Source organism: Dipodomys merriami, unplaced genomic scaffold, assembly GCF_024711535.1.
Source record: "Dipodomys merriami isolate MVZ:Mamm:240054 unplaced genomic scaffold, mDipMer1.0.p SCAF_103, whole genome shotgun sequence".
Lineage (NCBI taxonomy): Eukaryota > Metazoa > Chordata > Mammalia > Rodentia > Heteromyidae > Dipodomys > Dipodomys merriami.
The window spans coordinates 2,471,984-2,755,220 of record NW_027202305.1 but is presented as its reverse complement, the minus strand read 5'-3'; the positions used below and the strand labels follow the sequence as shown (position 1 = coordinate 2,755,220).

Sequence of the window (283,237 nt, the reverse complement as noted above, 5' to 3'; positions counted from 1 at the left end):
TTTTTTTTTTTTTTTTTTTTTTTTTGTCAGTTGTGAGGCTTCAAGAGCTAGCCCGCAAGCCCTAGCTTTACTTCTGGTTTTCTGGTGGTTAATTGGAGATAAGAGTCTCATGGACTTTTCCTGGCTGGCTTGGAATCAGGATCCTCAGATCTCAGCCTTCTGGAGGTTAGGATTATAGGTGTGAGCCACCTGGCTTCACTTCCAGTTTTTTGATGGCTATAATTGGAGAAAAGAGTCTCTTGTGCAAGCTGGCTTCGAACTGCAATCCTCACATCTCAGCTTCCCGAATAGCTCAGTTGTGATACTGAAGGAAGAAAAATGGTAGCATAAAAAAAATGGTAGTATTTAAAGAGTGGTATTTAGTAGGAAGAAAAATTTAAAGTCAGGAGACAAGTCCAGACCTCTCCTTCCATAAACTTAGTTTAACAGCAAAAGGTGAATTATCTTTCCACTTTACCATGAGCTTGTAGAAGGCCATACATTTACCTTTATTCAACCATAGTGCAAAGAAAAGGTGACTTTTTAATTAATCAATTAATGAATGCCAATACCGGGGCTTGAACTCAGGCCGCTCCCTCTCCCTTAGCTTCTTCAGTCAAGGCTGGAGCTCTTCTACATGAGCCACACCTCCGTTTCTGTTTTTTTGCTGGCTAATTGAGACAAGAATCTCTGGGGTTTGTCTCTCCAAAAGCCTTGGGCCATGATCCTCAAATCTCAACATCCTGAGTAGCTGGCGAGAAGCTAGTGATATGTATGAGCCAATAGCAGCACCCCGCTGTGACTCATTTATTTATTTGGCAATGGATACTATTTTATTTGCCAGGATCACTTTGCTGGACAGTAGAGAAACTAGGGAAGACAAGTGTACTGACTTCTATGCACACTTCCAACAGTCCCTTTACAGAACGAATGAATGACAGTTCTCCGGAGTCTGCCCTCGGCCCGCTGGCTTGGGCTGCGTTCCACACCCACCCCTGAACGAGAGGGTAATTCTGCCTCCCAGCCTCTGCTGGCCGAGGCTGCTGAAGTCTCTGGCTGGCACGGCTGGAGGGCTGGAGTCTCTGTTTGTAAGGGCCGAGTGATGCTCTCCCTCTGGCTTGATCTCCTGATTAGACACCTCCTCCTCCCCCAGCAGACGCGTTCTCCACCGGCTCACCACGCAGACTCAGCCACCTTGCCTGCACGCTGCACAACCCCCCCCCTTGGCAGAATCCATCCTGCCATAGCTCCTCATGACCCCGCTTCTCTCTGGTGGCTGGACCTCACCCCTGGAGAAGCCTCAGCCTGGAGCAGGGAGGGGACTCTGGGCCGGCTCACCATCCATCGACCCCACCTCCCAGCCTCCATTTCCTTCTATCACTTCCCTGTTTCTTTTGGTAAAATACTATTTTTTTTAAGGTGAAAATCTATGACCTAGTAAGTGACTCAGGCCTAGACCCTAATGTGTTAAGGTGACAATAAAGGGAAATAGAAAATCATTTTATTTTCTTCTTAGCCAATAGCCAACCATTCTCCTCCTCCTCCTCCCTCTCCTCCCCCTCCCTCTCCTCCTCCCCCTCCCTCTCCTCCTCCTCCTCCCTCTCCTCCTCCTCCCCCTCCCTCTCCTCCCCCCTCCCTCTCCTCCTCCTCCTCCTCCCTCTCCTCCTCCTCCTCCTCCTTGCTTCCCCGTCTCCTTCCTCTTCCTTTCCCCCTTCTTTCTCCTTCTTCTCGTGAGGTCACTCTATGATCCAGGCTGGCTTTGAACTCAGCACTCTCCTGTCCTAACCTTCTCTCGTCTGTGCTGGGATTACTGGCATGGGACACCACAACTGTTCATGATTACCATCTTGATATAGACATTGAAAGACTCAGAAGACTCTACTCCTCCCCCAGTCCTCCTCTTTTTCTGTTTCTCCCTCTCCCTCTCCCTCAACTTCATGGTGAAACTTTTGCAGTAAGAAGGTTAATGGCCAAGTGGTTTCAGGAGATGATTTGAAATGCTTGGGTTTCTTATTTATAAAAGGTTTCCCTGTGAATGACTAGATGGTTCTTACACACCACACAGTCAATACACTGCATAGCAGGGCAGAGGTTCTGGGAAGGCCCACAGAGATGACTTGGAAATCTCAGGATTTTGCTCAGGATTCACGCAGATGTGAGGCGAGAGTTACACAGCCTGGCTTACAATAAAACTCAGGAAGCTGAAGAAACGAAGGAGACTTATCATCAGAAACAACACACTTCTAGGGCTTCTGGCCAGATGGTAGTGTGTTTGACTATCAAGGGAAAAGTCCAGGGCCATGTGATTTAATGGTGCAGAAAGACTGGTAGAACAGGGGCCAACAGAGAGGTGCAGATTTCTTATCCTTCCAATAAAATTGCTTACCCTTTTATTCTGAAGTAAATCAGTGTAATTCAACTGACCCAATGTAAAGGACAAAGGCTAACATTGAGGCCAGTAAAGTGATATGGAAATAAGGCATTTAGATACACCAATTGGCATATGTGACTTAAAAGCCTACTAAATCCAGAGTGTCTTTTGGTCTTCAAATGGCTTTTCTAACACATGGAAAAAATGTTTGGTCTTTCCTGTACTACAACAGAGTCTGCCTCTTACACCTCAGCTATATATACTTAACATATACAATATGGAGACACATCTTTCTGTCTCCTTCCTTATATCTATCTATCTAGCCATATAATTTATCTACCAATCCCTATCCATTTGTCTCTCAAATCTTACTACTGAAATATAATGCTTGTGCTGGTGCTTGGTTTCAGAATCTACTAGAAAGGAGAGAGCTAGATATAATATACAGTTCCCTTAGAAACTTACAAAAGTATAGCTTGCTAGAGCCCCCAAGACTTTCTGTAAAGCGAGGCTTCCAGAGCTAGATTTAAATGCTCCATAAACCACTTAAAATCCTAAGCTAAGCCATGTGTCTGTGTTAGAAATCATTTGGAGGAAAGGTGTTACGGAGTTTATGATGATCTCAGAGACAGACATACCCTGAAGTGTTACAGGATTCAATCTTTTCATGTTTATCAACGAGGAAGGCCGCACCCAGCTGTGCTGCGTTCACTCACCGGTGCGAGGAGCCCGCAGCAGAGCGGCGGTGCCGGGGAGCCCGCAGCAGAGCGGCGGTGCCGGGGAGCCCGCAGCAGAGCGGCGGTGCCGGGGAGCCCGCAGCAGAGCGGCGGTGCCGGGGAGCCCGCAGCAGAGCGGCAGGGCCGGGCGCGGCGCCCTTCCCATCCCCACTTCCCCACGCGCGCCCACTGCCCAGCCCTTGCTACATCCCGAGCTTCCTCGGCTCTCTATCCCTGCTTGCGGGTGGCTTGTGAGGGGAAGAGCAGACGCTGGTGGCAGGTTGTCTAGGAACAATCACACCCATTATATTATGTTCCAGGAGATTCACGTGCGGTGTCAAATCTCCCAGCTCGCCTTAAGGCAGGCTGGACTATGATCACAGAGAAAGGAAGGATCGAGGAGGCTGCTGAACAGACGCGTCTGTGACCCGTCGGGGAGCAGATGACGAGGAAGAGCTTCGTAGCACACCCCTGTGCCTGGGAGCCATCGTCCGATGCAGGTGGAGGAGCACAGGAGCAGGGCCAGGTGAGGCTTGCGACGCACCACCACTGCTGTTTTACTAACACAGTGACTCGTAGTCCTGTGGCTCTCTGGCTCCCCGGCTTTGTGTACAACACTATCAACTATTCCTTTAAGTAACTGTTAAATAATGCACTTACTAGAATTTTAAAAGAGATGCAAATATTGTGGTCTATTTATTTCTTTTAAAAATACTTCAGATGTAAATGTTCTGCAACATCATGGCTAGCCCTTTAAATGTATGATAAAATTAATTCTCTGAGGAAGTAGCGCTGTGGCTCAAGTGGTAGAGCACTTGCCTTGAGCCAAAGAGCTGAGGGACAGCACCCAGGCCCAGGGTTCAACCCCACAACCGACCAAAAGAAAAAAAAAAAGAACATTTGGGGCTGGGAATGTGGCCTAGTGGTAGAATGCTTGCCTAGCATGCATGAAGACCTGGGTTCGATTCCTTAGTACTACATAAACAGAAAAAGCTGGAAGTGGTGCTGTGGCTCAAATGGCAGAGTGCTAGCCTTGAGCAAATGAAGCTCAGGGACAGTGCCCAGGCCCTGAGTTCCAGCCCTAGGACTGGCAAAAAAAAAACCCAAAATAAACAAAAATTTCTCTGAAATTGTGCTGTTTGGGTTTGGGCACTTTAGCGTTCAGATATAAAAGACCCCATTTATATAATTCTTGGCATGTAGAACTTATCTTTCCACAAAACTGGAGTGAGTAGTTTAAGGTTTTCCAAAAATCAGAGGCTTAGTGTCTGAGTTGTTAATAAAAGAAAATGCTGGACCCACTCTTGGGCACTCAAAACATGAAAAGCAAAGAAAAGACAACAAATTCAGCACTCCCGACTTACACAGTGAGCCAGGATCAAAGAGCTGGGCCCTGCCGCAGGACAGAGAGAGGAACGTGATCAGAATGGCCAGGTTGGGAGGAACAGATATGGGTTCAGTGACACTGGCCTATCTTTAAGGGGCTAACTGGCCCTCTGACAGGCCAGGCTGGTCATCTGATCTACTGTTATCCCAGTCCTGGTTTTATTTACTTAATTTATTTTTTGCCGGTTGTGGGGCCTGAACTCTGGGCCTGGGCGCTGTCCCTCAGCTCTTCAGCTCAAGGCTAGCGCTCTACCACTTGAGCCACAGCACCACTTCTGGCTTTTTCTGTTTATGTGGTGCTGAGGAATCGAACCCAGGGCCTCATGCATGAAAGGCAAGCACTCTACCACTGAGCCACCTTCCCAGCCCCTTATTTATTTATTTTTAAAGATTGTTTATAGTAGTCACTTGCTTCATCCAACAATATGTAACCATTAATATCAGAATAATGCTATAAAAGACTGCACTACATTTGCTGAAAACGGTTTTCCCCCGTGGGTTCTAACATTCTTTTTGCCTTCTAAGAGGCATAGTTTTTCAGATCATCCTTCTTCTAAACCTGGCAGCTTCTGCAATCTAGAAGTCACTATATATTTATCTAGGAATTTGCCTAATGTATCTTCTCCTTGGTGTCTGATTGGCTGAATTCATGTACACCATGTCCACAGTCCAATATACAATTCTAATCAGTATTGCCGCTTTCTGAATTCTTTGTTTGCAGTGGCACCATCAGTTACACCAATTTGTCCATTTCCGTCACCTTTGAGAGAAATCCTGCGGAGAATTCTTCTGCAACATCCTTTGCGTATCTTTATTACTTGGAACTACTCAGTAGCCATTAGTTCATTAACAGCAACGCGTGATTATTAGGATTGCCTCAGTGGCTTGCTCCACCTCCGAGTCTCTCTCCCGTCCTTCCATGTCTCCCACCCTTCTTCCTCAGACAGCTGTGTGGTCATTTCTGTGCCCAGGAGAAAAAGAAGTCTCCATTCTCTAAATCTCCATTCCTCCTGCAGCGACTGAGCCTCGCTCTCAGCGATGGAGGGTTTCCTGGCTGCACGAGTCTGAATCTGCGTGCAGGGAGTGTGCGCTGTGCCGTTGGTGACCCGGTGAGAGTCTGTGGAGGGGTGGGGCGGCCCTGGAAGGAGGTGCGGCCCGCCGGCGGTCAGCCCTTCCCTGGCGGCGCTGCTCCGATCTGGCCTGTGCCAGGGAGCCGGCAGCGGCGGGCACCTATCTTACGGATGTTTTTCTGGTCCCACCTCGGAGTCTGCAGGTGACACATTGCTACTCCAGGAGCCTCGGCGGGCAGCTCTGGGCTGGGGTGCGCAGCGGGGGGACACGGGCTGTCATCTACGCAATCGTCTGTTACATAAACACCTGCGGAGCACTTACACACGTGCCAGCCGCGTCTCCACGTTCACAGTGCACCACGTTCAGTACGGAATTTCACAGGCACACTGGAAATCAAATCATTTTGCAAAAATGCTAAAAGAATGTTAAAGCCAGAGGAGGGTTTGAGTAGCCCTGTGCACCCCTCGCCTGCCCCTTGTTCAGGCTGAAGGGACATGTGAGGCAGGTCACTGACCAAGTCATGGTGGGAGCCAGTCATTCCGAGGTCCTGGGGATGGTTTGCGGCTGCTCTCCTGGCAGGCGGGTGGAGTGGCGGGTCCGGTCGGGGAGGCAGGGAGACTGCCCGGTGGAGGCTCAGGAGTCTCGGCACAGCAGCCCCCGCAGAGCCCGCTTCATCTCCGTGTTGCGCAGCGTGTAGATGAACGGGTTGAGCACGGGGGTGATGATGGTGTAGAAGACGGCTGGGGCGCCCGCGCCCGCCCCGGCGGTGCCCGGCTGCAGGTAGATGCACACGGGCGGCGTGTAGTACAGGAGGACCACGGTGAGGTGGGCCGTGCAGGTGGAGAAGGCCCGGCGCCGGCCCGCGGCGGTGCGGATGCGCAGCACGGCCGCCACGATGAGGCTGTAGGAGGCGACGATGAGGGCCAGGCACCCCGCGGCCACCACGCCGATGTCCACCAGCATGACCAGCTCGTTGGCCGAGGTGTCCGCGCAGGCCAGCGCCAGCACCGGCGGGATGTCGCAGAAGAAGTAGGCCACGTGGCGGGGCCCGCAGTAGGGCAGGCGGAAGGTGAGGGCCGTGTGCAGGGCCGAGTGCAGGGCGCCCACGGCCCAGGTGCCGCCCGCCAGCCCCGCGCACACCGGCCTGCTCATGGCCGCCGGGTAGCGCAGGGGCTGGCAGATGGCCAGGTAGCGGTCGTAGGCCATGACGGTGTAGAGGAAGCACTCGGTGCTGGCCAGGAGGTGGAAGCAGTAGAGTTGGGCGGCGCAGCCTGGCAGGGAGATGAGCCTGCTCTCCGCGGCCAGCAGGCCCGCCAGGACCTTGGGCACCGTCACGGTGGACAAGCAGGCGTCCAGGAAGGACAGGTGGCCCAGGAAGTGGTACATGGGGGAGCCGAGGCGCGGCGTGCAGCCCACGGCCACCAGGATGAGCAGGTTGCCCGCCGCGGTGGTGCCGTAGACGAGGAGGAAGAGGAGGAAGAAGAAGGCGGGGTGCTCGGCTGTGTACAGCAGCCCCGCCAGGACGAAGTGGCTCACCGCACTGGTCTGGTTGAGGAGTTCTGGCGCCGGAGCCATCTTACACACCCGTGCATGCGCGCACGCACACCTGGACACACACACACACACACACACACGCTCACACACACACACACGCTCACACACACACACACACACACGCTCACACACAGCTAGCTGACTCCCTTCCAGCAAACCCCACATGAACAGCAAGGTGATCCGCTTTGCCCTTCCCAGAGCTGCCCCTCGGCCGGGGCGCGCCGGCCTCAGGAGCCGGAGGAAGCTGGAGCCGCGCCGCGTCCGTGCTGCTCTTGAGTCCTCGTGCTGCCGGCTCTCCGGGTCATTGTGCTGTTCGGAAGGAGCGTCTCCCTGCGCGGTCTAGGCCGTTGGCAGGGCAATCATGGACTGGAAGAGCTGGAGCCACCGAGGCTGTGTGACTCCAGGGAGGCCCAGGCTTCTGCACGCGTTCTCAAGCGGAGACTCCGGAGCCGTCCTCATCCACCGCATCCCGCGGGGACGTGTGCAACGGGGGACGTGTGCAGGCAGGGTGTTAATGCTGTGTGTCAGCTGGCAGAGCCTTGCCCGCATTGGGGTGCTCTTACGTCACCCAGAACCTCCCCCGCTGCCCCCGCCATGCAGAGGGAGATCTTTCAGATTTCATCTACACACAACTCTCAAGTGCATCGGAGCCCTGGAGAGAAGAACTAATGAGCGCCAGGACAATTTGTTCAGCGCGTTCCGTGGTGTTCCCAGCAAGTTGGGTCTGAACCTGCTGGGAATTTTCTCTTATGTCTGCTGCCTGCTCTTCCTTCCCGCAGGGCGGGCTCAGCGCACGCAGGCTCTCTTGGATTCTTCCTGTCTTTGACGTCTTAAAACTAATTCAATGTTGCATTGTGTGAACACTTTTTAATTTGCTGTTTTTTTTTTCTGTCGTGATTTTGGTCTCCCAAGCACCATGTCTGCCTTTCTTTATTTTTTAAACTTTTGTTGAGTGTGTTTCAGTAGTTGTTCAGAGGGGTGTCAATCCGCCATGGCCATTTATGAACGCAATGCCCCTGGGTCAATGTCACTGGGTGTGTCATTCTCTCCCACTTTTCCCACCGCCACCCACCGCCTCCACGGCTGCCTTCCAGTCTCACGCTGAGTATCGTTCCATGCCTGCTTCCTCTCTGGGTGTTTCTCTCCCATGGTGAGAGACTTACCTCCTGTTATTTAAGTACGTCGACATACACATTCAAACGTGTTGAAAATTGCTTGTGGATCTTGAGTAACAGTAAATGTTCTCTTACACAATGATGAAAAAATAATTCATCCATGTTCTCTCTGTGCTTGTGTGATTTTGTATTTTTTTTTTTTTAACTTTGTGGCCTACAGCAGATAAGAGATAGATCTAAGGTCATCTTTTTCCAAATGGCTACTCAGGGTCCCCGGGGCTATTCATTAAGAAGTCTATCTTGCCGGGCGCTGGTGGCTCACGCCTGTAATCCTAGCTACTCAGGAGGCTGAGATCTGAGGATCGCGGTTCAAAGCCAGCCCGGGCAGGAGAGACCGTGAGACTCCTATCTCCAATAAACCACCAGAAAACAGGAAGTGGCGCTGTAGTTCAAGTGGTAGAGCGCTCGCCTTGAGCTGAAGAGCTGAGGGACAGCACCCAGGCCCAGAGTTCAAGCCCCACGACCAACAAAAAAAAAAAAAAAAAAAAAAAAAAAAAAAAAAGAAGTCTATCTTTAGTGGCTAAGATACCGGATCTTTTCTTGCACAATACATACTACACAATGAATCATGTCAGTTGTTTCTCGGTCAGCTTTTGGTTGTACATTTCTAGCCTGCCTCATGTGGAGATGCATTTTCCTCTCTTCATGGAAACAGGTTTGGGACAGGCAATAACCTCACTGATTTGGAGTTATGCCTGAAGTCGCTTGTGTTGCCCGGGGGTGCAGGGGGTGCAGGGGTGCAGGGGTGCAGGGGTACAGGGGTGCCCGGGGTGCAGGGGTGCAGGGGGTGCAGGGGTGCAGGGGGTGCAGGGGGTGCAGGGGCACAGGGGTGCAGGGGGTGCAGGGGTGCAGGGGGTGCAGGGGTGCAGGGGGTGCAGGGGTGCAGGGGGTGCAGGCGTGCAGGCGTGCAGGGCTGCAGGGGGTACAGGGGTGCAGGGGGTGCAGGGGTGCAGGGGGTGCCCGGGGTGCAGGGGTGCAGGGGTGCAGGGGGTGCAGGGGTGCAGCGGGTGATGTTTAACTTTGCATCTCTGCTGTTCCACAGACAGCAAAGGCACTCGTGGACAACACACACTTCTTAGAAAGCCTTCAGTGTGGACCAGTCTGGACCCACTCTCCTCGGGTTCCCTTGCTCTCTTTCCCTTTTCCCCCTCTTTCCCTTCCCCCCTCTCTTTCTCCCTTCCTTTCTTCCTTCTTTCTTTTTTTTTTGCCAGTCTTGGGGCTTGAACTCAGGGCCTGGATGCTGTCCCTGAGCCTCTTTGTGCTCAAGGCTAGAGCTCTACCACTTGAGCCACAGTACCACTTACAGCTTTTACTGAGTAGTTTATTGAAGAGTCTCACAGTCTTTCCTGCCTGGGCTGGCTTCAAACTGTGATCCTCAGATCTCGGCCTCCAGCATAGCTAGGATTAGAGGCGTGAGCCACCGGTGCCCAGCTTGTCACAGGTTTGAAACCGTCCAATTGGAGCCTGGGGAACCCAGAATCCGCTTAGCCAAGGTACTGTGGTGACGTGCTGAGCGGCACGGGGGGCAGCGGAGGACCAGGGAAGCCCAGGGCCAGGCCGGCAGCGTTCCTAGAAGGCGACTGGGATGCTCTTCAAGGCTCTCAACATCTTGTAGCCAGAGGCTTGCCCCACACACCTGCCCCGCATCTGAACCCCAAAGCCACATAGCGAGCGCAGGAGTGTGGTGGCACACAGACAGACACAGACACAGACACAGAGACAGAGACACAGACACAGACACTGAGCAGACACAGACACAGACACACACACACAGACACACACACACACACACACACACACACACGTGTCCACCATCTTAGTGGAGCACTCTGGGAACAGCCATGGAAGAGCAGGGGGACCCTAATCTGCAGGAGGTGGCATTTGTGGGGGAAGAAGGACCAAGCACCCTCACCTTGACACACCCATTATTTTACCAAGTCCAATCCTTGTACACGCCAAGAAGACTAAACCTTCTCGGGCCCTGGTTCAGTGCACAGGTAGTGGGTTCCTCACATTGAGGTGAAAGTACTCCTCCAAGGTCAGGTCCAAGGTCATCTTATCTTCCTCACTGAGGTAGACAGCCAAGAGCAGGGCTTTTGGAAAAAGCCACTCACTCCAGTGAATTTCAACTTCCCCGTAGTTACAGAATTCATAAGGATAGCAACCATCTACACTCGTACCTACCGCCTACAACTGTGGTCAAAGTCAGATCGATCGTCCGCACCAAGGTTAATTTGCAGCCACACAGGGGTTAGCATCAGTAACGAGCTCGCCCACGGAGACCGCAGGGAGGCGCAGCCTTCACGGGGGACTGGCCCGCCCTAGACCCCTTCCACAGGGTGCTCCCTCCCTGAGTGGCGTGGACACAGTTCCGGACCACGACTGGGACCAGATGGCAGGGTGGGGCTTCCCCTCTCTGCCTGAGTCTGGTCGGCCCGGCGGGCTCAGCGGGGCTGGACGTCCCGGACGCCCCCCAGCCTCCGCAGCGCGGCCTTCATCTCCTTGTTGCGCAGCGTGTAGATGATGGGGTTCAGCAAGGGGGTGATGACGGTGTAGAACACAGCCACCACCCCGTCCAGGGGCTCCTGGGAGCCGGGCCGCAGGTAGATGAAGGTGCAGGGCACATAGTACACCACCACCACCGTGAGGTGCGCGGCGCAGGTGGAGAAGGCGTTGCGCCGGCCCTCGGCCGACCGGATCCGCAGGATGGCGGCCACGATGTAGCCGTAGGAAGTGAGGATGAGCGCGAAGCACGTGAGGGCCAGGAAGCCGATGTCCACGAAGGTGACCAGCTCGTTGACCGTGGTGTCGGCGCAGGCCAGGCGGAGGACCGGGGGGATGTCGCAGAAGAAGTAGTCGACGCGGCTGGGGCCGCAGAAGGGCAGCCGGAAGATGAAGGTGGTCTGGAAGAGCGAGTGCGCGGCGCCGCCCAGCCAGGTGCCCAGCGCCAGGCAGTGGCACGCGCCGCGCGTCATGATGGTGGCGTAGTGCAGAGGCCGGCAGATGGCCAGGAAGCGGTCGTAAGCCATGAGCGTGTACAGGAAGCACTCGGTGCAGCCCAGGAAGTGGAAAGAGAAGAGCTGGATCACACAGCCCCCGAAGGAGATGAGCCGGCTGTCCAGGAGAAAGCCGGCCAGCATCTTGGGGACGATCGCCGAGGAGATGGTCATGTCCAAGAAGGAGAGATGACACAGGAACCAGTACATGGGCCGGTGCAGCCGCGCGTCCAGCAGGATGGTGAGGATGATGAGCCCGTTGCCGCAGACGGTGAGGAGGTAGATGAGGAGGAAGGCCAGGAAGAGCGCGGCGCCCAGCTGGGGCGGGTGGTGCAGGCCCACCAGGGTGAAGTGAGACACCCACGAGCCGTTCCCGCCCTGCATCCCACGGGGCAGGCCGAGGAGCTGGGGAGCTGGCACCTGTGTCCGCGGTCAGGCCTGTGTCCACCTCCCAACCCTCTGTCTCCGCCTCGGCCTCTCTCTGTCCCACTTTCTGCCTGCTGTCTGTCTGTCTCCCTCTCTTTCTCTCTTTGAGTCTCACTCTCTTGCTCTTTATCCTGATTTTTCGCTTCTCCGGCTCCCACCCCTGGCTCTTGAGTTTTGCTCAGGTCTGGGGGAATGTTCCTCTCTCCAGCTGGAAGGTGTCCGCGTGTGGAGAGGCAGCCAGCCCCTGCTCACCTGCCAGCTGTCAGTCCCTCAGTGCAGTCTGGACATACCCCACATCTCTAAGACCACATTCACACCGATCTCGCGGGACTTCATTGTCCGACTCAGGCTACCATGCTGTTATTGCTTGCTGGTCTTTTACTTTGCCTAGTTTATAAATTTAACGTGACCAGCTATGTGAAGGGTGTGGCACTAGAATTTCAGGATTCTACCGATAGTTTTAGAGCCGATCTTTCACTGATGCAGGGGAGTATTGTTTCCATCAGGAGACCGATGGAAAGGCTGAGCATTCAAGTCAGGATGAACATAGTAACATTAAACTTAAATCAATTGAAGGAATACATAATATTCTTTTATTTTTCCTCCAATTTGATTGATCCACACACAAGAGAGTTAGGTTACGTCTCACTGATTTTTTTTTAAATGAATACAAGAGTTGGAGTGATAAGTTCTCATAGAAGTGAACCTAGTATATTCAGAATCTCTGAAATTTTAACTAGAAGGATCTGGGTTTGAAAATTCTCTATAAAAATGCACAAACAAGCCCGGTGCCATTAGCAAGTCTCAGCTCTCTGATTCTATCGACTCTAACATTCAATAAATAAATACTCATCTCGGAAGGATTTCCTTCACGTCACCGTACCTCGCCCTCCTTCCCGAAGACTTCTAGGCTGGTGACCACCTACACTTGAGTCCACCGTGAAGCCATTGCCCGCTGGGCTGCTCGGCTCCCTGCTGTTCAGTGCTCCTGGGCCATTTCCGAGCTCAGCAGGGCCCCCGGAACCCTACTTCCACACGCCTCTTCCTGCTGGCGCCCGGCTCTTTCTGTTCATTTATCTCCCTCCCCACCCCTGTAGACCTCGCTGGAGCCCCCGGCCGGGTATTCGGAGGCGCTGACCCCTGAGTGCTGTTTTCTGGAAGGCTGCTTCTTCCTTTCTGTCGTCCCCATGGGGTGGGAGTTGGGGGGGGCTGACACCAACTCAGCTTCATCCTTGGGGGACAATTAATTGACTATCTGGAAATAAGTTGCATTGGGCTTTGTTAACTGCAAATTCAGAACGGCAGCGATCCCAGGAAGTTCATCCTCACAGTGGGGGAACGAGAGCTTTGTGTTTCTCCGAGTCTTAGTTTCCTCACGTGTCACTTGGACATGATGCTGTTCTACCCGCTTGCCCTATTAAAGCTCTGATGGAATTTAAAAAAACCCTCTAGAGCTCAATAGAGCTCAAGGCATCACATAAATGCACATGTCAGTGCCTTTTTATTTATTTATTTTTGGGGCCTGAACTCTGGGCCTGGGCGCTGTCCTTCAGCTTTTCAGCTCAAGGTAATTGCTCTACCACTTGAGCCACGACCAACAACAAAAAAAAAGTTTTACACACACACACACACACACACACACACACACGGAATGGGGGGAAAAAACAAAAAAAGTTTAAACAGATGTCAAAATGTAAAGTACAATTTACCTTACAAAGAATTAGGGTCTTTATAAATGTTCGAACGAATCAGTAAGGAAAAGACTACTATCTCAAGAAATGAATAAAGTCCTTTAGAGCAAACACAGAAGAGGAGACAACCATGACATAGCATAGGTGCTTGCTTTGCTGGTCCAAGTAAGGAAATGAGCAGAGCAATCGCTCTTATTCAGCCTGCCCAGTAAGGACCGGTTGTGTAGCTCCATTTCTTTGAGAAAGTGACTCTAAAACCATAACAAGCCACGGAGTTTAGGATTGGGAATGCAAAGGTGGTGGAAGAGGGCTGTTCAGCTCACAGGTCTCTACACGAAGCCCACTGCCTGGACTCTCAGCACGCCCATCAATCACTGCAATGCATGCATATGGACATGAACAAAGGTGGCCGTCTTAAGGAAAACCAAAAAGAGGACTTTTCAGAAAACGGGATGGAAGTGCAAGCCGCCGGCCCTGGCTGGGTTTGGGAAGTAGTGCCTCCAGGTTGCTCGGCTTTTCCTCCCGAGTTGTGTTGCCTCTGCTCTTTTCTCCCAGTGGTTTATTTCCCAGTTTCCAGCTCTTTGTTCAAACATGGACCCTCCAGGCATTAGAATAGTGAGCAATCGCAAACATCTGAAGCGAGTTTGGATCTCCTAGTTGAAAATAGCCCAAGGGTTAGAATTCCAGAGCTCTTAAAAAAATAGAATGGAAGAAAGACAGCCTCTTCAGTAAATGGTGCTGGCAAAATTGGTTAAGTACTTGTAGAAAACTAAACCTAGATCCTTACATATCACCCTGCACCAGAATCAACTCCAAATGGATCAAAGACCTCGGAGTCAAAGCAGACACTCTGAAAACATTACAGGATGGAATAGGAGAAACCCTAGGTCTCCTTGGCACAGACTGAAATTTTTTAATAGAGACCCAGAAACACAACAAATCAAAGAAAGGTTGGACAAATGGGATTGCATAAAGTTGCAGAGCTTCTGCAGGGCAAAGGACATAGCTCGTAAGATCAATAGAAAGCCCACGGACTGGAAGAAGATCTTCACTAGCCATAAAACAGATAAGGGTCTCATATCTAAAATATACCTGGAATTTAATTTAATTTTTTAAATTAAATTAATTAAATCCCCCAACAACAAATCCTCAAAGAAACAACAGTCCAGTAAATAAGTGGGCTAAAGACTTAAAGAGAAACTTCTCTGAAGAAGAAAGAAGGATGACCAATAGACACATGAGGAAATGCTCAACCTCCCTAGCCATAAAAGAAATGCAAATCAAAACAACACTGAGATACCACCTTACCCCAGTTAGAATGGCTATAATCAAGAACTCTAATAATAACAGATGCTGGACAGAAGGGAACCATACTGCATTGTTGGTGGGAGTGTAAACTTGTTCAACCACTTTGGAAAGCAGTATGGAGGTTCCTCAAAAGACTTCACATAGAGCTCCCCTATGATCCAGCAATCCCACTTTTGGGCATTTACCCAAATGATCACAAACAAGACCACACTAAAGCTACCAGCACGACTATGTTTATTGCAGTCTTATTTACCATAGCTAAGATATGGAACCAACCCAGATGCCCCTCAGTAGATGAATGGATCAAGAAAATGTGGTATATATACACAATGGAATTCTATGCCTCCATCAGAAAGAATGACATTGCCCCACTTGTTAGGAAATGGAAAGACTTGGAAAAAATTATATTAAGTGAAGTAAGCCAGGCCCAAAGAAACATAGGTCCCATGGTTTCCCTTATTTGCAATAACTAGTATATGTCTGAGACAAGCAGAAAAGGTCAGATATGTTGATGTTAAGTGAAATGAACCCCAAGATAAGGACTCAAATTTTTTTTCTTTCTTGTGATAGTTTCTAACATATTTATAAGATGATTTCTTTGTTGCTTTGTATGTCCCTCCCCAACGGTATAACCCCTGCTTTCACTGTATTTGATGCTGGTATAATTTGTGGAGGGGAAGGGAAAAAACAAATTGTTTAAATAGGAATACAGGTGGACCCATTGCAACAATGAGATATACAAGCCGTTATGTCGAAAAATAAACTTTACAACTTTGGGGGAGGTGGGGGGAGGGGGGGAGGGAAGGATGGGAAGGGGAAACAAAGGAGGAGGCAACAATGCTTGATAAGAAATGTACTCATTATCTTGCCCATGTAATTGTAACCCCTCTGTATGGTATTTTCATAATAATAATAAAAAAATAAAAAAGAGGGCTGGGAAGGTGGCTCAGTGGTAGAGTGCTTGCCTTGCATGCATGAGGCCCTGGGTTCAATTCCTCAGCACCACATAAACAGAAAAAGCCAGAAGTGGCTTGTGGCTCAAGTGGTAGAGCGCTCGCCTTGAGCTGAAGAGCTGAAGGACAGTGCCCAAGCCCAGAGTTCAGGTCCACGACTGGACTAAAAAAAATAAAAAATAAAAAAATAAAAATAAAAATAAAAAAGAATTCCAGAGCTCTGAAATGGAATATAGTGAAGCATGCGTAGGCAACCATGTTTTAGTATAAGAAGTAATGAAAGCCAGGAGCAGGTGGCTCATGCCTGTAATCCTGGCTACTCAGGAGGCTGAAATCTGAGGATGGAGGTTCAAAGTCAGCCCAGGCAGGAAAGTCTGTGAGATTCTTATCTCCAATAAACCACAAAACTGGAAGTGGCGCTGTGGCTCAAATGGTAGAGCACTGGCCTTGAGCTGAAGAGCTGAAGGACAGCGCCCAGGCCCAGAGTTCAAGCCCCATGACCGACCAAAAAAAAAAAAAAAGTAATGAAGGAAGGATGCCAGTGGCTCATGCCTGTAATCCTGACTACTCAGGAGGCTGAGATGTGAGGGTCACAGTTTGAAGCCAGCCCTGGCAGGAAGTCCATGAGACTCTGACCTCCAATGAGATACCAACAAGCCAAGAGCAGTGCTGTGGCTCGAGTAGTAGAGCACCAGCCTTGAATGAGCACACTCAGGTGCGGGGACGACACATGTAAGGAGGGAGAGGCGGGGGGAGGAAAGGAGGGAGGAGGGGAGAATGCAGGATAATTGGTCCCTCTGCGCTGCACGTGGCATTCAGGGTCCCCGGAGAAGAGGGTCTCCAAGGTGGCTGGAGACGTTTATTCCTTCCTGAGGTGGTGGCTGGCAGCTCTGCGGCTCGGAGCAGGGCCGCCGCATCCCCGGCTCCAGGCCTGGCTGGGGCCCAGAGAGAAACATCCTGGCAGCTGAGCTAACCACAAAGGGCCAGGGGTGGGCTGGGTGTGGGCTGGGTTCACCTGAGGAGCCGTGATCCCCTCCGTTCTGAACGCGCCGCTCCTGTGCTGCTGCTGGGGGAGGAGACTACCGGACGGCGAAGCTTCACCTAAAAACCAACGCCGGGAGCCGAGTGCGCCCGGCCCCACCGTGCCCAGGGCCCGGGAGAGCGGGGAATCTGTCCCTGGGAGGTGGTTCTGCCTGCACGGGGAGTGCCTGTCCACCTGTCCCCCACACGGCCGTGCGTATTCGCTTCTGCTTTGCTGCGGGTCCAGTAGTCAGCCTCCGCGGCTCTGTGGTCTGTGCTGTCTGCGGCCTGGCTGAGCTGGCCGAGGCCTCCCGGCTGCCGCGGTGACCCCCCCCCCCCCCCCCGGCGGCTGCACCAGAGCATCTTAAAGGCGGCTTGGTTTTTGCCGGTACCGGAGTGTGAACTCGGAGCCTCGTGCCTGCCCGGTGTGCTGGCCTGGCTTCTGCTGTTGGCTTGAGCCGCCCTTCCCACACAGCTTAAACACAGTGTTGCTTTTCTTTTGCCAGCACTGGGACTTGAACTCAGATCTAGGGCGCTCTCCCTTAGCGTTTGGCTCAGCTCGAGGCTGGTGCTCTGCCAGCTGACCCAGTCTCCCGCTACTGGCTTCTTTTGGCTGGTTAATTGGAGAGGTCTCATGAGCTCTCCTGCCCAGGCTGGCTTGGAGCCTCAAGTTCAGATTCTGCCTCCTGAGCAGCTAGCATTTTAGGTGTTGGCCTGCGTACTTGGATTAAACACATTTTAAAAACAAACACAAAACCAAGGGTGGGTGGGGCAGTGTTTCACGAGGCTTTTACTCTAGAACACTGACCTCTATTGATGTGTCTACCAACGCATCCACGAGGGACGTGGAGGTTTCTCACTCACACGGAGTCAGCCTGGGAACAGGACGTGGCAATTAAACTGGGTATAGGCAGCAGTGAAGATCCTCCTAGCGCCTTCCATGCCTTATCACCGATCCGGTTACCTCCTTGGGACTGAGGAAGGGATTGGGAGATAGCTGACTTACTGAAAGCCGCACAGCTGGTCTCTCCTCTCCAGTGCTGGGGAGCAGGCACGTGGGTCTCCCCGGCTGTGCGGGATCTCTGCTTCTCCGGCAAGCCCCCCCAGGCCAGCCCTTCCGCTCTCCCAGCCCTGACCACGCGGATGGAAAACCACACGGCCGTGACGCACTTTCTCCTGCTGGGAATCCCGCAAACCACCGGCCTGGAAAATGTCCTCTTTGTCCTCCTCCTGGCTTTCTACATGCTGACACTGCTGGGGAACTTGCTCATTCTCCTGGCCCTCCTCAGCTCCCCCAGCCTCCACACCCCCATGTACTTCTTGCTGGGAAATCTCTCGGTGTTTGACATATTTTTCCCTTCAGTGAGCTCCCCCAAAATGATGCTGTACCTGGTGACCCGGGATCACGGCATCTCCTTCCGGGGCTGCGCCACCCAGCTCTTCTTCTACCACTGCCTGGGCTGCACCGAGTGCTTCCTGTACACCGTGATGGCCTACGACCGCTTCGTGGCCATCTGCCACCCGCTGCGCTACACGGCCATCATGAGCCCCCGGCCGTGCGCCGGCCTGGCGCTGGGCACGTGGCTGGGCGGCTGCGTGCACGCCTCCGTCCTCACCTTCCTCGTCTTCAGGCTGCCCTACTGCGGCCCCCGCGAGGTGGACAGCTTCTTCTGTGACATCCCCGTGGTGCTGCGTCTGGCCTGTGCCGACGCCTCCCTGGTGCAGACGGTGAGCCTCACCAACGTGGGCGTGGTCTCCCTCACGTGCTTCCTCCTGGTGCTCACGTCTTACACGCGCATCGTCGTCTCCATCCTGCGCATCCGCTCCTCGGAGGGCCGGCGCAGGGCCTTCTCCACCTGCAGCGCCCACCTGACCTCCGTCCTCCTGTTCTACGGCCCTGTGATGCTCGTTTACCTGCAGCCGGCGCCCAATCCGCGCCTGGAATCCGTGGTTCAGGTGTTGAACAATATTGTGAACCCTTCCCTCAACCCGTTGATCTACTCCCTGAGGAACAAGGAGGTGAAGTCGGCTCTGAGGAAGGCCTTACCCCACGGCGAGTGGAACTGCGGGGGGCGGACTTCGTGTCGTGAGCCGTCTTAACGCTCTGCGTCCCGCCCGCTCGTGCGGTGCGATCTGGGGACAAATAGGGAAGATTGAAGAGATTTGGGTTTGATTAATGGCTGACTTTCTTAAGACAATTTTTTTATTCAACAAGATCTTTCATAATGTATTTGCTCAACATTATTGCATGCACTTTATAAACACTGCTTTTGTAGCTCAAATAATAATCACGGGGAGTAGAAAATGTTATTACCCAATGTACTGAGCATGTAATTAAGGCCCGGTGTTACAGAGTAGGAAGTTGTGAGCTAGGGTGGGACCGAGGCTCTCAACCTTGTACTCATGGAGGATCATCCCGTAGACATTAGTGCTTCTAGCAGCTTCCTTTTAACTGACATAGATTGTTCTCTAATTTGCCAAGAAACTATACAGTCCATTAATGGACTGTCATTATTCTGTCAATATTCTGGCCAATCATACGTGTTTAGCTTGACTAAAAAGAGATTCTCTTACATTCTAGAAATAACTATCATGTACAGATTACCAACAGATTGCCTCTGATCTCAGGTAACTGTCTTTCTTTATGCCAAGGGTTTGAGTTCTGCAAATGGGTGCAGGCTAAAACACATGCACCCCAGGGCTGAATCTCGGTTCTAGAGTTCCTGGACATTCTGATATCATATGCATTTCTCCTCAAGTAAGCAGCTTTGAAAAAACTTAGTTGCAAAAATTAAAGTGAACAGAGATTTTCCTCCCACTTCTGTCCTGCCAAAGAGACTGTCCACTGGCTTTTGTCATTTTCTCAACTCTCTCATTGGTGATGTAATTGCAACTATAGCTGGAATTCAACTTCCTGTTTAGCATGCTTTCTGCTCTGTATAAACTAGATCTATGTTATTTATATTGGTATAGAGAGATGTGATCGTATTTTTTGTATATTTTCTGGTTTTAATAGTATATTAAACCTTCCAATTGCCAAATGTTGAAAACATGTGCTTTTTGGGATGTATGATACCTATGAAATGATCCGTTCTGAGTATGGGAGTCAATCATTTCTCATCCGTTTACCAGTACACGCCATTGGCAGCTACGCATTGGCTCTCGCCACCTTATTTCCATCCTTAAGCCATGCAAGCAACTCTCTCTCAGCCTGACCCACTCTAGATACTTCTCTGCAATGGAGTCTTTTGGATGGCCCCGGGGCAGGACATTTTTAAAGTTTGTGCCACAGTCTGTTTTTTTTTTAGGACTTGATAACCTTTTATTTATTTTTAGCTATTATCTGCAGATGGACTTTGGGGCAATTTCTTTTGGTTAAATGTGCTATTATTAACATCTATGTGCACAATTTCTGTTTCAACATCCAGTTTTGCTTGGTGCTCTATCACTGAGCCATGCCTCCAGCCTTTTTGGTACCTTTTTGGTTATTTATTATGTTGTCAGCCATGGGACTTGAATTCAGGGCCTGGGCATTGTTCCTGAGCTTTTCTGCTCAAGGGTAGTGCTCTACCACTTTAAGCCACAGCATCACTTCTGGATTCTGGTGGCTAATTGAAGATATGTCTCCAATTTTTTTCTGCTGGTGTTGGCTTTGGACCACAATCCTCAGATCTCATCCTCCTGAGTAGGTAGGAATACAGACATGAGCCCGCAGCACTTGGCTCCCTGGTTGTGTTTGAGATAGGGTCTTGCCTCCTGCTTGAGCATGTGCCTAGAAAGCGATTCTACAACTTGCCACCTTCCACAGTGGCTGGGGAGGCGCACGCACGCAGCCATGCCCAAGTTCCTCCGTGGAGATGGAAGTTCCAAGACTTTCTGCCCAGGCTGGCTGGGTGCCACAATCCTCCTGTCCTCAACTTCTCCTGAAGCTGGGATGACAGGCGTGTGCCACCGTGCTCAGCGGTCAATCAAGAATGGGTTTCTCATGTACTCCCAGGCTGGTCCCCTCAATCTCAGCTTTTTGGTGATTAATGGGAGACAAGAGTCTGAGAGACTTCCCTGCTGGGCTGGCTTTGAATTGGGATCTTCAGACCTCAGCCTCCTGGGTAGCTAGGATCACAGATGTGAGCTATGACTTCCAAGAAGCAGGAATCTGAGCCCCTACCAATTTGCACCACAATTAACACAATTCACAAACACAGCTGCTCAGATACATGCAAATGAATGTATACATGGAGCAAAAGGAACATTAAATGAATTTACCCAGGGATACAAAAGTTTACTCTTTTTGTCTTATCTCAAATAGGTGCATCCTAATTATAAGCCACAAATGTTTGTGAGGTACAGCGGAGAGTTAATATGGATGAGGTGTATGATGGTCAAGCCGGGAAACTTGCCGGGGAGAGGAGAATCGTATTTTGCCCACACTTAGCCACCAGCCTTTCTTCTAATAATTTACTTGTATGACTTTGTTTTCTAACACAGAAAGAGGTTGAATTTGGCCATTTTAAAGCATTCTTTATCATATGAAAATTGTGTGTCACTGTAGGGATGCTTATCTATTAGGAGCTGGCACCGTTTGGGAAAGCAAGTGTCCTGATTTCTGCATGTGACACCCACTAGCCAATATGGAATCTCTTGGCTGTGAAATCCTGCCCTGAATCAAGGTGAAGTGACCCACTTTGTCCAGCAGGTGGCAGCACGGGGGCACAGTAAGCCAGAAGCATCTGTCATTGCCACTCTAGTGAAAAGCTCCAGGAACTGAACTGATAAGATGGAGAACAGGGAGAGGGGAGGGCAGAGAGACAGAAGAGGGTTGAACAATATTGTATAGAGAAATTTCAATTCAATATATCGGTGTATGGGTACAATGCCTCTTGATCAGTGTCACTTTGTTAATTTTGTAAAACATGTTTGGTTACAGCCATGTAGAACAAATCCATAAACTAGGTAGGCTTACTGTATTTTCTAAATAGATGAAATTTGTGTGTGTGTGTGTGTGTGTGTGTGTGTGTGTGTGTGTGCGCGCGCCAGCCTAGGGCTTGAACTCAAGGCCTAGGTGCCGTCCCTGAGCATTTGTGATCACGGCTGGTGCTCTACCACTTGAGCCACAGCTCCATTTCTAGCTTTTTGGTGGCTAATTGAAGAGTCTCAGCCCTACCAGGGCTGGTCTTGAACTGCAATCCTCACATCTCAGCCTTCTGAGTAGCCAGAATTACAGGATTATAGGACACTGACTCTTGGCTTGATGATAAAAATTTCTATAACATTTCCATAAAGAATATTTAAGATCACAAAACAATGAGAAGAGGGCCGGAGCAGACAGAAGGGGAGATCCCCATCTCCCGCTCTAATTACTCCCTGTGCTCATTCTCGCTTCTAGGGTCTAGGGATTGGGCCCTGGGGATATTGTCTCAGTAGAACCCAGAACCGTTCATTCCCTCCAGTTTGAGAACATCATAAATTCAGAGTTTCAAGATCAGCTGGACAGCCGGGCAGAGGGCCTGTGCATGTCTTGGATTTAAGAGGAGCAGGTGCGGAATCCTGGCTCTTCACCATGGCTTCTTGCGCTCAATAGGGCTAGAGTTTGGGAGCTCGCCTCTCCCATAGAAACTGCAAACGACAGCTCCCCAGCCATTACATGTGGGTGGTTTTTTTCTTTAATCAGTAGGGATGTGTCTGAAGCACCGCCTGCTCTGTGCTTCCTCGCTTTCCTTCCTCCCCTCTGTCCCACTGAGAATGTTCTGTGTCCTGGTCATTTTGCCAGGAGGACCTGGGATCTGAAGACATGTTGTTTCACAGGGTTGACACGGTGCTGCACGAGTATGCCAGCACCAAGAACGCACGGCCGGGGGGAAGTGCCAGAGAGAAGTGTGTGTGTGTGTGTGTGTGTGTGTGTGTGTGTGCACGTGTATGTGAATGCACACATCTGTGCACGCACACCCGTGTGTGCCAGAGAGAAGTGTGTGTGTGCGCGCGTGTGTGTGTGCACGTGTATGTGAATGTACACATCTGTGCATGCACACCCGTGTGTGCCAGAGAAAGAAGTGTGTGCGTGCGCATGTATGTGAATGTACACATCTGTGCATGCACACCCGTGTGTGCCAGAGAGAGTATGTGTATGTGTGTGCATGTATGTGAATGTACACATCTGTGCATGCACACCTGTGTGTTAAGAGAAGGGCCTTTACCAGGAAGAACGGTGTGCACGTGTGCATGTGTGTGTGTGAAGAGAAAGGCTTTTGGGGGAAATAGTGTGTGTGATGTGTGTGTGTTAGGAGCAGGGTCTTGTGAGAAGCCTGGTGACTTGGGAGGCGGCGGGTTCTGTGTTCAGGAACCCGACTCTTCAGTTCATATGAACATTATTGTTAGGAGAGCTCAGGCGGACGGAAGGAGAGAAAGGAGGCAGAGACAGCAGACCGGAGCGGGCGTTAGTCACTGCCGCAGAGTGGCTGTGTGTAACCAGAGCGGATTGGGGGGTGAGGAGCAGGAAGGAAGGGGTCCAGCACTTAGGCACAATGGGCCAAGGACACGCGTAGAATTGCAGTGAAGGGCGGCGGCGGCAGCAGTCACAGACACACGGCGAACACTGAGGCCAAAAGATGTCTTTATATTTCTAGCAGGCGGCAAGAACATGCGTGTGTGCGTGTGTGTGCGTGTGTGTGCATGCATGTGTGTGTGCGTGCGTGCGTGTGTGGGCATCTGTGTGTGTGTGTGTGTGTGTGTGTGTGTAATTGCATGGATGGTTATGACCCAAAGTGAATGCCTGAATAGTAGTTTGAGCTGGAAAGGAATCTGTTGTAAAAAAATTAGTCTTATTTTTAACTAGTGTAAGGAGGTTTCACTGTGATAATCGCGCACATGGGGACAGAGGGACTGGAGAAGGCCACCAGCCCTTATAGTCCTGTGTGTCAGCCCTTCCTCCTTGTCTGTGCCAGTTGTTTGGTGGATTTCACCTTGGCGTCTGTGTGTGTGTGGGGTGTGTGTGTGTAAAGGCTGGCTGGCTGGGGGTGAGCGGGCTGGAGGGAGGGAGGGATGCTGGAGTCTGCCTGCACCACCTTCATCTTTGCTAGGAGATTCCAGCCTGTCTACACACTTCTGCAGTTCCAGCCTCAGAGCCCGGAGGGAGGGGTGAGGTCAGCTTGCGGTCTGAGAGCCCTGCTCCCATCACCTCTGCCATTGACCGGTAACCACCCTTGCGATTGGATGCTCATTTTCACTCACAGCACAGCACTTACACTGGTCAAATTGGAAACAACGTGGAGTGGGGCCGAGTGAGCAGAGAGGTGAGACCATTTCTTGGACACAAACACCAGTGATAGTGGAAGAAAACGAGAAATACCTAGTGGTGACATTTGGAGGGAAAGATAAAGAGGGATGCGGAACACAGAAGGCGAAGTCGGGGATTCAGAAAAGATAATTCAGGTATTCTCCTTAGGATTGTCTGACACCGATGGAAGTGAATAGAGACCAAAGGTGCCCTTGGCATTGACATTTGCATTCGTGAGAGAAAACCTCCTGAAGGGGGACATACGTACAAAGAAGCAGACGGTTCTGTCGCCTCCCTGGGGCCACAGGGCCTCCGTCTTTGCCACTGTCCTGCGTGCACGGGGCCGGGCCGTGCAGCCCAGACTCGTCTCTTAAATACACATCAGGACAGGTGGCAATAAAATGGCTGCAAGGTCAGAGTCACCGCAGGGGTTCACATGCACAGGTTGGGGTCGAGGCCTGCTTGTGAGCAGACTATAGCAAGGCTGCTGTTGACGTGGGATCGTTAGCTGCTAACAGAGGTTGCACAGGGGTGATGGATGGTTCTGGAAGATGCTGGCTCGTCAGGTGATAAAGCAGACAGGAAGAGATGAAGGGGGACTGGCAGGAAGAGCTGGTGACTGTAAGACGTTGCTCAACCTTACATGATTCTGTCTTCTCACTTCTCATAGAGACAGAGCCGGCGAGACACGGGGGGAGGTCAAGGTCAGGTGTAACTCCTCTCCCTGGCCGCCTCTGGCCTCAGCCTCGGCCCCCACTGCACGCAGCCCCTCTGCACCACCGCTCCGCCCCTCCCTGCGGCCGGTCTCACGTCACCATGGCTTTGCTTCTCCAGGGCCGCCGCCGCATGGACCGCAGCAACCGCACCTCGGTGACGGAGTTCATCCTGCTGGGCATCGCCCACTCGGCCGGGCTGGAGACCATGCTCTTCCTCTTCTTCCTGGCCTTCTACCTGTTCGCCCTGCTAGGAAACCTGCTCATCTTGCTCGCCATCCTGGCCTCCTCCACCCTGCGCACCCCCATGTACTTCTTCCTGGGTAACCTGTCCGTGTTCGACCTATTGTTTCCCTCTGTGAACACCCCAAAGATGATGGGGGCCCTCCTGGGGCGGGGCCGTACCATCTCCTTCCAGGGCTGCGCCTCTCAGGTCTTCTTCTACCACTGCCTGGGCTGCACCGAGTGCTTCCTGTACACCGTGATGGCCTACGACCGCTTCGTGGCCATCTGCCACCCGCTGCGCTACACGGCCATCATGAGCCCCCGGCCGTGCGCCGGCCTGGCGCTGGGCACGTGGCTGGGCGGCTGCGTGCACGCCTCCGTCCTCACCTTCCTCGTCTTCAGGCTGCCCTACTGCGGCCCCCGCGAGGTGGACAGCTTCTTCTGTGATATCCCCGTGGTGCTGCGTCTGGCCTGTGCCGACACCTCCCTGGTGCAGACGGTGAGCCTCACCAACGTGGGCGTGGTCTCCCTCACGTGCTTCCTCCTGGTGCTCACGTCGTACACGCGCATCGTCGTCTCCATCCTGCGCATCCGCTCCTCGGAGGGCCGGCGCAGGGCCTTCGCCACCTGCAGCGCCCACCTGACCTCCGTCCTCCTGTTCTACGGCCCTGTGATCGTGGTCTACCTCAGGCCTGCCTCCAGTCCCTGGCTCGACGCTGCGGTTCAGGTGTTCAACAACGTCGTCACCCCTTCCCTCAACCCGCTGATCTATTCCTTGAGGAACAGGGAGGTGAGCTCAGTGCTGAGGAAGGCGCTATCGCACGTGGCCCGGCCTCTGGGTCGTAAGGACTAGGAACTCAGAAGCCCCTGGTGGAGATGGGACGGCAGGCAGCACTGTGGCCAGCGCTCTCCCTGCGCTGCCAGAGGCCCACCCTCCCTCAGCTCGGGGCTCTCCATAACTATGTGGCAGGGGCCGGACACGGATTCATTACTATCCCTTAATTCAGCATTTTCTCTTTTTGTGATCTGCCAAAGTAACATCTTGCTTTCTTTTCAACATCATGGATTTTTTTTAAACTAAAAATATATTAGTGTAAATAATTAAGGAGAGGGTCTTCTTGGTGATATTTACAGCAGGTGTGGTGTGAACGTCATCAGATTTCTTTCTTAATCTTTCTCCCTTCTCCTTCCTCTGTTTTTGGTCATTTTCATTATATATATATATATATATATATATATATATATATATATATATATAATCTATTCACTATGACATATGTGTGTACATGTGTAGATGTATACACACATACATATGTATTTAAATGCTCACACATATATTTCATATACATATATGATACATTCATATGCATCATACACACATATATGACTTCTGTAATATTCACAGCATTATTACCTTCCCTCGCTTTTTTTGGGGGGGGGGCCCGGTCGTGGGCCCTGAACTCTGGGCCTGGGTGCTGTCCCTCAGCTCTTCAGCTCAAGGCTAGTGCTCTACCACTTGAGCCACAGCGCCACTTCTGGCTTTTTTTCTGCTTATGTGGTGCTGAGGAATCGAACCCAGGGCCTCATGCATGCAAGGCAAGCTCTCTACCACTGAGCCACCTTCCCAGCCCCCCCTCACTCTTTAATCCCTTCTAAAACAGTCTCTTTTTATTAGCATGTCATAGTATTTTTATTTTGGGATCTAATTCTTATATATGAGCCCAAACATGATATATGCCTTTCCGAGCTTATGTGGAGACTCATCCAGAAATTACAAACACAGTCCTGCTATGCCACTCTTGGGCATTTATGCAACGGAATGTAAACCAGTCTACAAGAGAAAGCCACCTGCTTACCGTGTTGGTAACAGAATGACTTAACAGTAACCAGTTATAGAACCAGCCCAGGCACCAGCAAACAATGACTGAAGAAAGAAAATGAGTACACATATACCATGCAGTATTAGTCTGCCACAAGAAGACAGAAGTTCTGTGCATGGCTGCGGGAAAGCAGATGGAATTGAAGCCATGACGATAAATCATGACGCCCAGCTCTCCCACACCCAGGGCAGGCCTCCCCCAAGGTCATCTCTGGAGAAACTTCATCCCCAGAGCATAACCAAAGGTGGGCTGATACAATTTCACAGGTGCTTCTCAATCTAGCCAAGTTGCAATCAAGAGTCACTATCTCATTTGCCAATAGAGTCACCAAGATGCCATTGATAGGCAAACACATAAACAACGTGCAGTATATCCCTCCAATGGAATATTATCCATTGATTTTTAAAAATGAGCTGTGAAACCACAAAGAGGGACATATGTGTAAGCAAAAAAGTCAATTAAAGAAAACCTTGCATTGCTTTCTATGATATCATGTGTGGAAAAAAGTAATTGGTGGGGAGGGGGGACCAAGATGGCGACGGGGCAGTAGGGAAACGCCACAGCTCTCTCCAACCAAAAAGAGAGTTCGAGCTCCAACGCTTAATCCCCCCAAGAGACCGACAACAACAAAAAGACGAACACTCAGAGAAAAACCAGAGGCGGAGAATAACAAAAAAGAAACAGAGGAAAAGAAGAATTTCAGAAGAAAAGCGAAGACCCCTCCCCCAACCTTTACTGGCCACGCGGCAGTGCGCCAAGCCGCCGGCCAGCAGGCCCGGCGGGGGCTGCGGGAGCCCCAAGAGACACAGGGGGCCGCTTTCAGATCACCAGGTACTGGTTTACAGAACAGCGGATCGCCAGGAACAGAGAAGCCTACCAGCCAGGAGTCTCCACGAGGATCCCACCCCCACCCCTCACTCTCCACCTGAGCAGAGAGGCTCCATCCCGCCAAAGCCGCTCGGCACCAGCAGCGCGCCCGCCCGATCGCGATCGCAAAGACCCGGCACTCTCCACCCGAGCAGAGAGGTTCCATCCCTCCAAAACCGCCAGCAGCGCGCAAAGGGAACTGTCTGCAGACCACCCACCCGCCCGCCCGATCACGACCGCAACGACCCGGCGGGGCCACTCGGGCCCCAGAGGTACCGCGAAGAAGCTGTCTGAGCGGGGACACTCTTGACCCGACAGCTTCGACAGAGGCAGAGACAGAAAAGAATCACACAGAGCCACCACCGCCCAACCCAGCCCGGATTGCAACAACAACTGACGACCTACACCACACAGAAACAACCAGCTCCAGGGTGAGTACCCCACAGGGGAAGTGTATCCCTCAAGGGAGACCAGAGCTGGAGGGAATCCCCAGACCCTGACCTAGACTCCCTACCCCAACACCCGGACCACAGGACCCACTAAAACTGGGAACTGTTTGAGAGCTCCACCAGCCCGTGGAGCACACTCAGCTGGCCAGGCTAGAGCAAGAGCACCCCTGGAAGGGAGCTTAAATGCCCAAGCCAGGAACAGCACCCCTGGGTCAAGACTACCAACAGTAGAAGAAATTTGAACTGTGTCCCCCAGGCTGTATAACCTAGGTGGTATACACATCAGCACAGGCCTAACGAGTGCGCTCCAGGCTGCATAACCTAGGTGGTATACACATCAGCACAGGCCTAACAAGCGCGCTCCAGGCTGGGGCCGGAACCAGGCCCGGGGATCCAGCGCCTGAACAACACAACCAACTCCTCCCAATTGAAGTAAAAAGCTGAGCATACGCCTCAACAGAGGGGAGAAAGCCAGGAAACAACACTCCCCGGGGAAGCACGCCTGTGACAACAAAAGACCTGGAGGCCCAGGACAAGAGAAGCCCAAACCCCACCAAAACTCCACCCATATACCCTAGACTGGGAATTGGGCAACACAGGCTGCCAGCACCTGATAGTAAGCAGGAGCTCAGACTGTTAAGGCGGCTCAGCAATAGAGTGATAGTCTTGGATGTATGAGGCCCTGGATCTGATTCCTCAGCATCACAAAAGCAAAAAGGGTCAGAAGTGGTGCTGTGGCTCAAACGGTAGGGTGCCAGCCTTGAGCTGAAAAGCTGAGGGACAGCACCCAAACCTAGAGTTCAAGCCCACAACCAGCCCAAAACAAACAAACAAAAACACATCAGGAGCCCATAGCAGACTCCAGCATTTGGGAGAGTGCATCCAGAGCATCTGTTCTTCACAAGAGCACCCGTAGGAGCAAACACAAGCAGTCTAGGCTGCTCAACCCTTCCAAAGGCGGGAACTGCCAGCAATCTACAGCAGAGAGCTGAGAATCCTAAGTAAGTCAGAATAGCAGCTGGAAATAGGCTCCCAACAGAACCCAGATCAGGCACAGACTCTCTCTACCAATACAGAATCAGCAACCAAGCAAAGACAGACACACCAAAACAAAATCGAAGAGCAGTCTCCTGAACCTCCATGCGAAAATCACAGAGAAAAATCACAAGGTTTACTACCACCCAGGACAGCAAGCTCACCTCAAAAGCCAGCAGCCACACAGGGGAGAGCCCCAGTGGGAGCAAAGCAGGAATGGAAGACAAAGACTACTTCCAAGGGTTGCTGGAGGCAATGACTCAAGAAATAAAGCGAGAAATTGATCAGAAATTGAAAGAGCACAAGGATGAACTATCCAAAGAGATACAGGGTATCAAACAAGAGATGCATGCAAAAATAGAAGCTGCACAAACCTCAGTAAGAAGTGAGATAAACGCCAAATTAGAGGTAATGCATACCTCATTGAGAGGTGAGATCAGTACTCTGAGAACCAACATTGAATCCATAAAGGGATCCATTTCCTCCATGCAAACCACAATAGAAGCCACTGTCAACAGAGTGAATGAAATGGAAGGTCGAGTGTCAGATACAGAAGACAGAATACACCAACTGGACCAAAAAGTGACAGATATGGAAAAATTACTCAAATTAAACCAAAGGGATATTCAAGAGCAAGCAGATAATGCTAAAAAATTTAACCTTCGCATAATTGGAGTGGACGAAGGTGAGGAATTCCAGAGCAAGGGAATGCACCACCTATTTAACAATATAATCAATGAAAATTTTCCCCACCTCAAAAACGACCATCTTAACTACATCACAAAAGCTTATCGAACACCCAACAAGCAAGACCCCAGGAGAAACACTTCTAGACACATTATAGTAAAAATGATAGATCTGAATAATAAGGAAACAATCCTGCATGCAGCAAAAATGAAGAAGGAGCTATACTACAATGGGAAAAAAATAAGAATTACTGCAGATCTCTCCACACAAACAATGAATGCAAGAAAAGCCTGGGAAAGCACCATACGAGCCCTGAGAGCCAATAACTGCCAACCCAGACTGATCTACCCGGCAAAGCTAGCATTCACATTTGATGGAGAACTGAAAACTTTTAATAGCAAAGAAAAACTAAATGAATACATAAACATTAAGCCAGCATTACAAAGAATTCTAAGAGGGGGGACACAACCTGAAGAAAGCAGCCAGGAACTGGGGCCTGCCCCAAACAGGCGTTACTCAAAGTCTAACTGAGCAAGCACAGGAGGAAAGGAAAAAAGAAAAACTTAGGAAAACGGAATGGCAGGGACAACAATGCATCTCTCTATACTTTCTCTTAATATAAATGGGCTGAATTCGCCAATTAAAAGAAAACGAACTGAGGACTGGATAAGAAAACAAGACCCATCCATTTGTTGCCTTCAGGAGACCCACCTCTCAGCCAAACATACAAACAAACTCAGAGTGAAGGGGTGGAAAAGGATCTACCAATCAAACGCCCCCAGTAAGAAAGCAGGTGTAGCTATCCTGATATCTGACAAAATAAACTTTTCATTAAAATCAGTACAGAAAGACAAGGACGGACACTACATATTAATAAAGGGAACAATCCAAGAGGAGGATATAACCATCATCAACTTATATGCCCCAAATATTGGTGCACCCAGATATGTCAAACAAATGCTCTCAAACTTACAGAATAAAATAGATCCCAATACGATAATACTAGGAGACTTTAACACACCACTCTCACCAAAGGACAGGTCTACCAACCAGAGGATTGGCAAAGAAGCTACCGAATTAAGAGAGGCCATACTGCAAGCGGAATTAACTGACATCTACCGAGTATTTCACCCTAAAACAACACAGTACACATTCTTCTCAGCAGCTCACGGAACTTTCTCCAAAATAGACCATATCATAGTTCATGCAAGGAACTTAAGCAAATACAAAGGGATCGACATAATCCCCTGTATCCTATCTGACCACAGTGGAATCAAGCTAGCTCTCAATAACAAAGCATACCGCAGAAATTTCTCCAATACATGGAAATTGAACAGCACACTCCTTAACAATGCCTGGATAACAGAAGAGATCAGAGAAGAAATAAAGCATTTCCTACAACTCAATGAAAATGAAAACACCTCACAAAGAAACTTGTGGGACACAGCAAAAGCAGTCCTGAGGGGCAAATTTATTGCCCTCAGTGCCCACATCAAGAGAATGGAGACAGACCAAGTAAATAATCTCATGTTGCAATTAAAACAGCTAGAAAAACAGGAAAAAATGGGACCTAAAGCTACTAGAAGAAGCCAGATAACCAAATTAAAAGCAGAGATTAACCAATTAGAAAATCAGAAAACCATAACCAAAATAAACCAAACAAAAAGCTGGTTCTTTGAAAAAATAAACAAAATTGATGGCCCATTGGCTAGATTAATTAAAAAAAGAAGAGAGGAAACCCATATTAATAGGATTAGGGATGCCACGGGAAACATCACCACACGTACCCAAGATATCCAAACAATTCTAACAGACTACTTTCAAAAGCTATACTCTCTAAAGGAAGAAAATCGGGCAGAAATGGATGCATTTTTAGAGAAATACAAGTTGCCCAAACTGAGCAAAGAAGAAGTTAACCAATTAAATAAGCCAATATCCTATAATGAGATACAGGAAGCTATCAAAAGTCTTCCAACAAAAAAAAGCCCAGGACCAGATGGATTCACAGCAGAATTCTATAAGACCTTCAAACAAGAACTAATACCCATACTCCTCAAGCTCTTCAGAGAAACAGAGAAGGAAGGAGCTATCCCAAACTCATTCTACGAAGCCAATATCACACTCATCCCCAAACCAGGCAAAGACCCAACCAAAAAGGAGAATTACAGGCCAATCTCCTTGATGAACACAGATGCAAAGATCCTTAACAAGATTCTAGCTAACAGAATCCAGAAACACATAAAAAAAATAATTCACTATGACCAGGTAGGCTTCATCCCAGAGACACAGGGATGGTTTAACATACGTAAGTCAATAAATGTAATCCAACATATCAACAGAGCCAAGGTCAAGAATCACATGATTATCGCTACAGATGCAGAAAAGGCCTTTGACAAAATTCAACATTCATTCATGCTAAAAGCTCTGGAGAAAATAGGAATAGAAGGAACATTTCTAAAAACAATAAAAGCCATTTATGACAGACCAATAGCCAATATTATACTTAATGGGGAAAAGCTACAACCAATTCTCCTAAAATCAGGAACAAGGCAAGGATGCCCACTGTCTCCACTCCTCTTCAATATAGTCCTAGAACCCTTAGCCAGGGCAATAAGGCAAGAAAAAGACATTAAAGGGATCCGCATAGGAAAAGAAGAAGTTAAACTATCCCTTTTTGCAGACGACATGATACTATACCTCCAAGATCCCAAAAACTCCATCCCCAAACTCTTAGAAATCATAAATCACTTTGGCAAAATAGCAGGATACAAAATAAACCCACAAAAATCAGTTGCCTTCCTATACACTGATAATGTACAGGAAGAGAGGGAAATAAAGGGAGCAACCCCATTCACAATAACCTCCCGAAAAATAAAATATTTAGGAATTAACCTAACCAAAGATGTAAAAGAACTATTTAATGAGAACTATAAAAAGTTAAAGAAAGAAATTGCAGAAGACACTAGGAAATGGAAAGACCTCCCATGCTCCTGGATAGGCCGACTTAATATAGTAAAGATGGTAATACTTCCAAAACTAATATACAAATTCAACGCAATTCCTATTAAAATTCCAATGACGTACATCTCTGAAATACAGAAAACAGTCCAAAAATTCATATGGAACAACAAAAGACCTAGAATAGCCAAAACAATTTTAGGGGATAAAGACAATATGGGAGGGCTATCCATGCCGAACTTCAAACTCTACTACAGAGCTATAATAACAAAGACAGCATGGTACTGGCACAAAAACAGACCCGAAGACCAATGGAACAGAATAGAAGATCCAGAAATAAATCCACAGGCCTACAGCCAGCTGATATTCGACAAAGGAGCCAAAGACATACAATGGAAGAAACACAGCCTCTTCAACCGCTGGTGCTGGGAAAACTGGGCAGCCACATGCAGAAAACTAAAAGTGGACCCCAGCCTATCACCATGCACCAACATCAACTCAAAATGGATTAAAGACCTTAACATTAAACCTGAATCTCTGAAACTACTGCAGGACAGAGTAGGAGAGACACTTGAACTAATAGGCACAGGAAGGAACTTCCTGAACAGAGTCCCAGGGTCACAACAAATTGGAGAGAGACTCGACAAATGGGACTACCTTAAAATAAAAAGCTTCTGCACAGATAAAGCTATCGCAACCAAGCTAGAAAGACAACCAACTAATTGGGAAAAAATATTTACCAGCAATATATCAGACAAGGGGTTAACATCCTGTATATACAGGGAACTCAAGAAACTAATCCCTCCCAAACCTAACAAACCAATTACTAAATGGGCAAGGGAACTAAAGAGGGACTTCTCAAATGAAGAAATAAAAATGGCAAAGAAACACATGAGGAAATGTTCATCATCCCTGGTGGTGAAGGAAATGCAAATAAAGACAACCCTGAGATACCACCTTACCCCAGTCAGAATGTCCCACATCCACAAATCAGCCAACGACAAATGCTGGAGGGGATGTGGAGAACGAGGAACGCTATTACACTGCTGGTGGGAATGTACACTCATACAACCACTTTGGAAAGCAGTCTGGAGGGTCCTTAGAAAGCTAAAGATTGACCTCCCTTACGACCCAGTCATACCACTTCTAGGCATCTACCCTGAACAACAGGAACCAATATACAAGGACACGTGCACCTCCATGTTTATTGCAGCACTGTTCACAATAGCTAGGATATGGAAACAACCTAGATGCCCCACCACAGATGAATGGATCCAAAATTGTGGTATCTATACACAATGGAATATTATGCAGCCATTAGAAATGACAAAATAATGGCATTTGCAGGGAAATGGATGGAGCTAGAAGGAATCATGTTGAGCGAGGTAAGCCAAGAACGAAGAGACAAACAGTACATGGTCTCCCTGATAAGCGGATGATAAATCCAAAATGTTAGGTGATATGACAAAACTAACAGGACTTAAGAAACAAAGAACTCCCACTCATCTGGTTGAACCACTACTAAATATCCCCATGCTGCTGATCACGTGTATGGTATATAACATATGAACACCGTTATATATTACAGACTGTGATAGACAATTTGCTCCAGGAAAGTTAGAATGAACGTGTGACTTTAAATGAGCATCATTATTCCACAATACTGTGAATTTCCAGAAATTAAGTAATCACTTAATCACAATCAAAAAAAAAAAAAAGAACCTTGGGGAAGGGAGGGAGGGAGGGGACGGTAGGGAGAAAACAATGGAGGGGGTAACAATGTTCAAGAGGAAGTGTACTCATTACCCCACTCATGTAACTGTAACCCTCTGTATAGAATCTTTACAATAAAAAAATTAAAAAAAAAAAAAAAGTAATTGGTGGGACTGAAAGAAATTGGAGTATATTTGTATACCCCTTGCTTAATTTTCCAGACTACTGGATCCCCCCCTCCCCCAAGTCTCTCTGTCTCTGCTTTGTATTCAGGATTTTTTTCCCATTCGTTTATTCAAGACACTAATGAACATTTCAACTGTAATTATTTTCTACTTCAATTTGTCTTAATTAATTCCATGAGGCCTTTGTTTTTTAAATGCCACCCTTAATAGTCATTGTGTTAAAATAGAATTATGTGCTTTTGCATATCCAGCATAATTAATTTCCTGAGCCAATGATCAAACAAAACAAAACAGTACAACCGCAGCGACTGCTGCCCCCTGGCACAACTCCAGTCAGAACCGGCGGGGAGGGGCGCCCTCTGCTCTGCTCTCAGTCCTCCGTGTTCTGCACTGGGAGTTCTTGACAGCGTTTTGTCTCCTTGTGGTTAGGATGATCGGCTAAGTGCTTTATCATCCATTTCTCTGCTAGGAACATAACTTACTGACCTTTCAAAGACATTCAAATAGGAGGAACAAGTAAAAGAATGGAAGCCTTCCTACATTTACATGCACTTCCATGCACACACGAATCAGGCATTCTTCTACCCCTGGAGCCTTCCTCTCCTACTGGTGTTGGCTGTTTTGCTTCTGGTTTTTCTTTTTATAAAGAAGACACGATTATTAGCATTTCCTCTCACCGTTACCCATATTGTTGGAATTTGTAACCACTAGCCTTCTAGTTGTTAAGGAAGAGTCAATGGAATGATTTCCCATTAAGCTCCTTCTGCAGCCCACATCAAATCCATCAGTGAATGTTAAGTTTTTATCCTCAAGATATACCCAGAATTAGCCGGGTCCCGGTGGCTCACACTAGCTATGAAGGAGGCTGAGATCTGAGGATCAGGGTTCAAAGCCAGCTTGAGCAGGAAAGTCCATGAGACTCTTCAATAAACCACCAGAAAACCAGAAGTGGCGCTGTGGCTCAAGTGGTAGAGCGCTCGCCTTGAGCTGAAGAGCCGAGGGACAGCGTCCAGGCCCAGAGGTCAAGCCCCACGAATTTACCTCTTCTCGGTACCTTTCTTATATGCATCCCAGCCGATGTCACTTTCCTCCCTCAGCTGGCTCCTGTAATAGTTCTTTCATCTCCCTGCATCTGGCCATCCCAGCCAAAGGAAGACATGGTGATTGCTTCCTCCTCAATTCCTTACTCCAAACATGTTTTTTTCCTTTTGTTGGTCTTTTCCTTTTGCAGCTCTATTAGGCATAAGTGCTATCATCTGACATCAGCCTGAACTCTGGGTCTGGGTGCTGTCCCTCAGCTCTTCAGCTCAAGGCTAGTGCTCTACACCTGAGTCACAGCGCTTTTTTTGCCTATGTGGTGCTGAGGAATCGAACTCAGGGCCTCATGCATGCAAGGCAAGCGCTCTACCACTGAGCCACCTTCCCAGCGCTCCCCCCCCCAACTTATGTTTCTTAGCATTTGTCTTCTGAAAACTAAGACATTCTCCTGCAAAATCAGCATCGCAGCTCTCAAACGCAGGGGATTCATCACAGGTGGAAAGCATAATCTGCATTTAAGCATCAGCAGTTGCTTCAATAGTGTTGCGTATAGGTTCCTTCTGTTTTTGGTCTGAATTCTAACCAGCATAATGGTTGTCATTTTCCTTTAATAGATGGCAACAGAATTCTGTCTTTTTTTATGCTATTGATGTTTAAAAGAACCATGACTATCTTTTACAGTTCATGGCTAAGCTTTGAATTGTCTTACTTTCTTCTGTTGATTATCCTCTGGTTAATATAATTTAATATGAGCTTACACCAGGTGGCAGAGAGAGCAGGCTAGGGAGCAGGAGCGAGCCGGGCTGGGAGGGGTGGGGGGGAGGTTGGGAGGGAGGTGGGGGGAGGTTGGGAGGGAGGTGGGGGGAGGTTGGGAGGGAGGTGGGGGGAGGTTGGGAGGGAGGTGGGGGGGTTGGGAGGGAGGAGGAGGGGTTGGGAGGGAGGTGGGGGGGAGGTTGGGAGGGAGGTGGGGGGAGGTTGGGAGGGAGGTGGGGGGGTTAGGAGGGAGGTGGGGGGTTGGGAGGGAGGAGGAGGGGTTGGGAGGGAGGTGGGGGGGAGGTTGGGAGGGAGATGGGGGGGTTGGGAGGTGGGGGGGTTGGGAGGGAGGTGGGGGGAGGTTGGGAGGGAGGTGGGGGGGTTGGGAGGGAGGTGGGGGGGTTGGGAGGGAGGTGGGAGAGGGCCTGAGAGGGGGCGTGAGGCTCTTCTAAAACAGGCATTTAGGAATTTCAGTCTAATGTGTCCCTTCAACTTGAAACTGGTTACTCTTAGAACATAAAAAGGTAAAGTAAAAGATAAAGATCTATGCTTAAAATTGCTATATTTCCCACCGAACATCCTTCTTCTCTGTCTGAGCGAGTGAAAATAGACAAGCTGCAGAGGAACAATTTTAAAGCCCAGAGAGACACAACATTCAACAGAGGCCCCTTCGCCACGGTGGAGGTTCGAAACACTTCCCTTTTTTTTCTTTTAACCTTCTGAATGCCTACCATGCCACCACCTACAACATTTACATTTGAAGTCTAAAAGTGGATGCCAAAAAAGAGATGATTAAAAAAAATCAAAGGTTTGGGAAAATCCTCCTCTTCACCCATGGAAGTGACAGAATGCTCACTCAGCCACAGTGACTGATCAGATCCTGACAAGAGCCACAGCACGCTGGCCAGGCCAGCAAAGGCCTTGGCCTGGACCCATTATGCCCTCAGTTTACCTTCTACAGATAGTAAGACAATCGAGATTAACTTAGCCACTCCAACACCAGCCAACTCCTTCTACTAATGTGCCTCCCTCCCTCTCTTCTTTCTCTCCTTCTTTCCTTCCTTCCTTCTCTCCTTCGTTCCCTCCTTCCCTCCCTCCCTCCCTCCCTCCCTTCCTCCCTTCCTTCCTTCCTTCCTTCCTTCCTTCCTTCCTTCCTTCCTTCCTTCCTTCCTTCCTTCCTTCCTTCCATCCTCCTCTCCCCCCTCCTCCCTCCTTCCTTCCTCTCTTCCTCTCTTTTTCACTCAGGGAGTGTCCTACCTCTCAGGATCTTTTTCAAGGCTTCCTTCACATCCTTGTTCCTCAGGCTGTAGATGAGGGGGTTGAGCATGGGGATCACGGTGGTGTAGAAGACGGAGGCCACCTTCTCCTGGGTGGTGTCGTCGGTGGCTGGCTTGAAGTACATGAAGAGGATGGAGCCGTAGAAGACGCCGACGGCGGCCAGGTGGGAGCTGCAGGTGCTGAAGGCCCTGGCCCTGCCCTCGGCCGAGCGTATGCGCAGGATGCTGGCCAGGATGAAGGCGTAGGAGATGACGATGGCCAGGGCACAGGCGAACACGTTGAACCCAACCAGCGTCATCACCCAGCGCTCCTTGCTGTGGTCTCGCGAGCAAGAGATAGCCAGAAGCGGCAGGATGTCGCAGAAGTAATGGTGGATGACGTTGGTTCCGCAGAAGGAGCGGCTGGCGATGTAGGTGGTGTGCACCAGCGCCCCGAAGGCCCCCACCACGTACACGCCGGCCACCAGCAGCAGGCAGGCCCTGCGGGACATGGTGGTGTGGTAACGCAGGGGGCTGCAGATGGCCACGTAGCGGTCATATGCCATGGCCGTCAGCATGTAGGAGTCGTCGATGCCGAAGAAGCAGAAGAAGAAGAGCTGGGCCATGCACTCGGGAAAGGCGGTGAGGTTCCTCTGGGTCACAAAGTTCACCAGCATCTTGGGGATGATGACCGAGGAGTAGCAGAGGTCAATGAAGGACAAGTTGCGGAGGAAGTAGTACATGGGGGTGTGAAGCTGAGCGCTGAGCCCGATCAGGACAACCAAGCCCAGGTTCCCCACCATGGAGGCCACGTAGATGCCGAGGAACAGAAGGAAGAGTGGGAGCTGCAGGCCGGGCTTGTCTGTGAGCCCCTCTAGGATGAAGATGGAGCCCCAGGAACGGTTCCCTGCGTCCATCCTTCCCCGGGGCGTGGCGGGGGGGGTTCCCCAGGAAGGTCTCATCAGATCCACGCTGGCATCTCGAGGGGCTTGGAGATCCGAGGTCTGGAGCACACAATCTCAGCAACTCACTCGGCAGGCTGAGATCTACTTGTTAATGGAATTCTTACCAGCACATGGTTTAGAAGAGAAACTCAGCTCGCTTCAGTTTGTTTTTTCATAAATGGTAGCAGTTAAAGGTGAAATTGCATTTTGTCTCTGCAAAATGAGCTTCACATTTCCCTATAAAAGAAAAAAAAATACCCGCTGTTATTTAGTGAGCATCTGCGCAGATCTGTTGTTGACATCTGTGCTTTTCTTTCTGCGACTATCTGAGTTCTCTGCTGTCTTGGATGTGGAGCCCACCCTTTCGGATGCCCCTTGACTTTCCCCTCCGGTGTCAGTATCTTTATTTAGGTCATGCAGATCCTAATTTAATAAAATGCTTTGCTCTGCTCCAAGCGTCTCAAACCCACCTGTTTTCTTTTTTTTTTTAAATTGGCTTTTCCTTGCTTCTGCGGTATCACAGGTGATGGGAATGAACCAGCTAGAGAGCCAGGAAAGGAGGGATGGCAGCAGGAAAGGGCTGTTGTGTAGCAAAGGAAACTGGGAGAAGGGGAAGAGCAGACACGGTCGCAGGCATGGAGGACTTTCGCGTGCCAGCCAGCGTGGAGGCCACCGCGGCCGGGACTTCATTAAATCACAGCACACCACGAGAGAGACAGAGCTCTTGTCTGTGTTTTAAGACATTGGCAGAGAAAGGGATTAAGCGGTTGTTCTCAGTCACTGTTTGGAAGATACTTCACAAATGTATTCTTGTAGTTTTCCAAGGTCGCCTAGAAAACGTGCTAACCAGGACTTCTTCCATCGATTTATTTCTGAGCCGGTATGCCCTGTGCAGCACCTTTCTCTCCCGAATCTGGACAAAGTGTGTTCTTTCTCTGTAGGTTTAGTTATTATGTTACACATTACTTTCCTTCTAAACCATTGCCTCTAATGGTTTTTTCCCTCCATTCCTAACTCTAATAACATAGTTCTGGTCTTTTAGAGCCTTTAATAAATATCAAAATCATTTTGGCCTTATATTTTTAAAAAGACTGTTGTCCCTTCAATGTCTCTAAGACAGGCAAACACACAGAGATATAGACGTTACACCGTGATAAATGAAGAGAGGAAGAAGAAGAGTAGGAAAGCGCAGCAATAATATCCAATGCATGTCTGTGAAAATAAAACTAGGACGGTGAGATGGGGGTGAGTGGGGTGTGGGGAGGGGTTGGGCAGGCAGGGGACAACCATGGGAGGGGCGACATTGACCATTGACCAAGATGTACTGTACTCATAAATGACACTCTGAATTGAAACCCTTTGCACAACTACTTAAAGATAATTAAAAATAAGGAGTTTATAAATTGATCATAAAACATAAAGGCAACTAAGCAAGCAAACTTTTCCTTTGCATTCTTCAATTTGAGGACATGATGTGAAATAAAAATATTTCCTCTGCTGAGGTCAGGAAGGTAAAATATAACGAAATAGACTGGAATGGAGCGTACCAAGATCTGCCCGGTAGCCTTGAAACACTGTAGCAAGTGCACAGAATGTCTGTGAAAAAGAGTATCTAGATATATTTAGAAGCCACAGTCTTACCAAAGTTCTGTAGAATGGTCAGACTCACCTGCAAATAATCATCAGGAATATTACTGCTGGATGTGTATGCTTTTATTTTCAGGTTCATACAGTGTCTGCATATGAACACACAAACACACACAACTTACGAGATAAGCCTCATCTCCTTCTGATCCTGGAAGAATAGTCTGTGTGAGAACTCACCGTATTGATGAAGAGGAACAGTTTAAGAGTCAGCCACGCGGAGCAGACTACTAGTCCTCCCTGCCTCGGGGACCTGGGCCTGGTCTCTTGGACCTCAGAAGGTGATTGTGAACCCCTGCTCCCCTCAGGGGGCTGGGCTTCCCAGTGGTCGGAACCTACAGGGAAGAGACAATGACAGGAGCCAAGTCTATTGGCAGAATGGAAGTATTCCTAACTAATAAGGCTTGAGGCATGGAAAACAAAAGATCAAACTTTTCCCTCTGAGTGAGAGAGATTAGCACTGCTTCTTATGAAGTAGCTACCTTTGATACTATGCAGAAACACTCGGTTGCCTCATCAACACCAAAGCAGTAATACCTGTTCTTTACAACTCAAAGTCTTCTATAAATCAGTTCAAGCCCACTTTGTTTTCTCCCGAACATGAGAGGAACGTGTACCCACTTTGCATTTTGGAGTATCACCTGTGTACAAAAACTAGCGTGAGCGACCCACTTCCTTCTTGTACTTTCAAAAGCTCTCATCTGAAACAGGTGCTCTCTCTCTGGGCACTGTCTGTCTGTACATTCTCTTAGCTCAGACCTAAGAGCACACGTGACACTTTTGTCGATGAAAATAATTGTGCCTTGTCTTCTCATTTCTTTATCAAAAGTTTAACAGGTCTGTCAGGGTAAAATCGACTCCCCGCATCAGTGCGTCATACGTGTATAATTTTAGGTGAATGTGATGCACATGCTTACCCATAAAGCACTTTGCTGAATTGAGAAAGAATAAACGCACGCAACACACGAGAATCTGTTTGTGTTGTTCTCTGTAATCCTTCCCTGTCAACCTTCTCCCCCTCCGGCCTGAGCAGTCGGGAATCCACGAGTGTCGCTGCAGGCCGGTGTGTGCATTCCAGAGCCCTGCCCTGAGAAAATGACACTGCAGACCACCTTTCCTGGGCTTTCTGGCTGGCAGATGCGCTGTGAGCATCACGCGTACCTCGCACGGGCCATCAGCACCTCAGGTTGCCTCCCCCCGGCCTTCCTCGTGGGCTGCGGTCTGTGGATTGTGAGGACCTTGCTGCCTTGCTCACGGGAGCCTCATGTTGTGCTGTGATCAAGGTCAGGAAGCCTGTGTGCATAGCGTTTTATTGCTCATTGTCTTCTAAGCACCAGCAAATGCAATGCAAATAAATAGAGGTGAAATTTGTTAATGGTGGTTTTCTCTCCGGAGGAGGGATGTGTAGGGATTGGAAGTAAACAGCAGGGCTCTGCTGGGCGATCACCAGTGTCTACTTTTTTCTTTTTTCTTTTCTTGAATCAGATAGTGAGCACTTTGTGCTTTATACATTTTAGGGTCTTTAATGCAACTGTCTGATTCTTTCCCTTCAGAGGCCTTAGCCTTAGATGATACTGTAATGAAGGGACAGAACTATGTCCAATAAAACTCTATTTATGAACACTGGAATTTGGATTTCCTTTCACTTTAGAAAGCATTTGATATTGTAAAAGGCAGTCTTACATCAGTCATCCCTCATAAATATATACACATGTCTTTGTGCATGTGTGTGCATGCGTGTGCCGGTGCATGTGCTTGTATGTGTGTGTGTGTGTGTGTGTGTGTGTGTGTGTGTGTGTGTGTGTTGGTGGATGCTGCTACTGGGGCTTGAACTCAGGGCCTGGATCCTCTTTCTTAGCTTTTGGGATCAAGGCTAACACTCTGTCATCTGAGGTGCAGCTCCACTGCTGGGTTTTTGGTGGTTAGCTGGCTGGTGGTTGTCTTGCTTGCCTGGCTGGCTTTGAACTGTGATCCTCAAATCTCAGCCTTCTGAGTAGCTAGGATTATAGGCATGAGCCACTGGTGCTGGCTATTTTATTTATTTTTTAAATGAAAACAAGTCAGGACACTGGACGCAACCGAGTTATGTGAAAGAAAATGTACCAGTGTTTAGGGAGGACCGTGTTTGTTTCCCAAGCTTGCATAATACAGTGATGACTCATTGTTTTTCCTGCCGAGATGCAGTGTGAAGCCAAGTTAAATTAGCTGGGTTGGAAAACTAACAGGTAGGTAAATACAAATTAGAAAATTAAGGGGAAACCAGAGGCTTGTTGGATCAAAGGTTTATGTAGCTCAGATTTTAAAGTTCTGATTATGTGATAGAGGATATAAGATGCGTGTTAAATAAGACATGGAAGGATGGAGCAGGCTGCGATTGTTCAAAGCTGAGAGATTGCAGCTGCTGCAGAGCTCTGATTTGTTACTCTTTGAAGGGGCATGCTGACGGAGCTTAGTGCTCAGGGGAAGATGGTATTTTCATTGTGGCTGAGGAGGACTGAGATAAGTACATAGCAACTACCTAGAAAAAGAGAGAGAAGGTGAATGGATTGGGTCTACATCAGTTTTAATATTTCTAATCGGTGTCACAGTGGTGTGTGTAAGATTAAAAAAAAACCACCTGGCAAATGAGATCAAAGTTCATGGGAAGAAGAAATAATGACAATAGAATTCTACCAAATAAGGTGAGAGGAATACAGATGCACTCCTATGAAATACTAATTCGTACCGTTAACCAATTAGATATCAATTGTTAGTATCAATTCCAACACTATAGTAGTCAGTGACTGAGGTTTAGAGCATCATTCTCCTATTGTTTCTGTTCACAATCATTTTGTCCAGCATTTTCATCAGGCAATGTTGGGATCTTTGTTCTGGAGGTCAGGGGATTTCTGCATGGGCACACAAATAGGATAAACACAGAGGACACTTGGTCCTATCCACAGAACTGACTGATGATGGACAGAGTTGACAAATATTAGAGAAACAAAAACATGACACTTACCCACAGCTGGCAGATGCCAGCGCAGCCGGGGCCGTGCCTCAAGGGAGGGGCTGACCGGCTGACCGTGAGGAGGCTGGAAGAGCCTGCTGTGTCCAGGCTCAGGACAAGGAACAGGAGTACTAATTCATGGAAATAGGCATGAGAGCAAGAGTGTTTGAGAGGAGAGGAAGACCAAGGAACTAGGAGATGATCGCACCAATTTTGCAGAAACAGACACTAATCATGCAACCTAGAGGAGCTGAGGACCAGAGACACCATCCATGCACTCCTCAAAGCAGAGGAAAGCAGGTCTGTGGAGACATCTGTGTATTTAAAAAGCAAGGGTACACAGGGCAACCTGGTGGTTATGGTTTTGCCCTGATTTTGTTTGATGAGTATGGCTTTGGAATCTTTTATTTCAATGATAATCAGTGAATTAAATAGAAAGCCATCATGATAGTTATGCAGAAGACAGGCACATAGGAAACTCATGCACTGGAAATACTTGATGTGCGGAGCAGAATTCTCCACAGTCCTCAGCCACAGCCTCCATGACCCGAGCCAAGTATCATTCTAGTAATAGCACAGGCCCTGGAGCCACGGGGACCCGGCAGACCTGCCCTGTACCCACCACCCCAGGAACAGCCATGTTCCAGCACATGAAGCACCATCAGTCACGAGAAGGCTTTCAGCAGCTTTAGAAAACATCTGGATGTGATACGAGGGGTGAAGCCCGGGGCATCTTGGTCAGGTGAGGTCTCCAAAGCGTCTGATCCTGCGACTCCAGTCTCCTGACAATGTGCTTTCACATGGTCAGTTAGTAGCGGCAGTAATCAGATGGTTTGAAGACATGAATTATTATCATATTTTGCTAGGGTGTAATATTTTTTATATGGATATTCTTTTTGCAAGAAACTTACTTAGGGCCATTTTGACATCCTTATTTCTCAGGCTGTAGATCAATGGGTTCAGCATCGGAACAACAGTAGTATAAAACACAGAAGACAATTTTCCTTGGTCCCTGGAGCTGATGGAGGAGGGGCGCAGGTACATGAACGCCAGAGAACCAAAGAACAGAGAAACCGCAGAGAGGTGGGAGCTGCAGGTGCTGAAGGCCTTGGATCTGCCCTGGGCGGAGCGAATGCGGAGGACGCTGGCGATGATGAAGATGTAGGAGCCCAGGATGGTCAGGGTCGGCACAAAGATATTAAAAGTGCTTAAACACAGAACTACTGTTTCATTAATAAAAATACTGGAACAGGAGAGTTCCAGGAGAGGGAAAAGGTCGCAGAAGTATTGGTTTATTGTATTTGCCTTACAGAAATTCACTCTCAGCATGCAGACTGTGTGGGCCGTGGCGCCAATCAACCCCATGCTGTACACACCAGCCACCATCCAGGAGCAGACTCCACGGGACATGGTGACGTTGTAGAGCAAGGGCTTACAGATGGCCACGTAGCGGTCGTAGGCCATGGCAGACAGCATGTGGCACTCGGCGATAACAAAGACAAGGAAGAAGTAGAGCTGAGCCATGCACTCCGGGTAGGAGATGGTGTTCTCTGTCAGAAAGCTCACCAGCATTTTGGGGGTGATGACGGTGGAATGACAGAAGTCGATGAAGGAGAGACTGCTGAGGAGATAGTACATGGGGTTGTGCAGGTGAGAACTGAGCGCGATCAGCGCGATCATGCCCAGGTTCCCCAGCACCGTGAGCACGTAGATCCCCAGGAAGAGGAGGAGGAGGGGCAGCTGGAGCCCTGGCTTCTCTGTTAGCCCTGCCAGGATGAACTCAGTCACTGCGGAGTAGTTTCCTGGGGCCATTTCTCCCTGGGGAAATCTATGTAGGGAGAGAAGAAAAAAAAATGAGGTAAGAATGTATTGTCTCACCAAATATTGAGATGTGAAAAAGAATTCCAGTCTTTCCAGTCAGGTATCAGTTCTCTGAGAGTTTCAAGTTAGCAGTTATAAAATAAACAGTCATAAGCTTTGGAATCACAGTACCTATCAGATAGGTAAATGGCTATCATATAAAACCATCACATTTGTGTTCTATGCAGTGAGTGGCTGTTAGTATATGCAGTGTCTCAGTGAGGAACAGATCTGATGACTTCGATAGAGTGTGCCAAGGAATTCTTGTGCCTGAAAGCACAGATACAGATTGAACTTATTTTTCTTACTAAGAAGGCTTGGCTACAGCCTGGCAGATTCATCTGGTCTTGTTAGCCCAAGTGTGTTAAACACAGTTCAAAGAAATATGTGTTGAACCATGACAAAAACAATTTTCTCTCATCTGATGTGTCATTGCAAAACACGGATTATCATTTTCAGGGAGCTTTAGGAAATTCCTATTGTGTGTGGAGATTGGACTCCAGGAAGTCCCGCCACATTCTGAGGTCAAAAGGCTCTGGGACAATGGAATCTGGGTACTTACTCTGGATCGTCCTGGAAGTTTCTTTCCTGGTTGTGAGCGAGCTACAGATCAGGTACCCTGAAGTGAAATGACTCGACGTTGCTGGTGGCAGTACAAATGAAGACTGTGTTCTCGCCTGGACTTGGGGATCAGGACGCAGATGTCCAGTTGTGAGGTGCTCACACACTCGGTGAGCCAGGTGCCAGGGCCCCTCCTCGCTGCCCCAGGCTCTGAGCAGCTGGCGCAGCGCACCAGGAGTCTGGCTGTGGAAGAGGCTCATGAAGCAGACAGGAACGCCCCTCAGGACGTCCTTCCACAGGGACGAGCTGTTGGGATGTAATTAAAATTGACTTTTGAATCCTTTGTCTGCAGCGCTCATTAGCCACCCATGGAGGATACCTGTGCTTTGCCATCGTAGTAATCATCACCTTGTGGGACTTGGAATGAAAGCACAGCGGCGCTGAAGCAAGTCAGGTCAGGAAGCTGGGACCTGAGTGAGGATGGCCAAGCACGGGCATGTGCCGCGCGGTCTGGATGGACAGTGTAGACAGACGGACCTGCAGCCAGAGCAATTCCATGTATGACTGAAATGTTCTCCTCTCAAACAAGTGCCGCGCAGGGCACCTGGCCGCGTGTGTGGGACGGAAAAGACCCTGGGTGCGGTCTGCCTTGGCCAAAGGCAAATCCCCCTGAAGGCCGAGGCTTTGAACTCTGCCACCAACCACAGGCGACGTTGCGTTGAAAGGGACCAATCACTGTGTATCTGAAGGAAAACCCCCTGAACGTGGGGAACTGGCCCCGTGAAGGTGAACGTTCTAGTTACCAAATTCTAGGAATCAATTCATTATAGTTTTAAAATGAGTTATTAAACTATATTTTTTATCTTGTGCTTCTTCCCATGTTGGCTAAACATAGTGAATGGTTTCAATGCTTTCGGATAAACTAATGACTGAGTTGTGACCATGTGACTCCCTCAGGAGGCCTTTTGCTTGTCGGGTGTCTGTGCTCAGTGCAGTGTTCTTCCCGTGCGCTGGGGGACAGCAGCAGACCGATCAAGCCCTAAGCTCTGGAGCCCCTGCCCAGGGCTTGGTTTTCTCCTGAGGCGAAGGCCAGCATCCGATTCCCGTCACCTAGTCCCTAAGTTGGGGAGGAAGGTGTGCATTTTCTGAATGAAGCAATGAATGAAATGAAACATTCAAATTATGATGGCAATGCACATTTGTTGTCACTGCTGTTGAAACTGGAGTTCGATGCACAAACCTAATTTAATTCACATACATATTCACAGTTAAGTCAGATTGAAGACACACAGAGGTCAAGCGAAGAATTTTTTTTTGGGTCCAGTCGTGGGGCCTGAACTCTAGGCCTGGGCGCTGTCCCTCAGCTCTTCAGCTCAAGGCTAGTGCTCTACCACTTGAGCCATAGCACCACTTCTGGCTTTTTTCCTTTTTGCTTATGTGGTGCTAAGGAATCGAACCCAGGGTCTCATGCATGCAAGGCAAGCGCTCTACCACTGAGCCACCTTCCCAGCCCCAAGCGAAGAATTCTTTAGCACTTCTTTTATGGCACTTTAGAAATCACTTGATTTGTTTGGTGGTTTGGAAATAAAAACCAAACAGAACACATTAAACCTTTAATTTTAGAAGGGTTTAAAATGACTTTATTTATAACATATATTCTTAAAATCTTCCTCCAGACAAAGACAAAATTAGACATATCTACTTATAGATGGATTATGTCAGAGAATTTTTTTTTCCGGTCATGGGGCCTGAACTCTGGGCCTGGGCAGTGTCCCAGCTCAAGGCTAGCACTCTACCACTTGAGCCACAATGCCACTTCCAGCTTTTTCTGCTTATGTGGTGCTGAGGAATTGGACCCAGGGCCTCATGCATGCAAGGCAAGCGCTGTACCACTGAGCCACCTTCCCAGCCCCATCAGAGAAATGAATTTTGGTGAACACTTAGTCCCTTCAATAAGATAATTGGATGTAGACTGTAAAGACCCACATTTCAAATAAGATGGGCCAATTACAAGAGGGCTTTGAAGAACCCGCTTCTGCAGGAGCTGCAGTGCAGCTTGAGGAGATGAAGTGTGGTGAGTAGAGGGTGAGGTTCCATGAGTCTATAGATGCCATCCTGCTTTTGGAAACCACTTTCTTATAGTCAAGGACTTGGGGACACTCATTGTGGCATCTCATTGCTGTATCTTTAACCAAATATCTATAAAACATATATTTTTTTGCTGAGAAAAATGGTATTTTTCATATAAAACCTTTCCTTTCCAGGAACTTATTTAGGGCAATTTTGACATCCTTATTTCTCAGGCTGTAGATCATGGGATTCAACATAGGCACAACAATGGTGTAAAACACAGAGGACACCTTCCCTTGGTCCATGGAGCTGACTGAGGACGGCTGCAGGTACATGAAGGCAGCAGAACCGAAGAAGACAGCAACAGCGGAGATGTGGGAGCTGCAGGTGCTGAAGGCCTTGGACCTGCCCTGGGCGGAGCGAATGCGGAGGATGCTGGCGATGATGAAGATGTAGGAGCCCAGGATGGTGAGGCTGGGGACGATGATATTAAATGCACTGAAGCACAGGACCACTACCTCATTGACAAACGTGCTGGAGCAGGAGAGCTCCAGTAATGGGAAAAGGTCACAGAAGTAATGGTTTATTACATCTGCCTGGCAGAAATTCACTCTCAGCATGCAGACTGTGTGGGCCGTGGCACCAATCAACCCCACACTGTACACGCCAGCCACCATCCAGGAGCAGACTCCACGGGACATGGTGACGTTGTAGAGCAAGGGCTTACAGATGGCCACGTAGCGGTCGTAGGCCATGGCAGACAGCATGTGGCACTCGGCGATAACAAAGACAAGGAAGAAGTAGAGCTGAGCCATGCACTCCGGGTAGGAGATGGTGTTCTCTGTCACGAAGCTCACCAGCATTTTGGGGGTGATGACAGTGGAATGACAGAGGTCGATGAAGGAGAGACTGCTGAGGAGATAGTACATGGGGTTGTGTAGGTGAGAACTGAGAGCGATCAGCGCGATCATGCCCAGGTTCCCCAGCACCGTGAGCACGTAGATCCCCAGGAAGAGGAGGAAGAGGAGCAGCTGGAGCCCTGGCTTCTCTGTTAGCCCTGCCAGGATGAACTCAGTCACTGCGGAGTGGTTTCCTGGGGCCATTTTCTCCACTGAATTCTATGTAGGAACAGAAGAAGAAAATGATGCAGATGATCTCCAGTTTCTGGATCACTCCTCCTGTGTGCAAGCAAACAGTGACGGTGGGATCCCAAACTTATCGGACCTGCACCTATGTGTAAGCTAGGACTGTCACTGTTTGCAGTCTCTGCTATGAGACTTGCCATTAGTGCCACTAGTGCCTGCTAGGACTCAGAAATGACAGATCTGATAACTAATCCACTGACAGACTGAGAGAGTTGTCCCACAGGTCAGTGGACAAAACATAAAGTACAGTCTTTGCACTTTTTATTGAACATTATACTTGATACTCTGGTAAGAGGCACAGATCTTTGAAATGGAATTTAAAATATCTTCAATAATACAAACAACTGTATAATCATTGACCATTAAAGTATATTTGTTTTTAAATGATGTAGATTTATATTGTAAATTCTAAAGCATCTATAAAAAAGAACTACTAGAACTAATTAGGAAGTTAAGCCAATAAGAGCAGGAGACCAACGAGTAAAACCTACAACTGTAAAGTCCATGGCAATATTATGAAAATTAATACTTTGTAAATGATTGAACTAAAAAAATGTCAGATAGTATCTTTAAAATTATAAAGCATTGCTGAAAAGGACTAAAAACTTACATACATGGAAAGGTATTCCATGTTCACAACTAAAGACTCAACATTGTGAAAACCACAGTACTTCCCGAACTGATTTACCAGCTCAGCTCAATTGCTACCCGATCCAAAGCTGTGCATTTCAGATTCTGACGTGCTAATCCTTCACAAAACTGTAAGGGGTACAGAACAGTCAGAATAAACTTGAAAGAGAAAGCAAGGTTTGAAGGCTCACATTTCTTTAAGACTCGCTGCAATGTCACAGTAATCAACATAGCATGATATTGTTATGTGAGCAGATCAGTGGAATGGATTTGGAAGTCCAAATGAAAGCTTGTACCCCTTCCTCTTCCTCTTCAAGGGAGGGAGGATACAATAAAAAATTCACAAATCAGGAATTCAGGTACTCACTGTTCATCGTCCTGGTTGTGAGCGAGCTACAGATCGGGTGCCCCGAAGTGAAATGACTCGACGTTGCTGGTGGCAGTACAAATGAAGACTGTGTTCTCGCCTGGACTTGGGGATCAGGACGCAGATGTCCAGTTGTGAGGTGCTCACACACTCGGTGAGCCAGGTGCCAGGGCCCCTCCTCGCTGCCCCAGGCTCTGAGCAGCTGGCGCAGTGCACCAAGAGTCTGGCTGTGGAAGAGGCTCATGAAGCAGACAGGAACGCCCCTCAGGACGTCCTTCCACAGGGACGAGCTGTTGGGATGTAATTAAAATTGACTTTTGAATCCTTTGTCTGCAGCGCTCATTAGCCACCCATGGAGGATACCTGTGCTTTGCCATCGTAGTAATCATCACCTTGTGGGACTTGGAATGAAAGCACAGCGGCGCTGAAGCAAGTCAGGTCAGGAAGCTGGGACCTGAGTGAGGATGGCCAAGCACGGGCATGTGCCGCGCGGTCTGGATGGACAGTGTAGACAGACGGACCTGCAGCCAGAGCAATTCCGTGTATGACTGAAATGTTCTCCTCTCAAACAAGTGCCGCGCAGGGCACCTGGCCGCGTGTGTGGGACGGAAAAGACCCTGGGTGCGGTCTGCCTTGGCCAAAGGCAAATCCCCCTGAAGGCCGAGGCTTTGAGCTCTGCCACCAACCACAGGCGACGTTGCGTTGAAAGGGACCAGTCACTGTGTATCTGAAGGAAAACTCCCCTGAACGTGGGGAACTGGCCCCGTGAAGGTGAACGTTCTAGTTACCAAATTCTTGGAGTTGACTTGGTATTTGCATCATTCCATATTTAAGATTATGTATTCAAGATAAAATAAATTTAAGCTTTATTCATTCATAGTTGGGTAGGGACAGGGTGTGCTGCATGGGGAGCCCCTGGGCTCTGCCCCCGGGGTCCGCAGGACTCTGTGAGGCCACGGCACGCAGGAGACACCAGGAGGAAGTACGTCTCTGCGGTGGAACGACAGGGTGTGTCCTCAACGTTGTCACCTCCAGATCTTTATGGTCTTGTTTCCTGAACTTTCTGCTCCTCAGATACTTCCAGCTCTTACAGTTCAGCTCCAGAGCTTGGGAGGTGATCCGTCCCGCTGCCCTCCGCGCATGGGTACAACACTGCACTGAGCACAGAAAGCTTCAAGCACATGGCCACCTGAAGGACTCACATGGTTTTCTTTCAAAAGTTTGGTTATTGTGACTCAGTAATTATTTTATATGAAAGATATTATGATGGCCATGACATCCCTAGGAACAATTTTTTTTTGTGTGCCAGTCCCAGGGCTTGAACGGCTTTTAGCCTTTTTTTTTTTTTTTTTAATCTTATGCCTGCTACTCTTCCACTTGAACCATAGCTCTACTTCTAGCTTTTTGGTGGTAATTGGAGATAAGAGTCTCACAGACTCTCCTGCCCAGGCTGGCTTCAGACCTCAGTCTCCTGAGTAGCTAGGATGAAAGGCACGAGCCACCAGCACCCGCTGGCAGCGAGGGTTTTCAGCACCAAAATCATATGGGACCACGAGGACGTGGTATGTTTATTCTTGGATGGAAACATCCACATGCAGCAGGGTATAATTGCACGCAGGATGAAAGATATACACTCCTCCCCCCACACACATCACAACAGCACAATTCATTGATGGGATTCCAGGAGAGGTAAAGAAAATGAAGGAGAATGACTAATTTTGAGATACATTCCACCTGTGTATGAAGATTGCATAAGAAAACTCACTACTAGCTGTTGAGTAACACAGGGATGGGGACAGAGAGCCCCTTGGAGGAGGTTAAACTGATGAAATGACAGTATGGAGTGCCCGAGGACCCACCGTGGAAACCCTTGAGTGATTAACATACACTGGACACAATGAGTGACAGCTCCTGGCTGTGTGGGGTCCACTGGGAGGAGGGGCTGAGCAGAGACGGCAGATATGGCTGAAGTACTGTGCATTCATGTATGAAGATGAAATACTGAAACCATTGAAATTGTTTAAGAAGTGGGTTAGGGGAGTGAAGGATTGGTGAGTATAACTGGAAGACACTGTAAGTATGGAAATGCCACAATGAAAGCCTCATGTACAACTCATATATACTAGAAAAATTGCTTCAATAAAAAAATGAGAAGCCAGATGCCGGTGGCATATGCCTATAATACTAGCTACTCAGGAGGCTCAGAGTCCATGAGACTCTTAGGGTCAATTAACCACCAGAAAACTGCAAGTGGCTCTGTGGCTCAAGTGGTCTGGCTCTTGCTGAAGAGCTCAGGGATAGTGCCCAGGCCCAGAGTTCAAGCCCCAGGACAGAGAGAGAGAGAGAGAGAGAGAGAGAGAGAGAGAGAGAGAGAGAGAGAGAGAGAGAGAGAGAGAGAGAGAGAGAGAGAGAGAGAGAGAGAGAGGGGGGGGGGGAGAGAGAGAGAGCGAGAGACAGAGACAGAGACAGAGACAGAGAGAGACAGAGAGAGAGAGAAAGAGAGAGAAAGAGAGAGACAGAGAGAGACAGAGAGAGACAGAGAGAGAGAGAAATGTCACTCTTTCTAATAGAAGCATAAAATTCCATTTTGTATATGTACCACATTTTCTTCATCCTTTTGTCCACAGAGGGGTATCTGGGTTGATTCCATATCTTGGTTATGGTAAAACATGTTCCAATTCATATGGTTGTACTGGTGGCTTTAGTGTCTCATTTGTAAGGAAATGGAAAGACTTGGAAAAACTATACTAGGTGAACTAATCCAGACCCAAAGAAATATAAGCTGCATGTTTTCCCTCATTTGTAATAACTAGAATGTGCCTGTAAATCAACAAGTAAACCCAATGGACAGTAAAAGACAAATAATAACACTCAAAAACATGATTAATTAAACAGCAGTCTAAACATTCACACAATGAGAACAGAGAAGGACATTCTTAGAAGAGGATGTCAAGGGCTTAACAGCGACATGCATCATATCATATAAAATGATGCTTATTGAAAGGAACTGCAAGGAATGGAAGAATTTTTTATTATACTGTTTGTGGTTCTCTTTTCCCTTTTCTTTTCTTCTTTCCTTTTTTCTTTGGTTTATTCCATCTGTTGTAGTTTCTGATTTCTGTACTCTTTTGCTTGTGTCTAAGTTTATCTGATTTGGGGAGCGGGAGGGAGAGCACAGATATGGTGAGACAAAGGGTGAACCAATTCAGCAGCAATGCTCACTAGAGAGTATGTTGGAAATGAACTAAACAAATATGGAGGGAGGGGAGTTGCAGGGGAAAGATGGTGAGAATGAGGGAGGTGGTGACACTGTTCAAAAGGAAATGTACTCATTAGCTGAATCATGTAACTGTAGCTGTGAGAGTTTGTAGATCACGTTTACAATAAAATTCGTAAGAGAGAGAGAAGTAATACCACCAGAGGAGAATTGCACACATGGCCTCATCTCTCAACCAAAATGCAGGCAAACTGAAAATCTGAACACAATCAGTGTAAATACCTTTGAGAAACTTTCCATTTCATAATAAAGCACAGAGGAATTTGAAAACCACATGGGTATATTTATAAACAGTAAAAATAGGAAACTGAAGCTTAATACATTTTCTTTCCATATGTCCTGGAAGGCAAGGTGAAGTCCTGCCATCGGGGGCGATCTGCGCTTTGTCCAGCAGAGCTTTGGTTGTTTCACTTCTTTCCCAGGACCAGGCTTCTCCGGGGAAGGAGGCTGCTCAGGGCTGATTTCACATCCTTATTCCTCAGGCTGTAGATGAGTGGATTCAACGCGGGAGTCACCAGATTGTTCAGGATCTGCACTATGGCCCCCAGCAGAGGACTGGGGTCGGGCTGCAGGTAGATGATGATGACGGGGCCATAGGCACAGGCAATGGCGGTGATGTGGGCGCTGCAGGTGGAGAAGGCCCGCTGCCTGCCCTCGGTGGAGCGAATCTTGGCTATGGCGATGCCAATGCGAGTGTAGGAGCAGAGGATGAGAGAGAAGCAGATGAGGGACAGCAGGCCCACGTTGGTGAAGCTGACCCTCTGAGCCAGGGCCGGGTCCCCGCAGGCCAGCGGCAGCACGGCGGGGATGTCGCAGAAGTAGTAGCTCACCTCTCGGGAGCCACAGTAGGGCAGCCGGAAGGTGAGGGAGGTGAGCAGCGTGGCGTGCACGCAGCCACCCACCCAGGTCCCGGTGGCCAGGGCGGCGCACGGCCGGGGGCTCATGATGGCCGTGTAGCGCAGCGGGTGGCAGATGGCCACGAAGCGGTCGTAGGCCATCACGGTGTACAGGAAGCACTCGGTGCAGCCCAGGCAGTGGTAGAAGAAGAGCTGGGTGGCGCAGCCCCGGAAGGAGATGGCGCGGCTCCGCCCGGACAGGTAGGCCAGCATCTTGGGGATGGTGGTGGAAGAGAAACCCAGGTCGAAGATGGACAGGTTTCCCAGGAAAAAGTACATGGGGGTGTGGAGCCGGGGCGAGGAGGCCACGGCCGCGAGCAGCAGCGCGTTGCCCAGGAGGGCGCAGGTGTACACGGCGGCCAGGAGCAGCAGCAGAGCACCGTCCTGGCCCTCTGCACCCGGGATGCCCAGCAGCAGGAACTCGCTCACCCACGACTGATTCCTCATCTTCCCGGAAGGACGGCTCTCGCCCAGGTGGAGGGAGAAATGGGGGGTTAGGTTGGAGACGTGTGGCAACTGGCAGCGTTGAGGGAAGTGCGTGGAAGAGCAGGAAGACACCTGGCTGTGCGCACAGTGCTGGCTTCCTGGAGACTGGTCCTTCCCTGCAGGCTTGCTGACAGCTGGACCCGAATCTCCCTGCAGTGCAGCGTCCAACCACAGAGGGCGCTCAAGGGCCAGCTCCCCCATGACCCCTGGGGTGTCCTGACTTTCCTTCCTGATACCCTCTGATTGCACCTGCTGGGAATGCTCCTTTGGAATGCTAGCAGGCCAAGTCAAAGACTGTGTCTGCAGAACACGAAGGGCTGCAACCCGTTCCTCATCTTCCCCCAATCTGTTGCCCTTAATTCTCCATCTATGGTTAGAGAAGCCACAAATACAAGAGCTACAGTGTCTCCTCACAGTGTCCTAGTTATGAGACAGTGGTCAAGGAAAAAGTCTTTTGGTGGTGAACACTCTCTAACTTCCTCCTGTGGAGTCCCAGAATTCAGGGGAGAGCAGGACCTTCTAGGCTGAGCTTCGGGATGCACCATCTGTGCCTCTCCAATCAGATCCACGCTCAACAACCTGGATTTGTTGCAGGGGGGACTCAGGGGTTGTGGTAGCAAAGAATCCTTTCCTAGTGCCATGTTCTGAAAAGTTGTGATCTTTTCCTGCTTGTTTATGTTTCTCAACTTGCCAGACATCTGTAAATTACATATCAACCTATCAATCTGGTCTAAGACCAGACTCCACTTGTCTCTGTTTCTCTGTTTGTCTCTCTATCCCTCCTGTATCTCTTACCTATCTCTCTATCCACCTCTGTACCTGTCCACACAGGTGTGAATGTGTGTGTGTAGGCATCTATCTGTCTGTTGTCTGTCTGTCTTCTCTCATCTATACCATTTTGTACATCCATTCTACAACCTGTACAATCCATTGTACAACCTGGGTACTTACGTGGCAGACGAGCGCCTGGCGGCTGCTTCTCCTGAGCGTTGCTCTCCTTTCTTCCTTGCAGAAGGAGGGATGCTCCCGGGCTAGAGCCTGGTCCCACTGCTGCCCGCAGGGGCTCTGCAGCTCCTCTCCTCTTCCCTTGGTGTCAAGCAGAATGCTGCCACTCATCTGGGTGAATTTCAGCAGCTCTGAAATTGTGTCCTGTTTTCTCCAGGAACTGCAATAATTTCACAAACAGGAGATTTTAAATCATCTTGGTCTCCCTGTGGGTATTGATGTATTAATCCCCAAAGTCAGAAGCCTTATTAAGCAGGAGTAAAATTAACTACTTGGTACAATTAGAAAAAGAGAGAGAAACAGTGAGAGAGAGAGCTACAGAGGGTAATTGATTATTTGTAAATTTCTTTGCATGCAATATATGACACTTATATCACACATATATAAATGTCCATTTTAAACTTTATTGTTTATCATGTTGTTTTGTGAATAAATTATTTGTATGTAACCTCAGGGTACAAACAAGATTGGCTCAATGCCACAAGAGTGACTAGGACAGCATAGACACCAGAGGCACCTGGTGAAAGTCAGGGTTAGAAGGAGCAAATTAAGGGAAATAGAAGAGCTTCCTCTTGGATGTCATTATTTGGCAATGATCATCATAATATAGATGGCTCTCTGCTAAAAATGGTACAATTTATGATGCTTTGGTTTTATGATGATAGACCTACAAGGGCATGTGTTCAATGGAAACCATTCTTCAGATTTTGAATTTTGTTCTTTTCTGGTGGTAGGAACACCCATGTGAGACCCTTCTCCCCCGCTTCCCAATACTGGTCAATATCAGCCAGCTGCTGCTTTCAGTCAGGTGTGTGTCCTGAGGTCTCAGGCGGGACCCAGTGAGCTGTGCTTTCCTGATACTGAACTGTGTGTAGTCATCAGTGCCCATCTAGGTGTGGATGTGAGATACTCAACACCTTGAAAAATAAGATAGGCACAGGGTTAGCTGATTTTATCCCAGTGTGGTGTACTGGAAGTATTCTGAGCACAGTTAAGGGATCATTTATAGCTAAGCTTGAAGTTTGGTAAGTTAGGTATTTTAAATGCATTTTGGCATTATATGTTCATTTTCCAGGGGTGTCTTGGGACATAGCAAATATAAGCTAAATAATAGGACTAAATGATTCAGGCCCAAATCACCATGGGTGGTCAAAGAAGTAGGTAAAAGTTTAAAGGACTATTGCCTAGTTACAAATTACTTCTTTCATGACTAATGAGACAAACTAGAATAAGTTTGCAGTTGGGTAATCTAGCAGATGCTGTCAAATTCCCAGATCACCAGGACCAACTTCATTAGCAGTAGTGGAAATTATAGCAAGTCTGTCCTGACTGAGCACTATGTAGAGCACAGCATTGTTCTGAGTCGATCCTGGACCTGGTGTGTTCTTTTAATCCTCTCCAAGATTTAATAACTAAGAAATGTCTCAGGGTGATAGTGATGCTTGAAAAGAATCCACAAAGCCTCAGAATAAATGTGTACTGTCTGGTATGCAGAAGCAATTCCTAAGATGCCAACATGTACAAAGATATTTACATAAATTAATACACGATTATATATACATATATATATATATATATATATATATATATATATCACAACAGTACAGCTGATTGATAGGATTGAGGGAAAGGTAAAGAAAATGAAGGAGAATGACTAATATTAAGATACATCTCACCTGTGTATGAAGAGTACATAGGAAAACTCACTGTTGCGTTTTCTCTCAACAAGCTGTTGAGTAACACAGGGATGGGGACAGAGAGCCCATTGGAGGAGGTTTAACTGATGAAATGACACTATGGAGTGCCTGAGGACCCACTGTGGAAACCCTTGAGTGATTAACATACATTGGACACTAAGAGTGACAGGAAAATGAGGCAGGTCCTGGCTGTGTGGGTTCTACTGGGAGTGGGGAGGGTGAGCACAGACGGCAGATATGGCTGAAGTACTGTGCATTCATGTATGAAAATAAAATATGGAAACCTGTAGAAATTGTTTAAGAAGTGGGGAAAGGTCAAGGGAAAGATGGAGATGGTAAGCTTAATCTGAAGACACTATAAATATATATGGAAATGCCACAATGGAAGTCTCATGTACAACCTATATATGCTAATAAAAATGTTTCAATACAAAATGAAAACTATCATTCTTTCTGATGGAAACAGAAAATTGCATTTTTGTATATATGCCACATTTCTTTGATCCATTTGTCCACGGAGGGGCATCTTAGCTATGTTAAACAATACTCCAATGATTATGGTTGTACTGGTGGCTTTAGTGTCTCATTTTTTAGGAAGTGGAAAAAATTGGAAAAAACTATACTAAGTGAACTAAGCAAGACCAAAGCAAATATAGGCTGCATGTTTTCCCTCACTGTAATAACTAGAATGCACCTGTAAATCTGCAAGTAAACCCAATGGACAGTAAATGACAAATAATTACATTTGAACATGGTTATTTAAACAGCAATGTAAACATTCACACAATGAGAACAGAGAAGGACATTCTTAGAAGAGTATCTCAAGAGCTTAATAGCTACATGCATAATATCATATAAAATGATGTTTATTGAAATGAACTCCAAGGAATGAAAGGCTTTTTAAACAAATATACTGTTTGTGGGGGTTTTTTGGTCTTTGTCTTTCTTTTCTTCTTTCTTTTTTCCTTTGGTTTAGTCCCTTCTGTTGCTATTTATGATTTCTGTACTCTTTTTTCTTATATATGTTTATCTGATTTGAGGAAGGGAAAGGAGAGCACAGAAATGGTGGGACAAAGGGTAAACCAATTCAACAGAGACCTACTAGACATGGTGTTGGAAATGAACTAAAGAACACTGGAGGGAGGCAGAGTAGGGAAGGGAAAAACTGGGAAAGAATGAGGGAGGGGATGACACTGTTCAAATGGACATGTACTCATTACCTGAATTATGTAACTGTAGTCCATCTGTACTTCACCTTTACAATAAATTAGAGAGAGAGAAAGAGATAGATAGACAGACAGAGAGAGAAAAAAATTACACCACTAGAGAGAATTGCACACAGGGCCTCATCTCTCAACCAAAATGCAGGCAAACTGAAAATCTGAACACAATCAGTGTAAATACCTTTGAGAAACTTTCCATTTCATAATAAAGCACAGAGGAATTTGAAAACCACATGGGTATATTTATAAACAGTAAAAATAGGAAACTGAAGCTTAATACATTTTCTTTCCATATGTCCTGGAAGGCAAGGTGAAGTCCTGCCATCGGGGGCGATCTGCGCTTTGTCCAGCAGAGCTTTGGTTGTTTCACTTCTTTCCCAGGACCAGGCTTCTCCGGGGAAGGAGGCTGCTCAGGGCTGATTTCACATCCTTATTCCTCAGGCTGTAGATGAGTGGATTCAACGCGGGAGTCACCAGATTGTTCAGGATCTGCACTATGGCCCCCAGCAGAGGACTGGGGTCGGGCTGCAGGTAGATGATGATGACGGGGCCATAGGCACAGGCAATGGCGGTGATGTGGGCGCTGCAGGTGGAGAAGGCCCGCTGCCTGCCCTCGGTGGAGCGAATCTTGGCTATGGCGATGCCAATGCGAGTGTAGGAGCAGAGGATGAGAGAGAAGCAGATGAGGGACAGCAGGCCCACGTTGGTGAAGCTGACCCTCTGAGCCAGGGCCGGGTCCCCGCAGGCCAGCGGCAGCACGGCGGGGATGTCACAGAAGTAGTAGCTCACCTCTCGGGAGCCACAGTAGGGCAGCCGGAAGGTGAGGGAGGTGAGCAGCGTGGCGTGCACGCAGCCACCCACCCAGGTCCCGGTGGCCAGGGCGGCGCACGGCCGGGGGCTCATGATGGCCGTGTAGCGCAGCGGGTGGCAGACGGCCACGAAGCGGTCGTAGGCCATCACGGTGTACAGGAAGCACTCGGTGCAGCCCAGGCAGTGGTAGAAGAAGAGCTGGGTGGCGCAGCCCCGGAAGGAGATGGCGCGGCTCCGCCCGGACAGGTAGGCCAGCATCTTGGGGATGGTGGTGGAAGAGAAACCCAGGTCGAAGATGGACAGGTTTCCCAGGAAAAAGTACATGGGGGTGTGGAGCCGGGGCGAGGAGGCCACGGCCGCGAGCAGCAGCGCGTTGCCCAGGAGGGCGCAGGTGTACACGGCGGCCAGGAGCAGCAGCAGAGCACCGTCCTGGCCCTCTGCACCCGGGATGCCCAGCAGCAGGAACTCGCTCACCCACGACTGATTCCTCATCTTCCCGGAAGGACGGCTCTCGCCCAGGTGGAGGGAGAAATGGGGGGTTAGGTTGGAGACGTGTGGCAACTGGCAGCGTTGAGGGAAGTGCGTGGAAGAGCAGGAAGACACCTGGCTGTGCGCACAGTGCTGGCTTCCTGGAGACTGGTCCTTCCCTGCAGGCTTGCTGACAGCTGGACCCGAATCTCCCTGCAGTGCAGCGTCCAACCACAGAGGGCGCTCAAGGGCCAGCTCCCCCATGACCCCTGGGGTGTCCTGACTTTCCTTCCTGATACCCTCTGATTGCACCTGCTGGGAATGCTCCTTTGGAATGCTAGCAGGCCAAGTCAAAGACTGTGTCTGCAGAACACGAAGGGCTGCAACCCGTTCCTCATCTTCCCCCAATCTGTTGCCCTTAATTCTCCATCTATGGTTAGAGAAGCCACAAATACAAGAGCTACAGGGTCTCCTCACAGTGTCCTAGTTATGAGACAGTGGCCAAGGAAAAAGTCTTTTGGTGGTGAACACTCTCTAACTTCCTCCTGTGGAGTCCCAGAATTCAGGGGAGAGCAGGACCTGCTAGGCTGAGCTTCGGGATGCACCATCTGTGCCTCTCCAATCAGATCCACGCTCAACAACCTGGATTTGTTGCAGGGGGACTCAGGGGTTGTGGTAGCAAAGAATCCTTTCCTAGTGCCATGTTCTGAAAAGTTGTGATCTTTTCCTGCTTGTTTATGTTTCTCAACTTGCCAGACATCTGTAAATTACATATCAACCTATCAATCTGGTCTAAGACCAGACTCCACTTGTCTCTGTTTCTCTGTTTGTCTCTCTATCCCTCCTGTATCTCTTACCTATCTCTCTATCCACCTCTGTACCTGTCCACACAGGTGTGAATGTGTGTGTGTAGGCATCTATCTGTCTGTTGTCTGTCTGTCTTCTCTCATCTATACCATTTTGTACATCCATTCTACAACCTGTACAATCCATTGTACAACCTGGGTACTTACGTGGCAGACGAGCGCCTGGCGGCTGCTTCTCCTGAGCGTTGCTCTCCTTTCTTCCTTGCAGAAGGAGGGATGCTCCCGGGCTAGAGCCTGGTCCCACTGCTGCCCGCAGGGGCTCTGCAGCTCCTCTCCTCTTCCCTTGGTGTCAAGCAGAATGCTGCCACTCATCTGGGTGAACTTCAGCAGCTCTGAAATTGTGTCCTGTTTTCTCCAGGAACTGCAATAATTTCACAAACAGGAGATTTTAAATCATCTTGGTCTCCCTGTGGGTATTGATGTATTAATCCCCAAAGTCAGAAGCCTTATTAAGCAGGAGTAAAATTAACTACTTGGTACAATTTGAAGAGAGAGAGAAGAGAGAGAGAGAGAGAGAGAGAGAGAGAGAGAGAGAGAGAGAGAGAGAGAGAGAGAGAGAGAGAGAGAGAGACAGACAGACAGACAGACAGACAGACAGACAGACAGACAAACAGACAGACAGAAAGAGAGAGACAGAGACAGAGACAGAGAGAGGAGAGAGAGAGAGACAGGGAGAGAGAGACAGAGAGAGAAGAGAGAGAGGAGAGAGAAAAGAGAGGGATAGAAGGAGGGAAGGAGGGAGAGAGAGACTAGATTAGACAAATATATTGGAGATAATTATAATTTCTTTGCATACAAAATTCTTTTTATTTTTATACCTTATTATAATAAAATTAGTGGCACTTTAGTCATAAATATTCATGATCCTAGTAATCATTAGTTGTCTGTCCATAGTTTTCATCAAGTTATTTTAAATTTGGTTTTATGTTTAGGGAGAAGTCTTTGCCCCTTGTTGTTCTATAACCTTTAAAAGAATGGGACATTACTAGAATTCCAGTTACATTATTTTTAGAATATCTTTTTCAGCACATTGGATTTCACCTGAAATTTCAATCCAGATTTTGATATTGCACAAAAAAGAACAAATTGAAGTCTGAAGTTTTAGTTTTCATTTTCAAAAACTGTGTATCAAAATAAATGAAAATCATTTTTAAGAGCAGGCATGTTTGATTTCTGCTGATATTACATAGTTACAAATTAAAAGGTTGTTTAAATTACCCTGGGCTGCTTTGCTCTGAATGTATTTTAGCTGGGCGCTGACATCCTCTCCCCCGACGTCGACTCTGGCAGGGGAGGGTGGCACTCCTGTGTAGCAGGGTGCAGAGCCTGGGTGATGGCACTGTTAGCCCCAAACCATGAGAAACAGGTGCACTCCAGGTTTTTTTGACTAAGAATGCTATTGGGAAATTCATGCTTTCATTCCCATAAATTTTTTTATGAGCATCAAGTGACTAGGTTGTGAGAGTTTGGTAATATTTGCAATTGAGATACATAATGCATTTTATCCGTTGAAGACTAGTGGGAATGTATCGGCCAAAGGAGCAAGTGATTTTAGTTTTTTCAGTCGAGTACCTGTCACCCTGCAGTATTGTCAATGCAGTTGTAAATTGAATTTGAAGTGCTATTAATACTGTCAAACAATTTTTATCCGTTTGTATATCTTACTCTAGATTATGTACAAGTAACATCTAAATAAAATTACACTTTTAGCCCGAAAAAAGGCCAATTTGACACTTACATTACATATCTAAGTGTTCACTTTAAACTTTGTTTTTTGTGTGGTGCTGTGTTTGTGAACAAATTGTTCAAATGTGCCTACGCAGTACTAACAAGGCTGGCTTGAGAGTCAGCAAGAGTGACTAGAGCCACTGAGGGTAGTGTGGCCCTGGTACTAACTGGTCTGGGGACGGTGTGCATGGTGCCGCTCCCAGGACCTTGGTGGAGAAGGTCGTGGAAGACCCTCAGCACGCGGGCTTTGGAGGGCTCCTTCCCTGCAGGCTGGACTCCTGCAGGCCTGAGCTCAAGAGAGAACCTAATTTCTTTTCTAATGTGGCCCTTGTGGTTAGAGGGGAGCAGAGACAGGACGGGAAGAGAATGGCGGCCACGAGAAAGGGCCGAAGATGTGGGGAGCCCCTGGAGCATTTGGACCTATCACTTGATGCATCTATCTTAGACTTCTGGGTGTTTCTTGTTGCTCCGTGTTGTCTCCTGAATACTTGATAAAAATTCTGGGAAGAGGCATGTGAAACCAAATTCTTTTTTTTTTTTTTTTTTTTTTTGAGTGCAGTAGTTGTTCATTCATTCACTTATTAATTTACGTGTTCACAACTCAGTATTTTCCAACTAACGTTCAAACATCTCTGACTAGCCAAGAAAAACAACCAAGAAGGGAGATACCAGGCACACACAGCAGGGCATGGGGCACCAAAGGAGATCATCCAGGGGTGCACAGGTCACCTTGAGGCTACGATTTCTGTATTAGAAGTTCAGGAAACGTCTATCCAGTTTAAGCAGTATCGTGCTTCGGTGTATCATGGGAGAGAGTCAGTCTGAAGGGAATGTTCTAGTTAGAGTAGGTAAGAGGTTCCAGGCAGCAGGAAGATGTTCACAGAGACAAAACAAATTATGGACAATTCTGAGGCACCCAGAGGTGAACCAAGTAGATAAGTCAGGCACTGAGGGGCTGAAAGACACCACTGGTCCAGTGATTTCATAGGCTCAGAAGCCTCGCTGCGAATGTGCTATGTAGTGGCACTCGTGTGAGCAGACCCAGCTGTGTGGCCCACACCCCACAAACACAGCTGAGGCCACTGAGAAAGGTCTGTCCTGTTTGATAGTGGAGACCCACAGCCATGCTTTCATGTTCATTTGTGTCTGTACTATGCTCTGCCCTTGTCTGGCCAGTGCTCTACCCCTGAGTAACACTCCAAGCACAGCTGTCTGTCTGTCTGTCTATGTATCATCTGTCTAATCTCTATGTAATTCTTTCACACTTGCTTGCGAGGCAGATGCTCTACCACTTGAACCATGCTTCCTGTCCTTTTACACATTTTTCCCCCAGGCAGTATCTCTCTCTCTGTCTGGTGCAGCCTGGGCTGTGATTCTCCCACGTGCTTCCAGCATCTCTGGGGATGACAGGCATGCACCACTGTACCAGCCTCTGTGCCTGCCGTCTCCTGGATAAACTGGCAGGTATCACCAGGCCCAGTGGCAATGGAGTCTCCCCAACTTTTTGCTCCAGCTGACCTTGAAACCATGATCACTTGATCTTAGCCTCCCAAATAGCTACGTCTTTTGTATTTTGAGTTGGGGTCACCTTCACGTTACCGGGACTGGTGTTGAAATCACAGTCCTCCTCCCTCTGCCTTCTGAGTAGCTGGGACTATAAGTGTGAACATCCACATCTGGCTATACCCACCCCCCCCACATGCATTTATAGAATCTATCCAGTAAGTGTGTGTGTGTGTGTGTGTGTGTGTGTGTTATCCATAGCACTCAGCTTATTAGCCTGGTGAGAAGCTCACAAGTGGCCATGCCAGGAAAGCTGGGTGTTTTGTACCTGGATGCTTTCACACGAGAGCAGAAGTGTGTGCACTGCCTGCCCCTGGGGATGACCTAGGGACCCAAGTCTCAAGTCAGAGGTGAGGGGGTGATGATAGAGAGCCCATAAGGCTCTATAGCAGGAATTTTCACAAAGACAGCTTTGGTCATTAAGACTGATTCAGAAGGATGTGGTTCTAGCATTTTCATCTGATACCCAGATCTCTTCCGTCTATCATCTAATCGGAACTTTGCTGGGGCCAGAGTGAAGGAAAATAAACAGGTGCTCAACTTAAAGACATTTTTTTTTCCTTCCAAAGCAGATGTTTGAGTATCTGCTTAAGAATTTTCCCTCGGTCCCTTAGCCAGATAGACCACTGCATTGTAACTGGTCCCTGGAAGGGGCGGGCCTGGCTGGCTGCAGCTTGGGGTTGGTGACTCAGAGCCGAGGCTGCAGAGGGGGCAGTGAGCAGAGTCCAGCTCCCAGGCCGTGTGCGTCCGTCCGCCGGCCAGGGGCTCCCCCCACCGCCTCCCCAGCGCCGGCCTGTGGATTTGGGGGGCTGCTCTGACTGCGAGCCTGCCGGAGCCCTGGTTTGTGACCCTTGATGATTTCTGCAGTCTTGGGTGGTGGTGAATGGGTGTGAGCACAGGGCGTTTAGCCATCGGTGTGTAATCCCTTCTGACCGCTGTCTGTCTGTCTCCCCATTCCTGACTGCCACCTCTTCTTCCTCAAGGCTCTGGTCTCAATTTTTTTTCTAGGGTTTGTCCCATGGAAGTGAGGCTTTCGGTCATCATGCAGACCCAGTGGGTGTAGCGCCCAGTCCCTCCATGCACGGATGTGGGACTCACCCTGTCCTTTTTGTAAATACCCGGGAAGTGAAAACTTCAGGGCTGAAAATGCCACAGTCATCCTAAATCTCCTCCGTGGCTCCTGCCCGGCAACAGGCTGCTGGGTGTGGCTGCCTGCACCACCCTTCTCCCCCCCTCCCCCTTCCTCCCTCCCTCTCCCCCCATCTCATGTCTCCACTTCTGCAGGTTCCCTCCCAAAGAAACCCTTGGCTCTGTCCTCCATCTACACCACTGCCTCGAATTCAAGGCCTCTCCTTGGTGTCCCCCAGGGCCGCTCTCTCCCGGCAGGAATCTTTCTGAGATTCCATCCAGAGAGACAGAAGTAATCCTTTCCCCCAAATAGTGCTGTGTATACCGGGAATCGCAGGGAAGAGGGCGCAGCATAGCGCATTTCCTCTGCACATAGATTCTGTAGGGGACCCAGGTCTGCTTCTGTCTTCTGCTTGTCAACCTTGGGCAGTACTGCAGCCTGGGAGCTTTGCTTGCCTGATGCAACCCTTCTGCTTTTTGCTCATGTGTGTGCCTCCTGCTTGAAGCTTCCTGCAGGTGTGACGAGACTCTCTCCTTCCCCAGCCCTAGCCTCCTCTGCCTGCCCTCGTATGAATGAGGTGGAAGCCTATTCCATCTCTTCTGGAGCTTTAACTGCTCCTGTGCTTGCTTGGTGCTACTGTCAGAATGTGACATCTATCTGTTGTCTGTCCATCCATCCATCCATCCATCCATCCATAACATTTTCTTGTACATATGCATATACATAGATCAAGAAAGTGTTCTCTTTCTATATATGTTCATATGTATAGGTGTGTATATGTATCTCTCTATAAAAGACATCTCTATATGTATCATAACTTGGCTATGGTGAATAGTGCAGCAATGAACATGGCTGTGTATGTGGCTTTACTGTATCTTTAATTGTGATCTTTTGGATACATGCCCAAGAGTAAACATACTTTTGGAAAGGTGGGCTGGGTATGTGAGGCAGCCCTGAAGTGTCTGAACAGTTTCCTGTGGGGCAGAGCTTGGTAAGTCTTATGGCCCTGGTGGGCGTTTGAAAGGAGCCTTCCTGTTGGCAGCTTTGCCCACTTCTCTCTGCCTTTCCTCTTTCTAGCTGCAGGGTACCCCACTGGATGTGTTCTTCTGCTGGAGATATGCACTTAAGGTGCTGTGTTTGCTGGACCATGTTCAGTGGGGCCCTCTGTTCACAATGAGTCTTTCCCACAGACACTTCATTCCACCATGGTGCGTGCCAGTGGCCTACTCGCTGGTCAGAACAAGCCAGGTAAGCCTGCCCGGCGACACCTCCTCACCCCGTCTCTGGGGTGCTTAGCAAAGTCCCTGGGTTATGGATGGCAGTATAGGAAAGCTTGCTGAGCTCCGTTACCTGATCTCGCCTCAGTGGCACTGAAGAGCATCTCTGTGGACTTATCCATCCATGAGTTCGTGGCCGGCGTGTCTGCAACCCTGAACTATGAAAACGAGGAGAAAGTCCCTCTGGAGGCCTTCTTTGTCTTCCCCATGGATGAAGACTCTGCTGTCTACAGCTTCGAGGCGCTCGTGGATGAGAAGAAGATTGTGGCGGAATTGCAGGACAAGATGAAGGTAATGAGGGGGACCCGTTCCCTCCTCACTTCTTATTTCCTGAAGACACACTCTTCAGAGTGCCATGAAACCCAGCCTTGCCAATGGCCAATGGCCACCTCTTTTATTGCTTGCCTAAAAGAGAAATAATAATAATAATAATAATTAATAATAATACACGAAGAATACCAGTAGAGGGGTAAGGGGACTCAATTAGAGGCATCTGAAGCGGACCTGTGAAATCCAGAGGGCCATGGCATGCCTCTCACTGCTCAGGGCCGTGTGGTGCTCTGGACTATGACGGGGTCAGGGCTGTGTGGCGCTCTGGACTATGATGGGGTCTGTAGGCCATGCTCTGCTGCTCAGGGCCGTGTGGTGCTCTGGACTATGACGGTGTCAGGGCCGTGTGGTGCTCTGGACTATGATGGGGTCAGGGCCGTGTGGTGCTCTGGACTATGACGGGGTCAGGGCTGTGTGGTGCTCTGGACTACAATGGGGTCTGTAGGCCGTGCTCTGCACTTGTCCTTAGCCTCTGTCTTCCTGCTCTCCCAAGGCCCAGAAAAAGTACGAGGAGGCCCTGGCCCAGGGCTTCCAGGCGTATTTGCTGGAGGAGGACGCCTGCTCCCGGGACGTGTTCCGCTGCAACGTGGGGAACCTGCAGCCGGGCTCCAGGGTGGCCCTCACCCTGCGGTACGTCCAGGAGCTGCCCCTGGAGGCAGACGGGGCCCTGCGCTACGTGCTCCCCACCATCCTCAACCCCAGATACCACCTGTCAGGTGAGAGCCCCTGCCCGGGCTGCCGCGGGGTCTCACGGTAACAGTAACGCTGGCAGGCTGACCAGCACGGAGGTCCGCTTTGCAGCTCTGCCTGCGGACAGCAGCCTGGACCTGAAGACCCCGCTCACGCCCCTGGAGCAGCTGCCCTACACGCTGAGCATGTGTGCCACACTCAGCTCCCAGCTCGGCATCCAGCGGGTCCAGTCCAACTGCGCCCTGAGCCCCATCCTGTTCCTTGGCCAGGACAAGACCCGCGCTCAGGTAGTGGTGGGTCCTCACATTCTGGGCCGGGTGCTTGCCCAGCCCTTCCTGGATCTTCCTGGCTTTCCCTGTTGGCAGTGAGCCACCTCGTGCCAATCCCGGGAGAAGCCCTGGCCCAGCTCTGACCCCGCCCTTTGCTGGCCCCCACGCAGGTCTCCTTGGCAGAAGGGCACAGGTTCGATCGCGATGTGGAGCTCCTGATCTATTACTCGGAGGTGCACAGCCCCCGCGTGGCTGTGGAGCTGGGCGGGGCAGAGGCCAAGCCAGGTACCTCCTTCCTCAAGTTCACCGTTCAGTATGGTGATTTCCGCAGCATCAGGTGGGGCTGGGTCTGAGTAGAGCCCTCACCTGAGTCCCTGAACGAGAGCACAGCATGGGTAATCATAGTGGCAAGTGCCCCTGGGTTCCTGCCAGCAGGGCTGAGTCTGGGGAGGTCCTGGGGCTGAGATGGAAGAACAGAGCCTGAGGGCACGGAGTCTGCCTAAAAGAACTGCAGAACAGAAACACATCCTGTGCCCATTGTGAACCCGGTGTGCGTGAACAGAAACACATCCTGTGCCCATCGTGAACCCGGTGTGCATGAACAGAAACACATCCTGTGCCCATTGTGAACCCAGTGTGCATGAACAGAAACACATCCTGTGCCCATCGTGAACCCGGTGTGCGTGAACAGAAACACATCCTGTGCCCATCGTGAACCCGGTGTGCGTGAACAGAAACACATCCTGTGCCCATCGTGAACCCGGTGTGCATGAACAGAAACACATCCTGTGCCTGTTGTGAACCCAGTGTGCGTGAACAGAAACACATCCTGTGCCCATTGTGAACCCGGTGTGCATGAACAGAAACACATCCTGTGCCCATTGTGAACCCGGTGTGCATGAACAGAAACACATCCTGTGCCCATTGTGAACCCGGTGTGCATGAACAGAAACACATCCTGTGCCCATTGTGAACCCAGTGTGCATGAACAGAAACACATCCTGTGCCCGTCGTGAACCTGGTGTGCATGAACAGAAACACATCCTGTGCCCATCGTGAACCCGGTGTGCGTGAACTCACACAGGTCTCACGGCAGCCTGATTATTCCAGAGTTCTGCTCTCATTAAAATCAGCTGCGTCTCAGCACAACCGCCATCTACCCACACGTACCAACTGCTGCCTTCCATTCTACACCCAGAGACCTGAGCCCCGCCAGGGCATTTTCTGACTGATGTGCTGTCCCATGTTTTCTGTCAAAGTCGTTTGATTAGGCGTGTCCCATGGATACGCCCCTAGTTAAACAGAGTCCATTCCCTGTCAGAATTCCAGCCCCAAAGGGCAGAACTATCATGCTGGCCGAACTCTGAAAGCATAGGGAGTGGGAGAAGCCTGTGTTCTCTTCCATCATCAGCACTAATGAGCCCTGATCACTTAATTTCTGTCTCTAGACTAGTGATTCATATCTAGACTCAACTTTCATTTGCTTCTCAAACACAAACCGCAGCTGTGGCTTGAAACTGATGCACAGAGTTGTCTCCTATGACCTAACGTTGCTCATTGGTTCCAAGGGAGCTGCCTAAATGAAGTGGATGGGGCTGTTGGTGTGGGGCCCCGTGACCGCTCTGTCATTGGTTTGAGGCTCAGGATCACCACCTTTTTGGTCAGATTACAGTGGAACCCCTGTGATGACTACCCACCCATGTGACTTGCAGGGAAGGCTTACCTTTTCGGATGAACGTGTCTCCTTCTTTGGGCCACTCTTGGGATATGATTTCTAGTACATTCCTTCCCTTGCTAACTTGCTGGTGAACTGGCACACAGGGCACAAATTGTCATGTTCCCTCCTGCCTGCGAACCCCACCTCCCTTCTGCTCTTTCACGGGAATCTATCCCACTTCCCACCGCTGCTGCAAGCGGAAACATCACCAGCATCATCGAACACCAGGAGTTAGACTGGGGTTTCCCCAGTCAAATCCACTTTGATTGATGGGGGTGGGGGGGGGAGGGAGAGGGGCTTGGGGGGTGTCTTTGGGAATCTTTACCTCCGAGGTCTGTGCTGTGTTCAGACACCCTCATGGGGGACCCGTGTGCCATGGTGAGCTTCTACCCCGAAATCCCAGAAGTGGAGACCTCGAGGAGCTGTGGAGAGTTCGTCTTCCTCATGGATCGCTCGGGCAGCATGCAGTGCCCCATGGGAAAAGAGAATCGCTCCCAAATGCGCATAGACGCCGCCAAGGTAAAAGCAATGCTCACTCTGCCGTGGGAGTCCCGTGTTCACGTGGGGATGGGTCCGAGGGGTTCGGTGGGGCCGCGTGGACGCCTCCTCCAGCAGCTAGGACAGCGGGGAGGCCACCCTGGGGGTCGTCAGGGTCAAGGGTCCTGTGGGCATCTGTCTGTCCCCGCGGGCTCTCATGTTGCCTCCTCTCCCGCTCCCCTTCAGGAGACGCTGATCCTGCTGCTCAAGAGCCTGCCGATGGGCTGCTATTTCAACATCTATGGATTTGGCTCTTCCTATGAGGTGTTCTTCCCGTAAGTTTCTGGGAAGTCCCCCCTGCCATAACAACATGTAAAAGAAAGGAATCCTTATTTGCATGGGTGAGTGTAGAGCTGGCACGGCCATGGGGTGCCAGGTGCCGTGGTGGCGTCACCTGCCCGGCGCGCTTGCGTCTGTCAGGGAGAGTGTGAGGTACACTCAGAAGACGATGGAGGTGGCGGTGGAGAGAGTCAAGCTCATGTCGGCGGACCTCGGGGGCACTGAGATCCTGACACCCCTGCAGAACGTGTTCCGAGGGCGACCCATCCCAGGCCACCCGCTCCAGGTGAGACGTGTCACAGCTAAAGCAAGGTGGAAAGAGGGAAAACTCGGTGCACGAATCCATGCCTCCGAGCCTCCTGGCTGGGCTGTGGAAACGTGGCCCTGTCGGATTCGGCCTTTTCTCACACCACGAAGAGATATGATGAGAACGGGCACTGGTCTTCCTCCTCAGGGGCACGCCGGGGACCATGATTCCTTTGTGCTGGGGTCTAAATTTTCAGGGGAAGCTGGAATTGGAAGGGGCGGAGACATCCAGGGATCTGAACAGACCCAAACCTACTCTGGTTATGTGTGCGAGAAAAGCCAAAGAGCAAAAACACAAACTGAACAGTCCAATAGGTTCTACTTGGGAAGCCAATCTGGGCAGGGCAGCCAAGACCTCTTCAGGCTGGCTGGAGGGTCTGTTTGAATATCAGGCAGAAAGAGGTGACGTACTTTTCCATCTACATGGAACACAGGGATCCAATGATAGTTTGAAGAGGCATTAGAGCCTCTTAAGTTAGATAGTTCAGGTTCCATGTCCTTAAAATGAATCAGACATACACTTGTTGAATATTGTCTTTCTTTGTGCAGGTTTTTGTCTTTACTGATGGAGAAGTTGCTGAGACTTTTAGCGTAATTAAAGAAGTTAAGTTCAACAGCAAAAAGCACAGGTACGACCAAACGTTATGTTATCCAGGTGACTGGGAAGAGAGGCTTCCAAGACTGTGTGGGGGTGGTGCTGGCCATGCTTTCTACCTTTCCCAGGGTTCTCAGGAGAACCTGGTGGTCAGAGAGACCAGGGCTCCAATGCCCATTCTACCATTTAATAGGACAGCCATATTGGACTGATTTCTAACATACTGGGGGCCTGAGATCTTCACCTGAAAAATAAAGCAGAGGACTTCTCCTTAGGAGACTCTTGATCATGCAATCATAGCACTTATTTATAGCATTTCTTTACATGGGTCCCAGCAGATGCTCAATAAATGGTGCTAATGTATTTTTGGTTGAGAAAGTATACTATCTCTCTCTTTGTGTGTAGACCTCTGAGTGTTCATTTGGTAATTCCCTTTTTGAGGGCCTGTCTCTGATCTCCATCCTTTCAATTTTTTCTTTTAATAATTGCAGGTGTTTCTCATTTGGTATTGGAGAAGGCGCCTCCACCAGCTTAATAAAAAACATTGCCCGGGTGTCAGGGGGCACTGCCGAGTTCATCACGGGCAAGGACAGAATGCAGTCAAAGGTGAGGAGCGGTACCGTGGCACCGGCCCTGGTAGCTACAAGAGGGAAGACGAAATACTGACAAGAATTTGAGGGGCTTCCATCGACAACCAGAACTGGGAACACTGAGTTTTGGTGTCAGGTTTGAGACTCCGTGTCTCTTCATTACTGTAGCCCATCACCATGGAAACAATACAGAATGAAGGAAAAGGAACAAGTCTGAGGCTGGAGAGGGTGATAGTGATACTTTTATGAATATGCATAAAGAGACATCATCTCTGGTTGTATTTTTCAAGACCCTCTTTCTCACTGGGTGTTTATATAATTTCCTTCTTTAGAGGAATGTTTCCCAAACATTCACTTCATTCACATTTATGTTAAATCTTTCAGCTTTAGCTTTACTATGTGCAGAGCAAAAGAAATCCTTAATTCAAATAGAAGGTTTAGGGTCAAACATAACACATTATATCACATACCCCTGACGCACTGTAAATACTTAGTTAATAGTAACTATCATGGCTATTCTTTTTTTGCTCTCTCCAGTTTTTCCCTCCCATCCTACCTACAAGTTGTACAGTTCATATTTAATATAGTGTCCAGAGAGTACCACTGTTGCGTTTGTTCACCATTCGTCCTTTCATTTCTGTGCCTCCCAAAGATATATAAATGAACAAATAGAACAAAAAGAAACAAAAAACAAACACAGCAGAAAAGGAAAAAAACCCTCTCGTTTCCATTTCCTGGAGCTGGTTTTATATGATCGGAGGCACAGCGGCCTGGCGCCTTTGTGTCCCTCCCCTAAGTACATCCTCCTTTGGTCTCACAGTGGGTGAAGGCCTGGAGTCCTGTATCATTTGTCATGTCCCAGGTATTTCAATCTAGCTTCTGCCTGTGAGAGGAAATGCGTGCCGTTTGTCTCTCTGAGCTTGGCTTACATCACTTACCATGATTTGTTTCAGGTCCGTCCATTTCCCTGCAAATGACACCAGATGATCGCTGGTATTCTTACCAGCCTGTCTTGTTTTCTTTCTTCCTCCTCTCCTGCCCCAGGCCCTCAGGTCTCTGCAGCGGTCTCTGCAGTCTGTGGTAGAAGACGTCTCTCTGAGCTGGGATTTGCCTTCTGATCTGTCCACCAGCATGATTTCCCCCGAGCAGACCACCATCTTTAGGGGTCAGAGGTTAATCATTTATGCCCAGCTGAGTGGGGTGATGCCGGTGAGCCCCCGTTTCTGTCTACTTGTCTTCTCACTGCTCTGGCAATTTGATTACTGAATGGCTCTCAGGGAGCCCTTGTCCTTGTCAGGTAGTGTTTACCCTGAGTTCCCATCCCTTCCGGTCCTGGCTTTCCTTGATGCCCGGTTCCCGGCAGGGCATTTCCAGGCCCTGAGCGGGGGAGTTTTCCCGGGGCCATCTCCTTTGCTCACATCTGCTCTTCTCTTATTTGTAGCCATCGGAGGCTACAGGAGAGGTATGCCTGAAGTACACCCTGCAGGGCAAGAGTTTCGAGAGTAAGGTGACATTTTTGCTACAACCCAAGCCTGATGCCAAGTAAGAATTCTCCCTTTTCTTCTCCCCCCCCCCCTTTTCTCTTCCCGCCTCTGATTAAATTCCGGAACCCAAGCATTTTGCTACAATCTGTGTTCTTTTCTAATCCGTTCCGGTCTGCTTTCTCTTCGGCTCTGGCCTTCCCTCTCCGTTATGCATAGCTCCCAAGGCCGAGGCAGGCAAGTGGTTCTTCTCTTCCTCTACAGCTCAGGAATTTTCCCTTTCAGCCTCACCATTCATCGCCTTGCTGCAAAGTCCTTAATCCAAACCAAAGACCTGGGCTTCCGTGAGACCATAGGCAGAAATAAGATTGAGGTGCTGAACCTGAGCCTGGAGTCTGGGGTCATGAGTTCCTTCACAGCGTTTGTCGCCATCAACAAGGAGCTCAACGAGCCGGTCCAGGGGCCCATGGCGCACAGGGAGGTTCCGCGGCCCGTGCTGTTCTCCACGTCCACCGCCGCCAGGGCCCAGTGCTACAGCAGAGGTGAGCCCAGTCCCGCCAGGTGTGGGGCACGGGGAGCCCTGGACAGCAGAACACTGTACAGAAAAGGACAGAGGTCCGGGAAGTGGGGGGCTTCACTTCGTATGTGATGGGAATGTCAGAGGGCTTGTGGGAAGAAGAGCGAGGCGGGAGGCCTCGGACCTGATTGTCGCCACCTGCCACGGAGAGCAGGTGCAGCCTGTCTCAACCTCTCTCTGGGGTTTTTCAGCCTTGGCAGCAACTTCATCCTCGTTGCGTAACCCCGGGCGCCAGCGCTCTTGCTGTGCCACCATGACCTACCAGAGTTGCGGTGAGTGTGGGCCTGCAGGGCTGGAGACCCGACGGTCGCTGTGCCGCCATCTCCAGGGACGATGGCTTTTCTGTCACCCTTCTAGATGCGGTGAAAGCTCCTTTTCTCAGCCAGAACACACAGGCATCCAGCTCCAAAGGCGGCCATAAGAGTGAGTTGGGCTGTAAGTTCACTTCTCTGATCTGTGGGGACTGATCTGCCCTTGATCTTCACAGCTCTGCTGTCCTAGAGCTTTCTCTTCCCAGGAGGGAAATGACTTGAAGTGCAGTAGCTGCAGGTGAGGTTTGTCCAGCTTTTAGAGTCAGTGCATGAAACCATCACCCCACCGGAGCCGACAGTGGCTCCATTGAACACAGCCTATCTGTTCTCTCTGCCTACACAGACGGCATGCAGGTGGGGCCTTACCTCTGCACAACCGGGCTGCCTTCCTTGTTTAGATCTTAGATCCAGGGACGGCCCTTTCACGCGCTGGTTTGGAGGACAGCTGTAGAGGCTGTCTGGTGGCTTTGTCTCTGCAGCGCTCCTGCTCCAGCCTGTCCCTGGGATTAGCAGCTTACCTCAGGGTGCGGAGAAGGCAATAGCTCTGTCATCACCCATCCTTTCTCGTTTTATCTTCTTCCCAAAGTCCGCAGAGAGACTTCAATTATGTTCCTGGTGTATCTGCAAAATGCAGATGGTTCTTGGAACCTGGACGGAGCTCTGGCTCAGGTCCTTGGTCTCAATTTCGAGGACATGCAGACTTCCTACCCTGATGAGGTAAGAGTCAAAGGAAAAACACAGGGGAAAGTCTTTGAGGGAGTGAGGTGAGTAGAGAAGCTCAGAGTGGATTGGGGGCCATTCAGATAGGAGAAGACATGGTAGGCATAAATGAAATCCGTGTCGAACAAAGAAGAGTTTAAAAGTTTTTGAAGTTAAAGCAGAAAGAACAAGGAATTAGCAGGACAGGCAGTAGGAATCATGTTCAGAGTGATGGATGGCAAAGGGAAAGCAAATCCCCGCTTCCACTCTGGTTCTATTCCCAGCCAGTCCTCCTGGTGGAGGAAGTGAACATTACTTTAGGCCTTTCTAGTACTGTCCCACTCACTTCCCTGGGTCTAAAACTTAAGCACCTTCACCCTAAGATCCAGTGGGCTGTTGCTCTGGGCTCCGGACCTGGTTTTATGCCTGGCAAGCAGGCATCGGAAGCTGAGCGAGGAGGGACCCGGCTCAGTGTGGCAGGGGAGGCTGGGGTGGGGGCTGGCCTCTAGGGGCTCCCTGCCCGGTCTGCAGTCTCAGGTCTCTGTCTGTCACGCAGCAAGTGGACGGCTCAGACTGGGCAACAATGCTGGCCGTGCTCTGGCTGCATGCAAACTGCAGGGACCTGAAAGATGAGTGGCACCTTCTGGAAAGGAAGGCGGTGTCGTGGCTCCACGACCACGCAGGTAAGCGCACAGCCTGCGCCCTACATCACATCCACGCAGCTAAGCGCACAGCCCGCGCCCCGCGTCTCCCTGGGCAGCCAGCTCCTCATCTATGCCCACGGTCCGCCCTGCCCCGCCAGCCTGGCTCAGGCCTTTCTCCCCAGGCCCCGGCGTACCCATGCTTGTGAAGAAAGGCAATGCTTTCCTGAAGTCCTCCGTGAACCCCCGGCTCTTCACCCGCTGAGGAGGAGGAGGAGGAGAAGAGGGGCTTCCTCTAGGCTAACGCGGTTTCCTCCTCCATCTCCTGCTGTGATACAGTTTGCTGTTTCGTGCCCGTTTGAATCAGTTTTGTGCTGTAAATGGAAGGATGCCCACAGCCTCTCCCCGGACCTTAAGTCAGGGTTAACAGCAGTTGTGTGTGAACCTGAACCTGGATCTCACCGTGTTTGTTTCTTACCCTTAGGCTTCGTTGAAATAGCTCTCCTTGATGTGCTGTTCCTTAAAAATCAACATTGTTGTTATTAAAGTGATAATGCCTATGTGCTCTTGGTTAAGTCTGGTTTTTTAAAAGATTAATTTATTGAACCAGGTGCCAGTAGCTCACGCTTGTAATCTTAACTACTCAAGAGGCTGAGAGCTGAAAATTGTTGTTCTAAGCCAGCTTGGGCAGGAAAGTCTGTGAGACTCATCTCCAATTAAACACTAGAAAACTGCAAGTGGTTCTGTGTCTCAAAGTGTCAGAGCACTAGCCTTGAGCGAAAGAGCTCAAGGACAGTGACCAGGCCCTGAGCTCAAACCCCATGACCAACAAAAATAAAATATAATAAAATTTTAGCTTATTTTCACCCTACGTAGTTCTTCCAGGATTCAAAGTGTTATTTAATATTCTCACCTTCGAGGAAAGATGAACATTTGTAGAGGTTTACCAAGAGTCTCTCTCTCTTCTTCTTATAATGTGACATAACTGGGCAAGTGCTTGGATTTGATTGCCTAGCATGGAAAAGCTTACAGGTCTAATTTGAGGCTCCATTTCACAAGCCAATGTATATACACCACTCAGGCTGGCTTAATGGATACAGTAAGGCCCTTCGACTATTACCAAGTCTTTGTCCAAAATATCATCTTTTCAGCTATGTATAGAATTACCATCCTTGCTAAAGTTTTGTAAATAGACCAAATTTCTTGAGACTAGAATTATTTTGCCAAAAAACCACCCCAAGTCAAAAAAAAACTTAGTTTTTGCTATACTTCATTTTAGAAAAAAAGGGTGACTGTGAAAGATGGTTTTATTTCAGCAAAAGCCTCTAGCATCCCCGTGGTGACACTCCAGTAGAGGCTGGCAGTGTGAGGCTGGTGGAGACGCGCCCAGATCTGCAGGATGAGCTCGCAGCGCAGCGCGGCTCTCACGGGGGCAGCTGGGAGGCTGAGGCACTTTAGGAATCAGATGATGGCGGGTGGAAAGTGAGCTAAGTTTAGGAACACCCGGGCTTTCCTGTGGGCCTAACTTCAGGCAACTTCCTAGGTCCTTCTTTATAAAATGAGGCTAGGATGACCTGCTTGATTCAGTCTTTGATAATTAACCCAGTGGATAATGAGATTGCAGCAAGTGAGAATTTGAAAATTGGAATGAGTAATAAACTTGCCTTTTTGGTAGCTTCAAGAAAACAGATACATCATTTCAGTTTTGAGATGCAGCACAACTATTGTCAACCCTGCTTCCTTGTTTAAAACGATTCAATTGATACTAAATGTTCTACTATAAAAAATCTGGGGCTGGGCCCTGGTGGCTCACGCCTGTAATCCCAGCTACTCAGGAGGCAGAGATCTGAGCATCATCGTTCAAAGCCAGCCCTGGCAGGAAAGTCTGAGTGACTCTTATCTCCAATCAACTACCAGAAAAAAAAAATGGAAGTGGAGCTGTGGTTCAAAGTGGTAGGGTGCCAGCTTTGAGCAAAAGGGCTCAGGAGCATTCCCCTGGCCCTGAGTTCAAGCCCCATGACAAATAACAACAACAATGTGGGAAATACTGCCAGCTCGATACCTTTCTGGTTAGATTTGAGAGAATGGTCGCAGAGCCCATGGTCATTTTTGTAACAACTATTATGTATATGTGTTATATCTCTTGCAGTGTAAGTCAGCCTAATTCAGCATTAATTTGAAGGTCCACTCGTATTTCATTAGATCATTACTGAAATTGTATATTTTTATTAACTTTTTTGTTTTGTTAAATAATATAGTCCACTTCATAAAGATTTTTTGGAAGATGAAATGCACTAATGAGATTAAATGAGTGCTACATTAATGTGTAGTACTTAGCAAGTGATAAGAGCTTACAGTTAATGGTTAACTAAATATTATGTATTATGTTTTTCTTTTAAGACATAAATATATCAATCATTTTATGAGCTGGGTCTTATTATTTTAGGATTTATTCTGATGGTTGATGCACAATAAGTAGTTACTAAATGACTGTAATTTTGCCTTAAATGGCAATTTTTCTTTGCTTATTAGCCTTCTTTACATTATATTCTTTCAGTAGTTGTACAGAAGGGTTACCAATCAACATGCCAGTTTATCTAGGTTGATACCATGCCTTTCATTGCTTCCCCATTCCTCCCAGTCCCACCCCTCCCCCCGATCTTTCTGGTGTCACTGGCTATGCCCGGGACACAACGGTGGGCTCTTCCATCCTCCCCTCATCCCCGTCCTCACCTGCCTCCCCACACATGTCTCCAGTTCCAGCCTCCGTATTCATTTTGTTAGACTGTAAGTTAGTTGTTCAGCAGAGCTCCACCATGTGAATTCTCTCCTGCATGCACCATGCTTCCGCTAATACATTTTCTCTTCATCCCTGCTTTTTGAAGATTTTAAAAATTAGCATCTATTATTCATACAGGAGGATTCTGTTTTGACATTTCTATATAATCACCCGAAGTATCCTAAACCAACTCACCCCTCCATCACTTCCTGCCCCTCACCCCTCCATCACCCTCACCCCTCCATCACTCCCTACCCCTCACCCCTCCATCACCCCTCACCCCTCCATCACCCCTCACCCCTCCATCATCCCCCTTACCCCTCCATCATCCCTTACCCCTCCATCATCCCCTCACCCCTCCATCATCCCCCTTACCCCTCCATCATCCCCCTCACCCCTCCATCATCCCCCTCACCCCTCCATCATCCCCCTTACTCCTCCATCATCCCCTCACCCGTCCTTTACCCCCTCATCCCTCCATCACACCACTCACCCCTCCATTATCCCCTTATCCCCTTCATCATTCCCCTCACCCCTCCATCATCCCCTCACCCCTCCATCGCTCCCCTGGCCCCTGCTGGCCTCTGAGTCCATTCTGCCAGGCAGGCAATCTGTGGACACACTTCTCTCATGGAGCGTCTCCTTCCAGGAGGTCATTGCCGTTTGCTCGCCATCGCATGAGGAATAAAGTTGACAAAGGAATTGCTCCCTCAGCGCTGGCACCGAGTCCCAGTGGGCTTAAGAGGGTTGGGAAATTACTCTGAGTTCAGGGAGGTGGCGGCTGTGTGCGGGGCGGGGCTGCAGGAGCCCCTGGAGACCTCAGTCTTCACAGTCAGGGACCGCAGGCCCAGCCCAGAGCACTGTGCTTCACACAGGAGCTGCGAGGGTCAGCTCCTAACCGCGCTCCAGAAACCCCAAGCTTCCAGGTAGACTGTGAGTGTTTGACCTTCTGTATCTCGTTCTTAGGTTCTCCCCCCCCAGACACACACACACACACACACACACACACACACACACACACACACACACACACACACACACACACACACACACACACACACACACACACACACACACACACACACACACACACACACACACACACGGACCTTTCTGGTTCTTAGGAATTTTCTTTTCCTGAAGTGGGCTTTAAAATCCATCCAGACTTGGAGTCAGCGTGGGCCAGGTGTGGAGTCAGAGTGTGTTCTGACCCAGGAGGGAAGAGGAGCTCCCAGAGGCTGTGTTGCCCACACGCTGCAGGTGCGCTGGGCTTGCTCACACCTCAGAGGCTGGCGAGTTCTCTCCTGACTCTTCATCCTGCCTGGTTCTAGGACAGTGCTGTGTAACGTACTGTCTCCATCACCACCTTCAATGATAAGCCGTATTTTTAGACCATGGAGCCAGTGCTTGGAACATAGTAAAACTTCCTGAACTGGTACAGAGGCACGTATGTGCCCATGCACATGTGTGGCGTGGGAGACCGTAACACTCATGATACAAGATGTCAGCTAGTTGACTCTATAGAGTGATTTCATAAAAAAATGATTTGCAGATGACAGAGGTGCAACATTCAGCGAAAGCACTTATAGAACTAAGCTTCAGATACATTGATCAGAGACACAGAGTAAGAGACTCGTAGACTAAATCATTAGCATTTTTCATCTCGGTCAATTCGTCATGTGTCCTGGGATAGCAAGGGTATGTTCATAATGAGGATGATGCTTTTACTATTACGGTTTTTGTTGTTCACAGCTTATGAAGTTATGCCTATGAAACACACCACGTAAATGATCTTGACTAATATAGCTCATAGGCTACAAAGTCAGATTTCTATTCATTGCTCTGGTGTGTAAATATAATTTTATTCCTGTTATTTTTTCAGAGGGTGAAACAGGAGTTTGTTACTTACAGATAGCACAAGAACACCAAATGTAAACATGCTCAAAGAAAGCCAAGCCCTAGAAAAACATTTTTGACTCAAGAATATTTTTGAAAATGTCAATAAACTTTCTGGTCTTGATGTGGAAACCATTAGCCTTTGCAAAATATTTCCTCCAGAGGCCACATAAACTGACTCTGAAACAGGTGTTTTGTATTATCTGAGAGATTTACAACAACCTTTCTAACAAGACAGGCTGGGGCTTGTTAAAAGACAGAAATAACGCCCTCAGCAGTAAAACGTTTTATAGTCAGACACTGGGGTGCAGATTTGGGAGTCTTGGAATCTTTTCAAAGTCAGGCTTTCTCACAGTGATGAGGAATGTGTCAGTGGTGACAGAGTTCGTCCTGCTGGGCATCCCGCACACGGAGGGCCTGGAAACCATACTCTTCCTCCTGTTCCTGGCCTTCTATGTCTTCACCCTGCTGGGAAACCTGCTCATCTTCCTGGCCATTGTCTCCTCCCCCCGGCTGCACACACCCATGTACTTCTTCCTGTGCAAGCTGTCTATTTTTGATATATTCTTCCCCTCGGTGAGCTCCCCCAAGATGCTCTTCTACCTTGTGGGGAACAGCCGAGTGATTTCCTACTCGGGGTGCGTGTCCCAGCTCTTCTTCTACCACTTCCTGGGCTGCACCGAGTGCTTCCTGTACACGGTGATGGCCTACGACCGCTTCGTGGCCATCTGCTTTCCTCTGCGCTACTCCACCATCATGAGCCACAGAGTGTGTGCCATCCTGGCGCTGGGCACCTCCTTCTGTGGCTGCATCCAGGCCATCTTTCTAACTGTGCTGACCTTCCAGCTGCCCTACTGCGGCCCCAACGAGGTGGACTATTACTTCTGCGACATCCCGGTGATGCTGAAGCTGGCCTGCGCAGACACCTCGTCCCTGGAGCTGGTGGGGTTGGTCAGCGTGGGCCTCATGCCCCTCAGCTGCTTCCTCCTCATCCTGGCCTCCTACAGCTGCATCGTGGGCTCCATCCTGCGCATCCGCTCTGCAGAGGGCCGGCGCCGGGCCTTCTCCACCTGCAGCGCCCACCTCACGGCCATCCTCCTCTCCTTTATGCCGGTGGTCCTCATCTACCTGCAGCCCATCCCCAATCCCTGGCTGAATGCAACCGTTCAGGTCCTGAATAACCTGGTCACCCCCATGCTGAATCCTTTGATTTACAGCCTCAGGAATAAAGAGGTGAAGTCCTCGCTGAGGAGGGTCCTGCATCGATTGGGCTTCCTTCCTGAGGAGTCATGAAGGCAGCGGTTCAATCCACGCACACGGCACAGCACAAAGGATCTCATAAGTATTTCTGAATTTGAGAAGCACGGGTATTTGTACTATCATCTCCATTCTGTAATACGAGGAGCTAAGATGCCAAGATGACTTTCTGACTCTACGGCCTGTGTGCTTATGGAACGCACACTGCAATGGGGGGGGGGGGGGGCGTACTTTTCTCAGTAAACAGAACCACCCAGACCTTCTGCTTGACAACCTTCAGTTTTGTCATCTTTCTTTTCACACATCCTTCTTCCTTTTCCTCTTCATCATGGTGATTTCTCATGGAGGTGGCCATGAAGGTCTCCTCCAAGGCCTGCCGTGACTTTATTCTTCTGGATTTTGATGCACATGTAAAAGAGATGTAATCCTATAGTTTCAAATAGTGTCATATGAACAGTGTTGAAACAAGAAAAGAACTCATTACCTTATGTAACTGTAATCCCTCTGTACATCACCTTTACAATAACAATTTTTTAAAAAGTTATATGAAAAAAAGGCCTTCTGTTGTCTGATTTCTGGCTAAGACTGACAGCAGGTCTTTCCTAGGTGAAGCAAAGGTAGGCATGTCCTTCACCACTGACCCAGCCATCTGTGGGCTTAGACTCGAAGCAGACGCTGGTGTGGAGCCTTGGCGGGTGAATGAGGAGAGGGTAGACAGAGGGCCACGAAGAGGGGCTACGTCAGGAGTCCAGGTTATGAGCCAGCACGTGTCTTACTCACTGATGGCAGTGCGGATCCTGTCCAATCCAGACTGTTGTTCTGTTGTGTTGTTGGCTTCTTTGTCTCCTGAACAGATTTGACTTTGCTTTTTGCATTTCTTGACTTCCCCCCCCCTCCTCTCTCTCTCTCTCTCTCTCTCTCTCTCTCTCTCTCTCTCTCTCTCTCTCTCTCTCTCTCTCTCTCTTGCTCTCATTCTCTGTGTTGCTGAAGTACGCTACGACTGACATTTCAGTCTGGTAGTTTTCAACTCATGAGACTTCTCCTTGGAACCAGCCCTTCAGGAACACTAGTGACATAAAACATTGTTTATGAGTAGTGTTTAAGTATGTGGTGAGCTTTACAATCAAATCTTTAGACTGCCCGCTCAGGCACTGACCTTCTGAGTCACTGGGGAACTCTGAGTACGGTCTTGTCAAAGGAGCGACCAGGACAAAGACCTTCCCTTACAGGGTCATTGTGAGGATCAAAGAATGTTATCCAGGCCCAGGGCTTAGCTTATTTATAAGCTAGCTAGCATGTTAGCTAATTAGTCCGGGTTTTCCAGAGATGAGCCCAACAGATACACATACAAAATGCCCTAGATTGACCCAGTTACATCCTAATTAAGCTACGGTAAGTTGAAGGTGTTGTCAGGTGACAGTCCATTTACTAGACCTAGCATACCTGTCACCGTCACTTGGCCACACAGTAGTAAACAGCTGGTCACACTGGTTGTCTATCCTGTGGATCTGGTGCAGATGATGGAGCTGAGGTTCTCCACCACTGCCCAACACTGCAAGATGGTGACACTGCATATAGTCCATGGAGGAAGAGGTCAAGGTTCAAAGTGGAAAGTACAATTTTTAGTGCACATACAGCATTCGTACCACTTGAAAGTAAAAAACTAAATAAATAAATCAAAAGTAAAACTATCATAAGTTGAAGACTTTGTGTCTGTCTCTGTGTGTGTATGTGTGTATATGTGTGTGAGTGTGTGTGTGTGTGTGTGTGTGTGAGTGTGTGTGTGTGTGTTATCAGAAACTGGTTAACAGATTTGGAGGCTAAGAAATGCCAAGATTTGGAGCTGGCCAGTGGAGCTGCTGGTGTAAATTCAGTGTAACTCTGCCTGACTGTGAAAGCGTGAGAAGCAGACAAGCCAGGGGTACACATTCTAGTCTAAGGGCGGGCTGTCCTGCTATCAGTCAGACCACTGAGTTCTTGTCCACTTAGCGTCTTTGTGCCAGGCCTTCCACTGATGGAGGGGGGGAGGGGAGCCACCCACAGAGGCAGGGCAAGCTCTACTTTGTGTAGTGACTGAAACGTTACTGTCATTGTGCACACCTGCACAAATGCTCAGAGTAAGATTTGCCCAAGTATCTGGACATTCTGTTGCCAAACCAAGTTAACACATAAAAATGAACCAATAGAGCCAGTGTTGTATAGACTACAGCATTTGAATATATAATGCTTTCTGGGTTCACTTACATTCACACAGTAGAATTCTAGTCCTCAGTTCTCTTTAACATAAGGCTCATGAGCTGCTGAGCCCTAACACATGATAGAAGTATTGGAGGTTGTATCATAATTACATAGTCCATGTCAATTCAATGTGTATTTGGGCTTTAGCTACAAATAACAAATTGTAGGCAAAAATATAATGACAAGGTAAGAAAAAATAGTAGAGAACATGAGCCTGTTTTAAACTGACTGACATTCTCAGGAAACATCAGTAGTGACAACCTTCCTAACTTGTAATAACCACTGGACGTTAAGAACTTGTCAACAATAGCATAGTTATAAGATTAAAGGTCATATTCGATTGGAGAGGGTTTCAGTTAGATGCACAAACTCAGACTCAAATTATAACTGCAGATAGAAAAGGAAACAATAAGGCTAACCACCAGGCCATCTTTGAGATACCAAGAGAATATAAAAGTTTTGTTGTGATCAGCTAAGATTTGTAGTATTTGACATGAGTTGAGTACTGTGTTTAGTCCTTTGTAGTTTCATCTACTTAACTCTCATAATAAGACTAGGAAGCGCAGACTAATTGATATTATCTCTATCTTACAGATGGGAAAATTGGATTAGGCAACTTGTTCAAAACTAATCACGTGGTCCTGCTATTCCCAAGCCCAATCATCATCATTTGTTGAAACTCAGATAATAGTGCTTCTTTCTTAAATTAGATAATGGAAGGATCTTAATAAGAAACATATTTACAAAAATGCGAACCGCTTACATCAACTTGCCATAGCTCCCACAGGGATTCACAGAGAAGAAAACTTTTCACATTAATTAATCTCAGTGGTATCACTCCTGCGAGATACCTCTCAAGCTCATTACAACTTTGAATTTTTTTCCCTCTCATTTTTGGTCCTTATTTGTGGGTTGTGTCAAGGGGCAGCGTCGGTTAATAAGACAGGGAAAATTGGCCTGAGCAATGCAAAAAAAAAAAAAGTTTATTCAAGTGTTTATGCCTCATGGCTCTCTCTGCAATTGCAGCTCAGGGAAAGCTAACCATGAATGTGACCTCACAGGAGCCTGAGGCTCTGCCCGTTTGCCTGCTGTGGACAGCTTTACTGAAGTTGATTCTTCCTAAAACGCTCGTACTTCCCAGCCTCCCTATGTCTCTTCATATCCGAGCTAGTGATAAAAATCGCACTCACCAGTTACAATGCAATTGGTAGTGGTAATGGGGAATTACAAAGGTGGACACGGAGCCTTGGGAAGGCCTTGGCTCCCGCAGCTCTGTGCTGTGTGCAGGATGCGCTCACCGTGCAGCAATGCCACTGGCAGCTGGCGATCATATTTCAGGGTTCAGAAGTGGCTTTGCCCAGCACATGGCGAAGAACAAGAATTAAAACCCGAGCCACAGGGCCTGCGTGAGCAATTGGAGACTTGGTGAATTTCAGGATGGAATGCAGAAGGCTTAACTTACCAACCATGACGACCCTCATGGTTTGGATGAACCGGAGACTTGCTGGTTCTTTCCATCAGCCACAAGGCTGAGACATGCGATATCCCACACCCAGCTCTCCTGTTCTGAATCCCTGGCTACATGCAGTTTATACTCCTAGGTATTTTCATGGCACAAAGGAATATATAATTTAAATATATGAAAAGATGCGCATATGCTCATACTGGCTTATGCATAATATAATCGCTGAGAATAACAATTATTTGAACAAGACACAATATATTGGATTCTATTGTTCTAGCAAAACACAGTAGAAATCCTTTAGGGTGCAAAATGAATGAAAAATCTATGCCAAAGCAGAGTAATGGCTGTGGCTCAAATGGTAGACACCTAGCTTTGAGGAAAAAAAGCTCAGGGGACAATGCCTGAATTTTAACCCTAGGTGCTGAATTTTAGTCCCAGGACCACAAAAAAAGGGGGTGGGCTCAGAGCAATAAATGCTTATGTCCTTTTAGATGTAAGTAGATAGGGATGTATAGGATTGTCAATGTCATGTAAAGCAATTATTTTATGTGCAATGAATCAACAGGGCAAGCAATATTCATAAAAAAACACAGAAAGAAATAAGAAAAAAGTATAGTTCTGTCAAGGAAATGTATTTAAATCTATTAATCTTATGTGTTCTGGAACAAGATTCTGCAGCAATTTGGAGCTTATCTACCACATAGATTGAAGCTTTCCAGGGAGAGGCACTGGGCACTTCTGTGGATCTTTGCTTACCACTTCCATCTTTAATTCTCCCCTCTCACTCCAGCCCAGGAGCCTGGGCATAGTTGAACGGTGTTAGCTATTTGCAGTATCAAGCTGCCCATTTCCTGGTAGATGATATCTTTGCACAGCTGGCCCTCAGCCACTGCCAACTTTGTTATTTATAGAACTATGCCAAGCCACTTGGAATCCAACTGTGGTCAAACTCAAGAAACACATTTAGGTCAGATCACCCCAAAAGCCAGCAGAAGTACAATGGAAATTATTCCTTATTCCTAGTTCTTAATCAGTATAAAAGAAACTTTGAGCTTAGAACTAGAACTCTGAAATGACCACTGTAAATAGTTCCTAACTATAATTTCATTGCAATTAAATTAATATAATTAATGCAATTTATATTGATATAAATTAAGGTACAAAATTTGGAGTCTGGATCCCAGATCTAAGTAGATTCTATCTATTTTAATTAACTTGTTGCATTAATTGAGCAAATGTTTCATGCTATCTAACAAAGAATTTCAGAGAATAAAAAATGAACCAGAAAGAACTATTAATTATGAAACAAATTATGCATCACCCATCACAAAATGAACGTAGTTAAAATATAAAATGGGTCAAATAAGAGAAGCAAGTTCTACCTGTAAATGTTGAGACAGGCCTAGTGTAGCAGACATTTAAATAAAGTTTTATCAGTTGAGGGGATATGAAAGTAGTGGAAAACTTAGAAGAATAAAAAAATTGAGGAATTAGGGACAAAAAAAAAAAAAAGAATCCATGAGAGGCTAAGGCACAAGAGTGACAAGAAAACAAGAAAAATGCCAACAGTTTTCTTTTCCCAATTTGATTTTGTTTATAAGAATAGAATATTTGTTAGATATGGTGCAGCTCTTTATTATAAAATACATATACTCTGTTCAGCTGTGCACCAAGCAATGGTGCTTCCAATACTGGACCACGAATGCAAGGTGCTCTCTTAAGATCATTACAGAACTGGAGAGGTCCTGATGCTCAGTTGCTTTGTAGCCCTTTCAACATGAGAGAGACACATGCGCTCACGTGTTTGTGGTAATGTGGGTATAAACAAACCTACTACACTTCCAGTTATCTGTAAGAACAGCTCAGCATGAGGTACTGGGTTGTAGCAGTGGATCCTTAGGTGACTGGTTTGTGTATTCACTATACCACAGAGGTTTATTTTGTTTGTTTGCTTTGTTTCATTTTTTGTATTATGAAAGTACTGGGGCTTGAACTCAGGGTTTGGGCATTGTTCCTTAGCTTTTCCCCCTCAAGGCTGGTGCTCTATCACTTGAACCACAATTCCACTTCCAATCTTTTGGTGGTATTTGGAGATAAGAGTCTCATGGACTTTCTTGCCCAGGCTGGCGTAGGACTGCAATCTTCAGATCTAAGCCTCCTGAGTAACTAGGATTACAGGTGCATGTTACTGCGTTTGGTTTTATGCTATAGATTTTATTGTTATATTCAGGGGGTGCTTCTGCCTATGAAATAAGGTTTAATTTAAAACTATACTGTTAGGGGCTGGGAAGGTGGCTCAGTGGTAGAGTGCTTGCCTCACATGCATGAGGCCCTGGGTTTGATTCCTCAGCACCACATAAGCAGAAAGAGGTGGAAGTAGCGCTGTGGCTCAAGTGGTCGAGTGCTAGCCTTGATAAAGAGCTGAGGGACAGCGCCCAGGCCCAGAGTTCAGACCCCCTGACCAACAAAAACAAAAAACAAAAAACTATATTGTTAAATCAATAGCAGCTTTATCATCTCATGTGTACTCTGTTTTTAAATTATATCAAGAGGTCTCATGGAGGAACTGATGTAAACCATGCAGGTAATTTGTATAAACATATGCCGTGGTACTCTTGACACAATGACAAAATCACCTAATGACACATTTCTCAGGGCCTGTCCTCACTGATAAGTGAGACATCACGCTTTTATTACATGATAGGACTTTATGGAATCTGTATGATGCTCAGCATGGGGAAGGATGTAGTAGGTTTGTACACCGCTGGTTTCACCCAGGCTGAGGACATAGGCTCTGCTGTCAAGACCCAAAGAGAAGGAAAGTCAGGCTTAGGGGGGTCCTTCGCTGGCCCTGCCTGTGCTCTCCTTGGGCTCTGCACTCGGTTGCCTTGGAGACCCGTCTCCTAGGACCCGTGAGTCAGCCACAGACCAGACCGAGTTCACAGGGTCTCGTGAAATGAGATTGTGAGCAGCAAGGCCAGTGAAAATGCGGCTGAGGAATAAAAACACATCGATCAAATAATTTCCAAAGTCCATCAAACATAACAAGGGCGATTATTTTTGATGCATATTTTACCTCTAACCGTCACATGATGAGGTCCTGCAGGTTCTGTTTGTTGCCGGGTCTGGGAGCGGAGCACACCAGGAGTCTAGTTTCTTTGTTCTATAACTTATCAAATAGTATCTCTTATACATTTTTTTTGCAAACATGAATAAATAAGGTCATGCTTTGTTACTTTCATTCAGAGTTTTATGAATCACAAGTTATTGCTTTTCCAAAATGAAGCTAAGTGTGATAAAGTTCCTGTGCAAGCCAATACCCAGAGGCTTGGAGTCAGGGCCTCAGACGGCCGAAGGGGTAAGCTGCAAGAAGACGCAGCGTTCCTCTTAAAACTTGCTCCCAACTCCAACTCGTAACGGCCACAGATAATCAGATAGAGGCGCTGTGTGTTTTGAGTGGGAAGTCTCAGAATCGGCAGGATGAGGTGGATGCTCACGCTCATGAGGCTCATGACACCGGAAGGTGCCGGAAACCTCAGCCATCTGATCTCAGACCCGGTGACTGTATCCCCGAGACTCTTTATAGGATCTTACCCCAGCAGTCAGTGGTCAGAATCCTCACTTCCTCATTCTTCTCTGTTATCTGGCTGAAACAACTCCTTCCAGCATCTTCCAAATAAATAATGATAAAGGTTCTTTCCTCCTGAATCCCATCACACGATCTCATGCTGTTTGCTGTCCACTTTTCTCATCCTCTGTCCTTCTCTGTATCCTTGGTTGCTCTGCAGATTGTTGATTATTTCCATGCCTAGGTCATCCCAAATGTCATCCAATTATATGATTTTTAAAAAGAGGCCAGCAACACATCTGTATGGTTATACAAGGGACTGATTTAAAGGAATATCATCTAAGTCTACTTTTCCTTTATTGGCAGGCCCTCCCTCATCACTGTGAGACTACAGCCTTTAATCCAAAAGGTCACATGAGCAAGGACAGAAGTAAGGAGCAGAATGGAATAATGAGCAAAAGAGATCAGTTACACTATCAGAAAGCAAATCTGATTCGGTACCGTGCATTTCCTGATTCAGGACAGAGAGATTTCAACAACACTGTGTGCTCCGGTTCTAATCATGATCACGGGGATATTTTCTGACATGCCCTCTTGAGGGTATTTGTGCTTTGTGAAACTCTTCAATATTGACCAGTTGGTTTCATTTAGAAGCCTGTGAGGTTGGTGAAGTTGCAGTAGATATGAACAGCGATCTGCTCTCGGGTCCACATATTAAAGAGATACACTCACAAATAACTTGGGACTTTGCATAGGTTATGCTCAGAGACTAATATTTTACCATCAGTGTCCAGTCTATCAGAGAAATGGGTATACCCAGTGATCTTCCATTAAGGGACCTATGGATTCTGGTTAAAACTTAACTATAATCTGAGTAAATGTGTCCACTTATCAAACAGTTGCATCCTGTTCACGGCTTTCTCTATCCAACATTTAGACTTACTTGAATACTTTTTAAAAACTGGAGTTGGAGGCGTGGCTTCATTGGCAGAGAGCTAGCCAGGAAGCAAAAGCAGCTGCAGGTACTGAGTTCAAGTGCCAGTCCTGAACCTAAAAAAAAAAAAGGAAAAATTATTATTAATATCCTTAAGTAGTTGTACAAAGGGGTTTCTTTTAGACGTTTTGGCATACCTATCTTATTAGTATTATTTTGAGCTGTCTTGAGCAAAATGCTTCACATGGAAGCATGTTCTGCTAGAGTCAAGTCTAGCAATCAAGAGAGGCAATTTGAGTGGCTTAGAAAAAATGTACACTGAGGTCTGGTGTAGGGGCAGCCACAGATAAATATATTTATCTTTTATTAAAGTTCAAACCATCAACAATGAAAAAAAGTACACTATAAAATAATACATATGAAGCCACAATATTTGGTTACAGTTCAACCTAAAAATCTACATGTAGCTGCTTCATTTTTGGTTTCGCATTTTGGCCCCTACTTCATTGTTATGAAATATATTTATCTTTTAAGTTTACTTAAAGAAAACTTGCAGAGGGGCTGGGAAGGTGGCTCAGTGGTAGAGTGCTTGTCTTGCATGCCTGAGGCCCTGGGTTCGATTCCTCAGCACCACGTAAGCAAAAAGAAAAAAGCCAGAAGTGGTGCTGTGGCTCAAGTGGTAGAGCGCTAGCCTTGAGCTGAAGAGCCGAGGGACAGTGCCCAGGCCCAGAGTTCAGGCCCCATGACTGGACCCCCCCACCCCCAAAAAAAGAAAACTTGCAGATTTTCAATGGAAATTTTGTCTTGTTCTGCAAAAATCCATTTGGAGGAAGACGTCTGTTGTTATAGCAACATGTGGAGCTTGTCAGGACAACACACTCAGGGAGAGATTTCCAGTGTTGTAAAACAGAACCTCAACTACTTCCAGGGACTGTAATTTACTGATGGGAAATCAGTGGACCAGGGGCTTGAAGAAGGCTCAGAGTGATGACAAACCAGCTAAAACATTCATGAGGATTTGCTGTTCAGAGAAGTGAACATTGTAGACCACTGGAAAAAGGCAATCTTTCAATGCTAAGAACAGAATATAAAAACCAACAAAGCCCAATAAGCCACTAGAGCCAAGTCTGATGTCCATCTTTATTTATCAGGTAAAGAAGAAAAGACAGAGCCAGGGGCATGCTCATGGTAAAGCAGTTTCCCAGCGAGCACAAAGCTTTGGGTTCAATCGTCCCCACACCATCAATGGCCCAAACCATTCAGTTGGTCTACAGCTGCCAGACGAAGTGCTTAGCCCTTCACCCTGGGGAGGGCATTTCACCTTCAAACCCAAAATGCACGAGACTACTTGCTACCACCTCTACCGTGCTGGATTACAGGTGTGTGGCACCTTGCCTGGCTTGCAATCCCTTTGTGGGTAACAGGTCTTAATAACAAGTAGCAGGCTGAAACAAGAGCATGACTGCAAAGGAAATGAGATGGCAAAGATTTTTCTAACTCAATTAAATAGCTGGCACATCCACACAGAGATTTATATGAAGGAACAAAATTGTAAAGGCACTCAACGTGGAAAGAAGCTGATGTTCTATTCCAACAAGACACAAGGAAGGTTTGGAGACCACTCCGAAACTCTGGTCAACCATTATAGCTATGTTGTCATTGGAGATAAAGATGGTACTGGTAACTAGTCCACACCTGCATTCAAGATGGTGGAAGGGAGCACCTCATTTTAGAGAACAGCAGTCCTCCACAATATTATACCAAGTTCGATTTGCAATTAGGCACAATTTGTAGTTAGGCATACAGAAATGGCAAGTATACAGGATGTGGTAGGTTTCAGGTAGCATATTTAAAACTGAGATTTATACTAAATTTGCAAGTCCTGGTTGTGAGGGTTGATTTATGTTTTGATTCCTAGCAACCCTAAGAGCTAGGGAATGTGGAATTTCCCTTTGATAGATGCGCCGGCAACAGGATCTACTCTCCTCGGTTTTGGAGCTTCGTGTTCCCGTAATGTGAGAGGAGGAAGCGGCACTGGGCATGGTCTGCAGGCAGCATGGAGCCAGGTCTCTTCCTCACTATAAAGGAATGCGAAATGCAAAAGGACAGCTGCATGCTGGCCACAGTGACCCCACGGGTGACCTGCAGCAAATGCTCACGCTCTCCGTGCAAGCCTTCAGCGCTGGAAACGAGCTTGAGTAGGAATGGCGACTCCGCCTTACCTTCTTCTTGAGAATGAGCCCACAGGCTCTTCTCTGCCTCTCCAAATCACCCCTGGCTTCTGATCGCTCATTGCCATGTCCCAGTGGGAAGATGGCACCGGTGGTGGCCCTCTTCCCTTTAGCTTACATTTACAGCCATCCAGGCTTACCTGAGGGGCTACATCTGGTGTTAAGTCAGGAGCCCTAAGCCAGGTGTTCTGTTCAGACATACTGCATATATTCCAGCAGCCACTGTTGGCTTCCTAGTTGTCATGGCAATGTAGGTCAGTGACCATCTGACATCTTTAGTTTCCAAAGTTATCATAAGCAGAACCACACGACGGGGTCCAAACCCCTCTTGTGTTCCCTTGGGACAGAGCATTGGGTCACCGTCATGCTGTCATCTGTCATCCAGTCTCCACATTACTGGCTGCGCTCTGCAGATTGTGCTCTACCGCCCCCTGGTGGATGTAAAGACATTGCCGTTTCCAGGCCACAGACCTTGAAGTGAAGTACATTTGCCAAAATACTGTATCATAAAATGAAGTTTCAAGGGGAAACAAAGGAGGAGGTTACAATGCTTGATAAGAAATGTACTCATGATCTTGCTCATGTAATCGTAACCCCTCTGTACAGTATTTTCACAATAAAAAAGGAAAAAAATTGGAGTTTCTCAGTCCCTGGGGGGAGATGGTGACACATTTTATTTGTGTAGGATAATTTCTATACATGTGCTGTACATCTTAGGTTAAATGTACTCACATACACGTATTTCCTTGAGAGAGTTGACAGAATTATATTTATCTGCATATATCAAAACTTATGTATATATATCAAAACTTACCAAATAGTACACATTAAACATGTGGAGTTTATTGTGCATTACTTAAATCCCAAAAAGCTGAAAAATAAGAACAGACAAGAAAGGTTAAAAAAAGTTCATGTCTAAAGTATCCCACCTTTCAAGGTACAGAATAATTTCATTTACCGAAGCCCTGGCGCCTAACTTCACCTCTTATTCACCTCTCACTCATACTTCGTTCCACCAGAATGGCCCGCCTGCCCCAGCACACGCTCCATATGCTGAGTGTACGCTCCGGCATACACCCGATTCCTCTTACCTGGAAGGACCATGTGTAGGAGTCACTGTGGTGGACCTCCCTCCCCTGCAGGGCCTTCAACAATTCTTCCGTGGACCATAGCATAGGTTCTGGCCCAGGTATTCACTGTCCCATGCACTTTCTTCTTTTCTAAGGTGTTGAAGTGTGATCTTGCGACTTTCATGAAGACATGGGCCTGTGACCTATCAGCACAGATCTCACCTTCCACTAAGCTGTCAGAATGCTCTAGATCTTTCTAGTTTGCAGTGATTTGGGGGATGCTGGTCATGTATGTTACTGAATAGCTCCAGTCTGGATGATGGGTTTGAACTTGGGTAGATTGAGGTTATGTTTCTTTAGAGGGAGACCACAGGAGCCCCATGACTCCCTAGTCAGGTCAAAGGTCAGGACATGCAGCCCTGCCCTGGAGGATGGGTGATGGTGCTCAGTGCACCAGAGAGAATACCCACGTAACTCTACAGAAATTGATGATAGTCGTTTCTTTATTTCTTTAGCATCCGCCTTGTAAAAAAAAAACCCAGAAATGCTGACTTTTAAAAGTGGTGTATCATTGGACTTCATATTGCCTCTCATGTTTGCATGTTTTTAACATACAATCTAACAGGAAGGCATGCACAGGAGCGGCACTATTATCAGCCCTTGAGAACCAGTGGGGAAGTGTGAAGTTCTAGTTGTTTTGGGAAAAGATTCTCCTGAGATTTCATTACTGCCCTCTGTTCCCACCTAGTCTCTCATCGCCTGTCCTGCGTAGAATGCCATCACATCAGCCGACGTGTGCAGAGGGGCGGGCAGAGGTGAGCACCCACTTCATGAGGGAGCAGGATGAGTGACCCAACTCCATGTCAGTTTTGCCTTCTGAGCAAAGGAGAGGAAAATACCCCTACGCGAAGTCCCAGGAAGACGGAGAAGTGAGCCTGAACCCTAGACTTTAAATCTCGGAATCCCTTTTTATAGTCTCTCTCAGCACAAACAGAGATGAATGAGGTATGTACAACAAGTCCAGAGATGGAAAATACAGCAATCATCACCTGCAGAGATGAGGTGGGGGACAGTAAATGGGTGTAGAAATATTGGACAAGTCATTTCTGAAGGCACAGATAGTGCTTTTAGTTACAACACATTAGTGCATGGTTTAGAATTTAATAGACATAATATTAAGTATTGCAACATAGCCTATATGTTTCAGCACTAAGTGTGAGACTGACCGTGGGTATCTTGTGGATGTTATTATTTTACTACAAAATCAGTTTGCTTGACCTAGGAGAGAATACTAGAATGAAGGCAAAGTGCCCAGTGTACTCACTCAGATGATCCTGGAGTTGAATGTGGGGTTGAAGGGACTAGATACAAATAATGGTAGCTCTTCCTAAACAGGTCACAAATCAAGTTCTCTTTATATGAGAGACCATGCTGGCAGGATCTCAAGGTCTTTGATTGCTGAAATAAATAAGATTTAGGAGTAGCGAGAAGTGGACTAAAAGGCTTCAGTGACATTTCACATTTCATTACCATTCAGGACAATAAGTGCCTCATAAACGTTCTTCTTTCCTTACATACAATTGTCAAAGGAAATGGCCCCAGGAAACCACTCCGCAGTGACTGAGTTCACCCTGGCGGGGCTAACGGAGAAGCCAGGGCTCCAGCTGCCCCTCTTTCTCCTCTTCCTGGGGATCTACGTGCTCACGGTGCTGGGGAACCTGGGCATGATCGCGCTGATCGCGCTCAGTTCTCACCTGCACACCCCCATGTACTATCTCCTCAGCAGTCTCTCCTTCATTGATGTGGGCCAGTCCACTGTCATCACCCCCAAAATGCTGGCGAGCTTTGTGACAGAGAACACCATCTCCTATCCTGAATGCATGGCTCAGCTCTACTTCTTGTGTGTTTTTGCAATAGCCGAGTGCCACATGCTGTCTGCCATGGCCTACGACCGCTACGTGGCCATCTGTAAGCCCTTGCTCTACAATGCCACCATGTCCCGTGGAGTCTGCTCCTGGATGGTGGCTGGTGTGTACAGCGTGGGGTTGATTGGTGCCACGGCCCACACAGTCTTCATGCTAAGACTGAATTTCTGCCAGGCAGACATAATAAACCATTACTTCTGTGACCTTTTCCCATTACTGGAGCTCTCCTGCTCCAGCACGTTTGTCAATGAGGTAGTGGTCCTGTGCTTCAGTGCATTTAATATCATCGTCCCCAGCCTCACCATCCTGGGCTCCTACATCTTCATCATCGCCCGCATCCTCCGCATTCGCTCCGCCCAGGGCAGGTCCAAGGCCTTCAGCACTTGCAGCTCCCACATCTCCGCTGTGGTTGTCTTCTTCGGCACTCTAGCCTTCATGTACCTGCAGCCATCCTCAGTCAGCTCCAGGGACCAAGGGAAGGTGTCCTCTGTGTTTTACACCATCATTATCCCCATGCTGAACCCCTTGATCTACAGCCTGAGGAACAAGGATGTCAAAATTGCTCTAAAGAAATTCCTGGGAAAAAAGTAGTTTTCTATAAAAAATTAGTATTTTGCTTTCATAATGAAAAAAAGTACGATTTCCAGAGGTTTGACGAGGACTCAGACTGAGATGCTTGATCAAGCACGGGCAGGTGCCTGCCATGCCTGGACTGCTGCGGACACAATGCCAAAGACAGGACTGAATTCCCAGCTTCAGACCCTGGGACGGCGTTTCCCTGGGAGGCCCGGAGTCAGCGGCGTGTGGGAAGCTGTCTCGCGTCTGAATGCCACTGACATGTTTCAAAGTAAACTGCGAGGTCGATGCTTTCTGTATGTTTGAACATCTCTTTCAAGGCCAGAGCTATTCACAATAAATGAGAATAAATACATTGGTTCAACATCATTTGATAGTCTTCGAAGTTTGTTTCCTGGCTTTCTTATGCATGTGTTAGCACACAAATCTAAAAGAATTTGTAAAATAATTGAAGGATTTGAGATATGCAGGAGGTGTGAGGAACTAAAAATTAGACAATAAGAGAGATGTGACTGGTGCAAAGACAGGAGGGAGCTCACCTCTGCTTTGTCTCCAAATACAAAGATGTCTCCTCTGTTACTGTTTCTGTCAAGAAAGGCTCCTTGGTCCTAACAAGAACTGTCAGCTCCTTCACAACGGCTTTGTGCTCTCCACTTCATTTTAAGGTTTGAATCAACACAGGAGAACTATCTGTCTCCTGATGTTCCTGAGGTATTTTGTTAGGAAGTTCTTGCCTTTTACAATTTTAAAAGGTAGATTTTTGGGGGGCAATTTTCCACATGACTATTAATAAATAGATTGTTGTCTCTACTTTCTATTTTTTCCACTTGTGAATAATCACCTTAAGATGATTGCTTTAGTGTAGGTCCTAAAATGTTTTGAAATTTTAAATTGGTTGTTGATAAGCTCCCTAGAGCTCTAACTTTATCTCTCACGACCTTGCTTTCAACCCATAGTCCAGCAAGGATAGTGTTTTATGTTCAAAAAGGGGGAGCCCACAGGAAAAGGGAATTTCTGATCGTTTCTTGAGTGATAACGTTCTAGTAGGTTGTCATGGTCCTATCTGGTGGTGAATCAGTGTCTTATCACCTGTGGCTGGCCTGTGAAATTCCCATATGCTTTGGACATCACTTGTGTGAACACATGAAGCAATGCGTGCAGTAAACATACAGTGCGTATGGTTGTGTGGAGCAGCGAATCCCACGACGCGGCAATGATCCTGCCCCACCACACCCTCTCTTCATTGTGGTTGTGTCTCTGTTTTAACCTCCATCATGTCTTCCAAACTCCACAGGTCTTTTCGATGTCAGCCCCGTGCGTTTCTTCCTCCATTCGCAGCACTCCAGGCTGTAATCATGTTCACTTCTGCTTCATCTCACAAAACACGCTCACGCACGCTCTCCTGTGTGCTTTACTACTGATCTATGCTTGAGAACGATAAATTGTCAAGTGCTTGATAAAAAAAAATCTTGCTTGCATATGTCTTTTTTTATTTTGTTTTCTTGTGCCAGTACCATGGCTTTGAAATCAGGGCCTTCTGCTCTCACTTGACTTTTCCACTCAAGGGTGGTGCTCTACCTCTTGATCCACAGCTCCACTTCTGGCTTTATTTTGCTAGCTCTTTTGGACATAGAGAGTCTCGTGGTTTATTCTGACTTCAAATTGCCACTCTCAGATCTCAGCCTCCTGAGTAAGTAGGGTTATATGCACCACTACCACATGTATATTTCAATTCTAAAATTTAATAATTGTTGATGATGAGCATTTCCATGCAGTTAAATTTTTATAGTATAGATATCCTTAAACTTTAAACAAAAAGGGCAGAATTTAGCTGTAGACACAATTTATACTAAAAAAAAATCCAAGCTTTAAGAAAAAGTAAAACCATTAGAAAATATATTAAGGACATTTTCATTACAAATATTATCTCAGTATCACTTTTAACTGATTTGCGTAACAAAATTATATTAGATGAAATATAATTTTACTCACTAGTAGTTTAATATGAAAATATCTATGTGGTATATGTTTTCATGTGTCCTCAGCATTTCCCTTTTAATTTTAGAAGGAAAAGTCCGCCCATTTCCCTCCATTTTTAGGAATTCCTCAGAGGTCTTAGAAAAATCTTTGAAGTAACAAGAGAGCTCAGTGAAATCTTTTTTCATTCAAGCCTCAAGTTAAATATACTTTTGGAATCAATTAAATACATGGAAACAAAATCTTTCAAATCTTACAAAGATTTCTGTCCCCATTTTTCTAGTCCCCCACCCTTTTGGGAAACCACCTTCATCATTTCCTTTAGTGTACGTCTAAAAAACTTCCTAAAATTTTCAATTTTACAATGTGCTGTTATTGAACTCACTAGAGACCTGACGTTATCTTTCATAGCATGTTAAAAAAATCCATAACTGAACAGAAATCATTCATCAGGCCAGTGTGATAAAGTGCAGCCTGAGATACATAAGCCTGGGGACTTGTAATGGTGTCCCTCCCCATAGAGTCCGCACTGGGGACAGCGTTCTAGCGGGAGGCCATTATCTCATCCCCGAGCACAGTCTCTTTACCTGCTGCATGCATAAATTGTCACATGCAAGCTTTCACGATGGACACATGTCTGTGAGCCCTCGCTCCCTCGGAGATCAACATTGGTTTCCAGAAGATAGTTTTGAGGATCACTGTCTCCCATGTTCACAGACATTATTTTCTTCCTTATAGTAGAGAAGCAGAGCACTCAACACTGAACGTTCTGGGAAGAAAAGGGGTATGTCTGAAGGTTTACTTTTTTTTTTTTGGGTCTGGTCGTGGGGCCTGAACTCTGGGCCTGGGCGCTGTCCCTCAGCTCTTCAGCTCAAGGCTAGCGCTCTACCACTTGAGCCACAGCGCCACTTCCGGCTTTTTTTCTTTTTGCTTATGTGGTGATGAGGAATTGAACCCAGGGCCTCATGCATGCAAGGCAAGCAAAATTCTGGTTGTGATTTTTGCAGTATAATGATAATTCTGAGTTGTCACCGCTTCCTTCTGCGAGACCTTCTAATGTTTACTCTTCAGAGGCAACATTGCCCTTTCAGAGACAGTCACAGAAAATTAAGGCTGTGCGAGATCATTTATGAGATGTTGCTATAAGTGAGTCTCGGAGTTAGACAAGGCAGCAAAGGTTACCGGCAGTTGAGAAGTAGAGGAGACAGTGAACAGATATTCAAAGAGTCCATTTACATTATGAAACAAGACCTAATGATTCTCTGTAAAGTGTAGTGTTTTGTGCTAACAATGTCATAGTGTGAATATCAAAATTTCAGATGGTGAGTTTTATATTAAGTATTCTTACCACCCCAAAGTATCCCAAACAAAACAATTACAAAACACAAAGTAGCATAAAGAATTTAGGAAAGCAATAAAAATATCGAATACCTTGATAATGCTCCTGTGACCGTGAACATTTGTGAATGGCCACATTGATCACATTGTATGTTAGATATGCAGTCTTTGCATTTTAATCCTTCTCCCAATTAATTTTTAAGGAATAACCAACCAACACATTTTCCTTGTAGAAAGCAACAACATTTTCCTTATAATTTATTCATTAGGAATTTATTCAGGCAGAGGAGGTTGAGCCCCTGATCGAGGGCAATTCGTTTGGGAATTTTCTACCAGGGTCTCAGGACACAGAGGTGGGAGGACATGGCAGAAGAGGACTTAGGAATGAAGACATCGGGTCAGAACCAGTCTCAGGGGGAGGTGGAGTGAGTCAGAGCCTCACACTACTGTCTGAGACACCACGGCAGGACAATAGAAAAATGGAGCCTTTGTGATGGGGATGTGTATTTATGGGCATAACATTGTGGGAGACAAGTAAAGCGGAAAGACAGGTCATTGGTGACCTAAAAAAATGCTGGCTGGATATGTTCCTGTAGGATACGTTTCTTGCTTTTGTTATGTATTCCACCACAGATGGGGCTCCAAGGTTTTGACTGCTGACGCAGGTGAAGAGATCATAGAGAGCCAGAGACACCTGGCTGAAGGGACAGACAGAGGCCGTCGGTAGCTCATTGAATGACAGAATCATCAATGGCTGTGTCGCAGTTTTTCCCCTCTTTGGACATGGTCTTCCCAGAGGAAAGAGCAAAGGGAAATCACTCACCAGTGACCGAGTTTCTCCTCTGTGGGCTAACGGAGAAGCCAGAGCTCCAGCTGCCCCTCCTCCTCCTCTTCCTGGGGATCTACATGCTCACGGTGCTGGGGAACCTGGGCATGATCGCGCTGATCGCACTCAGTTCTAACCTGCACACCCCCATGTACTATCTCCTCAGCAGTCTCTCCTTCATTGACTTCTGTCAGTCCACTGTCATCACCCCCAAAATGCTGGTGAGCTTCGTGACAGAGAACACCATCTCCTATGCGGAGTGCATGGCTCAGTTCTACGTCTTCTGTTTTTTCATTATCGCTGAGTGTCACATGCTCTCTGCCATGGCCTACGACCGCTACGCGGCCATCTGTAAGCCCTTGCTCTACAATGCCACTATGTCTTCTCAGGTCTGTTTCTGGATGGTCGTTGGGGTTTATGGCTTGAGTTTGATTGGCTCCACAGCCCACACAGGTTGCCTGCTCAGGCTGAACTTCTGTAATGGTATAATAAACCACTACTTCTGTGACCTCTACCCGTTACTGGAGAGCGCCTGCTCTAGCACGTTTATCAACCAGGTTGTAGGGTTGAGCTTCTGTGCATTTAATATCATCATTCCAAGCCTGACTACCCTTAGCTCCTACATCTTCATCATCGCCAGCATCCTCCGCATCCGCTCCACCTCGGGCAGGTCCAAGGCCTTCAGCACCTGCAGCTCCCACCTCTCCGCGGTTGCCATCTTCTATGGTTCTACGGCCTTCATGTACCTCCAGCCATCCTCAGTCAGCAACATGGACCAAGGGAAGGTGTCCTCTGTGTTTTACACCATCATTATCCCCATGCTGAACCCCTTGATCTACAGCCTGAGGAACAAGGATGTCAAGGCGGCTTTATATAAGTTTATTGAAAAGAAACATTTCTGATGAAAAGGAGTAATGTGACCTGGGCACACACCTGTAGTCCTAGCAACTCAGGAGGCTGTGATCTGAGGATGGAGATTCAAAGCCAGCCCCAGGCAGGGAAGTCTGTGAGACCTTTATCTCCATATAACCAGCAAAAAGCCAAAAGCAGAACTATGACTCAGGTGGTAGAGTGGAAAACTATGAGTGCAAAAACTAAGGGATACATGGTTTCCCTTATTTTTTTATTTTTATTTTTTTTAGTCTAGTGGTGGGCCTGAACTCTGGGCCTGGGGGCTGTTCCCCAGCTCTTCACCTCAAGGCTAGCGCTCTACCACTTGAGCCACAGCACCACTTCTGGCTTTTTTCTTTTTGCTTATGTGGTGCTGGGGAATTGAACCCAGGGCCTCATGCATGCAAGGCAAGCGCTCTACCACTGAGCCACCTTCCCAGCCCTGGTTTCCCTTATTTGCAATAACTAGTATATGTCTGGGACAAGCAGAAAAAGGTCAGATAAGATGATAGTAAGCAAAATGAACTCCAAGATAGGGACACAAGTAGTTTTTTCTTCCTTGCTATTGTTTCTAACATATTTATAAGGTACCATGTGATTTTTTTTATTGCTTTGTACGTCACTCCCCCATGGTATATCCTGTTTTCACTGTATTTGATGTTGGTATAATTTGGGGAGGGGAAGGAAAAAACAAAATGTTTAAATAGGGATACAGGTGGACCCATTGCAACAATGAGATGTACAAGACACTATGTTGAAAAACGAACTTTATAATTTAGGTGGGGGGGGTGTAGGTGAGGAGGTGGGAGAGAAGGGATAGTAGGGGAAAAACAAAGGAGGAGGCAACAATGCTGGATAAGAGATGTACATATGACCTTGATCTTGTAGCTGTAACCCCTCTGTACAGTATTTTCACAATAGAAAACTTAATTAAACAGTGAAAAAAAACCTAAGGGATAGCACCCAGGCTTTGAGTTCAAGCTCCGTGAGTGGCACAAAAATAAAGTTAAAAAGCATAATTTTCTTAAGCCAGGTGTAGGTTCATGCAGGTGTTCTAGGTTCTCGGAAAGTGGTGAGAAGAGGTTCCATACCAACACACAGAGCATAAGACTCTTATCTGAAGAATGAACTCAAAAAGTGGACTGGTAATGTACCTCTGTCCTAAGTACCACAAAAAGGAAAGAAATTTATGAATTTAGGTTGTTTCCTAACACAATGGGACAGAGACAGCAATGGATGCCTGTTACTCATCCACTTCAGGTACTTACTTGGTAGTGGGAAGAAAAGTTTTTGTAGCAGGACTGGACTCACAGGTTTGAACACCTGGAGGACATGGCCTCTCCTGCACGCCTGAGTCCTTCTACATGGGGTACGCCATGTCATTCTGACACCATGAATGTTCTCTAAAAGTGACTCCCTCTATTTTTATGGATATAGCTGTTTGGGGAGAAGACTCGCTTACATGGAATCAGCAAATAAATATATTTGTTCAATATCCCTGGATTGTCTCCATATTTTTTTGTGTCTGGCTTTCTTACCTAATTGTGTTTGTAAACAATATGAAAATATAATCTCTAAAATAGCTAATTAACCCTTTTGGAATATATAAGCTGTAAGTAATCGCGACACTTATTAAACATGCAGCATTACACTACAAAGTATGGGATCAGGGAATGTGGAAAAAGAGCTCTTACTCATAGGCAATAACAACATATAAACAGCATCTTGGAAGAAGACGACAATTTTAAACAGGACCTGCTGAAGAATAATGAGCCAATTGGGGAAATGTCAGCGAAGGTGGTTCTTTCTCCCTGGAGCTTGGTTCTGGGGGAATGACAATCCTTGGAGAGTGTTGCCCTCATAATATTTAGTACCCGATGAATTTAAACTTGGAACACTTCATAGCCCAGATGGCTGGGAAAAGGAAGATATCCACTACCCAGAAGCTAAATAAGCATACACGAAAACCATGTGCTTTGAAATGTTGACCTGTGATGCAAACCAGCTTCAAAGAGAACTTTGAGTCACATGTAAGGCCCTGGTTCTCAGCGATGAAGATTGCAGAACTCGGGGGTACCCGTGATTCCCAATACCAGCCTGAGAATCATTTGCAAGGGGCAAAACAAGTTTGATATTGGGAATTTTCAGGCAGAAAGAAGGTGAGTGTGTTCATCTCACACTCGTGACGTGAAACTACGAGGCCTGGAAATAATTATTATGCAAAATCAGGCATTTGTTCCCATAGACTTTCATTTGACTAGTTACTCATAAAATACATCTCAAGCCCGCTGTGGTATGCTGGATGTGTGTTTATTACACTGTAACCCTGGACTGTCTCCCAGAGTGAAAGGTGTAGCACACAGAGAAAATACTTCGTTGTTCAGAAGTGTAGATCTCTGAGCACCAAGTGGATGGCCCAATCCATCACAAGGTTTTGCAGAATGGCTCCACAGTTGCCACATTATGGAAGAGATAGGAGAGAAAATAAATATTCGAGCAGTGCCACAGGCTGCCACAGTAACTCCCCACGACTCCAGTGCCCACAGACCAACACACTGGGGTTCAATTTCCATGGGCCATGAATTGGATAATTTATGCTACAGATCTCAAGGGGATTACTGTCTAATCATTTATTACAACATACTTGAATAAGCCAGGATAATTCATTGTAGTCTACGAATTTAGTTTTATCAACTGAATCTGAATTTTTAATTGCTTTATTTGACTTCTGTTAGAATATGAGCTTCTCTGAAATTATTGCTATGTTTCATGTGAATTGAGCTCAACACTGACCAAAAATGAAGCTTGGGATGTATTTACATCAGTCTACATTTCTACACTGGCAATTAGTCCCATAAGTCTGAAATCTAGCTCATAAGACTCATACTAAAATAGTGTTCTGAGATTCATTCTGTTGCTTGGATTTCTGTGTATTTCTTTTTAAGGCTCAGTAGTAGTCTAGATAAGATAGATACATACATATATAGATAGATGATAGATTTGTGGATACATACATAGAGACATAGGTTGTCAATTCATCCTCAATTAACATATTGGTTGTTTATAATTCCAGGGCATGGGTAATAGAGCTACCATGAAAAATTTTGTACAAAGTTTTATACAGCAATTGTTTATGTGCTCTCAGGTAAGAACCATGAGGCAGGATAGATCACACAGTGTCTAAATAATTGCCAAGCTGTTAGGGACTTTCAGATCTCTCATGTTTCAATTGCTTTTCAACAAATTCTACTCTAATATATTTGGACTATGGGTCTGGGAAGTTGGCTCAGTGGTAGAGTGCTTGCCTTGCATGCCTGAGGCCCTAGGTTTGATTCCTCAGCACCACATAAGCAAAAAGAAAAAAGCCAGAAGTGGCCCTGTGGCTCAAGTCGTAGAGTGCTAGCCTTGAGTTGAAGAGCTGAGGGACAGCACCCAGGCCCAGAGTTCAGGCCCCACGACCGGACCCAAAAACAAAACAAAACAAAAATAATGTATTTGGACTTTTACTTTGGTGCATGCAAAAGTTAACCCATCTACTCTATTCAACAAATAAAAAGTTACACGTATCAATCTGCATTTCTCAGTTCTGCCTTGTGCTCCCAACTTTCACAAAAGTCAAAGGAAACATTGAGCTATTAAGATCAGTGTTTCTGAAATTTGACATCTGTAATAATCAGTTATTTTCCAACTGGTAGAATATTGCCACAATAATGACTGTGCTCATTTTCTCACTGATAAATTTCTTATTTTTTAAAAAATAAGACGCGTGGTTTGAACTCAGGGCCTGGGTGCTGTCTCTGTGCTTTTTCACTCAAGGTTAGTGCTCTACCACCTCGAGTCACAGCTCTTCTTCCTCATTGATAAATTTCTGCCAAATTTATTTTGTTGTGTTTTCTTATTTACTGTAGCTATTGTGTTTGTTTACATAACAAGAAAAGCTGGAGAATTTTTGTAGAATTCTTATTTCCTGATGCAAGAAGCTGAACAGGTTGACTATCAGAAGCAATTACTCTGAGGTTACTAAACATGACCATGTGTAGGCAGGAGTTCTTCTTCCAGCTGCCACTCAACCAGCTTTACTCACGTTCACGGCATTCTCCATGTAACTAAATACCTACATCTCAACCTAGAAATATGAATGTGAAATCTTTGCAATATTCAAAAAAGAAAACAGCTCAAAGGTTTTCAAGGGTGTCACCTTGTTCCAAAAGGAGCATGATGGCAGCCATGTCCCTCCCACAACAATGCTCTTTTCTCCTCCCTTTCAGACTCTGAACACAGGACATGGCCCCAGGAAACCACTCCACAGTGACTGAGTTCATCCTGGCGGGGCTAACGGAGAAGCCAGAGCTCCAGCTGCCCCTCTTCCTCCTCTTCCTGGGGATCTACGTGCTCACGGTGCTGGGGAACCTGGGCATGATCGCACTGATCGCGCTCAGTTCTCACCTGCACAACCCCATGTACTATCTCCTCAGCAGTCTCTCCTTCATTGATGTGGGCCAGTCCACCGTCATCACCCCCAAAATGCTGGCGAGCTTTGTGACAGAGAACACCATCTCCTACCCAGAGTGCATGGCTCAGCTCTTCTTCTTTCTTGTTTTTGCTATCTCAGAGTGCTACATGCTGGCTGCCATGGCTTATGACCGCTACATGGCCATCTGCAGCCCGTTACTTTATAATACCATCATGTCCAATCAGGCCTGTGTCATCCTTGTGCTAGGGGTCTACACCATTGGTGTAGTTTGTGCATCTGCTCATACAGGCTTCCTGCTGAGGGTTCACTTCTGCAAATTTAATGTTATCAATCATTATTTCTGCGATCTTATTTCTGTCCTGAAGCTCTCCTGTTCTCCCATCTATGTCAATCAAATACTGATTCTAATATTTAGTGGAATTAATATTCTTACCCCCAGCCTCACCATCCTGGGCTCCTACATCTTCATCATCGCCAGCGTCCTCCGCATTCGCTCCGCCCAGGGCAGGTCCAAGGCCTTCAGCACCTGCAGCTCCCACATCTCCGCAGTTGCTCTCTTCTATGGTTCTGCCGCTTTCATGTATCTGAATCCATCCTCTGTCAACTCCACAGACCAAGGGAAAGTGTCTTCCGTGTTCTACACCATCACGGTGCCCATGCTGAACCCCCTCATCTACAGCCTGCGGAACAAGGACGTCAGCATCGCCCTGAAGATGTTCGGGAAAAGAACAGTCCTGTGAAAAGAAGTGATGCAAATGTATTTGATTAACTGTCCTGCTTAGAACCTTGCACCAACCAAGAGCTGTTGGCTTAATCTATCTACCCTTACCTTTCTTTGTTTCCTGAGATTATACGGACACTGTTTCTTTTCCTGTGGAACTATTCATGTCATAGTCTCTGTTTTTTCTCTCATAATTATCCCTGAGACACACGCTATGGAAGTGGGGATTCACAAGTCACCAGTGTCTTCTCCTTCCCCTGCCCCATCATGTTGGATCAAAGCATAGTCCTTAACATAAGGAAATGCCACCTTCCCAGCCCAGCGGCCTCTCCTCCTTATTTCAGAACACGGCATCTCTCGTATCTATAGTATAGTGACCTTAAGATGTATATCTCTCTATCTTGGAAATGATGTTTTTCTACCATAACCTTCCTCAAACATTTTTTTCCCTCACTATTTTTTTTAAATTTTTTTTTGGGGGGTCCGGTCGTGGGGCCTGAACTCTGGGCCTGGGCGCTGTCCCTCAGCTCTTCAGCTCAAGGCTAGCGCTCTACCACTTGAGCCACAGGGCCACTTCCGGCTTTTTGCTTTTTGCTTATGTGGTGCTGAGGAATTGAACCCAGGGCCTCATGCATGCAAGGCAAGCACTCTACCACTGAGCCACCTTCCCAGCTCCTTTTTTTTAATTTTTAGGAGATTTTTATTTTTATTTTTATTGTCAAGGTGATGAACATTGGGGTTACAGTTACATAAGGTAGTGAGTACATTTATTTAAGGTTGCTCTCCTTTCTTATTAAAAAAAAAATAGTTGGCTTCAACATCTGAATTAGAGAGCCACCTGTATGTTATAAGCTCACTCCAATACACACTTTTCCATTCACTCTTTTTTTGTCTATGATTTTATTATTGTTGTTTTTTTTATTGTAAAGATACTATACAGAGGGTTACAGTTACATGAGTGAGGTAATGAGTACACTTCCTCTTGAACATTGTTACCCCCTCCATTGTTTTCCCCCTACCATCCCCTCCCTCCCTACCTTCCCCAAGGTTCTTTTTTTTTTTTTTTTGATTGTGATTAAGTGATTACATAATTTCCTGAATTTCACAGTATTGTGGAATAATGATGCTCATTTAAAGTCACAAGTTCATTCTAACTTTCCTGGAGCAAATTGTCTATCACAGTCTGTAACATATAACGGTGTTCACATGTTATACACCATACCATTCACTCTTAGCTTTAGAACAATTTGCAGCCAATGTCTAGGTCTATACCACCTGGTGATATCAGCGAAGTCTCTACCTTATATATAAGGCTCAACATCACAGCTCTGGTACCCAGAAAACGTCTGCTGTGGAGTAGGTCCTTGATAATGTTCTTGAGATTTATTTCCTCTTGTAAGATTTATTCTCCCTTTATGAAAATCAGTGTGTATGCAACATAATTATCACCCTTTAACCATTTAAGTGCAGCTATCTAAAATGGAAGTGGAGGTAAGGTTTAATGTGATAGCTTTGAGCCAAAAAGTCACACAAGAGCACAATGCCCTGGGTTCCAACCTCAGGGCTGTCAGCAAAAATAAGGCATCCTTTTAAAAATTCAAGAGACAAAGGGTAAACAAAGGCAGCAGTGATACTAGATACTGTGTTGAAAATTAACTATATAACTTGTAGGTGGGCATGGGAGGAAAAAACAGGAGAGAAGGAGGGAAGGAGTGAAGGAGTGACCTTGTCCAAAAGCATATGTACTCTTTACCTGACATGTCACTCCAACCCTCTGTATATTACCTTTATAGTAACGGTAACAAAAAAAAAATTTTTTTTTTTTGGTTCCGGTCGTGGGGCCTTGAACTCTGGGCCTGAGCGCTGTCCCTCAGCTCTTCAGCTCAAGGCTAATGCTCTACCACTTGATCCACAGCCACTTCCAGCTTTTTCCTTTTTGCTTATGTGGTGCTGAGGAATCGAACCCAGGGCCTCAGGCATGCAAGGCAAGCACTCTACCACTGAGCCACCTTCCCAGCCACGGTAACAAAATTTTTAAAAATTCAAGAGACAGCAAAAGTTTTTTTTTTTTTTTATTGTGAAAATACCGTACAGAGAAGTTACAATTACATGGGCAAGATAACGAGTACATTTCTTATCAAACATTGTTGCAGCAAAAGTTTCCTTTACAGTGATCTGCAGCTAGGTATAAATAGCTGCAGATGATAAAGAAAAAGATACAAAAAATGTAATAATATGAGATGTCAGGCCAATTACTCTTTGAAATAGAGATTTATATTCTCTTAAAAACAGCCCAATTACTTTTTCCTTTAAATATAGAAACACTATAGCTTGGGATAGATGCTACATAAGAGTCCTATTATTAGAAATAGAATAGGACATTTAAATTATTATGGGAACTAGTAGGTCTGAAATGGTTGGGAATGTAGAAAATTGGGGGTAGGATAAACCATAAAATGTGTAAAGATCTTCAGAAGAAAAGTGTCAGCATTTGCTCCTCCATGCTTTTTTGTCAGTGCAGCTAGATATTTACAGTGAGATAATTATTACTTGTTAAAATGAAAATAAAATTGACACTAAAAAACAAGTTGTGCAATAGTAGAATTTTGATAATTACTGTGAAATTTTATGCTGACACAGGCCTGTTGGCTGGGACTCATAAAGAATAGCTCTTAAGATGGTGAAGTGAGATCAGTCTCAGCCTCTTTTGTTTTCAGCAATCTTTTATCTATAAAAACCTACAAGAAAACCATCTGAAAGCTCAGCCCATGACCCTTAGGGGACAGGTTCAGGGCTGGCCTTTGCAAGACAACCCAGAAGTCTATACCACGGAGCTGCGACATATCAATCCAACACTGAACTTTATTTTCTAAACTCTTGTTAAACTTTTCCACATTCATACACTGATCCATATTAAATTATCACAACCCTTAGGTCTACATTTGGTTTTATCAATCTCTGAATCATTGTGGTTAAAGGAGTCAGCCTTGTTTCCTTTGATTTCCTCAAGAGAATTATAATCCACCCACTCTCTTCAACACACAATACTCACACACAATACAAAACACACACACTTACACATATACACACAGACATACACACATACACACCACACACATAGTATGTGAATAGTTTTTTCTTTGTTTTGAAAGTTGTGGGGCCTGAACTCTAGGCCTGGGCGCTGTCCCTCAGCTCTTCAGCTCAAGGCTAGCGCTCTACCACTAGAGCCACAGTGCTACTTCCTGCTTTTTCTGCTTGTGTGGTGCTAAGGAATCGAACCCAGGGTCTCATGCATGCAAGGCAAGCACTCTGCCACTGAGCCACCTTCCCAGCCCTGTGAAGTTATTTTTATAGGCCTGATTTTTTTTTGTTTTGTTTTGTTTTGTTTTTTGTCGGTCATGGGGCTTGAACTCTGGGCTTGGGCACTGTCCCTGCACTCTTTGGCTCAATGCAAGCACTCTACCACTTGAACCACAGCACCACTTCTGGTTTTCTAGTGGTTTACTGGAGATGAGAGTCTCATGTGGACTTTCCTGCCCAGGCCGGCTTTGAATTGTGATCACCAGATCTCAGCCTCCTGAGTAGCTAGAATCCTACTACTCAGGCGTGAGCCATTGACGCCTGGCAGGCCTGATTTGTTTTACTGCAAATTCATGGGCTTAAAAGAATAAAACCTCACTGGAGGCCAGGGGCACAGGCTGCTAAGCCTAGCTACACCATTAGAGGATTTGAGTTTCACAGCTAGCCCAGGTAGAAAAGACTGTGAGACATATCTACAAAATAGCCAGCAAAAAGCTGAGTGGGAGGTGTGGCTCAAGTGGAAGACATCAGCTGAATAATCTAGCCAAGCAAGCCATAGACCCCGAGTTCAAATCTCAGTATCAGAAAAAACAAAAGTAAAACCTTGTCTACCCTTTCAAGAGCCAGTATCTGAGTCCTTGGGTGAGATTATGCCAGCCATACAGGGCATACTCATTTGTACGCATCCTTACTACCAAAACAGAAGTAAAAGAGGAACAATGAGGAAGGACAATAGTTTTTATTAAAACAAATATAAAGGAAATTTTCTCTAGGTTAAATCATCATCTGAGACATCCTCTTCCGCTGTGAGATTTCTCTGTCACACTGGGACTTATCACTTCTATTATAATAAGCCCTTAAGAGATTTATCTCTCCTGTTCAGGGAGACAGGCTGGGATGAAAAGGATTAGTCTTTTAAATAGTGATGTTTGTTATAGATCTCTATGAGACACTTGCTTATAAAATGTTTATAAAGTTGAAGTGAGAATCAACTAGATGTTTCTACAGTGAAGTGTTTACAAGTGTTTTTATAAAATTGGAGTGGGGGTTTCACAGTGGTATCATCGGCAGACTTCACTGTGTGAGAGACAAGCAAAAAAAAAGGAGTTGGTACGAAAATTTGAAGTTGGATTTGGGGTCCGTTCTCTTAAGTGTTTCACACTTCAGGAGACCCTGCTAAAGTTGCTTTCCTTTGGATGGTAAATGTGCTTAACTTTAATTGCTCCCTCAGTGGTACCAATGCCAGAATCTGAACACGTTCTCCAGGTGTCTGAAAGAAGTGAATCAGGCCTGAATGTTTCAGCAGTCTTGATGGTGTACGATGTGGAACTCTAATACAAACACTGGCTCTCAGCTCCTGTGGCCAGGACACTACGTGCTGTTCTAAGAACCTGAAAATGTTCCCTGGGCTGCGTTTACCTCACTGCAGAGGACTCCACCAGCCGTTCCTGAGGACAACAGGGTTCTATCTTTGTAGTTCTTCCTTCTGTGACACCTTCGTCCCAGAGCCGCTGGAATAACGTATTTTGAATGCTCAATGTCGTAAACCTCAGGATTTCTAGTTCTTTGAAGAAGCTTCTTTCCTGGAAAGAATTTTAGAATGGAGAGGATTAAAGGCTTATTGTCTTAGAAGCAGGTTTTCATGAAAGAAATAAGTATTCACTTCATTTGCACAAACATAGAAAAGTGATGATGATCTAGTTGCCCTGTATTCTTGTGGTACTTAGTTCTTTTCAGGGACTTTCCCTCCTTGTCTTTATAGATATAGTAGTATCTCATGGTTTACTTTTAATTTCCCCTAATTAACCATGATACATGTCTTTTCAGCTATTTGTCACCTGCATATCTTTTATTAAAGTGGTAAATAATATTTTGAAAATATTGTTTCAATTTCTCTAAGTTTGTTTCAAAACAACAATTTAAATTAAAACAGCATGGGCAAAAGTATTTGCTTAGAAGTCAAGACAGAGGAAATCTCCAGGGCTCATGGGACATCTTTTCTTCATAAAGTATCTGCCCAAGTCACTTGCCTGTTTCTCTTGAGATGGAGAAATTGATTTTTTTGTTGCATTTTAGAGTTTATTTTTAAATTCTGAGTGTGTAATTTATAAATCTTATTCTCAGTTTGGGTTATCCTTTTATTCTTCAAGAGAATGGGAGAGTCACTTTTTCTCCTTTCTGCTGATAGATTTTTATTGTGGTTTTGTTTCTGTCAGTGCTTGGGATTGAATCTAAAGAAGTTGCTCACATTTTACTATTTAATTTTGAATCAGTGTTTCACCTGTATTTCAGAAATACTATGAATTGCATGTAATGGGTACACACAGTCACTTCAAAATAGCTTACTATGCATCCTTAGTTTCTAAAATATGCAGATTAGTTCTGTTACAATTATTTTTCTTTTTTCAGTCGTGGGGCTTGAACTGTGGTTCTGGGCACTGTCCCTGAGCTCTTCAGCTCCAGGTAAGCACCTTACCACTCAAGTAACAGCACCACTTCTGGTTTTCTGATGGTTAACTGGAGATAAGAGTCTCACAGACAGGGCTGGGAAGGTGGCTTAGGGGCTGGGAAGGTAGCTCAGTGGTAGAGCGCTTGCCTTGCATGCATGAGGCCCTGGGTTCGATTCCCCAGCACCACATAAGCAAAAAAAAAAGAAAAAAAAGAAAAAGCTGGAAGTGGCGCTGTGGCTCAAGTGGTGCAGCACTAGCCTTGAGCTGAAGAACTGAGGGACAGCGCCCAGGCCCAGAGTTCAGGCCCCACGACCAGACCCAAAAACAACAAACAAACAAACAAACAAAAAAAGAGTCGCACAGATTTTCCTGCCAGGGCTGGCTTTGAACCGTGATCCTCAGATCTCAGCCTTCTGAGTAGCTAGGATACAGGTGTGACCCACTGGCACCCGACTATGCTGCAATTATTCTTAATTCAATACCCTATTTCACCTCCACCAATTGGACAATAGTGTCCATTTTTAATGCCCAGATCCTTCGGTCCAATGTCTCCGATTCCATGTGATTCTTGTCTCACATTTAGTCTTCTAAGGATCTTTATTCATTTGATATTATGACCTTGAAATAGACACTTCTGGTTTTCAACTAGTTTAAATTTTCATGTTAGAACTGCAAATTAATTGTACTTTCAGTGTGTCACAAATCTTTACCCAAACCAGAGATTTCCAAAATACTCTGAGGAACTATTATAGTTTCAGATTTTTCACTTAAATCTACAATCACTATAAGTATATTTATATATAAGCATTCGGTATGAGTCTAGGACCCTTGGGTTGTTGATTTGGGAGGGGTTTAGAAAGTTGGTTCTTTCTCATTTTTTAAGTGGTCATTCAACTTTTCCAGAAATAGCGAAAAGACTATTGTTCAATATATTCACATTGGCACATTTGTTAAAAAGCAATTGCCCATGTGTTTGTAGGTCTGTTCTGTGATTAGAGGCAGGGATTTCAGTCCCCTCATGTGTTCACGTGACTCTGCCTTGATGTTCAAAGTCCTCTCTTGGTTTTGAAGACAGGAACCGTGTGTCCTTCCGGAGCTTCTGCGCTTGACCTTGCGCATCAGCGCTGTCCTGCTGCATGTTCTGAAGGAGATGAGGAATGTGTCGGTGGTGACAGAGTTCGTCCTGCTGGGCATCCCGCACACGGAGGGCCTGGAAACCACGCTCTTCCTCCTGTTCCTGGCCTTCTACGTCTTCACTCTGCTGGGAAACCTGCTCATCTTCCTGGCCATTGTCTCCTCCCCCCGGCTGCACACACCCATGTACTTCTTCCTGTGCAAGCTGTCTATTTTTGATATATTCTTCCCCTCGGTGAGCTCCCCCAAGATGCTCTTCTACCTTGTGGGGAACAGCCGAGTGATTTCCTACTCGGGGTGCGTGTCCCAGCTCTTCTTCTACCACTTCCTGGGCTGCACCGAGTGCTTCCTGTACACGGTGATGGCCTACGACCGCTTCGTGGCCATCTGCTTTCCTCTGCGCTACTCCACCATCATGAGCCACAGAGTGTGTGCCATCCTGGCGCTGGGCACCTCCTTCTGTGGCTGCATCCAGGCCATCTTTCTAACTGTGCTGACCTTCCAGCTGCCCTACTGCGGCCCCAACGAGGTGGACTATTACTTCTGCGACATCCCGGTGATGCTGAAGCTGGCCTGCGCAGACACCTCGTCCCTGGAGCTGGTGGGGTTGGTCAGCGTGGGCCTCATGCCCCTCAGCTGCTTCCTCCTCATCCTGGCCTCCTACAGCTGCATCGTGGGCTCCATCCTGCGCATCCGCTCTGCAGAGGGCCGGCGCCGGGCCTTCTCCACCTGCAGCGCCCACCTCACGGCCATCCTCCTCTCCTTTATGCCGGTGGTCCTCATCTACCTGCAGCCCATCCCCAATCCCTGGCTGAATGCAACCGTTCAGGTCCTGAATAACCTGGTCACCCCCATGCTGAATCCTTTGATTTACAGCCTCAGGAATAAAGAGGTGAAGTCCTCACTGAGGAAGATGCTGAACAATGTGGGTTTCCTTCCTGAGAAGTGAAGGTGGGAGGCGCAGTGACAAACACATGAACAATATCACATTCCTAAGGACTTTCTGTGTGTGGTGGAGGCCAAGGACATTATTGCTGCATTGCTGCCTCCTTCTGCAAATGAAGAAGCTACAACATGAAGACTAAGCACAAATTGCCAAGGTCATGTAACTAATTATTCTATTCAGGAAGGCATATCTGTTCTCAGTTAGCAAAGTGTATTGAAATTTCTTAACATTTTCCTGACTTTGGGTCACCTTCCTATAACCTCTCATGTCTCTTCTTCCCATATTTGTTCATTTTTTATTGGCATGATTACACAGCACTCCTCAGATTTCTGCATTGAATAAGCCCCTGAGAGTCTACCTGTTGCTGAAAACTATGAGAGGGTTTCAGCCACATGGCTTCAAGTGGAATCCTGTGTTTTCTGAAACATTAACAGGGCTTGTGAAGGAGCAGATGGATGGATCTAATGTAGGTTTCTTACAGATGGACCAGGGCACTTGTATGCTATTTTACCTACATGTCCTTTGTGTTGGTCTTTGACCAAGTGTGGTTGAGAGAGAGTATGGACAGAGCAGAGAGAAAGATTCTGTGAGCCAGGAACCGATGTTTCATGCCTGTAATCCTAAATACTCAGGAGGTGGAGATTGGGAGCAACATGGTTCTAAGCCAATCCAGGCAGAAAAGTACAAGAGATTCTACCTCAACCACAGGCCTGTGCCAGTAGGAAAGGGGTCATGGGAAAGATCACATACTATAACCTCTTTCTATAAAAGATCCATGTGTTCCTTCCAATAAGAATGTACTATACATCTTCATAAACTAAATTCTCATGTATTCAAACCTACATTTCTGTTCAAATGTAGAAATTGAGTACCAGAAGTGGTAAGTAACATCTCCCAAACTTCATTATTTCAGAGGCACTGGAAGGTGTAATCTACCTCATAATATTTCAAGTGTTTCCTTTCATCTTTTGTTGATTTTCTATAAAGCACTCATGCATACGTAAAATCAAGCTAAAGTCTGAAAAGACTAAATAGATTTAACCCATAATGTTTTACGTATATAGTTCCTTGGAGTCTACGTTCTTGATAATTTACAACGTGATCAGACAATACTGATGTTCCCTAACCTTAAAGGGATATTACATAAAGATCAAAGTCTTAGTCAATAAACGCACAGACCCACATATGCCCACATATAATTTCATAATTTTAAAAGCAGTTAAGCTATTATTTTGAGTGAAATACACCAAAATAACATATATTGTATGATTCTAATTACATAACATTATAGAAATTGCCAACAATATACTGTGACAAAATCAGTTATTGCTAGTGGACAGAGGTTAAAATATTTATGATCCTGACTATGATCATGGTTCCAAAGGCACATCCACACATCAAAAGTAATCGCACTGCAGGTCTTACGCAAGTGCAGTTTCTTGGATTTGGGCTATATTTCAGTTATCAAATGTATATTGGCATCTCCTAAAGACAAAGAACTCTCTAAAACTACAAAAAAATGATCCTTTTGGGGGGGGGGTATTTTCATCAGAGTAGTTTTAAACCCAGAAATTAACTACAGAGAACTTAAATCTTTAAATGTAAAGGCACTGTGTCCAAGAAAAAATTTTCATTTAATCAGTCTAATTTTGGTATTTTTTGGGAAGAACTTGAATGCTTCCTTCACATAGTTTCTCACTATTTTTTTCCTGGTTAAATACCTTCACATTTATTTTATCTTCTTGTTGCTGTTGGAAATACGTCATATACTGTAACTAGTTATAAATTTTGTATTGATTTCTCATTATTAATTTACCTCCTATTGCCTATTAATTTTGCCATTGGTTTCCTAGACATCTTGAGGTCGGCTACAATCTGCAAATAAATTATGGTATCATCTATTATTAAAAGACAACTTTTAATAAGGTTAAAGTAAATTGTTACCTAATAACTTTCTCCCCTCTTTCTTAAGTTTCTAAGGAGTTTCTCATGCAAACTACATTGACTGAGATGGCTGTCTGCATACTTCATTTGTCCTGTGTCTTTGTGGAAGACCTAAGTGTCTTCTGAGGGCCCCAAAAAACAAAAATAAAAGAGATTTTGAACATGTTGGATAGTAGATGCATATTGACTATGATATAGTTACTAGAATGGCCCATACCTGTTCTGTAGCTATAGTTTCTGTTTTTCTTTATTTTGCATTTGCCTTGTTCTCATACAAATTACGGTCTCTAGAGTGAGGCTGCATATCCTTAAATGTCTAAATCACTGTACTTCTCTCTGAGTTCTTCTCACACAGGAAGTACTTGGTAGGCATACATGGGCTTTTCAAAAAGGAAAGAGAATGGGGAAAAATCTGAATTCTCATTGTTTTTCTGCCACAATAAGAAAAAAAATAAACCTAGTTTTCCTGTCAAAATAAGAACATCAGCCAGGCACCAGTGGCTCATATCTGTAATCTTAGCTACTCAGGAGGCTGAGATCGAAGGATTGCAGTTCAGAGCTAGCCTGGGCAGAAAAGTCTGTTAGATTCTTAACCCCAATTAAAAGCTGAAATTAAAAGCTCAAGTGGTAAAGTGCTACCCTTGAGCATAAAAGCTCAAGGACAGCACCCACACCCAGAGTTCAAGCCTCAGGACTAGCCAATTAAAAAAATCTATCTATCTATCTATCTATCTATCTATCTATCTATCTATCTATCTATCTATCTATCTATCTATCTATCATCCATCTTTGTATCTATCTATCATCTATCTGAACACTAATACCAGCTCTGTAGGATTTTGTTTTCTATTTTTCTTTTGGCTTGGGTAGAGAATCAGGTTCAGACAGGCTATCCCTGCTGTAGCTCAGACTGCCCTCAAACTTGTGATCCTCCTATCTTGGCCTCCCAAGTGAGTGGATTACAGGCATGTCTCACCTCACCCAGCTCTCTGTTTTCATTTCATTGAGAAAATCAAATCAACTATGGATTTAACAATAACCTTTGTAAATGAAGCTATTAGAGTTCAGTGTGTATCTCATGGTTGAGAGATTACCTGGAGCATAGGAGTATTCCCTCTGCACCACAAAAATGTACTATAATACAACAACAAAGAAAATAAACAGAGAGGAACTGTGTCCATTGGAGCTACTCATATCTCTGATCTACAAAGCTCCAGAGGCAAATCTCATTTCCCCACGGAGGCACTCCTCAGTGCCTTCCTGACACCCTCGTTCCTCAGGCTGTGTATCAATGGGTTTAGCATGGGAATCACTGTGGTATAGAAGACAGAGGAAACCTTCTCCTACTCCAGGGAGTTACTAGGAGGCTTAAAGTAAGATTCTCACTGCCATGAGATGGGAGCTGCAAGTTCCAAATGCTTTGGACTGGCCCTCAGAGGACTGGATGCGAAGGATGCTACAGAAGATGAAGGCATAAGAGATGATAACAGCTAGTATGGGCACCAAGGTGCTGAGTCCTGCAATGATGAAAAGCAGAAGCTCATTGAGCTGTATGCTGGAGCAGGAGAGACTGAGGAGAACATCACAAAGCAGTGACTGATGACGTGGGATTTACAGAAGTTCAGTTTCATCATGGCACCAGTGTGGGTCATGGCAGACAGAATGCCAGGGCGAAGGCAACCAGGACCAGCAGTGAGCAGAGCCAGCAGGACATGGTCATGTTATAGAGCAGCGGCTGCAGATGGTCACATAGCAATCGTAGGCCACGGCAGTCAGGAGGTAGCCCTCGGCCTCCACAAAGACCACAAAGAAAAAGAGCTGGGCCATGCACTCAGAATATGGGATCATATTCTTCTTCCCTAGGAAGTTCACCAGCATTTTGGGAGTGATAACAGTGGAATAGCAGAGATCAATGATGGACAAACTACTCAGGAAATAGTACATGGGAGTGTGGAGTGGTGTGCTAAAGGCGATCAGGACAACCATGCTAAAGTTCCCAATTACTGTCACTGCGTAGATCGCCAGGAAGAGGAGGAGGAGGGGCAGCTGCAGCTCTGGCTGTGGCCTTAAACCCAGCAAGGTGAATATGCTTGCGGTGCAATGATTCCCAGGAGCCATTCTTCTCTGGAGATTTCTACAGAAATGAAAAACAAGAACTGAGTTCAAAAGGGCCTTGTTCTTCCAAATGAAGCCAAACCTGCATCAAGGAAGAAGGCCAAAGTGGAAACACAGAGTCACCGTTTTCATTAGCTCTGATGCTGATACTCTGCTCAATCTCCCTAATGCAAATTGGACTTCATCCTAGCTGGTCCAGAATTTAGATCACAAATGCAAGTTCTCCTTGATCAACAGGCAAACTACGTCCTCATTCCAGCAGCACAATCAAGACTGTGCTATATGCGGAGAAAGGAAGCTATTTGCCAATAGCTCTCCATGGTAGAAAATATCAACAAAAGATTCCAACCATGGTTTCATTTCCCCAAGTCTTCCCACTTATGCCGTTGTATGCTCTATTATCAGATCTGTGAGATACTCTTTTAGGCTTGGGATGAGAAGGGACAGGCCATTGGGGGTAAGGGAAGGAGTCGCTCCCTGAAGGGAATCTTTCCACCACGCAGGGTGAGAACACTTCTGAGCAGAAGTGCCCACTCAACACCTTCTTGCCAAACTAGAAAAGGATGGGAGAAAGAAACTAAGTTAGTTTCCTCTGACCCAGGTGCTCAGCTCAAAGTTCAGAATTTCTGAACATCACATCCATTCCCCCACCACAAAAGCTATACGCTCACCCTAGCAGTGAGCTATAGGCCTGCCAAGCCCCACTGCACAGTCCTTATTGGGAAAAAGAGATACTGCTGGGTGCTGGTGTAAAACTTGAACTTTCCAACAGTTGGTGTACCCATCATGCTTTGGGGCGTGGTAGTAACTCTGTTTTTCCATTAAAAAAAAAAGCCACCAGAAACAATACTGATTGCCTTCCTTTGTTTCCCTCCGTATCCCTCAGTTGCCTTTTTCCCCTCACTGATTGCATATGACTTTCATGTGCTTTATCGATATTATTTAAATCTTCAAAACCGTTGAAACTGTATGCATTATTTGTACCCCTGTTTTACTGATGAAATTACTGAGACACAGAGAACTTAAGAGTAGACATAGTATTCAAAGCCAGGGGGTACAGTGTCAGAGCTCTCTTTATTCCAGTTTTAGGTGATGGATTAGCATCTTGATACCTGAGGTCCTCAAGTTCATCGGAAAACTGAATGTTCACAAGGCAATGTGAACGTGTTTAGATGTTATCAAATAGTCTGGATTTCAAAATGCATCCAGGAAGGAGCAAATCTAGATTGCGTGCCCCAGGAAGGTGTGGGGCTCATGCATGAAGCAACTGGAGAATACTGCTCATCCTTCCACCAGCATGGTGGAGGCGCAGCACAAACCTCTTTACCTCAGTTTACCTCAAAGCTCATCAGGCCTTGAAGAAGAATAATGGCAATAAAGGCAAAATTGTTTCTGGCTTCTGAAAAGCCCATTCGATAGATTATTAAAAGTGCAAAGACGACTAAAAGATCATTCCCTCTCAGCACCTTTCCTTTAAGGGGCACACAGAGTCACTGTGTTCAGACAGTATTCAAGGAAACAGTTTGGCATACCTCTCATAGAATTAAGAGTGAAGATTTATGTGTTAAAAGTTTGATGTGATCCAACTGGAAAGAAACCTGACCAACTTTGCAAACTCAGTACTTCTCGTGTCTGTCTGATCACAGAAAATGGCAGATGAATTTAAGGAGAAAAATTTAAAGTCCATTCACCCAAGCACTGGACAGGTTTGGGTGTGAAGAGAGGCAAAATGTTAACTCATTTGCAACATTCAAGTTAACGAAAACCTCAGGGTTCCAATCTGCAAAGGGGGAATGAGGAAAATCAGCTTCAAAAGACTCTTATGATCAACTAAACCAATAAATCCACTGAATGCCAATTAAAAGTTAATGTGATGCATTTAAAAAATATGCTTCACATGGAGGGATGGAGAAGAATCCCACCAGCTTAGTAGGAGACAGACTTGTTTGCCTCTTCTATGTCCTGGATCCTTTTCCCTTTCCTTGATGTGAATAATGAAAATATGCAAGGTTGGATGCATTGTGCTTTTTTTAGAGGCACAGGAGGAGTTGAAGCACTGAAGGTCCTTCATCCCAAAGTGAGTAACTAACACAGCTAGTAAGTGCTGCTGAACCAGGGGAAATGAAGCAAGACCACTTGAGTTCAATATTTCTTGATCTCCTAGTGGCCAGGAAACATTCCTTCCAGATAGATAAGAAGTGGTCATCTATGACTAATATTCTATGTGAAAAGTGAGCATTCTTCTTGGGATTCACATTGTCATCTTGGTCTCTTGAGGCCTGTAGAAGCTGGGGTACAAGAAGACAAAGAACAGTAATAAGTAAGCTAGAAGGACGTTAGAGGAGTAAAGGCTTCAGTCATGCAAGTGCCAGGTTTCTCCTCTCGGATTGAGTGATGCTGGCAAGGCTGGACCGACACAAAGGGAGACAAGAGGACATAATTGACTGGAGAGAATAGTGAAGCCAATGCTCCTGGTAAAAAGCCAAAACGTTGCCTATGTACTGCTTCCAGTATATTTGCCTGGATGTTAGAAATGATGCCCGCCAGGGTGGGAACTGGAGACTTACCCAGATCTGCAGGGAGGTTGAGCTGGAGGCTTACCCGGATCTGCAGGGAGGTTGAGGTTCTTAGAAACCACTCCCTTTGCTCGGGCCAGGGATCCCTGTTTCAACAAAAAGAAACTTCCTCTGCTGCCTGATGCATACACCTGTATTTCAAGTGCTGAATTATTTTGTTGGATGAAGGCGAACTCTCACAATTGCTCTAATGGGACACATACTCAGGACCTTGAAGAAGCTCATAATATGTAACTTCCCTCCCTATACTTCTAGTCTTAAAAGCAAGAGGATGGTGTGAGATGCAGTTGTCCTGAGAGGTGTGGTGAGCTTAGGGACCTCATTAGAAACACAAAACATGCTCACACACATGCAAACCCCCACAGACTGTGGAGGCCAGACATCACCAGAATGTTTTGCACTCTGCCCAAATGATGGTATTATGTTCTGGGCCCAGTGTGGTACCTGCAACACAGAGAGATTAAATGAGAGGTTTCCAAATGCAAGTTAGAAATCAATTCTTAGTTCTTGGCCAACGATTCATCAGCTAGTTAGACTATACACATTGGAGTATACAAAGACATATGTTTGATCACAATAATTGACTCGAGAAAGTTGTTGAGATGCTGAGACCCAGATTCCGCATCTATAAAACAACAGGATTCTAGAACATTATTTCACAAATTTTCTAGTGCTGTATCTTTTATTTGAATATAGGTTTTCAAACTATTCCCTCAGGATGCTTTAGATTTCATTGCCATTTGTTGTGATACTCCTTTCTTCATCTCTAATTTTATTGAGTCTTTCCTCCCTTCTTACGGCCAAATTACCTACAGCATTACCAATTTTTTTCTTTTTTCAATGAAACAACTTTTTGATCTATTTATGTTTTTTTGGTTTTCTTTCATTAATTTCTGTCCTAATTTTTATTTTTTTCTGTCTGCTAATTTTGAAAAATTTTTGATCCTGTTTCCACAGAAGTTTGTGGTGCATCAGTAAAATATTTCCTTGAGAGCTCTTTGTTTATGTAGGCATCCATAAATAAACTTCAGAAATTGTCCTCTTAGCACTGCTGTTGCTGTTCTGATAGGGTATGTTTTCATTTTCATTAGATACCAAGAACTTTTTTTCATGTCCCTCCTTTATTTCTTCAGTGACCCATTCATCTTTCAACAATCTGCCATTATCTGAATGTATGTGAATATTTTATGTGGTGTCTTTTGCTGTTGAGTTCTTGTTTAATTCTATTATGGTCTGATAAACTATAGGGTTTATTTAAAATTTTCTTGCACTTGCTAGGATTTGCCTTCTGCCTAAAAATGTGATCTATTTGGCCATCTGAGAAGAATACACATTGTGTAGCTGCCCGTTGAAGTACTCTCTAGATATCTGTTAAGTCCATTTGGTCTACAGTGTCATGTGGTTCTGAGGTTTCTTTATTAATTTATTGATTGGACAACCTATCAATTGGTGAGAATAGGGTTAAGTTTCTCACTATCACTATACAGGTTCATCAATGCTTCTGAGTCTAGAAGTGTGTTTAATGGACATGGGTATGCTGCTCTTTGGTTCATGTGTGTCAACGATTATAATTTCCTCATGCTGAATTGGTCCCTTTATGAAGTACCTTTCACTGCCTTTTCTGATTGATTTTATCTGAAGTCTTACTTTATCAGATATAAAAGCTTCTGCTTGGGCTGGGAAGGTGGCTCAGTGGTAGAGAGCTTGCCTTGCATGCATGAGGCCCTGGGTTCCTTTCCTCAGCACCACATAAGCAAAAAGAAAAAAGCCAGAAGTGGCGTTGTGGCTCAAGGGGTAGAGCACTAGCCTTGAGCTGAAGAGCTGAGGGAGGACAGCGCCCAGGCCCAGAGTTCAGGCCCACGACCGGCCCCCCGCCCAAAAAAAAAAGCTTCTGCTTTTGAGGTCCATTTGCTGGAAACATTTTTTTGATGGTAAGGAAGCTTACACTAAACATGTAGAGCGGTCTTTGAGGTGCAATCATTCCTTATTTAAGAAGTCATGTTGAAAGTACTTTGAATTTCATCCTCAAAACTATTCATCATAAAAATGGAGAAAAAGCCTCAGTGTAGTGTTTTTGAGGCTGGAGTTATACTCTTGGCTTTGTATTTGTGGTATGTGGTTAAATTAAGCTTTGTTTCTCAATGTTTCTCAGTATCTATTTCTCAATGAGGTCAATACAAAGTTATATTGTTCAAAATGCAATCTGAACATTCTCAGGCACTTTAATGAGAAAACATTAATAAACTTCACAATTTATCTAATGTCACCCAGGAACTATTATTTCTCAATCTACTTTCTTCTCCTTCATAAAGATACCTTTACTACTAGAAGTACATTCATTGTGTAGGAATGGGCTGTAGGAACCATTCCTTACACACTAGCTTAGAAACTACCTGGTTACAACAATGAAGTTCAAAGGCTATCGAGGATATTCTACTTTCAGTTAATCCCAAGAAGGTACTCAGTTCCAAGCAGAAAAATATCATTGAGGTCACTGTGGCTGACCACAGAACTAGTGTTTGTTATGAATGACAGATACTAAAGGACTGTGAATATGAATCAATACTTTAGGATATAATATATTGAAAAATATGAAATGAATAAAATAACCACTTTCATATAATGACTGACACTGAGAACGCCTTGGGCTCAGCATATATTTTTCTTCCAAGCATTTGGACATGTATCCTTGAATGAGGCCCATGAACTTTTTATAGTTTTGTAATTTGTAGAGTTAATTCAAGAGTTAATTACAATTAATTAAAATAGTGAGCTTTCCATGTTATTGCATCAGATGACAACTCTAGGAATTCCACAGAGTATATGATTTTTAAATTAATCTCAGAGGTCCTCATATCTCTAAAGATTTGTAGTAGGCTGAAAATATCTTCCCAAAGATATCCACAGCTTACTGCATGCTGCCTGTAAATGTTACTTTCTGTGCAAAAAGAAAAAAGTTTGCAGGTGTGAGTAGTTTAAGGATCTTGGGATGAACAAATTATCAAAAAATATTTAGGTGGGATTTAGATGAAATCAAACATATCCTTATGAGGGATAGAAAAGAAAACTTATTCAAGTCTTCTTTTTTGACCACAATAGTAGAGACTGGAGTGATACAACTACAACTGAAGCCAAGCTGACTTCCCCATGGAACTTGCAGTAGCAATGAAGAGTCTGTCCCGCAACTTCCAGAAGGAATGAGGGTCAGCCTAAACCCTATTATAGGCCCACTGAAATGAAAACTTATGGCCTCTAGAATTGTAGGAGAACAAATTTACTCTTTTATTTATCCATTTAATTTTATTGTTCTTTAACCTATGTGACCTGTTTATTTGACTGTCAAGGAGTTGTACAAAGGGATTTCAATTCACCCTGTCAGTTTATGAGCACAGAACCTCTTGATCAATGTTCCCCTTTTATTCTCCCCATCCCCCACGTGTATATATGTATATATTTATACATACACATTGAATATTATGACTGCAGTTGTCCACTATTCTGTGCTTAAAACACTAAATTGTAGGAAACTCATAAGCAGCTATCAGAAACTAACATGGACTCCACGACAATGGTTTTTACTAACTCCTTGAGAGTTTATGAGCTTTCCCGCTCCCTGGAAGAAGGGCAACAGAGACCAGAAACAGTACAGGATCACCAAATTTGTGTTATAGACCCAAAATATGCATGGTGATGTCATCAAAATCAATAGTTCATGTATATCCACACTTGTGTTTGTGAAACACCATAACTAGCCCATTGAAATACATTATACGTTTATTTACAAGGACTACTTTATATTCCTTCTTGGTCATCTGGAACACTGTCTTGCAGGCTTTACAAAGATAAACTTAAATCTTGTAGTTTGCAATCCTGTATTTAAGTTGGAAAAAAAATACATCATGATTTTTTTAAAAAGGAAAGAAAGGAGATAATTAAGACCAAGAATTTCTCCCAGGTAGCTTATTCATAAACGATACAGAACTGGCTGTCATGCATCATTTCTCTTCACCAAACACTGTATCAGTAAGACTAATGTACAAACCCCTCAGGAACTGGAATACTAAGTGAATGGACATGCAAATACAATCAAATATATTCCTTTTATTTTTAGAAATTAAATGCTTTATTGATGATTGTTGTTCACAACAGAAAGTTATAATATATGAGATTTTGGGTATATACTACATACATTTTTGATCAAATATATTCTTTTCCCAACACTAGAAAGACCTTTCTTCCTATATGATAACATCACGTCTAGTTTCCAGTGGAAGAGAGCAATATCACTACCGTAATGATAGAAGTGTTCATGTTCAATTGCCCTCCATTTTCTGCCAATTCCTACATCTCTGAAACATTTTCAGATATTATATTCACTATTGGAAACATTACACTCTTTGATAAGCCGTGAACTGTAGATCAGTCTCAAACCCAACCTCGCAGGCCTCCCTCATTCTTACACAGGGAATGCACACTTCATCAGGAAGAGCATGCCGGGAGCCTGCCCCTGGTGTGCTTTGTCTGTTAGGAGGATTGCCTCCCCCCGGCCACCTTCCTCAAGGCAGTTTTCACATCCTTGTTCCTCAGACTGTAGATGAGGGGGTTCAGCATGGGGATCACTGTGGTGTAGAACACAGATGATACCTTCTCTTGTTCCATGGAGTCACTGGAAGGGGGCTTGAAGTACATGAATGTTATAGATCCAAAAAAGATGCCCACAGCCATGAGGTGGGAGCTACACGTGCCAAAAGCTTTGGATCGCCCCTCCGTGGAGCGAATACGGAGAATACTAGACAGAATGAAAGCATAAGAGACCAGGACAGCCAGGGTGGGCGCTAAGGTGTTGACCCCTCCGATAATAAACAGCAGTGTCTCATTGATGCGGGTGCTGGAGCAGGACAGGGTCAGCAAGGGCAGAATGTCACAGAAGTAATGGCTGATGACATGAGACCCACAGAAGGACAGCATGGTCATGCGCGTGGTGTGGACGGTGGCCCCGAACAAACCCAGCGAGTACACCACGGCCATCATGACGGAGCAGGCCCTGTGGGACATGACGGCGCTGTAGAGCAGGGGGCTGCAGATGGCCACGTAGCGGTCATACGCCATGGCCGTCAGCAGGTAGCCCTCAGCAATGACAAACACCAGGAAGAAGTAGAGCTGCGTCATGCACTCTAGAAAGGAGATGACGTTTTTCTCGGACACGAAGTTCACCAGCATCTTCGGGGTAATGACGGAGGAATAGCAGAGGTCGATGAAGGACAAATGACTGAGGAAATAATACATAGGAGAGTGCAGAGGGGAGCTGGTGGCGATCAAGAGGATCATGCCCAGGTTCCCCACCACCGTGACCACGTATATCCCAAGAAACAAGAAGAAGAGGGGCAGCTGAAGCTCGGGCCTGCTTGTTAAGCCTTCAAGGATAAAATCAGCCACTGAAGAAAGGTTCAAAGCTGCCATCTATGATCAATGTTCTCTCTAGGAGGACATAAGAGAGCAAGAGGATATGGTACTTATTTTCTGAGTCCCAAAGCAGAATTGCATGCTCCCCTCCGCTGTTTCTGTGCCTGGTGGCCTCATCTGCCCTGTAGTGGTCCTTTCCAAGGCTTTTTCTTTTTTATTGTTATGGTAAAGGAGATGTCCAGAAGGGTTACAGTGACACAAGTCAGGTAACGAGTACATTTCTTTTTGAACACTGTCACCTCTTCCCTCCTTTTCTCCCAGTTTTTCCCTCCTGACCCCTCAACCCCCCACAAGGTGTATAGCCTTTTCACCACAGTGTCTGTATCACTGCTGCATTTGCTCATTCTTTGTCTCATCATATCTGTCATCCCCCGTACCCTCCCCCAATCAGACAGACCTACATACAAAGGCACAGAAAACAAAAGCAGCAACAGAGGAGGGGGGGAAATGCCAACAACAAAAAGCAAAATAACAAAAAAACCTCATATCCATTTCTTGGAGTTCATTTAGATAGACATCATTTCATGCAATCATTTGCACATGGTTATGGAGCCTTTGTGATCCTCTCCTTTGGTCTCACTGAGCCTAAGGGCAAAGATTTGGAATGTATCAGGAGCCTAACTTCCACCCAATCTTATTGACCATTTTTCTTTAAGTCAGTCAATTTTCATTTTGTTCCTACGAGTAAGTCCCTACTTACTTTACTTTGAGAAAAAGTACAAACTTTCCAGTCCTGATTTTGTGTTGATATTTAAATAAGATTACTAGCAACCTTTATCTGAGCACATACCAATAGAACCTCAGATACTGTGACAAAGTAGCTTTAAAACCAGCTCTGATGACACAAAAATAGTCATGTTCACTGTCCAAGTCAACCTGCATGACTCACAGAATTCACTTTCTCTAAACGTGGGAGCAAATGAAAGATGTCTGTAAGGACATACATCTTGTAGAATATGCTCTGATCACCGTGGTCCTTGCACTCACTTCTGTTCTCTGTGCTGTACACTTGAGTGGTCAGAGAATTTTCCTCTTCAGTGTGACTTTCAGGTGTGACATCAAAACCTGCAACACCCGGGTGCCTCTCTGCCACCCAGGCCCCCCCAGTCCCTCTCTCCTCTGGACCATTCAAAGCCACTTTCTAAATGGGCTATTTAATTTGAAGCTATTAGAATTGAACTGCAGGATTTCTTTTTTCACAGTTTCCCCTAAAGTTCAAACAGATGAAATATTATCTAATACTAACCAAGATCATGTCTTTCTTTCAATCATTTTAATACAACAAAAAACTTCTTAATTTTAAGACATGCCTCATCAGGACCTTCATGTGGCTTTAAATTCTACTTTTTATAAAAAAAGAAAAAAATCGAAGGCTGAAAATTTCCATAGCCAGAGTGATAAGCACACCTTGCATGAAAAATACATTCAGGACCACACACAAGAGTTTAGGAACATTTGTTAACAATATTTTTTTTCTATATGTACCTTCTACAATCTATGAAGGACACAATGTATTTGTTGATTCAGAGGCTAAATTAGATGAGGTTTTATCTCCAAGAACATAAGAAAGGAGAGTTATATCTCTCTATCAGGCAATTATATATCATTTCTCTATCAGGCAACTATATATCACCCTCTAAGAGCAAGCTACGCCATCTTCCTGTGGATGGCCCAGTTTCAGTCACTGATCTGAACTTTGTCAATGAGCCGTGTGAACCAAACAAACACGTTTTTGTTACTCAGAAGAGAGAGCTGTGGCATTCCGAGTTTAGATTTATTTAGAAGCCAGCACAGTCTCAGACAGGCTCACAGATACCTAACTTGAATTCCTTTTGTCATCCAAAATAGTTAGACATGTCTCTGCTAAGAGGGAGTGTCCAAGATCAAGCACAAGGGATCTGTCCCTTTGTGACAGAGGAGGTGATTCCTGATGATTCTGCTCAGGATCATAAAGAGAAACACAGCGTTTGTTCCTGGCTCTCATCAAAAAGAGCACTCATTCTCTTCACATGGGGAGAGCAAAGAACTACAAAAAGCACATTTGTGCAGTGCCGGGTTTTCATGCCCTGCTGGAACCAGTCCTGGAACCTCCTGTCACTAGTTGTGTCACGTAAGTTATATTAGTTTCTATGACTTCATGTCCTCATCTATGAGACTTGCTGTGTAGGACTTTTTGAGAATGAGTCAAAAGATGTTTAAGACAAATAAAAAAATCTAACTGCAGCCTGTAAATAGAAGCCATTCAAACACCATGTACAGCTTATTCAACCTGCTGGGAAGTTGATTTCCACTTACCTTAAGACATTTGTTCTTCAAAAACATGGACTTTTATATTACATAGAAATGCAGGGAGATGGCTTAGAAATATACAAGAATTCTCAAAGGTCTACAAAAATCTCTTCAGCTTTGGTTTCCTATGCGATACTCAATTAGTGAATAAACAAATGACAACTTTGGATGATCTCAAAAGTAATTCCTCACCCAAGGGATTGAACTCTGTAAGCAACACTCAATAATAAGGCAAATATTGTTCTTCTCTAACACCTTAGAATTTCCACAATCAAATAATATCTCTCAAAACAAAACTTTCATCTGAGTCCCTAATAGTCTTGGGGAGGGAGTCAGAGTCTAGGAAAGCCAATGCATTTTCCTATAACGAATTCTACAAGGTAAGTCTTCTTTGTATCCTCAAAGAGATGAATTTTTTCATGGACTCACTAAAACCTTTTGTTTCCTTTGGGAAGCCATCAAGGTCTAGCTGTACAGGATACAGAGTGCAAGGATAGTTCATTTGTATCTCAATTTCCAAAGGGATTCAGTTTAAAGTGATCAAAGTCAATTGTAAAACTGCTGATTCAAGTGCTCAAAAGAGTGCAAGAACTACTCCGGTTTCTACTGCCAAACGAGGAAACTTCTTTCATCAGATTGTTTCAGATTGTTGTAAACTTCCTAAATAGTTAGTTGGGAGGATTTTGAATGTTCCCCTCATACGTTAATAATAAATGTTTGAGGCAATGGGTATGCTAGTGACCTTGATTTGATCAGGACATATTGGATATGTGGCTCTCTTTTGAAATTATGTGTGTGTATTTATATATATCTTTATATCTATACTTTTTCCTCTCTAAAAGGGAGGAAAAGGGCAGGGATGTGGGATATATCTTCTTGCCATCAACAGAATTCACTGATAAACTCTCATGCTAAACAATATTTTAGAGGCTGCTCCTCTCCTTTCATGTCAGAATCAATTCAGTTGCATGAATCATAAGAGACGAACCTAAGTAAGTTGCAATGTGACATTTTTATTGAGAAATATGGCAGTGAGGCTATAAAACATTGACATAAATGATGTAATAATGTGATTCAGATAAATAAATAACTTATAGTACATTCAGAATGTTATCTGTCCCTGTGTGCAATTTTATAAAACTGCAAAGGTAGCCATGTGGAATGAAAAAGAGCTGTGGATGTTACTGTGGAGTGTCAGAATATCTATCTACCCCCATCCTTTGGACTGACTGGCAAGAGATGAATTCAGGCAAGACATGAAACGTTGTGAAAACGACAGGACAGGAACAAGTCCGATCCAGCCATCTTTGAATCAATCTGAGATAGAAATGGGGAATCACACCCCAGTACGTGTCAGGGTGACTTTGACACATCACCAGGGCGTGGGTCAGTAAACCAGCTAAAGCCTGCTATTACATCAATAAAGATATCGAGACACAATCATCACAAGCTATGACACTTGATGGAACACTGGGCACAATCCAGCATAACATTATTTTGCAAACTCTTCATCTGAGAGTCACAAAGATAGCATTGGGAATCTGGAACTCACTCTCAGTTGAATGGAAAGCAAGTGGAGAGCAATGCTCACAAAAGCCCTTTGAAGCAGACAGTATGATTGTTTTCATTTCAGTTTGGAGGATCTAATATCCAGAAAGGGTACTTAAAAAAAATAAAGCCACATACTTAGCAAATAAGAAACTGGAATTGAAATCTAAGTAGTCTGACCCCAGAGACTCTGAGTTTGCCCACTTTCTTTGTTTCTGGAAGTGTTCCCAGCTCATACTTTTCCTGACTCCTTAGTGCACAACACCACTTAGCTGAATACAAATAAGCTTTGTTAAAGAGGAGGTGGCACTGTTAAAAAAGAAATGTACTCATACACAACTTATGTAACGGTAACCCCTCTGTATATCACCTTTACAATAAAAATTAATTAATTAATTAAGCTTTGTTTCTATAACTGAGTGTTAAGACAGGTTAGAAAATCATGATGAGAAATTATTACAAAATCATCCCATGTCAGAGAAAGGGTAACACGTTTGTTTGTTTGTTTTATTGGCTGTGGGGCTTGGACTCAGGGCCTGGCTGCTGTCCCTGAGGTTTTTCACTCAAGGATAGTACTCTACTATTTTGAGTCATAGCACCACTCCTGGTTGAGTCATAGCACCACTCCTGGTTTTCTGGTGGTTAATTGGCAGTAAGAGTCTCATAGACTTTCCTGCCCTGGCTGGCATTGAACTGTGATCCTCAGATCTCAGCCTTTTTAGTAGCTAAGATTATGAGCATGAGCCACCAGTGCCTGGATAGAGTAATAATTGTTTAAGCCATTTTCCCTCTATGTATTCCTTATTTTGCAGCAAAACAAGTCATAATAACAATAAGTATTAGGATAAAAGAAGCATATGTCATCAATATTTACAGTGTCATGATAAGTGCCAGAACTTGGCTAAGCACTGGATATATATGGTGAATAAAATATATATGATGCGTGATACTTGCCCGGAAAATACTAGTGAGAAAGACAGATAAGAGATGTTATCCTCTGAAAAACACAAACACGAGTAGCTAAGCTTTGTAACATGCTTTAGGCAGGTGAGCCTCTTCACTGATATCTTTAACACAGGTAAGAGGGATAGGAGTAATGGAAGTTTCTACAAGTTTCTACTTGCAAGGCAAGTATAATGCAACCATGTCCATAGAAGCGCTGCTCAATGAGCAGACTGTCTTCCAAGCAGGCAGACAAAAGTAATCAAGAAAATCTGGTCACTCTATAGGTCACCACACAATTCTTGTACCGGTTTTAAAAATTCCAGTTGGCTGTGCCTTCTTCCACAGCCCATTCCTTTGTTTCAAAGGAGTAATCTCCAAATAATGAGCTTCTTGGCTATTTCTTCTAATTACGTATACATAGATTCAGAACATGGAAGTAATGTATACAAGGTAGCTTTTTCCCATGGAAGAATGTGGGATGGATTTAAGGACACCAGGGCAGCAGTGCTGGCGTGTAGGCACTAAAGTGCTAGGAGACATCCCAATGTCAGCTGACCAGGAAAGACTTCCCAGAGGTGATGGGTAAATATCTACCTGAAGGATGGGTAGATTGAGGAAGACAAAGGAGACAAATGAGAATGTTGAAGAGGAAGGCTCGTGGAGAAGGGTTCAAGAGCATGAAGAGTTCAAGACGTGTTCAAGAGTGTGTCTGGGAAGGGGCAGGGGTCTATAGCTAATTTCTGCTCCTCATATCAGGTAGACAATGGCTGGCGGGTGGATGGATGGAGGTGGCTGTAGAGCTTTGCTGTAGAGTGCTGGGAGGAGAGTCACTGCGATGAACAAAATAAGGGGACTTGGGATGTAAGCAGTGGGTGCTTTGTCATCACGGCAGCCTTGGAAGGGTGTGTAGCTTGGTGGCACTGGGTTGTTGCTGTGGTAAAGGTTAATTTTGCATGTTGAACTCACATGCCTGTGGAAAATTAAGTGGAAATGGAAGACAATAAAATACATTCACCTCAAGGATACATGTAAACATTACATTTAGGAAGGGGTTCTTTAAGGGCTCAGAATAGTCTATAACATTAATGAAATGCTTTATCTTTATCATCATCATCATCATCATCATCATCATCATCATCATCATCATCATCATCATGTCTTGGGGTTTGATCTCAGAGTCTAGGTGCTGTACCTGAACTCTTTTGTTCAAGGCTAGCACTCTACTACTCAAGCCACACTCCATTTCCAGCTTTTAAAAAATAAAGCTATTTTAAAAGATAGAGAAATTATCTCTAAAATGTAATTGGAAAGCATCTAGGGGAAAGAGAGATTGGAAGGAAGGGAATTAAAAAGAGGAGGAGAAAGCAAACCTCACAACGATTAGGCTACGTACTTTAGTTTTGCAACAACTCTTTCCATTAGCCACTGACATAATTTGGAGTCCTGATATTTCAGAAGATTCAACCCAGATTCATTCCATATCTATGGACTTTTCTTTAGACCTCATTTGCTTTCAAATGTAAAACCCTGGTTAGTAGGTGGGAGAAAAGAGGACTTAACGGGAAACTTTCTAGCCACTCTATAATAACAAATAACTATAATAACAAATAATAACTATAATAACTATAAGTTATAACTTGAACAACGAATGCTGTCCCGTTTCAGGAGAATATTTTCCTGCTCAATCTTTTCTTCAGTGCGGCCTTGACCTCCTTGTTCCTGAAGCTGTAGATGAGAGGATTGAGTATGGGTACCACAATGGTGCAGAACACGGTGGAGACTTTCCCCTGGTCCATGGATATCACAGAAGAAGGATGGAGGTACATGAATGCCCCCGACCCAAAGAAAACAGAAACAACAATTATGTGTGAACTATGAGTATGGAAGGCCTTGGACCCTCTTCAGTGGAGTGAATCTGAAGGATGCTAGAGAGGATCAATGTGCAAGAGACGGTGATGGTGAGCTAGGAACTCCAATTTGAAGCCCAGACGATAAACACCACCAGCCGTTGACCAGGGTGCTGGTGCAGGAGAGCTCCAGCAGGGGACGATGTCACACATTCGCCTCACAGAAGGTCAGCCTCAGCATGCATCCCGTGTGGGCCCAGGCACCCACCAGAGCCTCCGCATAGATAACCGCAGCCAGCAGAGAGCACACCTGAGGGGACATGGTGACCATGTATAGCAGGGGCTTGCAGATGGCCACGTAGCAATCCTAGGCCATCACCATCAGCACGTAGCCGTCTGCACTGACAAGCAGTAGCAGAAGAGGAGCTGAGTCATGCATCCCGCATAGGAGATGGTGCTCATCTTTGACACAAAGCTGGCCAGCAGTTTGGGGTGATGGTAGAAGAGTAATGGAGATCAACGAGGACAAATTAAAGAAGAAGAAGTACATGGGCGTGTGAAGGTGAGAACTGACTCTGATCAGAGCAGCCACACCCAGGTTTCCAGCCACAGGAATAATGTAGATCCCTAGGAAGAGGAAGAAGAGGGGAGACCCAGCAGGCCACACTCATTGACAAAGGACCCATTCCCAGTTTCCATCCTCTTCCCGCAGGATCGAAAGAGAAGAGAGCCATTTCTGAGGCCCTGCTCAGCGGCCACTGGGGCCAAGAAGCACAGAGACTCTGCTGAGACTCAGCGGTGTTGGAGGAGGCCAGGCCCAGCGCTGTGCACACAGGGAAAGTAGGTGCATGGGAGGTAGATGCATAGAGAAAGCCCACAGGAGGCTATCAACAGGGAGATGCCGAGACTCCTCATCTTTTCTCTGCCTCAGTTTCTCAGTAACAATCCAGTTTCTGCAGGTTCATCCTGACTCCCCCCACTCTGCTACCTACCTGACTCCCCCCACTTTGCTACCTGATGCCGTCTACCACCAGTTGAGAGCGGATGCTGAGCCGGGTGGAGACCAGGGACACTATGTCCATGCCTGTCAGGGTAGCAAAGACTCCAGAGGCTGTTTGGCTTCCCCAGTACACAACAAGAAATTCATCAACTTCCATGGTCTCGAGTCTTCCTCGGGAGAAAGATGGGAGTTGGTGCCAACTCATTTTCTGCACCACTTCCTATTTTCTTCCCTTTCATCATCTGTGCCTCAGAGTCAAAGCTGGGAGAAGCAGAAAGGCCATGGAATTACTTTAGAAATATGGGATGAATGCTCACTTCCTTCTGGCAAGTGGTATCAGAACTGCCCTCAAGGGCCTAGCTCCACCATTGCTTTCCACACAGCAGGGGCTGTGCTTCTGCAGGAGGTGCTAATGCGGAGCAATTGCCACCTCCCTGTATGTAAACACTCAGGGCATCTATGAACCTGGGCCTGGACTTGCTCCAAGTGTTAAATAAAGGCCAGGAGTTTTAAATTATGCGTGTGCCCAGCTATTATTGTCATTGTGAAATCACAGGAAAGGAAGCAAAGGGCCTCTTCTTTCTTCAACACAAAAGCAGGTAGCACAACATAAATCATTTTATACTGAGTATCAAAGTCATACTTTTTCATAGAGGCTTTCCCAGGAGCCTCTGCATAATTCAAATCCTTTAGGAAAGATAGATTTAGGAAACAGTTGATACAGCAACGAGGATTTAGTGCTGGTGTCTTTAGAGACAATATTAAAGTTAATATTACATCAGGGATTACACAATCTCCAGAGTAGATGAGGCAGAAATTTTCCATTCCCTTCCACTCGCTCCTTCTGCTTCTCTGATTTTCAGACACAAATGCCAACACATAGTGGCATATAAAACATTATAGGCATCCCCACTTCCTCCCTTGTACTAATTTTATGTAATATCATTATACTGTGCATAGTACTTTATATATTTGATGGCCAATCCTCTCCACTTTTAGTCTTTTCCATTAGAAATACCTTGTACTTCTCAGGATTAAAAAAATTTTTTTTTGGAAGCATTGGGGATTGAACACAAGGCCTCATGCTTGCAAGACATGCACTCTATTTGCTTATTCAATATATAAGGACACACAAGCTTGGTTGGTAGAAATCATGACTGTGTGCCTGGGTTAGCATTAAGGTGTTATGTTTAGTGTATGATCTAATACAGTATCAGTGGTGGTCAGTAAAGACAGACACAAGAATCCTGAATTAAATATATAATGCTTCATTTTCATTAAAAAATGTCTTGAGTTCAAGCCCCACGACCGACAAAAAAAAAAAAAAAAAAGAAATGTTAAAAAATGTCTTAAAAATAAGTACTTCTCTGGGCATTGGTGACTCATGCTTCTAATCCTAGCTACTCAGGAGGCTGAGGTATGATGATCAAGATTTAAATCTAGGATCAAAGACCTTGGAGTCAAAGCAGACACTGAAAACATTATAGGATGGAATAGGAGAAACCCTAGGTCTCCTTGACACAGGCCCAAATTTTCTTAATAGAGACCCAGAAACACAACAAATCAAAGAAAGGTTGGACAAATGGGATTGCATAAAATTGCAGAGCTTCTTCATGGCAAAGGACATAGCTAGCAAGATCAATAGAAAGGCCATGGATTGGGAGATCTTCACTAGCCATTCAATGGACAAGGGTCTCATATCTAAAAATATACCTGGAACTCAAAAAATTAAATCCCCCAACAACAAATCTTAAAAGAAACAACTGCCCAATAAATAAGTGGGCTAATGACTTAAAGAGAAATTTCTCTGAAGAGGAAAGAAGGATGGCCAATAGACACATGAAGAAATGTTCAACCTCCCTAGCCCTAAAAGAAATGCAAATCAAAACAACATCGAGATACCACCTCACCCCAGTTAGAATGGCTATAATAAAGAACTCTAATAACAACAGATGCTGGAGGGAATGTAGACAGAAGGGACCCTTACTGCATTGTTGGTGGGAGTGTAAACTTGTTCAACCACTTTGGAAAGTAGTATGGAGGTTCCTCAAAAGACTCCACATAGAGCTCCCCCATGACCCAGCAATCCCACTTTTGGGTATTTACCCAAATCATCACAAACAAGACCATACTAAAGCTACCAGCACAATTATGTTTATTGCAGCATTATTTACCATAGCTAAGATATGGAACCAACCCAGATGCCCCTCAGTAGATGAATGGATCAACAGTTAAGATACGGAACCAACCCAGAATGCCCCTCAGTAGATGAATGGATCAAGAAAATGTGGTATATATACACAATGGAATTCTATGCCTCCATCAGAAAGAATGGCATTGCCTCATGTGTTAGGAAATAGAAAGACTTGGAAAAAATTATATTAAGTGAAGTAAGCCAGGCCCAAAGAAACATAGGTCCCATGGTTTCCCTTATTTGTAATAACTAGTATATGTCTGAGTCAAGCAGAAAAGGTCAGATAAGTTGGTGTTAGGGAAATGAGCCCCAAGATAAGTATTCAAATGTTTTTCTTTCATGTGATTGTTTCTAACATATTTATAAGATGATTTCTTTGTTGCTTTGTATGTCTCTCCCCCACGGTATAATCCCTGCTTTCACTGTATTTGATGTTGGTATAATTTGTGGAGGGGAAGGGAAAAAACAAATTGTTTAAATAGGGATATAGGTGGACCCATTGCAACAATGAGATGTACAAGATGTTATGTTGAAAAACTTTACAACTTTGGTGGTGTGGGGGGAGGGTGAGGGGGTAGAGGAGGATGGGAAGGGATGGGAAGGGGAAACAAAGGAGGAGGCAACAATGCTTGATAAGAAATGTACTCATTATCTTGCCCATGTAATTGTAACCCCTCTGTATGGTATTTTCACAATTAAAAAAAAAGATTTAAAGCTAACCCATGAGACTCTTATCTCCAGTGAACCACTAAAAAGCCAGAGTGGAGCTGTGATAGAGTACTAGCCATGAGCAAAAAAACTCAGGGACAATGTCTAGGTCCTGAGTTAAAGTCCCTGACTGACAAAAAATCAAGCCCTCTCCTTTGTACAACTATTTAAAGATAATGAAAATATTTAAACATTAAATCTTCTACATTTATTTTTAAATTAAGCTTAAACATTTTAATGTACTTTGTAAAGTTTATATGCTTAAAATCAGTAAATTTATTTGGAATTTTAAACTCATTTTTATCTATTCAGTTGGTTTGATTCCATTCGATTCCCTTGTTTTTGTTTTATTGTTGGTGGTATTGCTTGGTTTTGCTTTGTTTGGGCTATCTGAGTGGAAGTAAAGAAACTATGAGAGGAAATATTATTCCACTGAAGTTATTAAAAATGAGAATTAACCTGGAACCCCTGGCTTCCCTAGGCGGTATGCCAGGAAAGGATGTCTACACTGTGAGAAAACTTGGGACTTTTTGGTCTGTGACAGAAAATTACTTCTAGTTCAAGATAGGAGAAAAGTTTTGAGATTGTATTCTGGATTTATTTAACAAATTTTCTCTCACAATTAGCTTTGGAATGATCATGAGCAGTGCACTCTGGATGAAGGATGATGAAGCTTCATTGTCACTAAATACATTTAGTGACAGCTTCAACGGGGGCACTGGTGGCTAACCCGTCATCCTAGATACTCAGGAGCCTGAGATCTGAGGATCATGGTTCTTAGCCAAGACACGCAGAAGTCCATGAGACTCTTATCTCCAATAGACAACCAATAAAACCTCCTAAGTGGAGCTCTGGCTCAAAGTGGTAGTAATAACTTTCAGCACAAAAGCTCAGGGACTGCACCAGGCCTTGAGTTCAAGCCCCAGGGCCAACAAAAAAAGAGTAGAGGGTTTGATTTCTATATTTTTTATGTACTCAACCCCTAACCTTTATTGAGCCCTTTCTACATTCTCCTTTATACTAAATTCCTGTTCTATACTATACACACACATCATCCCTGCACACGCTCACACTTACACAGTGACTTCAGCTCTTGAGTTTTACCAAATTACCATCAGACATGAATTCTAGACTCCATCTCCTGGCAGGTACCTTATGGTATGTGATTCCTGTCTGAGTTTCATTTCTTCCTAAGCCTCTATTTTTTCTAATTTTAAAGTCCTCAAAATGATTCAAATACTTTTATTTATTTATTTTTTTGGTCCAGTCGTGGGGCCTGAACTCTGGGCCTGGGCGCTGTCCCTCAGCTCTTCAGCTCAAGGCTAGTGCTCTACCACTTGAGCCACAGAGCCTCTTCCGGCTTTTTTCTTTTTGCTTATGTGGTGCTGAGGAATCGAACCCAGGGCCTCAAGCATGCAAGGCAAGTGCTCTACCACTGAGCTACCTTCCCAGCCCGATTCAAATACTTTTATGAAAAAAAAAGTAATCTTTTAACTTCAGCTAATCATCCTCCAGCTACACTGGTCTAACAGGCTTCCTCTTTCCCAACAAATGAGCCATTCATTATTTTCCTGAATGAAAGATGAATACCACAAAAATTACCCGATAAGCTCAGAACAAAACATGGTCACGTTTCACGTAGAAGAGTAACATATACTGTTTGTTTCATGAAAAAAAAAAAAAAAGTACAATGAGAAACTGGCAAACCTGAAATCGGGAGACTGACAAGACTGTTGTAACCTTTTTATGTTAGGTACCATGTAACCTTTTTATGTTAGGTACCATGTAACCTTTTTATGTTAGGTACCATGTAACCTTAGGTAATTATTCACCTCTGTGAGCTCCAGAACCCCATTCATACATTAAATATAAGATTGACAACCTAGTATATGATTGACTGTGCAAGATAAATCTAACACTTCTGACAAGGATAGTTGATGTACAGAATTTAAACTACAAGATGGGATGTATTTAATTCTCTATATGGAAATATCTATACTGTTAAACACTGGTGTTTAAAAGTGAGACTTTCTTACCCAGTGGACAATGGAAAGAAAGCATCCACTATCTGACTCCTGATTCATTACAAGTGATAGATAAGAACCTTGCCAAGGAGCATTGTCAAGTTACTTTCATGTAGTCATTGGTAGACACATTCAGTATTTACTAAATTGAGGACCACAGGGACAATAAAAACAAAAAGAAACAAATTACTGAATGAATGCTATTTTAAAATACAGAAAATGTGGAAAGCAAGAATTTTGCCAAAGATAAGGGAAAAAGAAAGCCAGCTGCAATACAAAGGTACAACAGAAGAAAGCCTATGCAATACAAAGCCTGCTTCAATACAAGGAAGTGGTCACTACATATATATATATATATATATATATATATATATCTCCAGTTAACATGGTCTCCTACAAAGGGATTTTCTCAGGGCAACTTTAACATCTTTTTTCCTCAAGCTGTAGATTAAGGGGTTTATCATGGGTGTTACAGTGGTACAAAACACAGCTTTTTGATTCATCCATGGACCCAGCTGAGGAGGGTCTGAGATACATAAAGGCACCTGATCAAAGAACAGAGACACAGCAATGACGTGGGAGCTGCAGGTGCTGACGGCTTTGGACCTGCCCTCAGTGGACTTTATGTTGAGGATGCTGGAAAGAATGAAAGCTTAAGAGATAAAGATAACAAGACTGTGTACAATGATGTCTTTGCCCCTACAATGAAAATCTCTACCTCACTGACAAAGGCACTGGTGCAGGAGAGCCGGGGCAAAGGGAGGATGTCACAGAAGTAGTGGTTGGTGGCATTTGCATCACAGAAGGTCAGTCTCAGCATGCATCCAGTGTGGGCCACTGCACCAGAAAACGCCATCAAGTATGAACCAAGGATAAGGTAGGAGCATGCTTTAGGGGACATGGTGGTGTTGTACAGGAGTGTATGGCCACATAGCAATCATAAGCCATTGCAGTTAGCACGTAACATTCAGAAATTACAAAAAACAAACAGTAGCAGTAGAGCTGAGTTTCACAAGATGTACACCTGACCATAAGCAGAGGCTTGATCAGTCTCATTGCACAGAACAAATTCCAGGCATGATGGGATGCGTTTACATCCTAGACCAGAATAATATCTTTAATTCCCTAGAGAACTTAGTGTTGGATAAGGTTTCCCTTTCTCTGGGGATTTCATATCCACCACTAGTTTTGTTATTGAGTATTAGACATAAAGTTTCAAGTCAACGAAAGAATTTCATGGGTGAAGATTTCTTCTGTCACTTCATGTCATCAAATCCATCCATATGGACGAGAGGTAGCCACTACCCTCACAGTACATGGCCTTTCCCCTCAGGCGGTGTGCTGGAGTCCTGCAGTGTGGTAAGTACTTCCTGGGCTCAGATGACGTCACCAACAGGTCACAATACACTGTGGTGGCCTTGGTGATAGCTAGGATCAGAGCAACTTCAATTTTGTAGTGACCAGTGGTCAGGACAGCAACGTGGAGAAGACGTAACCTCTTCTCTTGTGATTTGTTGCCTGTGATTGCACGAATTTCATTCATTGTCATTATTAACTAACTCTCAGAAGCCTCAGAGAAAATTACTTTCCAAAGAGTTGAACCATGAAGCAAAAACAGAAAAGGAAACATCTGGAAAGGACATTCTGCCCTGAAGGTGCAAAGAAGTCAAGAGGTATGTGTCAGCCTGTGCTCTGTGTCTCCTTTCCAATAAACAGAGGAGACTTCCATACCGTTGTAGAGGACAGAAGTGACTTAAGGATGGAGAGAGACGCGTGTGGGTCAAGATAGTCTCAGAGTAAAGAAAAGATCAGCTGGCCTAGGTTTTGTCCATTTGACTTAGGGTACAGGCTACCTACACCAAGTTATGCTAGACTGCTCTATTACATAGCAGTTAGTTTATTTTTCCTTTTGAAAACAACTTTCCTTTCATTTGACTTCCCACGGGCATCAAAAAAATAAATTGTTATATGTTTTCTAATAGTAATTTTTCATTTTAAAGAAGGAAGCATGGTTCATAGAAGTTAGGGAAACACTGAAAGAAAAAGAAAAAATAGTCATAAAGGAGAAAAGCTAAAGACTAGAAAGATATAAATATGGGGTTTCTGTGTAACATGCAAGAAGAAAAACAAAACAAATATACATATAAAATGAAACAAAATAAAAAAATGATGACTTAATCATGATGGCTGCATTGAGAAGATTAAAAACAGGAAACTAGCTAATGTAGTCACAATGGAAATCAATGAACAATTCCTATCAGTGATTAGGAGGGGGTCAGGTCAGACCCAACCCCAACATTCACCATTCCAAATAGAAATATGTTTCTGAGGATAATTACACAGGCCCAACAAAGTTTAGAGCTTGTAAAGGGAGTTGTTTTCAAATTCACCTAAAGACATTATTCAGGGTAGATGATGAGACATTCAAAGCATACACTCATTGCTATTCATATATAAAACCCATACATGGATGAGGTTAGGGTATATGTTGACAATAAATTGTCCACTTACTATATTCCAGATTCTATGCCTCTCCAACACACATTAGGCTCAGAAGTAGAGCAGGCTAAACAGCTGAATCTACTGGTGCTTTTAGTAACAAGTCAGAATATATGACAGGTCCATAGACAAGTATACACCTTGAGTTAATTCACGGGCTAGGGCAGAATGAACCCATCCTCCCTGATACATAGCTTTCAGAGAGATCCTGAGTTATCAGGATCCCAAGCAGCTGAGGAAGAAAGAAGATGGAGAAATACACAAGTTTAGGAAGCCATGTTTTGAAGTGGTACATATTTTTAAAATTCATTTTCTATTTCAAAAAATGGAATCATGTGCTCAGTTAACTACCAGGGAGCCTGATATATAGATCTAGATATTCAGATAGATAGATAGGTAGGTAGATAAGGAAGGAAGGAAGGAAGGAAGGGAAGGAGAGAGGGAGAAAGGGAGAGAGGGAGGGAGGAAGGAGGGAAGGAAGGGATAGAGATAAATAATATTCTCAGGCCCAAAGGAGATAGCATCTCTACTCCATTTATAAATGACACATTGTGCCAATGTAGTCAGCCATAACATGAACTGAAACAGTAAGTATTATTCTACATTTGTCATTTTCCACAGTAGGTAGCTGATTGTTGTTGATGAGGATGGAGGCCAGGAACGTTGGATGGACTTGTCATATAGTAGAAAATATACATAGATAGGAAATAAGTATCATTTCTGACTTCTTAGGGAATCTGAATTTACACAGAGAGGCTCAACAGTATAAACGGAAGGCAGCAGGCCTAAGTCCATACAAGAAAGCTGGCGGTGCCGCTGCCCCGCCCTCTGTCTACTACTCCTGCGTCTCGCATGAAAACAAGCTCTTCAGTAAAGGTACTCAGGGGCGTCCAACTGGGCATAGAAGGGAAAGCTAAGATCTAGGCATCTTCTAAAGATGCTCACATCCCCCATCCATGGTAAGAAGATGTTCACATCCCCCCATCCATGGTAAGAAGATGCTCACATCCCCCATCCATGGTAAGAAGATGCTCACATCCCCCATCCATGGTAAGAAGTGACCCTGTCCAGAATGAAACTCAAAACATTCCTCCCTATGTTTTTATTAAGATCAGAAGCGGAAAATGAGAAATTCCAAAGGAATTAATTTTTCTCACTACTATCCTTGTCATTTAGGGACTGTGCTGCTTTCGGTCCAGAAAAATCAGCTTGTTTGGTACTCTACTCTCTCTTTAAGAATATTTCAAAAAGTGTTATGTCCAATTTGTTTTTTTTTTTGTCAGTCGTGGGGCTTGAACTCTGGGCCTGGGCACTGTCCCTCAGCTCTTCCGCTCAAGGCTAGTACCATTTGAGCCACAGCACCACTTCCGTTTTTTTTTTTTTTCTTATGTGGAGCTGAGGAATCGAACCCAGGGCCTCATGCATGCGAGGCAAGCGCTCTACCACTGAGCCACCTTCCCAGCCCTGTCCTATTTTTAATTGACACACAATTCTTCATAAAACCTGTAGCTCATATCCCTCATTTGCAGAATTTCTCATGAGGAACATGAGCTAATAACAGTATCAAATCTTTAGTGGCTAAGAAACATCACATATAAGAGAACTGATCCCACTGACATGCACCACACATATAATTTTAATAATGCCTTGTTTGTGTACTTTGTTTTATGTCACTTGGGACTGAACCTAGAACTTCACCTTTTGCCACTTAATTCCAAGCCTTTGTTTTTATTTAGGTTTTGAGATAAGATTACACTTTGCCTGGGCTGATACTGAATTCATGACCCTCCTGTGTCTGACTCCTGAGTATCTTGGATTATCAGCATGTTCCACCAAGTCCTGGAGTATAATAACTATTTTTCTTTTTTACTTTTTGAAGTTACTTAAGTTGGTGTGAGTGGAAGTCCTGTAGGTGGTAACAAGGCCTCAAACAAAACAGCTGCTCAGAAAGTCTGTGTTTGAATGGCACAGACCCTGGATCACAGCGTCTCAAGGCTTTCATGTTTCCTCCTCCAGAATGCCGGAAGCTTCAAAAGGGTGTCCCCCAGACTCGTGCCGCGGTCCAGGCATGGAGTCCAGCACCTGGAGATGACTTCTCTACCTCTGAATATTTCTCCTGTGTCTCCTCTCCAAGCAAGCTTGCCCTTGCCCATAAGGAGGGTGAGGCAATTTTGCTCATCCTCTATCTGTCTTTCCCACTCTCCTGACATTGCAGAGCTACACCCTTACCCCCGTACTTCTGTATACAGCCATTCTTAAGTTCGCCGCTGCGCTCATTATTCCCATTCACAGTCCACATTCCCTCTCAGAGAGCCTGTTTCATCTCTCTTATGCTAACACAAACTCCAGGAAACTCATGAATGTAAGAGAAAACATGTGATCTCATCCGCTATTTACACATGCCTTTTGACCATTCAGTCTTACTGTCACAGGGTTTAACAAAGAACAGGAAACAATGCATTGGCTACCCAAATGGACTATCATAACACACACACATACACTCTCTCTCACACACACATACACACACACACACACACACACACACACAGTCACACACACACTCACACACACTCTCATTTCACTTTCAGCACCAGAAACATTCCCCAGACATGAGCAAGACACATATGTATACACATACATAGTGTATATATGTATGTATGTATATATATATGTAGATATATAATTACATGAGGCATACCACGGATTCATTTACCATGTAACCTGTACCACACATATAATTCTAGGAAATCAGGAATGTGCAATCCCATTCTACACATGCAGTGTGTAGATCACGCAGTGATCTCTTCGTAGCTGTCTTATCTTCTTATATTTGACACTTTCTTGCCTAGAAGTCCACAAATTATGTCAAGATGTTCCACATCTTAAACCTGAGCTGCCCATCACCCAAAAGGTGGAGGACCTGGAAACATGCTCCCCAATTCTGCGCAATGACTTTCCTGGGGATAACAGGCCTTCTACGTCTTCAGCACTCATGAGAAACGAAAGAATCATGAAGGTTTACTACATGCATGTCCAGCTGAAAAGGGGAGTGGCTGTTTTAGAGGATACAAAAGGCGGACTGGAACCCCCCAAAAAGAAAATGAGAATTGAGTCCATTGCATTCCCTGAGAAGATCCGAGCAGAAGTCAACCACTCCGATGTGCTTACCCACGAGCTCCTACACGACAGTGAGTTCAACTCGGACGACGAAGGCCAGGAGAAGCTGGGAGAGGCCGAGAGCCTCGCCCAGCCCGTGGCTGCAGAGGAGAGGTCCAGGGCGAGGACCCCCGAGTGGCTGGTGGCCATGAACAGTGGCTATCGGTGCATGGCCTGCTGCCGGGTCTTCCCCAGCCTGGCGGTCCTGCAGGAGCATGTGGAGAACGGGGTTAACGAGGGCTTCAGCTGCCACGTTTTCCACCAAGTCTTCGGCTGGCTGAAGAGCAAACGGAAGAAAGGGAGGGACAAGATGAAGAAGAACTAACACCAGGACCACACCTTCTGACCCTAGTGAGGAAAGCACTGTGACATGAACACCTCCAAATCAACATAAATGCATTGTTTTTGACACCAAGAAGAGAGACAGTGAACCAGACCAGAGATTCCCTAAAGCTGCTGTGGGCTCACTCACCTCCCACCAACCCTGTATCACCAGTACTAGCAGAGAAAACAAGAGCAGAACACAACCAAGCAAAAGAGCAAAAGATTGTTCTTAGAAACTAAGGAGCAGTGGACCCCAGCGTCATGTCCACTCGACTTGAGAAGAGGAGAACTTGGGAGTGGAGGCTGCAATGGGCCAGATGGATGAACAAGTCAGGAGTCCAGAGTAGGTGAGACATCCTCAAACCTGGGGTTCTAGAACAAGTGAGACCAGAGGCAGAAAATGTCACAGAGATCCCTCCTAGGTTCAATAAGCATCGTGAGGAAGAATTTCCTTCAGAAAAAAAATGTATGTGAGATGACTGCTTGAGAGGTGACAAAATGAGACTGCACCCCACCCCAGCCTGGAGAAGGATGGGAATAAAGATCTGCCCGGCTGTTCAGCAGAACAGAGGTCAGATGGGGAAGGGTGGGGCTGTAATAAATAAACTACTGACCAAAGTGTTTCTATATACGCGCGTCCCTGAGCCCTATTCCAAGTTATAGCTCAATAACTTCACAAGCATAAAACTAGCCTATAAGACTAATATTTAGTGGGAATATTGCACATTTATTTACATACCATTTATACTTAATGACGTGTACACTCATATTTAAATTTTTTTCTGTTACCCTATCAAAAAGGACAAAGTAAGGAAAAGTTCAAATGTATTTCAATTCACAAATTTACAGGGAAAAGGGACTTTGCTTTTAAAAGTTAAATTCTAAGTGATTGTTTTCTGTAAGTTGTAGCTTTTGCTCTTCTAAAAAGACTTCAAGTTTAAAACTGCATCCTGGTATTTGGGATACTTGGGTGAATGTGCATTTATCTTGAAGCATTGTTAGCATAGATTCTAGGCTTGCCCAGAGGTGCGTGTGTGCACAGCCAAGAGGTGGGCAAAAGTTGCCTTTCCTGCCTCTGAAAAGAGATCCAGTCTCCCTGTCCACAGCAAGGGGTCAGATGAGCCAAATAAGCCACACCTAATAACTACTTGGCTTTTATCACTGATCCTAAGTGCAAGCACTAATGCACACTGGATAATCCTCACTGAAGGTCTGGAGAAAATAAAATAAATGCTACGGTTGGTGGGCATGCACAGGGAGTTGTTTCTGTGTTCGGTCTGAAGGCCCATTGAGACCTCTGAGCCCCATTTTGCTTCAGTTCCTTTTATAAAACATGTGATTGTTTTTACTCTTACTTTAATGTCCTGAGTGTTTACATTAAGTATTCAATAAATTTTTGTTTTGTCTCAATAACTGGGTTAGTTACTATTGTATGTCACCCAATCTAATGATGTAAATTAGATTTAGCAAAGTATTCTTTCATTCTAATAAACTGAAGTCCTCCAGAGAAGTAGCTCCTCAGACTATATACTGAAAAAAATCTCGGTAGTATGCTGTGTCCTGGATTGATTAGGGAGAAGTTTGGATTTCAGGTTATGGATGATCAAGGTGCTTCTATAGCAGTGAACACATCCTTAGTGGTGGTTGTGTTTGAGGAAGAGGAGCCATACTCAGAGGCTAGTAGAGTAAGCCCTGGTTTGTTTTATAGCTTGATGATTAGAAGACATGAAGACATTAATTATATAAAATTGAGTGACCTGAGTTTCTCCTGTAACTATACAAATCACCAAGAACACAAAGGCAAGAGTACCAGTTCCTGGCTGTGGGAACATACACAGATGAGGGCTTTAGTGTTGGGTAATTGTGCTTAGGAGCCGTTCCTCCACAGCCTCTGGTGTGTTCTTATGGAAAGGCTGGGACAAGTGACTCCAACTGGAATTTATCCTGCTAATTTATTCCCTCCCAGAGAAACAATATGAATCCTCAAGCCTGAGGTCAAGAAGCTTCTGCCACCCCCCTCCCCCCCACCGAGTCCATGAGCCAGGTACATCTATGAATTCACTTTCAAAGCATCCTTCTGGTAACCAGAAAACCAGCATGATGCCCTTCTACCTCCCTATATTTCTCATGTCTGGTTGCCTGTGTCCATCTTAAGGAAGCATCCTGAAAAGGCTAACATGGGGAAAACGAGCCCAATCACGTGGAGCATTGGAGCAGAACCAGCCAGCACAGAGGGCACGCAACGGGCCCTCGGGGCCTGGGGGCACTCAACTAAGTGAAAGACAAGGCAGGCAGAGACCCGCCTGGGCACTGGGTAGGCCAAGGCAGCACCGCACTGAGCAGGGAGCTGGAGGAATGGCAGAGGCAGCGTTTCTGATGCGTCTCCAAGGAATATCCAAGCTGACCTGGAGATATCACCAGGTTTGAATCCAAGTGGAAGAAAACTGCTTTCAGGGAGAAGAAAACACATGCCCTCTGCCTAGAGACAGGCCGGGAGGCCTGTTTTTACTTCTCCTCAAAACAGACATTTTAGATCCAAGCCAGAAACAAGAAAAGGAACGTGTCTGTGTAGGGAGAGAGCAGTTCATCTCCGGGCCAACTAGAAGGAGGGCAGACGGTGTGCTACCTTTCTGTGGATCCAGGGCAGAAACAAAAAAATATCCAAGTAACTTAACCAAAAACTTGTTGCTGATCTTCTTTACTAGTTCCCTCATTAATAGACAAATTGAGGGCAAATAACTAAATCTAACATGTTGAGTGTTGGGCCTCTGGCCCAGAATTCCAGGCTAGGAGGCAGAGACCTGGTGTGGATGTGTGGACCAGGGGCTTCCTCATGGCGGACTAGGACTGATGGCTGCTGCCCAAGTAGTAGATAAGGGGTCCTGCAGCTGCCCAGACCTGAAGGTCACTCTAAGGGGTTCTTGCTGCCTTCTATGGTGGTAGCTGCCCCAGAGGAGTGCCATCTCAAGGTAAAGGCAGGGGGCGGGGCATGGAGGCTGATTAGTTACTGCCTTTGCTAAATGGCCCTAGTGTTGCCTAGGAAAGGAGCAGGCCAAGCCATGGGAGGGGAAGGAAGTAAGGCCCTGATCTGTAAGCACCATCCCTTTTGAACTTCCCGGTATTCCAACTAAAAGATCTTGAAAACATTTTAAATTATTTTTAACAAGATCACCCAGTGTCATCTCTCCCTTCACTTTCTCCCTCAACCCCACCCTCACAAGTTGTATAGTTCACAGTGTCTAGTGAGTATCACTGCTGCGTTTGCTCACCCTTCGTCCCACCATTTCCATGTTCCCATTAACTTCCCCAGAACAAACTTGCATACAAAAGGTACAGAAAACAGGGCTGTGAAGGTGGCTCAGTGGTAGAGCACTTGCCTTGCATACATGAGGCCCTGGGTTCGATTCCTCAGCACCACATAAGCAGAAAAAAAAGCCAGAAGTGGCGCAGTGGCTCAAGTGGAGGTGAAAAGCTGAGGGACAGCGTTCAGGCCCACAACTGGACCAAAAAATAAATAAATAAAAAGGTACAGAATACAAAAACAGCCACAAAGGAAGAAAACAACACAAACCCAAAATAACAAAAATGTGAACATAATTCCTCTTTGCATCACTTTTACAATAACAATTTTTTAAAAAAATTTTTGATCATTTAGCTGATGTTTGGCTTTTAATGTTTTGCTCTATCTATAATAATAGGGCTGAAAAATGAATTTAAAAAAACACACTTTCGGGCTGGGAAGGTGGCTCAGTGGTAGAGCACTTGCCTTGCATGCCTGAGGCCCTGGGTTCGATTCCTTAGCACCACATAAGCAAAAAGAAAAAAGCCGGAAGTGGTGCTGTGGCTCAAGTGGTAGAGCACTAGCCTTGAGCTGAAGAGCTGAGGGACAGCACCCAGGCCCAGAGTTCAGGCCCCAAGACCGGACCCAAAAAAACAAAAACAAAAAAAACAACAAAACACACTTTCAAGTCTGAGCCCATCATCTCCCAATTTCCTAATTCCAGTAGCCTTCCACTTGATCAATGGGACCATCAATATTTCTGCAAAACAAAATGATGAATGCGTGTCATCTAAAGACAAAGCACAAACTTCAAAATAGAAATATTACCTCATTATTCATGCTTAGTGAAATACACCTAATAAAATAGATGAATGATATCCTAGACAGAGGGGTGGATTTAGAATCAAGACACCTAACAGCTTTCATACAGTATTTACCATTGATCTACAATGTCATTTCTCTTTACAGGGTAAATGTAATGCGTCACAGAAGGAAGCTCAGTGCATAGTTTGCAGCAGCCAGGGGGGTTGTTAAGCGTCTGTGCAGAGACACCTGCATTGTGAAACACTAGCATTTGGAAGAGACAGATTCCTACCCAGTGGAGATGGGATGACAAAAGCAGAGACAGTGATCTAACAAGTCACAGTAAAAGAGCCAAATCAAACTGTCCTGCACAATCCACAGTCAAGATAATACTACTTTACTCAAACATTTATAATTTGTTATTATTTTAGGATTAAGACCATAATTAAAATGAAAATGGCATAAATTACATTCTCAATATTTTTCAGAGGAGGAGAAATTGTACAAATATAACAAAACATAAGAAACTGAAAACAAACCAAGTTCACATTTCCCTCTCTTATTAAGAAAGAAATGAGATAAAGCTGACCTTAGGAACATACTGAAGAGCACCAACATTTTCTCTGAACTGTACCACAAGAACAGAGAGATTCAACTTCTTTTCAAAACTTTCTTCTGATTAGTGTTTTTATCAGAGCAACTTTAACGTCTTTGTTCCTCAGGCTATAGATTAAGGGGTTCATCATGGGTAACACAATGGTATAAATCACGGAAGAGATTTTCCCTCCATCCATAGTCCCAGCTGAGGAGGGTTTAAGGTACATAAATGTGCTTGATCCAATGAACAGAGACACAGCAATGATGTGGGAGCTGCAGGTGCTGAAGGCTTTGGACCTTCCTTCAGTGGACCTTATTTTGAAGATACTGGAAAGAATAAAACCGTAAGACACAAAGATGACCAGACTGGGCAAAATTATGTCTTTTCCTGCTACAATGAAAATCTCTACCTCATTGACGTGGGTGCTGGTGCAGGAGAGCTGCAGTAAAGGAGTGAGATCGCAGAAGAAGTGGTTGATGGTGTTCGCATCACAGAAGGTCAGTCTCAGGATGCACCCAGTGTGGATTGTGGCATCACAAAATGCCATCAGGTAAGAAGCGAGCATAAGGGAGGAGCACACTTTGGGAGACATGGAGGTGCTGTACAGGAGGGGATTGCAGATGGCCACGTAGCGGTCATAGGCCATGGATGTCAACACGTACCATTCGGAAATTGCGAAGAAACAAAAAAAGTACAGCTGGGTCATGCAGCCTTCATAAGAGATAGCATTTCTGCTTAATATGAAGTTCATCAGCATTTTGGGGGTGATCACAGAAGAATAACAGAGGTCTATGAAGGACAAGTTAAAAAGGAAAAAGTACATGGGGGTGTGAAGGTGTGGATTCAGTATAACGAGAATGATCAGCCCCAAGTTCCCCAGGGTGGTGACCGTGTACATGACCAGAAACAGGAAGAAGAGGGGCATCTGGAGGAGGGGCTGGTCTGTCAAGCCCATCAGAATGAATTCAGTCACCAAAGAGCTGTTTGCAAGAACCATTCTTTTCTCAGTGGATCTGTGGACACCAAAATTTGGAGGGGGGCGGTATTAGAGGACAATCTGTATCTTCCTACAATGTACTCACCCGTGTATGTATATCCTGAAAATGTCTGAAACTCCTAATCCAGAGAACCTGCCTGAATGTCCCCATTGTACTGTGTGGCATCAGTGCTCCTTAAAGTGAATGTCACCACAAAGCATTTGAGCTTAGCCTTAGGGTGATGGGTCAGGCGGTCATGGGGGAAGATGGCTGGTAGAAAAACCGAGCAGGGAGAAGAGGGTGGATAAATAAACACAGGATGCCTCTTTCCTCATTTTATAATGTAAGTCTGGCTTCAGCCCTCTCCTAGTCAAATTTCAGGGCAGAGCCTTGAATAACCTGGCAATGACCTCTATGCAGAATAGAATCTAAAACAAGATGGAAGGATAGAAAGTCCAGGAATATTTAAGTTCCTGGCCCTGGCACAGAAAAATAAAGCTAGCAGAGTGGTATGTCTATGGAGAGAAAATTTAATGACTATGACATCAACATGACCATGTGTCCACAGACTCTGCACATTCTCTGCACGAGTTTCAGTGTCTCCTACCAATTTCATGCAAATCTTTGGACTTGTTAAATTGTAAAGAAGCAGGTATAGCTTGAAGTGCTCACATCGCATCTCAAAATGTGAGGACCTTATGCAAACCATAAATAGGCAACACACCATTTCTCCTCTGTACAATGGACACCAGTAATGCTTACATAGCAGTGAGTAAGATGGCTGGTACCAGGGCCAGATGTTTGGTGCCAGAAAATCAGATGCTAGTTGGCTAAAGGACAAAAATGTTTAGAGTTAGTATTTTTAATAGGAGACTTTTTGGTCAGTCATGAGGCTTGAACTCAGGGCCTGGGTATAGTCTCTGAGCTCTTTCACTCAAGGCTAGCACTGGACTACTTTGAGCCACAGCATCACTTCTGGTTTTCCAATGGTTCATTGGCGATAAGAGTCTCATGGCCTTGCCTGCCTGGGCTGGCTTTGAACCATGATCCTCAGATCTCAGGCTCCTGACTGGCTAGGGATTACAGGTGCAAGCCACTAGTGCCCAGCAGATATATTTTTATAATTATCTTCTCACTATGTATACAAACATATACAACCAAACCACAAAGAAGGTAAATGTAGAGTTGATGGAAATGTTAATTACCTTCATTTTTGTGGCATTTCATATTGTATGATCCACAATACTGATCTAAATGATACGTTTTAACCTCATATATATAATTTTTATGTTAATGATATATTAAATAATGTTAAGTAAAAAGCAAGACATTAATAGAGGTTTTGAAACAGCATCCTTTGAAGAGGAAACACTGATGTTTCCTTGTCACTGAGATTTATCCCTGTGACATGAAAGGCAGGGCAACACTGGAATTTAAGCCTTGGTGCCACTGATTCTAAGAAGTACAACACTCATTCCTCATTCTCCCTGGAAAACATTTCTGAGCTATTGACTGTGGCTTGCGAAGTTAACTCTTAGTCCTCTAAGGCAGCAATGAAAAATAAACATACCTCATCATTGCTACCGCTGCCACCAGATGAGACACCAGAAGGAAGGCTGGACAAGACTTTAATGATGCAGCCCTCGTGGTTATATGCAGGGGCAACGGTGCTCGGTCTCATCCCAGTGACAGATTTCAGATTCAATAAGGAATTACGGCTATGAATTTACATAGTAGACTGAGAAGAACTTTTTGTGCCTTAGGGATCAACATTTTACTCAGCCACTCCATTCTCTTTAGGGATTCTACATCCTTCCTATTTGAGCCAACATTAAATTCCCTTCTCCCCATTGCCTTGGTCCCTGCAGGGAAATCTGTGGTTTTAGACCTTGGCCTCTTCATTGTCGCATCATTAATAGTACAACAGAGGCCACCTCCATACTTCCTTACTTACCAGAAAAAATTCAAGCAGTGTTGCAACTCAGTTCTGGTTATCTTTTGCCTGAGGTGAATTGTAGATATTCCTGGAATGACTTTTATTGAGTTGCATTCCTAAAGGGAATTGTTTAACAGGCACTGGAAACTTCTGCTTGGGAATCTTTCAGAGTTCTTCAGGGTAACATTTCAGGGATGAGGTCAGCAACTTCTGACCTCCTCACAGAAAAGAGTGAGAGCAGAAATAGAGCTGGAGGGTCTGTGCTTGATGCTCCTCCTCCATTTTCTAACTATAGTATCTTGGACAAGTGATGTTCACATGGTACCCTATAAATACATATGTATCTGATAGAATAAATTTAAATTTTAGAAGGGACAAGATAAAATGAATTACCACAAGAAGTGAGATTTATTCCTAAACTTCAAAGATGTTTAACATACAAAAATAAACAATACAATATGTATGTGAGGCCAAGGACCAGAGAAATCATCCTATTTGTTGTGTGCATAAATGTTTTCAAAACAAATGTGTGGGGCTAGACAAGAGACCTTTGGAAGAAACTCAATACTTCCTATAACTTATCTTCAGGTAGAAACGCTTACAGGACCATGAAGTGTTATACAAATGGTCTAACAACATCTGAATAGGATCAGTTAAAACCCCTGAAATTCTAAGAGGGAATGGCCCAGAGAGAGTGGGCTTAACAACTTGATTCAAAAGATTGTATTGAAAATAGTTCTTGAGCCAATCATAAGTCTGAGTGAAGCAGGCATCTAAAGGGGGACCTGACGAGGTGGGGGAGGGAAGGAAGATATCCCTGAGTAGAAAGAGTGCAACATTTCATTCGCACGGGTCACCAGTCTGGAGATGAAGAATGATTTCTGGCATGGAATACAGCTAATAACAATTCCGTGCTTCCTGAATATTACCCTTTAGGTTCCTTGAGCAAGCTGAAAGAAACACCAATGGTGTCTAAATACCAAAAGGCGGACCCATGTCAGGAGAGGCTTTTGCTGGCCATGGACGGTGTCAGCATCACTGACTGCATGCCCCAACCCTGCTGGGCACACTGGGCATGTGCTGCTCCAATGACCTGCCCCAAATGCTGTCCCCATCTCTGTTGACACATGACTTGAGAAGAATCAAGACAAAACAAGAACAAGGACACAGGATGACCCATTGCAACACTGATCCTCACAAGACACTATGTTGGAAATGAGCTCTACAGCTTGGGTGGGGGAAGGTGGGGAAGGAAAGGAATAGTAGGAGGAAAACAAAGGAGGTGGGTAACAATGTTCAACAAGAAATGTACTCATTACCTTACTCATGTAACTGTAACCCTTCTGTACAGCATCTTTACAATAAAATAAATTAAAAAACAATAATGTCAGACTCCATCTATATAAAATTCTAGCAAATATAATTAATAGATAATGACAGGAAGCAGATCAGTGTTTGCCTTGGGTTGGGAGAACCATAGAGAAGGAATTACATAGGGCCATGAAAAAGCTTTGGAGATAATAGATGATACTGTGTGCACTGTGCCAAAGCTGTACCCCTGAGTATGAGCAGGCAACTGCACACCAATTATGCATCAATAAAGTTGGTTTTCTTTGTTTAAAAGCTGCTGCTGCTGCTGATAAACAATCCCTCCCTCCCAAAAAATGTAGCTATATGAATGGCTAAGCAGTATACCTGCCTAGAAAGTGTGAGGCCCTGAATTCAAATCCAATACTACTTAAAAAAACACAGAGGATGAAGGAAATAAAAGGATACAGGTGCAGAACTCAAAACCCTTTTTACTTTAGTTTTTCATCAGCCTGTAGGTAGAACACACTCTTGTCACACTCATTTCTATAAGCAACAATGATAGTTTACTTAGATAATGTTTACCTTAAGCAAATTCAAGATGCAATGAACAGATTTTCTCTCTGAACCTTCATGAGAAAGACTATTTTCTGTTCTCCGGAAGTTCAAATTTCCCATTATTTTGGAGACATCCCCTTCCTAGGACATACAAGTGAATCCCAGGACTTATTTCCTGGGTTGATGCTTAGCTGTGAGGATTTCAATAGCATCATAAGCACTATAATTGATTGTTTCTTCTCCTTTTTTTTTTTTTTTTTTGGGTCCGGTTGTGGGGCCTGAACTCTGGGCCTGGGCGCTGTCCCTCAGCTCTTCAGCTCAAGGCTAGCGCTCTACCACTTGAGCCACAGCGCCACTTCCGGTTTTTTTCTTATGTGGTGCTAAGGAATCGAACCCAGGGCCTCAGGCATGCAAGGCAAGCACTCTACCACTGAGCCACCTTCCCAGCCCTGTTTCTTCTCCTTTTAAGAACTCCAAATAGATACAATGTAAAGTAAAAACCTAAAAGTATCAACCAAATCCACTCTCAAAACTTTGCCAGACTTCATTTAAAAATAATCTTAAACAATGAGAACCTAAGCTTAAAGAATGTTTATCTTTCCTGAAATTGTAGCTTATGTTTTCAAAAGCCGCGTGCAGGTGGCTCACCCCTATAATCCTAGCTACTCAGGAGGCTGAGATCTGAGGATCACTGTTCAAAGCCAGCCCTGGCAGGAAAGTCCATGAGACTCTGATCTCCAATAAACCACTAGAAGACTGGAAGTGGCGCTGTGGCTCAAGTGGTAGAGCACTCGCCTTGAGCTGAAGAGCTCAGGGACATCACCCAAGCCCAGAGTTCAAGCCCCACGACCAACAAAACTTGTTAGTTGAAAGGTTAGAGATCTGGATACAAATTTCAAAGGACTATAACTTCTAAATCCTCAATACAGTTCCTTACAGAAGGGCTTCGTGTTTATTGGCTGTGTATTACAGTTGTTCTGAAAAGACAGCTGCTGGGCTCCTCTCTTTTAGTCTCTGAATTACAAACATCTGAAAAAATGTTTTCCTTTCCTTATTCTTTCTTTCTTCACTGTATGAAAAGCTCCTGACTTGAGCCAATCATCCCCAACTACTCTAGATCCACAGGGCTACCTTCACAACAAAAGGAACCATTCAACTGTTTCTTAAACAACATAAAATCAGCCAAATTCTGAATTTACATGTTATGTAGAAACAAAGTCTACTCAACTTTAAAAATAGTGTTTTTTTGTATTTTATACTTGGAATAAAATTAATCAAATATGTCAGAGTAGATGTGAAATAACGTATTGGCTTAGTTTTTTTTTCATTAAAAAAGGAAATGTTGACTTCCATGAACTTCACTATATTGCCTGGGTAATAAATATGTATGATGGTCATTTTGATCTACCTGGTGCACAAAGGTAAATATGAATATTATTCCAAAAGAAATGAAGTACATAGAGTTTAGAGCCATACAGTGAGTTGCATTTGGAAATCCTTTTGGAACCTTACATACCTTATATGTGAAATATATACCTTATATGTGAAATAACGATATTTAAGGCAGTCATAATCCTTCTGAGTAGAACATGAAAATTCAAGAAACAGATTGTCACATTCATGTTTCCAAAGGAAGTTAGTAAGCAGAACAAAAAACCCACATATCTCTTCAATGATAAAAATGTCATCCTCAAATTCAGTTGATCATTTAGAGTACAATTTGTCCTTCCTAAAAGTACATATGGCAATGGGAAAAATGACATGTGAAGCATTTCTTAATTTTATTATTGTCAGGAAAAAATGTCTAAAAGTGAAATATATACAAATGATGGAAAGAAAAGAGACTATCAGTCATAAGAACTGAAATGATAACTAACTATCCCCATGATAAAAAAAAAAAAAACAAAACCAGGGCAGGAACTGATATTTCTTCAACTATTGTAATACAAATAGACTTTCTGTCTTTCAACTATATACAGAGAGAGACACTGTTTCTGATCAAAACTTTTTTCTGCTTAGAGTTTTTCTCAAGGCAACTTTGACATCTTTGTTCCTCAAGCTGTAGATTAAGGGGTTCATCATGGGAACCATGTTGGTGTAAAAGACAGAAGAGATTTTCCCCTCATCCATAGACCCAGAAGACGGTGGCTTTAGGTACATAAAGGCACCTGATCCAAAGAACAGAGACACAGCAATGATGTGGGAGCTGCAGGTGCTGACGGCTTTGGCTCTGCCCTCAGAGGAGCTGATACGGCAGATGCTGGAGAGGATGAAACCATAGGAAATGAGGATGGAGATGCTGGGCAGGACAATGTTGATGCCCGCTACGATGAGCACCTCCAGCTCGTTGGCGTGGGTGCTGGTGCAGGAGAGCTGCATCACAGGGAGGATATCGCAGAAGTAGTGGTTGATGGTGTTTGTACCACAGAAGGTCAGTCTCAGCATGAATCCAGTGTGGGCCGCAGCACCAGACACTGCCATCAAGTAGGAAGCAAGGATGAGGTAGGAGCACACTTTAGGGGACATGGCGCTGTTGTACAGGAGTGGATTGCAGATGGCCACGTAGCGGTCGTAGGCCATTGACATTAACACATAGCACTCAGAAATGACAAAGAAACAGTAAAAGTAGAGTTGGGTCATACACCCCATATAAGAGATAGTATTCCTCTCCAGGATGAAGTTGATCAGCATTTTGGGTGTAAATACGGTCGAATAACAGAGGTCTATGAAGGACAAGTTAAAGAGGAAAAAGTACATGGGGGTGTGAAGGTGTGAATTCAGACCGATTAGAATGATCAACCCCAAATTTCCCAATACAGTGACCATGTATGTTGACAGAAACAGAAAGAACAGAGGAAGCTGGAGACCTGGAAGTTCTGTTAGCCCCACCAGAATGAACTCGGTGATGAATGAGCCATTTCTAAAAGCCATTCTTTTATAGGAGTCTGTGGGCACAAAGTGGGAATCATTACCATCCAACCCTTCTGTCCCTACAGTATCTCTTCTCATGGCAGTAGTTCTTGCCCATTCTAAAACAATGGATTTTTTTTTATCATAACTCTGAGGCTGTGCATCATGGAATTTCTTTAATACGGTCTTACTAACTAAACATAGTGGCGTGCATAGCAACATAGGCTACTGAATAAAGACCAGTGCTGCTACATGCAAACATGTCAGCTCATACACCAAGGAGCAGAGGGAGATAATCGTAAAAAAAAAAAAAAAAGAAAAGAAAAGGGAGAAAATAATCAGCCTCCCCTCATCTCATTACTTCTTTTTCCACTTGATCTACCAGAAAATCCAGAGTTAGACGCCCTGCCAGTTTTGTTAGCCTCTGTTGCAGGTTAGCCTCTAGTGGAGTGGGAATAAAAATATATGTATATGTAAGAAAGGGTATAGATTATAGGAAAGGTTATTTACTACTATATTTCACAGAAGCAGAACCCTAAATCTAGCCCAGGAAGAGTTCTCTCATTGGAGACAGAACTTCCTGAACATTTGTACTCACTGATCTACATAAAGTCTGCACTTGCTCTGCGGTCCTTCCCTTGAACAGATTCTTCTGCAGGTTTTGCTTGAGTCTCAGGCTTACACAAAATGAGCAATAGGGGCCATATTGGATCTCTGAAATTTCACTTCAAGAAAAGGAAGTCATAGATACACATGGCATGTGTAAACTCACTGTCCTCAGGCCAGCAAATACCGGTGTTTCCTTATGCTTCTCATTCGCCTCCACAGGTCAGTTCTATTAACAGGAGGAAGCTGGGGAGATACTTATTCTCTCAAGCGCCCTGGAAGTCTTGATGACTTACAGCCCTAACTCATGCTGAAGATTAACTCCTTTTACATAACCCAGAAAAGGAGTCAACATCATGATCACATTTGCCACATGGTAAGATATAGATTACATGTAACATAATGATACACTGTACTTGGTAATAAACAAGGTAAAAGCTTGTTAGATACTGGCCCTGGGAGAATAGTTTCTAGGTGGAAAAGGTTATACCCTGGACAACGATCTCTCTTTAGTTCTTGAGGGACACATAGTCTTACCAGGTTTACCTATTGCCCTTGGGCTTATACATTATACAACCCCCAAGACAGAATTGAGAATCTCTCACCTCCACATCTCCAAATCTGATGGGAAAAGCATTGCTCAGCTTCTTTCTCCCACCTCCTAAATGGAAACACCACATGCTTCCCATTTTCTTCATCTGCAATTTCCTAAGAATTATACTAGTTACATTGAATTGCCTCTCCTAGAATATCCACTTTAAAGAATTCCTTTTTCACTCCTAGTTTTTTAAAAATATCTCAACAATAAGTGGAAATTTCCATGGTGGATTCTCCTGAGAGTTTACATGTAACAATTAATACGGGAAGTTAAGTAAACTTTCTGCTTCTGGTTCACAATTTCTAAAACACATGCAGTTACTACCAGCACATCTTTTATTGACAGGTGACAATTAAGCTATGAGTCAAATGTCTGGAACAGTGACAATCATATTTCTTGAAGCACTGACTTCGTAAGTGTGTCATGTTTAAGGGGCCAGCAGGATAATAAGGTATAAACTTCAAGTAACTTTAAAAAAAGAACTGTACAAGGAATGCAAACGATTAGAAGTCATTGTGGTAATACCTCAGGAGAGAAAACACCTGATGTGAGTTGCTGCCCTTCACATGAGGAAATGAAGACCATTATCACTGAAGATGATCTCTACGTGGCCATCTGCAATGCCCTCTGTACAACTCTGCCATGTCTCCAAAAAGTGTGCTCCTGCCTTGTTCTTGGTTTCCAGGTAGTGGCTTTGTTTTGTGCCATGGCTCACACTGGACACATTCTGACACTTTCTGTGTTATAAACACCATTCACCACTTTTTCTATGATCTCCTTCCTTTGCTACAGCTCTCTTGTACCAACACCTATGTCAATCAGATAGAGATTTTCATTGTAGAGGCAAAGACATCATTGTACCCAGTTTGTTATCTTTATCTCTTAAGTTTTTATTCTTTCCAGCATCCTCAACATAAAGTCCACTGAGGGCAGGTCCAAAGCCGTCAGCACCTGCAGCTCCCATATCATTGCTGTGTCTCTGTTCTTTGGGTCAGGTGCCTTTATGTATCTCAGACCCTCCTCAGCTGGGTCCATGGATGAATCAAAAATCTCCTCTGTGTTTTATACCACTGTGGCACCCATGATGAACTTCTTAATCTGCAGCTTGAGGAATAGAGATGGCAAACTTGACCAGAAGAAAGCTTTGACTGAAATAAAATCACTCTCTGACTGTAATTACAGTAATGAGCGAGTCTTGCTCAATTAATGTGCTTCTAATGGAAATAATAAAATTATTTCCATTGTCATCATCAAGTTATCCTTAAAAACTATTCTTCAATTGTTTCAATAAAGAAATACCAGTTAGATTATGGCACAGAGCAAGACAGTCATTGATGCTTTGAATGAACTACAAATCAAACTCTGCTTTTGTCTTTACATTTCCACGGTGCAGGAAAATGCTACCTTCAAATGCCAGTGTTTCATAGCTCAGATGTTTCTGCATAGATTATTAAGTACATAGATTATTGTTATTATTATTGTAAATACAATGTACTAAAATTTCTTCTGTGAGCTGTGTTCTATTTGTCTTGTAGAAATCAAACAGTACTAACTACATTATTCTGTGTGTGTGCAGAGAGAAAAAGAGAGCATGATTCCAAAGCTCAAATAAATTAGTAATCTCCTTAAAGTCTCACAAAAGCTCAAATACAGTGTCTAAATTAAACTCATCTTCTATGAATAGTTGAGGAATGACAGTAAAAGCTATGGACAGATTTGTGGACACTATCAGGAGACAAACCAGTGGACAGTAGCAGAAACTCGAGTTAGGTAGAAGGCATGTAGAAAGCTGAATATTGGGAAATGGAAACACATGACTTCTATCTTGACATAAACTTGAAATAAAATTCCAAGATTTCTCTGGATATATCCTTGGCTTATGATATTTGATAATAAATAAGCAAGGGCAGGAGGATACTAAGACAAGTCAGTCACTCCTGTTTTTCTTGGTTTCTAGATGCTGTTTTCATGGGAATTTCAAGAAATTAAAATGTTGTATATCTACTAGAAAAGCAGAGAGAATTTGAAAGGTATACTTGGTGAATAAAACACACTGTCATGAAGACTTTGGGAGAGGAAATCATGGTTAATTTTCTTTTTAGAAAGCAGTAAAAAATGAGTAAGCTAAAAATTCTTAATCTGATGCTGAGTCTATTTTTTCTTAAATAACTAAAAATATATGCACTTATTTTTTCACATTCCATACTTCTCATTCTAAGTTTAAGTACTGTTTAATAAAAGTGGTTTTCTGGCTTATTTGCACACACACACACACACACACACACACACACACACACACACACACACACTCTTGATTTATAATTTAAAGCAATCACTTGGTTGCCATCCAGTCCTCCAATGTCAACATCCTTGATGTTACCAACTGGGATTTACTTACTTCAAGGACTTGAATGTGGTTATTGTTCCTTTGTTTGTCTTTCACATAAAGTTATTTCATAAATTTTGTTATTATTTAAGAAAATATACTCAAATAGAAAATAATATTTATGGGGCTGGGAAGGTGGCTCAGTGGTAGAGCGCTTGCCTTGCATGCCTGAGGCCCTGGGTTCCATTCCTCAGCACCACATAAGCAAAAAGAAAAAAGCCAGAAGTGGCACTGTGGCTCAAGTGGCAGAGAGCTAGCCTTGAGCAGAAGAGCTGAGGGACAGCGCCCAGGCTCAGAGTTCAGGCCCCACGATCGGACCCCCTCCCCAAAAGAAAAGAATATTTATGCTTTTAGAAATTTCAGGGTTGGGTCTACTCCTGTGGGTTTCATTTCTATAAAAGTTAACATGAGTGGATAATACCCAATCACTTTTCTTTAACCACAAAACTCAAAGAAAGTCTCATTTTCATATGAAATTCAGCATTCTTGAAAATCTAGTTCCATACTTTTAGTCTTTTTTGAAAAGCAAGCTACAAAGTGCTGTGTATTTACACTATTTGAATCACTTGTTGCATGAAGTGTCAGAGGCACAATCCATTACACTCTAGCCATGTTAGACACTAGCATTTTTGAAGGCACATACTGTGAAAAAAACATGTAAACTAAAAAGTTTGCTTTAGGAAAAATGACTTCAGATTTTTTTACTCACAAATAACCCTTTCTAGGATGCATTTTTGTCTTTGAAATATATAACACTGATATGTTATATAGGTATATAACTCCTTAAATACGACTGGAGAGGAAGTTTCACTTTTTGAAGGCATAGCAATACTAGCAAATATGCTAAGCTACTTTCCCCAAATTCTGACACTGACATTCTGGGTTTTCCTAAAAATGTAAGTTATTTAAATTCTAATTTTAGTATGTTTGACATGCCCTCCCTCCCTCAGCTCTCCTCCCAGCGTCCCTGTCCATGAGGTAACGATTCTATTCATTGTGAATACTAATATGCTCTCCAGTTTTGCCATTCTAATATCTAACATTTTTACTATCATTAATGTTCTTCACAAACAATCCCCTCAAGTAAGATGGAAAACACTCAGGACCTGAAACTTTTATTCTTACGTCACTGCTACTTCACTTCATGGGGAGCAGGGACATTTGTACATCTTAAATATTCCCCCAAACATGTGGATCTGAGAAAAGTTTCTACATGATTATGATGCCTGACTTGATCCTCTGATCTACAGTGTGCCAAACAAGGAAGTCGGAAAAGTTGTGACTGAAGATCACAGCAGAGTCCCATTTAATTAAAAGCATTAATACTGAGAGGAAATTGAAGGCCCACAAAGCACACCACAGTTGCCACACTGATGTGTTTAAAGATTTTGGAAAAAAAATTAGTCAGAAGAGACAAAGAAAGTGACTTCTTTTCATTAAAGGAGTCGATCTATTTAAAGGAGATAACACTTTTAAACCCTGGGGCAACAAAGGTTGGTGTACCAAATTTCATAAAAGAAACACTTTGGACACAAAAGAACAAACGAATCTCAGAACACAAATGCATATTAGGAAGCCAAACCAGGTTTTGTCAGAAAGGAGTGAGGTAAAGCAGAGCAAGGGCAGATGAAGGGAGAGAGGAAGGGTGAGAGAATGCAGTCATAAAATTCATTGCACATATATGAAAATGGTACCAGGTAGCTTGAGGAGATAAATGGGGCTGGGAAAGATGAGGGAGAAGTACAGAAAGGGGGACATTGATCATAAACTGACTTGTTGAACTGAAACCCCTTTGTACAACTACTTAAAGATAATTAAAAATAAGTAAATTAAATATATATAAATAAATTTCTAGAATTATAAAAATCAAAGAAATGCAAATAAATATACATACAAATGGGTCAGAGAATATTTCTTGTCAACTTCTTTCCCATAGTTTGAATTCTTTCTCAAGGTCTAGATTTAAAACTATGGTCTCAATATTTAAAAATAAATTGAATTCTACAAACAACCAAAAAATAGAAGACAAAAAAATTTACAGTGTGGGGCTGGGAAGGTGGCTCAGTGGTAGAGCGCTTGCCTTGCATGCTCGAGGCCCTGGGTTCGATTCCTCAGCACCACATAAGCAAAAAGAAAAAAAGCCGGAAGTGGCACTGTGGCTCAAGTGGTAGAGCGCTAGCCTTGAGCTGAAGAGCTGAGGGACAGTGCCCAGGCCCAGAGTTCAGGCCCCACTACCGGACCCAAAAAAAAAAAAATTACAGTGGCACCAAAACCCACATATCTAATCATGAATAAGATTTTTAAAATGTAAGACAAAAGCAAAACAATTCCAGTGGTTCTGTAGTTCCATTTTCATAAAAGGGGGAGTGGGGATGAGGAGAGTGGTGTGTGGGGGCGGGGCAGGGGGAGTCTAATAAGATACATTCTAAGCAAACTTGGAAATGTCCTAACGCCTGGGCTTCCCTCTGGCAGGGCCGCATTGGTTAGGATCAGAACAGTGGCAAAAGGGAGCTCTTGCCGCTCTGTGCTGGGAACTAAGTATCCTAATGGGAATTGATGAACTGAACACCACCTACTGTCTCCAAAGACCCAAGTGTCTCAGTCACGGGATGTTACTTTCTACTCTCACAGGGACCTGGAAGGCCCTCATAAAGGAGACAGACATTTTCCACACGTACAGCCAGTGTTCCCAGAATTGTGGGACATGACATCCATTCTCCTTTTGAGTGAGACGGTGCCAGGAGGCTTCCATAAACTTGTTCCTTTCTCTCACATAAGGAGAAAGTCCTGGAGACATTGTTGAATAAACTCCATGGCAGGATACCCAGGGTTGCTGCTCCTCTAGCCTGTCAGAGACAGATCTGTGCTTCATCATCATCAAAAATAAAAACCCTCGGGCACCTCAGGACAGAAAATAGAAGGCTTCAGAATTTCAGCAACAGCAAGCCTCCCACAAGAACAAAGGTGAGCGTCCAATCATCTTTGCCTTGATCATTTGCCTTCAAAAATCAAGGTTTATATAAGCTGTACTTTCCAGAGAAGGCCGCTAACTTATTGTTCTTTTCCATTCTAACCCTTAGTGAAAACTAAGAATCAGGAAAGAGTGAAGCTCAGAGACCTGGGGCACGGTATCCGCACTCTCCCTGGACAGAGACCCCAGGCATAGGTGGGAGGAGTAAATGGGGATTCCTCAAGAACCCACATTGACTAAGCGTGGGGATCAGCAACTCCAGCCCTCCCACTGGGGACAAAACAGAGAGTCCATGGTCAATCTCCCCTTCAACTGCTCCTCCAGATCCCATCTGTGAAGCAAATGGCTGTGGGAAATTACTCTTCCGTGACAGAGTTTATTCTTGTGGGGCTGACGGACCGACCCAGGCTCCAGCTGCCCCTATTCTCCTTATTCTTGCTGAACTATATAGTAACTGTGGTGGGAAACTTGAGCTTGTTGAGTCTAATTTGCCTGAACTCACACCTTCACAACCCCATGTACTTCTTCCTCTTTAATCTGTCCTGCATTGATTTCTGTTACTCATTTGTCTTCACCCCCAAAATGCTGATGGGCTTCATGACCGTGAGGAACACCATCTCCTATGCTGGGTGCATGACGCAGCTGTTCTTCTTCTGCTTTTTTGTCAATTCGGAGTGCTACGTGCTGACAGCCATGGCTTATGACCGCTACGTGGCCATCTGCCAGCCCCTGCAGTATGCTGTCCGCATGTCCCCTAGGACCTGTTCTCTGCTGATGGCGGGTTCACACCTGCTGGGGTTAGCTGGTGCCGTGGCTCACACGGGGTGCATGGTCAGGCTCAGCTTTTGTGATGCCAGCATCATCAACCACTACATGTGTGACATCTTCCCCCTGCTCCAGCTCTCCTGCAGCAGCACCTACGTCAACGAGCTCACGACTTCTGTTGTTGTTGGTGCAATTGTCATTCTATCCAGTCTCGTGATCTTGATCTCATACGCCTTGATTCTCTTTAATGTTATTAACATGTCGTCAGGCAAGGGCTGGTCCAAAGCAATGGGCACCTGTGGCTCTCACATTGTAACGGTGGGCCTCTTCTATGGCTCCGGAATCCTCACTTACATTAGACCAACATCTACCGAGTCCGTGGGCCAAGGGAAATTTTTCTCCGTGTTTCATACCCTTGTGGTACCCATGCTGAACCCCCTCATTTATAGCCTGAGGAACAAGGATGTCAAACTCGCTCTGATGAGAACCCTGAGGAAAATCACAGAGTGAGTGAAGAGCGGAGCGGCCTCCAACGAGTCTCCCATGTTCAAGCCTTTTCTTCTCGCCTCCCAGACTCCTCTTCAACATGTCTTTTCTATTCTGTTCTGTTCTTTTCCACGCTCTGGTAGTATTTCAACTGTGACATCTTTTGACTTCTTGCCATTCAATGTAGATGTATGAGACTATGGTTGGTCTTAAGACTCAGTCTCAGTCTCAATTGGCTCTAACCCAATCTTTACTCTATCCTCTGTACTTGATGGAGAGCTTAGAAAGAAATCTTTTCATCTCTGCAGATAACACAAGCTGCTTTTTCTTTGTTTGTTTCCTTCATTCAATGCAAGACAAGGAGGTGAGTACTTTTGGGTAAGTTCATGTATTTCTTGCTTTTCTAAAATAACTTTATGAACTTCATTTCAGGCGTTTTATTTTTAAAACTGCCACGAAACAAGAAAAAGCCAAGTAGGTTGGGTAATGTTGGTATCGTTTTCATACTGAATATATTTTGTGCAAATACCATGTAAGGCAGGAGCACACGTGAGAGGGAAGGGCGGTGGTGTGCAGGCGGAGACTGCAGACGGCCACTGAGTGGTCCCAGACTATGGCCAGCACGGAGCATTCAGAAACAAGAGAGAAAAAGCATTGAGCCAGTCATACATCCTACATCAGTCATACATCCCACAGCAGAGATGACTTTCTTAGTACAAAAAAGAAAAGAATGTGTATAATCAGAATAGAGCAACAGATACCTCTGAAGGACCAATTAAAGAGGAAAAATTGCACAGGGGTAGGAAGGTATAAATTCAGTGTAATTAGGATTATCAAAGCTAAATTTCCCTAGGAACTAAATATATTACACCTGTCTCTATCTTTATCTGTATTACCAGAACAGAAAGAACAGGAGTTGGCAGATCAGATCAGTCTGCTTCACCTACCAGAATGAATTCAGTCACAAAAGACCCATGTTTTTGTAAGAGAATGTTGTGGACACAGAAAAAAGAGTAACATGAGAGAGCAGACTCAACTTTTCTAAAAGATATATATCCTCCCAGTGTGAGGTCCATTCTGCCAGTGTCTGATCCATCGAGTCCATAGACCAGTTTTAACACTAGAGGGCAGGCTTGCTTCCAGATTGTGAATTTTGGTAAGTGAATTAATTTAAGCAGGTACAGTTATGACATTAAACACCAATTAATGCGCTTGTTTCTCAAATGACAAGGGCACCACTTATGCTTTTATTTTCAATTAATTTTAGTATGTTTGGGACTGGCAGGGGATATTAATGTACAAATATATATAAATGATTGTATATATATATATAAATGATTGTAGACTATATTTCCTTGGAATATATATATATGTGTTATATAACATATATATATTCCATATATAACATATATATGTGTTATATAACATATATATATTCCAAGGAAATATAGTCTACAAAAAATATAACATATATATGTGTTATATAACATATATATATATATATATATATATTCCAAGGAAATATAGTCTACAATCATTTATTCAGATCTGGTGCTGAGTCAAACAAACACATAGGAAGCTAAGAGAGTCTGAAGGAAGTTAGAAGAAATCTTGGACATAAAACTATCTTCTTCAGGAATGTAGTGAGCTGCTATGTCCTGGACATTGTGATAACAGTTGAGGCTCAAACATGTGTGAAGTCAGATCATCACGGGCTGCATATCAGGCATCCTGGCACTTAATATTCTGTGTCTATTTATTTCTGAAGCTAGGAGGAAGGTACAGAATCAGAGGGAGACAGGGGAAAATATACAACAGAGGGGCCCATCAACTGCTGAACATTGATGAAAATGAACTAAGCAAATCCAGGGCAGCAATGAGAGGGAGGGAATGAGAGGGAAAAAGGGAACAGCTGACACTAAGCAAAAGGAAAGAAATGTACATATCACTGGATGTGGAAGAAATAGTTGTATTGTCAAAGCTCATAGAAATCACAAACTTTAGAGACCATGATAAGGACAATTTGCCTTGTGAAGGTTAAAATGTGTTCGTGACTATCCCACCATACTGTGAAATTTGTGAAATTTAGGTAATCATTTAATCTCAATAAAAAATTATAAAAAAAAGTCCTTTTCCCTTCCATAATGGAAATCTTGACCTATTTCTCTTTGGTGTCTCCAAGGACTCATCAGAAGACCCGATTAGTTAGGTATTTCACCATATTTGAGTAAATAAATGAAAAGATCAATGAATCAGGGAGTTAGAAAAATCTGTTTTTATACTTTGATAGAAGGACATTGAACCAAGATCCAGGTGAAACAGAAGTAAAGATAGGGATTTGTGTGGGGGAGTGATGAAGAAAGGCAAAGGAAGACACCAGCTGTGGCTGTAACTGCCACCAGTTGTCTAGTCTGTTTTGGAAAAAAAAGTCACAAAGAAGCCAGAAAGGGTAAGGAAAAACAAGTAACTCATTCAAATGTCCCACATCTGTAAATAGAATGGAAAAACAGCAAAACAGGAAGTACTTCAGAAATGTAAGCAAATACTTACATTGTTACCTTACTGGAAAACCGCATGCTCTCCATCAATCAAGTGAAGAGTAATTAAAAGGAAACAATGACAACTGGAAAGAGCAAACCCAAGACCCAGCTTCTAGTCACTACAGCCTCCCTGTTGCTTAACATGAATTCAGAAAAACACTCCATCATTCCAAGGAAAATTTCAATCATAGCTTAAAGTCAATGAGAGGTCAAGCAAATCAATATTTTAATTAGTCAATGCTTTTAAATATTAAATAAACTCTGTACACATCTGAGAGAATGTTCTGTCCAGAGTTTTCATAGCAATGAGGTACATGTGAGAAGTGTGTGCCGCGGTGTGACTGTGGTCTGTTAATCACAGTGTGGTCACCGTGCCCTTTATCCTCTCTAAACTCTGACTGTTGAGACTGTTAGAAGCTGATCTCCACAGCGGCTGTGCTGGTATTCTCATCCACAGTGTGTAAGGGTTCTTCACCGGAGTTATTTGTTATCTGTATGTCTGAAATTCTAACAGGACAATTATAACAATAATCAAGATTGTTTTGATTTGCAGTCACTTTATAGCTAAAAATGTTATACATGTTTTCATGGGCTTATTATCCCTTGTACCTATTTTGAGAGCTGTTTAATTTTTTTTGAGTTCTTTATATATCCTGGATATGAATCCCTTATCTAATGAATAACTGGACAAGAATTCCTCCCTTTCTGTGTGCTGCCTCTTAATTCTGGACATTGTTTGAGGTGCAGAAGCCTTTGAATTTGGTGCAATCCCCTTGATTACTCTGTGTTATTTCCTGAGCTCTATTCCAGAAGTCTTATTTGGAAAGTTGCTGCATGTGCCTATAGTTCCCAGTGTTTGGCCCCTCTTCCCCCTGAATACACCTTTCGCTAGAGAGTTCTGCATTGCTATTCACACTGTCAGCTATTTGTGATGTCACCTCCTCTGGCTGACAGACCACAGTTGGAGTCCCGCATGTCCCAAAGGCTTCACCTCTGCTTCCCCTATCTATCCTCTTTCCTTCTCTGGACCAAAGTTGAATAAAACATAGTAATAACTTATGCTGAATAATGCTTTATGTTCCAAGATCTTATTTTATAAGAAGCTGAAAGAGGTGACACTATTCAAAAAGAAATGTACACATTACCTGACTTATGTAACCATGAGCCCTCTGTACATCACCTTTAAATAACAATACAAATATTTCTCAGTGAATATTCACATTATCTTTCCTTTTGCGCGCTGTAATAATCGAACAATTATCCCTCTGCCAGTAAATTAAAATAAATTATACTCTTAACAAAAATCTGAAAGAAGCCAGGTGCTGGTTGCTCAGGCCTGTAATCCTTGCCACTCAAAGGCTAAGAACTAAGGATCATAGTTTGAAGCAAGCCTGGGCAGAAAAGTCCCCATCAGACTCCAATTAACCACTCAAAAACCATAAGTGGTATTGTGGCTCCAGTTGTAGAGCATTAGCGTTGAGCAAAAAGAGGCTCAGGGACAGCACCTAGGCCCTGAGTTCAAGACTCACAGCTGACAGAAAAAAAATCTGAAAGAAACTAACAGGGCTGGGATGTAGCTCAGTGGCAAAGCACTTGCCTAGCAAGTGCAACGTCCTGGGTTCGACCCCCAGTACCGAAAAAGAAAAGACAAAAAAAAAAAAACCCAAACAACAACAACAAAAAACCCTTCAGGCCAATAAAATCACATTGTACTCTAATTCCATTGACTAATCAATAGGTCAATGCTCTGGAAAGGCTGAGTCTTTTTCTTCTGGAGGACTTGTTGCAATCTGGTGATCACTAAAGGTGAAAGTAAAAACCTTTCTGGATAAATATTAACTCTCATAATGTATATGGCTAGCCCTATTTCCTCTAGAAGGCCTAGCCGAATGGGCTCATTGTGAACTCTGTCTTATTTACCATTGGTGTTTATTTTTTGAGTCACAGTGTATGTTTCTTCATAGGACAGGGCAGGTTTGGCTTTGGCTAGATTTCTGGGAATGGAACTAAATGAGGCCACTGGTCAGCACTGGTGTTTACATCACTATGTTAAGCCTCAGGGATTCTAAGACACTACATCATCCTCTTGTTTGCTGAAACCATAAGCACAATCCCTTGCTAGTTCCTGTATTTCATTAACTATTAATTATTATCTGGGATGGAAAACAGATGCCATTTTCCAAATGGCTGCTTTGGACTGGGTTGCATCCCTGTAAAACTCATATATTGAAGTCTTAACTCTGTATGACGGTATTCAAGGTAGAGCTGACAGTTCAAACCCTTATGCCACCGAGATGATTCACATATCAAGAGAAGCAAAAGATGAGAGGGCTGGGAAGCTGGCTCAGTGGTAGAGCGCTTGCCTCGCATGCATGAGGCCCTGGGTTTCCTCAGCACCACATAAGCAGAAAAAAAAAGCCAGAAGTGACGTTGTGGCTCAAGTGGTAGAGCGCTAGCCTTGAGCTGAAGAGCTAAGGGACAATTCCCAGGCCCAGAGTTCAGACCCCATGACCGGACCGTCCCTTCCCCCCAAAAAGAATGAAATGAGAGACCTCAACAATGTCAATTTCACTGTCATCCTAGCTACTCAGAAGGCTGAGATCTGGAGATCGAAGTTCAAAGCCAGCCCAAGCAGGAAAGTCTGACTTTTTTTTTTTTCCATCAGTCGTGGGCCTTGAACTCTGGGCCTGGGCGCTGTCCCTCAGCTCTTTAGCTCAAGTCAAGCACTCTACCACTTGAGCCACAGTGCTACTTCCAGTTTTCTGGTGGTTTATTGGAGATAAGGGTTTCACAGACTTTCCTGCCCGGGCTGGCTTTGAACGGTGATCCTCAGATCTCAGCCTCCTGAGTAGCTAGGATGACAGGCATGAGTCACTGGGGCTCGGCCTAGGGAAGTCCGACTCTTATCTCCAATAACCCACTCAGAGAAAGCTGGAAGTGGTGCTGTGGCTCAAGTGGTAAAGCACTAGCCTTGAGTACAAAGAGGCTCAGGGACAGAGCCCTGCCCAGAGTTCAAGCCCAAGGACTGGCAAAAAAAAAAAATCAATGTCAAAACCTAGTACAATCTATAGTAATCAAAACTGCATGGTTATGGCATAAGGTTAGACATATAGTCTGGTGAATGAAGCCATGCCTTTATATCAACTGTTTGTTGTTTTTTGTTTTTGTTTTTGTTTTTTACCAAAGTACCAAATCCCTCCAGCAGAAAAGGAATAGGGTCTTCAACAGGGAGTACTAGGACACTAAGTGTTGAACATTGGTGGTGTATGTGGGCATCATTTTCAATCCTGACCTTAGACAAGGGAAAGCTTCAGTTATCTGCCACTGACACAAAGTTATCTGCACGGTTTTGATCACTGTTCTTTATCATGTCAAGGAAATTACTTCCATATTTAGTTTTCTAAGAATTTTTTGGCATAAAAGGATGCTAGATTCTTTCAAAGGCCTTTTTTTGTAAATTAAGATAATTGTGTGCTTTTCTTCCTCCATTCTGTTAAGTGTAACATATTACATTGATTCTCTTCCTTCTTTTCTTCCATTTTGTGCTCGATGCCTACACCCTCAGAGATCATGTGGCTAGCCTAGTGTGGCGTGAGCCTGATGGAATCCTTCCATTTCCCGTCCAGGTGGCCAAAGAGGGACAATCTTAGCAGAAAACACCAGAAAGTAAGGGAAGGGCAAACCATTATATGTGACTGCCTTTTAAACGGCTTGCCTTCCAACCTCCACGATCACAATTATTTTGCTTTGGGGGTTCAGACTGCTGCCTTCTTCACCCTCTGACTTCTTTCTGGGTTAGAAGTGGTATTTTGTTTGGGCCACAATGAACAGACTCATTTTTGTGTTTTTTCAACAGAGCATGAAACCACTCCCTGCTCGGCTGGTTCCCAGGAAAGTTCAGGCAATGCGAGGCAGGGCTGTCAGCTCCCAGGTCACTGAGATGACAGAACTGCCCAGCTGGACGGATGCAGGAACGCACCCAGGCAGCCAAGGCAGGGGTGGGGAGGCCCCGTTCCCCACGCTTTATGGTTGGAGTTGTTTCTATCAGCTTGGCTTCCTCTACGTGATCTTTTTTTTTTTTTTTGTACTTTTTCCTTCTTTATTAATGGTTGGCTATCTTTTCAAATGGAAACTTAACTTTGAATATCTTGTTTCAGATTATACATTTGTTACCTTGGAAATCCCAAGGTTATTAGTCATATTGTCAGGTCTCAACTCGGGGACAAGCATCTTGCTAGGATCTGGAGATACAAGATGGATATCCTTCTCACCTTGTTCTCATAGACAAGATACACATGCCAAGAAAGTAAAAAAGTAGTATGACAATATGATAAATAATGAAACAAAGTATGCTAAAGCAACCTAAATTCAAAATAAAAAATAAAGAGAAGAGGAGGGGAATGCAGACAAGAATTAAATGCACATACTACAAGATTAAGAAGGGTGAAGGAAGGTGTGGGTAGGGGAGGGATGGGTGAGAATGTTGAAAGGGGGGACATTGGGCAAGATGCGTTGTGTTCATAAACGGCTTCGTATAATACAATCCTTTGTAGAGCTACTTAAAGATAATAAGATAAAATAAAATGAAAAACTATTGTTTCTGTAAATTAAGTTGGAGAGAGGAGAAGTAGTAAGTAGTCCTGTCAAAACAGCAGGACGTATACACACAGAGAAGAGGAGGCCAAGATGAAGACTGACATTGTAATAAAACTAGAGATCATTTAAGTGAAAACAAAGAGATAGCAGAAGGTAGTGGTTAGTGGATTACTAGGTTGATATAAAAGAAGATGAAATTCTCCAAGGAGGCTGGGAGATGGTTGGGAAGCACTGTAAAAGCAAGACCAAGAGACTTCAATGCAATGACCCCAGCTCTATCAGCACAATCCAGAGGACCGATGATCTTTTCTAAGACCTGTGAACAGTCTGTGCATTTGAAAGAAAATACTAAAAACTTGGAAATAACCCTTGACTTGTTTCACCAAAATCTCTACAAAATGTACATGGCATCAGTTTAATTATTGAATGTAACAGTGACAAAAGTCGTATTGTTTGAAGAAAGTATTCATGGGCTCGTTTTTCTCACTGTAAGAATTGCACAGATTGCAAAATTATTGCTGAGAAATCACAAGCAACTGAAAATTGTTATCCCAAGTCAATATTCTTGAAAGGAAATAGGAAAAAAAGAAAACTCCTTTGTAGGTGGAAGGAAGTATTTTTTGTGGAGTCGGGTGTAATCCTCATGTGTTACTTGGCGTGGGGCGGGATCTTGGAAGTTAGAAGGCCCAGGGCTCCCATGCTCTGAGAATGGCCTTACCCTCTTGCAGAAGAGCCTTTCAGGCTAGTGATATTTTGAATTCAGTTTCCTGGTGAGATCCTGTAGTTCAACCTTATCGGTGCTCTCTTTCTAAGTCATCTTCTAGAAAGATAGTTACAGGAACCAAATCTCATGTGTATCAATTTTTGTCTCTCAGTAGTGCCCCCTTCCCTTCTCTGTGGCTGGCTGCCCAGGCTCTTTACCCTGTCCACTCTGCTGGACTTCACTGCACTCGATGTTGGCAGTGCCAGAAACAGGGGTGAACCAGGTGTGGCTCCTTTAAGATGCTGTTCTGCACTAGACAGATACTCTAACCTATAATCTATGTAAAGAATTAAGTTCTGTGTCCCAGAACCCACCTCACACCTCACTTTGACCTTTTGTCTTTGACCTTTTGCATACCTTCTCAGATATCTTTTGCATTTAGAGTGGCTGAAGATAGCAAACAGAAGCCCATGAAGTCTGTTTTCATGTGTCGAGAGATGTTTTCATGGAATGTGTATGTGTGTGTGTGTCTGTCTGTGCCTGTGTGTCTGTGCATACCGATACTGAGGTATGAACTCAGAGCTTACCTTTTTCACTCAAGGGTGGTACTCTGCCATGTGAGCCACAACTCTACTGCCATTCATGGCCCTTTCCAAGTATATTCTATGGTTGAATGAGAAGTAGGTTTCCTGCCTATACTCGTCATTCCCAAGGATGATGTGTAGTATCCCCAGAGGGAAAGAGGGAGAGACAGGCACAATGTGAGCTCGAGTGAGTGGGAAACTCATCGCAACTTTTCCAGTAGGGAAATCCTGAGATTCAGGTCATGCAATCTCCTTCTTCTACTGTTTCTCTTAATTTATCAACCAGCTGGTCATGTCACCTGTCTATAACCTGCCAAGGTAGACCCCAGGCTTGTGTCACGTGTGACTCTTTAACACTTGAAATACATCTAGACTAAATCAACATCTTCTGCAGGTGTAAAAGTAAGACAATAAAAGAAAAAGAATGTAAATACCACACTGTGACCAGTAGTAAACTTAGAATTATATATGTGACTCTTACCAGATCACTGCCCTAGGCAGTGTACAGCACTGCACTCCTCTGACCCCCGACCCCCGACCCCCTCCTCTCCTACCGCCCCTGGCTCTAAAAAGTTCTCTGCACACTGACACCCTGTGCTTACTCAGGAGAGACAGCTGAATTCACAGAGTACTTAAAATTCTTTCTTATTTCGAGAAGCTCAGAATCTTATTACACTGGTAAGTAAATTTCAAGTTCTCAAGTGGATGTTGAATCATTAGCATCTGGTATAAAGTCTGATCTAATGTCTGTCTCTACAAACAAACATGAGGCAAATAGAGAATAGTTTGATCCCTTCAAGCTGACAGGATGTAAGTAAAATAGCCAGGTGAGCTCAGCATTTCATTTTAGGGGAATTCCTAGTGTACATAGAATTCTCATGCATTTTTCTAAGGAGATGGGCCATAATTTCTTACTCTGCCTACACTGTAAGACCTTTGCCTGATATCCTAAGAAGAAAAAGCAAAAGAAAAAATGAAAAGGAAAGGTAATAAAAAAGAAAAGAAAAAAATTAGAGGAAAAACACTAGCAATTTGAACCCTTAAAAATTTTACCAGTATCAGAAATAACCCATACGTTTGGAAATTTTCTATGCCATCATCATGCTCACTATCAATATTCAAATTCCCAATGACTGATTTGTATTGGGTGTAGGAAGGGTTATGGTTAGAAAAATGATATAAGCACCTAAAAAATGATTAGCTCTAACATTCATGTAATATTAGCTCTAATATTACATTGGGAGGGTTGGAATGTAGCCCTCTGGTGGAATACACATAGCATATGTTTGTTCCCTAGCACCACATAAACATGTATACATACATACATTCATACACATACACACAAAATGATTTTTTAATGTACAAAATATTTAAATTCTTAACTAATTTCCTGGAAACCTTTCAGATTTGCTGTTGAAAATTTCAGACACATGTTTTGTCTGAGATGTCCCTTCGGAAGATAAGGAACACAAAGTCATTGCTGTAATGGGAAGGCTGAGCCAGATTCTTCCACTTAAAAGCAGAAATGCATTTGCTTCTTTAGATAGTGACAGTCAAACCACTTCATTCCCTTTACAAAATCTTCATATTCGCTTATTTAGCTTTCAAGCCATACTTGGTTTCTCAATTACAAGAGAAAATGTTCACTGAATGCACTCCAAAGTGAAAAACCCCAGGATAATGAAGTGTAGATAAGCCACACCTCCATTCGGGTGCAGGAATCACTGCGTCATGGAACCTTGACCTCTACCTTGGTCCATATTCCACTTCATGACTCTAAGGACCAGCTAATCTGGGAAAGAGTAATTCTGCGCAGCTTCCCTCCCGGTGTGAGCATCCTCTGAGCCCTCCTCAGTCCTCTGTGCTGAGCTGAGCCGGGACTGTACGTATCTGTGCATCTACCCATTGCTTCTGTACCTTTCCCCACTGGGTAGGGGTGAGCACAGCTTCCCAAGAATGGCTAGAGCTTTGAGGCTAGGAAATAACTCATCTTTTCAGGAACCAGCACAGTGTTTGGCCCACATATAACTCATTGGATGGTGAATGAACACAGAATCCAGTTTGGGGGAGATTTGCAGATATAGCTCAAGATTTCCTTGAATAAAGATCAGTTTACACAAAGACCAAGAGAGAATGGATGATGATGTAGTTTTTTTCCCCCCTAATGCTCCAAGAAGCTTCTAAGGACAGCTAGCAAGCTAGACTACTTCAGGTCCGACGGTTCCATGTAAACAGGAAGACAGCATCCAGCTGCACGGCTGCATGTGTCATGGCAGAGTTCTGACATCACTTAAGAAAACAACTAACTGCAGATATTCTTCTGACTAAGCAGAAAGGGAGGCTGAGGAAAGCTTCTGAAAACATTTTATATTGGGAATTTTCTCAATTTTCCCAACCTTGGAGGTTTTAGGAGAAATGTTTTATGTGGTCATTAGCTTCTGCATATAAAATACAGTGACCTGTTCTTGAAGCATGCGTGGGGATGTCTGGGAAGTACACAGTGGCTTGCCTCTTAGATCCTTCACAATATATAAACCAAGCTGGTTCTCAGGGGTCATTAATGGACTGTTCCTTAGCATTCTCCTCTCTGTTTTCCATTCCTACTTATCGCATAAAGATGTTTATCCGGGACAGGGTCTCTATCCTGGTGTTCGTGATCGCTTTGCTTCCACCTCCCCAGTTCTGGAACTACAGGTGTGCACCATCACACCTGACCATGTCATAAATGTTTAATGATTCCTATGTGCTTCTGTATTGAGTAAATAAATTGGAAAGAAGACAAGAGCTAAATTTGGTAAACCATTGGAAGTTTCTTTAATTTATAATCTAGACATGGACCAGGGTAGTAGTGATGGCATCGAGAAACAATCTGATGTTGGATATGTATTCTAAGATATGCAATTGCCCCAATTCTCCACCCTTCAATAATAAGCAAATTAGAAAGCACAATGGAATTGATTCTGAACAGTCAAGCACATTATCCCTCCTTATTTTAAAAACATTTCTAATGATACCAAAGAATTATTTTAACAACAAATAGGAGCCCCTTTCTCCATATCTGATTAGCAAGATAAGGACAATCAGTAATATTACTCTCATCCTGACAGACTGGACATGGCTTTGGCATTCTGTTGACCTGAGTTCGCCTTCTGCTTTCACTTATAGTGACTAATGTCACTCAGGCAAACTCAAAGGCTCTTTGTGTTCATGTTTGGAGGCAATGTGCATAGTACCTGCCACAAAATTAGTACACACTGACCCTTTCTCTCCCCCTTCCCAATATAGACTTCCAGCTCTGCTGAGGAATACTTTCTATAAACATTTTGGAAAGTGGAAATCTTAAATCTAACTTTTGTCACTTTTATAATTATAGAAAATGCATTTCAGAAACAGGAGAACATGAAATCATTTTATTTTCCTAGGAAAACATTTGATAAGAATTCTCTTGTCTAGTTTTTTGTGAAAATACATAATTTGACTAACAGTTCTAAGTAGGAAATAGCCAGACTTCTTCCTTAGAGACTCAGGAATAGAATTGTCTTAAAAAATTCATAGGGTTTCATTGAACATATTCCTCTAACATAAAGATCTCTTTCCTGAATACTAAGATTTTGTAAAGGTGAAATAAAGTTTAAGGGACTTGCGGTACATTTGGAAAATTAGGTTAGGTCATTTTATATACTGGGAATAAATTAAGAAAATATCCCAGCCATCACTTTTAAAAAGCCAGCCATGAAACACACAAACCTGAACAATTCCCTTTTACATTTAGGCTAATACCACATTTAGATCTCTGTATTCCTCAATGTATACACTCACATGTAGGCACCAAGGAAGTATAATTCTTATGTCCCAAAAACATTTTATTTGGCTCGTGGTTTTTAGAATGTCACACCAAAAAAAAAAAAACTTCTAGAGTTTTCTTTTTCAAAATTTCTTGTGAGATAGCTATATTTCTATCTACTAGGATACTAAATTAGTGAATGAAATTAATTAATTAGCTAATTACTTCATCCAAGCATTTTTGTCTGCACAAATTAAGAAAATTTATTGTAGATTGAATTTGTGCCCCATTACCAATTTTTGGATGTTCATGCATTGCTTTTAAGATTGCTCACCACCTGATCCTTTCTTGACTGACTGTACTCACTCTCTTCTGGGAAGGTACTTCCCACTGCTTCTAGAATGTGCTAGTAATCCAGCACACGTGACTCACCTCCCCTTCTGTTTAGTCATTTTACCAACTATAGCCTAGCCTGGATTGTTTCCTCCTGTCTCTTCATGTTATTTCCTTTTTAAATTTCAAAACACTCCTGGAAACTCCATGTGACCTGCCCAAGGCTACTCTTCCTCTAATAATCTCCTTAGAATGTATGCCTCTGTATTAAAAGTGATTTCATTAGCCTTCTTGTCATATCAGGAAATAGATGAAGTGTGTGGCACAGAACTTGGTTCTAGAATACAGCTGAGAGATCATCTAGTGTGGTCCCTTCCTTTTCCAGACAAATAAAACAGGCCCAGAAATCTACCATCACTCAGGATTAGAGTTCCTGGGTCCAGTATCCTTCCTGCCACATGCTGAGCTATGCTGCCTGATCTCCTTCCCCTAGTCCCACATTTTAAATGTAGCCATGGCTTATTGGAATTTCTAGGTTGATGGTCCCCTAGATCTCCTAACTACTGTAAACTTCCACTCTTCCTTCTCAGGTTCTCACAAAGGGCAATTTTCAGCCTTATTCCTATTGTTACAAGGACAAAGGAAGCCGTCCACATCAGGGATGGCCATGGATACAGTGAGTCTGTGGGAGCTACCTGGCGGAGAGGATGGTAAGGACATTGGGAAGACTTGATTCTTGCTTTCAGAGAACAAGGAATGTAGAGACAGACAGATCTAAGCCCAGCAGTAAAGTGGAAAAGTACCTAGCCTTTACATGACTCGGAGTCCAACAGCTGGATGGAAAAAGGAGAGCAAAGCCTAGAAGTGACTGATCAGGGAAGACCTCTGCTGATAGGAACCTGAGTCAAGCTCTGGGCTGTGTGCGTTATAGAGGAGGAAAGCTCCTACTTCAGCGAGACCTCAGACTGGGTAGACTTTCCTGGTAGCAATTTCTGGTAGAATTTTCTGGTAGCATGACCCAAAGCATGACATCACCATTCATTTTTTCCCCATTCATTTCCCCATGAAAAGCTTTGACTTCCTCCTATATTCTTATACTTCTTTATATGCTTATCCAATCAGCTACCATGCCCTGTCCTCTTCCTTCATCCTTCCCACATCCTCTGTTCACTAATGTTTCCTGCATTCAGGTTTTCATCTCCTCCTGTCCAGAGACACTGTCATCTCCTCTGCTCAGTTCAGATACATTTTCCTAAAACACAGCACTAGCAGTAATATTGTGATGCAGTTAGTACCTACTTAATCTCCACGGCAGTTCATTACTTTATATATGGTTCAGATGGAAAAACGATACACGATGATCCCAAGGTGACCTAAATGATGGAAGCCAGACCCAGGACTGAAACTTCTCCTATTTGGACTCCAAGGTTAGAATGCATTGCCCAAACCATCTGACTAACACTGTTCCAGATAAAACAAGCTCTGCAGCTTCATGGCGTGTGTCCCCTCTGCCTCCTATCCTCCAGCATTACTTGCTATTGCTTACCCCTGAACAAAACCCTGGTCCTTTTCCCAAATCACATCCCACCTGTGCTTGTACACACATGTAATCCATGTGTATACGGACCAAGTAGTTTATGAGCTTAAGATTTGAATAGTTGAGCTAGAGTTACTAAGAGTTTCATAGAAATGCCAACTTAAGATTTCCCTTTTCTCTTTCTTTCAACCCTTAATGCTTATCTACTATAATCTCAATTCGGGGATCAACAAGAAATTTTCTCTTTCTGCTGCGCATAGCAGTGTTCCCCACACTTGGGCCACAAAGTGGCCCATGCTTCAACCCCAAGAGGAATGTTGGTGAAGAGCATTTTCTCCCTCTTCCTATGTCAGGAAGAACAAACCACTGCATAACCTTGCGGTTACTGCTTTAGAGATAGAGTTACAAGTGGAAAGATACATCAGGTTTTAGTCTAAATTGTACTGATTTGCTGTGCTTGGAAACCCTTATCTTTCAATTTGTTTATTTGAAAACTCCAACAGGGAATGTGTTAGAGGCTGTGCAGATGAGTAAGCTTCCATTCTGCTCGCAAACTGCTTATCCTATGGGGGAGATGCTCCTATCAACAGACAATCAGGTCTGTGCTCAGCAATAGGAGATGCAGAAGGAGGTACATGTGAACTAACTTGAGAGGTCAGACTTCTTCAAGTAACCTAGTTGAGCTTGAAAGTTATCTAGAAGCTATCCAAATGTGACAGGAGAAGAAGTCAGAGAATGGCAGTAGGAGAGGCGAGGAGGAGTGAGGTAGCATGGGTGCATGTGCAGGGAAGGAACAGCTCACTGACTGGAGAACCTGGAAAGCACCAGGTCTCCCAGGGCCTGGTTTGCTGGGGAAATGTCCTGGAGATAATGGAGAGACAGCAAAGCAGGCAAAACCAGAGAACGGTGTGCACAGATTCAATGATTTAGGAAGCTAAGGTTCAGTCAGGGTCTATGATGTGGAGAAATAGGTTTGAGGCCAGGTGGGGAGGCCTGGGGGCTAGTGCCTTTGGATAGATTGCAATGGACGTGGACTAGGGACAAAGCAGAGAAGTGCTGAGGAGAGAAGAAAGATGATGAATGCAGAGGCTGATGAAGGACAGGTCATTATGGCTTGTGAGACCAGATACCCAGGAATTCCAGAGCTCCCAGATTCTCACACTCAGAATGCAGATGCTGAATAGTTTGGAACATGCATGCTCCATTCCCGTTACTATGTCAGATGGAGAAAATGTTCTTGTACATTCTCTCATTTCCTTCAGGTAATTTTTAAACTCAGGGCCTTGTGCTTGCTGGGAAGGAGCTCTACCACTTGAACCATACCCTGGTCCTTTTGAATTTGTTTTTCAGATAGCATCTTGCTAACTTTTTGCCCTGAACTGCCCTCTAACCGCTATCCTTCCATTTCTGTCTCTCAGGTAGAAAGAGTGTTCTACCATACCCAGCCTTCTGCCAGGCTCTCCATGAGGCCTTCTCTCACACCAGGCCCCCCAGCAGCAACTGTTGCTTCCATCTATCCATGTTTTCTCCATAGCCTTCATCACCACCTAGCAGTTATCTTTTAAAGCTACACCAAAATGTTACCTCCTTGAGGATGAGAATTTTTTATGTATTATGTTTTTTATTTTATTCTTATTACCAACAAAAACAATGAGCTCACTTCCATAAATAGTTAAGGAAGGAGTGAGAGAATGAATGGGTTAAGGAAAAAGAATGTAGACATGGGTTTTTTGAGCCATTGGGAGAGTGCTCCTTGGCTACCTACCAAGAGAGACTTCTGTCACTCAAGTCAACGCTCCTGTCCCTCTAACCCCCTCCAGCCCTGTCTTCACCCTCCCACTCCTCTGAAAGACCTCTCCCTCTTGTTTTCCTGTCTGCTTAGTTTCACAATTTCAAAATGACTGTGGTTCTGATTCCTGGCAAAATCAGAACCTCTGGGAATCTAGCCTATAGTTTTCTAGTGCACAAACAGACACCCTGGTCAACCCTTGGTGACTATTTTTTTGTAGCTGGGCAAACTGGAGCTAAGTAAATTAAAAAAGAAAAAAAACTCTCCCATTTGTTTGGAAACTGAATTGATTGCTCTTCAGCAGTAAGGGAAAAGAATTTGGGGAATTAAAATGTGAAAATGTTGTTCTAAAACATGTAATCTGAAAGATGATGTGATCTATCTATACTTTTGCTTGACTCGCTCATGTTCCACAAGAGAAGTTACCTTTTCCAAAATGAATGCCTCCACTTGTGCACTGGGTTCAGACCCTGCTGGACAGTCTGTGATCCTGCCTGGACTGTGTGATCCTCTGGATCCTTTGCCTGGACTGTGTGATCCTCTAGATCCTTTGCCAGGACTGTTTGATCCTCTAGATCATTTGCCTGGACTGTGTGATCCTCTAGATCCTTTGCCTGGACTGTGTGATCCTCTAGATCTTTTGCTGGGACTGTTTGATCCTCTGGACCATTTGCCTGGACTGTGTGATCCTCTAGATCCTTTGCCTGGCCTGTGTGATCCTCTAGATCCTTTGCCAGGACTGTTGTCAGTTTCTAACTTGCGCCCTTGCCTCCAGGTTCCATCCAGCATAGTCATGTTCACTTTCTGACATGTCTCTGATTACAACACAAGGTGCCTTGTTTACTTGCATGGAGATTGTCTATATACATGTTGATCTCCCTGACTAGAAGGTGAATCCTTGGAAGGCCAGTAGGAGTAGAATACAACCTTATTTCAATGAATCCTCTCTGATTTTACTTGATTTATTAAAATTTCCATCTCCTGCCAGTATAGGAAGCAGGACAGTCTGAACAAATCTATGTTTAAATTGGCCATGTCTGAATCTTGATGACTATTATTTTAGTTACCAGGTAAGCTGGACAGCACATATCCCTGCCCCCACCCCTGTCTGGGATTCATCTCGGTAACTGAGAGTACTCCAGCTTTGAATATCACCCAGCCTGGGCCATGTTAAAGCAGAATTGCATTCTTTATCACCCAAAAAGTTTAAGGAGTTTGTTGTTTAGATGATGAGGTCATTTGGCCTCATTTAGCCTTGGTTTTATTCTCATTCCACTTAGAGCAGAGAGAGGAGAGGAAGGCCTGAAGCAACTATTCCTGTCTACCTTGTAAGACCCCTACTGCCCCTCTGCTGGCTTACTCCGAGTTACAGGATACAGAACATGGGTGAGGGGAACAAAGGCCAGCTGGCTCTCCTGCAATGTCTGTTTTGCAATTACTCTTCCTCACAGGCCAGAAGACAGTCTGAACCTGGGAGAATGATTGAACACAGGGAAGGAAAAAGAAAAGGACCAGCGATAGACAGCAAGCAGAAACACTTCTAGACCTGGTTTAAACATGTTCAAACTTTCCCTTCCACACTTGCCAGCATCTGTTTTTGAGGAGATCCCAGAAAGATCTGTGCATATGGATATTTATTCCAACACCGTGTATATGAGTCACTTTCAGAGTACAGTTTTGGCCAAGTGGGAAAGACAAGAGTGGGATCTCAGTGGTGAGTGGAGAGGAAATGGAGGAAGTGAAATTGAGAAGAGAAGTGTGGCAGAGGCTTAACAGCAGCAAAGGTCCTCAGCCAGCGCACCCTGCTGGGCAGAGCAGAAGGAGGGCAGAGCCTGGGCAGAGCAGAAGGAGGGCAGAGCCGGGAGCAGACAAAACTGGGCTTTGTGCACCAGGAATGAGGAACTGGGTTTTATGAGAGAGCTGAAGGATGTTATCCAGCTTGTTTTTAATTCCTGCATTTTGAAGCAGAGTCTCTATGTATCTCAGGCTGGTCTTAAACTGGTGACTCTACTGCCTCACTTCTCGAGTTGCTAGGGTTACAAGGGCTGATTGCCATAGTGGCCTTAGTCAGAGGATTTTACCTAGAAAGTAAGATGATCTGATTTTCTGTTGAAAAACATTTACCCCATGCTGGTAAGCTGCACATATTCCAGCCGAGGGCACACCCAAGCCTTACTCTGTGGATTGCTGGTGATTTGCAATTTAGCCACATTGCTTTTGTCTAAAGAAAACAACTGGGCTGGGAAGGTGGCTCAGTGGTAGAGTGCTTGCCTTGCATGCATGAGGCCCTGGGTTCGATTCCTCAGCACCACATAAGCAAAAAGAAAAAAAGCTGGAAGTGGCGCTGTGGCTCAAGTGGTAGAGCGCTAGTCTTGAGCTGAAGAGCTGAGGGACAGTGCCCAGGCCCAGAGTTCAGGCCCCACGACTGGACTCAAAAAAAAAAAAAGAAAGAAAGAAAAGAAAACAACTTTCTTTCTGTATTTTTTACTTATTTATTGAAACCTTATGCTCTGGTTTAAAAAATTTTAAAAAACCCTTTGTTTCTTCAATTGTCTAAAACAAAACACATTTGCAAAACATCTACATCCAGAACTTCAAATCCAAATTTGAAATGAGCTACAGCAAGTTAATGTGACAAGCAGTGTGATCCTGGGGTGATCCCGAGGCAGCTCCTAAACACCCCTCCCCATGTGGGTCTCCTAAACACCCCTCCCTGTGTGGGTCTCCTAAACACCCCTCCCTGCGTGGGTCTCCTAAACACCCCTCCCTGCGTGGGTCTCCTAAACACCCCTCCCTGCGTGGGTCTCCTAAATACCCCTCCCTGTGTGGGTCTCCTAAACACCCCTCCCTGCGTGGGTCTCCTAAACACCCCCTCCCTGCGTGGGTCTCCTGCAATTCCCCCGCCCTTTAACTCCCCGACACAATGCCCAAGACATTATTTAGTTCTGTGTATTCACTTCTTTGTACTTCTTTTTAAAGTCACTCAAAATAACTTTCAAACAGCAAACACGGGCTCTGAGATCATGCTGCACTTCCTGTTGGCAACTTGGCCACCCTAATAATCCAGAATATACTTATGTGGGCTGCATTTAGATGATCATTAAAATGAGAATATGAAATAGACAACTTCCCAAGGAGACCCTGAAGACTTCTAAGACCACATGACCAAATGACCAAGCACATCCTTGCAGCCGGTGGGTATCCCCCAGAACCCCTCTCTCTACTCCTTACTTCCTAGTTAATGAACTAGATCGTTGTGATAGCTGTTTTCACTCTGGTTTGCTTTTCTGTGTTATGGCTGACTTCAACAGAGAATCTAGAATCTCAGAGAATCTGCAAGATGCTGTGATTGCTTATCCAAAGCCAGCTTCCTTGCCACCCCTCGCACTGAAAACACAAGCTGTGAAGAAAGGTAATTCAATGTTCTCATGACCTAGTACAAAAGCTTTTAAAAATAAAATAACTTCAGTTTAGCTAAGAACATGAGCTGAAAACAAACTAATTAAGAGAGACAGGAAAGGATGGATGTGCATAAATCTTGACTGAAAAGAAAAAATGCCAGCAATGTAAGTGTAGACCATTGTGGTTTTGCTTCCCAAAAGGTCCACAGGAGGAACCGGAAAGCCAGCAAACCACTTCTCACGGTCTATAATTTGGAAGAGACGATGAGTTGATTTCACAGTATTTGGACACCTTTGCTCAATTATATTAGAAGCACGTTAAAAAAAATTCTGGGAAAACTGGTGTTCCTCTAAAACGAAATTAAAGATTTTTCCTCAAACATGAAACAAACAGTAACAATAACAATAATTAATAATAAATCACTTAAAGCTTATTGTGGAAAGAAATATGGCAATGACTAACACATACCAAGTTAATTCTCCCAGTACTTGCAAGTGGGATAAGCAGACATGGTATTCTGAGCTGACATGTTTCCTGGTGCCATGTCCTGCCGCCCCGGGACCAGAGGACAGAAGTTATGTCAGCAAGCCAGAGAGCATTTAGCTGAACTCTTTCCAAGGCCTTGAAAGTCAAGATGACCCCACCAACCCCATAGCTCTCATGCGTACACTGGATAGGAGATGTTGCATCAAGACAGAAAAGTAAATTTAAATCCCAGAACACCGGAGATAGACAAGTTACGACATTTTCTCCTCTCTGTTTTTTACATATGTAAGTTGAAGACACTGGCCTCCTGTTTAGGATACAGCAAACATGAATGGAAATGAAATACACAAAGTGCTCCTGCCTGCCACCCACACTCACAAAGCAATACTTATACATACACACCAATAGCAGGCTGCCTGTTTGAAATCATCGGTACTGTTTGACACACAAAAATGGCAGTTTCATCTGTTTGACCTCATCTGCATATAAAGAATTGTGGGTAGCTGTGCAAATTAAGGAGGCATCACTTTTCTGAGTTAAAGAAAGGATATGTTATGCTCACAGCACAAAGTAGCACATACTGTAAAGGATGGTGGGAGGGGCAGAGGACATGCAGGCCAGACAGTGGAAAAGGAGAGGAAATAGCAGCACAATCTGTGTGCCTGTCCCCAGTGCATAAGGGACGGGTACAGCATGGGACTTGACCACAGCACAAAGCCCGGGCACTAGTATCAACTCCGCATTGCATAAGTTTCAACTCTTCAAAAAAAAAAAAAAAAAGTAATCTCAGAGCTGAAAAAATAGAAAATGCCCAACTTTCCAAGGCCTAGTAGAAATCTACCTTTGGTGGTATGGTGGCTGACACACCTGTAATCCCAGAATTCAAGAGGTTGAGAAAGGAGGATCATGAGTTCGAGGACAGCCCGGGCTACATAAAGAATTCAAAGCAGCCTGGGCTGTATGATGGAATCCTGGCTCAAAATAACAATAATGACAACAAAGTACACCTTGATACTTTGATTTTTTTTTTCTTTTTACTACGGAACTCTGAGGTACTGTCTACTGGTGATGCATGCCAATTCCAGGATGTGAGTCAGATTATTCTCTTCATTAGCTTTTCTCCCCCTGTCATAACGGAATGGGCTAACCTAGCGTCGTGCAGGATTGCAGTTGTTTACCTGTTTTTCAGACTTTTGATGAGCAATGCTTTATCAGGCTCCCCCCCCCCACTCCATTAAGTCTCCAGGGAATCATTTTCCACTCCCTCCCCCAGTTTTGTCTTTGATTAATGGTTCAGAGCTTGCTTTTCAAATAAGTGATTTTCCTACCTGGTGGCTAGATGGGTCCCTGCTTTGTCCAGTGAGGAGACATCTTGACCATAATAGGAACTGGGTCAAAATAGTGAGGACTCGGGTCAGGAATCATTTATCTATGGCAATAGAGCAGGGCCAGGATGAGGCCAGCTCAGTGTAGTGGAGTCTCACCTTTGGCGAAAGAAAGAAAGAAAGAAAAAAAGAAAGAGAGAGAGAGAGAGAAAGAAAGAAAGAAAGAAAGAAAGAAAGAAAGAAAGAAAGAAAGAAAGAAAGAAAGAAAGAAAGAAAGAAAGAAAGAAAGAAAGAAAGAAAGAAAGAAAGAAAGAAAGAAAGAAAGAGAAAGAAAGAAAGGAAAGAAAGGAAAGAAAGAAAGAAAGAAAGAAAGAAAGAGAAAGAAAGAAAGAAAGAAAGAAAGAAAGAAAGAAAGAAAGAAAGAAAGAAAGAAAGAAAGGAAAGAAAGGAAAGAAAGAAAGAGAGAGAAAGAAAGAAAGAGAGAGAGAGAAAGAAAGAAAGAAAGAAAGAGAAAGAAAGAAAGAAAGAAAGAGAAAGAAAGAAAGAAAGAAAGAAAGAAAGAGAAAGAAAGAAAGAAAGAAAGAAGAAAGAAAGAAAGAAAGAAAGAAAGAAAGAAAGAAAGAAAGAAAGAAAGAAAGAAAAAGAAAGAGAGAGAAAGAAAGAGAAAGAAAGAAACAAAGAAGTAAATGGGCAGACATGTGGCTTCACGGGTTGGGATGGGGGAAGAGTTGTTGAGATGAACTCAAGAGTAGTTGGTGTTCCTACTTTGGTGAAACGCATGAGTTCTTCTGGAATTGAATCCTGCAGAGGAATTCTGCCAGGCTTCCTAACAAACAATGCAGACACAGGCACTGCTCAATTTCTGCATGATAAAACCACGCTGTGTGGCAGAGGCGACAGAGGAGAGGCCTACAAGCGGCATTTCGCTCCACAATGCACTCGTGCCAGTTTCACTTGGGAGCTCCACCGTGGGCTCCAGGAACCTAAAGAAAAATATTATTTTACACTGCTTCCCTAATGTGACGCCAATTTCTTAAAGCACAAACAGTGAAACATTTGGCTCAGTACTGATTTTCTGCAGGTCTTACAATGGGATCTTCATGAACCTTTCATTATTTTTGATTGTTGTTAATCTCTGGGGTTTTCTTGTTTCCCTACATGACTTACTGAAATATATTTTATGGAAAATGAGATCTCAGTAACAGTCTCTACTTAGGCTTGGAATTTGTTCTACTCAAGGTCTGAGTACTTTGTGCTGTTTTTCCTTATTTATAAGGCGGGAACCAATCAAAATTCACCCTCGATTATTTCTGCTGCCCTAGATTAAAATGGGGTAAGAGACATGGCTGCTTTGTCAAAGGGCTCTGTCAATTGGTTCTTCTGCTTCTTGTATGCCTCCTAAAACTTCACTCTTGTACTGGACTAACTGATGCTCAGTAAATCCTCACCAACCCTCAACAATAACAAAGTAGTGACAGTGGAAACTGACATTAGTGATTAGTGTCTGCTAAGGTGCTGTCATTTCACTAATTCTCCTTTTCTCATCTTGACACCAAGAGTGAACAAATTCTGTTTCCTGTTAACAGGTGAGGTGCTGGTCACTCAGCAAAGTTGCTCAGTCACGCTGTTAATTTTAGGTCATACCATGAAAACCAGCAAACGGTTTATATCCACATCTCAAGTATCACGTTTGGAATTCATTAGCATGTCTGAATCAAATTTCTTCCGTCTTAAATGATTTCCAAAGAAATAAGCAGTCATTACTTTTTTTGTTGCTACCTATAAGGTATGTTTGTGCATGGTTTTGGAAATCCCAGGAGTGATTCATAACTTAAAACTCAATTTCAAAGCTTTTCCTAAAGGTATGCCACGCCCACCTCCCTCCCCGAGGACAGGCTTCACAGACTTTTCCTAACATTTATATTTGTATCCAATATAAGCCACAAGCTGGGCGCCAGTTGCTCATACCTGTAATCCTAGCTACTCAGGAGGCTGAGATCTGAGGATCACGGTTCAAAGCCAGCCTGGGCAGGAAAGTCTGTGAGACTCTTATCTCCACTAGAAAACTGAAAGTGATGCTGTGGCTCAAGTGGTAGAGCTCTCGCCTTGAGCTGAAGAGCTGAGGGACAGCACCCAAGCCCAGAGTTCAAGTCCCATGACCGACAAAAAAAAAAAAAAAAAAAAGCTTCACTTAAGCAAATTGCTTCAGGGAATCTTTTTTTTTTTTTTTTTTTTTTTTTTTTTTGCTGGTCATGGGGCCTGAACTCTGGGCCTGGGCACCGTCCCTCAGCTCTTCAGCTCAAGGCTAATGTTCTACCACTTGAGCCACAGCGCCACTTCCAGCCTTTTCTGCTTATGTGGTGCTAAGGAATCGAACCCATGGCCTCATGCATGCAAGGCAAGCACTCTACCACTGAGCCACCTTCCCAGCCGTCAGGGAATCATTTTTGACTCATGAAAAGTGATATTTTTTCCTCTGCCTAAAGAGCTCCTGTTTGAGATCAATTGAGCAGATAGCTGAAGCTAACTTCAAATGTTTCCCTTTCACTCTTATATATTAAAATATCTCTGGCACTTATTTCATAACTCAGAGGCTATCTTTTCAATTAAATTACTCCAACTTGGTTGTCATCTTCTCATGGTAGATTCTATCTGTGTTCATACTTGTAATCTTTAGTCCGTGGCTAGATGAAGATTTCCAGTTTTATTTCCAATACAGTCATGTTCATATTCTAATCTTGGGGAGGCATCCTCTTCTCTGGGGTTATAATTATGTAATTTATTTCCATTGTGCAATGTCATACATAAGAAATAGAAATAAAGAGCTAATTTTTGATGGCTTACATTTTGAATGTGTTCTTTCAGAGCCTAAGTTATTGGTTATGACAGTAACTTAGCACTGTCATGCTTTTCTGTGACAAGTTTTCCAATGGAGAAAGCAGTGGAGCATGGCTGATGGCCGAGTAGTGGCCATGAAGGTAAGTCACCACCTGAGATAGCAGAAAAGTGGATGAGGATGGACAACCTTCCCTAGGGCTCATCAGAAAACTGTCTCTGGTAACCTCTGGTTTCTGGAAAGCATTTCTTGACTTACTGCTGAGGGTTTAGCTTTTGGCACAGTTATACACCTTCACATCATCAATGGACTAGTTTCTACAATAAGGAAATGATTGATGCTGAAACAAACTGGTTCGATGTTCCAAGTTTAATTTGCCTAAGGCCAAATATACTGGGGCAGAAGAAAGATGAGGACGGATGTCTCAGCTTCTACTGGTTATGCAGTGTACTGAGAATGCTGGGGGTAAGCCAGGGACTGGCAGGTATAGGACTTTCCCAAATGTGTAAAGTGTTCACCATAGGAGGAAGAATGGGCAGACTTAGCCCCTGGCTCTGTCAGTTCCTTCAGTCTGCATACTTGTACAAGAAAAGGTCCAATCTGCCCAATCATCTATGTTTGCCAATATTTGGAAAGTTGGGAAAGAACTTTGGTTTTGGAAAAAATTAGCACATATCCTCAGTGGTGCTTCACCAAGCAGATGGCTCATTTCCTACATGTGGATTTTATTACTATCCCACTTAAAATGGTCCTGAGAATAAAGTCTCAGAGAATAGCAGAAAATAGATTCACACTGATACAAATTAAGAGTGAGGGTTCTTGGGTTATGATCTGTTGGGGGAAATTCCTTGTGTAGTTCATACATATCTTCATTTAAGTACATGCCATGATAGATTCAATTGGTTCATGGCCACTCTCCAACCAATGAGATAGAAAACACCAGGACAGAATCTGGCCCTTTATCATTAAAGAAGAAGTTTCTTGATACTTTCTAGAAGACCACTGGGAATCTATATGTCTAATTTATCCCCAAGTCACATTGTTTAACCATGAGTGAGTAAATCTTTTCTAAATGATTTGATACAGTCAAAAAATAAAAACTTTAGGAAGTGGCAGTGTGGCTCAAGTGGTAGAGCGCTCACCTTGAGCTGAAGAGCTGAGGGACAGCACCCAGGCCAAGAGTTCAGGCCCCATGACCGATGAAAAAATAATAATAATAAAATAAAAGCTTTAAAATTATGTTAGACAACCAACAATTTCATTTTTTCCTTGTGTAATAATTGCCCATGATAACTGTATTTTTGGCAATAGGGACATTCAAACCCAAGGCCTCCTACTTGCGAGGCTGACAGTCTACTGCTGATGTACTCCTCCAGCCCTGTTTTTTGCTAGTTATCTTTAGGATGAGCCTGGACTGCAATCTGCCTACTTAAGGGTTCCTGTCACTGCTGAGATCAGAGGTGCTCAGCGCTGAGTCTTCCTTCTGTGGAAATGGGATAACTCAGACTCTTCTACCTAGCCTGGTTTGAAGCTATGATTCCACTAATCTTAGTTTGCCACATAGTTTAGAATGATAGGTGATACCGCTGTGTCTAGCTATGGGTTGAAAAGCGATCTTGAGAACTTTTCTGCCTGAGCTGGCCTCAAACCTCAATCCTTCTCATCCCAGTCTCTCAGTAAGGTAAGATTATAGGCAAGAGCCACCAGTGCCCAGCTGAAAGTGGAATTTTAAGGAACAGTTTAGAAAATTGGTTATTTTCTCTTAACTACAATAGCTTGTAATGCAAATCACTTGCCTGAAAATTGAGTTCGGTATCAACAAATATTAAAGTAAGTTTTTGGATAATCACCTGGAGTCGGTCCTATATTTTATCCATTCGTTTATTTGTTTACCCATTCAGCAATTTAATATAGTGCCTAATATGTGGTAGACATAGGTCTAATCTCTATAGATATATGAATGAATAAAAAACTTTTTGGAGCTAGGTGCTGGTTGCTCACACCTATAATCCTAGCTACTTAGGAGACTGAGATCTGAGGATTGCAGTTCAAAAGAGCCTGGGCAGGAAAACCCATGAGTCTCTTATCTCCAATTAACCTTCAGAAAACCAGAAGTGGTGCTGTAATTCAAAGTGGTAGAACACTAGCCTTGAGCACAAAGAGGCTCAGAGACAACACCCAGGCCCTGAGTGTAAGCCCTAAGACCAACAATGTTGAAAACGAACTTCACAACTTTGTGTGTGTGTGTGGGGGGGGTAACTGGGGAGGTGGGGAGGAAAGGGATGGTAGGGGAAAAATGGAAAAACAAAGGAGGGGAGTGGGTAATAATGCTTGATAAGAAATAGATTCATTACCTTGCTCATGTAATTGTAACCCCTCTGTATAGTATCTTTACAATAAAAAATATATACTTAAAACTAAAGGTCTCCTTGGCACAGGCCAAAATTTTCTTAATAGAGACCCAGAAATACAACAACTCAAAGAAAGGTTGGACAAATGGGATTGCATGAAATTGCAGAGCTTCTGCATGGCAAAGGACATAGCTAGCAAGATCAATAGAAAGCCCACAGATTAGGAGAAGATCTTCACTAGCCATACAACGGACAAGGGTCTCATATCTAAAATATAACTGGAACTCAAAAAATTAAATCCCCCAACAACAAATTCTCAAAGAAACAACTGCCCAATAAATAAGTGGGCTAAAGGGCTGGGAAGGTGGCTCAGTGGTAAAGCGCTTGCCTTGCATGCCTGAGGCCCTGGGTTCAATTCCTCAGCACCACATAAGCAAAAAAGAAAAAAGCCGGAAGTGGCACTGTGGCTCAAATGGTAGAGCGCTAGCCTTGAGCTGAAGAGCTGAGGGACAGCGCCCAGGCCCAGAGTTCAGGCCCCACGAACAGAATCAAAAAAAAAAAAAAAAAAGGATGGCCAATAGACACATGAAGAAATGCTCAACCTCCCTAGCCATTAAAGAAATGCAAATCAAAACAACATCGAGATACCACCTCACCGCAGTTAGAATGGCTATAATCAACTCTAATAACAACAGATGCTGGAGGGGATGTGGATAGAAGGGAACCTTACTGCATTGTTGGTGGGAGTATAAACTTGTTCATCCACTTTGGAAAGTAGTATGGAGGTTCCTCAAAAGACTCTACATAGAGCTCCCCTATTACCCAGCAATCCCACTTTTGGGCATTTACCCAAATCATCACAAACAAGACCATACTAAAGCTACCAGCACAATTATGTTTATTACCAACCCAGATGCCCCTCAGTAGATGAATGGATCAAGAAAATGTGGTATATATACACAATGGAATTCTATGCCTCCATCAGAAAGAATGACACCGCCCCACTTGTTAGGAAATGGAAAGACTTGGAAAAAATTCTATTAAGTGAAGTAAGCCAGGCCCAAAGAAACATAGGTCCCATGGTTTCCCTTTGCAATTACTAGTATATGTCTGAGACAAGCAGAAACGGTCAGATAAGTTAATGTTAGGTGAAATGAACTCCAAGATAAGGACTCAAATGCTTTTTTTCTTTCTTGTGATTGTTTCTAATATATTTATAAGATAGTTTTTTGTTGCTTTGTATGTCCCTCCCCCACAGTATAACCCTTGTTTTCACTGTATGTGATGTTGGTATAATTTGTGGAGGGGAAGGGAAAAAACAAATTTTTTAAATAGGGATACAGGTGGACCCATTGCAACAATTTGAGATGTACAAGACGTTATGTCAAAAAACTTTACAACTTTGGCTGGGGGGGGGAGACAGGAAGGGATGGGGAGGGAAACAAAGGAGGAGGCAACAATGCTTGATAAGAAATGTAGTCATTACCTTGCCCATGTAATTGTAATCCCTCTTTATGGCATTCGCACAATAAAAAAATAAAAAAACAAAAAACACTTTGTACTCAACCTCAAATACACTGGAAAGCTATTTTCCTACCAAGGAATGACTTTTTTAAAGTAAAACTTCATTAATTTAAAAGCTATTTAAATAGCTATTTTATAGAGTGTTTATAAAACTCATATAGCAAAGCGTTAAAGAAATATTTTAATACTTCTCTGTGTTCATGTTTAGTTTCCTTTGAAAGACAAATTAAAAGTAGCAACAGCTAATTCTTCCCAAGAGTTTATGAACTTAAAGATTCCTTTACATTTTTTAAAAACTTCCTTAATACCATATTTTAGAACTCTGGGACCACCAATTCAAACTTTCAGTATATTACTGGTTGAAATATAGCATAGACTGAATGTTAATTTACTGATTATCTTTCACACCAGTGCAGTTTAGATACTTTTAAAATCAAGAAAACATAGAAACCCACATAAATACACTCTCAAAAGAAACCTTAGTATACCAAGAGATGTACCTTGTATTTGTTTCCCTAAGGAATAAAGAGGATGTGTTTTTTTTAAAGCATTGGATACTATTTTAAATGTTCTGTGTGTGTGTGTGTGTGTGTGTGTGTGTGTGTGTGTGTGTGTGTGTGTGTGTGTGTGTGTGTGTGTGTGTGTGTGTGTGTGTGTGTGTGTGTGTGTGTGTGTGTGTGTGTGTGTGTGTGTGTGTGTGTGTGTGTGTGTGTGTGTGTGTGTGTACTCACACAGGGAATTGCACACCAGATCTGTCCTGTGTACCACACTGTCCAATCAACGTCAATGTCTGGGCTGATGGGACATGATTCCCTAGTTTCATACGGTGAGCTTTAGAAGTAGAGTTTTAGACAGCATCCACCGAAGTGAAAGGCTCTGTCATGGTCTGGACAATTCTCCCAATCATTTTCTGAGTTGTTTCCCAGTGAGAACATGAACATTTCCCCCACCTAAATCATCCTTTAGGCAGCTGGTCCCTAGCTTTCCTCCTAGAGAGGTTCTAGAATGCAAGGATCACTTGGATGATGAATACTCTGAACAAATAATTCCTAAGGAAAAGAGAAATGTTTTCCCTTTAAGATTTGTGTAATCATTGACCTGGACAAGTGGTCAGAGTTATATAGAAACCTCCCACTTGGAGAAGATTGTTTTGTTCATTTTATATATATAAATGGCCTAAAATCCTAGCTACTCAGGAGGCTGAGATCTGAGGACTGTGGTTCAAAGCCAGCCTGTGCAGGAAAGGCTGTGAGACTCTTATCTCCATTTAACCACCAGAAAACCAAAAGTGGCACTGTGGCTCAAGTGGTAGCACTAGCCTTGAGCTAAAGAACTAAAGGACAGCGCCCAGGCCCAGAGTTCAAGCCCCACAACAGACCAAAAAAAAAAAAAAAGGCCAAAACATTGGGTTACCCACTTACTATCTTCAAACAGTAATTAAAGCAACAAAACAAAACCATCCAAAATTCTTCTTGGGGTCTCAGAGGGTTAAGCTAATACCACATGGCTAGTGTGGTTAGACTGCAAATAAACTCTGACCTGACCCAGTTCCCTCACACACACCCAGTGGTTGTAGAAATGGTAACAGTTTACCAACTGCTCATTGAAACCACACTATGGAGAACATAGTTCCAGTGACTCATAAACAGGACATATAGTCATATGTTGCGATATAAAGTGATTTAGTCCATGTTTTTCTCCTTTATTATATAATCTTATACTTCACTTTACCAATATTTTTACCAAGTATTCTTTATTTTTTAATTTTAATTTTTTGTTATTTATGCTGTACAGAGGGGTGGCAGTCACATGAGTAAGGCAATGAGTCCATTACTTGTCGATAATTGTTACCCCTTCCTTTGTTCTCCCACTATGACCAAATATTCTAAGAGTTAGGAAGATAGTCCTTGATGTCTATCTACAGTCTTTCTCTAGTTTTGTATTAGAACAAGAATCTACTAGCTTGACCAGGAGATGTCTAGAAAATACATTACTTTTGTAGAAAACTAAGGATCATTGAAGAAGCTAACTGTAAAAAAAACTTGCCTAACTTGGGAAAATGTGGAATTAGGAGATGTGTGTACATATATCAAGTGTCTACTCATGCTCAGATTTGTCAAGTATCTTCTTTCAGACTTTGCTGAATTGCTAAGGATGATTGTGGTTGCTATGTTTACTATCTCTATGCCAAGATGCTAAGTACTTTGCTACAACTTACCACTTAAGATTTGAGTTTCAACTCTTCTACCCCATGTCTATTGTTGCTTGTGGCTCAGTAATGTTTTCATGGTGCCAAATTAATAACGTCCAGACCATCCTCCTCCCTTGACTCTCCTGCTCTTCCTTTTCCTCTACAACTCTTCGTATTTTCCCTAGAATTATTTATCTTTCTCTCTGCTAGAGTATTAAACATCATGAGGTCTGGATCTTAATGTGTTTACAGTTGTGAGTCCCCAGTGCCTACAACAATTCCAGGCATGACTGACTCTTGATAAATATCCACTGCACGGATATTTGAATGAATGAGTGAATGAATGAAAAGTCACTCAGCTTGTTAAATGATACAGCCTGAAATTTAACCCATCTGACACAGAAACCATGCATTTGTCCACAGCTGTTCCATGGTGCTGTTGGAATCCTAGAATTATTTACATTTCTATTATTCATTACCAGGAAATTCAGATTTGATTCTTTCCAAAGAAACGTGGTCAGGGTTGGCTGGAATGTGTGCTCTATTTCTAGTTGTTTTCTCATATAGTATTGGATGGAGGAGGGCAAGTAGACAATATTCTTTCTAATGTAATACAATATAAACTAAAATTCATTAAGAACAGCCCAGGAAATAAAGTCTTGACTTTCAGATATTATAATTCCAGCAGAAACTAAAAGAGCATTTCCTTGATTTCTTAAGGACTCTGTTAACTACTGCCGCGGATCAACACAGAGTGAATATCGCATCTCTAAAGTGCATGTGAGCAGGTAAATGGCCTTCTCAATTGCTGACCTGCTTCCTAGCTGAAAGAAGCCCCTCATTTCTAGCTGCAGACTGGCAGATAACACCATGGTTTTGGATAAGCAGGGTAGGACAGCATACCTTATCCTACGATGCAAACATGGTTCAGTATTCAAATTCAAATTTGCGTCTCTATTTTAAGAGCACTTAAGCCCATACTAAGGGCTTATGAACAAAAAAAAAATCAGAAGCTAGAATAAAGCAATCTCAAGAATATAGTTTTTTTAAATCATGCTGTTTTAAAGTCAAAACTTTTGACAAATGATACTCCTATGTTGTCAACATTTATAATGCACACTGACAATATTCTAAGAAGAAGTCAAAAAAATCTCAATTTGTAAGCGTCCGTGACTTATAGAATTTTCCTTGTCTTAATCCACCCGACCAACTGTGGGTGTGACCCCTCTCCTGAGGCACCCCTCACCTGGGGCTTTACTAAATGGGGCTTTACTCTTAGTCATTTGTGTTTTTCTCTTGGATGATATTTGGAACTTAGAAACCAATGATGACATAGGCCCAAGAAAGTCCCCTATCTCCCACGTCTGAATCAGACATACTCCTGTTTAGTCTACACCCTGTTTTGTTGTTCAGTCTACTGGTTTTTAAGTTTCCCAGTGATTTTTAGACTTGTTAAAAATATTTTTAGTACTAGCTCAAGCTCATTGTTTTAAAGGAGGTGGGAAGAGACCACAAATCATTTCCGTAGTGATAACCAGAAGGTCTGGCTTTCATGTGAACCGTGCACAACCTGAGATAAGGCTTGTGTTGACAAGCAGTTTGCCAATTCATCACTGTGCAGTGACGTGTAGGGCAGCTGTCTGAAATCACCTCCATGAACAACACTCTACACACACTTCAGTTATTCTCTTAGGGATCAGTGTCTATTTTAATCTTGGAAGGAATTTTTCTTGTGCTCAACTGAAGAAAATAACATAACATGTAATATCATGTTTTCACGAGCTTTTCTGCGTTTTCTTTCTTCTAGGCTGTTTATGCTTCCATATGGAACAAGAAACCGAAGAAACAGTAAAGCTGTTTTGATAATAAGCATTATTTTTAAGTTGAGAAAGAGTGGCATTTGTTTTTGTTTCTCATTAAAGTATTTCTCTTAGGGAAAGGTTATATTGTATATAACAATTCCATGAAAAAGAGTCTTACCCTGTAGTTTATTTCCATAATGACTGCCTTGCTATCCTGCATAGCTGATGTGCAGGTAATTTTCATTGATTTGGGAACTAAAAACTATTTTCTAGATAGCTTGGGTTGGCTTTGAACTCATGGTCTTCCTGCTTCAGCCCCCAGGTGTGCTGAGATTATAAACAGATGTCATTATGCCACTCTAAATGTTAAAAGGGTAACACTGTTTTCAAATATATGAAAATCTTTTTCTTTGTTTCCTAAATGGTAGGATTTATTGTAATACTCACATATAACTGAGACAAACTATTTACATAAAGTATAAGTACAAAAATATAATACATTTTTCAAATATATGAAAATCTTTTAGAACAGTTAGCCTGTCTGATTTTTTGTTAGTCATGGCGTGGGAGGGGGAGCAAACTGTTAACACTCTACACATTTACAATACATCTCAAACAATCTCAACCCCTCTATCATTCTCCTTTCTTCTCTTCCTCTCTTCTCAAAACAATTTCAAGAGGTTTTACTGTTCTGTTTCCAAAGATACAATCTACTTCCACCATACTCATCTCTTAGACATATTTGATTATTTTCCCCACTTTCAAACATTGAATCAATTGTTATTCAATAAGCCTTGCCTTTAAACTTCAAGGACTTTTTGTTTATTATTTAAGGAGACTTCAGTGGAGTATAAAAACTTATTGGCAGAAACAAATACTTTCCAGTAAACTACATTCTGTAAGCTTAATAGATGAAAAAAATTTGGATAATTTTTATTTAATATCAAAATTAAATATTGTTTCACATAGAAGAGGCTTAAAATAAGTTGCTGTTTTGTATTGCTCATTGAGACCAAATCTAACCTTAAACTCACTCTAAACAGTTATAAGAATATATTGCTTGGCATACCTCCTCTAAATAACAATAAAAAAGTAAAAAAGAATATGTTGGCTGCATTTTGGATAAAAGAATAATAAATTTCCTTTAAGTTATTCCCTTTGTTTCATAGGCTTTTTTGGTTTTCCCTAAGATCTAGATTACATTATTTGATCCAATTTTGTGATGTTCTTTTTCTACTCAAAATCTGTAATCATGATCTTTTTCTTTGTCTTAAGTATGTTCTTGCTCAGGATTAATTTTCACTTAACCGAGTTTGCATTTCCAACCACTTATTTAAACCAGCCCATTAAATTTGAAAGGCATGGAAAATATTGCTCTACCTAGTGACATCACCAGAGGGGCCAAAGATAACAAACGGGATTTTATGATATTGAGTGCATCAAATTCCAAAGTGAATAATGTGCTGCAGTGAAGAGCTCTAAAACAGCACCTCTGCACTGGATGAGGGATGTGGGAGCCTCAGCTTTTCCATCACAGGAACTTGAGATCCACAGTGGGAAGCACTTCCAGGAGGCTGCCAAAAGTTCTGTCCTAGGATCCCACTCCCCACAACACATCCAAGGCTTTAAGCTTGGATCTGTGCTGTTCCACAGCCCTCCACAAAATCAGCATTTCCCTCTGGAACCACTCTGGAGAGGATAGAGTTGAGACCTTGGTGGGCTATCAGCATTATGGAAGCAGGACCCGTTGCCTTTTTATGTTATGGAGGTATCATGTAAATAGTCTACCTAGATATTCTTATTATGAAAAACTCCAAGTAGCTGCTTTCTTACAAAAGGAAGGCGACATTTTTTTTTTGCCCAGTGAAATGAAAAAGCTACTGCTCTCTGCCTTCCCACGGAACCCATAAATATGCTGACACTGTTTATTTTGCCAGATGGGTTTCAAGACCCCGTTGAAACCAGAGATGCCCTCATTCTGCATTTCCCTAAAATTCTGCCACAAAACCACACTTGGGAGGAAAGAAGAAAAAAAAAAGTGGCCATGCAAGCATATTTACCTTGAACTGCCTAGAAGCAGAAACACATCCATACAGGATGACTCACCACTACAGGCCTATAAAAGTGAAGGGATTTGCTATGGAAAGGCAAGTCTTGGGCAGCACAGCCATACAAGATGCGTCCAGGTGTCCTGGCTTCCTTCTTCTTCCTGAGCTGGGCTCACTGTCGGTCCCTGCCCCTTCCCAGTGGGGATGATGACAGTGACGTGTCTGAGGAAGACCTCCAGTTCGCAGAGGTAAAGCACCCTGCCACCCTGGAAACGGAGAGCATCTCTTAGATTCCCTTTTCTCTTAAAAGTAGGTGACCTGGGTCTCTTTTCTAGCACTACCTGAAATCATACTACCATCCTCGGAATCTTGCGGGAATCCTGAAGAAGTCGGCTGCCGGTTCCATGGTGGAGAGGCTTCGAGAAATGCAGTCATTCTTTGGGTTGGAGGTGACAGGCCAGCTTGATGATAATACCTTAGATGTCATGAAAAAACCAAGATGCGGGGTCCCTGATGTGGGTGAATACAATGTTTTCCCTCGAACTCTCAAGTGGTCCAACATGAATCTAACCTACAGGTAAATCATAGACTGTATTTTCTTAGTATTCGTTAGTTTTGTTCTTCTAATCCTAAGTGTCTGATAGCAATTGGAAATAGCTTCAACACTGTTGTTGTGGTGGCCTTATAACATCTATTACTGTAATACCAACCCAGCAGTATCTTTCAGTGGACAAATCAAATACTCCCTTTAGAAATAGAAAGTAAATAGGAGTAAAAGTAGATTCAAGAAACTCTGAAACAACATCAGTCATATTTATCATATAAATGCTGAGAGGGAGCACTTTTTCTAGAATATCCACAGGGCTCTTTCACTTAATTTGGCTGTATCAATATAATCCCAAATTTTTAGCATGCATCTGAATAGTTCACATTTAAGCTGCCATGTGGACAGGTATTTGGAGATGCTTAAACATTTTATTGAATTTTAGGCTTTTTCTCCTAGTATGACAGCATAATTAATTAAACCTACCTTATAAAGAAGCTTTACCTTCACTTAGAAAGTAATATTCCAGGAAAGCATGTTCTAAAATAGCTTTCATCTTCCCAAGTTTAATTGAGACTTTCTCTGCTGAACAGAATTGTGAATTATACTCCAGATATGACTCATTCAGAAGTGGAAAAGTCCTTCAAAAAAGCCTTCAAAGTGTGGTCCGATGTCACCCCTTTGAATTTCACCAGAATCCATGACGGCACAGCTGATATCATGATCTCTTTTGGAACTAAAGGTAATGATGAAGAATCATTTGGGAAGCATTTTTGTTGGTTCCATTTCTATTTCTTTTGTCATTCTTCACTTTTATAGCATTCAGCAAAACGTTGCCAACCCCTTGAGACAGATACCACTTACTGAAGATATCCGAATCTATTCTTTGCTTTTATGTGTAGAACATGGCGACTTCTACCCATTTGATGGGCCCTCTGGTCTGCTGGCTCACGCTTTTCCTCCTGGACCAAATTATGGAGGAGATGCCCATTTTGATGATGACGAAACCTGGACAAGTAGTTCCAAAGGTAACATAATCATCTAAGCCACAAACCAGCTATATACGACCCATGTGATTTCACTGAAGGTCATTTCTGTCACCTGCCTGGGAATAGAAAGAGAAAAAGCAGGACTCCTATTCTCTTCACAATAAATCCTTGACTACTAATTAGAGGAGAGCGATCTATTGACATTACTGAGGGCAAGTGACTAATGGTATAGGCAATTATAACCAGAAAGTGATAAAATATTGACAAGGATTGAAGCAGTCATTTGACTCTTACTTAGCAACTGATTATTAATTTTAAAAGCTGAGTAAGAGAATGAGAAAGAGAAAAGTGAGTTGCAGAAAATAATCATTCTTCCATTGCCTGTCCTTGGTACAGTTTGCTCACTCTCGCCTGGTTCTCTTGCAGGCTACAACCTGTTCCTGGTTGCTGCTCATGAGTTTGGCCACTCCTTAGGGCTGGACCACTCCAAGGACCCCGGGGCACTTATGTTCCCCATCTACACCTACACCGGCAAGAACCACTTCATGCTCCCCGAGGACGATGTGCAAGGCATCCAGTCTCTCTACGGTAACTCTTAATTGATCATTTTATAAACAAAATGGACACCAGAAAATGGATACTTGAAAGGGGCGGGGCAGGCTTGAGAGGAGTGGGGTAGATGAATGAAGAGAAGAAGGGAAATGCAGTCAAGAATCCAATGTTTAGCCTACAAAATTAAGAAGAGCGAGGAAAGGGAGGGATAGGTGAGAACGCTGAAAGGGGTGACATTGTTCAAGGCTGCTTTGTGAATGACAACTCCTCTGTGCAACCACTGGAAGATAAGAATAAAAACAGTAGGATAAGCAGAGTAGATACTTACATTGACTATCTAAATTACTACTGAACTTACCATTCCCAACAATGCTGTCATTGACAATACTTTCTTTCCAAATCAAACTACTTATTCAAGTAGAGTATAGCCCACCTGGTTAAGATGTGACTCTTCCTATTTGTATTTTATTCATTGCAATATACACTCATAAGAAAGGAAGCTACTTTATTCCTCCTTCAACCAATTAACCAAATAAGCCCTATTTAGCTAGAGTACAGCAATCTATTTATTTATTTATTTATTTATTTATTTATTTGCCTGGGGCTTGAACTCAGGGTCTGGGTGCTGTCCCTGAGCCTCTTTGTGCTCAAGGCTAGCACTTGAGCCACTTGAACCACAACACCGCTTCTGGCTTTTTCTGAGTGGTTTATTGGAGGTCAGAGTCTCACAGACACAGCTGCCTGCACTGGCTTCAAACTGCAATCCTCAAACCTCAGCTTCCTGAGTGGCTAGGAATAGAGGAGGGAGCCAATGGCAACTGGCCACGAGTATACTATGTAGTAGTGAACTCTAATACTGCATAAACTCAGGCAACACAGTTTATGGAAAAAGCAGGATTTTGAGCAGCTTTCTAAATTCTGGGTATTCTTTCACCACTCCAATTTGCCCTAGAAATTACTCAGGTGGCCTTTGCAATTGTTAAATAATATCTACAGTGACCGTGTAAGAAACGGTTCTTTTTTTCTTGCACATTTTAAATAACATCTCAAAATAATTAAACCTCAAAGCAGACATTACTTACGGCCCACTTGCCACAAATAGAAGTGAGTGGCCCAGTCAGCAGCGTGACCATGTCTGGAGGAATGTGGCCGGCCTGCCCCCATCACCTCAACCCAGCGCTTCTCCCTCTGTACTTAAATCTGCCATCATAACTAGTATAAGTAAGGGCAGGAATGGAGAGGCAACCCAGGGAATGATTGAGTTGATTTTAAGATTCTTACTTCTGCTCTGCTGAGACCGAGGGGCTGAAGACAGACAGAGGTAACAAAGCCGTGCTGGGCCACTACTGCCCACACACCCCGCCTGCCTGTGGAAAAGCTGCAGACACGTGACCAGTCACTCAGAGGTGCAGGGCAGGCTTGACACAGAGACGCAGCTGCCGAATGGCAACCTGGTGACACAACATCATCTGATGTTGATGGCTGTCAGTCTAGAAAAGGAGTGAAGACAGGGCTACCACAGGGCCCGGGTGCCATCAGCCATGGCTTAAAAGGGAGCATGAACCTCCAAGGTAGCCATGCGACTCAAGGGGGAAACGTTCTCAGTCTTTTGCTTTACCTTTCTGTCTCTATCATCCACCTAAAGAAATCTAAATTTATAGTCCAGAAGAATCTAAAGGGTCCTAAAGGACAAGAGCAGAGTGTAGTCCCCTGTGGGGCACAGGTAGCTGGAGGAAGGAATTAGGGCTAGCAGGTATCTATGTGCAGCCTCAGGGCTCCATGTCCTCCCTGGAGACCACCTTTCCCTGACCCAGTCACCAGGAAGACCACCCTCAGTAACTTCCCAATTCTTTCATCACTGCAGGCCCAGGTGATGAAGACCCCAACCCTAAACACCCCAAAACACCTGACAAGTGTGACCCTGCCTTGTCCCTTGATGCCATCACCAGTCTCCGAGGAGAGACAATGATCTTCAAAGACAGGTACTGAGACGCCGTCACCAGCTTTGCACATGACAAGCATTAGCTTTAAGAGACTTCTTGGAGAGTTTATTTGCATATTGCAGACCAACATCCTGATGGGTTGACATGTACACAGTGGCTGTTCTTAACATTGTGCAGCTTATAGGTTGTTTCTTGTAAAAAATAAAATTGGCAAATTAAAATTAGAAATTCTATTTCTCTGAAAAGCAAATATGAAAGAAATCACGAAATGACTAATTTCGTGAGTTCTTTTGGTTTGGAAAAACTGATTCTGGATGTATATGTTGGAATTTGAGGGGGAAAAAAGAGTACTTTCAACCTAAATTTGAAGATAAAAGTTAAGTCGTAATTTTCACTTAGCATGCTTTTTCTTTATCTGTTCATCTGCACATTCATTCATTTGTTCTTCCCTCATTCGAGACCCATCAGCACTGCCACCATTTTGATTATTCAACAGTACATTTTACTCTCGGTGCCCCAGGCCATGGGATCCTGGATGACACTGTTTATGAAATTCATCTTTTCTTTCTAGAGTCCAATGCTAAAGCCTGCCACATTTGCTTGCCATGTGCAAGATAGCAAAATTGAATAAAGCCTGCTCTCTACCCATCGATAGCCCTCCCTCAGGCCTATGATATTTCAAATGTGAATGCGTTAGGTGAGAGAGTTAGAGCTCTGACTCAAAACTGACACTTGAGAATTCCCCCATAGCTATCTGATGTGGGCTGAGCTCCCCCTCTGGCAGGGTGGGAGTATTACACTAACTGTATTATGCAAACTGTACATTTTTACTCTTGCCCTAGATTCTTCTGGCGTCTACACCCTCAGCAGGTTGACGCAGAGCTGTTTTTGACAAAATCATTTTGGCCAGAACTCCCTAACCGTGTCGATGCTGCATATGAGCATCCCTCACGTGACCTTATCTTCATCTTTAGAGGTAAGCCTTCCCGGGTAAGACTTCGCACAGGCCAGGGGAGGCAGCGATGAACTTGGGTTACCAGTGACTTAGCAAAATGGTTGACACTAAAAAATTACCTACATGAAGAAGCAAGTGTAACCAATGAAGAGCAGAAAGCATCTGAAACCATTCTACAAAGGTTCCTAAATTTGTGATGTTAAGACCCACAGGTTATTATCCATCATATTCATTCTTTACTCACAGCCAACATTTAAGTTCTTTTCTCCTAGATCTTCTAAAAAAATTGTTGAGAAAATTTAACAATGTGCTTTGTCAGGGAAGGGGGAAATATTAATCCTAACTCCCTCTCTGTACATAAATTTATTTCATTTCTAACTTTTTTCTTCTAGTTCTTCACCGTATTTTTACATAAAATTATGGAACATTTCCAAATTGTTGCTCTATACCCATGGCTATAATTTGATGCTAGTTTTACGTAACATTCTACTGATGCTATTTCTATTGACTATTATTTAATGTTACGACAAAGTTACCTTTGAATGGAGGAAATAACATTCTGATTGGTATAAAGTTTGAGTTTTAATCTAATTTATTCTTCCCACAGTGCTGTTTCTTCATGTATTTTCAATCCAGCTACAAACAGTATTTAGAGGCAATAAGTTGCCAAATTGTCATATTTGTTTGTATATATTCATAATTAGAAAGTTTGTATCTTATTCTTTTTTGTGCTTGAAGAATGTTCAAATTTCTATGTTTCATAAACATGATTTATTTTCTTTTTTGGTCAGTCATGGGGCTTGAACTCTGGGTCTGGGCACTGTCCCTCAGCTCTCAAGCTCAAGGCTAGTGCTCTATCACTTGAGCCACAGCACCACTTCTGGTTTTCTGAGTGGTTAATTGGAGATAAGAGTCTCACGGAGTTTTCTGCCTGGGCTGGCTTTGAACTGTGATCCTCAGATCTCAGCCTCCTTAATAGCTAGGATTACAGGCGTGAGCCACCGGCACCTGGCCTAAACATGGAAATTTTAAGTAGACACTAAATAGTCCATTTCTTAGAAATAGTCTCCTTTTGTTTAAGGTAATACCTACATCCATGAACTCTAAGCCTCTAGGATCATAAACCTGTTCTTTCACTTATCCTAGGTAGAAAATTTTGGGCTCTTAATGGTTATGACATTCTGGAAGGCTATCCCCAAAAAATATCAGAACTTGGATTTCCAAAAGAGGTTAAGAAGATAAGTGCTGCAGTTCATTTTGAGGATACAGGCAAAACTCTCTTTTTCTCTGGAAACCAGGTCTGGAGGTATGGCAGTACTACTCTAAATTAATATCTACTCTAAATTATTGTATCACAGGTTATTTATGGTCCCTATCAACTCCTTTGGCAACCTCTCAGGCATGTATTATTTTAAAGAAATCTCAAACCCTCTTGAAAACATGCATGCACACATATACACACATCCCTGTATATATCATCCTTGCCTTTTGATTTTTCATTTATGACAATGACATGACTCTGTCTAAAGAGGACTGACAACTGTGTCTGGTACTACATTTTGTGCCCTGTACTCCATGAGCAGTACATGAGTCGCTCAGGGTAGATCGCTCACCATAGCTCAAACACACAATGCTTCTACATCCCTTCAACTTCTGAGGACATTTTCTTTGTTGGCTTTCCATGCATCTCTCTCAAAAGTCTACCTACTGAAGTTACCATTTCAAAAACATAGTCTTTCCTAATCACCCCATTCAGAAGTCATTGCCCTGTGTTCTGTACTCCCATGACATTTTCTGTCTACTCTCTTGTGATACTTAGCTTCTAAGGCCTAAAGTTGCAGTTATGTATATACATTTCCAAGATATTACCCTCTTACTTATTGAAATACAACTAAAGGATTCAGGAATCTTTTCATCAGTGACTGTAGAAGCTTAAAGAAGAGAGCTTCTTCTCCTTGGTTAATTTCAGGATGTATTTTGTTGACCAGGTATGACATGAGCAGGGAAGAAGAAATATGAGATAATCTGTTATAGAAAGATATAATTACATACTCTTTTGACTTTTGCTACAGAAATTAAACCTTGAATATTTCTGTATCCATTATTGTATTTAGCAAGTTGGAGATCAAAGGATAAGCACAGAATACATAAGTATATTTATTACACCATAAAACACCTTCCTAATGGAATGTTTTAGTAACAGATAAATAATTGGTGAACTGGAAATGAGCTTATGACTATCTTCATGCATGTGACCTTTAAATGAGTCAACAAAGACTAACCAAGCATCAGTGTTGTAATTCCTCTTGTTAAAGGGCTACAAAATGGTAAAACTCTCACCAATTTTGAAAGGTGCCACAACATCAATTGCATTGTTTTTCATTAGTATGTACTAGTTGTACAAAGGTGTTTCCTTTGGTATTTCCATACACGTATATGCTGTTTTTTTTTCAAACTCACCTCTTCTATTACACACATTACTTACTACATTCCCCAAACTGGTCTCAGTCTCCTAAGCCCAAGTAATTCTTCCACTTCAGCCTCCCCAGTAGCTGGGATTACAAGGTAAACACTATTGTGCTTACTCATTTCTTTTCCTTATTTAACAGTTATGATGACATTAATCATATTATGGATAAAGACTATCCCAGATTGATAGAAGAAGAGTTCCCAGGAATTGGTGATAAAGTAGACGCTGTTTATGAGAAAAACGGTAACTATTTACATTGCATTGATTCTCAAAAAGATGTTCTTTGGTCTCAAAAACCTTTCCCCTATTTTAATGATGGATCTAGAATGTACTAATAACTATTGGGCAGCTAAGGGACTAATCATCAAATGTTATAGGATAATATCCAATATACAGACAGCATGCAAAAAATAACCTGCTTAGAATAAATGAGAATTTTACTTAGTTAACACTTCTGTGAATAAGGGATACTAGGTGTTACATGGTAGGCAAAATTACTCATAAAAATGTCAGGTTGCAAAAGATATTTCCAGAATTCAAACTGAAGTCAGGTGCAGCATGATTTATATATAAGTAAGCACCATAGCTAAATAAAAACACACCACCCATAATTTACAACAAATAATTAATATCAATTTTTTTCTTCAAAACTGGAATGTATGAAAAGACAATTCTAAGCAACTTAAGACTTCTCAGAATCTTTATCCCTCTTTGTCTCTTCTTTCAAACTCCAAATAGTACATTTAAGCTTTAGTAGGACAATGGTTGGAATGTTAAAGCTAAATGAACTCCTACAGATGGGATGCTTAGTATTTGCTGTAGGAAAACCTCAGTATTTTCTAGCTCTGACATGCTCCCCATGTCTTTTATCCTCTAGGTTATATCTATTTTTTCAATGGACCCATACAGTTTGAATACAGCATCTGGAGTAACCGTGTGGTCCGTGTCATGCCAACAAATTCCCTACTGTGGTGTTAAGTGCCTTTTAAAAATTATTTAAACTCTGAAGAACATTTGGGTGGGGTGGGGTGGGGTGGGGTGAGGTGGGAGAGGAGATGTACTGGGGGAAGGCTTAGCTCTGTGAGCAAGCTGCAGTAAGTTATCTTTGAGCAACTGTGAGGGCTGTGGCTGGAACCACAGTGAGTAGTTTTACAGTAATGAGACAGTCCATCCAAGGATCACTGGCTGACGTGTGTGACAGCCTACCCATCACTGATGATATTGCCCACAGTGAAAATGGCATACATAATTTGTTGATGATGCACACTTATAAAATATATGTATAAGGAAACTTAGGAAGGCGTTATGTACATCCCATTTATATAATTCTGAATTGTCTGCTAAAAACAAGTATGAACTCACATAAACATGGGAGCATAGGGTAGTGATATGTGACTTTAAAGTAAAGGGAACTACCTGACAAATGGATTGCAGACAACTTCCCTAAGAAGCAATTTGTACTGAGACTCTTGTACTGAGAACATAGCATGTGTATATGCCCCAATACTAAGAAAATATCAAGTCACTAAAGAAAGGAAATAAACTGATGAGAGAAAGGAGATGTGGGTTTGGAGCCTGGTTATCACTTTCAAAGACCGCCTTCAAGTAAAACAAATATTTGTTTTGCTTATTGACAGAAGATAAGGAAGAGATCTCTTTTTATTAAAATATCTCATGTCTCTGAAAAGTCATACAGTAGAAAAATGTTGTAAAAATCTAGCAAATTGCATCACTTTTTTTCCCTAAACCATTGATTTGTTCACAGTAATGTTTCAATGTTATTTTATGGACCTAATCATTGTAATAGATAAGCTATTTTTCCAAAGATTTGTTGTAGTAGGAAATAAAAGTTATTTTATAAATTGGAAGTATATATGTCAAAACGGACATCCAAAATGAATTAAATAGTCTACCAGGTTGTAATCCTCCTGAGAAGTTGGGCAATGCCTTGGATGGACACTTGGCATTTACTGGATCTGTGAATGGAAACCAAAGGAAGAGCTCTTGTGCTGAGAGATCTTAGCCATAAAAACTCAGGCAAAGAAAACTAAGTGTTTATCTGAAAGTATTTCTGTTACTTCTAATAAAAGATATTTTTCAACAGACATTGTTACATGGTACATTTTATCTTTATGCATAATTTCAAACTCTCTTCATACACATTCATTTTCCCCTTCTTTCATTCCATCCTTTCTTTCCTTCTTTCCTTTATTTTCTTTCCTTTCTTTTCTTTTTCCCTCCCTCTGCCCCTCCCTCCTTCCTTTGTATTTTCCTTCTTTCCTGCCTTTCTTCTTTTTCCCTTCTCCTTTCTCTTCCTCCCTTTCTTTTTCCCTCTCCTCTAAACTTAGAATTAAATGTACCAGGAGATATCAACAAAATGTCCAGCCTAGTACTGAAAAGACCTTCTTTCTGGGGCAGCTCCATATATGGAGGCCACTGTCTCCTCGGAATCCTTCCTGCATGAAGTACTATTTGTTCATAAGGGGAATGAGCAAAAGACCTGATTCTCAGGAAGAATGAATTCCAGATCTTACTCTTCCTTGCACTCTGCACCAGACGCACACCTATATAGATACAGATATAATATATAAATACACACAGTCGGGATTCATTCTGACCCCTGGCTCTGCTGCACTCTCAGTTACACATTCCCAATTGAACTGACGTTGCCTGGACTCGTGCCCTACAACTGTGGCCAAAACATCATTTGGAAATTATGCCAAGATGTCTACATGGAAGTTCATAGTGGAAGATGAGAGGATTTAAAGGGAGCTTCGCATGAGTTGAGCAGATGATCCTAATAGAATCTTCTATGAAATGAATTACAGATAAAATACAGATAACCTATTCCCACAAGTATTCCTGAATGGAGTTTGGAAGCCAAATAAGTATTTTATGAGAAGTAAGAGCTAATATCATGGGCAAAGGCACTGAATTTGAGCTAACTGCAGCTAGTAATGGTCTCTTCATAGACAGTGAGGTTTAAAAGTTATAAAACTCATCAAAGTTTACCAATAGTCAGATTGAATTTGAAACAGGAGAAACTGACAAGATCTTATATGCTATAGCAAATTTTGCCATTGTAATGATCTGAGAGAACATTTGTGTTCCATTAAAAATATTATGCTGATCTCTTAATGCAGGCAGAATAAAAACAACAAAGCATAAGGAACAGATCTTATAGAACGACAGCCTCCACCACTTAAACCTTGGGCACAGAAAACATTCTTCTTTTTCAGGATTCATGACAATGTTGTAGGGTTGGAAGTTCCACTAGGTGGCAGCAGAAATACTCTTTATGAATATCAAGCTGCTCAATTAATTTGAATAGTTCACAGAACGGGTGCTTTGTTTCTTAATGTAAGAAAGAGGAACTTGGCCAAATGCTGGCTGTGATTCCTGACTTTCTGTCCTTGGCTTTCAATAAGGTTAACAGGTGTCATGAATTGAAGAACAGTTTGTTCCAGTTTTGCTAATCACACATGTGTTCTGTCACTTATGCCAGAATCAGGATGGTATGTCATGAGAAGCTACGGAGATCTGTGCTGCACCCTGAGGTGAGGTTTTGAGTCATCACAGCCCTTGGAGTGACAGGGTTCAAAGTGAATCACAAACCGCACAAAGCACACACATACACACACAGAACCAGTGTCCCTAAAACCAAACCAAACTAGGACTTTTCCAGCCACAAGAGGAAGGAAGACAATTCCAATTACCAGGCATGATATATCTTGTTTCCCAGTTTAAAAAGAAAATGAATCGTTGTCCATTAACTGGAAACAATGTGGAGTTTCCAGGAAGAGGATGGTTACAGTTTCTGACGTTTCTTTCTCACATGGCTTAGATTTTCTAGTTTGCAGGACTTCACAACTGTGTGATATCCTGAAGTGTGTGAAATTTTTCTTCTCATGACTGAATGTGAATAAGTCAAACTCTACTACACAAATGCTATTTCAATTATACATATTCATATTCAAAATTCATCATAAAACTGGGCCCTGTAACTCATGCCTGTAACCCTAGATACTCAGGAGGCTGAGATCTAAGGATCCTAGTTTGAACCCAGCCCACGCAGGAAAGTCTTTGAGACTCTTATCTCCTATTAACCATCAAAAAGCTGGAAGTGGCACTGTGGCTCAAGTAGTAGAATACTAGCCTTGAGAAGAAAAGCTCAAGGACAGTGTTCATGTTGTGAGTTCAAGCCCAGGACTGGCACACACATGCATGTGCGCACGTACACACACACAGGGTGAATCATTTGCTTCCATTAATTTCCTGAACACTAGGGCATAAGGATAAGAGTAAAGAAGATTGAGGTCTGTCACCAATAGTGAACACAGAGAGGAGTCTTTGGGGGCAGTGAAGAAAAAAAGGTAGTTGTTCCAGAGAAAAGTGCAAAAGAAAACACCTAAATATGAAACGATGCTTGGTGGTGGTGATGGTGGTGGTGCTAGGTAATAAACCCAGGGCTTAGTGTGTGCTGAGTGTGTGCTCTAACATGAAGCTAACTTTCTAGCTCTGGGAAGATTAAAGTGATAGAGCACGGCTCCCTAGGAAGAAATGAGACTACAGTGAAGAAATCAGTGTCTCTACCATAACACAGACAAGGAACCATCTACAAACCATTGTGAAAACCAATCTGTGATTAAATGCTTAGAAAAATCATGTCATCTTTCTGAGTTGTAAACTCAAAGAGCAACTGGAGAATAATAATGACAAACATTTCTACTTTCCTACGTGCCAGAGCTGAGTGTTGCACATGTCTGCCTTTTGTGAGGCCCGCCTGGCCACCCCCTGAGCCATCCTTACCAGAACAAATCCAGGCAAGGGGAGCTGGAACCTTACAACCTGGGAGCAAGTGCTTAACAGAGCATTATGATGATTATAGATTTCACATGGTCGTGGGATATAGCTGAAGGTCTGTTTGAGGAAACAGTTTATCTTCAGCCGATATCTTATTTGGGACAACATAAAACTATATACTTCTTGAGAAAATAAATAGCCAAGGAGAAAAGCCCACAGCCTCTTGTGGTAAGGAAGACTAGCTAGTCTTCAGGAATCTGTCTCAAGGAAAGGCATGAACCAAGTGCACTAACAAAGGCACTGTCCTGGGGGGTGAGAGGGTGGAAATGTAGAAATCCTGCTGGATGCTCAGGTGAGCAGGCCCATCCCTTTCCTAAACCTGCTTTTCCTGTGCTTGCACAATGGGCCAGGCCTTAGGATACAGTCAGCGGAAACACAAAGTAGTCATTTTTTTTCCAATCATATGACTGATTTCATTTCTACATCAGTATGAGGTGTCATGTAGTACTGAAACACACCAGATCCTTGGAGCCTTCATCCATTGTTTCAAAACCATACTGGGTGAACGCAGTCATTCCTCGGGCCAAGCAGGGTCTGACCCTTAGGTGACAGAATTACAGGTGTGTCTCCTGTTACCTAAAGGAGACACTAGCTTCTCTTCCCCATTTCTAACCTCTTCAGTGACAGTTTATTCTACAAATTCCCCAGTCCCAATCTCTCTGCCTTTCAAAAGGAAGAAGATAATTTAAGGTATTCCCTCGGGAGGTATAATCATTGATGATGATTACTTAGTGAAGAATAATTAAGAGTTTGGACCCCGAGGGTAAAAACACACCCTGTAGAAGCAGTTTTATAGCAGCTGAGGGCCTGTTACTGAACATGAAATCATGAGAATCAGGTTGAGTCACGCTTGAGGGGCTCTGGGTTTATGCCCTGGCTAATTCTCAGAGTTGATGTTCTCGGGATTCTGGCGAGCAAGCTACTATGGATAAAACTGTTACCCAGATGTCTTAAATCAAATTTCCCTCTGTTTGGGTTTTCACTCATTGCTTCTTCATTCGCTAAGCAGAGGAATACTGTATAAAACAGAATAATTCAGCTTCTCGAAATTGTCGGTGCAGTCTTCAGGGTGGAACCATAATTAGGTTTAGATGTAAAACTGGGTCAAACCACCCAAGTGGGAAGTTCAAGTAAAAAGTGCTGCGATAAATGGGATTGTATATCCACTTCCAGTGGATCAACATTCTGGTGGCAGAACAGATCAACAGGCACAATCCCTCGTCCCTGGAAGTAGGACTGGTCGCCCAGTGGAGAGCTGTTTAGGAATAGCAGCTCCCCAAATTCCTCAAGCCTCCATCTGGCTCCCAGCTAAGGGCTTGCTAACATCCTTGTGACTCCCTGTGCAGTCTCTCTGAGATAGCAGAACTCCTCTGGAATCTACAATCACTGAACTAAGAAAAGTAGACAGGTGTTCACTTTGTCTTATGGCAATGAAGACTTTCAGTGTTTCTGGAAGAATGCAACAAAGGATCATGACTTCAACGTGGGTCCCTGGGTGGTGGTCCTGTAGTCTGGGCTGTGGTGGAGAAGTGGCCAGGTGATCACTCATCACTCAAGCCAGGGCCAGCTGTATAACCTGGAATGACCCTGGTAGCCATTCTGCTTCAGAGTTAGTCCTATTGTCTCAGAGCTCCCTGGGTCTGTAGACTTCCGCAGACTCAGAATCACTCTTGTGCATGAAGTGAAACTTACTCGCCTGGAAAAGGGTTGATAAGCAGGAGCTGGGAACTGAAAGGGGAAAGAAGAATAGGAAGGGGAATTGAATGGAAGAAGGAGATGTAGATCCAAGGAAGGAAAAGACTATGTTCTCCACAGTATTTACCCTGCTGCAGGCAAGTAGTGTGTCCTAGCAATTGGGAAGCACACATGTCCACAGTACAGAGTGGAATATGCTGTCTGCTTGTGTGTGTGCGTGTGTGTGTGTGTGTGTGTGTGTGTGTGTGTGTGCTTGTGTGCTTGTGTGAGTGCATGTGTGCATGCACACGCGTGCAAGTATGTGTGGTCTTGGAGCAGAATGAATGCCTGGAAGGTCCACAACCCAAGAAGGACAAAATACAAATTGAAATTCCCACTTTGGAGATACCCAGAATTTGTTCTGGTGTTGTGTCCACAGTAGCATGGCAATTGAACATGATCATGCAGCTCAGAGTGTGGACTGGAGCATGAGTAGTTTGGAAGTAACAAGCTGTCTCACAGCTCTGTACCTCACAATCCTCTGCACAACATGAGGACAGTACTTGCCATGTCTACCTTCTGGGGTTGTTACAAAGATCACACAAAACTGTTTCTTTGGCGTATGTAAACGAGCAAGTGATGTTTTAAGATGACCACTATTAGAGTTTCCAGCTCCCTTCCCTCACCCTTCTTTCCTTCTATCCTAGAAACATCTCTAAGAGCTAAGCCCTGGGCAATGGGGAGTTGGGCTCCCATCATTGGAATTATTGTTTTAAGTCATCTCATTCTGAATAATTTAGCTTGTATCTCTGCATATTGAAACCCAAGGAACTCCCAACTAGCAAAGACTATTAGGAAAGAGAGAAGCAGAGTAAACTCCACATATTACATTTGCAGTTGATTTATTATGGAGGAAAGTAGCGTTTGGATTTTACAAACCAAGAAGCATGTCATTTCCTGGAGTGTTTGGAAGTTTTTAAACCCTATTTCTTGTTCAAATCTATTGACTTTTGATCTGAGATGGCCTAAGTAGTTGCCCAGTAAACTCAAGACAAGTGCTCTGCCATTACATGGGCTGGTTGAGCCAGTGAAAACTTGACAGAAAAATAATGGTCTGGGAACCAGCGGGAGCTTGTGTTTCATTGTGGTATTAAAAATGACTAATTTGTAGAAAATGGAAAACCAATTATAGTATAAGCATATTACAGAAAAGAGCCTTAGAACAGTTGCAAGCTTAATTAATAACCCAGACGGTATTTCCCAACTCACAGACCTTTTTGTCATGTGGTAAAATATGTGGTTTATCCACTACCCTGGAAGATTCACCATGAACCTCTGCTTCCAGGAAATATGATATGATATAGACTTAAATTTATGTACCCCAATTCCACTGTCCCTCCAAGATGCTGTTCCTACTTGAGTGGACAAATGACTTATTGAATATTCTCTGATTTGTCCTTAAACTTAGTTGAATGAGAGAGATATATGAGTACTCTTGTAATCTTTCAGCAGTTATAAAGCTGTGCTCTACTGGTTTTAATGACTGAGCAAGGAGCTTCATAAAGGCCATCTACCCTTCTCCATGCAGCTGAAATGCAGCAGCCCATAGGCTTACCAGAGCCTGGGAAGGGGCTGGATCGTGGTGGAAAGCAGACAATAAGGCTAGAAGGCTCGGGAATACAATTGGACCTATTAAATTCCAAATTAGTCACAACCTTCTCATGTTCTTTAGAGCTGGAGTTGACAGTATGTCTCAAAATAGCTAATATAAGTTTTAAGGCTTCCTACACAGCATAATGATAAATATTTTGGTGACAGATACACCAATTTTACCAATCTACTCATTGCATAAGGCTTACATGAACTGAAAGGTTACACTATATCTCATAATTGCATATAACTAAGGGTCAATTAAAATTTTTCAATATATAGAAAATTCTTTTAATATTTCATGTAGTCCTGAATACAGCTATAACTTAGAGCTGTAGAAGACCTGGGGAAATGCTACCAAGAAACACCAGAGAAAGGGTGAAGAAAGAAAGCCTGAGATGGAAATCCAGGCCCTCGGTGTGGAGAACCCTAAGTGACAGGGTTAACTTAAGGTGTGAGTCTTTTGTAGCGTGAACACTTCTGTGTGAAGAAAGGGTGTGATAAGAGATGCCTGTGTACTTCACTGTCAGAACACTTGTCTAGCATGCCCAAGCCCCTGGATTCAATCCATGATATGAAAAGAGGCAGGCAGGCAGAGAGGCAGGCAGGCAGGCAGGCAGGCAGGCAGGCAGGCAGAATATAGTTGTTTTAACCAAAGCACATAGAGCACACTGAAAAGTAAATAAGGCCAACAAGTTTTAAATAAAGTTATTAATTGGGGATGGGAAGGTGGCTCAGTGGTAGAGCACTTGCCTTGCATGCATGAGGCCCTGGGTTCCATTCCTCAGCACCACATAAGCAGAAAAAGCCAGAAGTGGTGCTGCTCTGTCTCAAGTGGTAGAGCGCTAGCCTTGAGCTGAAGAGCTAAGGGACAGCGCCCAGGCCCAGAGTTCAGGCCCCACGACTGGATCCCCACCCCATGCCCCAAAACAAACAAACAAACAAAAAAACCAAAGTTATTGAGTTATTGTTCACCGGAAGGCTAAGACTCTCTGGAACCTCTTCTGCCTTGGAAGGTTAAAGTGGGTAAAGTTCACTACCATCCTAAGCCCTATCATTTGAGCAGGAAATGATGACAGCTCATGTTGCCTTTTCATTTCTCATATTCTTAGACTGTGACTTCCCCCTGGAGAAGTAAACTTGCTAGACTTTTCCAGTTGCTGCTGTCCACAGCCTCTGTAGGGACTGGTTTCCTCAACTGAGTCATCCTGCTCCTAGAATGCTGCCTTCATCAAAGGCAAGAGGACTACATGGACAAAACTGATCTGAAATAAATAAAGGGGTGCAGATGCTTTGGGGGACACAGGTGGCCATGCACTGACCTCAACAAAAAGTCTTATTAGTTGGACTCTAAGTCCCAGAAAGGAAGCCTGGGCTAGGACATTCTTTGTGCCAGGGCTACCCACATGTAGAGAAGATGGCACTCGGGAAGGGAGTTGGTTGCATGGAAATCAGTGACTTCCTCCGCACTGTGGTTCATCCCACCAGCCCCTGATGGAAGGCCTTCCGGCTCTTCTGGAATGATAGGAAATGAAACAGTCGTTCTTTATTTGTCATTCTCTCTTTCTCTCACCTCTCTCTTCCCCCCTCTCTCCTCTCTCGCTCTCTCTCCCCTCGCATTTTTTTTTTGGAGACAGGATCCCACTAATACAGCCTTGCATGCTAGCCTTGAATTTCTGAATGTAGATAGTTCCGCCTTGCTCAGCTTCCCAAGTATTGGGATGATTTTTCTTCATTATTGGATCAGCTTTCAAAACGTTAATGTGTTTATTAAAAAGAATCCTTTAAAAGTTCAGTTTCTAGGTCATAGCTGGAGGTTCTGATTCAGTAGATAATGGCAGCCACCGTGAAGGACAAATTCCCCCTTGAGTTTTCTAGAGGCGTGACGGCACTGCTGCTTCAGTGGTGCCGGGTTGTCCTCCTCTGCTTAGCTCTCATTTTATCTCCTCTGCCCTCTGATAAGATCATAAACATTTGAGGTCAAGAAATATACCTTTGCTTTCTCCAACACTTCTGGAAGTAGACCTCACGTGTGACAATGTTGATTCAAAGTAAACAGAACCTAGTCCTTGAAAATGTCAGGGCTGGTTTTGAGTGGGAAAGACTCACTTTCTAGGCAAAAAGAATTCACCAGACAAGAAATACATAAGGACATAGGCTTTCCAGTAGATGTGTAAGCAAATGACTCAAAACACCCAGAATGTGTTGTTTTAAAAAGTTTTGTTTTTCAAAAGTATTTTAGCCAGCTTATTTTACTTAGAATGTTATCCAAAAGATAAAAATGATTGCTCCTTTTTATACTTAAGACAAATCCCTTAATTAGCATTATGATTAATTGCTAGCATTATTATTGATAGTGGAGCTAGATCTCAGGGTCTCCTGCTTGCTGGACAAACACACTGACTTGAGCTATGCCTGCAGTCCTTTTGCTTTAGGTTTGTCAGATAAGTTTCATATGCTTTGTCCTGGACTGACTGACTTCAGACAGTGATCTTCCTATCTTTAGCTGGGATTAGAGGCACTCATCAACATGCCTGGCTTGTTTTTGAGATAGAATTTTGCTAACTTAATTAGGCTGACATTGAACTATGAACCTCCTGCTCTCTACCTCCAGAAAAATAGGCCTGTATCCCATCCCACTCTCTTTAATTAATAATTCATTTCAAAATTCTAAACTAGAATAAAAAATGTACCAAAAGGCCAAAGTCATCTATCAGTGGTAGGCATTTGTTCAGGAAGGAGAGAGAGGGGATCTGGTGACTTCCTCCTTCTTTAACAATTTGTCATTCCCTTGCTTAAAACTTGCCACAAGTTTTGGTTCACCTGTAGATTATGATTCAGACTCCCAAGGGTAGATTTACAACATCAACCCAGCTGAGTCTGGGCACTCATTTCCCACCCAGCCCAGTCTCTGGATGTGGCCTCCAGCCATGTCCCACCAATCCACTCAGTGTCCATCATCTCCCTTTCAGTGCCTAGAAGAGATCCAACACTGCCCTTTCTGACCTTTGAATATGCTGCTCTTCCTATCCCAGCTAACTTCCTCTGCAACATTCAAATCTCAATTCAATTATCACTTCATTTCAGGCCTGATTCTAATATAAAAGAGGAAGAAAAAATAAGAACTCTACCTACTTTAATGAATGACTTAGAGTTTTTAGCGTTTTTCAGGAAGACGTGGGCAGCTTATTTTGCTGTAAATTTACTGTGGTTTCAGAAGTACTTCACTTGTCTGAGGAATGGTTTCACTTCCTTTACAATGGTCAGTAATAGTCACAATAAAATTAAGACAGTAGAAAAAATAAACTCTATGTACATGTAGACAACAAGTAAACTCCTTGTACAATAGTCTAGGGAAATTTACCCAGGTAAGTTATAGACTTGTATGATCTAGTTATTAATCTAACTCAGATATTAGACTGGCCATTTTTAGTTGAGCATTTTGATCAAATAGATTCAGCTTATCACTCACCCACTCACAATGTTATGTAATTGAGGGTTTCCATTAACTTCTTGAACATTTGTGTATAATGATAACAGTGAAGGCAGGAGTCTTTTGAGCCAGTGAGGAAAAAAGATATTTGCTCCAAAGAGAGGTGCAACCCCCCCCCCAAAAAAAATCCTAATTATGCAATGGCTGGTGTTCAGTTGTGGTGCTAGATGTGGACATGGGTGGAATTCCTACTTGATGAAAACTGGGAATTCATTCCTGTCCTAAGAGACATCCCCTAATAAAAATTTAAAAATTCCACTAGTAGCCAATCATTTGGAAAACCACAAAAAATTTAAGAGACTCCTGAAAGGAATCACTCAATAAATAAAATGGTTGCGGTTACGGCTGCATGGTTATACAGTATGCACTGAAAAAAAAGTCATTAAGACAAACGCTTAGGATTTGTACACTTTCCCCACAGGCATATCATATATCCATAACAATTGCCTAAAAGTATTGCAGTTCCTTAGCTACAGCAAATTATTGAGACCGTGAGGTTCAGCTTCCTCATTGCAGAATGGAAATTGTAGCAGCAGCATAGGGTCGTGAGTTTACATGAAATAACGTTCAGAAAACATCCAGCCTAATGCCTACCTGCCAAGCATTATGCTCTCATTCATGCTGGATCCTTATCTTTTGAACATCCCTTCACAACGTATATACATTTGAGATCTCAAAAGAAAAATTAAGCCAGAGACAATCCACTGGACTAGACATGCCAAAGACCAAAGAGCTGATGAGACTTAGGAGCTAAAGCCAGCCCAAACCCTGGTACTCTTGGGTAACAGGGAATATGAACATGTGAAGGCTCCTTGTCATAATAACTACAACCAAGCCAAACATTGCAGCTGAGGTGCCAGTGAGCATTTCAGACTCACAGCTGAAATCACAGTATTTGCTCACTGTGCAAGATTCTTCCCACCAAAAATACAAGGGTAAACCACCAAAATAGGAAATATCATAACAGTGGGGTTCCCCAGGAATGGTCATAGCAGGGTATCTAAGTTCACTTTGGGACCAGCCTTACAAGAATGCTTGACTGACTCACAAAAAGCCAATCAATGGACACTTTCATATATACCGTCTTCCAAGCCAGGAGTTGTGGAAATTGAGATGTTCTGCTGTGAGCAGCATGCGTCACCAACTTGTTCTTATTAAACTGCTTTCCTTTGAGTTTTTCCATCCTTCAGGTTTGGTGCCCACAGTGACCTGGCCAATGTTCATAAAGCAAAAATATTTGTATAGTCATGAACTCTAACTTTCCTTCCTCTATGTCTCAGCATCCTACCAGGGCCTGGAGTGTTTATTAGAATGAACAAATTCATTCTGCACTAATTGATTAGGAGTACTTCCCATGATGCAATCATTGAAAAAAAGCAAGAATCAGGGAAATGTCTGTAGTGCAATTCTATATTTACTGAGCAAACCATGGCAAACTTCCAGAAGACTATGCATCAGAAGACTAATGAAGAAGAGCCAGAGAGAGGGAGAAAATGAGTTATTAATGATGGGACAAAAGGAGAAAAGGGACAGTTATAAACCAACCAAACAACAAAAAGACCCACTCTAATGAAAGTAAAAGTCTGCCATAAGCATTGCATGTATGATACAAACTTATTTGCTTAAATTTCTCCATATGTGCATAAATGCATAAAGAGAGGGATGAGAGAATCGTGGTGATCTCATGAGTACAGTATCAATTGACATTTTATTTAGTCCTTATGCTTTGTAAGTTGATTCTTTACTCTTTTTTCTTCTTTGTACTTCAAATGTATTTTGGCTGGCATTCATCATTTGTATCATCAGAGATGACTTTTTAAATTCTCATAGAGATAAAAAAATTCTTATTTGTATTCAGCTGACATTCTGCATTCTCCATGCACATGTCTAGTAGCCCTTAAACTAGCTCTCCTCAAGAAGGAGGCATGGAAAGTATGGAAGTCTTGGTTCCTAAGCCCCTCACTCCAGTTGTACTGATGCAGCAAGGGCACATACATATGAATGTGGACTTGGAAGCAGAAAGAAAAACATCCCAGCAGCTCTGGAAAAGAAGTCAGAACATAAATCTTCTGCACAAAGTGACCAAAGCTAAGTGGGATGTGAGATAGGTCTCATGGAGTTAGCTGAGCCCAACTGGACCCTGTGGCCACAGGCTTTGTCTCAGGAAAACCAGGAGCAAAGTCTTTCCTGAGGCACACAAGAACGTGTCTAGAGACATGGAGGCCTCCCTCAAACTTCCTTGAGTTATGTCTAGCACACAGCTGTTTATACATGGTTGCCACTCACTGTGAGATAGTTTTCACTTATAAGTGGGTTTGAAATATGATTCATTCTTCTTTGAAGAGCCTGTTAATCATCTCATGGACTTGGTATTCAAAGGAAGTTCCTTGTTCTCTCCAAAAAGTAGATCTTCTCAGAGCTGATGGAAAATCCCAAGAGATTTGTTAATTCATAATGAAACTAAGATGTGAAACTTGAGCTCATGAAATGGCTGGGTGCTGAGGAAGGGCCTCCGTGCCTCACCTGGGTTTATCCAAGGTAAGGTAGGAAGCTATCCTAGACAGAGAGAATTCCACTTCCTGCTTAGTGCAACTCTGCTAAAGCGGCTTCATTCTGTTTCTCCAAGTGGGTGTGGGGATTTTTTTAGGCTAAAATAAATTTTTATTAAACGTTAGAAGACATTGATTACAACTGACACATTCTTTACACAACAACTGCCAATCTGTGTCCAATTTTTAAAGTTCTCTACACATTTGGACATTTTGTTGTGAAACAGAGTGTAAAAATATGTCTTTTAGAAAGTGTTAAGACCAAGATTTTAGTCAAAATAATGTTTAAAATGGAAGTCTTTGCATGAAAGTGAGCTTTCAGTGATAAAATAAGTGAACTTTAAACATTAAATAGATAAATCTGACTTACTAAGGCAATGAGCAAGTATTCTGTAAACTTCTGAAATTCACCTGAAATGTTTTATTACTTTCAGAAGCAGTGCCAGTACAAGGTATCAGCAACCATAGTATAGGAATCTTGAATGATACCATTCATTATGCCAAAAGCACCAGTAACAACCAACTATATAGACAAACAAAAAATTTTAAAATCATCACAAAGAAGCACCTCTTCTGAGACATGTCAAGATGTCTTATTACACTAGAGGTTTATGGCACAGCCAAAAAACCCAACAGAAGAGAGTATCTCCACATAAAGTAATAGTAATTCATCCATTTTAGAACTGAGTAACATCTCTTTAGTAGTGTTACTGGTATAAAAGAAAGACACTAGTTTAAACTATGACACAACATAGAAAAAAGGGTCAACAGTTAGGGTCTTTGAAAGTATCTCTTAGGTTTAACAAAGACCAACTTTTGTAAACTGAATCTCTAATTCAAATACATCTTCATTATTCCAAAAAGGTGACTGACCAACTGATGCTATCCAGGACAGCAGAAGCCCAACCACCAACTTGGAGGATACATTGTCTCACAAAGGAGCAAGTTTACCTCAAAGACGGGAAGGAAGCAGAAATAAACTGCAATATATACACAGTTACGAGGAATTTTAAAATTCGATGTTGCCAACTTTTTGCCCTGAGCTGGGTGCTTTTTATAATCTCTGGAGAAACAAGTACATTCCATTGTTCCAAGTTGTGCCTATAAATGCTATTGTTCCAGCAGCAGGAACAGTATTTTTGTTCAAGACACTGTCAAAGTCAGATAAGCTAGGCTAATAAGAGGACTTCATGGACAGACAGACAGATGTAGATAAATAATAGAAAACCATTCCTTCAAACACTGTTTCCTTCACAAACTATTCAGAATGTCCCTGCATTTTTTGGCAGACACTATGTGTGTTTCGAATGTTCAGTAGGTCTTGCTGCAATACATTGAAGTTCTGCCTTTCAAGGTTCTCCTATCAGTAGCATGCCCGTTGCACAGGTAGCTCTTTAAGAAGCCATTGGACAATACATTAAAGGAGGATTTATTAAAGGTAGCTGGGAGAAGGAAGTTTCTGAGAGTCCCAATGTGTTTGAGTCAGAATGGCTCAAGGATCAAGGCAAGAAAACAGTAAATATTTCAGAATTTCTACCTCAGATCACACTAATTTGACTACATACATGGAAGATGGACTAGCTGTCTGTTCCAGATATGTGAGTCGTTCCTGTGCTGGTTCAATGATCTCACCTCCAAGATTACATTTCAACTCACAGTTAAGCAGCTATTTATTAAACTACCTAGTGATACTACTAGAGCTTAAAATAAGAGGTCCACAGTTATATAAATCATGATCACATAAGCTCATGAAGTATACACTTTCTTGACAAATAGAGCAATGCATTTAGAAAACTATATTTAAAGTATATGAGTAATAATAAAGGTGATAATGATAGAACAGCACACACACCAAATAGGAAGTCCCATATTGAGTATTCTGGGTAAGGGCCACATAGAATCACTATCCAGATGTGTCACATATATTGAATTCTTTTCCAGGAAAATTTAATTTCAGCTCTATTCCACCACACCACTGCGCCAGCAGGAAATTCAGCCCCAGTGGTTCTGTAGTTCCACCTTCTCCTTACTGATCTTCCCAGGCTACCTATCTTTCAGTTCTACTTACTGCTGCTTCTGTGCCAGACTTGCTTTGGGGATGTCACCTGCCCCCGGCCTAGGATCTCACTTCCCTGAAGTCTCCTGTGGTCCTCCATACCCTTGGAGTTCTTCTGTGCAATGGGGCTCAGTTCTTCCTGGGATCCAGAATCCCTGGACTCTCCCATACTTGCATTATGGGTTTAGGGGAAAAAAAATCACCTACCATCCTTATTGATTGAGATGCATTGTATACAAAAATAAGCATGACACAATGAAATCCCCTGTACAACTAATTGATACTAATAAAAATTATAGGTCAGTAAAAATAAAACAATTTATCTCACCATGGAGAGTAAGTACCATGCAGATTCTGATTTATTATTCTTGCTCTAGTCATGGAATTGTCTTCATTTTGATTCTATCTGGTCAACAAGTATGGGTGATCAGTTTCTTTTGAGAATGTCCCTATTTTTTTGCCAGTCCAGATGCAGAAAATCAGGAGCTAGGCACTGTCCCTGAGCCTCTTTGTACTCAAGGCTAGCATTCTACCACTTGAGCCACAGTACCACTTCTGCGTTTTTGTTTGTTTGTATTTTGTAGTTTATTGGAGATAGGAGTCTCACAGACTTTCCTGCCCCAGTTGGCATAATCCTCAGATCTCAGCCTTCTGAGTAGCTAAGATTATGGCATGAGCCTCCAGCATGTGGCTGTCACTACTTTTTTTTTTTTTTTTTGTCAGTCGTGGGGCTTGAACTCTGGGCTTGGGCCCTGTCCCTTAGCTCTTCAGCTCAAGGCGAGCACTCTACCACTTGAGCCATAGCACCACTTCCGGTTTTTTAGTAATTTTATTTGAGATAAGAGTGTCACGGACTTTCCTGCCCAGGCTGGCTTTGAACTGTGACCCTCAGATCTCAGCCTCCTGAGTAGTTAGAATTACAGGCGTGAGCCACCGGCGCCCTGCTTTGTCACTATTTTTTTAATGACACCAACCTAGATCTTTTGGCAGCATGGATGTCTTCTTGAGAAGTTTTATCTACTCTATGGCGAAATGCTAAGTGGAACTGGTGACATGGTCATTTACTGACTCAGTAACATATAGTACAAACTCTGCATGACATGTAGAGGTCTGAAAGCTAGCTTTCTCATCTCCAGATTGAGGAAGACAGCCATCACTGAAACTATTTATAAAGTGTCAGACATTTGCTAGATACTTTTGCAAATTATTTAATACAATCTTTGTAACACTTCATACAAATGTTCTGTTTGAAAACAATACCTTTTACAGAAGTAAAACTGCTCAAGGTGATAAAATAATGGGGTTAAGATTTTGAAGCAGGTCAAAAATCTTGATTTCAGGACTGAGTTTATAACCATTCACAGCTATGTCCTGTGGGTGCCTAAGTGGCCTCTATCTCCTCAGTTCTCCCATTTGGGACACAAGATGAGTCAAGACCCAGATGGAAATAAAATTTGGGTGTTTCTGAGGACATTCTATCACTTTGTATCTTTAGCAATGTCCCCTTATTTCTTGTACCCCATGCTCACAGGATACTTCCTGTTTTCCTTCCAAAAACCAATTCCTTCCTGCCCTAGATATGAACAATTCTCAGTAGGGAAGTTACTCCTACATTCATTCACATGTGCTTTTTGAGTAGCTACTAACTTCACAGTAGTTTTTTTCAGCATGAGGAATGCAGTGGAGAGCCACCTTCTTTTTCAACCTTGTTTTGTTATCCTTAGGAAGTTGTGCAGAGGGCCTTCATTTCAATATGTCTGTTTATGAGTACAATGCACCTGGATCAATGTCACGTCTCCCATCATCCTCTCCATCTCTGCAGTATTTCTCATTTTTTCTGCTTTCTAATCCACATCTGTAGTGTTCCTTTTAAGATACTTGAGCTAAATTCAACAAATGAAAGGGTTACTATCTTTTCCCCCATATTCTTCCTTTTTGCAAATCCTAGAGCCACATCTTATAGCAAATTCAATACATATTCTTTCCCCCAAGGTCAAAAGTAAGGGAGTAAAGGAATGAGTGAGTGAGCAACTATTATATTGCTAGAATTTGTAACTCTGCCTCATCTGATCATCAGCAAAGCCTAAGGAGGCAAAGGTTGACATCCTCCTTTCAATTAGGCACCTGGGAGTCCTGGAGCTCTAACTATAGACCTTGTAACAAGTCAGAGTTTGGAAGTGAAATTCCAGAGACAGTGTGGAGAATCTCCTTTTGCCCTACTTGAGAAGGGAATTTGTCCCCTGGAGTCCTGGCCTCAGGAAAATGCCAGGAAGTAACCAGTATTTCCCAGGCCAGGGATGTGGGTCAGAGCCATGATTACATTATTACCACTACCATCCACCTGTTGTTCATACAAATCAAAGGGTGTGTAATCCAAAGGATGCAGAGTTGAACTTTTCCCTGCTCAACTGCCCCACAGCTTGGATTTCAAATAATATTGGATTTCAAATAATATTGACCAAGAGGTATATTCTATGCAAATAGGACAGGTAGGTCGAGGGGGAAGAAGGCTGAGTTCAGAGGTCGCAGGGGGAGAAGATGATGGAGAATTTCTCTCACCCAGCTGTAAAGCATTTACCCTCATGTGGCCAACTCCAGGCAATTTGGGAGGTGGGGAACTTTTTTTTTTTCTATAGGTAATCAGGTAGGAAGGGATTTCTGCTCTGATAACTATAGATCTCAAATTAGGCTACCATTAGGCTTGGAATATGTACACTTCATGCAACAAACTTAAACTTGTTTAATGTGACAACCCTAGATCACAATTCTATTTTGAGCTAGATTCAATTTAGAGAAGACTCATCTATTCTAGCAAAAATAACTTACACAATCTTTTACATTTTACTTTAAAAACAAGCTTAGCAGCTATAAACATATATGAATACAGATACAGGGTCATACACATTTGACTAAAGTATGGAACACAGGAGAGGACTCAATAGACTCACAGGTTAACAAAATGAATACCAGGAAGCTGGAACACATTTTGTCCTTGGGGAGGGGCAAAGGGAGGAGAGTAGACAACGAGGAGAGAAAAGGTAGGAGAGTGCAGTCATAATATTCAAGGTACATATGTGAAAATGGAATGAGGAAAATTGAGGGGAAGGGAGGGGCCGGAAGAGATGGGGAAGAATCATGAAATGTGACGGTGATCAAGATGCATTGTACTCATAAACTGACATGTTAGATTGGAACCCTTTTGTACCACTAACTCCTTAAAGATAACAAAAATGTTCTATAAAAAAGTTCTGAAAAATAGATTTGACTTACAATGGAGATGAGAAAAGTATTTGAAAATACTAAACTGTTTAAAAATACGCTTTTAGTTGTCTTTATATTTTAGATGCTTTGTGTTTTGTTTGTTTTGCTTTACAAGGGCTTATTTTGTAGAGCAGGTAGAAGTAGAAACGTATCATTTTGAAGAAATATACTCCAAGATGTGTAGGTCAGTGATAGGTTAGAGGCTAACTTGTGAGTTGAGTAAGGTCATGATTTTATTCACATGGTTTCTGAGATAAATCAAAGGATGATACCAACAGTGAGTCACCCAAAGAATTTCATGTTCACAGATCCTGGACCCAGGGTTATATAAAGAGGGACATTTGAGGAACTTGTGCTGAGCAGGAGCAGAGTTAACAGAACTGAGTGTCTGGAGGGAGACATTCACAATGAAGCTTCTTCTACTGATTTTGTTCCTGCAGGTTGCTGCCTCTGGAGCTGCTCCTCTTGCCAGTGTGGAGGAGCAGGTGGTGGCATTTGCTAAAGTAAGTACTGACAGATACTGACAGATCAAGCCTAGTTTGTCTCTAAGATCTGTTGTATTTGCTAGTTTTATTTGTGAAAAGTACTACTTGAAGACTGGCTGCTTGGGGTTTGCTTTCCACATCCATTTTTTCTTTGCCATAGAAGAATTTAAAAAGAAAGTATTGGTTTGAAAAGAGTGTTATGAAATAGGTGATAGTTGCTCTTTCCACTAAAAAGCTCTGGCTAAGGAATTTTAGCATGATATAATTAGAATTCACTTTAGTTACAGTATTTTATGTTAGTTATTGAATGCCAGTTAATAATCTGAGATTTCAAAAATGGCCTGACCTATTTACCCTCTTCAGGCTACTGTGATGCTTTCAACCTAATCTATCATTTATCACAAATATTTCTTCATAAGCATTTTTAAAATCAATTTTTCCATTTGTAGTTTATCTTTCATTAAAAGAGTTGGATCTAGTTGGATTTAGAAAAATCATTGCTGTTTTGGCTATCTTTGCTCAGGATGTCCTGAACTTGTGAGCTCAAGTGATCTTTCCCTCTCAGCCTCCTGAGGATGCACTTGTTTTCTAAAATTAGTTTGCATCTTTTTGTCCATGGTTGGGATTGATCCCAGTGCTGCTAGCACAACAGGCAAGTGCTCTATCGCTCAACTACAACCGTAGTCAAGTAATGTTTTTACCCCAACTTAAATGAACAACTTACGTACTTCACATGAGTTTGCCACTTTCTGATAGTTACAGTATGCCAGGTGCTAAAACAGCTCTTTGAAAGTAGAAACAAGCTTGAAGAAATAGAAACGCAACAGTTTTTTTCCTCTGTGCTTCTAGGAACAAACTTAGGTAATAAATTATGACATATTTCTGAGAGCATAGAAAGTTAAGAATGTTTCCTAGTTACAATTAATTGCCTGAATATAATAATAATCTAATCTTCAATTCAAATACCTGGTTCAAAAACCTCTGTGTAAAGTTGATTCACATATACAGAATTGCCAACAGCAACTTCTCTGATAAAATTCTGCACAATTGAATGTATTTTTTTCAGAAATATTTGATAGACTTTTATAGCTACAAGATAGAGGACATTCCAACAACAAAAATGGAAATCAGTAGAAACTTCCTAGAGGAAAAAATCCAGGAAATGCAGAAGTTCTTTGGGCTGAAAGTGACAGGGCAACTGGACTCAGCTACTCTGGAAATGATGCATACACCTCGATGTGGAGTGCCTGACGTTCACGATTTCAGAACGCTGCCACGCCGGCCAGTATGGAACAAACACCATCTCACCTACAGGTAACGCAGGTGGAGGGAGGCTTGTGCTTCCTACCTCCCCATGGGTCTGGCTCCCAGAAACCTGAGCCTTGTAGACATGCTACAACCCAAATCTAGAAGTACTAGACCAGGGGCTTCATTTCACTTTTAACACTACTCTGTGTTACAATCCATTACCTTGAGCAGGGAAGAAGGTTACTTAAGGAAGAGTTTCAACCCTCTGGTTTACAAATCAGTGCAGAACAGAGCAGAAAAGTTACAGATAATCTAGGCATGAAGGAGAGAAAGAGAGACAGAGAGAGAGAGAGAGAGAGAGAGAGAGAGAGAGAGAGAGAGAGAGAGAGAGACCGAATAGTGGGGTTGGATCAACATAGATGTCTGTGAGCAGGAGCAAAAGGTGTGGTATCTATCCAAGTAAATCCTTTATAATTTAATTTGATTTTTGTTAAGAAGACAGTTATCCAAGCAAAAATGTTTGCATATAAAGAAGCAAGTCCTAATCTGTAATCTAGATTAGAATGGTTTTTGAATCACCTTCTAGTAATGGTAGCAAACATGGAAAGATTTTGGTATGATAAAACTGACATGTGGTTTCTGTATGTTTTCCTCTCTTTCTGATAAAGAATACATAACTACACCCCTGACCTGAAGAATGAGGATGTTGATTATGCCATTGAGAAAGCTTTTCAAGTGTGGAGTGATGTGACACCCTTGAAATTCAAAAAGACATATGCAGGCGACGCTGACATTGTGATACTTTTTGCACACAGGGGTAAAGAACTTGGACTCCCTCTGTATCATGTGTGATTCTGTGGGATACATATAGGACTGATTTTCTTTCCTTTTTTGAACAGAACATGGTGACTTCAGTTCTTTTGATGGGAGAGGTGGGATCTTGGCCCACGCTTACGGACCAGGCTCTGGTATTGGAGGAGATGCACATTTTGATGAGGCAGAAATATGGAGTAACAACTTCAAAGGTAAGGGGAAAGACACTAAGCAAACAAAGACTAAATGTAACAAATATTTTTCCTGATTTTCAAAGACTCTGACAAGAAATCATAATATGGCCTGTTCTGATTAAACCTTTTCAAAATCAAATTGGATACTTTACATGAGTCCATATTTCATTTCCCCAAAACTGAGGCCATTGGATTAGACTATCTTAAGAATCGGCTACAAGAATATAAAAAGATTCTAGGAGCAAGTTCCTTAGTATTAATCCATGGAAAGATAAAATCCATTAGTTAGATGTGATGGTAAAATCAATAAACTCAAAAGCAAACACAAACACTAATTCTGTGCTTTAAAACAGATAGAAAAAGGTGAATAAAGAAGAATAAAGAGACCATTGTTGATCTCATTTTATATGCTGGCAATTTCTTAGGTTCACAGTTAAAGTTATAGCAAATTTAGATGCCTATGGAAAAACACAAGAATATATATGTATATATATATATATATATACACATATGAAAGTTAATCTCAAAAGGTGGAGATATAATAATTATGAGAGTGGAGACAGTGGAGGGGTTCTGGAGGCTGATCAATAGCTATTTAGGAACAAGAAGTTCTGGTGTTCTCCTGCACAGTAGAGTGACTATAGTCAACAATCATGTCCCATATACTTCAGAAAGCTAGAAAAAGGATTCTGCATATTTTCATCACAATGAGATAACAAATATTTGAATAGATAAATATATTTGCCCTGGTTTGAACATTGCCAGATGCACACATGTATCTAAAATCACTTGGTCTATACAACTTGATATGTCAGAAAATGATGGCCATGTACATCACCCCTCTTTGGTGGGTTTCCTCTTAGGCACAAACTTGTTCCTTGTTGCTGTTCATGAGCTTGGTCATTCCCTGGGACTCGACCATTCCAATGACCCAGAGGCAATAATGTTTCCCACCTACAGTTACCGTGACCCTAAGACATTTCGCCTCTCTGCTGATGATAAACGTGGCATACAGTCCCTCTATGGTAAGTTGAACATCGTCATTTTTCTGTCTTAAAGTTCCTCTTAACAATGGTCTAATACATCTATCTACATTTGGATTGAGCTCTGTCTTTTCTTTTGAGCTCCATAACAACCTTGAAAGGTAGGTGTGCAGATATTATGTTCATTTTACAAATTGGAGATCTCGCACAAGCCTTTAGATTGGAGCTTTTTCTACCCTCGATAACCCTACTGAAGATGACACATAGAGAATAATCTAATGGGAAAAGGAAAATCAAAGTAATCAGAAATACTTCCCCCCATGAGGTTGCAACCATGTGGGAAAATCCTGAATGGATTCAAGATTTTTATGAAATGTATCAACTTAAATTGGCTTTGATGTATTTTCCGTCAAGAAAATAGAATACTTTTAAAAGAATGGTTCTTCCTCTTGTGACCAAAAGTGCTAACGTTTCCCAAATGCTTCTTGAAATATATTTTCAGGAGTTCCACTGATGTACCAACCCAAGCCAAGCCCTGAAAGTCAAGTACCAGACGCCTGTGACCCCAACTTGAGTTTTGATGCTGTCACTACAATGGGAGATAAAATCCTTTTCTTTAAAGACTGGTATGAGCATTCTCATTTCTAACAATATTAGTGGTTTTGTCCTTAGAATTCTTTTTTTTAATGTCAGAAAATACTCAACCAGGATCTTTCCGATCTCAACTTCCCAGGTATCTAGGATCACAGGTCAGAGGCTCTGGTGCCCTACAAGTATCAATAACAAGTTTTAACTTTAAATGTCTTTCACATCAGGTTTTTCTGGTGGAAGCGTCCTGAGCGATCAGCCACTGGTGTTAGTTCAATTCATTCCATGTGGCCGTCCTTGCCAGCCGGCATTCAAGCTGCTTATGAAATTAAAGCCCAAAACCAGATTTTTCTTTTTAAAGGTAACTTCAATGTTTACTTCTGACATCAAGCATACTTTAAAGAGAAGGAAACAATAAGAAAGTATTATTACTTTTATGAAGTAGACCAGAGTATTCCAAATTTTCCTATAAGCTAATATTGCTTTAACTAGTTACCCTGGAAATATCTGCAGCTGTTAGGGAGCTACAAATGTTTCTAAAATATAAAATATGTTTCTAAAATATATGTATGAAGAAAAAACATGGAATCATAGAACATAAAATAAACCACACTGAAGAACTATAGGGAGGGAGTGCGGGTCAGTGGTAAAGTATATGCCTACTATACACCAGGCTCTGTATTTGAGTCCCAGAATTGGGAGAAAAAAAAAACAGAACAATTAATATTTTAGAGCTTGGAAATAAATGCATTAAATCTGTATTTTTGTTCCTGTTTCTATGAAATTCAAATATATCCTTTTTCTTCTTTGCCTTGTAGATGACAAGTTCTGGTTAATAAACAATTTAAGACCACAGCTAAACTATCCCAAGAGTATATATTCTCTGGGCTTCCCCAATTCTGTGAAAAAAATTGATGCAGCTCTCTTCAACCCACTTTACTATAAAGTCTACTTCTTTGTGGGTAACCAGTATTGGAGGTGAGATTTAATGATCCAGGGTTGTTCCCTAGGATTTGTTGGTAAAACAGCCATAGAACAAAGTGCTCCACAAGATAGTTTTTCTTTGTAAGTTCTCAGGTTCCTGAAAGAGAGATCAAGGGAATGAAGAGCAGAAACTGTTGTCAACCTACATCTTTTCTCTATGCCTCTGGTTTCTGTTGTAAGAAATAGTATATAATCTCATTTAGGAAGAAAGCTCTTTAAATGCCATATTACAAAGCAGTAGACATATTGAGAACATGTTCTAGATCTATAAGGCCTGGTATTTAGTTTATGGCCATCTTAGAGGATGTATAGATTTGTAGAGTTCTTCCCATGATCACTGGAGCCCAAAGATAAAATGAGTGACCTATGCTCTAAGTGACAAGAGATCAGATAGTCAGGCCATTCCGGTAGCTCCTCTGAATGGTTTAACCTCAAGTATCTAATTCCAAAGTGGGCTAGGACCGTCTCTTTAGTTAGTTCCCAGATTGCTTGCATGGTGGACATACAGCCTAACAAAATGTTTGAAGATTACATTGTCACCCCATTTACTCTTGAACATTTTAAATTCAACATCTACTTTCAGTTGAATACTACAAGCTTGTCAACCAAGTTCAGTCTTATTTGAGAAGGAGAACTATTTATTTTAGCAAAGAGAACTTTTTAAAGAGCCCACGAATTGGTGTCATTTGTCATAGCTTGCGATTGTTAACATTAACAGTTCAACTCTGACCAGTGGCTCTATTTACTTTGATGCTGCTTAGCGACTCAAGGTTTTTCTATTCTTCTCCTTAAAACAGTGAAATTTCCTCCTTTTCCTACTATTTCCAGTATCAGGAAATCATGAGCAAGCAATAAATTCTTAGAGAATTAAATTGTATAAAACTAAGATAACAGGTACTTTTGATTGCCACATCCAAGTCTAGAGTGAGATGACACTATTTACTCACTGGTGAAATAGAATTTGGAAAAATCACCTGATTATATGGGCCAGCTATGACAGGATTAACTTTCAATGTCTCTCTAATATCTGTCTTTAAAATATTTTAGTTCCATGGCTCTAAAACTATTCCATTCTGTTATCCTCTGGACAAAATCATTGTTGTCTTAGCAGAAAGCTCTGAAAGGAAGGCAATGACAGGCAATTAAATCGTTGGAGCATGGGGAGGGGTCAGTACTGTAGCAAGTCACCTTCTGGAGCAAGTGCTGGGAGAGGCTCTGCGGGGACAGTGCGGGTGGGGAAAGACCGCACTAAGTTAGGGAGCCAACATGCTGAGTCCTGTGGGGTTGTAATCTGTGTTTTAGTGTTTGATTTTCCTCGTTGGCACAGTTAAAGGCCTTTTAGGAGAGGATATGCATTTATGGATAACGTCATAAAATCCATTTCCTGGTTTTCTTGCACAGGTATGATGTGCGTAGACAGTTCATGGACCCCACTTATCCCAAGTTAATTAGCACGCACTTCCCCGGGATCAAAAATGAGATTGATGCAGTCTTCTATTTCAAAAGTAAGTGGATTCAGAAAGTATAGATACCCATTTTAAAACACTACCAGGAACAGAGAATGGATTTCCCCACTGGAAAGAGATGGTGGGGGGAGCTCAATTCTCACAGGTCCATAGAGGGAAAACTCAGTGTGCAGGGCTCAGGATAGACAATAAAGAAGACTGAGCAAGGTGGGTGGTACTACCCATGGTGCCTTTCCTATGGTGGTCTAGAAGGAGGGGGAATAGAATTGTTGCTACCTCCTCTGACCGAACCTCTGGAGTTTTCTGTGACCTCTTGGAGTCATGTGTCCAGTAAGCCAATGGCACCTAAGACTCAGGCAAGCCTGGACTCAAGTACTTCTTGCACCTAGCATTCTGTGCCTTCCTTCAGCCCCTTCTACCCTCACAGAAGCTCACTGCAAGATATAGAAACTGCATCCAAATTGGGACTGAGGATGAGATAAGAGAAGCTTGATAATATGCTAGAAATACCTTCAAGCTTGGCCTAAGCACAAGTGTTCAACAGACCAAGATTCTCAAGGCCTTCCCTGTCTCAGTTCCTGTCTTTAGGGCCCTGTTTACCCTTCCCTGGGCCCCTTACCCTCTCTGAGTCCACCGTCCATAGTGCGATTGGTTGTGTATAGATGCGAGGGCAGGATACACACATGGCTACAGGTGCCTAACATCTGTGTTCTCAAATCACAGTGTATGTAGTCTAGTAATCCACAACAACAGATTTAAAGAAAAAGAAGAAGAAATACCAAGGGAAAATTAATTTTTTTTCCTTTTAGGACACTACTATTTCTTCCAAGGACCTAATCAATTTGAATATGATGTCCAACTGCATCGAATCACCAAAAGGCTGAAAAGCAATAGCTGGTTTGGATGTTAGGAATGATGTAATTAATGATATTTGTCAACTTAACTTCAGTTTAACAAGTATTTATTGCATATTTACAATGTGCTCAGGGTACCTATTGCATTATTATGTATATCATAAAACAACGTAATAGCTTAAATTGATTGCATAGTTGAATAATTACATAAAATACAAACCAGTATTTTCCATTTTTGTTTGGTTCTGTTATTAAGTTTGAAAACTTCTCTTTAAAGGATAACTTTCTATAAAAGAGGTCACTCTAAACCTTAGTTCCTACCAACCTTGATTGACTAGATAGAATAATTACTTCTCTGGCTAAATTAAAGTTAAATATGTATATTTTTCTTGTGCTCAAATGAAAATGTGGTCTCTTTTTAAAATTTGTGATGAAAAGTTTGGATGCAGTTTCTATATCTTGCAGACTACTGAAGTGATACCTCTCCCAATGTCCTCCCAATGCAAGCCTGGCCCTTGGGCCCCTCCTCTTCTTTGTTCTCAGGCGGGCTTCAATTCATTCTTTGTGTGGGGGTGTGTGGTGTGGTGTGTTGGCATAGATGAACTAGGAAAGCCCAAAAGATTCCCATTATATTCTTCAAGTCAGGCAATGCATTGAAAAGTACTAGACTTTATTGTCATTCCATCATAAAAGGGGCCTCCTGGAGATATCATCTGTTAAACTGCAGGAAGGGAAAGTGTGACTTAGCTCTTGCTATGGCAGATATTCTAGGCAGTGGCTGGTGATACAAAGTCTATGAAATTGATAAACTCTGCTCCTTTTCAAGATCAGTATGTGATCTTGAACAAGTCAGCTGATCTCCTTGAAGGTGAAGGAAAGTAATTCTCTCTCTTAGGTCTGTTCTGAGATTAACATATGGAGCCAATGACATGCTCTAGGCTTTTCCCCGAAGCCTATTTCTCCCCAGCCTAACTTCCCCTTGGCCTGTAATCCCCCAGATGTTCTGTACTCCTCCTCAGCAAATGTGTCCATACTTCAGAAACGACTTTGACGTGTGGGCAAGTTAGAGAGCCCACAGGGTTCTCTGGCCAGTTGTTCCATCTTTTCTTCAATGTATACTACTATAAGCCATCCAAAGTTAGAAATACTGTCACCTAATTCTGGCTGTTATTGCTGATACCTGTTATAAACATTGTTTAATATTTGTCAAAGTTTCCATATTTCTGTCATACATGTCACACTCATAAGAATTTTTATTTCCCAGTTGTTTTCAAAGAAAAAAAGTGATTTAAGCTGGACGCAGGTAGCTCATGCCTGTAGTCCTAGATACTTAGAAGGCTGAGATATGAGGATCACGGTTCAAAGCCAGCCTGGGCAGGAAAGTCTGTGAAACTCTTATCTCCAATAAACCACCAAAAACCAGAAGTGGTGTTGTAGCTCAAGTGGTAGAGCACTAGCCTTGAGCTGAAGAGCTGAGGGACAGCACTCGGGCCCAGAGTTCAAGGCCCACGACTGACCAAAAAAAAAAAAAAAAAGTGATTTATTTGGTATCACAGAGCTAAGAAGTCCAGAAACTGAGATCCTAATGGAAGGCTGTTTAACCCCCAAACTCATGTCCATTCTACTGTGGTACTTTCAGCTGAAAATGTTTTAACCAATGAGAAGTGCAGTTTGGTACTGTTTGGTCCAATATCTAGGTACAAAATAGATTGGTTAACTGGCACTGTTGTTTATAGTTTGAAGCCATCCCTGGCAGTTAACCAGAAAAATATTAGACTGTGAAACATGGTTCAGGTGGTAGAGTGCCAATTCTACCAATAGAGCGGAGGCAGCATTTAAGGTCCTCAGTTTAAGTCTAGTGCTGGCACAAAAAAGTGTTCCATAAATAATCACAAGTAGAAGTTCAGTTCCTCCTCTGTACTAATGGAGCAGTCAAGTTACCATAACAACATTGTATGTTAATGAGGCTGGAGGAGAAGTTTTTCCACTTACGTTCTAAGTTTGTGACTTTGAACAATATGTTCCCATCTTTTAATTAAATAAACTATGACTTTCAAAAATAAGAAGGATTGAGAAACGTGTGTCTGATTGCTAAGGTTCTGGATTGTGTGTGTTTCCTCCCATTCTTAATGTTGAATTTTGATGAGGAACACTAAAGACTTTGTGGTCAAGGAGATTTTTTTTTGCTGCTATTTCCCCCCATGATTTGGAGCACTGACCAATTTCTGCGACTAAGGAGGCTCGGTACATTTTTTCAATCTTAGTGACATGTAATGACTGTTTATAGCCTTTTGTCCTAACTGGGTCACATCTGGGCAGCACGAGGGTGATGACGGGCAGAAGGAAGGCAGAAGGCAGGAGGTCCTAAGGGGGCCGCCAACGTGATACTTACCAGACAAGCACAGTTATGTGGTATATTCAGGGTTCAGTTTTTTAAGAATGTGAGCATTTAAGACATAAGCTATGTAAGAAAGGCTACATTTAGGCAGTAAGAATGTCATGAAAAGGTTGGAATTAGTCTACAGACTAATTTTATTTTGGTTTATTCTGGTTTTGATTGAACAGTACTATACCTCCTTTATTCCTAACTTTCTGTTTGGACTTGAACAAACGTTTTAAATCTTTCTGAGCTTCAATCTCCTCATCTGTGGAATGGGCATGTGAATATTTACTTTGAAATATAGACATAAAGGTAGATGGCCTGTGCAAGGTGTTGGGAGCATAGTAAATAATCCATCTGTTTTGGTCTTGTTTCTTATAGGATTTCTATGGATGTAGGTGTTGGTATGACCACACTACACCCTGGGGGAACATTCAAAGTCATTCATTATCTAGAACTATAGGAAATCCTGGGAGTTCAGCGTCCTGGCTCCCTTTCTTTCACCATATGGCTTAATAGAAAGTAGTCTGGCACACTGATGCCAACTCAGTTGGAAGGTTGTGCGTTAGTTCTGCCTTGGTAGATATATAGCCCTAATTTAGGGCTATTATTTCAACACAAGCTTTCATTCTATCATTTTTACACAGTGTAATCTACCCAAAGGATATGCCAACGTTAGCAAAGTCATGACTCAAAAGAGGACAAAATCTTTTTAGAAGATAAAGCCATACCTGAGACCATTGTCACAGATTTGTCAGGGTAATGAACATACATTACTGATTACAAGTACTAGACAGAAATAGGAAGAAGTATAATCACCATAATAATGCACATAAGAATTACAGAGTTTAAATAAAAATTTGTAGTCATTCAGCTAAGGGAACAACCCAGACTGTCATCTATTACAGAGGTGCAAGAGCCATGGAGTTAACAGACTTTTCCGAGGGAGATACTCAATCTATAAATTTACTGACAATTGCCAGATCATATCTAAAAAGGTATAGAACTTTGACCTACAACCTGTAGCAAACTTCCCAGAGATCAGTCCCTAAGAATTCTAACTGCTGCAATGTCAGATTTTCAGGAAGTCAGATTATCAGGTGTGGTGGAATTCCAGAAAGGTCAACAATAACTGTCACATATTGGACACATAGCTTTTCCACTGACTAGAAAACACTATGGCTAATTTTCTACTAGATTAGTATTGGTTATGGGAGAGCCAAAACAGATTGTGGCCCCAGAATTTCATACTCACATGTGACATCTCACTTAGTAAATGTCAGCAAAAGTCCTTCTCAAATATGCTGCTGGAACCAGCAGACTTGAGCCATCCTTGGGGGGAAAGCCGCAGAAGGACAAAATTTCTAACTCAATATGGACAATCCTAGAATGTATAAAAAATAAGGCTAAGCATTGTCTCTACTCTGACAAATTCAAACTCTGAGATTCAAAATCATAATAATATGTCTCATAACTTCTCCCTTCTGCTTCCACTCTAATCTTCAGATGAGGAAAAGTGTTTCTATTAGCATATATCAATTCCACAAAGGAATTTCGTTGTGATCTCTCCATACATGCATATAATTCACTTAATCAAATTCATCGCCTCTATTTCCCATTTTTATCCTCACCAGGTCTTTTCCCCACTTTAATAGGTTTCTTTGAAAAACTGTTTCTTAAATATCATTCTTTTTTATTTCACAATCACTTGAGATATATTGCCTTTTAAGTACCACTACAACAATAATTTATGTTTCTCTGTTTTGCACAATTAGAATATTTATGCCAAAAGTATTACAAAATGTTCATCCCTTCATAATATCTGAGTTGCCTGGAGCCACATAAAAGCTACTATCAATGCCAAGGAATTTTAATAATAAATTTTTAGCCTTTTTACCACTCGTGACAAGTGATCTTAGTCATTATGCTTTTTTTGTTGTTGTTGGTCACGGGGCCTGAACTCTGGGCCTGGGCACCGTCCCTCAGCTCTTCAGCTCAAGGCTAGCGCCCTACCACTTGAGCCACAGCAATACTTCCTGCTTTTTCTGCTTATGTGGTGCTGAGGAATGGAACCCAGGGCCTCATGCATGCAAGGCAAGCTCTCTACCACTGAGCCACCTTCCCAGCCCCATTATGCTTTTTTAAAACAAGAAAAATAAACTTTTCATTTTCCATTGTTTTGAACATGTAATTCAGGGTTTTATTCTCTAGCTTGTCTTCTCCCCTCTTTTATGAACGTCAATGCAATACCTGTTATAAGCATCATTCACATGCACTCTAGGCTGAATACCACCCTTCATGTACCTTATGCTGTTTCCACACCCCAACCAAACAGTATTACATTGGTCCAAATCCCCAGGTTATAGCCTAAATCCAAAAGAGTAAAGCTAGGCTGCTACCTCATCTCAATCTTTACCTTGGTTGTTTCAGAAACAGTAAGAGCTCATCCACCTTCTCTGTGAGACTCATAAGCATAGAAATCAGATTTATATGACACCCAAATATGTATATAAATACATTGGCTAATTTGCCAACAATCCATTTGAAAAGTATTGAAAAGCCCTGAATAATTACGAATAATATCTCTAGTCTTCAGCTTATCATTTTGCTTAATTGTCATTCCCAGCATGCTCTGTCCTTTGGTAAACAAATGCTCAAAGATGCAAACAAATTTTAAAAAGCAAAACATTACCACCTGGCAATCAGGGAAGAATAAGGAAGTGAGCAGGAGCAGGTATAAAAAGTTCAACGAAATGTTGCTCATGTTACTGGTACACAGTAAAAGATCTTCCTTACAATCATTTATTATGCACCAGTAATGTGATTAACATCATACTTGTGAGCCAGGGAAATGAGAAGAGAGGAAAGGGGAGGGGAAGAGATAAAAGGGCAGGGAAAAGAAAAAAAAGAAAAGAAGAAAGCAAAAGGGCATAAATAAAGATCTTAAGATGGCTTTTTTCCCCTACTTCAAATCATGTACCAATCTGAATTTTAGAGTATGGTAAAGAAGTTGAAGAAAAGTAAAAAAGAAAACTCTATAAGATAAAAACAGAATTTCAGTCCAATGAGCAATGTCATTCATTTGAATTCTACCAATATTTCTAAAATAGCTGTTGATTATAAAATTAAAACTGACCCCCCCAGAGCTACATATCCCTCTCTTCAGAGATCTTTTTATTTTTTTGCCATCCAGAAGGGCTAGCTAGGTCAAGTACAAATCAGGTATTGTGGACATTTCAAATAAAAAATGCAAAAACTAAAAATTTCCTTCCACTATTCCATTAGGTAATATGTCCTGTATTACAGAGTTTAATAGCATACACTATAGACTATAATTATGCATGAACAACTTTTCACTTCCATCTTGTTATATTCAATTTTAATATAGATTCTTCACAAAAACTTGTTTTTTTTTTAAATTGTGAAAATACCATACAGAGGGGTTACAATTACATGGGTAAGAAAATGAGTACATTTCTTATCAAGCATTGTTACCTCCTCCTTTGTTTCTCCTTCTCATCCCTTCCCATCTGCACCCCCCATCCCCCCATTACTGCCCCCCCCGCCAAAGTTGTAAAGTTCGTTTTCAACATAACATCTTGTACATCTCATTGTTGCAATGGGTCCACCTGTATCCCTATTTAAACGATTTGTTTTTTTCCCTTCCCCTCCACAAATTATACCAACATCAAATACAGTGAAAACAGGGGTTATACCGTGGGGGAAGGACATACAAAGCAACAAAAAAATTATCTTATAAATATGTTAGAAACAATCACAAGAAAGAAAAAACATTTGAGTCTTTATCTTAGGGTTCATTTCACCTAACATCAACTTATCTGACTGTTTCTGCTTGTCTCAGACATATACTAGTAATTGCAAATAAGGGAAACCATGGGACCTATGTTTCTTTGGGCCTGGCTTACTTCACTTAATAGAATTTTTTCCGAGTCTTTCTATTTCCTAAAAATAGGGCAATGTCATTCTTTCTGATGGAGGCATAGAATTCCATTGTGTATATATACCACATTTTCTTGATCCATTCATCTACTGAGGGGCATCTGGATTGGTTCCATATCTTAGCTATGGTAAATAATGCTGCAATAAATATAGTTGTGCTGGTAGCTTTCGTGCTGGTAGCTTGTTTGTGATGATTTGGGTAAATGCCCAAAAGTGGGATTGCTGGGTCATAGGGGAGCTCTAAGTGGAGTCTTTTGAGGAACCTCCATATTACTTTCCAAAGTGGCTGAACAAGTTTACACTCCCACCAACAATGCAGTAAAATTCCCTTCTGTCCACATCCCCTCCAGCATCTGTTGCTATTAGAATTCTTGATTATAGCCACTGATTTGCATTTCTTTTATGGCTAGGGTGGTTGAGCATTTCTTCATGTGTCTATTGGCCATCCTTCTTTCCTCTTCAGAGAAGTTTCTCTTTAAGTCTTTAAAATTTCTGCATAATTCTGCTGTTCCACCAAATCAGTCCATTTCTTTTCCCAAATACACATACATGAATTTCCCAGTGAATTCCACTCAATTTTTCCAGCATCAAAAAAATATGCTCCTGTTTTCTCTCTTTTGCCAAGACAGGAAACATTTCCTGGAGATTAATCACTATTTTGTCTTGCAAAATTGGGAAGGTTGAGAGGAGTTAGTAGATTATATCATCTTTGAATTTGGAATTTCTGGAAAGGGTTCTCCACCATTTGGATGAGGGCAATGATGAGTCAGCTTGTCAGTGATCCAAACAAACATTATCTCTCTATAAAAGTTGGACTCCAGAATGTAGACCTTGAAGGAGGTAGGCAGAGAACAGGCATTAAGGCAACAGAGACCTGAGGCAAGCCAGTGGAAATGAAGACTCTTCCAGTCCTGCTGTTGCTGTGTGTGGGAGTTTGCTCTGGGTACCCATTGGATGGACCTGCAAGGGGTGAGGAAGGAAGCATGGACCTTGTTCAGGTAATGAAGGGATGAAGCCATCACTCCTGGGCAGGGCCCACTGGGAAACATCTCTGCCTACCATAAATCATACTGAATTATAATATGGGAATGGCTTCAGAGTAGTGAGTTATAAAATATCAGGTATGGAAATGGTTTTAATAGCCTATTCCCCAAGCTCCTCATTTTATGTAGGGAGAAACAAAGGTCATAAATATGTGAGTAGGTTTTTCTCCCAAAATCACTCAGCATCACAGGAATAGCAGCATTGGGCAAAGCACAAGAATAACAAATGAAGAGTTTATGGATGTCTTTCTTTGGAACTTCTTTGGTTACTTTACCCCAATGTGGCATTTATAGTTCTGATGTTATGCTTATAAAAAGGAATTTATCCAACTTCTTTTTTGTAAGCCAGATCCTTGTGAGAAGTAGAAAGTGGAAAATTGAAGAAATTTGTCTACGATGTACAATAATATGCTCATAGAGGTTTATTGGTTTATTTTGTTTTCCACTCATAAAGACACTGGATATTTGTCTCAATTTCCCACTTCTTTCATTGCTTTAGTAGCAAATTCAAACTAAGTACAGGGGCCTTTAGTTATAAAGATAAAGCAAAGGCAAGAAAATCTGTCACTGAGAAATTAAATGAAATGGCATTTATTATTTCAGAAAACTAGAGAAATACTTTGAAAAGTGAGCAAATGTAAAAAATTTCTATAAGTAGTTATGGCCAAAGATTATTTTTTAAATGGACTAAAAACTATACTTTTTTTTCATTAGCATTACCTAGAAAACTACTACAACCTTGAAAAAGATGCCAAACAATTTATTAAAAGAAAGGACAGTAGTCCTGTTGTTAAAAAAATCCAAGAAATGCAGAAGTTCCTGGGGCTGGAGGTGACAGGGAAGCTGGACTCCGACACGATGAGGATGATGGGCAGGCCCAGGTGTGGCGTTCCTGACGTTGGTCACTTTACCACCTTTCCTGGCACACCAAAGTGGCAGAAAAATCACCTCACCTACAGGTAATGGGTCCAAGGTTTTCACAGAAGACTAACTTCATCATCTGTGTCACAGGAACCAATGCCACCTTTCTCGATTTTTCTCATCCAGGATTGTGAATTACACGCCAGATTTGCCAAGACAAGTGGTGGATTCTGCCATTGAGAAAGCTCTGAGAGTCTGGGCGGAGGTGACTCCACTCACATTCTCCAGGACGTATGAGGGAGAGGCTGACATCATGATATCCTTCGCCGTAAGAGGTAAAGAAGCAAAGCAAAAAACAAACTCTCCTAAAGGAAATTCCACATTTATATAAAAATGGGTCAAAAGAGATCCTAATTCCCTATCTTTCTGGTGATTTTTCTTCTTATTAGAACATGGGGACTTCAGCCCTTTTGATGGACCTGGAATGGTTTTGGCTCATGCCTATGCCCCTGGGCCAGGGATTAATGGAGATGCTCACTTTGATGATGATGAGAGATGGACAGATGATACAAGAGGTTGGTGTGGTACAGCTCAGAGAACGATGTAGTGTCAATTTCCTTTTACATTTAGAAAACTCCTACTAACTCAGCACACTGAAGAAATTATATGCTTTCTATTTTCTAACGGATCAGGAATCTATAGACAAGGTTTTTATGTTAAACATTACTGGATGCACTTTTTAATAAGTTTTTTTTATTGTGAAAATACTGTACAGAGGGGTTACAATCACATGAGCAAGGTAATGAGTATATTTCTTAACAAGCATTGTTGCCTCCTCCTTTGTTTTTCCCCTCCCATCCCATCCCTCCCATCTCCACAACTACATTTCACCCCCAACCCCTCACCCCCCCTCCTGGCCTAAATTGTAAAGTTCGTTTTTTAAGATAGCATCTTGTACATCTCATTGTTGTAATGGGCCCACCTGTATCCCTATTTAAACAATTTGTTTTTTCCCTTCCGCTCCCCAAATTATACCAACATCAAATACAGTGAAAGCAGGGTTATACCATGGGGGATGGATGCTCTTTCTAATGCTTAAAATAGTTTATTCCCTGTTCTGCTAATACCCAATATTAGAAATATCATTAAATTATTTCTTCAACAATTTTGGACCTTGTGTGATCTAAGGGCCACTATTAGATTAAAAAAAAAACCAAGGTCTCATTATCACAAATTGCAGATATCCAAAGGATGATGGTATTGCAATACATTTTTACTAAAATACATCGCAGGTATTGTTTATATAATTGCTACTTATACTTTAAAACAGAAATCAGAATTAAATTCCAAAAACTAGGGCTCTTTTGGTTTTTTTCTTTTATTCTGGCTAAGCTAACATTTTTGTGACTTCAAGGTTATGAAGAATTTTTAGGGATTTCTGAAGGAAAGAAACTAACCTCTGAGTACAATGAACTAACTGTTAGATAGAAGATTGTTTCTTTTTTTCAGTTCATAACTTTAGGAATAGTTGCCAAAGTTTTCAAGAAGTTGGCTGAAATGAACAGTACTTCTTATGAGATTTGATTGGGATTTGCAATGAAAAGATACACAGAATATGTAGAAAACAAATGGGAGTTTCATGCTGGATGAAGTTTGTGGTTTGGGTTTACATCTTTCTGCAAAGGAACTTTCCCATAAAGACTCTTAGGGTCACAAGATACACAAGTAATACTTGCTTTGTCAGCCGTAATTACCTAATTCCTTCCAATTTTAGAAAAGTATCTGAATACTGCTGTGCTGGTATGTCAAAGCCTCTTTTATGACAAAGGTAGTCAGGATTGGGCATGTTGGGTTCTAAAGCAATCTTGCAAGTCCCATGACATCTATCGCTGTTCATCTTTTTTGACTCAGTGTATGCATTAATGATGAGGAGGCTGAAATCATGCAGGCTCTATTCCAGAGAAAGTAGCAGGATCTTGGCTGCTTAAAGGTTTCAGATTGCAAACATTCCAACAGAAATCAGCAGGATTCTGTAGTTTAAGGATTTCAGAAGATAAATACCTAGTGATTTGTTTGAGATTGCCACTGAGAATAATAATATACTAGAATATTGTTTATCTTTTCACTGACAATAGAAGAGAAATATTTTTGATATTCTACCTAAGTAAGTTCAAAAAGTATACCTGGTTTTCCTGCACTGTCCACCTTTACAAAAGGTTGGAATAAGAGTTCAGTCATATGCTGCTCTGTATGTGTGTGGGTAGTTAAAGCTTACACTGGTGTTACTCTGGAAACATGATTGAAGCCTGCTTCAGCCTTCTGGTTTTCCTGCAGTTAAGAGGCACTTGGGGAAAGAGAGGGCCAGTTGAATATGACTGGGTACTTTCAAAGATGGATTGCAAGTATGAGTCTTAAAATACACTTGGCTTTCCGTTATGCAATCAGCCAAATTGCTCAAGGAAAAAACAAACACAGTGGGGGGAAAAGGTCCTATGCGGTTCCAGGAAGTGCATAAATACAATGTAGAACTGACCTGTGCAATGTACATTTATTTAAAGAAACTATTATTTATGATTTTTTTCAGTAGGGACCAATTTATTCCTGGTTGCTGCTCATGAACTTGGCCACTCTCTGGGCCTCTTTCACTCGGCAAACAGTGAAGCTCTGATGTTTCCTGTCTACAAGTCCTTTACTGACCTGGCCACTTTCCGCCTTTCTCAGGATGACGTGAATGGCATCCAGTCTCTCTATGGTAGGTGATGCTGGGGAAAAAATAGGCATCAGAGCTTTCAAAGATGCTGCATAAAGTCTTAGTGACTGAGCTCATGACACCTTGAGAATGTCTGACATTCTCCTAATGCATGCCTCCTCTACCTGCTCCCTTTAGGGCCTTCCCTTTCCTCTCCAGAGGCCCCCCGGGTACCCAGCCCTCCGGAACCTGCCACACCAGCCAAGTGCGATCCTGCTTTGTCCTTTGATGCGGTCTGCACCCTGAGGGGAGAAATCTTGTTTTTTAAAGACAGGTCAGACTAGAAAATCTTATTTCTGGGCTGGGATGTAGCTCAGTGGCAAAGCGCTTGCCTAGCAAGTGCAACGTCCTGGGTTCGATCCCCAGTACCAAAAAAGAAAAGACAAAAAAAAAATCTTATTTCTCTTTCCATTCTTTTAGTGTAAAACGTTAGAAAGGACATTAAACAGCAACTCATTTAGATCTGGTGCTACCCTTTCCATATTTTCATGAAACTATCATGACCTTTATGGGAGGGGGTCAAACCTGAGGTTTGAAATTGGGGTCTTGTGAGGCAGGCTGGTGATTTGCCACTTGAACCACTTTTCAGATAAGGTTGTGCATTGTTACCTGGCCTAGGCTAATTTGAACCACCATCCTCCTATTTACACCTCCTAAATAGCTGGGGTTATAGTCAGGAGCCACCAGCCACCATGCCCTGCCTGTCAAATTCATTTTAGAAGCCTCAGGATTATTTGACTCTTGTCTTTGAATTGTTTATCCCAAATGTCCTTAGTCACAGTTACTTGTCAAAAAGATACAAGTAGAACTTTAGAATCAGAACTTTACTTCCTTTCAAAATGAGACCAGAATCTATACAGCATTTAATCATTTGACTTACTTGCACTGCATAAACATACATGTGATTAAAAAAAAAAAACCCTCAAACTACATAGAGGAGTTAAGCTTTGGTTCCCCACCAAATTTCCATATTTACACATGGAGAAGACATATCTGTATCCTTCTAGGATTTGTATACAAAGTGTATGTATACAGATTGTATGTGTGTGCATGTGTGTGTGCATACATACACATGCACACACACACACACCGTCCACCTTTACAAAAGGTTGGAATAATAATTCAGTCATATGCTGTTCTGTATGTGTGTGGGTAGTTAAAGCTTACACTGGTGTTACTCTGGAAACAGGATTGAAGCCTGCTTCAGCCTTCTGAAAATAAATGGAAAGGTGATATCCTTATGACAGCATACCTGCTTTCTGTCTGTCACAATGTCAAGAAAATAAGAGGTGAGGAGAGCACGGATGAAGCAGGTCTTTCAATCTGCATTTCTTTTGACATATATTTTAGGCATTTTTGGCGCCAGTCTCTCAGAACCATTGAGCCTGGATTTTACTTGATCTCTTCATTTTGGCCATCCCTTCCTTCAAACATAGATGCTGCCTATGAAGTTGCTAGCAGGGACACTGTCTTCATTTTTAAAGGTAAATTGTCCTACCAAAAAAAACCCTTCACAAAGAAAAGAAAGTAAGACTTTAATTTCTCAGCTATATCCAATTTTGACTACTAAGATCCTCAGTCCAAGATAATGAGGAAGGAAATAGGTACTGCTTCACTTATATTTTACAAATTGAAAAACAAACAGAATAAGATGGCAGAGTTGTAAATTCCCTCATTTGAACTTTCAATCTGTTCAATATCCACTAAGGAACTGGTGTCTAAATCTGAAGCTCCAGGAAAATCGAAGGTTCTAAAATGTACATCTAAAACTAAGCTGCCTAGGTGTGGTAATTTCAAAATGACTTTGTTTTGAAACAGGCCATCAGTTCTGGGCCATCCGAGGGCACGAGGCACAGGCTGGCTACCCAAGAAACATCCACACGCTGGGGTTCCCAGCGACTGTGGAGAAAATTGACGCGGCCATTTCTGACAAGGAGAAGAAGAAAACATACTTCTTTGTGGAGGACAAATACTGGCGGTAAGTGGCAATATATCTAATGATGCAAATCAGCTCCTTTCTCTAGGAGCATTCTCCACTCTCTCTTTCTCCCAGCGTCCCTCTCAGTAGAAGGGAGGGCTGGGCTCTAGACAGCTTTGGGGAGTGCTTGTGTCCATGTAGTAACAGGCATTTCTTAAGTGCACCTGAGAGAATATGTCAACAGATGAGCATTTCCTGTGCTCTGCTCTCCGACTTACTGAAGCCCCTTTTTCTCTCTTCCACCCCCTCAAATCCTGCCTGTTCCCCACACCTGGCTTCAGTCTCACCACCTCCATGGGGTCTTCCTTTCTGAACTCCAAACCTAACTGCCTTTTCTTACCCTGCACGGAAAATAACTTGGAGGATCCAGGCGCTCATTTTCGTCCTAGTGTCTACAAGTTGTGCTATTTTCTCACGGCACATGACTTCATTTAAGTTCATCCATAGGTTACTTCTTTTACTCTGTGCAGCTTTGATGAGAAGAGACAGTCCATGGAGCCAGGCTTTCCCAAGAAGATAGCTGAGCACTTCCCAGGGGTCGACTCTAAGGTGGATGCTGTCTTTGAACAATTTGGTAAGGGATATTTGGTCTGTTGGCACTTGTTCACTTAACATACTCCATGGTATGAGAAGGAAGAGAATTGAGTAACTGTTAATAACAGGGTTTTTAATTATAAAATCAAAATTTCAATTCATTACTTTTGAATCAGTTATACAACTACTTCAAATGAGTTGTCATGGAACACAAGGATAAATAGCACAAATCTCTCTTTTATGCACGCATATAAAGCCAAAATGTTCAGCTGCCACTCTCTCATACCTTGAGCAACCACCTTTCTTAATTTAGTATGGAAATCCAATCAGGGGAAGTAGCTGGGCCTATTCCTCACTCTCTGATCCTCTCTTCCATTCCATCCCATTCTGAATCCCCAAATTTGTGACTGACCATATCAGTTCATGGCAAACAATTGACTATTCTTGCAGCCAAAGTTAAGAGAAAAATAAGAGGAAGAGGTTTTTCTTTTAATGAAAAATAAGTGCTAGCTTCCTGAGTAGCTCATGCTCATCTATTATGCAAGATATTAAAATGCAAAGATGCTATACTAATTTGACAGCTTTTCTACTGATTCTCATTTATTACCAACCATTCCTCATCTTGTCCAGGTCCCCCATTTTATTGGCTTGGTAAGAGTTTGTTGGAACTTATGATGAGATTTTTTTTTAATCCCTAACTTAGAATTAATCAATTGCCATGAACTTAATGTCTATGAAAGCTCCATTGCTCCGTATCTGGATTACCAATCATTCCATTCTCTTACTTTCTTCTTTAAAAGGAGAAAATGTCAATCTGTAACATGAAGCTTGTTAAGAATAAGGGGGAGGCCGGGTGTCAGTAGCTCATACCTGTAATCCAAGCTACTCAGGGGGCTGAGATCTGAGGATGGAGGTTCAAAGCCAGCCAGCCCAGGCAGGAAAGTCGAGAGACTCTTATCTCCAATAAACCACTCAGAAAACTGGAAGTGGTGCTGTGGCTCAAGTGGTAGAGTGCTCACCTTGAGCTGAAGAGCTGAGGGCTAATGCCCAGACCCAGAGTTCAAGCCCCATGACTGACCAAAAAAAAAAAAAAAAAAAAGAATGGGGGGGGAGGGGACTAGAGCTATGCAGTATGATTGTTTTAATCAATAAAAATTACTTTTTTGCCAGAAAAAAAAGAAACAAAAGTGAGTGGGAGCTGATGCTCTTTATTGAACGGTACCTGGCAAGACAGGAGAGGACCCTCGGGTGTTCTTAAGAGCCTGGTTCCTTCTGTGGGGCCAGAAATACCCCATAGGCGATTACACAGAAGATCGGCAGGAAGAACTTAACTTTGTGTTAGACAAAGCTGGACAGTGCTTCAGTGCTTCCTTCCTCCCTCCTTCCCTCCCTCCCTTCCTTCCTTCTGCCTGTCCTTCCTTCCTCCTCCCCCTCCCCACTTCCTTGTTGAGTAAACCCACAAACATCTGAGTCCCTTGTTCATTGATGAAATGGAGTTGGATAGTATTGATGGTAACTCATCAATACATTTTTTTAAATCTTGTAAAATGCTGAACATCGTGTTGGCACTGAGCAAAACTCTATAAACACTTCCTACTTTCAGTGATCTCTTATTCTGAGTTTGTAAGCTGCCAAATTTCTTCTTTTAGAAAAAGTTCTGTTTCTTGTCCCTGTATTTGCAGGATTTTACTATTTCTTCAGTGGATCTTCACAGTTGGAGTTTGACCCAAATGCAAAGAAGGTGACTCATATTTTGAAGAGTAACAGCTGGTTCCATTGTTAGGAGAGATGTGTAGAAGGTAAAATTCGAGCATGTTAAATGAAGATAGTGCTTCTTCGTGAAGTGGTTTGTATTCTCTGGTGCCAGCTGCAGCAGATCTTCGTGGGTCTTGTCTGTCACATCACAATATTACAAAGCATTCCAGAGCACTGCTGCTTAGCCTGCACTCCATCATACAGAGCCTCCTATGTGAAGGGCTTGTGGGGAGCAACAGATGCATGATTGTATGGATACAGACTTGTTATTTAATAAAGAGGATTTATTGCTTATTTCATTTCAGTGTTTTGTTGGTTTATATGTTTCAAGACCAAGTCACTGGCAAGAGGTAGCTCTACCTGTTGGCTACATGATAGTCAAAGCCGTAGACAGCCTGAGATGCATGGCCACTGGAGGTGACGTGTGAAAAATCATACTAATCCTTCTTCTTTCCTTGGACTTACGTATTCCCCCGGTGGAACTCTTCTCTGCCTGAGCAAGCAGCTCTCCTCACATCTACTCTATTCATATGTGAGATCTCCTCACGTCTACCCTCTATGACAACTTCCCGCTGTGCTCCTTTTGAATCTGTCTGTATCTGGAGAGAAATGTCCATTGGAAAATGGCAATTTTAAAACAGGGTTACCATCCCTAAGTGGTGTCTCTAGCACAATGCCTAGTACCCGGTAAGAGCTCATTTACTTTATAAATTTATCCCTTCACTTGAGAATAATTTATTCGTCATACCCCACAGACACCACTTCTGAATGGTCAGATCCCATCACCCTGCAGAGGACAGTTACCAGGGTAAGAACTCACACATGAGGGTCTTCTGTGTCCACACGAATTATAACAACTATACCTATAACAAGCCAGACAGTACAGATGCGACTCTTTCTCCCTCAAAAATGTGTCTTGGTGTGGAAATAATTTCTTGGCTCTGCCTGACCACTTGCTAAGTAGTGGGATTATACAGGAGCACTTCACTGGGGATTGTAGGTTGCGTATCTACCTCCAGCACTAGGGGGTGTCACAGAGCTCAATTTTGAGTGTGAGTGGAAGAGTGTAGTTAAAATGCCTTGGTTAGGTAGAAGAAAATTCAAACTGTGCATGCAAAGGAAATGGCAGTTTTGAATTACTTAAAAGTACAGGACCAAGGCAGGTTTTAGGTTCAGTGTGAAAAGGATTCTGGTTCCTTCACTCTGCTACTGCCTTGATTTTGTTCTCTGTACAATCATCTCCCATCAGGCTTTCCTCATAGCAGCAAAATCCCTAAGTAGTTCCAGGCATCAACCAACCAGGCAACCCCAGCCACCCATGAGAAGACAGCTCTGAGGCTCTTGTCTGTACCTTCTCTAACTAAGCATGCCATCACTGAGTCCCACCACCAGGCTGCAGAGGATTTCACCTGCTAGGGAGTGGAATAGAAGACAAGATACTGCAGCAAGCAATCTGTCTAGCCACCACGAAGAGAAATTGGGGGTGGAGTGAGAAAGCAGTAGTGGGAAAGTTGGACTGAGGAGGAAGCACAATCATTTTCTTTGTGCTGAAAGACCTGATTCATAGTTCTTATACTTGGTTTTGCTTGATTGGACAAAAGGAACTAAACCATTTTTATTTAGTGAACAACTGTTTTGTATTAGAAACTGGACTACAGTCTGATACAGACTGTTCATTTACCCACATAATAGGAGCTGGGATTGTGATTTGCCTCAGTGTTGTACAAGTAGGCGTTTGGAGGGATCAGTAGCTTTGCTGTGGTGACACAGAAAATAGCCAGGTTCTAATTTTATATCATCCTGGCCTCAACGCTCTTGTTCTTATGTCTAGAGGAACACACAGTAAGTCAGCCTGGGTGGTCTTATCTGGTTTGTTTTTACTCCATTCTGTAGTACAGGCCCTGCTACATCCTACATGGTCTCTATGCTGGATCTTCCTCAGTCCTGTAGCTTAAAATTCCTACAGCCCAAGGGCCAGTGTTCTAAATCACTGGTTTATGTAGAAGGAGATTATTGGTTAGCATTACTTAAAAATACAGGATCCAGGTAGGTTTTCATAATGAATGTAATAAATAGTGGGGAATCTTAAACCTGCTACTATTTCTGTCTGTAAATCTCCCCTAAGCTTTCTTGTTCCAGAAGTCATGTCTGTGTGTGAGAGACAGAGGGTGCCTGTGTTCATGTGCTGTGAACATGTATGTCTGTGTGAGTGTATATATGAAACCAAGGGTGATGCAGGGGGGGAATGTCTGTGTGGGAGAGATGTATTCACACATGTGTGAGTGTGGGTGTGCGTCTATGTGCATGCACACATGTGTATCAAAGTATATGCATGTGAATGTGTGTGTGTGTGTGTGTGTGTGTGTGTGTGTGTGTGTGTGTGTTGCCCAGCCATTGGTCAGGGTTTGACTGACACCAACAGAAGCCACCTACCTGAGCCCAGGCTTGAGGACATGTCAAGCCAGAACCAGCCTGGTGGTGACGTGATGCTGACTCCCTGAATAATGTTTAATAGGTAATCAGCTCCTCTTGCCTTGGGCAGGTCTGGCCCTAGGTACATGATGTGCTTGCAGTTACAGGAAGAAATCCAGCGCATGAAGCTGGGAAGGGGAGGAAAGCAGAAGCCAGGAATCCTTTTGTGGGCTGGTTAGTGGATGGGACATAGATGAGAAAATAAGAGATGAAGGGTTTTTTATATAATATGCTGTTTTACGATCAGTCTGTTGTAGTGACCACTGTATATTTATTTTGTCTGTTTCTAAGATGTTTGAAAAGCATATGCGATCTTGACTTATTCAGTTCTTTGGTTATTAGATTAATGGGAGTTACTTAAGAACTTATATATGTTCCATTTGTTAGATTTATGTCTGTATAGTAAATTTGAATTACCTGAAGAGTTATGTTAATATAAACATAGTTTGAAGTACTCATGAAAATGTTGTTGTGAATGAAATAGCACTGAGAAAAGACTTCACATTTTAACTATATTGATCAATTAATTATTGAAGAGGTAGCAAAAGAGATACTCTTGCTTTTTTTTTCAAGCACTACACAGAAAAACAAAATTAGAAAGTCAAACTTGAAGAGTAAAGTGTGGCTCAAGAGGTAGAGTGCTTACCTAGTACTGAGTTCAAACTAGTACTGAAACAAAAAATGATCTTAAATTTAAAGTGTATGTTTAAGGAAATTATAATACAACTAAAGCTCAATAAGTAATCAAAAAGCAAATTCCTTGTCCATTAACAAATCCAACTGAAAGGCTGACATGTTTTATTAATCCTATCTTAACACAGTAGATAAATACTTTTTATGTACCTTCTTATTTAATTCTAGCCTATTAAGTGGATATTACTAACCTCATTCTATAAAAATTGCTAGTGTTCAGTGAGATCATACAATGTCACCATGTACATCTGGAGAGACAGAGCCAGAGATCTAATTCATCTGACTTAACCCCAGGCGTATCTTTCATCCACTCAGCAGCCTCTCTACTTTTGAGTTGACATGAATCAACCTAGAAATGTGATTAACAACGAAAGGGTAGAGAAAGGAGAGATTGCTTGTGCTAAGACTAACTGAACTGGAAAAGAGACAGAAGAGGAGGTTAGCTCTTTGCAGCAAGCTGACAAAAAGAGTAGGTTGAGAGTGATTTAGAATAGATTATATACCATCCAACTGTTCCTCCTGTTTCTTTTTTTCTTTCTTTTTTTTCTTTTTTTTGGGGTCCGGTCGTGGGGCTGAACTCTTGGCCTGGGTGCTGTCCCTCAGCTCTTCAGTTCAAGGCTAGTGCTCTACCACTTGAGCCACAGTGCCATTTCCGGCTTATTTCTTTTTGTTTATGTGGTGCTGAGGAATTGAACCCAGGGCCTCATGCATGCAAGGCAAGCACTCTACCACTGAGCCATCTTCCCAGCCCTCCTCCTGTTTCTCGCAATCATATCATGTTATCTTTTGACTTAAGAGAGGATAAAATGGTCCTGTAACTGCTCATATTCAAATTATATCCTTGTGGATGAGAGTCATAACCACAAGACCACAGTCCTCAGAAACTTAGGTCAAAATTATGCTCAGCTGAGGAAGGACAAAGACACTGATACCTTTTCTTGTGTGCCAGTTGTCAAGGTTGAACTAAGGATTGTGTGCTGTACCTAAAGTTTGGTTTCATTTTGTTTTGTGGGGTTTTTTTCCACCCAAAGCTGGCATGCTACCACTTGAGGCACAGCCTCAATTCTAGCATAATTGGAGATAAGAATCTCACAAACTTTCTTACCCAGGCTGGCTTCAAACCACAATCCTCAGATCTTAGCCTCCTGAGTAGCTAGAGTTACAGGTGTCAGGCACCTGTACCTGGCTTCTTTCTACCCTTTTGAAGCTCCCAATTTTGGAATGATGTTGCTGTATGGAGATAAACATAAAGGGCCGAGAATAGACAATAAATACACTGTATCATACATTTGATGGAGGAGATAAGCATTATGGAAAAGAGGAAAAGTAGAATGAGATAAGAGGATTACAACTACAGGTGAACATGGGGGTGCAATATTCAATAGTGTTATGGAAGTGAGTTTCACTAAGAAGAAAATGTCTGAACAAGGACTAGAGAAGGTGAGAGCTTGCCAACCATACTATGGGAACAGTCTTTCAGGCAGAGAAAACATCTAGAGTAATAACTCAAAGGTACACAGTGCCTGGGCTGTTCAAGGAACAATGGACTTTTGTTAAATGAATGAATGAATGAATGAGCTAGAGGAGAAAGTAAGGCTTATGCTAATGGTGGAGAAGCAAAGATTAGAAGACAATAATTACAATACCTAGTGATTCAGCTTACAAAGTCCTTATTCGTTTTACAAAGTCAGCTGAATGACATCATGAATAACAGGGCTAGGCAGTATGTTTCCTTTTTGCAGATAACATTCAAGGTTCCAGATAACATCCACTCAGTGATTGTATCCACATTCTACCTACAATGTTTTAAATAAATAACCTGATCCCAGTGTCTAGTGCCTGAGTCATTTTCTCTCTATCAGGAACCAAGTTTTCTATACCCAAGATTGTGCATGTCTGCATAGAGGTCAGAGACAGCTCTATTCATGAATCGGCTCTATGCCTTACATTCTGGGATAGGGGAACTCATAGCTGATGGGTTATTCCCCGCTGGAGGATAACCCTGAATGTCAATGTCTGACAACCATTAAATGTCTAACACACCTTGTTTAGCCATAAAGCTACCTCATGGCCACAGATGGGAAGAATAGAGAGTAGAGAATAATTTATTTTTCCCCATGTGTCACTCCAAAAACAAAACAGCATTGTGTATTTAAGATTTCAGAATAAAGACTACTTCAAGACTTATAGGACCAAAATAGGTGAGAAAAAAAAATATGAAACTCAAATGGATTAATAAAACTGAAGAGGCCGCATTCCCAAGCATAGAACTTAAGAAACAAGATTAAAATAAAAAATACAAGATTAAGATAAAAAATACAAATCTAAGCATGGCCAAGGTTTGATTGGTCTGGATCCCTAGCTTTCTGCTCTAGATTTTTATGGTCCTTTTTCCTCTTAGTTTTTTTACTGTCAGATAACCACATACAAGCCCTAGCCCAGAGATTACATACATATTCAGAAATTCTGCTATGAATACTTAAATAAAAATTTCAGGATTCAGAACCACTCGAACCTGAGGCTGTTTATGTTCTCAAAACTTAATTTTAAAATCCTTAGTTATTTCAGGAAGAAATTTAATAAGAAGCTATTTTAAGCAACAAGTTTCCAATCCACGTCAGCAGCCCTGCAGCGTAAGGAAACATTCTGGTGTTCAGGGCGATGGCTGCAAGACTGACCCCAAGACCAGGGTGGGTGCGATGTGGGAGGGGTCTAGGCCCCAGCTTGCCCCGGAAAACTCTACTCAGCTAGCATGCAAACTGCTGGTTTCGTTTGTTTTTTTTTTTGTAAACTACAGTAGTTTACAAAAGTTTGAAAATGCTGAATGTGTGGACATTTATGAGCCACTTCTCCATGATAATTTATGAGTTCTTGCCCAATCCTTAGTGGTCACATGCCTTTCTTGTGACTTTGCTTAGTGACCCTTGTTTCCCAAGCCCCAGAGGAGCTGGAAGGGGAAGGGGCTGCCTCTTCTACTACTACCAGAGTCCCTGGTCATTAAGTGTCTGACTCCCAGTCAACGGAGACCCTCTCTTTTCATGCCCCTGTGTGGGGTCACTCAGAGCTGTGTTCACTTCCCATCCCATTCCCCCATCTGATGCCCATGAGAAGAAGATTCATTTTCCTGAGAGTCTCTTCCAATTCCTCTTGTTCTCTAGAATTCCATATTACTCCACACTGATGAGGAAGTTGTGGTAATTATAGAGAGGAAGCAGGTACTTTCAAATCAATCCAAGATATACATTGAAGCACTTTTATGAATAAGAGATTCTTCTCAGCATGGTGAGGAAAACAGAAATCCACAGGTGAGAAAAGTCCTGAGAAAGCAAAGAGGATCAGTGGTGAACAGTGAAAAGGAAGTGGGGTGGAGGAAGGCCAGTGCTTCCAAACTCTACATCTCATGTAACTATTGTCAAGGAGGGAGGTTGGGGAAGGAGCTGAGAAGTTATGGAGATAGACCAAGAGTGGTAGGGATAACACAAATGGTACCCAAGACAGTTTGATGTGGAACATGACTGCATCTTTCACCTCATAGCCATACATCTCTTTTACTGTGGAAGAAAGGTTAAATTACTATCTTTCAAAACTGAATGTATAAGTACATGGGTGGGTGCATACATAAAGAATAAACTTGTGGCACCTACCCCCACTGAGCAAAGATGTGCTCCCATTGAGAGGAGAAAGGGTGATTAAAAATAAGTCCCCACAGTCAGCCTTGGTCTCTTGCCAGCCCCCACCTCATCTTGTATGTTCTGACAGGGTCCTGTCGATGGGCAGGCTCTGCACAGGGCAGGGAGTTGGCTCATTGTCCATCTGTGAAAGAAGTCATCTTGGGCAAGGCTCTCACATCCTAGTCTTGGATGAAGATGAAGTGGTTTAGCACTAGCATTTCAGGTAGCACAGCAAAGGCAAAAGGGGGGGGGTCACCGGTAGCCTGGGAGAGCCAGTGAGTACTTATAGTGCTGCACAACTGCACACAACTAGTGTTATACATTCCCCCCTCTGCCCTGGGAGCAAGGTGTGTGCAGGCATCAGAAGCACTTTATGACCTGCAATTAAGTAAGAAAATCTGTTTTTTCAAAAGGCCATTGAATACTGTGTACCTATGTATGGAACAGGGGTCTTTGTCTGATAGGATGATATGACCAGGAGAAAACAACTGTTTACATGGTAAAGAAGGTCTGTTTTGGGGCTGGGAAGCTGGCTTAGTGGTAGAGCGCTTGCCTTGCATGCATGAGGCCCTGGGTTCGATTCCTCAGCACCACAAAAGCAAAAAGAAAAAAGCCGGAAGTGACGCTGTGACTCAAGTGGTAGAGCGCTAGCCTTGAGCTGAAGAGCTGAGGGACAGCGACCAGGCCTAGAGTTCAGGCCCCATGACCAGACGCCCCTCCCCCCCCCAAAAAAAAGAAGGTCTGTTTCACACGTCCTGTTTGATATTAATCATTGGATTGATTGCCACACCCAGCTAACTCAAATAATCTGCTTGGAGTCACTGGGGTTTTTTTTAATGTTTTTTTAAGTGATGATTGCTCAGGCAATTTGTTGCTAATCAAGAGGATGTTATAAAACGTGAGTCAGACAGCCTCCAGCTCTCTGGAAGTTCTAGGATATAAAGGCAGAACTTCCCAGCTCAGACTAGAATAGAAGGCAATAGGGAAGCATTGGCTGGTTTTCCCAAACGAAGATTGAGGTCAGCATGCCCCACTTTTTTCTGCTGCTGCTTCTGCTCTGCGGTGTGGGATCTCACAGCTTCCCTGTGGCTCCAGAAACCCAACAGCAAGATGTGGAGACAGTCCAGGTAAATGCTGCCCTGCACACACTAGGAACAAAGTCTTCAGTCTGCATTTTTCTACCATAGTATAGTAGTAGCTAAAGACTGATTTCCTTTAAAGACAAATGCTTTTTGTCAGCAACAGAATGCTCCTCAAAATGCATTCACCCAAGTACAGGCTCCCTCTTTTCCAGGCAGAGGCTAGAGGCAACTGAAGAGGCAGGGTGCAGCACTCACCTTACAAATCGTAGATGTGCAACAGTCCTGCTCTACAAAGTCTGCTGCACTATGAAGCTCAAGCTTCTTCGTCATTAAGGGTGGAGAGATTTCTGCACTGAAAGTACATTTTCCCACAAGAATAAGAACAACAAAGATCTAAACGAAAGCTGAGAAATGTTTTCCATTTAGTGCTTCAATTATTTTATCTTTTATCAGAAATACCTGGAAAAATACTATGATTTGAAGGATGTGGGGACACACATTGAAAGGCGCAGAAACAGTGGTTCCGTGGTTGAAAAGCTGAAGCAAATGCAGGAATTCTTTGGGCTGCGAGTGACTGGGAAGCCAGATGCTGAGACCATGAAGGTGATGAAGCAGCCCAGATGTGGGGTGCCTGACGTGGCTCGGTTTGTTCTCACCCAGGGGAACCCTCGCTGGGAGAAAACAGATCTGACTTACAGGTAATCAGACGGAGAGCATGATTTGCCATTAGAGAAGTAGGTAAGAAATTGGGTCTAATGATTTCCATTTCACTTTATTTCCTATTCTGTATTTCACTTTGTTTTAAGGATCGAAAACTATACGCCAGATTTGTCCAAAGCAGAGGTGGACCACGCCATAGAGAAAGCCTTTCAACTCTGGAGTAATGTGACACCCCTGACATTTACCAAGCTCCCTGCCGGCCAAGCAGATATAATGATATCCTTTGTCAGAGGAGGTAAGCTCTTCTTCACCCTTCCTTTAAATCTCTTCAGCTTGCAGCTAGATTTTCTTGTTGACAAGCACTAGATTTTATTGAGCTAAGGAGAGAAGGTCGTGCGCACTGCATGGAAGTCTGTTGGCTTCTTAACAAAGCTAATGGTTGTCCTCCCGAGTTAGCCTCAGAGGAGAGCCAAAGGAGCTGTGGATGACTTTGGTTTTTGTTTTGTTTTGTTTTTTGGCAGATCATCATGACAATTCTCCTTTTGATGGATCTGGAGGAAACCTTGCTCACGCTTTTCAACCAGGCCCAGGTATTGGAGGGGATGCTCATTTCGATGAAGATGAAAGGTGGACCAACAATTACAGAGGTAAGTCAGCTGGTTTTGCTTGTTTCAATTCACCCTTCATGCTTTACTGTAATACTGGTTGATTTGACAGATTCATGAGTAGAAGGAGGCACTTTTCTGTTACTGCTTAGAAAGTTAATGGTACATTTAGAAAAGAATAAGAGGATCTTTTCTGCTAGTTTCTATCTATTAATTTAGCAACAAATAGAATGCTCTAAAATTCCTATTAAGAAATTGTTAAATTTTTTCATTTTTTTTAACTTGTGGACACCTAAATGGAATTTACAGTTTAAAGGAGGAAAGGAGTTACATATTTATGGTTTTGTAAATAAGGGAAAATGTTAAATGTTAATATAACTTCATTGCTTCTCTGTGAAATAAAATGCACCAGCTAATCATTAACAAGACTGACTCATCTATATTACACTCTCAGGCAATAAAGCTGTCCTGATCCCCTCAGTGTAGTCCTAGACTTCAGGCTTGACTATGTCTCTTCATTATTAATATATTATTAATATAGTAATATATTAATGCCTCCCACCTTCAGAAAAACAATGTTATATGTGTGCGTATCTCAAAAAAAAAAGAAAACATGTTCCTTAGACTCTATAGAGTTGTAGATTATTCCTGCAACATCTCAAAACTGACACATTTTAAATAATTGCAAATGGGTTTATTGAACATTTTAGATTACAATTTGTATCGCGTTGCTGCTCATGAACTGGGCCACTCCCTTGGACTCTCTCACTCCACGGATATTGGGGCATTGATGTACCCCAACTACATCTTCAGTGGAGATGTTCAGCTAGCTCAGGATGACATTAACGGAATCCAAACCATATATGGTGGGTAAGAGGAAAAACATCATGAACAACGCTCTACCTGTCTTCATACCCACTTCAGACAAAGTACCCCTTAACTTGTGTAGCTCTCCAACACTAGTCAGAACTAACTCTGGCTCTCTTTTTTAGGACCTTCGAAAAATCCCACCCAGCCAACAGGCTCACAGACCCCGGAAGTCTGTGACAGCAAGCTAACCTTTGATGCCATAACTACAATCAGGGGAGAACTGATGTTCTTCAAAGACAGGTCAGCTCTCACTTCTTGTAATGTTCTGCACTTACTTCTATGAGCCACTAATACAAGGGCTAATTATGCATTTGCTCACATCTATAATTATGCAGTAGCAACTGCCTGCATTCAAAATATATTTGCATATGAATATATTCACATATTGTTATTCCCTCATCAGTCAGGTCATTTGATTCTCAGAACATATTGTTGTAAAAAAAAAATCAGTAAATGGGGCTGGGAAGGTAGCTCAGTGGTAGAGTACTTGCCTTGCATGCCTGAGGCCCTGGGTTCGATTCTTCAGCACCACACAAGCAGAAAAAAAAAGCTGGAAGTGGCACTGTGGCTCAAGTGGTAGAGCACTAGCCTTGAGCTGAAGAGCTGAGGAACAGCGCCCAGGCCCAGAGTTCAGGCCTATGACCAGACCCCCCCCCCAAAAAAAATCAGTGAATATAATCTGATTTAATTGATGGGTAAAGTAAGGCAGAGAGATGGGAAAAGAGACTCTGGTGGTCACAGAGGTCACAGGTGACATAAGACTGGTTGTAACCATAGGATTTGATGTGGCTTAGTATTAAGAGAACAGTCTTACCAAGATAAACCTAGCCAGACAGTTATTTGAGAGATGACTCCAGGCAACAAGATCAATTAAGGGACTCTGAGATCACTTACACATCTCTATATCAGGAAAACCCAGAAGGCCAGAGATAGTAACTGAGCTACCCAAGTCTCAAGCCAGAGAGAGGCAAGACTGGCCCTAGAAGTCAGGTTCTGATACCCAGGCCACTCTCCTATGTGGTCTGGAGTCCAGAAATCTTTCCTCTCAGCCCAATGACAGTGTCTTCTGCTTGGCCAAGTTCATAGCCCCTTATGAATTGTGGAATCAGCATTGTGTTCTAATCCAAGGACTAGAAGGGAGTGGATGCATAAGCCAAGAATAAAACTAACCTTTGCCAGTAACTAACCGTGTGGCCACAGATACCCTCCTCTCAAACGTTGACCTATAGAGCAAGTCCTCATGTGGACTTTCGTAATGAGGCATGATGGATGGAGGGAAAGGCTGAGCAGTAAGTCAGCCAGCCTTCTGCACCTGTACCTCTGTGCATTCAATGAACAAGCTTTTAAAATTGGAGCTGTATAAAACATGTACAGACTATTTTCTTGTCATGAGAACATTAATGAAATATAATAGTTGCTTCTGGCATTTACACTGTATTAGGTATTAAGGTATCACAAAATGATTTAAAGAAGGCAAAGATATGTATGGATTATATGATGAAATTATATACCATTTTAGATTTAAAATGGGTTTTAGATTTAAAACTTGAGTGCCCACAAGTTTTGGTATCAACAAGCAGTCTTGAGATTATCACCCACCAGATATGATACATTCCCATGGTGATGTACCATGCCTTTCTCCCAGTAGCTAACCAAAGCCAACCTACCTTGTGATGAACTTTCCAAGTAGTTTGTGAACTAGAGACATTATTAAAAGTACATTATATGAAGGAATTAAGTTATAGTTGAATAAAAATAAAAAGAATATTACCTTATACTTATTGTGTGATTTGTGTTTTTGAGGTTATTTATGCTTAATGCATTCAAACTGTTGTAAAATCAAATGATTGTGCCCTAGTGTGACTTTTGGAATTGGCCATAGTGGGAGTTTCTCCATAGGAAAATAGCCAGATCTTTCTATGTTCTATCACCTTCTTTGAAGAAGCAGATATTAACTATTTCCAAGTATACCATGGCTGCCAGTACCAAGAAGGAGCTGGATGTCAATCAGAGATTTCTAAGGATAAGACAAAAAAAAACTCATTTTCTCCTCTTCTCAAATCAGGTTCTACATGCGTGCCAATTCTGTTTACCCAGAAGTCGAACTCAACTTCATTTCTGTTTTCTGGCCAAGTCTGCCAAGTGGAATTGAAGCTGCTTATGAACTTGCTGAGAGGGATGAAATCCGGTTTTTCAAAGGTAATGCTTCAGAAGATTGTCACCATGTCTATGAATTCGTTTTTTGAGTTGAGGTGGGATAATGAGCATATCAGCTACATTGGCTCCATGGGGCTTTGAAAAACCTAACAGCCTTATCAGAGGTGCTAATTACCTCATGAATTGAGAATGAGTAAAAAGTAAAAGACTGTAGATAGATAGAACTGCTCAGGGCCTGTTTATGAATTTGGACTTTCAAGTGGGTTTTATGTATAAATTAGATAATGAGCATATCAGCTACATTGGCTCCATGGGGCTTTGAAAAACCTAACAGCCTTATCAGAGGTGCTAATTACCTCATGAATTGAGAATGAGTAAAAAGTAAAAGACTGTAGATAGATAGAACTGCTCAGGGCCTGTTTATGAATTTGGACTTTCAAGTGGGTTTTATGTATAAATTAGGTATAAAATCCTTCCATATGCTAGGGGGTACTCAGAAATAAAATTGAAAGATGGTCTAATTTTATAGAGGATGAAAGATTTTCTTTACATGGTTTCCTTTTCTCCTTCGAGGATACAGAGTCCACAGGTAGCAGAGCTGTTACTGGACTACAATCCAGGACTCTTTCCATTATTCAAATCTCTTTGATGATGAGCGTGTTTGTACTTACTATTAGTATGCTCTTTTCTGCAGTAGCCCATGCTACTGAGCAAGCATTTTGGTGTACCTGAATAGTTGTGGCTTCAGGACCTAAGCATTGGTTTATAAAAGGTGGGGCTTTAATGGCTGTAAATGTATAGACTGTAGACAGCATATATTCACATATCTGAAACTGTACCTGATGGCAGGATGTGAATTCAGGACCACAAGTTATTCTACACCATGAGTCCCTCCACTGCTCTGCCCCTTCAAGATTCCACTTGAAACACGCTATCACTGAGGCACCACAGTGAACTCTAGCCACCAGATGTTCTGTCCCCTCCAAAGTTTGTTGTAGATTTGCCTCACCTACAACATGTTAAAAAATACAAATTGGTTTGAGACGGGTAAGATCCTAACATCAGTATTTAAAGAAAAAACTCTCTTCCTAGAGAGTTTGCAATCTGCAGCTAGCATACTTGCCCAGTACTGAGGGACTTCAGAACGGCTGGGGATGTGGCTCACTGTCTGTAGGAGCCGGAGGCTGTCATGGCTATCTCTTGTTTGATTGGCAGGGAGTAAGTACTGGGCTGTGCAGGGACAGGACGTGCTCCGGGGATACCCCAAGGACATCTACAGCTCTTTCAGCTTCCCCAGGACTGTGAAACATATCGATGCTGCCGTTTCGGAGGAAGACACTGGGAAAACATACTTCTTCGTTGCTAACAAGTACTGGAGGTAAAGACTAAGTCACACTCACACACACACACACACACACACACACACACACACACACACACACACGCACGCACGCGCACACACACACACACACACACACACACACACACACACAAACACACACACACAATTGAGATGCCAAGTCTTTCTATTTAGAATCTGAGATGAGTTTAAGATTGCCTTGGCCAGTTGCCTTTTCTGTGAGTGACTGCACCCATTTATACCCATTTAGTCCATGGCCTAGAAACTGAGCAAGGACTACAGGGAAGTGTGTAGTATTGAGTCTTTAAAAAAGTATCAAAATGGAGGCATTTGTTTTTATGGAGTTACACTGGCCAAAAGGAACTTGGCTTTCCCAGCACTGAACCTTACATAGTATAGAACATACTGGATGATTAAAATTAGATGTTGGATTTTAGAGGGGTATTCTAAATGTTTTAGTTCTCCTCCTCCAATCTCTAGGATGAAAATCTCTCATTAAATTCATGCTGTGGTACTTTTCCTGAAATGATTTTTAGACTGTGTGTATTTAGCACAGTTCTGATGTTCCAAATTCCTTTTTGACCAGGTATGATGAATATAAACGGTCCATGGATGCAGGTTATCCCAAAATGATAGCACATGACTTTCCTGGAATTGGCCACAAAGTTGATGCTGTTTTCAAGAAAGATGGTAAATGAATACAAATGATTTCCTCCACTTTGTTGTCATAGTAACTGCATTAGTATTGCTATTTGGAAGAACAGATGTCTAAAATATGTGGTAGCGACATGTGGTGCTCACAAGTTCAAGTTAATCCTAGAAACTACTTGTATAATATAGCAAATTTCTTTTTTTTCTTATAGGTTTTTTTTATTTCTTTCATGGAACAAGGCAATACAAATTTGATGCTAAAACAAAGCGAATTCTGTCTCTCCAGAAAGCTAATAGTTGGTTCAACTGCAGAAAAAAATGAAAAGCTGCATCAGAGTTCATGGGAAAGATGCTTTGTGAGCCCAAGGAAGATGTATTTCTCAAGAGCCATATATTTGTTTTCAGTATTTTATTTAACTTCTAGAAGCACAGATGCACAGAACTATTTATGCTTTGCCCTGCTATTTATACTTTATTCTGCATTTTTATAATTTACAGTACAGTGTTTTATATTATGATATAATTTAGTTTCACAATCAATGGCCAAATAAAGGTCAGATTCCTGGTTGACAGGCCCACCCGAGCCAGTGTGGTAAAGAGGATCATCCACAGGATGAGTCTGATCCTGGAGTTGAGCTTCATTGATGAATATCTCAAAAGAGAGTCAAGAGACATAAACCTACACCAAAGGGGAAATATCTCCAGAACACACAAACAACTATCCAAGGGATGATTCTTCTTATTCAAAATAAAGCATTTGATATTTGAAATAAATCCATCCTTGTCTTTGCTGCATTATTGCTGTTACATTTATCATATTGTGGTGGTCTGATGATAAAGTGAAACTTAACAGATTAATTCTCAAGTTTGGAACAATACGAAAAATGTTTATATTGGAAATTAGTATATACAAAATTTTTCAATTTCCATGGATCATGTGTTATAAAGAAGGAGGATACTCAGGAGGCTGAGATCTGAGGATTGCGGTTCAAAACCAGCCCAGGTGGGAAAGTCCATGAGACTCTGTCTCCAATTAACCACCAGAAAACCAGAAGTGGTGCTGTGGCTTAAGTGGTTGAGGGCTCGCCTTGAACTGAAGAACTCAGAGACAGTACCCAGGCCCAGAGTTCAAGTCCCACAACTGACCAAAAAAAAAAGGAAGAGAGAAATCTATTATTCTTGTTTCAAAAAGAGTCCAAACTTGTTTTTAGGAACAATACGATAGAGCTTCCTATATGGATTCATGTTCTCTGCTGAGCAGGTGGGAACATTTCCCTAAAGTCCAGTGCTTCCACAGTACAGAAAGAGGAGACTGGCAGACAGTGGGCATCTAACTACTTCTGGCAGGAGGAGAAAGAAGGGAAGGGAAGGGATTGGGGAGGTGTGTTTGTGTGTTATGGAACTGAGAAAAGAGGAGTACTCATATTTTGCAAGGACAAAATGGCTACTAGATCTAAGCTGTATACTCTGGTTTCTCTTCAGATCGTTTAAATCTTTCGCCTTTTACTAGATCTAAATTGTCACTGATATGAGTGATCTTGAATGACATTATGATTTTACACTCTGAGAAGCTTAAAAAGATAGGTGATAAATAGGGCTCTGACTCACAATCCTCTAACAGTGACATCCTGTGCTTATTCCCTTGATCAGATTTAAACAAATCCCATTTGTTCCCTATTTCATACAGGGAGGACCAAGGAAAAGCCCTTGAAGGTTCTTTTCCCGTATTTTAGATAGAAGCAGCAAAGCCCCTGTATCCTGGGAGGACTGCACAGACGGCTGTGCTACTGAAGACTTCAAAGCAAAAGGGAGGGGGAAATCCTATGATAATCTTTTCAATTAATCCTTGAAACAGTTATAAATACAAAACAGGGGGCTGGGAAGGTGGCTCAGTGGTAGAGCGCTTGCCTTGCATGCATGAGGCCCTGGGTTCGATTCCTCAGCACCACATAAGCAAAAAGAAAAAAAGCCGGAAGTGGCACTGTGGCTCAAGTGGTAGAGCGCTAGCCTTGAGCTGAAGAGCTGAGGGACAGCGCCCAGGCCCAGAGTTCAGGCCCCATGACCGGACCCAAAATAAATAAATAAATAAATAAATAAATAAATACAAAACAGATTATAGACCTCTGTAAACTTAGCTAAATGGGCTGGGAAGGTGGCTCAGTGGTAGAGCGCTTGCCTTGGACACCTGAGGCCCTGGGTTTGATTCCTCAGCACCACATAAGCAAAAAGAAAAAAAGCCAGAAGTGGCGCTGTGGCTCAAGTGGTAGAGTGCTAGCCTTGAGCTGAAGAGCTGAGGGACAGCGCCCAGGCCCAGAGTTCAGGCCCCATGACCGGACCCAAAAAAAAAAAAAAAACTTAACTAAATGGGAAAGTACTATAACAGATATGCTTTTCTTAAGGAACTTCATACAGAGTGATATTAGAAGAGTATTTAGAGATTTCCTTTATTATCTGAGTCTACAAGTGCACTTCAGCTGATAGTTTTTCCATAGCATGAATTAGTAAATTAGTATTAAAAATATGTCTTCTCTCATATGTGGAGGCTCTCTTTCTCTCTCTCTCTCTCTCTCTCTCTCTCTCTCTAAGTATATATATATATTTGAATGTGATAAATATACAGGGCTCTAGGCATTCACACACAGTCAGACTAAAGGAAGATAACCTTAGGGGAAGAACATTAAAAATATTATTTATTGAAACAAACTCCAGGAAATGAAAAAAAAGTATGTAAGGGGTAAACTTCTCACTTTAATCTGAGTTTGTGGTATAGAAAAATAACCCTGATCTGGAATAAAATCAGCATTTCCAGTGAAAGGAGAAGTTGCAAAATACTTGTCCATGTCATGTTGACATGGGTCCTTGTGTGCATATGGACTGACTTTAAGTCAGAGGCCACAGGGTGTTAAAGATGAGTATCCAAGAACTGGTTCAGCCTGCTACATAGTCCTAAGTCTAGATACAGATTGTATGGATCACACTGTAAACAGACTGCGAATTCCTGTTTGGACCTCATCTGTGCAGCACAAGACAAGAAGAGTGGCAGGTGCCAACATGGCTAGACAGAACCCAAAAGAATCAGATAGATTAGCAAGAGGATCAGATAGAAGGACAGAACAGCAACAAAAAAGCAACAATTTATTAAAGGTAAGTTCAGTGTGTAAAAATGAGAGAAATACAAATAATGTTAGAACGTAAAAGAAAAATGTTGGGCAAGAGCCATGGTCAAAGCCAGGAGATTTCGCTAGCACTTCTGAGCGATCTTCTACCACTGGTTAATGAGCAAACCTTGGGGTTTTTCTGTGTCTAATCTCAACCTCTTTGAGTTGTCTTATATATTAGAAATAGCATACATTTAGAACATGCCATACAAGAGATCTATGGCATACAACAGCAGATCTTTACATATGGGCCTCTCCTTTCCTTAAAATTGAATTATACAGGTCAGCTTGCCCAATTTACTATAGTAAATTTAATAAGCATTTATTTAAACACAACCAAGACCCCAGTGATTAATTTCTCCCAGGTCTAATGGTTTCATGAGGACAAGCTCACACAGTGTATCACTCCTGTGAGGCGTGTGGTTTGATGTTTAGCCAATTGCAGTAATAAACATAGCTCTCATTACTACAGAATACATTCCATTAACAGGATGTGCCAACACCAATAAAGGTATGATTCAGATGAATACGAAACATCTCAGAACGTGTCTAGTCAATGCCTAAGGGCACTATTATGGACTTATTCATCTTGCTGATAAAGAATTTGGAGCCTAATGAAAGGCAAGAGGCTTCCCAGCATAAGCATTTACAACAATGCTTATCAAATTCTCAAGGATGGAAAAATACACGTACGTATACACACACACACACACACACACACACACACACACACACACACACACACACACACACACACACACACACACACACACACACACACACTTCCTATGCTCCAAGGCCCCTCCCCTCTGATTTTCAAGCAGACAGCCAGGCCATTCTACCATGCCATGGAGAAAACTCCTCAGTACATTAAACTACAGTTGACTTGCTGGCCCAGGAAGAACCCCAACTCTGGCTTGTAAGTTTCAGAGCCTCCTGGTTTCTGGACATCCTACCTGTCCATTCTACCTCTACTCAAGTGATGGATGGCACTAGAAAGATCATCTAAGCATTCATTAATTTCCCATACTTGGCAATGCTTTATATATGATTTGAAAAACAACTTATTCATCTTTATTGGAAGAAAAGTGTATGTCTCTTCTGCCAGAATTTCAGGGTCATTTATGTCAATAGTCTAATCTGACAGAACAGTTATCACACTTGATGTGTTACAGTGTGAACTCTACCCTTCAGCCCTGTTTTTGGCTGAAGAAAGGAAAGGGTGAAGGAAGGAAAAGAAGAAATGGAATTCATTCCTCACTATGTATCACAGTTTAACTCTTCCTTTGTACTATGTGAGGAAAAAGAAAGGATGAAACTAGCTTTGAAAAACAGAGAAGAATATGAAGATAGAAGGGCCATCTTAGTTCAGATGTCATTTATTTTAACTTAAGTTTTAAGGGAGCACTATGACCATGTCAGCCATTCTAAAGTACAGGATGTGTAAACACCACAGTTCTCTCTTTTGAATCTTTCCTTGAATCTTCCTGGTGCTGTTCATGCCTTCTCCCTCTCAAAATATTCCTGCTCCAGGGCTGAAAATCAGAAATACGTGTTGTAAATGAAGACCCACAAAATGAAGTCTGAGCAAGGAGACAGACACTTCCTTGATAGCAACCCCCACATTAGACCATGGTTATATTTGGAAATTGTATCCGTTCATCTATTAACTCCTGACCTTTTCATATTTGATTCACAATGCAGTGTTTTTAAAGAAAACTGCACTGCTTTAAAAATGTTTAGACATTTGGTGTTTCTCCAGGCATTTTGATGATCTCCTAGTAAATAAACAAATATGAAGCATCCAACCAGTTCTTTTTCCTCTTTGCAAACACAGAAACCACTTCCTGGAGATTAGTTGTTGAGTCAAGTTTAGTAGGTTGAGGGGAATTACTGATGCAGGCTATATCATCTTCATATTGAATTTTTGTGAATATGCTTGTCGTCATTCTGATTTAAAATAAAACAACATATCTGTGAATCATGCTGTTGGTGATCTAAACATTGTTTCTCTATAAAAGGGTGGCCACTAGAAGGTAGAGAAAGAAGCCAGTAGATAGAAAAAGGATTTTCTTAAGGCAAAAGCAGTCAGAATGAAGAATGCAGAGTGCTTCAGAATGAAGTACCTAGCCATCCTCATGCTGCTGGGTCTCCCCCTCTGCACAGCACACCCCCTGCATGGGGCAGTGAAAGAAGAGGAGCAGAAGACCATGGATCTTGTTCAGGTATTTAATGGTAGCATCCACTGTAGCCATATGGATGGTCCATGAGAAGGACTAAGTGTGTATACTTGGTTCTCCAACACAAAACAGAATCACTTGGTTGGGAGTTATTGTGTTGGAATTGTTCATTTAGCAGTAGAGATTGCTAAAGTGCTAGAGGTGGAAATGCCCTTCATTTAACAGAGAAAGAAAGGCATAGGAAGTGGAGGCCATCTCTCAGGGTTAGAATAAAACAATGACGGCGGCCTTGAGGATAAGTGAAAAGAACAAAAACAAAACAGATGAAGCCTCCCATGTCAGATCTACTTTGATAGCTCTAAATTGATGACAAAAAAATATACTAGTTTTGATCCTCAAAAAAAAATCAGTAAATGCTATTTATATTATTATTTGCTATGTGGGGACAAACAAATTAATCTCACTGCAGTCTTGAAGCAGATCTATATTAGTAATGGAAAAAGTTAGATTATATTTATCCAAAAAAGAATTTACATATTATCAATTTATTTAATTAACTAATAAGTTAATTGCAATGAAATTGTAAAATAAAACATCTTAGTGACAGATCAGATTGTTATATCTACTTTCATTTCAATAAACTGTGTAATAATTAAAATAGTTTTGGAAATTTGGGGAAATGGATAATAATAACTTTTAATTATTATTCCATTAGCACTATCTAGAAAGCTACTACAATCTTGGAAAAGAAGAAAAACAAATTCTTAGAAGAAAGGACAGTAGTCCTGTTGTTAAAAAAATCCAAGAAATGCAGAAGTTCCTGGGGCTGGAGGTGACAGGGAAGCTGGACTCCGACACGATGAGGATGATGGGCAGGCCCAGGTGTGGCGTTCCTGACGTTGGTCACTTCACCACCTTTCCTGGCACACCAAAGTGGCAGAAAAATCACCTCACCTACAGGTAATGGGTCCAAGGTTTTCACAGAAGACTAACTTCATCATCTGTGTCACAGGAACCAATGCCACCTTTCTCGATTTTTCTCATCCAGGATTGTGAATTACACGCCAGATTTGCCAAGACAAGTGGTGGATTCTGCCATTGAGAAAGCTCTGAGAGTCTGGGCGGAGGTGACTCCACTCACATTCTCCAGGACGTATGAGGGAGAGGCTGACATCATGATATCCTTCGCCGTTAGAGGTAACCATTTATCTGGTGGTTTGGACAGTTTGAGCTCCTAAGCAAAATTCCTTAGATTGAGGAATTCAGAAGAACAGAAATGCATTGCTCAGAATTCCTTTGGCTGAGAAATCCAAAATCAAGCTGCAGCAGATCTGGTGTCTGGTGAATGAGTCTTCTTCACAGGTGGCATTTGCTGTGGCTTCAATGGCACAAACAGCAAGGTGGCTTTCTCCAGACTCTCTCATGACTCACTAATGCCATCACGAAGCCCTCATGGATACTATTTGTATTTGGGCTACTCCTAAAGACTCCATCTTTTAATTCCATTGCATTAGAGGTTAAGCTTCAACATGTGGAACTGGAAGAGCCACCAACTTTCAGATTAGTGTATTTGCTACTCTCCAACTGAAATAACTAAGAAGATATCCCTTATTTCATTCTTCTACTAGAGCATGGAGATTTTTACCCTTTTGATGGACCAGGAAATAGTTTGGCTCATGCCTATCCACCTGGGCCTGGGTTTTATGGAGACATTCACTTTGACGATGATGAAAAATGGACAGAGAATGCATCAGGTGAGTCACAGACCTTGACAACAAGTTTAGAAATCATGTCTAATGCTCCAAGAATTATTTGGTTATCCAGAATGGGCCATAAATGGCATATCCTAACAACTGAAATTTCTGATTAATTATGTGGTAACCAGAAGTACTAATCATTACTGAAGAACTTTTTCACAAGTCTATTTTCTTCTTCCTCCTCTCCTTACCAAATATAATGCAGTAAGGAGTATGCAATCTTATTTCCACAACTTAGGATCTTGTGGAGGTTTTAGACCTTCTGTAATGAATAATCCTTTTCATCACTTAAATAATAAGTGATGGGTATAAAATGAATTCCACAGGATAACTTTAGACCCCAAACTATGCCCTTGGTATTTTCACTTCCTTCTCATTTGCCTCCTTTGTTCTTAAAAGTAAAGATCAAGAGAAAACATCAAGAACGTAAAAAAATTCTAAGACATCTGCTTAAATAAGCATAGCACTGTGGCTAGCCAGGGAGCTTAGTTGTTGTTGTGTGTGTGTGTGTGTGTGTGTGTGTGTGTGTGTGTGTGTGTGTGTGTGTGTGTGTGTGTGTGTGTGTGTGTGTGTGTGTGTCTGTCTGTCTGTCTGTCTGTCTGTCTGTCTGTGTCTGTGTTTGGTCCAGTCGTGGGGCCTGAACTCTGGGCCTGGGCTTTGTCCCTCAGCTCTTCAGCTCAAGGCTAGCGCTCTACCACTTGAGCCACAGCGACACTTCTGGCTTTTTTTCTTTTTGCTTATGTGGTGCTGAGGAATCGAACCCAGGGCCTCAGGCATGCAAGGCAAGCGCTCTACCACTGAGCCACATTCCCAGCCTCAGTTGTTATGTTTTCTAAATTGGTTCCAAAAGACTGCTGAGTCTAAACACAATGGCTGATGTTAACTGCAAGCTATCAACTGGCTTCTGAAGTATGGAAATAGACTATTTGGCAATTGTGGTTTCTGAGGTTGATTGGGATCCATAGTACAAATGGGGTGAGCACCTTTACTGAATGTACTGACCGCGAGTTTTTGGTGCATGAAATGATCTAGTTTTGTTTCAACAGCTATTCTTTTCTCATAATTTCTTGGTTCAATAATTTCTACTGCTAATAAGGATCTTATAATATAGAGAACAGCTGATTTCCAGCTGTGTTTGTGCTGTAGAAGACTGTTATTAAATTGCTTTCAACTGAAGATTGTACAAACCAAATGACATTTATTACTGGGAAGTTTTGACAATGTAAGTTACAAATGACAAAGAGGAAGAAAAATCTCCCTGTGGGAAATAACCTTCATTTTGTTGCTTAAGAGTTTAAAGAATGCATACATACTCTGTGATTCATTAATGCTGAAATTGAAACTGGTATATATTACTAAACTTGAACAATGACTTTCTTTTCATTTTGGGACCGTAAAGAGTACTATTTACTGACAGAGTATTATTCTTGGTCCTGCCAAAGAAATACCTTCAAGAAGCAAAGCTTATCATTGTCCACATAGGAACAAATAACCCAGTTTTCTTGGTCAAGGAGACAACTAGGGAAGTATAAAGTGGAAAAGTGTCTGATGAATTGAGTACAAGTCAACCTTGGAAAGCACATGAATTCTTTTTTCTTTTTCTTTTTTTTTTTTTTTTGTCGGTCGTGGGCCTTGAACTCTGGGCCTGGGCACTGTCCCTCAGCTCTTCAGCTCAAGGCTAGTGCTCTAGCCCTTGATCTACAGTGCCACTTCCGGTTTTCTGGTGGTTTATTGGAGATAAGAGTTTCACGGAGTTTCCTGCCAGAGCTGGCTTTGAATTGCGATCCTCAGATCTCAGCCTCCTGAGTAGCTAGGATGACAGGCATGAGCCACTGGCGCCCGGCTAAGCACATGAGTTCTTGTACATGATAATCTATGAACTCACAGATAAGAGAAAGACACTGAGGCTATCCTGTAGAGCTGGCATGTGTTCTGTATGCATTTTACAGCACAAACAGCTATTAGACTCTGAGCATTTATGGTTTCCAAATAGGGACGAACTTATTCCTGGTTGCTGCTCATGAACTTGGCCATTCCCTGGGCCTCTTCCACTCAGCAAACCGTGAAGCTTTGATGTTCCCTATCTACCAGTCCTTCAAGGACCTGGCCCAGTTCCACCTTTCTCAAGATGATATTGCTGGCATCCAGTCTCTCTATGGTGAGTGAGGACAAAACCAAAGCCTATTCTTTTCCCGTGTTCTTTCTTTTTCAATGCTGTATGATGCTCCTCACCCCCAAAACCTTGAGAATGTTTGGAAAGTGTGGAAATTGACATTCCTCTTGATTTGTGCCTCTCCCCATCTGAACCCTCCAGGGCCTCCTCCTCCTCCCTCCCCAACAGCCCCTGTGGTACCTACAGAATACATGCCTCCAGGACACAGAACACCAGCCAAGTGCGATCCTGCTCTGTCCTTCGATGCTGTCAGCACCCTAAGAGGAGAACTCCTGTTCTTTAAAGACAGGTAGGACTAGAAAACCTAAAAGTTGGATTCAGGGTTGCTAGGTGACATGGTCACAGGGTTCTGTAAGGGTTTAGGCTGGAATCCCACAGCTCCGAGGGCACAGGCCCATCCAACACACCTTCTGTCCCTCTAAGCCTCTTGCTGCCTTGTTCTACCTGTCCTGCAGGAGCTGCTCCTTTCCATTTCCTTCCATTTCCTTTCCATGTCTCCCACTCAGCCCTGCTTTGTCAAATGAATCTTTGCTGACTCTCAAAATGAATACTTACAAACCTATAGAAGCAGAGTAGGATCTTTATTTTCACTAAAGAGTATTAGTTCAATAATTTATTTTTAGAAAAAGTGACATATGTGCTTATGTACAATATTCCAATAGTACAAAGAGATATAGAGCTGAAAGAAAAATCCTGTATCTGATCTATCAATTCCCTTTCCCTTTGCCATGTCACTGCTACTACCCATTTCCTTTGTCTCTGCCCAGAAGTGTTAGTCACACACCAACACAAGAAGTACATAATATTTTAATGTAATTATGATACTGAAAGTAGTCAATAATTCTGCCACAGAATGACATGTGAGGCAGACCTGCCAGGGTGCACTGACATTGGCTAAAAGGAGGCTACGCTCCTTTTCTCATATAACTATGTCTACATATAATTAAAGAGGAAAGACATTGGCAAATGATTTCTATGTGTTACAGATACTTTTGGCGCAGATCCCGCTGGAGTCTCCAACCTCAGCTTCACTTGATTTCTGCATTTTGGCCCTCTCTTCCATCAGAGTTGGATGCAGCCTATGAAGTTATCAGCAAGGATACTGTTTTTATTTTTAAAGGTAAGTAGTTGGAAGTGGCAGTTTGGCTCAAAGTGGTAGTATGCTAGCCTTGAGCATAAAAGAACTCAGGAACAGAGCCCATGCCTTGAGTTCAAGCCCCACAACTGACAAAAAATAAATAAAGGTAAGTACTATATGAGAATTTTTACTTATTAAAGTAAAACCTACAATGAAACTCCCTTTGCACAATTCATATATGCCAAAAATCTTACTGCAAAAATTTCATAAGCATGAATTTTTCCCTATTATATTAAATTTTAGATCATTTTTTACTGCAAGACTTGATGTTAATACTTTAATAACATATATAAAGAACATTATACTTATATTTTTAAACATTCAATGAGTGCCCTGAAAAAATAGATGAAATCCTATTTTCATGGATAAAAATTTTACAGTTAAAAATGTCAATTTATCTATGGATGTGACATTGCTCAAAGGACAAAATATTTTTTTATGGAATAAAATCCTGGTTTTTATCCCAGTACTCAATAAACAAAGTAGAGATGATCAACAAGGCCAAAAGTCAGCTCTCTGAGAAGACTAGAAAAATTATTGAATATTTTATAAAGCTGATGAAGAAAAAGAAAGGTGAAATGATTCAATATTAGCAAAGAAAATGAGATATCAATAACTAGACAAAATAAGGATCTGAAAGCTTGGTACCAATTGATTTTAGACAAAATCATCAAATTCCTGCAAAAACTGGGTGAATCAAAGTGACTCAAGAAACAATAGAAATTCAAATAACATTTTATCAATAGACAAACTGAAAGAGTAATTTAGAAATCTGAGGAGCTACTGGGCCTGGATAGTTCCATTCGTCAATTTGTCTGCCCTTGCACTGGTACTGCACTATCTCACATAGTAAAGCTTCCTAACACAGAGGTGATCTTCTCATCATTCTATTTTTCAGGAATACTCTGGCTATTTCTTGGTCTTTGCCCTCCCACATGAATTACAGAACTAACTCTCTGACAAGAGCCTTGGAAGACATGGTGTTAAGACTTGAAGGAGGGAGCTTTGCTGTGTGAACCTTTGTGTTTAGATGAGCTGTAAATTTAGAAGTCTTAAACACAGAAGGGTTTTGCAAAAGCGGGACACATAGAGCTGCTGGAAGAGGCAGAAGGCATTCAGATCAGATGAAGCAAGACAGATAGCAGGGGAATAATTCAGATTGGTGAGCATATCAAAGGCAGAGAGACCAACAGATTCATTTGAACTTAAGTGGATGCTGTAGTGTTCAGAAGCATAGATTGCACATGGTGGTTGTGAGGTATCTCAGATGAAATGTCCATAAAGTGATTAATTCACTCATGTAGATCAGCTCAGAAGGGAAGTCAAGGTTAGAAATTTAAATCAAGAACCAGTCACTGTCATTTATAAATAATATACAGGAAGGCAATGAACCATAGTTACATAATAATTTTGTATTTGAATGAATGAATATTCTTTCATTCATGTACTCAGGAAATATTTATTAAATACCAGCCAAAAACTAAATATTGGGATTGGAACTAAAACCAAGATCTTCTTTTTAATTCAACAATGCACAATTACCATGTATAAGTTACCATTGTGCTTTCAGTCATATTTTCTTGTTTTTAATAGGAAATAAGTTCTGGGCAGTGAGAGGAACTGATATACAAGCAGGTTACCCAAAAGACATCCACACCCTGGGATTTCCTCCAACCATAAAGAAAATTGATGCAGCGGTTTCTGATAAAGAAAAGGAAAAAACATACTTCTTTGTAAAAGATGAATACTGGAGGTGAGATACAAGAGGAATGGCTTTGTCCACCCCCTCTAAGTTTCTTTGACTTTGAACCTTCTAATTATGAGGAAGATAACTTAGTTATTCAGCTTTTCAAATGTAAAGGGTTTTAGAATGTGGACCAGTGGGTTATGTGAATCAGAGACCAAGAGAGATCAAGAGGCCAACTGCTGTTCTCAGGGCATCTACTGCTCATCCCACTGCCAGAAGTGTTGAACTACATCTCTTTCACTGTGCAGATTTGATGAAAAGAGTCAATCCATGGAGCGAGGCTTCCCCAGACGAATAGCTGATGGCTTTCCGGGAGTTGGGCCCAAGGTCAATGCTGTATTACAGGCATTTGGTAAGAGGGTGAGCATGTCATTAATTGACAGCACATGCACTTCAAGTATTTCATGCTATCAAAATGAAGTATGGTCTCTTTTGGACTGCTTTAGCTTCTTGCCTACTGTTGAAAATGCTGCTATAAATATCTGTATACAAATCTTTGGATGATATTTAGTAAAAATGATCAAGCCATACACTTAAAATTGGCAGCGTTTATGCTATGCAAATGTACCTCCACAAAGTCACTTAAATGTCAGAAAAATGAAGAATCAAAAGTTTTCAAATCATTCAGTCTTATGTCCCTGAAAAATTTAACTTTCTAATATATGAACACTGGGTTTAGACTTTATTTGACTATTGTTCAAGTTTGTTTCAAACCTGCACACAAAATCAAAGGTCCATCCTCACATAGAAGCCAGTACCTTTCAGGTCAGATGTCTGTATAAAAGTACAATCAAGTGTGTGTCAGGTTTACTGGTGGCTGAATTTTATTCTCAAGCCCATCCAGTTTTCCCTTTCCTCCTATCCCTCCCGAGAAACCTTGTGTGGGTTTCTTTAGCCCACAGTTGTTTACAATAGTCAGTTGTAGATAAATAGCAGCCTTCTCACAAGCTCAAAATAGCCAAATCTGATTCCTGGTATTGGGTATCTGGGAAAACAAAACTTATTCTTTGCTTACTCTGAGGGGATTCTGGAGGGCTTCACAATTATAATGCTAATAAGGCCAATGACCTTGGTAATAAAACAATTTGATCATCAAGTACACAAAGCAGGGAAGGAACTTCTTCCCATGTCCCTGGATGGAATTACCTCCCAAGAAGTGCTTTAGGATGTAGCTGGAGGAGGAGAGGTTGGAAAGAACATGGGCTGAGGGATAACTAAGATATTAATATACCACTCAACTCCATCTACTTACAGGAAATGTCTACTGCTTTGGAGCATTGGCTTTGGAGTGAAACAGATGAAATGGAATATTCCATCCATTTTTCTTTAGAAATGTTATCTTGGAAAACCATAAAACCTTCCTAATTTTCAGCTTGTCCTCATTAACAATATCTCACACCTTTTTATGCATCAATGTAACACTTTGAACACAGTGCCTATCTCAGAGAATACTTAATATTATCACGCAGTCCATGATTTGTTTGTTCCTATTCTAAGCTATATAATTCACACGGCTGATTTATTTGGAGGATGACTTTTTTTTTTCATTTCTGTTTACAGGGTTTTTCTATTTCTTCAATGGATCATCACAGTTTGAGTTTGACACTAATGCCGGGAGGGTGACACATATACTGAAGAGTAACAGCTGGTTACTCTGTTGAGATAAGGAGAAGACAAACATGGATATTTTCAACAAATCTAATTTATTGTGAGTCAAGATGGTTGATTATTCCTGCATATACTGTGGCCAGAGCAGCTGGCAGACATCTTTACGTGTCCTAGAGTCTTGTCTGACCAGCTCTACTTGTTCTTGCATTACATCACACAAAATGAGGAACTTCTTATGTGCAGTGAGTGAGCGGGTGTTCTATCCATGGGTGTTTTATTATTTATAAGTTAATAAAATATTTATACTTAAAATCTTCAGTTTTGGCCTGCCCCTTGCTTTCAGTGGGGTCTTCATCATATGTAGTTAACACAGAGGTTATTACAGTGAACTCTAGTGCCTCTCTGGCTTACTGACTTCTTCCTAGACTTCAGGACTCTGCTCAAAGGCTAACTTCTCAGAGCTGCCTTGTCCTCACTCTGTTCAATATCCTGCTCAAACACTTTTTCCCAGGATGCATATCATATTTTATCATAACTATTGCTTCTAAATGTACCTCTCTCTAAACTACAACTTCCTTGAGTTATTGGCTACTCTTAATGACAAAATACTCAGCATAAAGTAGATGCTCAACAAATGATTGCTGAATGAACAGAAAAATAAGTCTAGGGAAGATGTAATATTTGACAGAATAAAGGCTGAGTAGGAGTTGTCTGGTCATAGACTGGAAAGCAAGAAAATTCTAAGTGATTACATGAGCTATGACTCAGAGGTACTAAATACTACATGTTATGTTTGAGAAATGGGGAGATGTTTAGTACAGTCAAGGAAAGGGTAGGCAATTTTCTCTTCCAAGAGAAAAATTATCAGATAAAAATATACAATTATATAATTAAAAAAACCTTAGTAATAATGGACACTGGGGGTTCAGGCCTATAACTTAACTACTTAAGAAGCTAAGATCCAGAGGATTGTACTTTGAAACCAGGCTAAGCAGAAAAGTCCAAAAGACTCCCTCTCAAAAAGTAATCAGAAAAAGGCTATGTTGGAATTATGGCTCAACTGATAAAGCACCAGTCAAGCAAGCATAAGGCCCTGAGTTCAAATCCTAGTTAGTACTGGTGGGAAGGGATGGGAAGGAAAGGGGAGGGAAGAGGTGGGGAGGATCTTAATGACAGCTGAGTAGACGTGAAATAACACTAAAAATATATGATCCTAGAGGAAGCCAGTAGACTTGAGTAAGTCAAAATTAAAGAGCTTCATAAAATGAGGGACATCAAAAAACAAAAAAACAAAAAAACAAGCAGCAGAGAACATGCAGGAAACCTATAAAACTCACTGACAATACCTGGATGCACTGGGGGTGCCCTCTACTGGTATTCCCTGGACATGACATGGACATGACTCCACCCAAGGATTTGCCTCTCCTCCCTGCCAGCCCACTCTGGATCATCCAAAATATTACTCTAGGCACACACTGTAATCCTGACAATCTTTAGATTCTGGGATCAGGACACAGATTGTTTCTTAACAGAGGCATTAAAATGTTCACACTGGACATTTTAGAGGAGGCAAGCAAATTGGTGGGAAGAAGGATTAGGAAATTTCATGTTTACTCTTCATATTTCTATTTAAAATTTTAATTTTTGATAAATTAGCATATTTACGTTGTATTAAAGGATTCCTTGGAGTAAAGGACTTTGAAAGAACGCTAAGAGAGTGATGCAGACCTATAATCGCAGCACTCAGGAGACAGAGGCAGAAAGATCACAAGTTGAGGCCAGCCTGTACTACAGTGAAACTTGGTCTCAAGGGGGAAAATCGAATAAAGAAAAAACTTAGCATCAAAGAAATGAAAGGAATTTGGTTGACACCTCATAGTTAACATACTTGTTTTTACTCCTTCCCTCATCACAGCCGGTGGGATCCTAGCATGTGTTTGTTTGTCCTGTTGCCAGACCTCTGTACTTTTCACCTGGTATTTTGTGCTTAGTGCCTGGGTGTGTGCTGGGCACCCTGTGCATATTCTCACTTCACGGTCACAACACACCGGTGACATAGTGTCTATATCACTATCACCTTACACCTGAGAAAACTGAGCTCCTCAGCAGCCACTGGCCAACAGGGATGAGAAGTTGAAGTTAAGAAAAAAAGACAATAAGAAAATCATTCAAGTTCAAATAATGCTAAAGACTGTTGGCCCATCCGAGCCATGCCTCCAGCCCCTGGGGATGTTTTTTAATACAATGCAAAGCCACATCCTCTGGAAACATCCTTCCACTCGCTCAAGACATGGACACACACACACACACACACACACACACACACACACACACACTCACACACACATGCACTCCCACTCTCACACTTACATATTCACACGCACAGCCTGCTTAGTGACGGCATACACATTCTCTCCTCCTGGACAGCAGGTAGGTAAGGACAGATTTTGCAGTTGGACCCCTCCATCCCCAGACCCCTACCAGTCATCTAATAACATTTCCCTGCATAAACTAAAATATCACCAAAAAATGTAAACCTAGTACTTTGGGATCATCTCTTTTTTCCCTCTCCTTGACCAGACAATTTTGTAAAAGCAGATCTAACTATGAAAAGCAAAATATAGAAAATCACACTTTTTCTGCTGACGGACTCCTTAAATCACATTTGAAAACTGCAAGACCACCGGAGGGTGGTTAGCCCGGGTTGCCTCATACGCCTGATGCCGCAACTGCCCACAACTCTCCAGTGTCTTCATAAGGGACCGAAAGAGAGCAGTTCACACAGCCCAGGATGTGTGAACTCCAAGGTCCCAGCAGCAGAAGGGCTCTACCAGAGGATGCAAGGAGGAAGGCCAGCAGAGCCTGTATTTGAAGAGATGGCCATATTCAATCTGAAGACACTTATACTCATGTTCTTTCTCTACATGCAACTTTCCAAGGCCTTTCCAGTACCTTCTGAGCACCTCACGGAAAGAAATGCAAAAACTGTTCAGGTAAACTTTGATTGATTTGCTCATTATTAGAATATTGTAAGGGCAGAATTTTTGATTTAGTCTAAACAGCGTGGAAGAAATTATCTGGATGAAATTTATGAGGTTAACTTCTTTCAGAGACTTGGAGAATATTAAAGTTGACAAGGTGGAGTCTTAAAAAAATCTAGACATGAGGGGCTGGGAAGGTGGCTCAGTGGTAGAGTGCTTGCCTTGCATGCCTGAGGCCCTGGGTTCGATTCTTCAGCACCACATAAGCAAAAAGAAAAAAGCCAGAAGTGGCGCTGTGGCTCAAGTGGTAGAGCGCTAGCCTTGAGCTGAAGAGCTGAGGGACAGTGCCCAGGCCCAGAGTTCAGGCCCCACGACCAGACCCAAAAAAAAAAAAAATCTAGACATGAACACCAGCTGCCCAATTCAAACTAGCTAGGAATCCTCTAAGGAGGAATGGTTTTATTTCTATAAACTAAATGAGTTTCTTTCTTTCCTACAACTTTCCCTCCAATATACCTGCAATCCAGTTACTAATGGGGGGAAGTGTAGCTCAGTGGTAGAGCAGCTACCAAAGATGCACGGGCCTTGGGTTTGAGTCCCAGCACCAATTTTTTAAGTAAGATAGCAGTTATGATACATTACTAAATAGAAGTTACTACTTATGCTCCGGTATTAACATTGCTTTGTAGTCAAAAGTGTAGAAGAGAGCATGAGGATGGAGGATTATAGTTAACTAAAAATGAGTACATTGTATTACCTGATTTTCCATCACCAGATTGACTTTATAAGCTCTCAGAAGCAAAACTAATAGTTCAATGCTCAATATCCCCCTTAATAAAATAAAAAGAAGATGCAGAAAAGGAGGAGGAAGTCTCCATACACATTTTGTATGTGTGACTCCATCTTCATCCTCTCTGAGGCATCTACTTCGTGAATAAATTGCTAGAGCTCTGAATAGAAGGACTGTACTCTTTGTCTGTCTGTTATTAGTCCTGATATGAACTCTTAGTTAATTCTTGCATAACTTGGAAGAAAAATTGTAAAAATGTCAAAAAAATAGAAAAACATTTCACAGCAAGAATTCTCATGTGCTTTCTTTTTTCCAGAATTATCTAGAAAAGTTCTACCAATTACCAAGTCTCCAATATCAGTCTGCAAGGAAAAACAGCACCAGTATGATTGCTGAAAAGCTTAAAGAAATGCAGAGGTTTTTTGGGTTGAATGTGACAGGGAAGCCAAACAAGGAAACTCTGGAGATGATGGAGAAGCCTCGCTGTGGAGTGCCAGATAGTGGCGATTTTATGCTAACCCCAGGAAACCCCAAGTGGAAGCGCACAGATCTGACATACAGGTGATATTCCCAGAGTTCCAGACCGCATACACCTGGCCAGGAGTGACCAATACGCCAGGCCCGGGGATACTCCCAGGACAGACAGATAAAAACCCTTACTCGGCAGAGTATAAATAATGAATGAGTGGTCAATGAAAGATGAACATGTGTGTGAATGAAGGACAGAGATTCCCATAGGTTCTCTTAACTCAAATTTGCCATTTCTTTCTTCCTCAACTTCTTCCCCAAGTCTCCTAAACTAAATAGGATTTGGCAATAGGAGATATTTTCTCCCTCTCTTCTCTTCTCTTCTCTTCTCTTCTCTTCTCTTCTCTTCTCTTCTCTTCTCTTCTCTTCTCTTCTCTTCTCTTCTCGTCTTCTCCTCTCTTCTGTCTTCTCTTCTCCCTCTTCCCCTCCCTTCTCTTTTCTCTACCTCCCTCACTCCCCGCCCATGCTAGGATTGTCGCCCACCTCTCTTTAGGTTTTATTATTAATAATAACAATGGGCACTCTATGCAGAACATCACTCACCCAGCAGCAAACAAAATGCTTTACATGACTTGATAGGAGAGCTCTGCTCTTGCCCTCAGTTCCTGAGTGAGGACCTGATGTTGAAAGACGTGTAGCAACTTATCTAGACCCTTGTCTGTCTCAAGCTGGACCCTGCACTCCTGGCTTGTTCTCTACTTGCTCCAGTGTGCGGAGGGAGAGTCTTTGCAAATGAGTAATCCTCCATGCCCCTTCTCGTTTGGAAGGATTCTGAATACCGTACAGCTGTCAAAGGCGCAGGTGGAAAGAGCTGTTGAGGATGCCTTCCGAGTGTGGAGCAAGGCATCACCCCTCACATTCACCAGGGTCCTCCAGGGGGAAGCCGATATCATGATCGCGTTTGCTCGCAGAGGTAGGCCCACTGCAGACACACAGTTCTGCTTTCCCTGGCTCACCTGAAACCTGGGAGCTCACCACAGGTTGTCTTGTTTCAGATCATGGTGACAATTCTCCATTTGATGGGCCCAATGGGATCCTTGCTCATGCCTTTCAGCCTGGACCAGGAATTGGAGGAGATGCTCATTTTGATGCAGATGAAACCTGGACACAGAGCTCCAGCAGTAAGCTGTCCAAGGTTATGTCCACATTCCGCTTCAGCATTAACCTTCCCCACCGCACATTCGTGCACACATACACATTCCCACTCCCTATATTGCAATACTGCAAATACTTAAATAGATCATTTAAACTTTTTGCCAGTTTTAAATCAATGTAGGGTTTTTTTAATGGTCTGGTTCCTTAGGCAGTCAGCCCATTCCTGCTGCTATGACCAAAAACCTAAACCTCTGACATTAACCAAGAAACAATTCCCCCATCGTTTTAGAGCCTGCAAGGTTCAAAGTGCTGGCTTCTGGTGAGGTCCCTTGTGTTTTATTCTCATATACTGGAAGATAAAAGAGGACAAATGAGAACAAACTGGAAACCTCGAGCCCTTTTACAATAGCACTACTCTAAGCACTTCCCAAACAGGAACGCTATTGCTGGAAAGACTAACTTTCTAACACATGGATTTCTTTTTTTTTCTTTTTTTTTTTTTTGTCAGTCGTGGGGCCTGAACTCTGGGCCTGGGTGCTGTCCCTGAGCTCTTCAGCTCAAGGCTAACACTCTACCACTTGAGCCACAGCGCCACTTCCAGCTTTTTCTGCTTATGTGGTATTGTGGAATTGAACTCAGGGTCTCATGCATGTGAGGCAAACACTCTACCACTGAGCCACCTTCCCAGCCCTAACACATGGATTTCTGAGAGAGACGTTCAAACCATAAGAGGCAGGGATCCAAAAGCCGTGAATCATGGTCCACACCTGCCAAGGCTCTGCTTATTTAAGTGCAGGTTGTGGATCGTGTTTATACAGCATCCGGGGCCCTTCCACTCCACATGGCAGAGCTGAGTAGCTGCACGGAAGTTATAGGGCTCACAAAATGTGAAGTGCTTTGCCACTGCTCTTAGTCAGGTCTCTTTAAAAACATTCCGAAATTGAATGGGGTTTGAAAAGGCCAATTGATCATAAATAATCAGGATTATCTGGCAAAGGGTCCTAGTTCAGAAAGAGTTGCACGTTCACTTTACAGTTACTTTGTTTCCCAGGAGCTCTTTTCCAGGGGTAGATAGCAATCTGCTCCTTCCAGGACAAGCCTGGTGATAAGAATGTCTGGGCTGTCTGGAGGAAACAAGAGCTAGGACTGGCCACATGGTGAGGATAATATGCCAGAAAGCCATTTTTTTAATAATAAAAGGAAAGAAGCTTTCTACTTTCTCACACCATTTTCTCATCATCAATGTTGTGTCTGTCCCTGACCTAGGAGATATACCCAATATGCCCAAAGATAAATAATAATTTCCCGCGACTCTGTGTTCCCATAGCCCTAGGCACTAGCTCGGGTGGCCATTTCCTCTTGCCTTACTTACTGATACACTTATATGCTTTCTCCCCTGTCTAGTCTCTGCTCTCTAATTATTTTTCCAAGACAAAGCAAGGGTTGTCTTTGGAAAGGCTTTCTGCGTCGTATTGCCGCCTGTTTAAAAGTATCAGTGTTTACAGAATCTGTACCAAATTATGTCCAATTCTTTGCCTTCTCATTGAAGGCCCTGAGTGGTTCTTCTACTCTCTTCCTTCTTGCCTGCCTTAATGGTTGACATTCTCCAGCTATGCTGTGAATTGACTATTTTTAGGGTACATGCTGCCTTCCAACTCCTCTGCGCTTGCTCACTTGCTTCTTCCTGAAACATCCTTCTTTACCTCCAAGCCTACTTCAGACACATCTGACATTTGTCCTTCTATGACAAGGGCCACCCCCTCTAAAGATGGTGGACAGCCTGTCCATCTTCTTCCTAGATGATCCCACATGTCCTTGCATTTTAGATTACAACTTATTTCTTGTTGCTGCTCATGAATTCGGCCACTCCTTGGGGCTCTCGCATTCCTCTGATCCTGGTGCCTTGATGTATCCCAACTACGCTTTCAGGGAGCCCAGCACCTACTCCCTCCCTCAAGATGATATCAACGGCATTCAGGCCATCTATGGTAAGGCCGCCTGAAGAACAGTGCA

General features: G+C 43.2%; 26 protein-coding genes and 4 pseudogenes across 30 annotated transcripts in view; 17 read left to right on the top strand and 13 right to left on the bottom strand.

Moving 5' to 3' along the window:
* Window positions 1–6,156: 6,156 nt before the first annotated feature.
* LOC138809666 (olfactory receptor 10S1-like) lies at window positions 6,157–7,098 on the bottom strand. Its single transcript, XM_069996464.1, has one exon. It carries the CDS (start codon window positions 7,096–7,098, stop codon window positions 6,157–6,159), a length of 942 nt encoding a protein of 313 aa, XP_069852565.1.
* A 3,598-nt stretch (window positions 7,099–10,696) lies between these two features.
* On the bottom strand, window positions 10,697–11,632 carry LOC138809664 (olfactory receptor 10G6-like). The gene has a single exon (XM_069996452.1). The coding sequence runs from the start codon at window positions 11,630–11,632 to the stop codon at window positions 10,697–10,699; it is 936 nt and encodes a 311-aa protein (XP_069852553.1).
* Window positions 11,633–17,789: 6,157 nt separating this feature from the next.
* LOC138809659 (putative olfactory receptor 10D4) lies at window positions 17,790–18,746 on the top strand. Its single transcript, XM_069996436.1, has one exon. The coding sequence runs from the start codon at window positions 17,790–17,792 to the stop codon at window positions 18,744–18,746; it is 957 nt and encodes a 318-aa protein (XP_069852537.1).
* A 6,016-nt stretch (window positions 18,747–24,762) lies between these two features.
* LOC138809533 (olfactory receptor 10D1B-like) lies at window positions 24,763–25,707 on the top strand. The gene has a single exon (XM_069996150.1). The coding sequence runs from the start codon at window positions 24,763–24,765 to the stop codon at window positions 25,705–25,707; it is 945 nt and encodes a 314-aa protein (XP_069852251.1).
* An 11,949-nt stretch (window positions 25,708–37,656) lies between these two features.
* LOC138809654 (olfactory receptor 8A1-like) lies at window positions 37,657–38,592 on the bottom strand. Its single transcript, XM_069996424.1, has one exon. The coding sequence runs from the start codon at window positions 38,590–38,592 to the stop codon at window positions 37,657–37,659; it is 936 nt and encodes a 311-aa protein (XP_069852525.1).
* A 5,539-nt stretch (window positions 38,593–44,131) lies between these two features.
* Window positions 44,132–45,067, bottom strand: LOC138809526 (olfactory receptor 8G50-like). The gene has a single exon (XM_069996138.1). It carries the CDS (start codon window positions 45,062–45,064, stop codon window positions 44,132–44,134), a length of 933 nt encoding a protein of 310 aa, XP_069852239.1. The 5' UTR covers window positions 45,065–45,067.
* Window positions 45,068–47,913: 2,846 nt separating this feature from the next.
* On the bottom strand, window positions 47,914–48,852 carry LOC138809523 (olfactory receptor 8G50-like). Its single transcript, XM_069996124.1, has one exon. The coding sequence runs from the start codon at window positions 48,844–48,846 to the stop codon at window positions 47,914–47,916; it is 933 nt and encodes a 310-aa protein (XP_069852225.1). The 5' UTR covers window positions 48,847–48,852.
* A 4,717-nt stretch (window positions 48,853–53,569) lies between these two features.
* LOC138809517 (putative olfactory receptor 10D4) lies at window positions 53,570–54,505 on the bottom strand. The gene has a single exon (XM_069996109.1). The coding sequence runs from the start codon at window positions 54,503–54,505 to the stop codon at window positions 53,570–53,572; it is 936 nt and encodes a 311-aa protein (XP_069852210.1).
* A 4,330-nt stretch (window positions 54,506–58,835) lies between these two features.
* LOC138809511 (putative olfactory receptor 10D4) lies at window positions 58,836–59,771 on the bottom strand. The gene has a single exon (XM_069996100.1). It carries the CDS (start codon window positions 59,769–59,771, stop codon window positions 58,836–58,838), a length of 936 nt encoding a protein of 311 aa, XP_069852201.1.
* Window positions 59,772–64,631: 4,860 nt separating this feature from the next.
* Window positions 64,632–75,884, top strand: LOC138809496 (von Willebrand factor A domain-containing protein 5A-like). 3 transcript variants are annotated; one of them, XM_069996081.1, is made up of 19 exons: window positions 64,632–64,744; window positions 66,224–66,281; window positions 66,399–66,601; window positions 67,134–67,356; window positions 67,442–67,617; window positions 67,770–67,884; window positions 69,666–69,835; window positions 70,040–70,128; window positions 70,274–70,418; window positions 70,988–71,067; window positions 71,525–71,639; window positions 72,668–72,832; window positions 73,065–73,165; window positions 73,390–73,646; window positions 73,873–73,953; window positions 74,039–74,104; window positions 74,579–74,709; window positions 75,248–75,374; window positions 75,494–75,884. In XM_069996081.1, the coding sequence occupies exons 2-19, from the start codon at window positions 66,239–66,241 to the stop codon at window positions 75,595–75,597; spliced, it is 2,391 nt and encodes a 796-aa protein (XP_069852182.1). In that variant the 5' UTR covers window positions 64,632–64,744; window positions 66,224–66,238; the 3' UTR covers window positions 75,598–75,884. The 3 variants fall into 3 exon arrangements, with proteins under 3 accessions (XP_069852182.1, XP_069852190.1, XP_069852172.1); XM_069996089.1 differs by having other exon boundaries at window positions 74,039–74,116; window positions 75,518–75,884; XM_069996071.1 differs by having other exon boundaries at window positions 74,039–74,116.
* Window positions 75,885–80,364: 4,480 nt separating this feature from the next.
* LOC138809649 (olfactory receptor 10D1B-like) lies at window positions 80,365–81,300 on the top strand. Its single transcript, XM_069996412.1, has one exon. It carries the CDS (start codon window positions 80,365–80,367, stop codon window positions 81,298–81,300), a length of 936 nt encoding a protein of 311 aa, XP_069852513.1.
* A 13,056-nt stretch (window positions 81,301–94,356) lies between these two features.
* Window positions 94,357–95,286, top strand: LOC138809490 (olfactory receptor 8G50-like). Its single transcript, XM_069996060.1, has one exon. It carries the CDS (start codon window positions 94,363–94,365, stop codon window positions 95,284–95,286), a length of 924 nt encoding a protein of 307 aa, XP_069852161.1. The 5' UTR covers window positions 94,357–94,362.
* A 4,101-nt stretch (window positions 95,287–99,387) lies between these two features.
* Window positions 99,388–100,314, top strand: LOC138809481 (olfactory receptor 8G50-like). Its single transcript, XM_069996049.1, has one exon. It carries the CDS (start codon window positions 99,493–99,495, stop codon window positions 100,312–100,314), a length of 822 nt encoding a protein of 273 aa, XP_069852150.1. The 5' UTR covers window positions 99,388–99,492.
* Window positions 100,315–104,490: 4,176 nt separating this feature from the next.
* Window positions 104,491–107,536, top strand: LOC138809468 (olfactory receptor 8G5-like). 2 transcript variants are annotated; one of them, XM_069996027.1, is made up of 2 exons: window positions 104,588–105,491; window positions 107,526–107,536. In XM_069996027.1, exons 1-2 carry the CDS (start codon window positions 104,588–104,590, stop codon window positions 107,534–107,536), a joined length of 915 nt encoding a protein of 304 aa, XP_069852128.1. The 2 variants fall into 2 exon arrangements, with proteins under 2 accessions (XP_069852136.1, XP_069852128.1); XM_069996035.1 differs by lacking the exon at window positions 107,526–107,536 and having other exon boundaries at window positions 104,491–105,517.
* Window positions 107,537–112,398: 4,862 nt separating this feature from the next.
* On the top strand, window positions 112,399–113,331 carry LOC138809460 (olfactory receptor 10D1B-like). The gene has a single exon (XM_069996016.1). The coding sequence runs from the start codon at window positions 112,399–112,401 to the stop codon at window positions 113,329–113,331; it is 933 nt and encodes a 310-aa protein (XP_069852117.1).
* A 3,167-nt stretch (window positions 113,332–116,498) lies between these two features.
* Window positions 116,499–117,390, bottom strand: LOC138809455 (olfactory receptor 8D1-like; annotated as a pseudogene).
* Window positions 117,391–124,487: 7,097 nt separating this feature from the next.
* LOC138809452 (olfactory receptor 8D2-like) lies at window positions 124,488–125,423 on the bottom strand. Its single transcript, XM_069995990.1, has one exon. The coding sequence runs from the start codon at window positions 125,421–125,423 to the stop codon at window positions 124,488–124,490; it is 936 nt and encodes a 311-aa protein (XP_069852091.1).
* Window positions 125,424–131,869: 6,446 nt separating this feature from the next.
* Window positions 131,870–133,212, bottom strand: LOC138809643 (olfactory receptor 8B8-like; annotated as a pseudogene).
* A 5,149-nt stretch (window positions 133,213–138,361) lies between these two features.
* LOC138809637 (olfactory receptor 8B3-like) lies at window positions 138,362–139,037 on the bottom strand (annotated as a pseudogene).
* On the top strand, window positions 138,809–144,566 carry LOC138809445 (protein FAM170A-like). Of its 2 annotated transcripts, none has more exons than XM_069995976.1 (5): window positions 138,809–138,858; window positions 139,548–139,654; window positions 141,213–141,356; window positions 142,497–142,640; window positions 143,333–144,566. In XM_069995976.1, exons 2-5 carry the CDS (start codon window positions 139,585–139,587, stop codon window positions 143,959–143,961), a joined length of 987 nt encoding a protein of 328 aa, XP_069852077.1. In that variant the 5' UTR covers window positions 138,809–138,858; window positions 139,548–139,584; the 3' UTR covers window positions 143,962–144,566. The 2 variants fall into 2 exon arrangements, with proteins under 2 accessions (XP_069852077.1, XP_069852067.1); XM_069995966.1 differs by having other exon boundaries at window positions 143,330–144,566.
* A 4,099-nt stretch (window positions 144,567–148,665) lies between these two features.
* LOC138809438 (olfactory receptor 8B3-like) lies at window positions 148,666–149,648 on the bottom strand. Its single transcript, XM_069995956.1, has one exon. The coding sequence runs from the start codon at window positions 149,637–149,639 to the stop codon at window positions 148,707–148,709; it is 933 nt and encodes a 310-aa protein (XP_069852057.1). The 5' UTR covers window positions 149,640–149,648; the 3' UTR covers window positions 148,666–148,706.
* Window positions 149,649–155,419: 5,771 nt separating this feature from the next.
* LOC138809959 (olfactory receptor 8B3-like) lies at window positions 155,420–163,186 on the bottom strand. Its single transcript, XM_069997134.1, has 2 exons — window positions 163,176–163,186; window positions 155,420–156,341 (listed from the first exon to the last, which is right to left on the bottom strand). Exons 1-2 carry the CDS (start codon window positions 163,184–163,186, stop codon window positions 155,420–155,422), a joined length of 933 nt encoding a protein of 310 aa, XP_069853235.1.
* Window positions 158,110–158,742, top strand: LOC138809379 (olfactory receptor 8B3-like; annotated as a pseudogene).
* Window positions 163,187–163,210: 24 nt separating the features above from the next.
* Window positions 163,211–164,167, top strand: LOC138809956 (olfactory receptor 8C8-like). The gene has a single exon (XM_069997119.1). It carries the CDS (start codon window positions 163,235–163,237, stop codon window positions 164,165–164,167), a length of 933 nt encoding a protein of 310 aa, XP_069853220.1. The 5' UTR covers window positions 163,211–163,234.
* Window positions 164,168–198,102: 33,935 nt separating this feature from the next.
* On the top strand, window positions 198,103–206,429 carry LOC138809433 (collagenase 3). Its single transcript, XM_069995953.1, has 10 exons — window positions 198,103–198,222; window positions 198,310–198,551; window positions 199,112–199,260; window positions 199,421–199,546; window positions 199,934–200,095; window positions 201,924–202,041; window positions 202,845–202,978; window positions 204,104–204,263; window positions 205,567–205,670; window positions 206,305–206,429. Exons 1-10 carry the CDS (start codon window positions 198,103–198,105, stop codon window positions 206,403–206,405), a joined length of 1,416 nt encoding a protein of 471 aa, XP_069852054.1. The 3' UTR covers window positions 206,406–206,429.
* An 18,911-nt stretch (window positions 206,430–225,340) lies between these two features.
* LOC138809949 (macrophage metalloelastase-like) lies at window positions 225,341–232,820 on the top strand. Its single transcript, XM_069997105.1, has 10 exons — window positions 225,341–225,476; window positions 226,525–226,772; window positions 227,375–227,523; window positions 227,606–227,731; window positions 228,577–228,738; window positions 229,199–229,322; window positions 229,512–229,645; window positions 230,103–230,262; window positions 231,670–231,773; window positions 232,544–232,820. The coding sequence occupies exons 1-10, from the start codon at window positions 225,381–225,383 to the stop codon at window positions 232,642–232,644; spliced, it is 1,404 nt and encodes a 467-aa protein (XP_069853206.1). The 5' UTR covers window positions 225,341–225,380; the 3' UTR covers window positions 232,645–232,820.
* A 6,957-nt stretch (window positions 232,821–239,777) lies between these two features.
* On the top strand, window positions 239,778–248,111 carry LOC138809426 (stromelysin-1-like). Its single transcript, XM_069995940.1, has 10 exons — window positions 239,778–239,926; window positions 240,686–240,930; window positions 241,019–241,167; window positions 241,282–241,407; window positions 243,417–243,584; window positions 243,720–243,855; window positions 244,932–245,065; window positions 245,400–245,559; window positions 246,030–246,133; window positions 247,776–248,111. The coding sequence occupies exons 1-10, from the start codon at window positions 239,822–239,824 to the stop codon at window positions 247,874–247,876; spliced, it is 1,428 nt and encodes a 475-aa protein (XP_069852041.1). The 5' UTR covers window positions 239,778–239,821; the 3' UTR covers window positions 247,877–248,111.
* Window positions 248,112–255,589: 7,478 nt separating this feature from the next.
* Window positions 255,590–262,837, top strand: LOC138809941 (interstitial collagenase). The gene is made up of 10 exons (XM_069997093.1): window positions 255,590–255,811; window positions 256,220–256,464; window positions 256,573–256,721; window positions 256,948–257,073; window positions 257,742–257,897; window positions 258,024–258,141; window positions 259,967–260,100; window positions 261,274–261,436; window positions 262,005–262,108; window positions 262,282–262,837. Exons 1-10 carry the CDS (start codon window positions 255,710–255,712, stop codon window positions 262,389–262,391), a joined length of 1,407 nt encoding a protein of 468 aa, XP_069853194.1. The 5' UTR covers window positions 255,590–255,709; the 3' UTR covers window positions 262,392–262,837.
* Window positions 262,838–267,232: 4,395 nt separating this feature from the next.
* LOC138809934 (stromelysin-2-like) lies at window positions 267,233–275,889 on the top strand. The gene is made up of 10 exons (XM_069997079.1): window positions 267,233–267,452; window positions 268,123–268,367; window positions 268,456–268,604; window positions 269,036–269,161; window positions 271,158–271,322; window positions 271,479–271,626; window positions 272,324–272,457; window positions 274,069–274,228; window positions 274,471–274,574; window positions 275,783–275,889. Exons 1-10 carry the CDS (start codon window positions 267,321–267,323, stop codon window positions 275,881–275,883), a joined length of 1,464 nt encoding a protein of 487 aa, XP_069853180.1. The 5' UTR covers window positions 267,233–267,320; the 3' UTR covers window positions 275,884–275,889.
* Window positions 275,890–278,718: 2,829 nt separating this feature from the next.
* LOC138809418 (neutrophil collagenase-like) overlaps window positions 278,719–283,237 on the top strand; it is an 8,398-nt gene continuing 3,879 nt past the window's right edge. Inside the window, exons 1-5 of the mRNA XM_069995932.1 lie at window positions 278,719–278,823; window positions 279,918–280,162; window positions 280,897–281,042; window positions 281,125–281,250; window positions 283,051–283,212. Of these exons, the coding sequence (XP_069852033.1) occupies window positions 278,740–278,823; window positions 279,918–280,162; window positions 280,897–281,042; window positions 281,125–281,250; window positions 283,051–283,212 (763 nt within the window). The 5' untranslated portion in view covers window positions 278,719–278,739. The remainder of the gene's footprint in view (window positions 278,824–279,917; window positions 280,163–280,896; window positions 281,043–281,124; window positions 281,251–283,050; window positions 283,213–283,237) is intronic.

Bases quoted from the DNA above. Each gene is read 5' to 3' on its own strand.
- LOC138809666 (XM_069996464.1), bottom strand. From the start codon at position 7,098: ATGGCTCCGGCGCCAGAACTCCTCAACCAGACCAGTGCGGTGAGCCAC.
- LOC138809664 (XM_069996452.1), bottom strand. From the start codon at position 11,632: ATGCAGGGCGGGAACGGCTCGTGGGTGTCTCACTTCACCCTGGTGGGC.
- LOC138809659 (XM_069996436.1), top strand. From the start codon at position 17,790: ATGGAAAACCACACGGCCGTGACGCACTTTCTCCTGCTGGGAATCCCG.
- LOC138809533 (XM_069996150.1), top strand. From the start codon at position 24,763: ATGGACCGCAGCAACCGCACCTCGGTGACGGAGTTCATCCTGCTGGGC.
- LOC138809654 (XM_069996424.1), bottom strand. From the start codon at position 38,592: ATGGACGCAGGGAACCGTTCCTGGGGCTCCATCTTCATCCTAGAGGGG.
- LOC138809526 (XM_069996138.1), bottom strand. From the start codon at position 45,064: ATGGCCCCAGGAAACTACTCCGCAGTGACTGAGTTCATCCTGGCAGGG.
- LOC138809523 (XM_069996124.1), bottom strand. From the start codon at position 48,846: ATGGCCCCAGGAAACCACTCCGCAGTGACTGAGTTCATCCTGGCAGGG.
- LOC138809517 (XM_069996109.1), bottom strand. From the start codon at position 54,505: ATGAGGAATCAGTCGTGGGTGAGCGAGTTCCTGCTGCTGGGCATCCCG.
- LOC138809511 (XM_069996100.1), bottom strand. From the start codon at position 59,771: ATGAGGAATCAGTCGTGGGTGAGCGAGTTCCTGCTGCTGGGCATCCCG.
- LOC138809496 (XM_069996071.1), top strand. From the start codon at position 66,239: ATGGTGCGTGCCAGTGGCCTACTCGCTGGTCAGAACAAGCCAG. The intron at 66,602-67,133 runs GTAATGAGGGGG...TGCTCTCCCAAG, and splicing joins AATTGCAGGACAAGATGAAG to GCCCAGAAAAAGTACGAGGA. The intron at 71,640-72,667 runs GTGAGGAGCGGT...CTCCTGCCCCAG, and splicing joins AGGACAGAATGCAGTCAAAG to GCCCTCAGGTCTCTGCAGCG.
- LOC138809649 (XM_069996412.1), top strand. From the start codon at position 80,365: ATGAGGAATGTGTCAGTGGTGACAGAGTTCGTCCTGCTGGGCATCCCG.
- LOC138809490 (XM_069996060.1), top strand. From the start codon at position 94,363: ATGGCCCCAGGAAACCACTCCGCAGTGACTGAGTTCACCCTGGCGGGG.
- LOC138809481 (XM_069996049.1), top strand. From the start codon at position 99,493: ATGCTCACGGTGCTGGGGAACCTGGGCATGATCGCGCTGATCGCACTC.
- LOC138809468 (XM_069996035.1), top strand. From the start codon at position 104,588: ATGGCCCCAGGAAACCACTCCACAGTGACTGAGTTCATCCTGGCGGGG.
- LOC138809460 (XM_069996016.1), top strand. From the start codon at position 112,399: ATGAGGAATGTGTCGGTGGTGACAGAGTTCGTCCTGCTGGGCATCCCG.
- LOC138809452 (XM_069995990.1), bottom strand. From the start codon at position 125,423: ATGGCAGCTTTGAACCTTTCTTCAGTGGCTGATTTTATCCTTGAAGGC.
- LOC138809445 (XM_069995966.1), top strand. From the start codon at position 139,585: ATGAAGCAAAAACAGAAAAGGAAACATCTGGAAAGGACATTCTGCCCT. The intron at 139,655-141,212 runs GTATGTGTCAGC...CTGACTTCTTAG, and splicing joins AGGTGCAAAGAAGTCAAGAG to GGAATCTGAATTTACACAGA. The intron at 141,357-142,496 runs GTACTCAGGGGC...TTCCTCCTCCAG, and splicing joins AAACAAGCTCTTCAGTAAAG to AATGCCGGAAGCTTCAAAAG.
- LOC138809438 (XM_069995956.1), bottom strand. From the start codon at position 149,639: ATGGTTCTTGCAAACAGCTCTTTGGTGACTGAATTCATTCTGATGGGC.
- LOC138809956 (XM_069997119.1), top strand. From the start codon at position 163,235: ATGGCTGTGGGAAATTACTCTTCCGTGACAGAGTTTATTCTTGTGGGG.
- LOC138809433 (XM_069995953.1), top strand. From the start codon at position 198,103: ATGCGTCCAGGTGTCCTGGCTTCCTTCTTCTTCCTGAGCTGGGCTCAC. The intron at 199,261-199,420 runs GTAATGATGAAG...TTTTATGTGTAG, and splicing joins GATCTCTTTTGGAACTAAAG to AACATGGCGACTTCTACCCA. The intron at 205,671-206,304 runs GTAACTATTTAC...TTTATCCTCTAG, and splicing joins CGCTGTTTATGAGAAAAACG to GTTATATCTATTTTTTCAAT.
- LOC138809949 (XM_069997105.1), top strand. From the start codon at position 225,381: ATGAAGCTTCTTCTACTGATTTTGTTCCTGCAGGTTGCTGCCTCTGGA. The intron at 227,524-227,605 runs GTAAAGAACTTG...TTTTTTGAACAG, and splicing joins GATACTTTTTGCACACAGGG to AACATGGTGACTTCAGTTCT. The intron at 228,739-229,198 runs GTAAGTTGAACA...ATATATTTTCAG, and splicing joins TGGCATACAGTCCCTCTATG to GAGTTCCACTGATGTACCAA.
- LOC138809426 (XM_069995940.1), top strand. From the start codon at position 239,822: ATGAAGACTCTTCCAGTCCTGCTGTTGCTGTGTGTGGGAGTTTGCTCT. The intron at 241,168-241,281 runs GTAAAGAAGCAA...TCTTCTTATTAG, and splicing joins GATATCCTTCGCCGTAAGAG to AACATGGGGACTTCAGCCCT. The intron at 243,585-243,719 runs GTAGGTGATGCT...TGCTCCCTTTAG, and splicing joins TGGCATCCAGTCTCTCTATG to GGCCTTCCCTTTCCTCTCCA.
- LOC138809941 (XM_069997093.1), top strand. From the start codon at position 255,710: ATGCCCCACTTTTTTCTGCTGCTGCTTCTGCTCTGCGGTGTGGGATCT. The intron at 255,812-256,219 runs GTAAATGCTGCC...ATCTTTTATCAG, and splicing joins AAGATGTGGAGACAGTCCAG to AAATACCTGGAAAAATACTA. The intron at 261,437-262,004 runs GTAAAGACTAAG...CTTTTTGACCAG, and splicing joins GTTGCTAACAAGTACTGGAG to GTATGATGAATATAAACGGT.
- LOC138809934 (XM_069997079.1), top strand. From the start codon at position 267,321: ATGAAGAATGCAGAGTGCTTCAGAATGAAGTACCTAGCCATCCTCATG. The intron at 267,453-268,122 runs GTATTTAATGGT...TTATTCCATTAG, and splicing joins AGACCATGGATCTTGTTCAG to CACTATCTAGAAAGCTACTA. The intron at 274,575-275,782 runs GTAAGAGGGTGA...TTCTGTTTACAG, and splicing joins TGCTGTATTACAGGCATTTG to GGTTTTTCTATTTCTTCAAT.